General features: G+C 40.8%; 1 protein-coding gene and 1 long non-coding RNA gene across 10 annotated transcripts; one reads left to right on the forward strand and one right to left on the reverse strand.

The window, feature by feature from the left end:
- Positions 1-796: 796 nt before the first annotated feature.
- NYAP2 (neuronal tyrosine-phosphorylated phosphoinositide-3-kinase adaptor 2) lies at positions 797-138,301 on the reverse strand. 6 transcript variants are annotated; one of them, XM_067002175.1, is made up of 9 exons: positions 137,709-138,045; positions 136,974-137,470; positions 129,812-130,054; positions 77,801-78,099; positions 56,869-57,966; positions 37,432-37,644; positions 28,725-28,828; positions 4,578-4,851; positions 797-2,554 (listed from the first exon to the last, which is right to left on the reverse strand). In XM_067002175.1, exons 3-8 carry the CDS (start codon positions 130,015-130,017, stop codon positions 4,624-4,626), a joined length of 2,148 nt encoding a protein of 715 aa, XP_066858276.1. In that variant the 5' UTR covers positions 130,018-130,054; positions 136,974-137,470; positions 137,709-138,045; the 3' UTR covers positions 797-2,554; positions 4,578-4,623. The 6 variants fall into 6 exon arrangements, with proteins under 6 accessions (XP_066858276.1, XP_066858275.1, XP_066858274.1 ...); XM_067002174.1 differs by lacking the exon at positions 137,709-138,045 and adding an exon at positions 138,226-138,301 and having other exon boundaries at positions 797-4,851; XM_067002173.1 differs by having other exon boundaries at positions 797-4,851.
- Positions 138,302-166,786: 28,485 nt separating this feature from the next.
- On the forward strand, positions 166,787-233,341 carry LOC106036238 (uncharacterized). 4 transcript variants are annotated; one of them, XR_001207186.3, is made up of 7 exons: positions 166,787-166,891; positions 167,091-167,252; positions 173,055-173,128; positions 174,854-175,045; positions 217,712-217,808; positions 231,928-232,152; positions 232,840-233,341. It is a non-coding gene; the product is annotated as an uncharacterized lncRNA (long non-coding RNA). The 4 variants fall into 4 exon arrangements; XR_001207187.3 differs by lacking the exon at positions 231,928-232,152; XR_001207188.3 differs by lacking the exons at positions 231,928-232,152; positions 232,840-233,341 and adding an exon at positions 218,461-218,899.
- The last annotated feature ends 7,159 nt before the right edge of the window (positions 233,342-240,500 follow it).

A 240,500-nucleotide genomic window follows, 5' to 3' on the forward strand; every position in this document is an offset into this window, starting at 1 on the left:
ATTCTGCATACAGATACATACAAACATGAATAATGTAGCACTGGTGTCAGTGCTACTGAAAGAACATTACTGCTCCTTACTGGGTTCTTTTTTAAATAGTTGCTTACTTGCTCTTGGAATCTTTATATTATAAAATCTCATCTCAAAAATTTAGGATGGGAGATTCTCAGTTACAGAATCCAGTCTACAAAACTTCAACAAAATCCACGTAATGAAAAACAGCACTAGAATATCAGTATCATTTGCAAGGTTGTACAGGTGCTCTCCTTCCTCCGCAGTTCCTGTCCTGTCCCCCACTGCCCCACGGACGTTCAGAGTGATTTACATCCCAATAGGAGTAAAGCTTCTGGCCGGATCCACATAAAATTACACTGACTTTTAGATAGGCTTTTTAGAGCTTTATGGAGGGTATGATGGGTCCTTCTCCCCTTAGTGGATATTCTTCAAATGCGGAGATCTCCAAAGAAAAGTCTTTGATGTGACCATCTTCCGTCCCAAACTCTGATAGGTACTTGAAGAAAAATCTTCTGGATGCTCTTCAGAGAAATCTTATCATGAGCATTTACTGGAGGATGGCACTCATGGCATTAGATGCAACCAGGCATGTATTGCAAATACTAACCTATTAAAGCAATTCATTGATTTCCCTCAACAAATGATGCAATTACAAATGTGCCTAGGGAATTCTATAAATACACATCTATGACTTGACTTTCCTTCCAAGCAATCTCTGCCTAATCCCTAGTGAACAACACAGCTTTAAGATGAAACCATCGAATGAAAATGAACAGCCAAATATTTTAAACTATTGCTTTTTATTATAATTACACTGGAGCACAAATAAATAAGCACTAAAATATTGTAAAATATTGTCAATGCACTAAAGAAAGCAGAATTGATCTTCAAACAACATCTTATTACTTCAGAAGTATCAAAGTACATTTAATTACATCTTACCTAAAAAAATCAAGTACAAAAATGAAAAGAAAATTAATATGTATTTATACTGTGTATATAGAAACGGCTAGTAATATATGATTACAGTTAGCCTCTAGCTACTCCTTACTCCTACACAATCTCAGGCACATACCTGACAATTTCTAATGAAATATGAAAAAAAGCAACATGACATTCAATTTTAAGATATTGGTAAATGTATTACATTGGAATGAACACAGAATGATTTCATTTTATTTAAAAACCCTGTCATTTAAAAACATAGTGCTGTTGTCCACTTAAAAAGAAACAACCCAAACAAACAAAAAAACATACCATTTTATACCATTTGCTTTAATTTGTCATAAGGAGCAATAAAGTAGACATACATTGGCTAATATACGTAAACACATTTTTAGTGCAAGAATAACAAGACCTGTGACTTTACTGTGCTTTCTTGAAATCACAGTGCACTTTACACAAATTGCTACACAATAATGTTTAACTTCAGGAGTTTAAAGCAAAATAAGTGCATACCAAACAATTTCATATATACAGTCTTCATAAGTGTGTGTATATATGTGATCTGTATGTATATACAGATTGCATATTTATACAGACTACAGCTTCAATGAGTGCATGTAACTAAGCACTGTCATTCACCCTGTGACACAGAAACTGCTGAGACAATAGGTGATGTGGGAAATGTGTGAACAGTGTTTTGACAGCACGCTCTGGGCAGTACGACGCACCTTTTACTCGAGCGATGGGGCGAGCCAGCAATCACCGGACAGAAGGAAATGCTTGTCTAGCCCAGGCTCTGTCTGTGACCTTCGGAAATCACTCAGCCTGAGCCTCACTCCCCTCCTCTGTAAAATGATTCTCGCAAGCATGAGGTTCAGTCCACATTTCTAAAGTGCTTGGAAGGTAAGTGCTAAGTTATATTTTACTTTTTCATGTGGTGTTGCACTTTAAAACAAAAAGCCATTGTTTCCATGGGATACAATGGAGGTCTGGAAGCACATGGGCAGTTATTTAAGGACAACATAAATAGCATTGAGTAATAGAAGCAAAACATTGAGTGGCTTTTATGGCAGGCTGAATGTACAAGCAAGTGTGTTTACGACAAGAATGCTTCAATTCCCTGATCATTATTCCTATTACGCATTGATATGAAAAGGACACAACATGAACAAACACTTTTAAACACGGTAACTGTTCACATTAATGTTTGCCATCCTCCAAAGGGCTTGACACCGCAGTGCCCGAGCATACCCACGGGTCTGGACTGCAAAGCCAGTGCTTCGGCAGGGCTTTGAAGTGACTGCTCCAGGAGGAGAGCAGCGCAGAGAAGAAGTACCGGGACTGCCTGAATGCTGGCTTTGCTTTTGTTGCCAGAGATTTAGTGCAGCGGAGGGAAAGGGTTGAGCTGAGTATTTCACACATGGTTATGAGAAGTTCTTCTCTTGCCACATAACAAGGAAGACAAAGCATAAACGCTTTCTGAACAATGAACCTGTTATCTCAACAGATTCTTCACGACCTACAAGTCGTCTTCTTTCCAGGAGATTCTGGAACTTTGCGAGATCTCTTGAGTTTTTCTTCTGCCATTTTCTTTCTTTAAAAAAAGAGAATAAGCAGAATGTAGAGTTGGTGTTGTGGATGTAACATGTATTCAAAGATTCCTTCACAGCCTCTGGAGTTTTTCATTTCTTCTGTCATTTGGGCTGTGAGGGGCTCTTTAAATCTGCATTTTAATTGCGTACCCATTCCAGCCACTGTATATTCATAACACACACAAATATTTAATGCACACATTTATGAGTATAAATAGATACATGCATATATACATATATATGTGTGTATACATATGCATATATACATACACAATAATGCTAATATACATAAGCACATATAAACACACACTTTATCTTTTACAGAAATCTCAGTTTGGACATCAAAATATACATTAGTTAGTTATAAAATATTTAAAAACTTTATTTCAGAGGCTGAAAAGAAACTACTACTGATAAAGCATTACTCAAACTCAAAACTTTAGCAATATAGATTACAAAAACCTTCTAAAATTTGATATTTTTGGTTTTTTTTTTGATCAGCAATTACAGCTGTGGCAATGCTGTCAATAGAATTTCAAAGAAAAGCCAATATAACAAGAAGTTTCAAACAACACACCTTTTCTTCTCAGAGAATATAATACTAAAATGATTGTTTTAAAGAGGAACTTTTGTGCTACCAAATTTCAGACACATAGAAATTTAAATATACAAAATATATGCCATAGATTTTTTTTTCCATTCCACAATTCCACAGCAGTACAAGTTTCCCTTGTTCTCAACAGCTTCTTTTGGAAGATTTTTCACCTCATAGATTTCACCCTCATAATCAGCATAAGCCATCTTTTTCTCCCGTTAAAACCAGGAGGTCATAATTCTTTGGTCATGACATAATATTCTGCTAAAGTGGGCGTGATATAATACACGATTGTAAGCCAATTGCAGAGGCAGCCAGGGAGACGACGTGGCGTACCTGGGAGGATGGTTATATGGCCTCTGCTCCAAAACCACATGAAATCAAGGGAGATCTCCCTACCAGCTTTTGGGGGTCTGAATGCCAGTCTTCATAGGTAACACAAGGTAACCTGACACAGGACGTGTTGCTGGATTTAAAACTAATAAACATGTAAACAGGTTTTGTCACCTTTATTTTCTGGACCAAAGACAAATGCGGACAGGAGCCGTGGCTGCAGGGCCACGGCCTTGACCTGCTAACGACTGGGGCTCCTCGCCACGGGCTGTACAACACTCAGTCACAGTGAACCATGGTCTCCGCTAGCCAGCTGAAGGTCATGAAGGAGGAGGTTCTGTCGCAGGCTTTTCTGCAGAAAATTTAGTTTCCCTTCTTGGCCAAATAATTGTAGCTGGAGATTTTAATAACTGATTAGGATAAAACCAAGGGCAATTTATGTGATTAAGAGAAAACTGATGCAGAACAATTTGTGTTGTAAATGCAACTTGGGCATCCACATCGAGCACTTGTATTTGCATTGCTTGCAGTTTTGTTGTTTCCCACCAAAACTCTCTCCCTTGTCCAGCCCTCCCCCAAAATAGCTAAGGATGTCTAATGAGCACAACTCTAGGTAACTTCTACAGCCCTAGCACCGAGTTGTTTTGTACATTGTCATGTTAAACAAAAGGTACAACCACATGCTTTTGTACAGAGTCCAAATCTAGGCAGGTAAGAGAAATAAAATGGTGGGGGGGAAGGGGGTCAGAGGGGAGCATTAGAATACCACATAGAAAATAGTTAATAAAACAGTATAACAGTAACATTATATAGTAAAATTCTTCATAAATTTTTTTGAATTTATAGATATATATATATATTTAAGCAGTGTCATTAGTTTGGGTGTTTTCAATATATCGGCAAAATATTTACATTCTGATATCTTCTGGATCCAAAAAAATCCTGGATAAATATGTATGTCTTAATCCAGTCAGAAACTTAAATCTCTCTCTTGATTGACAGGTGAGCACTGTATGGGTGTGTTTTTTCCTAGGAAGTTCACCACCTGCAGGTAAGTCTTATGCTAGAGCCTTTGCCTTATTAAGAAAGCTGGCTACCTGTGCATGGTGCAACATGGTGGAGAGGGCATCCTCCACACGCCTGTCAAATTGCAGTGTCCCAGAAAACAGTCTGTTGTTTGGAGTAAGGAGGAGGGCTGTATTTCTTGGTCCCGGTATTCTTTTTCCAACTCGGCAAAATAGGCATGCTGTCCTGTTTGCAGAGTCCTTTTTCTGATTTCTGTCGAGCTTTTATTTCTTTGCAGAGGCAACGTTTTTTCTCGATCATATCCAGCATTGTATGGTCCCCTTGCAACCACTGCATACACGTCACCTGTTAGGGGGAAAAAAGGATAGAAAGAAAGGAAAAAGAAAAAGCATACAAATAACTATTTGGCCATGAATTGATGACATTGTTTCTTTCCAAGTTAGCATTACTCTTGAAATACTCTCATTTGTCTCATGAACAAAAAATCTCTATGCCAACAACAGAAACAAAGTCAGTCTTCACTTCTAACTACTACCCTATGGGGAAAAAAAATGGTAATAAAAGGTCCCCTTTCTAACTTCTCCAGAGCACTGAAAGCTAATAAAGATAAATGTTTTCAGCAAACTAGCACTACTTGGATTTTAAATGATGGAATAGATCTTAAAAAGGCACATGGATCTTAACAATGTCCTTAAGTTGTGGAAATAAAAAATTCTATACACTCAAAACCATGTTTTATATTGCTTTCCAAATCCAATCTGTCACATTAAAAGCATGGTGTTAACACTTGTGAGTGTCAAGCTAAATATAACTCTGTGTTTAATTTTTTTTTAAATGATTTAATGAACTCCATGTGAATTATATGGATTAACCTATCCTCCTCTATGATGATATTTCATTAACTGGAAAGCATCAACTGTTTAGAAACTCCATGTCTTCACACATGTAGAATATTTCCAAACATGATCCTGATCCAGAAAAAGAGGTTAGCATATGTTTAGTTGTAAGTATATGTCACAGCCCCGCCAAAGCCTGAGAAAGTGGCTTCATTAGAGTTCAGTGGGGTGCTCACATGATTGAAAATGTGTGTGCCTTCAAATGCTTTAGACTGGAACTGAAATGCCAAATACTAAACTATCTTGAAAGGGCTTATCGTATTTGGATCACACACTATACCTGCAGAACAGAGAACTTCCTCTGAGCACTTACTTGCAAATCCGAAGTGATTTCTTAAGTCTCCCAAAATCTACTTTCCACATTAGTCATAAATTAGGGATTTGTAAGTAAATGCATGCCATACATTTGCAGGGGCTGTCCAAGTACATCTCTGATCTTGTCATGCAAATGCACATGTACAGTAATACTTTGGCAGCATTTTATGATTCATGAAGGAAACGTGTGTTTATTATTAGGAATATGTGAGTATATTCAACAATGCATATACATTTCGACTACAAATCTGAAAATGCTAAGTGTGGGCATGCACCAAGTTCCTAGCACTGGGGATTGGTCTTCTTAGAAGCCAACAAAGAAACGGTCATTGACTGCTACAGCTTTTGTGGTCAGCTTGAAATGCATTTAGCTTTTATGGATAAATAGATAATGTTCAGATTATAGCAAGAAATAGCAAAAGGAATAAACGTGAACAAGAAAAGGTAAAAACAAACAATGCAGCCAAACAGAAAAATAAAGAGAATACAGAAATGTAGTGTTTTTCAAAAAATACATGTAACAGAATGTTTTTAATGGCTGACACAAAATAAAAGAATTTCAGATAAAATTACCTCTCTTTATGAAGCAAAAACAAGTTTACCTTGCCTTATACGTTAAATAGTATTTTGGGTACCTTGCTTTATACATTACATAGTATTTCAGGTAGACCACAATAGGAGCTTTGCTCTCAAATGTTCTTAAGAATTTAGAGTTACAGGGGCAAAGTATCTGTGGGGTATCCTCCTGCACGGATGAACTGAAAGACTTCTGGAAGCCCACCACGCCTGCTCTTTCTAATCCCATCCTTGGGTTTCACCTCAGTGGTGATCTAACATGGTGCAGGTGTGAGGCATGCCATCTGCCACGACCTTCAGACTTTCTCTCTTTGGGTGCCCAGGCCTGGTCCAAAACTCACCGAAATGGAGATACTTGTTCCTCCCCGCCCCCTGGGCGACTCCACGCATCTTTGGACGAGGCCCAATGTGGGGCAGATTTCCTGCCACGCTATTCATCGGTGACGTGTTACTACTTACGCAGCAGTGTCTTCGCTTTGGCTGGGTCCTCCTATGTGAGGCAGCACAGGGACAACACAAGTCTGCACACAATTCGTTAAACACAACATGGACAACACACGGTGGCACACCGCCTTCTGGGCTGAACCTGAAGACAACAGCGCTTGGGTGCCAACTGCCCCTTGCAGACATCAGGAGCACCTTCTCCTCCACAACCATCCCGTCAGCAAACAGCACGCTAACACCAGCCCCTCAGCTGCCTGCCGCTCGCTTCAGTTCCCCTGCATCACGAGCACAGCCCCGGCATGTCCGACAGTGCAAGGTGCTACCACGACGCCACCCACGCTCCCGCCATCACACTACGCGCAGAGTTGCCAGCACAGCGTCTTCTGGTAGCTAATCCATGGGATGCAAGGGCTCTGAAGTGGGATTTTAACATGCTAAGCTCTAAAATACCAGTTGCAGCCTCCCAAAGATAGAAATGGTGTTGCAGAATGTATCAGTTACACCGACACTCTGCCACCCCCTTAAACAACAGCCCCTAAAATAAACCTAAGTGTAGACAGCTCCCAAATCCTTTTTTATACTGGCCACCATATTGCGTAGCAGTTAGAGAATCACTTACTATGACAAGTTTGAGTATTCCCACATTCCAGGACAGAGGTTTTTAAGGCTAGAGGTTTTTTCAATGTTATTTTTGCTTGAGGGCTAAGCCTTCCATACCATACACAGGTATGACAATAATCACAGAATCATAGAAACATAAGGTTGGAAAGGACCTACAAGATCATGTAGTCCAACCATCCTCCTATCACCAATACTACCCACTAAGCTACTACAGCATATCTTGTAGCACATTGTCCACGTGTTTCTTGACCACCACAAGGGACGGTGACTCCACCACCCCCCTGGGCAGGCCGTTCCAGCACCTGACCACTCTTTGAGAGAAAAAGTGTTTCCTGATATCTAATGTAAATCTCCCCAGGTGAAACTTGTGGCCATTTCCTCAAGTCCTATCTTTAGTTATCTGGGAGAAGAGGCCAACCCTCTCCTCATCACAACCTCCCTTCAGGAAGTTGTAGAGAGCAATGAGGTCTCCCCTCAGCCTCCTCTTCTCCAGACTAAACAACCCCAGCTCCCTCAGCCGCTCCTCATAAGACTTGCGCTCGAGACCCCTCACCAGTTTTGTTGCCCTTCTCTAGACACACTCCAGGGCCTCGATGTCCTTCTTGTAGTGAAGGGCCCATATTGCTAATACGAAATCCCAAAGAGTGTTATCTAAACTTTCAGTGTCTGTCAGACAAACCATGGGTACCAAGGCTCCCAAGCCAGCACAGCACTCAGCACAGCTGTGAAATCACAGCAATAACCTTTGATGACTTCAGTAGGGCTACTACTGAGGTGTTTAAAGCTCAAGTGTTTAGCACTGTGGACTTAGGCCTAATCCTTTCTGTGACTGCTGAACCGACGGGGCTCACGCTTCGCTCCAGTACTAATTCTTTTCATATCCTCCCTCCTTTCTGGCTTCAGCTGGCTCCTGTGGTCATGCACCAGGTTGTTAATATCACTGCTCTATCATAACAAAGGATTTATTTAATGTGAGAGACACAAAAAAAAAATAATGATGTTACAAGTTAATTTACAGAAAAAAGTAGAGCATTCATTCTATGTACAGCTATATGACTCTCCTGTTCCTGGAGGATCCCAGAGCACATGGGTCCTGTATGCATCCGGCAGCATGTCAGAGCTTGGCTGCAGATGTGGATGTAGGCACGCAGGCGCAAAAGCCATCACACTGGTGCTAGCAGCCAACGAGACACAGCACAGGAGAAGCAAAGTCGATTTTGACTGAAGAGTCTTGGCCCAAAGCCTGTTCTTACTGAAAAGGGAAGAAAGAGGCAGCATCTACCATGAGGCCTGTAAGAACAGGAGGGCTCTCCTGACCACTCCATATCAGGTGGATCAGGCTGCCACACAATCACTCATGAACTGGGAAATTTGCTGATTCTTCTTCTTGTTAAATTATCTGGGGCCTAAGAAACAATTTATCTTCAAAATCAGAGAGAGCAAGAATTTTCCTCAAAAATCTTATTTAAAGCAAATGTTTGTTCCAAACTTGAACATCAACAACAACAACAACAAAAAGCAAGAAACCTCTTCCACTACGCAAAAGTGAATTCTTCCACACAGTTTTAAATAATAAGTTTCCGGAAGGCCTTAGGAGATACCAATGCGTTGTCACCTTACTTTTAGTATCTGCCCTTATTCCTCTGATATTTTTATTCCCAAAACATTAGAAGTAACCTTTATGATGATCTGTTAAACACTCTCAGATTTTATGTTGGCAGTGCCACAGAACAAGAAATAACATTATAAACCATCTTTCAATTAAGAAAAAGCGGTAACACCAACAACTTTACACATCCTCAAAACATAATGCAAAATATTTCATCTAAGAAAATCTTTCTGAGTAAAAGATAGAGCCCAAAAGATCACTCCTGGTGAGTGTTTCAATGCTTTATGAAGATCTGAGAGACAAACGAGACAAACCCTATCCCTCGTCACAGGAAGCATGACTGGTGTATTTTTTGTGTGTAGGTGCCCCCATTAGCAGCGGGCCTGTATTTTTTTCTTCTTACCTCAATGGACTGATATTTTGCATCATTCTAGAAATACAAGAAACAGTCCCAAGGGTTTACAAATTTGTAGTTAAATTAGATTGCCCTGACCAAGATCACAGAACTGTCTTGGGGCAGTGGTTTGATGGGCAGAACATGTACAGCCCAACAGCTCTTAGAGGACAGGTCCTCCAACCAGAGGGCAGTACGCTCCATAGCTCTCCGCCACATCAGAATTTATTGAGAAAAAGTCATAATCCTGGAGAAAACCCAGAAGAGGCTTTGGGGAACAGGCAGTGACTCACGCTGCCAGGCCCTGCCTGGTGTCACAGCAGACTATTTCTATTTTCTCCTGCCCTGGCATGGGCTCTGCCCTGGCCCCGGGCACCCCTACGGCTCTGGCAGAGCGATGCCAGCCCCAGCAGCCTGCACCTGCATTGCTCTGCCCATCAGGCAGGCAGTGGGTTCACAAAGTGCTCAAATGTGGATGTCTAAACAAGAAACTTAAATGAAAACTAGCATAGTTCTTCCCCATTTCTTAACTAAGCACAATAGTTTTGTTCAGCAAAGAGAGTAACAGTTATGGATGGAAAAAAGGTAGAAGGAAATATTCTCCAGTAACATGATTAAGCAGCTACTGATGGATGTGATTTTCCACACCTGCTAGCTGGAGTTAAAAAGTACAGCAAACATCTTGCATCTCTTTGTTGGTGACAACTGAGAACATGGGATAGGACTTTCTGGCCCTTCAGGAATTGGACTTTCACCCAGAGGACACAACGTGCCACACGAAATGCACGAACGCAGTGCACAAGCAGTTCTTTGTGAGTTGCTAAACACATGCACACTACTGAAGAAAGATGCAACGACACCTTTGAGCTTTATACAAACCAAATGATCCCATATAGCACAGCCTTTCCACATGAAAAATACAAGGGCTGTGAAAAGAAAAATGTAGAAGCCAGACTGAAAATATAGAGTGAAATACCCTCAGCACCAGGCCTGGAACTCTGTTTCTTAAGTGTGATTAAATTTTACTTGCTTGTGTGTGACAGATAAATAGATTCATAAATACGCAGATAATCTCTCTCTTGGCAAAAAGACTTATGTGCAACCTAAGTCCCACTCCTATCCTCTTGTCTCGAACCGAGCCCCGTGAAAGATTAATTGTGAGCCCCATGCTTGGGGCAGGCAGGTGCCCTGCGCTCCTGCTGCACCGGGACAAGAGGAACAAGCGCAGGGTGCGACTCTGCTTGTCCGGACCCAAAGAGCATCGTCCTCGCTGCGGGGTCAGCAGCAGCGCAGGGGCCTCTGCTCCCGACTTGGGGACTTCTCTGGAGCCAGGCCAAGCGGGTGAAGCACAGGTTGTAGGAATTCATGCTGCTTCCCAGTCATGCTGAGAGGCATTTCAGGAAATGTTTCATTGAAAGGTGCAATACAGTTTCACAAGAGTGCCCATGAAAATACGTGCTGCTATAAATTCCATGGGGGAGAAGACTATTACTAGTCACAAAATTCAAAGATGTTGCCCATTTTCATTAGTTTTTGAGCAAACTTTTCTAATATTTGAATTGACCACTCAATATTTCATGTTCTGAACACTTCCATGAGTGTTTTCTTTTGTAGTGTATGAACCTTTAATGACCTAAAAGAAGTATTTTTCATTATATGAGGGCTTAGACAATACAAAATCTTATTCTAATGCTTTTCCTTGTGACATCTTGGCTGACAAGTTCCTGGTTTGCCTATTTTTATGCTGCTGGTTTTTTGGAAGGTAAATCAGAAGCAATAAATGAGTCCCCTGATACAGTGGTCTTTCCATAATTTGTTCCTAGTACTGTAGGTTCCCAATTACATTGCTGAAATTGTATGGATTATGGGGCTGAAAAAGATACTGCTGTCTTCTGGTCCTTTTGAGTGTCCTCCCTCTCCTACAGGACAGTTTGACTTCACTTACAGGAACGATGGGAAAAACCACATCACACACGTGTGATTGTGGATGCCGTACAAATGCTCTTTTCTTCATGACAACTGCATACCATAGATAAAATGAAAGCCAAAGAGCTGACATGAGGCTGTAACAAAGCGATCTTAAATAAATGCAAATTATACTGAAATAAAAACATTATCGACATTTGGAGGAGGTTATTAGAAATGTCTCCAGTATCAGTACACAAAGTGAGCTATGAGCAGTGCAATCTGTGAGCAGTGCTACACATCACTCAGCAGAGCCAAGCATGCTGGTTTGCCTTGGCAGGCTACAACAAGTGAAGAAGAAAGGCTTTCTGAAAGCCACTTACCATCCTCTGGGAGGAAGAGGTACTCCCTCCCTCTCGCCTTTTCTCATACGGGAATTTCCAAACTCTCTTTCCCACTGAAACTCTCGATGGTACTTGCTCTGATGCAGATGGGTCCCAGCCACCCGGCCGGGCAAGGTATTTCCACGCAGGAGAGTGACTCCTAGGAGGTAGCCGTGTGCCATGGGTGCAAGTGGCGGAGGGCCATGGTGAGTAGCAAGAGTTACTTCACGGTGTGTTATCTGATAGTCTTAGCTTGACGTGGAGATCCTCTTAGCACACGTGCAAAAGGGGAGTTGCCCAGCACAGGAGTTCAGCATGAATCAGGTTTCAAAAGCTCTGAGCGCTGAGGACCTTGCTAGAAGCCAACAGGAATGTGCCCACTGACTTCACGGGTCTAAGAATTCAACTACAGTTTGTTCAGACAAATAGTAAAAAACACTCCAATGTTTGAAAAAGCCTTCTGAAAAGCGGTTGGAAAATGATGCTGGACAAGGTTTCTGTTGCTAACTGTGAGCTATAAACATTGCACTGCACTTAAACGTTGCTAATTCCAGTGGCTGTAAAAGCTGGTAAGTGAGGGTAAAGCTACAGGCTACATCTGCAGCCATATCTCTCTGTGACAGAGGTACTCTGGAAAAATATTGACACAGAAGACCGAGTAATTTGGCCCAGGACAGTTAGCCAGTTATATAGCTCTGTGCTGCTACTCAGTTCTTCCATTACTGCTAAATTCAAAACAACAATTGATTATTAACACAGAGGTGACTGAAAGCAGTAGCATGTTCAGGAACACGCAGCATGTGCACCGTGAGCTGTGAAAGCAGACGCTCTCCATGCAGCCAGCAGTGCATGGTAACGCTACCAGGGACACTTGTTAACGCGACTGCAAATTCTCTGGAAGTGCCTGAGGTGTTTTCTAGCAGGTGTCCTACGATACCAGCAACCGCATGAAGATGACCCCTGTGCAATTCCATACTCCCATCACAAGCACAGGTACACACTATGTGCTAAGCGCCTCACAAACTGCCTGCTCGGTTCTTTCACAACTTCTTCTTTTCAAGAGACGCAAGTAAACACTCCATTCTCCCTTGAATAGGGCGCGATATTAACTGAAAAAAGCGTAAACAACTGTATCAATGGCCTGCACTAAGCATATGTTTTCATAAACCTTGATAGCAGTACATTTCTGATTGACACACAGAATACACTGGAAGTGGGAGAAAACACAAGTGTGTTCTGCTTTCTCAAGATTTTTTCCCTCTGCATTTCTAATGCAATACAAGCCACTAAAAGCAAATTTTCTATTTTTGTTTTTATAACATCTTTAATGTTACTGGCAGAGATCTGGAAATCAACATTTGCCAGTTAGCCTGTTATGTCTGTTGTGGCAGAAATAACGTAGGTGTTAGGAACACAGAGTCTTACTTGGTACTAGAATCCAGGTGATAATACATCTAAGCACCGGGAAAGGATTCTCCTAGCACACCCAGTTTTAATTTTAACAAAATATTTGTGCAGGAAGGAACACCTTGTAATCTTACACTATATATTTAACATTAAAGGAATTCACTGACACCTGCTATTTCAACTTATAAAACCGCACGTGCATCATATTTTAGGGCTATTATAATATTGTAACATAGGAATTGCTGTGTTTAGTGTTTTGATTTCCATTACTCTGAATTTCTAAACTTCTGGGAATACGTTTTCTTCCAAATGATACCACTACAGGAAAAAAAAAAATAGAGTCCGTGTAAAAATTGTTCTACCACTTAATGAAGATCCTGTAACTATACGATGCAATATCGTAAGAGACCTTTTTTAAATATGGGACTCACTTAAAGACTTACTACATCATCTGTGTTCTACGGCCCAACTGATCCACTACTTAAAATCAGTTTAAAAGAATCTTTGGAACTCCAAGAATTCTCAAAGATTCGAGATTATAAACAATTAACACTTATCCTAAAATTAAATTAGCAAATGGCTAGTAAACCATCAGCACCTCTGACTCCAGACCTCCAGTTTCATGATTCATTGCTTCCAATTACTAAATGTCACAGCTACTTTATACAGAATCAGCACTACACACACTCCTATGTCTCAAGTTTTCCAGCTACACTCAGTTTATTGCTGAGGCTATCAATAAAGCAAACTCTAAATGATAAATTCACCATCCTGCATTTCATTTTCACTCTGACAGTCTGGCTATAGATCTTCCTGACTTTGCATTATTAACATATTTGTAAACATGTATCTGTCTCATCTAAGCTAATTTTTTTAAGCCAAACAACTGTCTGAAATGTACTGCTTGATCTGCTATTAGTTAACACATCCTGTAAATGCTATTATGTTTAAAGTAAAAGTCTGTAGAGCAACTTGTATTAGGCATATCGTGTAAAGTTGTCTCATGCATCTCATTTATGCAGTGGTTCATCACAAAGTGCATTCCTATTGAGATTACTTATGAAAAATCAAAACTTAATCTATGCCTTTGCTAAGCAGTGAATGCAGAACTCAAGCAACCCACCATGATACATCCTTTCGCTCACTGTAAAATAGAAAGGAAAATTCAATGTTGTATTAGGTCAGTCACAGGAGGAACAAAGGACAGAATATCCAGACTTTGGTAGAGTTCAGTGATACAGAGACCTCATGCTAACTGCATTTTGCAGTACAGCACCTGCAGGGTAACACTTTAACATCCCAGATTACATTAAGATGTTACTAACTCTGTTTCCTCACCTTTTCCTTGTGCTAGAGGTTGCTACTTCATCACATGTGTGCCTTAACTGTTCATCAGCCAGTCTTAAACAGCAAGATGGTTTGAGGCAGCGACCTCAATGATCACTACAGCTGGCCCTGACTATGATTGAGTAACCATGTCCACAGTACAAAACACCTGTAAGTAGTGTTTCTTACTCTAAATTGTGGTAGGTTTGAAAAACTGCCAGATTCTAAATCTCATACTGTAAGGAAGAGTCTGTCCTCCTTTACGCTCAGATGCGGCATGGAGCAGTGAGAGCTGCTGGTGGGCAAGATCCTTATCTCTGCAAGACCCAACCCTTGCAGGCCGCAAAAGCTCTCATGTAGAAGGGTAGCAGAGTGCACACTCCAGGTCATTGTTTCCGCTCATTCAGCAGCAGCCAAGAAAGACAGAGAAATTAAATACTGAAGAATGAAAACGAGTGCAAACAAGACCAAGACTTTGGAAGAACTAAGAGAAAGTCAACAGTGAGGCCAAGTCTAAAGTTAAAAAAAAAAAAATGTGACATGGAGAAACCACAAAATCAATGAGTTTCTCTACTTTGGGGAACCTAAATTGGACCTCATTTTATCCAAGCCAGAAACACATACATGAGCTTCAGCACTCTTCCTACTCATGCTAGTATTAGAACTGAATATTTAACTAACCTTCATTGCTATGACAGCTGAAGAACCTCAGCACTCCAGTTTTTCAGCAAAGCCACTAAAGCTTTGCATTTATCTAGCATTTTCAAGAAAATGGTCACAACAATATTTTAAAAATAGTAATAAAAAAAATTAAAATGATCAAAGTAATATAGGAAGGGAGAATGCTTCAGCTCTGAAAGGGCTGGTTGGTGCCTTCAAATCCTCATTTATTATTTAGTGATCTAAACACACTAATACCTCAATTAAAGACTATGAAGTTGCTTTACAGATGAGAAATTTCAATATGTGCTCTTCCATTTCTCCTTTTCTAATGGTGAAATTGAGTCAATGACCATTTTCTTACATTACATGTCATTTTTCAAGTATTGTATTGATTGCACAGGAGAAAAACTTTTTAGGAAAGTATGACTGAAAACAACACAATGTACACAGACGATCTTGTTCTTTTATGTGGTCACATCTTCCTTTTTAAAGACGCATAAAACGAGATTAATAGACAGGGATAACCATTCATGATTCACCACTAACCCCAATTTGAAATGTAGTTAATTAACAGATACTAGACTTATAAACTGTACTGAAAATTTCTAAAGAATTCGAATGTGAGAGATATCCTTAGTATGAGATAAGCCTTTACTCTAGACTCAGAACAACATCGTGTAATCTCATTGATATCAAGAATTGCTAAATAATACAGTACCCAAATCTCATATAGACATGATTTACTGACACACAGAAGAGTTGAAATACAGGCAAGAAAAAAAGGCTGGAGACCCAAGAGTCCACTAATTACCACTCTGACTTTTAAGATCAGGCTGCTGGCCCATGCACACACAGCTCGACTAATGGAATGTGTCCTTTCCCCATCCTATTTTCTGTTGAGAAAAAGCATTCCTTGGACATTCCAGTTGTAGCTTATGCGTTAAATGGGAACTTGCTAATGACGTGAGTGAGGTCAGAATTTAACCTTGCATCTTTAAAGAAAAAAATGAAAAGGATTTTTTATCTTCCACTTTTAGTTGGGGTGGAGGCTCTTCGTAACAGTGGCTGTGTCATGCTAAAAATTCTTTTGTATTTCCTGTATAAGGATCTATCTTCTAAGATTTTTTTTTCCTGAGTAGCTACTGCCACTGTGCTGCAGTAACTATACTATGCACTGAGACTGGCCTGGCTGACAAGATAATACGACGATAAGATTAACTGCAAAGGAAGTAAATTTATCACTCATAGGCCTCAGACAGAAACACATATGATTATCATTGTAGCTCCTATTCAATGAAGAACAAATACACACTCAACTGGAAAACACGTAATTGTCCCCTTGATTTACAGAGATGTTATCTATTTAAGATAACCAGTGCTTCGCTGGCTCAAGGCCGGTTAGCTGTGCCTACATGCAATTGCATGGTGATTAAGAATAACTTTACAAAGGGCTAATAAATGACTGTTAGCTGTTTCAATAACTGCTTAATCAATTGGCAATTATATGTTACTGTGGACTGCAAACTAAGAGGCAGTTTGAAATCATAGCTGACAACCAGTGTCTGCAATGTTCCTGTTCAACTGACTCATAAGGGATGGTACAGCCACCTGTTTCTACTGTGTACCTGCACTGCAGAAACTTTTCTTTCCAGGCTGAGTAAGGCCCTTCTCTATCCAGTATTGGTATGTGCAAGATGTTACAGACATAGGTTGTCCCCTAGATTTACTGCAAGTGCACCAGTGAATGGAGTTGGGACTTTCTGCATGAGAGTCCAGCTGGGTAAGGGCATCTCCAAACCTAGGAACCCCTGAGCAGCACAAGATACAGCGAGCCAAAGCTACAGAGTGTGGACTGTTATCAAATATTTTTCAACTACAGAAAGCTGTCATAAGAAATACAAGTATCTTTGCATTTTTTTTTCTTTTTTTGCCTGAAGAACTGGAAACCTTAAATTAGTAAAAAATAATAATCTTTTAAAGTTCTCATTTAAAATACATGACATTTTTATTTTCATTGTTTAACAAGACAAAATGAGGATAAAAGTAGATTATCAAAAGTGGGTGCCGGCATTCATACCTCTTCATAATAGGCATATAGAATGTATATGAATAGCCACACATTGCTAGTGAAAGACTATGAACAAACACACATACATATACATAGATATATAAACATACTATACATACATACATGAGTGAATATACATATTTATGTGCATACAGTATACAGACAAGATACTATACAGGTACAGTAAGTGCAATATACTGTATAAGGCTATACAAACATCGAAAGATTCTGGTGAAATGACAACAACCATGAGAACAAAGCTTGGGTGGTTCGTGACTTAACGCAAATGGTGGGGAAAACCTTGCTGTTCTGTGTCGTGTTTTATGCATCAGGCACACACAGTTCGAACAGAAAAGGTGGTGCAATACATTCAGTTCATATACGGAAAAGGTAAGACAAGTGGGAGTGCATGGAGGTAATAGAAATGTGTATGAGCAGACAGATAAGTTTTTTTTCTACCTAGAATACAGAAAGTTTGCTTCATTTACAGAAAATGCCTATATATAAACCCATGCTTTCATGAATTCATGCCATTTTTATTTCTACTTTTTTTTTCCTTTAAGAATATTATAAAATTCTTGCCCTGAGTTAAACATAAATACACACAGAAAAGGGAGAAAAAGGAAATTGCATGCTTCTGTTTTGTTTTGTTTTTTATTCTTTTTTTTCTTTTTTAACCAAGGCACAATGTCTTCAATAGTGGTTGCAACACCATTTGAAATAAACTTTTCAATTGTTATTGTTCTGGTACTGCATCCTTCTTAATGTGACTAAGCTAATTGTTTGCACATAAAAGTCTCAGAACAAGTTTTGAAGTGAATTTACAAGTTTTAGAAGAGAATAAGCAAATTTATGAGAAATGCCTTGAAGAGAGATTCCGTAAAGAGGAAGGAATGCTACGAAATGAAATCCTTTATAGGCAACTTATGGATGCTTAGGCTGAAATTATTTCACATAATTACATTATATATTTTTTATTACTGTAAATTGTTACTTATTTGTAGTAGAATCACAAACATTGCTGTAAGAGCTGTTAAAAATGAGATGAAGAACCTCCAATTAATTTTTAGTTTCTTGTTATAGACAGGATATGACAGTGATCTCACTAATTCAGTGTTTCATAAGCTGCAAGAGGTATTGCTTAGTAACATTTTTCCAATTAAGCAGTAAGACTTTCAAGGCATACATCTCCCCATATGTCTCATGGACCTGCCTAAGTCTTTTATTGGGAATATTAGCTCTTGTTTCTGTTTCTGAATACATCACACTAAATTCTACACCCCATGCAGAACTCTGACTCTCAAAAAAAAAAAAAAAAAAAAAAAAAAAGCCTGTGCTTTGGCTGCTGTGCCTACGTCTGAGCCCTGTTTGTGGGGTACTGGAGGCATGCAGCTATACAAAAGTCCTACAAAGAGAAGGTGCAAGAGTAAGCCCAAGTTGCTGCCCTGTCAGTCAGGACACGCAGCACCAGGAGCAGGGCACCCTGCCCTTCACTGCCTCCTTCCATCTCAGCTCCTGACTACTTACTTTCTTTTTTCTTGATAAAAGCATTGTGTGCCCACACTAGGAGGTGCTGATCCGCTTTTGCTTTAAGCATGCTGAGAACCTACTTCCTTTCACTTACAATACAGGACGTACAATGGCCTAGAACTGCCTGTCTTCTTGTCCTCCAACTGATGTAGTCTGTTTTGAACTCCTCACCAGCTTCCAGGGGCTATGGAGTGTAAGTCACTTTCCAGGGAACAGCCACATACATGTGCTGCATCAGCTGCAGTGTCTTTCTCCACACATTTATTTCTCTGTTGAGCTAAGGCTATTTTTCAAAGTACTGAAAGACTGTCCCAACTCTATCAAAAACAGACACAACCTTCCCACCTCCTCCCTCTCCCCCCCCCCCCCAAAAAAAATGTAGATAATATCTTGATAATATCTTCTTATGCCTGTCCTCTCGATTTTTTAAAAAGTAATCTCCTAGATCTGTGAAACGACTAGGTAAAGAGAAAAAAAAAATGAGAGGGAAGTGAAAACCATCATAAACACTGTATTCCATTCTTTGCCAGAGTATTATTGTATTTGAAAAGTTTCAGCTACTTATGTGAGGGAACAAACCTCTTTCTGTACTCTACTGGCAAGCTTACAAGGCCCATCCAAGAACAACAAGAGATCAGAGCAAGCGAATGCAATATTCTTCCTCCCACTCTCTTCCACTGTATCTTAAATAATGGCAGCCAAGCTGGCACTCGAGGAGTGAGGAAAGGTAGGAAGACAAAATATAGGCCTGGTGCTCAGAGATTGCAAGGTCTGATCACTCTGCTCCCATGTCCAACACCCTCTTTCTGCAGAAGTACATTTCTTAAAGCCGGTCTGCTTCCCCCAACAAAACATGTGCCTCAAATTGTGTGTCCTAAAAGGCTGTGACCATTGACACAGTTGAAAAACGAGCAACAGAGTTGTAGGAGCTCTGCCGCTGTGTGGTCACAGCCCAGAGTGCTCCTGTTCAATACTTTTTGTGCCCAGGAGGCCAAGCAGAAGCCCCGCGCTGTCAGCGACATGGAGAAGTGAGCCACCACCGCCATGCTTGGGCCTAGGGGCCTACTGCGGCCACAGCATGTGCTCGGGCCTCACAGCGTGCGCTTTCTCAGGCTCTTCAAAATACAGGGTCCTGGCAAAGCAGGACCCAGCAGCATAGTGACCTGCTTTTGCTGCATGACCAGACCAGCTGAATACTGAAGAAAAAATTCTGGGACAGCAGCAGCAGGACTGTCTGCCAACAGAAGGTGGCTCTGACACATTTGCTTCCTGTGCCAATCAGCCAGGCGTGCCTTGGAGGTGAGGGATGACGGATGTGGCAATTCCATCCACTTCAAGGTCTGCATTTTCTTTTCTTTCTTTCTTTTTAATAAGAGTTCTCAGTTTGCAGTTTGTATATTTAGAAACAATTTGCACAGCTTTGGACCCGTGCACTGATTATGTAAGACCAGATTCAAGCTGAAACTCAACATAATGCACTGTGGAGCTTTCCCTACAGCATTAAAATTCTTGTTGTTTCTCTCATCCAAAATGTTGACAGTGTTTTTAGCTGGACTGATGACAGCAGAATTTTGCCTTCATGTATGCAGAGTATTTGTCCTTGCAGGAAAAAAGATGGTGTACAGTAATCCAATTGCTCCCTCTCGTGGGCGTGGGGCCCTGCTGCACTTTGTAAAGGCATGAAAACAATACCAAGAAATTCAGTCTCCAAGATCTTTACTAGTGCAAACTCCCCAGAAGGATGTGTGGCATGGCACTTCAGGACACAGGTCGTACCCTAGCACTTCTTTCTAGGTGGTGGCAATCGGTACGATGCCTCATCCCTGTTCTGTGAATGTTTGGCCTGAACAAGGCCCGTGGCTCTGAATGACTCGGATTTTCACATACACTCAGGCCAAACTCTGATCAAATCCAGACATCATCTCCAGGTAAAAGTTGGCCCACATCCTATCAGTGAATTGCCTGTGCCAGGGGGTTCTCTCAGTACTCCACCTTGGGTTCTTCCATGCCTGTCCATCCTCCCAGGTGGGACCCAGAGGAGCTTCTCCTTCCCAGCCATTTGCAAAACCAGCATTACAAAATTCAGTCTGTGCCTACCTTTGTTTGTTTTCTCCTACGCGGACACTAAAGACATATCCATGGAAGGAGCACTCCACTTCCATAAGTGGAACATTTGAGAAAGAGACATCATCTGTAAACTTCTAATTACATTTACCTTGTTATCTGGTGTTAGACATCCAAACGCATTTCATTATGTTAGTGGCATATAAAACTAATTAAAACCACTGTCAAAGATATATGGATTTTACACCATATAGTTTTGCACTTTCTAATTTCAGTGTAAACCAAAGCTTAAGCAGTCACATATGTACCAATCAATTCCCTTCTACAACTGCTTTCTTTCTCATCTCTTATGCTGGACTTATAAAACCTCGGGTAAGGACAGGATTTGTTCTACTCACATTGTCTACCCACACGGATATCTTATTTATGATATTTAGACAACCTTATTTATGGACCTTATTTATGATTCTTCAACGCCACAGATGGTATCGTGGTAGATCCTACTGGCCAGCATTAGGAACGCTTTGGAGCTAGTGACTATCCCAAGCCTTATTAAAAGTGATGGTTAAACAGAAGGAGTAATTAAGTCCCTTTAAGGAAACAGCATCACGGGCTACCACCCAAAGCAATAAATGGTGTATAGAAAGTGTAGACCAAAAACCCATGAGACTTCTGATTACAGAGCAAGAGGCTAAGGGACTGTTCCTGCACTGTGGACATACATTTTGAATGAAGAAAAAGATAAGAAGATCAATTAGCAAAAAGGAACAACCACAATGTTGGCTCCAGGAGCACAGAGACAGAGATCTCAGAGCCACTGCACTGGCTGAAGGGGAACACAGACTTTACACATACGAAGAAGAAAACTATCATCACCATCCCATTAATTGTTCTATATGTTTCTACATATCCTACATTCAAAATACAGAGTATACTTTCAAAAATTTTGAAAACGAGGGGAAAAAAAAGAGAGACAGAGAGCCATACCAGAGCAGTAATTAGCACTGTAGCTAGGTATGCCTTTTGAATAGGAATTTGGGACTGCGCTTCACCTAAGATCTTTAACCAGCAACCCAGGGGGATCTTTACTTTCCCTCCAGCCCAGAGAGCAGGTATGACAGAAGTTGGTGCTTTCATTGCAACCCCCTGCACTATTAGGACCATAAAAGCAGAATCATTAGGGTTTGATGTTGCTTTCAGATTGTGATTCTTCAAGGACTGCATCCAGCAAGGATTTACAGTACTGAGCAATGACGCTCATTTACGCCATTAGCAGACACTAATTCACTTACTAGCACACTTTTTTTTTTTCCTGTTACAATTTCACTAGTCTTCAGACAGGATGAAAGAGTACTCCAGTCTACAGAGTTCTCCATCTACCTGCAATTACTGTATTTCTTTCATACAATGGAAGTTAAAAAAGACTGCTGTGATCAGATATGGAACAGCATGGATCTTCATTTATAGATGTTCGTTTTTCAGCAGCGGAAGTCATTAAATGTGGCAGCCAGGAACCCAGCCCTGCTAAAAGGCCTAACAAGTGCAGGGTGTTTATCGCCTGCGCTGAACTCCTGTACACTATTGCTGGGGAAAACGACAACTTTAAACTGAGAATAATAGAAGAGCACAGATGCATTGTTTGTGCTCAGAGTAATATACAGACCATATGCTTTCAGATGCACATTTGCCAACTAAAGCATGATAATGCCAATTCATTGGGGATGTTTTTTGTCTAGGTGCTTTCAGAAATAATTATAGCCATAATAGTAACAATTTAACCTTCTTGCATTCATTAATTACAGGGTGAACACAGTGCTTACAAGGCATACAAAGACTATAATATGCTTTGTATACACAACGAAGGCCAGAGACATTAAGAACTGGGTTTGCGATACTTAGTTGACCCAGAACAGAATTACTCATGCACTTAGCCATGAGGCAAACACTTGGCTGTGTTGCTGAGGCATGCTCAGTACCTGTCAGGATTCAACTCTGCATTATTTCTCTCAAGTTTTGTGAATTTCTTTCGGTGAGCCTATACTGCACTTAAACTACAGGGCATTGTTCTAAGAATGCATGTGGAGAGCAGCTAAATAGATATCTAAGCTTTTTTTGTGTCATTGTACTTCCCTCCCACCATTCTTTTACTTTACAGTGGAACAATTCAAACTATGTGCTTGGGATTTTTCAGCTAGAGTATAAAATTAAATAGCAGTTGCCCTGAGGATAAGGTCTCACATCAATTTTAATGCGAGAAAATTTTTTTTTCATGATAAAACGTGGGTGTTTTAATTGCATTTTCGTTAGCACCTAAACATTCAGGCTTAAACAAAACGCTATCTATGCTGCTGTGCGGAGGAGTTTGGGATTTAACTGGTGAGAACGGTGCAGGCCCTAAAGCCAGCGCTGCGCTGCAGGGCGCGGGGACTGCACCAGCCAGGGAGCAGCCACGGACAGGGACAGTTTGCAACCACTGCTGCACAAGGCTCAGTCTTTAATGTATCTCCCAGAGACCTGGGGAGGGGTCCTCAGCACACGCCGGGCTTTTCCCCAGGCCCTGCCCGGGGCCTGCCCCGTGCCGCAGGTGGGCTCGGCGAGGGCCGTGGCGCTGCCGGGGCCGCCAGGCGGCGCCGTCGCCTCACGGAGCGCCGCGACCGGACTCATAGGGCCTGACCGGGCCTCGCTGGGATGGGCCGGGCCGGGCCGGGCCGGGCCGGGCCGAGCCGGGCCAAGTCGGGCCGAGCAGGGCCGGGCTGGGCCTTGCTGGGCCGCTGCAGGCGACAGCCGGCGCCTGGTCGCCCGGCGCAAGCTCCGCCCAAGCGGTGACACGACAGAAACCGCAGAGGGTGTGGAAATAGGCCGGTGGCGCTTGGTACTGATGGGAAACCTTCAAAAACGTCCTCCAGCAGCCGACTGGAAGTAGAAATTCTGCTTTCTGCAGGCTTTAATACGTACATAGTAGAAAACTACACGAGACAAATCCTGGTTTCTTGCTTTCAGGACTGTGCAAAGCTCGGTTTTCCATTTCCTAAAAACAGCTTTGGTAGTGAGTTCAAACACCAAAAATAAGTACCTAAAATTCTTGCCCATCAAAGACACCCACTCAAATAAAGTGTTGGCAGAGTCCCTTCCTTCGGTGCTAGGCCACAGGGACATGGTCGGGTGTGGGGGCCCCCTCTTGTAATCCCGTACCCGACTGAGGGCACGGGCTGAAAGCTCTGCCCAGCTGCTGGAGGCCCCTTGCCTGCGCTGGGATGAGGGAAGACAAACACTGCCTCAGTCTGCTGCAGGCTGGGGCAGATACCACAGGTTTTGAACTGCATTTTGGGAGGAAAAAAAAAAAAAAGGCCACACAAAAAAAACGTTCAGTGTTGATTCTCTTTTCTAGTCTTTTCTCTCTGTTCTTGCAATGGAAGTTGAAGCTCCTTCATAGCTGCCTGCCTATCTTTATTCCCTCCTCTAAATTATTCCTTCTAATCTCAGCATGGCTTCTGGATTTTACTTTGATCACCACTGTTAAGTTTAAACCTTCTTTCCTTGCTTAAATTGGAGATAGATATCAGCACCCTGTCCCCCCCACAAGAAGACACCAGGCCTTGCAAGGCATACTTGCCTTCCAGAGATTAGGACAGCATACCTCAAGGAGACAAAAGTAAAGGGACTGGAGTGCTGTCTTCCCACTGAAAAGCAAGTAACTAACTGGCAGCATGAGGAGAGGCTGCATATCTGCAGATAAGGTACATAGTTTTGTGGAAATGTCTGAAAGCAGGCTCTGCTTCACAGAAAAGCTGAAATACTGAATTGTAGCTATCAGGGGCTTTGTTATCAAAGGGTGTATTTTCCCTGAGGTTGTGGATCATATAAACGTGTGGATCTTTCCTTCAGGATACGTCTATAAACATGTGCCATTGTGCTGATATACAGCTTAATACACATGGCTGTCTACATCTTAATGAAATTTCATTTTGCAAAATTCGTTTGCCAATAAATAAATAAATGAAACAGGAGATAGTTCTATTGGCTACTTTTCTTTAAAATAGAATTTAGCAGAATTGTGTGTGTGTGTGTTTCAGAGAAGCCTGGCAGTGACCTAGAGATGGCTTTACGTACATTAAAAATATGGATGCAAGATGCTCAGCTATCCAGCAGGGGGACTTCCACAGTACAGGTTGCTTGAAACATTTTACTCTTTACAAATAAGCATGCTCAGTGCACATATATCCTGTATGTGACATGGATTTTTGATTCCTATGTAATCCTTTGTTACCCTGAGAAGACAGAGAGAATGACAGGAGGCAGGGAACCATTGAATCATTGCAGTGGTATCCATGACTCCAAATCCTTCTTACTTTACGCAAGTGAACAATTCAGTTCACTACAGGTGTGCCCTGCCATGCTTGAGGATTTGCCATTGCAGGGGCAAGAACACCTGAGCATGTCTGCTACAGAAGCTGCAGCAATATGGGAGATCATTTATTTACTGGGGCATCCTGGGACCATACTTGATTTCTACTTTATGAACCTCATGTTCTGGTTAACTTCTGTTTTGTCTGCTTGGGTGGCTACAAAAGATTGGTACTTGTTTGCATTTCAATATAATGGTCAAATTCAGATGGACTTCCACTGTTCCTAGTTTTATCCACACATTACTTGATATCTAAGGTGCAACTTTCTTTACTGTCTAGAACACTTTTCCATTCCCTGTAAGCTCTCTGTTAACACTGGAGAACCTCTATAGGGGAACACCTTCTGTGATATGTAGAACACCTCTCCACTACTTACATTCCTCTCTTTAGGCTATACATTTGTATTAGGGTATTTATTTAGTGTATATAGCTATTTGCCACTTCTGTAACTCAAAAATATTCCATACTTCTGCCATATTATAGTTTCATGTCCACAGTTGAATTTTGACTTTTTTTCTACTTCCTTAATTTCTTCAACTTTTTTCTTACACAATAACTTCAGTTACGTGATTTTTTTTGTTTATCCTTCACTCTAAATTTAGTTAATTCATGACTTAATCCAAGGTTGCTTCCTGCAACCATCTTTCAAAATGCCCTCACCATTTACCAGAAGTACAGAACAGCATGCTCTCTGCCTCTGTGTGTCTGTAACTGCTGGTCACCACTTCTAAGTGTTACTTTTAAGTGTTCTCCATCAGAGACCAGCCACATAATTCATTGTAAGCCCTTTCTTTTTATTTATAAGTGATCACTGTAATGCTTACCATCCATACGCCATAAATATGTTCCATAAATATTATCTGGTTAATCCTCACAACTCCTACACCATTACAGAAGCAAGAAAATAAGGCATACAGGAGTTAAATGCCAATAGTTATAAAATTAGCCAGTATTTGTTTGAAATTCAAATTTAGGTTTCCTTAGTTCAGACCTTCTTTGAGTTACTAAGCATTCTTACCACTTGCATGAGTCATTCTGTATTAAAACTGATGAGCCTTGGAGAGCTCGGTTGTACATCTAAATTTTTCTCAAGTTAAATGCTTGAAAAATATTAGTTGGGGATCCATGAAGATTTGAAAAAAACAATCAAAACAGTATTCTGCCCTTTCCCAGATGTACCCCTCTACCTTGAATCCCTGTGTGAATGTCAGCTGTCCCCATATCATCAACACAGAGGTGGATGACAAGAAGCATCCTCTTAATCTTTTGGAAAGCGTAACTGCTGATTATGATGTAGTTAAGGAAACCAGTATCAATATAATCAATAGCCACAGCACACAAAAACAAATACACTGTATGCCACAATCTGTCAGACTCAGAATGGGCTAACAACCCAGCCATTTCCAAACACATTTCACCCATCATAGATTATTTGCACATTAAGATAGAGTAGGTGTATAAAGAACACAATCGAAGCAATGTTTGTATCAGCCAAGGAGATAATGAGACTTATGTCTTTCAGCTGGAATCAGGGTCAAATCCACACCTTTACAAATTTATGCATTCATAATAAATGACAATTTAATAGATTGATAGTAAGAAATTGACAACTGGAGGGGAAGATGAGCAGAGATAAAGCTTTTACCAGTTTTTGTTTTTTCTCACAAAGCCATGCCCATACATTATTCAATTAACAAGAATACCCTCTACAGTCACTTGAAAATTCCTCTTATCATCTTTGCTCCTTTCTTCTGTATAAAGTGAGGTGGATTTTTCCTCCACAGTTTCAGTGAACCCTGACTGCAGCTTCTAAGAGGCTCATTATCTCTTCTATCACATCAGCTTCTGCTTTCAAGGCTTATTGTTTAGTTCTTAATATAAATTGAGAGACTAAAATGCCTTCAAAACACCCAAGGTGCCTTTGCCACTGAGTATCCAGCAAATCATCATGTCTGACGTGAGACCTGTTTTATCAAAAAAGGTGTACTACATGAACCCCAGGGCACTCAAATCCTTTGGAAGTACTATTACCTTAATTTCTTCCTTCAAGAAAAAAAATAAATAAATAAATACTTGATGCACTATTTAAATAGGCTGTCATTTTGAATCTCCATTATGGATTTGATTTTATGTAAAATATGTTTTAGAAACATGCAAGGCATTGTGTCCAGCAGGACTCTAAAGTAATACAGTAGCTTCAGTTCTGCAGTTAAATAATTTTAACCAGTATGGACTAGGCTACACAACTATAACCTTCCTAACAAGTACGTAATGCTCTGGATTGAGTAAATTGACCTTATTCTTCTGGTCTCTGCTTTGGCCAAGAGCTTCTTGAAGCAGCTCACCAAGCTACAATAAACTTAAATAGGGAATTACATGTGAAATAGTCCTAAGGGAGTTTACCACTCAGATCTCATTGAAGTTCAATAGGATTATGGGAACTAATTCCCTGAAAGCCAATTGAAAATTCACCATCTAAATAAGGGTGCTTGTGTGTGTGTGCATACCTGTATGTATGTGCACATATATACATACGTGTTTATGCCTGTGTATACGTACACCCGCACACACACACAGCCATGTGCAGGCCCATACATGTACACACAAGTGGTACAATATTGGAGCGCTCTGAGCTTGACAGAAGGTATTCACGTTATGTTTAAGTGAAACCCTTCCTCTCAATTACTACTCTCAGCAGTTCGTTCTGTCAAACTAATAATACAGGTCTGCGCAGCGAAATGATACAATATCAAGTATTAGCATATAAAATAAAGGTAAGTATAGGTTTCCCATGTCTTTATTTCTTTTCCATTTTCTCTCTGTTGGAGAAATTTGCCAAACCCAAACACTTCCATTTCTTTCTTAAGGGTCTGTGTGGCATTATTGTTTCTGATGGGGGAAAAAAAGTATCTCAATTTAAGATATGAGGAGAATTTTACCCCTTTAGTTTGTTTTTTGGTTCCTAACAATATACAATAGATATAACTACAGCAGACTATTTCATAGTCCTGTAAGCATTACATGGCCTAAAGCTGAAGAGAGCTGCCTTAACTAAACAAAACAACTTGCTGTAAGAGCAGTTTTCAGGACAGTGATAAATCACAGTGTAATACAATCATGCACTGAGCTCAAAACAAATGTAAGACTGGCACAAATATTATAGTACGACTGGGCAGAAGTCAAAGGTATGTACAAGTCATTGACAAACATTGGTGCAAGTGCTTTAGATGACATTTAAAAGAAATTTACACTTAAACACAGATTAAATTTATCAAAGTGTGATAAATTTTAAAGACAGTAAAAAAGTACAGAAAACGTGAAAAAATAAAAAATCCAGCAAATTCATACAGTACAGTTTTACTACATTTATATTACAGAATGAAGACAGAAAAGGATACAAAGAATTAAGAGCAAAGAAAATTCTACTGGCTGCATCCAGTGGAATTTCATTGCCAATGAGAGATGCGCACACACAAATGCACGCAGACGCACAGAAAATAAAGACAAGAAAACAAAAACTCATCTACTGTAACAAATGACAGACACAGAGGTGAGAAACGTTTGGCATGTTGCAGCACATGGAGTCATTCACGATTGGCTAACGATGGTACCTGGCTCGGCTGAAGGTCACTGGCTTGCCTGAGCGGAGTAACGGATGGAGGAGGCACACCTGATGTGGACGCAGACCGACCTAATCTGCAACTTGCTTTAGGCTCTGGGAAAGAAGAGAAAAGAAAAGAAACCAGTGAATTGGAGGCTGGTTACCGCTGCATTAACTGAAACATGGTGGACCCAGGATTCACTTGAAATGGAGTCTCCAGGCTTGGGTTCCAGTTCGTCTTGGACATTTGGCCCAAAAGTTGGGTTAGAAGAAGGGGGGTTAGGACAGAACCCATCCAACATCCCGGCTTCTCTCCTTGCTCTCTATCATCTCAGAAGCCAAAGTAGAGAGTATAAAGCAGCAAACAGACAGGCAGCATATCAAAAACTTTCTCTTGCTTTCCTCCTAAGGAAGGACTGTACAAAAGCAGTGAAGATACTGTGGTACTTTGGATTTGGAATGACACCAAAAGCTCTAGGAAATGTGTTAAGAGCAGTAACTTGAGAGACAAGAAAGCAGGAAGAAAGGAGAGAAATTGGAACTTCAACAGTGGTAAATTCCAAACTCAGTTCTCCAGCACTGAGGTGATTACAGAAGCCTTGAATAGAAGAGAACGTTCAATTTCAGAGAGGAACTGAACAGAAACGACATAGGTATTGCATTTCCCCTCTGTTGTCCATGTAGGCATTTCTCAGAAGGCTCCCCGCTGATTTCCAGTGCAGCCTACTACTGTTAACGTCCTGGCATGAAGGTGACCGTGCAGCTCAAGAGTTCTGGAGGGTTTTTGTGTCTGAGCTATGCTGACACCAGTGTGCTACCCCACAGTGTTCAACACCCCCTGTCTGGTCTAGAAGAAACTGTTGTTTCCTGAAAAAAGGGTCTGCCTGTTTGTGCTTGAGAAAAATAGCTGTCCCTACAATTCGTGTTTATGGCTGAGGAAGTATCTCCTTGCAACCCGTGACTTCTGGCTTAGATGAATGTGTTTGTTCTCTTCATGTTTTATAAGCCTTCCTCCTAACCCTGTAGGTGTCTTTTTTATATAGCGGGTAAACACTGACAACAAGGACACTCTCATTCAGCAGATACACTTTGTACAATAGTAAACTTCCAATTTTATCTGAAATGATAGTGGTTTAATATGAATAACAATTACAATAGTACCATGCCTCCTTACAACGAGTTGAAAGAATTTCTATTTGGTTCTATATTTCCATGAAGAGAAGAAGGACTTATGCCTTCTGTAGTCCAGTTTTAGGAAGTATGCCTTTGAAGCACATATTCTCATATATCTTTTGCTTCCATCTCTCTGAAATATATTTTCTCATTTCTCATTTGCACTGCTGCTTTGTCTGTGTGTGGTTTACATTAATCTCTCTCTCCTACCTGGATCTCTAATATCATCATTAGCCACTGGTCAGGCCATTGTTTGAAAGGAATAAAATTGTCCATCACTAGCACATCCTTAAGGTCACTTGGCATATCTTGGAAACTTGAGGACAGCTGGCACAGTACGCCACCTACAAGCAGTGTGCTGAAATATGTCCTTCCGATCTCACTGATGCTTTTTCATTGTCACCTTAAATGCTTACTTTCATTGGAATTCAGAATTCAATAGAGTATGGAGAAGAGCTATCCACTTAAGCTGGAGCACGTAGACCAGTGAAAGCATCTGTATGGGTGAATATTCATCAACTAAATATTAATAGGTTGGTTAACTTCCAGCTGGCTGAGCAGCAAAAATATTTATGCTGTTTGACGAATGCATTATTCAATTCACTCATTCCTAGTCAGTCTGTAAACATACCACGAGTCAACACAGCAATAAGCAGGCAGAAAGGAGCGGACTGATCTCCCCCATAACCTTGTGTTTTGTACATAATCTGTTGTTTTGCTTTTTTTGGACTCGGGTAGTTATTTCAAAGGTTTGATTAGATTTTTGTTCAGATTTCACAGTCTGCGTGCCAGATTTCTGACTGGTTCTTTCAGTAGTATAGATGTAATAACAGATCTCGTGTCTGTTCCCTCCTAGAATTTTGCTGGGGTTTCAGAGAGGGCAAGAAGTGGGGTTTGTGGTTGTTTTTCACCTACTGCTAAGTAAAGGCTTTTTTTTTTTTTCTTTTTGCTGTGACAAGCAAAATCAGACATGCAGCATGTCAAAAACTCTGAGGCATTGTCTGCCATTGCTTCTGAGTTGTTTTCTTTACTTTGGAAAAGCAGAGAGAAGTGTCACAATCTCTAATTTGGATATATATATATTACCATTTCCTTGCCAAAGAGAATCCTTTCATCTAGAATCAAAGAAAGAAAATCTATCACGCACAGATGAAGTATTAGTTCCTTTATCTCCCTGTAATATATTTTACAGTATTAAGGAAACTATTGCAATTTCCATGGTGATCCTCACCAAAGGTGGTTTCAAAGACTGTTCTATCCAGCTTTTTTTTTTTTTTTTTTAAAAAAAAGTTCAGGAAGTTAGGTTATGCAGTGAAATGGATATTTTTTTTTTTTAACAGCTATTCCATTGCTCTCAGAGGGAGTATTTTTAGACCAAATAAATACTCTATTCTACTGTAATTAGTGCTCTGAGTAACATCTTCACACTGCACGTTACTGTGGAAAAAATCCATAAATGCTCTGTTGCATAAGTGATGTCCAACTCACTGTTCTGCATTCTTCGGCATGTTATTTTTCGGCTGGACAGCTTATTCACTGTACTGAGGGTAACTAGATTTTGAGTACAATGGTCATTTCAAATACTAATTTGTACTTTAGGCTGTCTAAAAAGTAGTGAGAGGTTTTCTTGAATGATTTTGTCCACTGTCCAGCAACTTTCAGTATCTTGAACTCTTGGTTTCCATGTTCATATGGTCAGTTCAGCTTGTCTGCAAGGTCTGCATATTGATACCGATCCTGGTTCTAGAATGAAAATGGTTTTAATATTTCCTGATGAGAACCTTGAAGGCAGAACAACTTCTGGCAGCAAATCTCAGGGATAGTTTCAAGTGTGAATGATATTGAGATAGCTCACTATTAACATATTGAAATGAGTAGTCATGAGACTTCTTGAGAAGTTCCCTCTGTGACTGTAATACATGGTGTGGAGCAGAGGACATATTTATCAGGCAGCCTAAGCACATAGGGAAGACTCTGTAGACATCTGTCCTCTGAGGAGGACCCATTTGGTCATGCTCCATCATACTGCTAGCTAAAATATGTCTGGTGGGAGGTGGTGGTGTCACTGTCCCTGGGGGTGTTTAAGGAAAGGTTGGACGTGATGCTTAGGGACATGGTTTAGTGGGTGACATTGGTAGTAGGGTGATGGTTGGCCCAGATGATCTTGGAGGTCTTTTCCAACCTTAATGATTCTACGATTCTATACTGATAAAGCTGTCATGGCACCTCAGCTCTGTGCTGCACTTCACTATGTGGATGTATCCTCTGGTTCGAAAGCAAAACTGCTTGAAAGAGTTCCAGAGTCACCACTCTGAACACAAAACCCTCCCTGCATCCACCACTAGGAGCCTTTTGCCATTGCTGCAAGCTGGTCGACTGCTGACGAGGACTAGCAGCCTACTGCCAAGCAAGGGAACTCATAGGCGTATGTCTAAGTGCTTTACTGGGCGGGGGCCAAAGGATGCCGTGCACTTGAGTAGCCGTTAGAAATGCCCCTTGCAATCAATGGAGTTTGAATTCTGGAGCATGAGGTTGGAATTCAGTAGATTATTCAGGGTAGCTACCGAGCTGCTCTGTAGATTTTATTTAGTTATGTTATGCACAAAAACGTTCATAAGATTCAGTTGCTATATTTAACCTATGAAACTTTTGTGGTGTCATTTTGCACAGCTTCAAATGACACATCCCTCTTACCGTGCCGTGTTACGAAAACCGCGCTGCTCACCAAGTGCCTGAACCACCTCCAGCAGCCAGGTGCTGATGCAGCACAATGCTAGGAGGGGCTGGCTGGTCAGCTGTGTATCAGTCCCATCAGGTCACCCGTTCTGTCACCCACAGCAGCCACAAGATTCCCAGCAGTCCCCGTGGTAGGGAGCACCTCCACCTCCATGTGAAGTATGCCCACAGACATAGTCAGCTGCGCTGGGACTGGCATTACTCAACTCTCAGGTTTAAAGCTGAGTCCTGACAATGCCAGAAGGGTTACATGTGGATATAAGTGAGCAGACAGCCCCAGTAGGACAGCATTGTGGGTGAGAATTTTAGGAGAGAATACCCAACACAGAAATACAGGTTTTCCAATCACAAATAAGATTGCCTTAAAATTGTGTACTTAATTATGTATTTAAGCACTTGCATAAATGACCTCTTTTCTGGAAGTATAACAAAGTGCTGTCATCTTAGCTAAAAGATGTAGAAGCTTGGTTGGTTGCATTTAGGGCAGAGGGAGTTGCTGGATTTTTCTCAGTAAAGCAGAATGCTGAGATGAGACAAGATTTTATGGAAATATTTTCTATCAGTTTTATACCAATGTGTTATGGCTTTCTATATTCTCCAGAAATACAACAGCTCTGCACAGTTTTTATTTTTGGATCTTAATGGGAAGAGTTCTTTTATTCATCCAAGGAAGACTTCATTCTGCCTATCCTAATCTTAATTCAAAAAAATACTCTGGCTGTCACTTACATTGGAGAAGCTTCTTATCCTGTCACAGTCTCTTCTTTGCACATGAAAAGAGAAATATTGCTTATTTGCTACAGCTGCCAAGAAGCACGTTTTGAATTAAACAAGGCGATGTGACAGGCTGAGAGTAATCACATGCAAAAAAAAAAAAAAGAAAGCATGCATACTGGAAAAATGAATCACACCTATTATCATCATACTGGCCTGGCCATGTTGGTCTCCTAAAAAGGAGTAAGCTGAAACACAACTGGAAATTATGCAACCTTCAGGTGGAATGAAATATATATTATTCTTCCACATACAGAAAGTATTCAGGACTTCACCTTCAGGAGTCACTTAGTGCTGAAAGCACAGGAGCATGTCAAACTGAACTGTTTTCACAAAGGAAGCATCGAACCCATGCAACTCCGTGTTACTAGAAATCAAGAGGCCAAAAGCTTAGCTGTACTCAAAAACAATTCAGATGACAAAAACCATGTCTGCATTAGATGAGGTATGTTTTAAATTAAAATTTGTTCTGAACTGTCATGCTTCAGATCGATGTCAACAACATAAACAATGAGGTAAGGAATAAACTCTGGCAGCGTTTTTTTCTTTAACACTTCTTTCTGTTTTTCTCTGAAGCTTCTGGCATGGATATCCATCAATCTCAGGACTCTGGACCAAAAGGACAATTTGGGAATTGCTTTGTTTCAAACGGCTGTAATGCCACCGCTGCAGAGAGCAGTGCATACATCTGCAGTCAGACTCTGGCATGGTGTGACCCAGCACACTGGAGATCGCACGCCTGGCTCCTGGCACACTGGGTTGATCCCCATAGTGTAGAGTGCCCAGTACTGCTCATTTGGTTTTAGGTGGCAGGTGCTGCTAAGGGAGAGACTGCCAGCTGAGAACACAGGTGACCAGTGTAGGCAAGCTCCAGCAGCATCGGGTCCTGGCCTGGACCTGGCTGCCCAGTAATGTATACCTCCAGCGTTAAGTTGCCTTTGCTTCAAGAATCCTTGAGGATTTAGTAGCGCAGTGATACCCTGATATTGCTTGAGGAGAAAAAATAGGGTTTGGTGGGAATGCTGTGTCTTTGAGTGAAGCAGCCCTACCTAGCATTAATTGGTACTTTGCCACTATTCCCTTCTTGTGCTAATGAATGTGTCTTGCACCTCAGGCTCCACAAGCATCTCTTCATTCCCAAAGATCTGGAAGTTAACTATTCATTGCTTCTGCAAATCCACCACAATATGAACCAGTAGTTCCAGTGAAAGGCAGATATTTACTCCCTTCCTGATTATTTGCAACGTTTGCGGCTTGAATACTAAATGGATTGTCTGAGAGACAAGACCATGGAGATTCAAAACCAGTACACAAGAGAATTTGATAAAGGCAGTGTAGTGCCTGTCTCTAGCAGCAGGTGGCAATGCAAAATACTGCTTCACGGTTGCAGTTAGAAAAAACGAAGCAACATTCCAGAAAATACTCTTCAAAGCTCCTGGAGTGAAGTTATCACAGCTTTCTGTTTCACAGATCTCATTTGGCTGTTCAGTACAATCGCAATGACTTTCTTAAAGGCCAGTGTGTCTCCAAGCCACTTGCATTGCTTACTGTTAAGAAACAATAGGATGACAAGAAACAGAAAGCGGTCTTGACAAATTATGTGGCAGATGAGAGAACAATCAGTCATTAGTGACAGTGCATCTGACAGGCCGTGCTCATTTGAACAAAATGACCAAAAGATTCAAGATCCCGTTTGGAGCAGGTTAATTCCCCTTCTGATCTTACTAGCAGGTGCAGAGATCCCACAAAAAAATCAGGTACTCACTCCAGTTCCTAGTTAATCTGTCTCAGCAGAGCTCCCTATTGAACAGACACGAAAAGTCCTTTCAGATTGTTTCTGTTTTACTGCAGAGCAATTCAACCCCATTTTCTTTAAATTATTCCAACAGTGCCCTAACAAATGGTTGGACCAGTGCAAACGAGGAGGTAGGCAGCAAACTGCAGTCTTTCAAGGACATGACCACACAAAAACTAGACTTTTTTTTTTTTTTTCCTCATATCTGTGGTGTTGGAAAGAGAATGAGAACTATACTGGGGATTGCCCTGATTTTATTTGGTCCTGTGGTAAATCTAAGTTCCAAATTCGTAGCACAGAATCACTACCTCCTGGATCCCAGAAAGCATTTATACCCATACAGATGTATTAAATCTCTTTTCTTGCATTCAGTTATGGTTTTAATTTAATTGTAAGAAATGAACTGTTACAGTTCACGTACAAGTTCATTGATGAGAACTGTATACAGCATTTTAAATGCAATGCCCAACCGATTAAAGGTAAACCATGTTGCTCAGGCAACAGCTAGAGACACTGGGGAAAAATACTCCTGGCAGATGAGAGGCAATATTCATCAAATAAAATATCACAAAATCTGTGGGGAAGGAAAAATCATAATCAGCTCACAAATTTTCATGATTTTTAAAAAAGGAGTCAAAATTGAGCCAATAAATATTTCTGTAATTTTGCTTTCCGTATGAGTCTTTGGAAGTCTTACTTATGCAGGACAAAGTCACAGTTAACTAAATCAAGGCATGATTCAACGACTATTGCAGTTTGCTGACACCAAACTGAGGCCAAAATGTTTTGTCTCCTTTTGGAGATCAACCAACTGTTTAAAGTAAAACTTATGCAGAAAGTTTGGAGAGAAGTGCCATATTTTGCTAAGAACTTACTCTTTAATTTTCATTTCCCTTCCGTTCTGCTCCATACTGTCATCCAGCAGAACTGAAAATATTCGTACAGACCTTTGGTGTAATTATGAAATGTCCTGATATGATTTGATGCATACCTGCATTAGCACTGATGTCGTGTAATATACCGGGAACAGAATTCTTAGCAAAGCTGTGAGCTAACCTGGAAAATTTCTAGGTACCAGAATGCTTTGTAAGAACAGAAAAGTTAACAAAATGAACTAAAACCTACATTACCCGTGCTGGAGTCATGAAATTTGCAGAAAAGTCCCTTTTGCTGTTACAGGCAGGACTGTTTCATGGGCATGCTGTAGCAAGAAAAGCTGGACTACACAACTGCTGTAAATGATACTTCACATCAGTAAAGGCTGTTCAAGTTATCTACTGAGTTTCTGGTGTAATTTCCAGCAAGGCAGGGAAAATGCAAGTCCCATTATCATACAGGGAAGCAATGCCCTGCATGAGTGCCGAGTAACTCTTCTATCTCAGCACTGTAAAGACTAATCTCTGCCACTGACTGCCCAGCAGACCACTCCTGCAGGAATAGTTTCTTGTTTGAGTAGCTCCCTCATAGCCTTATTTTTATTGAAGACTGGCCATGAGGCTCCAATTCTATATATGCCAGCCGTTTTTAAAGTGTGTATTTTTCACAACCCAACTAATAAGCAATACTCTAAGTGAAATGTCAAATCTCAAAAGTGACAATGCAGTGCTTATCCAATAGCTATGCATATCTGTTTAGATGGACATTCATTTATCAGGTGTGTTTGTCTTATTCAATTTATTAAACAGACTATGTTACTTTTCATGGTTTATGGCAATCCATTATTATATATATATGAAATACGATGGATAAAATGCATAGATATGAATTTGAGACTTCTGAAATCTATAGTCACTTTTATAGAAATTTATGTATAGGCATAAAAAAAAGCGACTGCGTCCACTAACCTAGCATATCAATAAGAGCCTTGTTTCTGCACAGTGTGTTTTTGTTACCATATGTGACATCTGAATTTATGAACTTTTCTCTAAGTTGTTGTTTGCAAAGAGGAGAGGGCTCTCTGCCTTAGTGTTCCTCTTCAATGTCAAATGGATTTTTTTTAACTTCTTTTAAAATAGCTGAATGGCAAGTTTACAGGTTTTCGTTTTCTATCACCATCCCAATCCTGTTCCAGTAGAGAGCACAAGCAGACAGTGCAACGCTTATTACAGCAGCAGCTAATGGGCAGATTCTAGAAGATATCTGGAAGCCTGAAGAATCCAGATGCTTCCCTACATCTTCAGGGATCTTTTAGCTCACAAGGAGATTCATGAGGTCTTCCCCCCTCTGCTATTTGACATACCTGAGCTGTTGCTTCCAGCCAACATGGTTGGACTGACAGAGGATCTCCCCATTCTGCTGGAGACCATGGGTGGGCCCGGCGTTCCATCCCATTCCTGAGCTTTCCCTGGCTCCCTGGAGGAAGCTGTCCCATGGTGGCCTCCCCTCTCTTTGTGTTCCAGCTTTGGTAGTGGTTCAGTGCTGTGACTTCTGATCTTCAGCTCATCTAGCGGTTCTACAAAATACACAGATGCATATTTCATAATAGAGTGCCTGCTAATTACCTATATCATATAACAATCTTATGCTCAATATTCCGTATATACCGATCATAAATCTTCTAAGCGCAATTTATATCGATATTTTACTGTCTAGGCCCCAAACTTATAGCTTATGTTGGTTTCAACACACTTTTTAATTAAAACAATACACAATGCAGGAGATGGGTAAATGTGACTTTTCTGCTAAAACTTTTATACACCAGGAAAATATTTCTGAAAATGTTATCCTATCAAATTATGCTTTTATTAACAGTTTAGGGAAATACTTCAATTCTTTTGAGCTGTCATTTATCTGAGAATAAGTTCTTCTCTAGGCACTTTCTAAGGAAGCTGTCTCCTAAGGCAATATTGTGCAAGCAACATATCTCCACTCCTCCATGAGCACTAACAGAAAGCACACAATCCACAAATCTGTCCAGCATTAATATTTTGGGTGTACCCAACACCATAACCTAGGGAATAAAATTTCACTTCACTGAAAAATACTTGGAGTCGTACAATGACTTTCTGCTTGCAACAACATGAGTCAATATAAGGGAAGGAACTCAAAAAACAATTGAATGATTTTTTTTTTTTTTTCAAGCAGTGATATCAGCTTTCTACATGGCTGGTGATTTTCTGTTTCTTTCTTGAGACCCTCATTTCTTTTCTTGCAGGTTGAGCAATGCAATGGAGAAACAATTCAACCTTTTCCATCCGTAGCTGTGAAAAATTCACATGAAAAACTATACACAGAAGAAATATTAGATTACTAAGTCATAACAGCTAATCACTGCGGTACTCAGTTATTCAAAGCCTGCTTAACTGTTTAATTCCTTTTAATAGAAAACATTTGTATGAGTCTGGATTTTTATGCATCATATTTAAGCTCAAAAACATCCTTATGTGATGCTCTCAGTTCTAGCCATCCAGGTTTAGAAATCAACCCCCTGATGTACCTTAATTTCAGCGTGTACCAACAGTCTTGGAATTTACACTTAATACAGATGGACAATCTTTCCTTGAGACTTGCCTGGAAATCTTTTTGTGGCTACAAAAGACATTCCAAGATGGAGGAAAGCCAAGGGGAGGGAAAATGCCAGGAGCCATTCACAAGCAGGAGGTGACAGCAGCCCCCAGGGGATCCACGTATCTCAGGCAGCGCTCTGGGTGCGCAGGACTGCCAGAGATGCAGTGCCAAAATTTGCCTGAGTAACCCCTTCCTCTCCTGATCCCCCCAGGGCCTGGAACTGAGACTATCCAGCGGGAACTGCCACTCAGGTGGTACAGTCCCATGGAAATGAACTCTTGATTTGTGGCTCAGCCCTTCTCCCACCACTTACCCTTGCGACAGTAAAAGTGGTAGAGGCAATAGTTGACATCTACATGGGATGACAGGGACAACACCTAGGCACAACGGCAACAAAATCTCGTATTTTGGCTTTGAGTTCTTTGAGATTCCAGTCTGCAGATGAACTTGTTGAAGAGCACCAACACAGTCATTCTGAAGTTTCCTCAAGGAAACATCACATTGGAAAAAAAAAATCTAACTGGATATGCAGTGTAATATATAACCATTACTGTATTTCATGAATTATTATTTATTAATAGTGAAAATTCATGTTAAGGATATCATACCACAACCTCCAAGATTTTATTTATTTTTTTTATTACTCACAGTAGTAACATTCCATCAGAAAAGTACAAAATGATCCCAGTTTAGCAAGTCCCATAAACAACACTCAGTGACATTTGTGTGACAAAGGCTTTCAAAAATCAAACCACTTCCTTGAACTTCTAGGTCACTTACCTACTTTAATATATGCAAAAAAGAACACTGTAATGAAAATCCAAACTGTTTGTTTTTCCTGTTTGGTACCCCCACAGGGTATAAAGTTGATTAGCAGTCTGTACCAGTATAACATGACATCTGCCTTTCAGGGACCTGTGCTACAAAATGTCTGTAACACAGCTCTGTGACTGTGTAAAGAGACTTGCTAATACAAAGAGCTGTGCAAAGAAATGCTGAGCCCAAATTACTAGATTTGAACTGTTTCACTTACTAATAAAAAGGCTTTTTTTCTGAATATCAATCTATCAAAAATAATTACGCATTTTTTCATATAAGATATGTACACACATCTGATTTTCTTTTTGCCAATAACATGCACTTGGCACAACCAAAATTTCAAAATATTTTGGAAATGCACACAACTCTTTTTCCCACCAATACAGGACTCTAGCTTGCAGTGCTTACACTCCAGCAAAATGAAGAGAAAGCCAAAAGAATAGCAAGCACGTTCAAAAATACTGAAGCTGGCCTTACAAGCACCCCCCAACTCAACGCGTCATGCAGTAGAGTTAATTTACTATGCCATTCTACTGGAAATGCTGTGATTGCCTTGGTGAAAACCTTCCCTGTGTGCATCCCATTGACACTACTTGAACACCAGCCCTTGAAATCTCACATGCTCGTGCAGTCAGCCCTTAGTTACAGTGGAAACACTCCATCTGAGTGTGGAGCTAAGGATTTGTCCACTTCAGTTTACTCAACAGAGGAGCATTTGTACTTGGTGCTTGATAAAAATGATTTGTGCATTCCTAGTTTTATTATCAGCTGGATCAAAGTACAGCAGTTCTCTGCAAACAGCTGGAAACTATGGAAGTATTCAGGCTAAATAAAGAGTTGGCTTATAGTCTGTTTCTTTGTAAGGTGTAGAAAATCAGTTTTCAGCTGGCTGTCTAGACTTTGTAAATTTATATTCCACTTTTCTTTCAGGGGGGATTTTCAGTTCTCAGTTTATCTGAAAAGTAATATATCCTAAAAATGAAAAGCAGATTGAATCAGATTATAATGTCAAGCAACCCATCCCAGAGCCCAAATCATTATTATTTTGTGATCATTATCAGTAACACTGATACACAATCAGAAAAACAACCTGTCAGTGTTTTATATAGTTTTCTATAATATTACTTTCCTGTTTACTTCAGAATACATTTAGAAAATAATAAAAAATTGTACTGCTTCACTTTCACTCAAATAATTTGTGCGGAATTTTACAAGAATTTCAGCTTCCTTAATAACTGTCAGTGGGAATCATACTCAAAGTCAGTAAGAAAAAATCACTGTGCTAGTTCTTGCTTGATTAAAAGAGTATCTCACTTTTAACGTGCCTGGGACAGCTCCAGGAGTGCCAAACACTCCTCTCCCAGGTCCTGGAGCAACACTGGGACCTTTTGGTGACTCCCACCTGCACTTGGAGGTTTACATATTGTCAGCTACTCTCTGCTGAAAATGCTGCCACATGGAGCAAACTGAGTGGTGGAAATTATTGTCCCTCGTAAAAACATGGTGGTCATGGCTTCGGATTTTCGCTCATGCCGTCAGGCAGGAGGCACTGGCAGACAGCAGAACACACACGTAGCTCCTGGCTGCTGGTACCTATGGGGTGGTGGCCTTATCATCAACTGAAATTCAAACCAGTGTATTTTAAACAAGACAACACTTCAAAAAGACTACAGCAAGATTTAAGTGGCCACTTTATCCACATTGATGCCATACTAAAGACACAAACTCTAACTGGTCACATATACTCTGCTGGAACATAACAGTAGCTGACACACATTTTTTTATTATTATTATTATTACTTTTTGTTTGAGAAGTGCAGCAACACAGATGGGATCTAAGTTACCTCATGCTGCTAAAAACCTTAATTTGAAGTTAGGAGATACTGAAGCTCAGTATTATGCTGGGAATTCACCGAATCATATGATGGCCACAGGCAAATCTTTTCACAGTCAAGTGCTGTATTTTGAAAGCTGAAATTATTATGGAAAGCATCTTTATTGTTCAATAATTCGTAAGCCAAAATAGAACATAAAAATGTAAATTTCAAGAAATAATTCACTGCTTTAAATATTTATGGATACAGTTGGTTGAACTGCCATAAAGGCATTCAAATGCTTCAAGCACTTCCAGGTGTCACTATTTTAATATTCAAAGACATGCATTTTCCTTATTTATATCACGTAAATCTCAGGCTTTTCAATGTCAAGAATAAGATGGTGGCTAGAATCTTGTACAGAGAACATATTTTATTTATAATTGATGTGTACAGTTTCCCCTTTATGAAGGATCCCCTAACAGCTACGCACTCGGAAAGGCTGGCATGTGAGCTGGGGGACTGGAAGACTTGTAAATGCTGAAGAAAGTGAGAAACTAACTGGATTAATCAGCTGTAGCTCAGACTAAAGCAGACTGAAAAACACAGCTAAGGAAAATATCTTACCTGAAAAGCTGCCATTCAAATGAATGTATACCCTGTGGTCAGTCTGCCGCTAAGCTCTTAAAGACACAAATTAATCTCAGGTTCTGGTGGCCTCTTAGCACAAAGCTAGGTGATAAACAGCAGAACCTTTGTAACCGTTTGAGCCGTTTCTGGGGGAGGGAAGAAGAGTCATTGTCTTAAGGAACTTTAAACGAGGCTTTCTCTCTGCCGTCTTTGTCAGTTGTGAGCTGCAACGTATAAGCTAATCAACCATGCATTATTCATATAGTCTTCTTCTGTGTGTTTGTTATAAACCTAAATAAATAATACATCACTCCAGGCAGAACTCGGATACTTTGGGAAGTAAATGGCACTGCTCACAGGGCCTATATTTAAGCACGAGCAGGCACATGTAAAGCTAGGACAGCCACCTGGGATGGGGCGATGGGGTGTAGATGCAGTGAATGACAAGCCCCAACCACCCCAGCCCCGGCACTACAGGCCTCACCCCACACCTACGGCTGCACGGTGGGCATGCAGGAGCAGTGATGTCCCCAAGGGCACACCTGGCCACCAGCAGCAGTGAGGGACGTCCCCAAAGGGACACCTGGCCACCAGGAGGGATAGAGACGTGGGATCAGAATGCAGCCAGCACATGTGTGAAGATCGGAGCTACCACAGACATGTCTCAGGCTTCAGCCCCTTCCTCATCCTTTCCCGCTAGCTCCTGGTGAGGACAAAAAGCCACCCACAGCTCCACCCGTGTCCCACGTCACGTCACCAGCACAACAGCTGCATGTGCCCATCCACTGTGGACATCGCATGCGGAGCCCCTGAGGAAATCCCAGGCCGGTGTTACTTCTCTCTGCACACCAGGAATTTGTATTTATCTGTACTACACATTTCAAAAATAGGATCAGCCTTTTAATGGCTTTCTTGATGTGTGGTTGTCTGATCTGTACAGTCATAAATGTATCACAAGCCTGCCCAAAGAAAACAAATAGGCTATTAATACTGCACATGAGAAATGTGGGTAATGCTTGGTGCTTAAGCCATTTTTCCCCCAAAATGGGAGTATATTACACTGCCAGTGAAAGCCATTTCCTCATCTTTATTAACTACGGTGGTTTGTCTATGCTGACTTCATCTGCTTGCTAATTAGGCAGAAGTTTGCTTTGCATATCAATTTTTAATACCCCTTTTTACAGTTAAGTGAGAGTTGCAGCAGCCAGCTTGTTCAATTAAAAGCAGCTCTGACCTAGTTCCATGCAAAATCAATAGAAAGCCTGAAAGAGTCTCACAAACCATCTAACATTTAAGGAGACATGGCTGAAATGCTCCTCGGTGTTCACTGAGCACATGCTCCTGTGAGCAGCGTGGGGTTTGTTTTTACACAGAGAAATACGGATGAGTTCACATCTGCCTGGTACAGACCTGCCAAGATCAGCCCTGCCTGCTACAGACAGCCAGGGGAGGGGAAAGAGGGACCACTGAAGAATCTGTTTGGTCGATTTTCTGTGGCTATCCCAAAGCTGTTAAGTGGGCAATCCTGGCAAGAACAACGACGAGATAGGAAGAGAAAAAGCCCACACTGCAATTAATTGGAGACCGACAAAAAAAAAAGGGGGGGGAGCATAGATTTATAACAAAAGATCATCCAAAGCTTTAGAATAAAAAAACATAAAAGAATACGGTTTAAACACAAAACAGAAATTTGGAAAAGGAGAAAAACATTGTAAAGGGAGACAGAGATATTCTCATATGTTAACTATATTGAGTAAACTTTTTATTATTCCATATGAAGCTCCAGAAATTTCTGAAGAACCGTTAGGAAAGTAAGCAATATTCAATGAAAAATTAAGATTATTAAGATCTAGGTGAAAAAAAGAATTCTTCAAATTTCAATAAATTTCAACTAGCATTATCAGTCACTTAAAAGATAAAGTTTTAGAAGTTCTACATTTTAAGACATACATTTAACACTGTTTGATGGCATACAGTAAGAGGAGAAATCCTCTTGTGATTTAGTCAGTCATCTTCTTGATTGACTGAAATATAGGAAAACCTGTTTTTAATCTTACATAAGGAGAGCCATTTAAGACAGTTATATTTTGCCACATATTATAGAAATGGTGACAACATAATACCTCCCGTTTCCAATGGGGCCATCATTATCTCATAATGATTTCTTTCACTCCCACCCTTGATCTTTCACATGTGCCTATTCTGATCCAGTTCACGTCACAGCGTGATCTTTTGACTAAGAATATACCTGAAGTATATGCACTGTTTTACAGCTGTATTACCAAGGCAATTAAAAATCAATGTCCTGGGATTCTCACCGTTAAATCAAGTGGTATTCTTGGAAAGGATGCGTTGTGGTACTCTATTAATAGGTTTACTACTTGCCTCAGAGCAGTCACAATTACGTAATTAAGCAGAACACTCTATTCTCTTATATTCACTCCATATTTGTCTTTTTTCCTCTTTTTTTTTTTTGTTTTAATTCCAGCATTCAAAGCTGGATATATTGGGAATAACCAGAACCTCAACACAAGCCTCTCTGTTCCCCACTGCTTTCTTGGGCAAAAACCTAAGTACAGCAAGTCAAAGGCAATTTTGTTGTTGACCTCAACAAAGCAAGGTCTTTCTTTCCTGCAGTTGTTATTTTGGGCTAGCCAGCTAGGCTGATTCATATGAGTATATAGCATAGTTTCTATGGATGAGCTGCAAACATTTCTCTTACGTACTCTGTGCACCCAGATCTCCCACTGATAATCCAGGCTGCCCTTTCAGTCAAACTAAATGTGTGCACCTAGAATTCATACTTGTAGATGGGTACATACGTGGTCTATGTCTATTTGCAGCAAACAAGATTTAAGTGCAAGAAGAAGAAAGATGATTATTTTGAAATGCTGGGATGGTTTTGTGGCAGTCTTGAGAACATTACCTCTCCTCCTGCCTTCCCCACTGGTATCACTGACACTGCCCTTGGACTACTCAGCGACATGCGCGTGCAACACAAGCGCATCCTGCCATCCCCACCCTAAACTCAGCACTGATCAAAGAAAACACTGTTAGACAAAATAGGCAATTAAACTGTGGAAATCAGTGACACTTGCTATGAAAGGCTGCCCAACTGTTACTGGCTTTCAATTTGAAAGGAAGATGGAGCCTACTCTTACTTAACTGCTTTCCTTCCCAACCTTGTTCATCTCACTACATGCTCATTCCATTATTCAGGTTCTTAGATGCACAGCCTTCATGTTTTGATGTGGAACTGATGGTTCGATGGTTACTGCATATGTCCTAGCACAGTATGACAAGAAATCAGAAGGCAAGGGAGAGCCAAAAAAGCTGAAATATACAGACATTTTAATAAAAATGTTTTGGAAGAAAGTTCATGACCTTAAGTTTCAAAGCTTCACTTCAAAATACCAATCGTTAATAGAACTGCTGACTATATCAAACTTGGCAATATTTTTTGGTCAAGTTTTCTGCTGAAAAGCAGCCTTTGAACTACAACAGCAGTTCAAATGCACTGTTTTACCATTGTTTGATCACTTTCATATCTTCGAAAGCATACAGCATCATCCACATACAGTAGGAAACAAAAATCTGTCATTGGTCAAAAAAATACGGAGTACGGATGTGTGCACTGGTTGTGAAAACTGGAGACCAAAATACTCACCCTCGAATTTTCATGTAAAAAATCAGACAGAAAGTGGGAAAGAAAATAAATTATTTCTTCTTTTTCTTTTTGAACTACCTTTATAAAGTTATTGATGGTTTTCTCTTTATAGACCCCTTTAGCAAATGAGAAAATTTACCTTTCAATATTGGAACAAATATCTCATCTGTACAGCTTTCCTTCTATCACAGTATGTTACCAGTGAAAGGAAAGACTGAAGTTGTTGTAATGTTGGCTCTACCCGAATTTTGCTCTCAGCCTTACAAAGCCAGGCACAAGCACGTGGACTTTTCAATGCAGACGCTGTGCCAAGCCATAGCTGGGTACTGTTCTGCAAGTTCTACCGATTAGAGAATGAAACATCCATACCATTCTGTCTTTCTCTGTCTCTTAACAAAGTTAATGATTTTAGTCCCTCCCTCCTTTCTAATTACTGGTTTCATTTTGTGAAACTGTTTTTTACTCTTGCTAGCTAAGCAACTGTTAAGCCATGGCAGCACAGACTTCAGATCCTGAGGAAATAAGTAAAACCGCAGATGGCCTTACACAGCTCCGGCTGATGCCCGTGCTTGCAAGACATTACTATTATTGCTTTCGCAAGTGCACAGCAAGTGTGTCTGTATGTGTTACAACACATATAAATTAAAAATAAATTACACAAACGTTGCCCAAGCAGTAAAATGGTTGTAGATTTCCTGGAGAAAGGTACTTTTTGAGTTATGAATTCACACATTAAAATAAAGACATTCCCATCTCCAACAAAATTATACATACAGCTTCTCTTTTTCAGATGAATAGTTACAAGAACAATAGTTCTCCTTACTCATTCTTAAATGCCAGATAAAGTGCTAATTGCATGTTACTGTTTTAACAAAAAATAATTATTAGGGATGGATTATTCCATTCAGAGAAGTGAAAGTAACCTGAACCTTCACAGAAAATTGAATGCAAATGAACCTATTTTTTTTATATGCATTATCATCTTGACAATTATTTCTTCAGTGTTCCCGTACTTCTCACCTTATCTATACCTAGGATGTTTATACACTCCTACAGTTTAAGGGTTCAATATTTGAATCAAAGTTATGTGTATAACCCAAATAAAGCTATTTCCAACTCGGTGATTTCTCTTGTTATTGATAAGACTCCTGGCAAGCCCAGAGAAAACTTAAGGAGACCATATCTACCTTTTCTCAATTCAGAGCTTTTTTTTAATTTATTTTATCACAGTATTATGGGTAGATTAGATAATACACTGACAAAAAACATGTAGAATACCATGCAGTCCACATGCTATTTTTTCTTAGTCTTTGTATTATTCACTGTTACATTCCAGAGGTATAAATGCCTTGATTTGCAGAGTGGTTTTGCAAGGAACAACAACCTAATAAAAGGAGAGGAACCCTCTTGCCGTAATTTATAATGGGATCCCCTGAAGTATGTCTTATCTCATACTTCAAGGACCTTTGGATTGGACCTTTAATGATGGGGTTTAAAAATTGAGCTCACTCTGCCAGGAATCAAATCAGACATGCCAGAAAATCTGTGTTTTTAAAAATTGATATATAAGCCACTTAGCCCAAGAAATTGTCAGTCTTCGTTACACAGATCAGCACGGTAAAGACGTTTTAAGAAACATCAAGAGCAGTCAGAAGTACTGGAGGATTTTAGAACTGAGGGAGGAAACCTTGTTCTTTCCTTTATTCTTCCCAAAATTCCCACCATCTTCTCTTAAAACCACATAGCTTTTAGAGCAAGAGTTTTTTCACTGTAAGTGCAGATAAGGCATTTAATTAAACTCCACCTCTTGTAAAGATGCAATGACAGCAGCTCAAAAGATCATGAAACCAGGTTTGAAGTCATAAGCTAGCATTCAAAAGACTTGCATTTAAGAATGATCTTGAGCAGCTCCTTTGGCTATGATGTAGATATTCCAATTTCAGGGGCGAGGCGGGGGGGGGGGGGGGCTGTGTTGCAGATTTTTGCTAGTGAAACTTTTTTTTGCGTTCATGGTAAATTTGGGTGAAGTTGTTAAGCTCTGCTCTCTTTGAAACTTGCACACTGTTTCACCTTGCTAAAGCTCTCAGTCCTCAGGTTGGTGGTGGTAGGTTGGTCTAGGTGAATTTGGTTATTTTTCCTAAACAAAATTGTGATCTCATTCCTTGTGATTTAATTTGAGCAAACAGGCTGAAATGCTATCTCCATATGCCTACCTATGGAATACGTCATATCTGCTTAAAAGCACTTTATGAACATTGTTCTTAAAAATAAACACAGACAAAATGTAGGCCTTCCTATTCAAGGTCTCTAGTTTTACTTTTTTTAAACAAAGAAAAATGCATTTGAATCCTAACTAAAAGAAAAACTGGTTCAATTCCAGGTATCAGCACCTGGTTATGAAGTCCAATTCTAAAAGATGCAGCAACTGCCTTGAAAAAGGAGCCCTGTATTGCCAGCCAGATGGCAACCCCAAAATTCATGGCTTCACCCTGACAGCCTGGCTGACTGACCAAAAGATGCACTACCTCACCATCCACTGGTTTGATTCACACTTCTGTGAACTCACTTTATCCCCTTTGGAAAGCTAACATGCACAGATACCCTTTTCGTATGCCCAAACTGCAATTCCACTAAAACTGCTAACTCTCCAATTGCTGCAACACGTGATACGAGTTTAGAAAGGCACTCCATGGAAGTGCTATAAACCAAAGCTGAGTGCCTGATGCCAGACATCTCCTCTAGTGTGAGATTCCATATTATCTTCAAGTAAATTATCTCTAATTCACACCAGTTTAAAAATAATCAGACAGTCCTGTAACACCTCTCTGGGGTACAAAGTTTCAACATGTCCATGCTCGATGCAGCCATTCACTGTTCTAGCAGACAGGAATGAAACGTGGCCATGTATCAAATCCAGGAAATGGATGGCAGCATGGGGTAAGGACAGCCACCCACCGTAGGTGTCACAGCTGCCACCCTTTGAGCTCTGGGCACATCCCCTCCAGCATCTGGCACTGCCAACCTGTGGAGCCACAACACTGCCAGCCTGGCCTCTGCCGTTCGATACAGCCACGCAAACATCCTGAGTAGAGGCTATGCAAATAAAACTACATCATTCCTTTAAACCAAAGTAGTTAGATACCTACCTTTTTTTTTTTCCTTAGTTCCATTGGAGAAGGGAGTACCCAGATACCCTAAATGGATACCACCCTCCCTAAAAAATGCAGTGAGAAATTTTAACAAATTGTATTTATCTCTTTCATTGAAGGTAATATATGTTTACGGAAACCTTCACCAGATTAAATGTCTTTAACTACTTCTACTGAGCACCCACAAATTGGTCCATAATTATGTAGTCCCATTTAAAACAAAAAGACAATAAATTCTCCAATCCACGGTTCTGCTGTATGACTACCCCATTTTGAATATAAGCTGTTCTAGCCACAAAGGACAAATTTATTTTCTTGAAGCCAAAAACACAGATGGTGTAAACTGGAGTACCTCTTCTGACTTCAAATAAGAAGTGGTGATTTATAAGTGCTGAGGATTTGGCCTAAAGGTCAAGATATTTCTCTGGCTTAAAAAGCTTTGTTCAGGGAAAAAGAAAAAAAAAATCAATGGCACTCAAAACTCAGACTCTTATCATTATTCACATCCTTAAGTGCAGCATGTGTTGCTTTGCTTATTGGTGACACAGTAAAATAGGTGCCAGTAACTGAATTAAAGGGGCTTTTTCCTTTATTTTTAACAACTTTCAGACAACTCAACATTATCCTGTTATATTAGAAACCCAAAGAAACCATCTTTTTTAGTCTTTTACCTGAAACCATCTTTTACTTGAAATCTAACAAACAGAAAGTAGCTTTATCTCTATTTTTTTCCTTTTTACCATTTATAAGTTGATTTCTTCTTCATAAAAAGACATGTTGATTAAATTGCTACCCAGAAAGTGTATCAAGCAGTCAAATAATACAAACAGAAGGAATAAATAAATCCATATACATCAATCAGGAACAGCAGCTGTTTCCAGAAAAACCTGAGCAATTATTTATGAAATTATGTCTTCTTCAATGATTCTGTATACGGTCGTGATCCCAGGAGGACCTGATTTTCTGATGAGCCTAAATTGCTGAATTAGAAGAGGAGACAATGTCATGGTACCAATTAGCAAAACCGTTGCATATCATCTCAAAACGCGTGTTTTTTGTTTTAATAACTGTGAGTAACGAAGACATTCATTCATCTCAAAAGTGGAGGGGACATCCCACCTTTTAGTGACTTGACTAATTAAAGGCCCTTTAAATAGACATACTCACTTTTGTGTGAAAGCAGCAAGACGAAAAATGGTGTAGTGTGCATTTCAATCAAGGAATGGGTACCTACTGATTTATCCTTTCGAAACACAAGTTCTCAAACCTGGCATTACCCCTGGTGCTGAGAGAGGACTGCATTACTGGCACGCAATGCACGAGGCAGCGACGGCACAGCGAAGGCACCCAGAGACACGCAATCTGCCACGGAGCTGCCATGCATCTTTTCACACGTTTCACTTCTTCTTTGTATCTTTGTTCCGCAGCTCAATCTTTCCCACTTAGCGTAAACCTTGGAAACGTTGGTTAGCTTAGTGCTTAGCTGAATAACCTGACTGCCATGTTACGATCTTGCTTTCTGCTTATTTCCTGTGATTGCAAAGTGGGGGAACATATTTCAGCTTTAACAAGTAAGAGGCTCCAGCTGGCCAGACTAGCTGATGCGTATCAAAGTATTTAGCCCATTGCCCACCATCTCACAGTGGGGAATTTAGGGATTACTAGTAAAGGACAACAACAGGTATGGCTGAAGCAGTACTCAACACCACTCAACTGCAAAAGCTATTTATTTATTTATTGCTTCAAAAGCTTGGTTCCTGAAAGATGCTGACCACATCCCATCATTCCTGTGTTTACACTTCCACCATTTTCAGTTCTGTCTCCCAACAGCTATTGCTGGCACCCAGTCATCACAACAGGCACATTCCTTAGCGCAGGGCACTGTTTCAAAGACCTGCTGCCAGCAGACCAGGCAGCTCGTGGCTTGTGTGTGCACAGACATACGCAGCTCTTCTCCTGAACGTGCACTTACAAGTGGGCACCTGAAGAAAGCACTTTTAATGCTGCAACGCTTAAGCTTGTTTATATCTCAGTGAATACCAGCTCAGGGGCAAGAACAGAGACTTCTTCAGGCTTTAACTAAATGCAACAACCTGTGGTAAGCCCACATCCTGCCTGTGGTGAGTGAGTGTCATCCTCATCAAAGCTGGTGTTCTCCTTCACTCTAATCCACTTCCCGCGGCATTTCCCACTGCTCCCTCACCTAAGTCTCTTCTTTCAGATCAACTTTCAGGACTGTCAAACAAGATGTGATTGCTGTGACCACCCGGTCTAACCCCCTGTATATCACGGGTCACTAGACTAGAAAATACAACCTCTAGTGGAACAGCTGCTTCGCCTGTGATGGAGAAGCCAATATACCTCTGGCTCAAAAGTACAGCATCATTCACGAATAATTTCAGGTATGCAGTGTTATTTCTGTTAAACTGTAGCTATCTCAGACTGAACAGAACATTCAGACTGCCTGCAATCAATGGCTATAAAGGGCTGAAGGATTAGGATGACAACCCTCTATATAAAACCACAGAAAATATATTAACCTAGAGGTTAGACATTATTTCAGCTTCTGAATTTCAGTATCTGATTCTGACTGTCAGCTATGCGGTAGCTGAGGAATAGCGGTATGCAATGGAATAGCTCTAACACTTTCTACGGCCAGCCCAGTCTTGTAGGCAAGCCCCACCCGTTCAGAATACCAGAGGCTGAGAATGTACCCAAAGTTTTATAAAGTTCAATGGCATGTCAAGTCCACCTTCCTTAAGTCAGCATTTTCCATTCTAACTTCATTAGAAATACATAGACTGAAATCCTGCCCTACGTCCCTCATCCTGCGTTCAATGCAGAGGCGGAGGTTAAGCAAACAAACGAACCCCGTCAGGAGGATCTGCACTTGACTCATTTCCCAAACTCTTTTTCCAACATACTGTTCTACCTAACGGGGACCCCAAAGCTACTTTCAAGCTCTCTGGAAAATAATAGCATAAAAGTAAATAAATAAATTAAAAAGTGCATTTAAAATGTCTCCACTAATACTCCACAAATTCTTCATGGCAGGGCCTCAGCTGTCTGAAATTGGAATGAGCTCCTTTTTAACAAGTTGAACCATTTTTCCTCTCAGCCCTCCATTTACACACTATTTGTGAAATTATAATAAAATATTTTAGATTCCTAACACAGTGGGCACCAGCCAAGAACAGGAAATCTTAATAATCATCCCAATTTACAATCATTTTAACTGAATTTTTGAAGTAGCACGTTCATAAATTTCCTCCCTGTTTGTGACTAAAAGCTGAAGAGGGAAACTCTCCATAGGCAAAACCCAGAAGGTACAAAGCCCCACAGAGCAGCTAAGGAAAACTGCAGCAAACTGCCCTGCATCGTGTGTGCCGATCTCATGCATCGTGCACAGGCTCAGAGCATGCTACACAGGTGACTATTAGGTGCAGTTCGTTAGGAGGAACATTCGCAAATTTGCTCAAATCGGGCAGGAGGTTCCCAGGAAGTCAGAAGGAAAGTGGAGCCTTAACAAATGGAAGCAACCAGTACACAAACAAAAAGGTTTGGTCAGCCGTGGCAAGGGTTTACAGGACCATTTTGCCCAGAAAAAAACACTATGAGTGCAGCTCAGATACACAGCAACAGCTTCTGTGCTTTGCTTTCCAGTAGGTAGGTGTGCCTGTATGTGAATGAGTTCAGGTCGGTATTTTCACGGAGCGCTATGCGTTTCTGTGCTGCAGAAAAGACAGACACAGCAAACAGCTCCAGAAAATCGGAACACTATTCCCACCTTCCCTGCCTCCCTCGCTCCCTAATTCCAGCTTTCTGAAGGGCATGTGTAACACAGAAACTTGGTGAATATGCTACAAGGAAAGGCAACGTGGTGTTCAGCGCAGCTGGATACAGCAGCCATACACACACCTTCCAAAGGCATTAGGAAAGTCCACCGTGTATCCCAACGACAGCAGTTGGCACTCCTTAAGCAGTTTCCTCTAACCTCCGAGACTGACATTATGCTTTATGGGGCTCTGCCAACTTCAGGGCATGCTACCATGTTACCTCACACAGTCACTGACAATTAATAACATCCATCTTTTCTATTCTTTCACATTTTTCGTGCTTGACATCTTTCTTCAGTTTTCTGTAGGGTTCTCTCCATCCTTCTGCCTTTCTTTGCGATCTTCCCTATTTTCATTTCTGATTTCCCCTTACAATTTATTTTCCTTTGTTCTTCTCTCCCCACCTTCCTAATTGCGTCTTAATGCATATTTAAGAAGCTAACAGCACACAAGAGAACTTTTACAGGAACAGAGCACAGTAAGTGAGCTGCCTGTAAAATCTAGATACGCACATCACAACAGCAGCCTGAGGATGCCGAGCGCGTTTGGTAACTCGGCTGGGGCTTCACCAGAAACTCGTATCTTCAGAAAATGTGGCCCTGAGGTGACAATCCCCTTCATATCACTGATTTACCCCAATTTCCCACTGTTGTAATTCCAGTGAACTCGGCAATAATAAAATGGAAGAGGGGGGTGGAGGGAGGAATGCCAGAAGAACAAAGAAAATAATACAGAAGGGGAGACAAGGGCAGCTTTACATGACTGGAAATAGGGTTTGTGCAGTTTCCCTCCCCAAAAAGAAACACACTCAAAAATGCCACGAAATAAAAGCCAGGGAATAAATTCTGAGTCTGGACTCAGGTGTAAAATTTCCGCAAAGTCAGTTGCAGCAATAACAATAAAGATGAGAGAGAATTTTCTCTGTAACTGCTGCAATATTTTCCAAATACACTCATCTGAATATAAAATCTAGTATTGTGCTATTTTTTTGGACTAGCATATGGCAGTGAGAGCTTCAGACAAGTCACAGAGGGCTGAGTCTTGGAGGATTCAATGAGAAAGTGACTTGAGATGTGCTCAGAATAATTTCATATTTTAGAAGCACATATTCTTAGTTTCTTAGCAGAATTTCATAAAGCCACATAACTCTGCTCTTCTGTGTTTTTCTCTTTTTTTTTAAATTATCCTCTGGATTCTGGAAATCTTTCTTTATGTGGAGACCAAATTACACTAAAGTGACAGATATAAAAATGTGGCAGTCCCAGTTAGTCCCATGCTATGCTTTTGCTCTCTCGTAGTTTAAAAAACTAATCCAGAACTGAATGAGTGCCTTAAGCTTCCAGTGTGATTTACAGGAGCAAGATTTCTTTAACACATCTTACGATTAGTCCAGTCTACCCATGGTATCACTACATATCATCACGGTAAGGAAATGTTGTAGTCTGAGCACGTTCTACTTTAAAATCCCACAATTTAGATTTATTTTTTTTATGGTGGATCATTTCAATGCAAAACTGCAGGACATGAAATGCTAGCCCTGTATGTGTTTTTTATGCATCCTAAAAGGACTTCTATAATATCTGAGTATAAACCTGGTTCTTCCTCAGTGCAGTAATCCCATAGGATTAAGGCATACTGTAAATACCAGACAAATTACAATCGGATTAGGTGGGCAGTCAGTTCATTTACTCAACACAGCTGCAGTCCAGAGTCTTTTCACCACTGGCATCCATTTATAAAATGAATGTTTTGTCCTTAAAGTAAAGGAACAAGGTTTCCATTTCATGACTCTTGTATTACCATTCATGACCAATGACGAGCACATTTCTACTTCCTAAAGAGGAAGCACAATGCTTCTTGAGAGGCCAGTAAGAAAAGCTGCTCTTGGTACAGATCTGCAGGGCAAGATTTATTTTAAATTTATCACTGAGATGTCCTTCGATAGTCTGTATTCAATTTCAGTCGAGTGGAATATAGAGATCTTTTTGGAGTTAGGTATGGGACAGAAGCACACGCATTGCCTAAAATTTCCCTGGACTTGCCACACTCACTGCAGGTATTTTCACAGGTTCCAAACCTAGTACTTCTGCCAACATCAGTAAGCATAAAACCATCAAATTTGTGAGGCTCAACACTAGCTCTGGCGTAGCATGGTGTTTATAGAGGACTTCTGGTCACTGCTCAGTAACTAGCATGTTTAATAATGTTCAGTCTTGTCTGCATTTTGCCAAACTCTCTCTACCACTTCACTACAATTATTTATAAATGTCACAGCACATCCCTCATAATTGTTCCCAATTGCAAAAATCACCTTACCTTTTAGGCACAGTTTTGCTTCTACCCAACATACAAATCTGGTGTTTTTGTATTTTTATTACTGTAATCACTTCATAAAACCCTACTGAACCATGGAGCTATGGCTCATATAACAATATTTATGATTGCAGGCTACAACAGTATTACAGCCAGATAAGGAGAGTTGCTGCCCTGACTCATATTCTCAGTATCCTGCTCACTCTCAGTATCCATTCTCACCTCCACCTTCTGATTTCAGTCATTATTCCTGATTTGCAGAGACGCAAGAATAAAACTGCAGGGGCTGAGGCAGAGAAGCCCATAAATGATGAGGAAGGCTTTGTACGCCAACCCAAACCGTTGACACCGAGCTCCTCCATACTTACCTGTTTGCACGTACTTGTTCAGCAGCTGAGGACGGCACTGATGGGCAGCCCAGTTGAGCTGGTGGTGATCGCAGACATTCAGGAACCAAGTGAGATGCTTACCAAGGAGAGGTGTTGGAGGGACACCAGTGCAGTACCTGGTACCGCAGGCACCTCATGATCAACCACTGCTCACCTGAGCTTTGCCACAACCAGCACTATGAAGAGCAAGGTGACCTGGCAACACCAGCCTAGCTTTCTGTGACTGAAGCAGATGTGAAAGGCACATGCAACCTGCCCATGAAAACCTGGATGGGGAGTTCTTGTGAGCTCCCTGAGTGTGCCCCAAAGCAGCATGAGCTAAGGAGTTCAGCCGTGACCACTCTGCTATCAGTAGGGTAACAGAGCAGCGTAAACACAACTGGAAAGGCATTGGAAAATTCACCTTTTCTGCAGCAATATACTAGCCTGGAAACAAGGATACCCTCTTTTAACAGCCACCCCAGTTTGTCACATGGCACTTTATACATTACAGCTACCAAATAGGTATAACACTTGCACAAACATAAAATTGGCCGTTCTCCAAAAAGAGCTTTTCTTTTAGGCAGGCAGTAAGACTTCATAAACTGATTTTATGGAAGTCAGAGGAGAAAGTGTACTGAGCACACTTTGCTCTCTGACAAAAGGTGTTACGGCTAACGTTCACGGCAAGACATTGCCTTTGGCACCACTGAGCAGGAACATTTCTTTGCACCAGAAACACTGGTGCCAGGTTTTGCTTTCCCTCACACCTCTGACTCCTGCTGATTTCATTAAGAGTTTCCATATTTCACTAACTCAGAAGGCGTGCTTTGTGTAAACCTGAATGCACACGGGACAATGGTTTTACGATACAGTATATTCAAAGTCAATATTGGCTTAAGGTTTTCCTGCACAACTTCCTCCTGTACTTCTCTCTGTGTGCGGTTAATGTGTTTTAGGTCATGTTGGTTTTGAGATTGATTCACGCAGTACGGCGTCGCAAGCAGTTACACTACCACAGCTGAAAGAGATACTCCGTGGCACAGCACAGAAGCCGTCAGCAGGAAGGAGGGGAATGGCTTAAGCTGGTACTTCTGGTTTCCACCATACACATAGTGATCATTGGAAAAGTTAAGGGCGATAAATCTGTCTCTGCCAAAAAACAACTACAGTCTGGTTATTTCACTGCAGACCTCTTGGACAATCACTGCGTCTTGGCATCCGTTGCGAAATTAAGAATGTGAGATACTGAGAGGACCCTAACTCACATGAGACCACTATGACTGTGGAAAAGTTAACGAAACTGACTCCTTTCTCAAGACTGAGCCATGAATTGTACTCCTGCCTGATAGGCTTCTGTAGTTAGATATACATGCTTAAAAATCTTTAAATTATAACCATATGAAAACTAATTTTAACAATAATTACTTTTCTTCTCGAAAAATATATATATATATATACAGAATTCAGACTTTTGAGGGATTTGCTTTTTGCAAATGTTTGATTTAGTAAACTACAGTGGAAGCTGTTACTCTGTGAGGAAGAATGAGGAAAAAATATATCAAGAACTTACTTTCTGCAGGTTCCTTAGATCTTCTGCCACTGGAGGACTTCCTCAGGAGACTTCGTCCTGAGGTAAAGAGGCTGGTTAGTTCCTCCAGAGGACTGGTAGGTGTCCGAGAACGGGAACCACTCTGAGATGATGACCCATACGTACTGACCGAGACATTTACCATCTTTCCTCCTTCTTGCAATGTATTTCTGGCTGTAGAATGAGGCACTGATGGGGAGCTTCTTGAGAGACTTCCTGAATGTACAGAGTCATAAGGTGGAGGTCTTTTGAGGCTTAAAGGGGTAAGAGATCTACCCATACTGACAGGAGAGGGTGAGGCAGAGTGACTTTTAGGATAACCATGTGGAGACTGTGTTCTGTATAAGGTAGAAGGATGAGGAGGTGAGGAGGTGTGCCCAGGAGTGCTAGTTCCATGAGATACTGTCTGCTCCTTCTCCAGTTTTTGATGGCCTGGTGTATGAGGTGGCAATGAAGATGGAGAAGCTCCAGCTTGTTGTTTGATGTAAGACACATTTTCTAAAACGGGAAGCTTTGTGACCTCTAGCGGAGTTAGAGGAGACTCATCAGAATTTGGGGAACACTGCACTGGTGCTGGTGGGAACACCAGCAGTGGAGGTCTGTGAGAAAGCAGATTTGGAAATGGTGGGGGTATATCACAAAGCAAGCCCTTGGGAGTAGATGGCACTGAAGACTTGGTGAAATCTAGGTCAGGCACTGTGGGAGTAGCACACTGAGAAGAACAAGTGTGATGGTCATATTCACATTGACATTTTGAATCTTGGCCTACATCATCAAATATAGGGTATTTCATCTCCTCATAGACTGCTTCACTTTGGTCATCCTCATCTTTTTTGAAGTCTCTGAGTATATTCCCAACCATTTCGATATATACAGGCTCTTCTTCCTCTGTGTCTGGGGCAGGACTGCTGACCTGTGACAAGGAGGCATCCCTAGTGAGTGGTGTCTTCATAGGGCCATGCTTTTTGATATAAGTTTCATCAAAAGATGTGCTTAGCTGAGTGTTTGGATTTCGTTTCGGTTTAGGAGGTGGAATCTTCTTTGTATATTCATCACTGTGAGGTCTTGGTTTGGCTGACACTGAAAACAGAACAAAATACAAATTCATCAGAAATATTTAACAACCTTTGTCAAACGTAGGATGTATGTTACAGTGTCATAATTCTGGAATGGATTTACTGGGACAAGCTTGTTGCTGGTTCTCTCTAGTATTACATCAGTAGAACACTAGTAGAACACTAGAAAAAAAACATCCTATTAAAAAACAGTCCTAATCTTTCCCAAGGAGGTTGTGACTCTCCAATATTCAGTAGCTAGCGAGCACTTCCATTCCTCTAAGACAACTGTTCTCTCCTAACTCTTTGGACAGGGAACTTTCCATTTTTAAATATTATGCTTTTGAAATACCACTGTAGGATTTAAAAAAAAAAAAAAAAAGAAGTTGCCAAAGACATAAAACTAAGTATCCAAATGAACTCCTTATGGCTGCAAGAGAACAGTTAAGATCCTGGACTCACGCTGGAATGACAATGATGCAACTCTGCAGTAACACAGTGGTGAATCAAGACTTTTTTATTTGTAGTAACTTTTTGCATAAAGTACAACAATTGTCTGAGCACTGATTGAGAAAGGAAACTCTAACATACAAATACTGTAAAATGTACTGTTGGGATAATCCTAATCATTTATCTGGATTCCATCCTCTGGCTTCACAAGACTTCAGTGAAGTCAAGAGGAACAAAATACCTCACAGATTTAGATTGTTCCCAAACAGGTTGTATCTAGAAATGAGATCATTTTATCTGTGAAATTACAAATCAAAATACAGTACCAAAATTAATTTGAAATGACAGGTTAAGGGTTTCTTAAAAAAACATCCTGATGAATTAAAGACAAAAGAAACTCATTTTGTTCTCTCTCAATGAATTTTTAATAAAATATCTCATTAAATGTTGGGGTTAATAAAATATCTCATTAAAGGCTTGGCTGAAGTGAGTTTTTCTCCTTTGTGGACTCAACAAACTAATTCAGAAATTAAATTTACCACGTATACTAAAACTAATTAGCATTCCAGAGGGTAAACAGTTCTTGCAATGAAAGCCTTGATACCTCTTTTGTAAGTTTCTCAGTTTTCAAAAATCCTAAACGATAGGCCAGCTTAGAATGGCAGCTTTCTGGTTTTACCAGACAGTATTGCTCCTTGCAATTCACTGCTACGGATGTGTTGCTGCAAACTCAGCATTCAGAGAATTTCCAGATACTATTTGCTGACCCATCAGACAACAGCTAGTGAATATCTGTTGTTAAATCAACCAGGCAGCGCTCATGGAGTTAAAAATCCTCTTTTAGAAACAGCCTCAAATGTGCTCCTACAGCCAGCAGCTCTGCTAGCTGCAAGGCAGCATTTTGAGGTCTGCTAAGACACCGGCTGTGGGTGGAAGGAGCCTGCACAACAGCATTTTACTGATGTGCTTTGGTCAGTGTCAAAGGAGGTTTCTAATACCATGTTACTGCTTTGTCACTCTTCTGCTTTGATCTGCTAAATAACTCCTCTGCACTTCTTAAAACGCATAGCAACAGAGGCAGGCGTTAAACAAGATTCTAGCTTTGTTTAGGAATAAGAGACTTGAATGTCGGTGTGTACACAACAAGAGCACTCTTATTCAATGCATTTGTTTAAGTTGAACATATAACTAAGAAACGAAAAAGAAATGTAGCCAAAATTAAAAAAAAAAAAAAAGGAAAAAAAAAACACAAAGAATGATACTATGCTTTCATGACAGTTCCAATTAATGTGTTCCACTTTGCAGCAGGCTAGGGACATGCAAAAGCTACTACAGATAAGTGCACTTGGTAGCTTGATAGTTTTTCACTTTGTGGATATATCCTAATGCACTTTAAATTTGTCTTTTTAATTAACCCAAATTAATTTTCTTGAATGTCTTAGAACAGACTTTGGGGAATGAGATGTAGGCTACAGGAATCATTTGGGCTTTGCAGCAAGTATTACTCCTCATGTATTTGACAATACTATCAGATTTTTCTTGCTCTGCTCCAGCTAAATCACCATTCCCTTTCTATTTATTATGTTATTTGTATATTACATTCATACAAGTTCTACTGACACAAACTTGATCTCAATCCTCTCCGCACACCTCTGTTAAACTCATTTGCATCCCTGGCAAGCACAATGTTCTTCAGATTGGCGTGATTAAAATGAAGAGGCCGTCAATGAGACTGGCACAAACTGCCTGAGCATTTCTGAACATTTTGCACAGGACCTGAACTCTGCTTTATACCAGCTCAAGGATAACAGACTTCGCTGCATTTGGAAATTGTGTATTTTGTACAGAGGGGCTCCCTGCAGGCTTCAGTTCCCGATGCACCATAATTGTTTCCTGTTCCTCTGCCCTCCGTAGACCCCTGTTCCCTATTCCGTCTTCTACGTCTCTTATGCCGCTGGTGTCACACAGAGAGTGCCATCATAGACATATCCCCGCTCTTCCATCTTTTATCTGGAGAGATGATGATGGACAAAGTAAACAAAAAGACACTCTTGTGCTGGAGGTGATTCAATGCCAGACATTATGCTAGCATTAGTTGACACTAATACCAGTGTCAACTGGTATTTTCACTTAAAAATGGATAAAAGTGGTTAAGAGCACTGTGTTTTCCAACAAATTGCTAGAAATAGCATATTTTGCCTCTTTTTGTCTTCTATTTTCACAATTTTTATCCAAGCTGATGAGGTTCTGCCATGTGGTCTAGACCTTTCCCGAAGTGTTGGGGTTTGCATATACAACAGTCAGACATTACTACATTACAGACAAGGAAATGAGAAATGTCATGGAAAAATGAGTGACATTCTGCCATCTAGTCTTGTAAAGTATTTTTGCATGGGTTGAAATTAACTGCCGCACTGACACACACAGCATTCTCATCTGCCATCGCGTGGTATGTAGCATTAGCCTAAAATATCTTGGTGACATTATCAACAAAAAGGTCAAACGACCCGGTCCTGCTGAATGAACCACAGGATAAAACATGACAAGGTGAAAGATTTGCTTTCCTCTTTCTATTCAAAGCATTTTTCCTCTGCCATAGTTTATTTTATTAAAGCATCTATTGCCAGTATGTTATGGAGATCTTTTTCTCTCCTTAATAAAGAGGACTATTAAAACTAAAAATTAAAACTATGTTCTTTAAATACTTTATAAACCTTGTAAAAGTACAGAGTTACCTCCTATATTCTACTTAGAGTGGGAACATTGGGTCCTGAAAGACTTCCTAGAGAAAATACCAGAGCAAAGAAATCTTTTTATCGTGATTGGGAACAAAGGAGCTGCTCAACACCTACTCAGAACTCCCTTCAGCTGCAATGCCGCATTCAGGAGATAAACTGAGTTAGCTTCAAGAAGGCTACGATGCAAGACACTTACTATGTTTAATGAACTAAGGTTCTACTCCAAAATACAGCTCCATAGCAAGGGCTGCTCTATGGCACATGTGGTTATGGAATACCTGCTCACAAACTCCTGCTCTGTCCCTGAATGACAGAGGAAAAATAGGAATCCCGTAACTGAACAGAGTGGTGCAAAGCTAGCGAAAGGAGCAGGGAGTATTTGCACAGATCCTGTGTTACCAACATTTGGCAGGGATACACGTGCATGAATGCAGAAGGCCTGGCAAGAGCCCATAGCCAATGAGAGGAGATTATTTGGCAGTCTCCTGAGAGGAGCAGGCAAGATTGCTTTAAGTACTTGACATTTATCAGGCAGAAAAAGCATTCAGTGCCTGCTGGGAACATAAACTCCTATGAAAAGCAAACTATGCTGACATATTGGTGATACACACACTGCAGTGGCGTCTGCTCTAAACATGGAGTAATGAAGCGCCTTTCAATATGGATTTCCATGTCCCCAGTGCATTTGTCCCCAGAAACCTACCCTGAGGCTCAGCCACCAGCACCTCAGAGCACACGGGGCCCGATCCAAAGCTAAAAGGAAGAAATGAAAGTTCCTGTGGACTTTGGTGGGCTTTGATCCGGGCCGTGCTTCCTCAAGGCGCTGCTCTGACAGCCACCACTGCCACTGAAGTCCAAGGAAACGGCTGAGACTGCAACTCCTCCGCTCCAGGGACTGTCCATCTGTCTTCTGCAGCGTGCTGTGCATTGCTACGATCTGGGGGATGCTGAGGCATGGAAAAATATTACAGCTGGTCTGTAACCGGAGTTTTCCTTTCTGGAGGATAGTGAGAATCTGTCACAGCTTTTTCAATCAGAAATAAACTTGTTCTTTGTTAATTCTCCACAGATGAGAAGTCCCAATTAATCATGACACTGAGTTTCAAAACAATGTTCACTTTTTTTTTTTTTAATACTATAATCCCACAGAGGAAGTGTATGAAGATAACTCAAGGCAATGACACATTTGTAACAAATAGTTGTGAAAATAGAAAAAAAAAGTAAAGCATTTTGCTTCCTTCCCCAAAAGCTCAGAAAGCAGGACATTACAATACAGTCACCTCACTCCCCACAATCCTGTCTTTTTTGCCCTCCCTCTTTGATTTTGGTGGAAATGCACTGTTTGATAGCACTTTTTTGGAAATGCACTGTTTGATGTTTGACTCACTGTATAAATTCCACTTTAAAAGTGTACACATACCAAGATAGACAAGTCTGGTTAGTTTCTGACCCTTGTAATACCATTTTTAACTACCAAGCTGTGAACTGCGGAGACTGGCTTGACGCAGCTCTTGGGTTCAGACCGCTGAGCAGGCTCAGGAGGGGAGAAGCCCCCCACCGCTGCCACTCCGCATCTCCATGCCTAGGGCAGGACAGCACTCCAGAGGGAGAGCTGCTTCATGCAGAACAAACACTGTTACTCCAAATATCAAATCTCGTCCAAAACCAAGCAATTTTCCAAAAGGTAAAAAAGTATGCCTGGAAATTTTTTCCTGATTTCTTGATCTACTTGTAAACAGAGAATGAAGCTGAACAGTCGCTAAGAGAGCGCGCTTGGAGTCAGCACAACCTGCAGAAAGCAAGATGCGGCTCACAGCCATGGGTTCCCCAAGTCTTCTGTGGTCCCCACACACTGCTGCAGCTGGGATGGGGAAGCAGAGGGCACGGAGCTGGCGTGCTCAGCTGCAGGCTGGCAGAGCCACATATTTTCACATGTTCAGTTTCTCCTGAATTGGGCATTTTTCCAGATCTCTCCTCCCAAAACAAAAGTTTGTGGATTTTCCTTTTCATCTCCAAACAGGGCAGTTCCCTTCCCTCCCCCCTTTCCTCTCCACAAATCCCACATCTCCTCTATAAACCAGCCTCAGGGATCCCCTCAGAGAGATTCTCTGGTTTCAGTCAGCTCTATTTTTCTCTCCACCAGGGTAAGTCATAGAGTAAGATGAAGGCAGGGACACTTTCTCCCCCTGCCAGGTGCCAGCTCTGTAAACTAGCCATGCAAAACTGCCTGACAAAGCCCCTGTGGGCACTTTTATCACAGAGCACAAAACAGATACGCTGCCAGGGCTGCGAGGAAGCAGCGCAGACCCGGGGTGCGAGGAGGAGGACGGCTCGGCAGCTCTGCCACTACCCTGGCTGCAGGAGCTTGGGTGCTGTGCTGAGGGTCCTATTTTTTGGCAATCTGAATTGCCAAAACTACCATAGCTGAAAAACTGAAGGCACCACAGGCCTTGCAAATAAAACCGACCTTCACCGAGTTTACACTTCCTGGGCAGCCACTGCCTGTATTTAATAGCTTTCTACTACCTAGCAATTATCCACCTCTAAGAAACTGCAAAGAAAACCAAACATACAGGCAGGAATAACTTCAGTTCTGATCTGGAAGCAAGCAGCACAGTGCTTAAAATAGCCTTACGGAAGCCCTACTGAATAAGCAGAATATGACATTTTTGAAATGAGATATTTGTAGCACAAAGGTTATGCATAGCTTTCAGACATGCCCAGATGATCTGTCTTTCACAGTTAATTTTGGAAATACAGAATGCTGCTTGTCATCCTATCCTCTTGAAGTATTTTTTTTTCTTTTTAAGGAGAGAGAGAAATATGAAAATGTTAGTATGTTTTTTTATTATTTGCACACTCTATAAGGAATGAGTGAAAACATCTAAAAACTAAAATGGATTTTATCATTTTCTGTAGTCCTTTAGGTGTTTACCAGCTCCTGTAGTTCAGAGACCGGGATGATTTATTGCATTGTTCACTCTAACAAACAGAACAAAAATATGTGTAACAGGAAAATTCCTTCCTTTCAATTTCTGCAAGAGGCCATAGCATTCAATTTATTTCTAAATGAAGGAATGATTTGAAGCCTAGCAGATTTTGAAATTCTTAAAAATGTTACTTTAAATGCAGACGGAATTAATCAGGCTGCATTTTGAGGGGTACCTCTATCAAAAAGAGCCTCCAGGAGTGAAAGGAAATGGAATTTCTTTAATTAAACACTGAACTTGCTGGGTACCCAACCAAAGACACATAGATTATGATTTACGACACGCAATTTAACAGAGAAGATCCAGCTCAAATGTAACACAGAACCTCTGTGTGTGTGTCAGTTCAAGCCTATAAGTAATCCCACTGGCTTTAATGAAATGAACTGCTTGTTCAAAGTTGCACCTGATTTTAAGTGCATTTGTGCATCGGTGCTTACATTGGGTCTGATTTCATTATCTCTGTAGATGAATTTTGAATATTCTTAGGGAGATTGAATTTAAAAAGGCACAGTCCTCTGAATTGTGCAAAAAATGGGCACTCAGGAGACCTGAGCTTAATTTCTATCTCTGTCATCAGGCCACGGGGTCTCGGGTGTCATTTCAGCCCTTAAAGCCAGTTTTTCACATCTATTTTTTGCTAGTTTAACCTCTGAAGTATTTTAGGAAATGGGCTTTTTTGTTGTTTATATCAATCCTTGCACAGTGGCTCCCATCCTTGGGAAGCCATGGTAGAAACAAAAACAAATGTAAATGCATCTAGTGGAGACCTGGTGTTTTGAGCAAACATCTTTTCTTCTCCAAAGAATTTTCAATGGCAAATGTTCTTACACCATGAACAGCCAGAAAATGTACACACATGGAGACATCTTAGCAAATGACTACAGAAACGTCATCGCTGGGCTGCAGTAACGTCAGAGAGCATCTCTCTGTCACGAAGAAAAACTGGCTTTCAAAATAGCACTGTTCTCATGGACACCAGTCATTTCCCTGCGGGTTACCTCTTGCTAGTGGGAAGAAAGCAAAGAGGGAAAGAACACGGAAGGAATAAAAGAACCATCTGATTCATTCAAACACCTCCGCAAGCAATAAGTGGTTTCAGCACAATGATTTCATGCAGAACATATTTCTTCCACCTCCTGGATCTATTACCTCTTACTGGAAATTATTTGGGCATTTAAAGAAGATAAAACTGTACTCAAAATGAAAGGACTAGAAGTCAGTGTCATAAAATAATACTGACACTAAAATAGCAATACATACTAATGCTAAAATAATCCTCAGATGTCTCAAGGCTATGATTAAGGAGACTTCTTCAAAAGTACTCAGGTCCCGTTATTTTGGCTACAACTTCTTCCAGCTTTTAAAACGATGGATATCTGCTCTAATTCAAAGTGGTGGAAACCTAGAGGCTTCCATGGTGATATTCCAGAACTGAACACCTGTATAACAGCAGAACAGGGCCCTGCAATTAAATTCCATTCTGCACTAATCCAACAACACAACTGATGCAACCAATAGGCACCATGGCTGGAAGACACGCTGCTGCCAGACTTGGTTTAGCCCTTGTATCTGAGCCAAAGAACAAACTTGCAGCATCAATGCCACGGCTCTTTACGGGCCATATACGCCAAGTGAGCCACATCTGCCTGGGATTCACGAAGCCAACCTGCTGCCAGAGCCTGGAGCTGGAATGGCGGAGGCTGGAGGTCCTCTGCTCCACATTATCAAGGTAAGGGGAGATCCACAGATGCCAGGAAATTTCAAAAACTTTGCACTCCGGCTTATCAGCATGTTGGAAGGAGCCTGTCCCCACACTGCCAAGCTCCAAGCAGAGCGACTTCCAGGCTTTCTCCTTCACAGCCCTCCACTGCTCTGTGCATTCACCTGATAAACCGAGCTTTGCTCAGCAACCTTTCCGACAGTAAAAGGTCTCCAAAAAGCTTTTAGAAAATTACAACGCGACTAAGCCTCCTTCCAACTGCCCAGCCCCATGCCTTCATATACTTTGAACTTCATATCCTAGTTCTTTCAAAGAACACGTAACTGATGTCCTCAGTTATTCTAGATAACATTGAATAGGCAAAGGAAAAAAAATTTAAAAAAGTGTTGTGAGAAATAATTACAAAATATTTGTGATCAAGCCTTTCCGCAATATTCACTGAAGATAGAAGCTATTGGTCAGTCATCACAGCTCTTGAAAGCCATCACAAGCAAGATTTGGGGTAAGTAAAACAAAAAGCAAAGCCAATTTGTATCATCCTCCTTTTAAAGGAAAACTGACAAAATGAGTGTAAATGGAGGTAAACAGAACCTCGCCCTAACTTCTTTGAGGTTGCAATGATTCCTGAGTATCCATTTAGAAAGAGATCCTTGAACGAATACACCTAGACACAAGGGGCCAGGATCTATTTCATTACATGGGTGTTAAGTTGCAGCAACTCCTGTGGAAGCAGGCTCTGAGAGAAGAGGTGGGAGGATAACCGGGGAAATGGGAATCTGAGTAAAGGATCCTTACACTACCCACTCAGCACCCGATGTTGCTGCTAAAGTGTCTGTTTGTTCCGTTTCAGATAGCCTGCAGTCCACATGTGAAACAGATTTTGCAGCCTGTGCAACGGTAGCACTTAAAAAAAACAAACAAGGACTGTATATAATTGCAAGGATTTCTAGATATAGAAAGTCAATTGGCATGGCAACTCACCAATAGCAAGCGTAATTAGATGAATTACATGAAGAGTATGTGAATAAAACTACTGAACCATACTTGCTGAGAAATTAATTTACTAAGCATATTCGCTTGTTTGTTCGGTGCTCTGGTGCTCTTCTGCAAAAATCTGTGCAGAGGTGGAGCACTGAAGAGTTAAATATGGTCACAATGGAGTATGGAAAAGCATCCAGAAAACAACATGAGTGAAGCCCTTCAGTTTTAAAACAACATTTATGGTATCTTCACTGTCACCTTGGAGATGGAACCTGAACAGCTTTCACCATTTTATTGTAAATTAATTGTTATCACTCTATTCTTACAGCTACCCACAAACTGACTGCACCTCACACTGAGCACTCGGGCTGAAATCAGCCCCCGCCACCCTCCACCCAGCATCTTCATTACGGAACTGCCATTAGAGCCCAGTTCCAGTGCAGCTGTCATCCTGAGTTATCTGCCCCCTCCCCTCTCCGCAGCTATCCATCTCCCATTCTCAAAGCACCTTGCAAAAGATGGTGAGGCTCTGCATTTTGTCTTACAGGTTGTGCTGTGTGATGAGCCGAGCCGTGCATTAGACACCGATGTCACATCAGTTCGGTATGTATAGGACACCGCTCCGATACTACTTGGCCTTGGAGGGCTTAGGGGCTCTTCCATGCGAGATCTGCTGCCTGGAAGGCACCAATGGCCCCTGCAGTGTCACTCTGCAAGGCTCACATGAACAAAGGTATATTCCAGTCTGAATGCAACCCTGGGCTTCATGTGAAGAACACTTGTATCAATTACTAGTCATCGTAGCTGAGGGAGATGATGTGTGAAAGCATCACTTGCTGGACTCCAAGGACTTCTTGGAGAAGGAACAGTGCAGAGGCTTTCTGGTCCCAGGCTCACAGAAACACTGAGTGGAACTGATCTCTGCAAGAGTTCCCGGCTCAGTTATTTCTAATACAATAGCTACACCCAAATACTGGAGTTTGAAATGATTTACAGAGTAAAAGGTAAAGAATGAAATCAAGCTGGAGAAGGAGCAAACACTTAAAGAAACAATGAGCTTAGCTCACTTACTTCATTTATTTAGAACAGTATCTTGTATCTGCTGACTTCACTGTTGCTTTGGCCCATAAAAATCCTGCCCACAATATTAGCAGTGACTGTATGCAAATACTTGAATAATTTATCCAGAGGTATGTGACTCTTCATCTTGTAGATCCCCGGTAACGCCTATCTCCTACTTAGATACAGTAAGTAGGTCAAACCCATTACTTGCTTACATAAGTAGCGATCTATTTGCCGAGCTTCTAAAATAATTGCAGCCCATTAAATCAAGCTGGCAGACCCACCGAGGTGATATTGTGCATAACACTGACCCCTTGGGGACTCCAGCAGGAGCCACGGGCCCCACTACTCCACAGGCCTGGCAGCGCTCGCTCGAGCTGCTGTGCTTCCCCAGTGCCTCCCACCGGTGCCATGGACCCAGCAGCCTTCCCAAGCCGCTCTCCCCTCAAGTCTTGTGGACTGTGTACGATTCTTTTCCTTGAGGCTGCGGTACGAAAAGCCTCTCGCTGCTGCTGACTGACATATCCGGCAGGCCTGTCCGCGATGATGTTCGCATTTCAAAACGAAGTGCGATGTTGATTGCAGGGGTCAAACGAGTCACCGCAGCAGGAGCATCAGGGAAGCAAATAACCCGCACTGAGCAAGAAGAGTTCATGCAGAGGGGTGCTCCAGCCTTCCCCAAAAGGACACAAGGTGACCCTGCAGAAGCAGTTTCTGCAGATTGTCACTAGGTATCTTTTGGGGGGTGAACATAATGATAGCTGAAAGGGACAGAACATTGTCAGAGCAGCTCTCAACCATGCAGCATTGCCTGGAGACATAACACCTCCGTGGTCAGAGGCTGAGCATTGCTGGAACGCTCTGTGCAATCGGCTTTAGGAAAAGAGCCTCGCAGCTATTCATTTTACGTCCTTCTCTGCAGGGGTGACTCCTCTCTCCTCCTCAACTCTAAATAAAGTGTTGACAAAATCACAGACAAGCCACACATCATCAGCTGCCTACCCCTCTGAGCTTCTCGGTGCGCCTGGCATCCATCATTTCACATTGCTTGTTTTTGCAGAGTGGTCAGCTGAAACTAGCAGAGCCAAGTGCTGATCTATAAGGGTCACGCTGCCTGGCCTAACCACCATAAATTCACCTAGTATAGGTGCTCTGTACAGTACCATTTTGGCAGTGTTGCATGCGGCTCCAGACAAGCTTTGAGGGAATTTTCTACTGTTTCAAAGGCCAGACTTAACCTCATTGTGCCACCTGTGAAGTCAGATGGAGGATGAAAGACAAAGATGGAGCACGAAGAGGAACGGAAGAATTGCTGCCAGAAGCTGTTCCAACCTCACCCATGACTGCCAAACCCATTTAGCTCAGGCAGCACTTAAATCAAAGGGTTACTTCCCATCTTATTCACCAAAATCCAAGTATGAAGAGACTTCCATTCTCATTAGCAGAAACCTAATCTCATTAAAATCTTCCCAGTTGAGGAGACAAATCACCTGTACACTTGTGGCATTACCACACTGATCCTAAGTCAAGATTTACAGGGAAGCCACTCTTTTGTATTCTACCAAGAACATCAATGTTCACGGGGAGGCAGCTGCCTTTGCAGTCAAGCATGAACGAGAAGATGCCAGGAATCTTCTTCATCCCAGAAAGCCCTGTTAGGACCAACACCCCACAGGTTATACTGCTCCCTACAAAGAGCTGAGTTTTTCCAGGCATGTTTACGCTCAGAGTCCTGTACTTGCACTGCTGTTTTGGTTTTACTACTAGGCATAGAAGGACCTAGAATTACTCAAGTGTTACACAAAAACTGGTTGAGAATTATTCATGACTACCTCAGAGAAGTGGTGGAAGCCATTGCATATATTACACCACTGCACTGAGAAAGGACGTTAAGAGATGTTTCTTGATGATGATCTCTCGATCATCCCCCAGCTTTTTACTTCCTGCATTCCGAGCACCCCCCAAACCCAAACCAGCAACCAGCTGTAAATTGCACCACATTGGACTTCAAGGGATGTGCTTCTTGTCTGAGATGCCAGCAGTTCAAAGTTGTGGCCACTAAAATTAGCACAAAAAACGTGTTTGCGCTTGTTTTCATTTTTCTTTTATTTGTTGTTTGTTTGTTTTTCCATGCATCTTTGAAAAGTCCAGGCTTGTACACATTGACCTGCAGGCAAGTTGATGGCATTGCAAAAAAGAAGCTGTGCTCTGTTGAGCTGTCACTGCTGCACACATTATCCCTACACAGCACTGTTTGTACACATACAAACTGAAAAGCATAAAGTGCCAAACGCAGTTCCAGCATGTCAGGCATATGTTGCTTGATGTCACCCAGTATTAAGCCAAGTGGAAGAGATGAAAGCAGCAATTCAGTGCACCAAGCAAGACTATTATACTCAAACAGTCATTAGAAAGAAATTACCAATGAAACAGGATAGCCATGACTGGATCTCACCTGGAGACAGACTTCAGTCTCTTAGGATGTGATTCTGCTAAGCACCGTGCCTTCCCAGCAAAGCCAACATGAGAGTAGGGTGCTTGGCCCTGGTATCAGCCTCTTGGGAGGAAATGCTTTGAGTGTTTGGTCTTCACTCCATAAGGACTTGTCTCATTTGTTTGTTTAAGTGGGAGTGGAGTTAGGACGCCAGTGAAAAATAAGGTAAGATGAAGAGGTGGACATCCAATGCATTTGCTGTGGAATAAGCACTGCAGCTGTTTTCTGTTCTTTAATCCCAAATGACTTTCACCAGCCACCTCTACTGCCACAGACCAGCTCTAAGAGTAAACAGGGACTTTAGGATTTCAGCCTGATTCCTCAAGCCCTTACTCATTTGTCCATAGTGCCTTTAACAGACAATGCCAAAGACGGTATGGAAAATAAAAATGCAGTATGAGCATTCCAAAATTATTTTTGTAGTTTCACAGGCATTTCATTTTACTTAACGTATTCCGAAGGGCTGTCAAAATGAGGCAAGAGAATTACCTGGATCTCTCCTCCCCTCCTCTCCTGGCCCTGATTTCAGGGCTGTTCAGTGATGCAAAATAATGCAAGAATCTAGTGTTTCGTAGGATTTCAGCTCACAGGTGTAAATGCTGAGAAGGCCCATTATTATGGTTCCCTGAGGTATAAATAAAATAAAAAATGAAATACAGTCACAAATATTATGACTTAGAGGTTTTTTTCTAGCAATATTCCAGACTTGACATACAGTGACTTGACAATAATGAATGGATTTATTGACTCTATAACCTTCTAGTTACATAGGGGCTGTGTATCGAGGCTGCAAATTAACCATGCAGTGGCCAAAAGCACCCACATGACACCTTTCTGCACAGACTTTCTCTTTATTGAGGTCCTTCTGGTAAAGATTATTGATTCACACCTCAAGAGCAGAGCTGAAGTGCTTTCAGAGCTGGGTTGGCTCTAAAAGCAGCCTAGTGACCTTCATACAATGTGAAATCTGTGCTAATGCTCTCTCCCAGACCCAAGCCAGCTGCACGAGCAAGTCACTCGTGTTTTCTTGCGCTGCTGACATGTCCAGGAACTGTGGTGACCCTATATAATCAGTGAGCCTAAGGATGCCAGCAGCCTGGAGTCTCCCTCTCAGTAGCTTTGTATTATACTCAACAGTGCTTTGAGGCCCTAGATGGTTTGCTAATTCTGGGGTAAAATGGTGTGAATTCTCAAGCACAGTTTGGACCCCGGGCTGCAACCATGCTTATTAACTCCCCTGAGCCTTGCAGAATACACTGCAGAAAAACCTACGTGCTCTACAGGAATCACTGAGTTTGGCAGGGCTTACTAGCCTTAGCTCAGGGATGCAGCCTCTTCCTGGACTGGCTGCACTTGCAGCCAACCTGGTAAATCAGCACAACACTCCCTGTACTCACATTATGAAGGCTTTTCCATGATCAAGAACATCACAGCTTCCATCACCCTAGAGAGCAGAGAGAGATCTGTACTGCAGGGTGGCTGCACATTTAATTTTGTGCTTTTTTCAAAGGTGCAGTATCTCTCTGAGCAAATGAGTAACATCCTAATGTGAAAAGAGACATGAGAAATACGTGAAGCAACCTTGTTAAATTAAAAAAGAAAAAAAGACACTAAGTACACAGGATAGACTAGCACAGCACTGCTAAAGTGCCAACTGCCAAGTCCTGGGCACAAGGCAATTCCCAAGTCAGTAACTAGATCTTCATGTCTTTTACCACTGCGTGGTCTATTTTCTGTTCAATGCTTGCAACTTCCATTAACGTTAATGAGTATGCATATGTGCCTTGAGGGTAAGAACATACTCCCTCTGTGGCTTCAAAACTTGTTTATAAATCCCTCCAAAAATCACATTGTGTTCATTGTTCTGCGCAGAAAGCTATTATAACAGCTATTAGAACCGCTGCTTCCATTCCTTCCTTCCCCCTTGCCCTCCCTTATCTGAGGGACCAGAAAACAGGCCCAAAAGATGAAATGCTGCAGGAAATTGTGCACACAGACAAGCAACCCAGCTCTGGGAACTGGCATATGAAAACCAGCCTGCTGCAAGGAGGGACAAACTGAAATCTTGTTAAAAAAAAAAAAAAAAGCACCAAAAAGCTACCACTCCCCACCCCCAAAAGCAAAGCCTTTGAAAATCTCAAAGCTATCAAGTGGTAGCGATTAGACCGAAATCTTTGCTGTGTGCCTCCTACTAGGGAGCAACTCAGCGGGAATAAGCTGGCATAGAGCCTGGAGGCACTGCATCCATCCCTGCACCACTCGGGCACCCAAGGCAGACCTCTGGAGTCACGTATGGCAGCTATTGTCAAGAATCAGATGAAAGTAGGGGCAGGAAAACCAGTCCTGCTTTACGCATGGCTGCACACTGGCTGGCATCACACCTCCGTAGCTAATAGCCCCACGGTGCTGCACACCCCCCTGCTCCACCACAAGGCACGGTGATGCTACGAGGTGGCTACAAGGGAGCCTAAAATATTCCATTCTGCTGCCTCAGCATGGGGCTGCCAGGTCTGGCAGGAGGCGAGCTGACAGCCCAGAAGCAGTAACTAGTGCCCGTGGCTACACCCACCAGAACTCGCCTGTCAGCCCCTTTAGACTTGCTAGGTCTGAATAGGGCTCATTAGTGGTGTTTCTTCCTTTTGTAGGCACAGATGAAAAGATGCAGGAGTAAGATCTGGCTATAAGGAAGGATATGACATGGTCCTGCAGAGGACACTATTTCAAAGTTCACGTTGAATACAATGTTAGCTAAGGTAGGAAATAAAAGGAAACCAGCACCTTGTAAAAACAGTGAAAGCTCTAACTCCCTTTAACCCAAGTTCTGTTTAATGACAGTAGCAAAAGTTCAAGTTTACAACACAGAGTCACCAGTGTAGCTGACAGAAAACTAGATTTATGAGAGAGACCAGCTGGACTGCAACCCCACTTACAGTTATTGTAATTGCTTTTCTCCAGAGGAAAATTTTCCCTACAAGTCACCCACTTTTAGAAATTACTGAGCAACGGAGAGAGGCTGCCACTGCGTGGGCTTAGAAAGCAGCACGAAGGTTATCTTCTTCCACACCAGGCACTCAGGAGGAAAGCCCTGAACGAACTGAGTGGGTTCCAGAGGTGGGGTCCCTGCAGCATTTTCACTTATCAGACCTAAACATCCCATGGGCTCTGGCAGGAGCAGAATTACAGTGAACCGTATTTTCTGAGTTTTAATGGGCATTTGCGTGCATGTTTATGTGTACACACAAGCACAAGCAACTGGCATTTACATTATATACAAATATGTATATTATATATACATAAATTACACTATTATATATATTTTAAGTGTATGTATTTTTATTTTTATATAATGTAGATGCCATCCGCATTACCCAACAAGTTCAGAAATTTTTAACAAAAATTATCTTTCAAAACACAATTCACTCATCACTCTTCATTCATGTTGGTGCTGCAGTAGGTTTGGAACTCTTTCTTGTGGAGAAGCAATGATCACATCAAAAACCACCACTTGAGGCTGGTTACGTTCACCAATTATACTGTTGTATTACTTCCTTTTTCTGTAAGCTGGGGTACTGAGAGCACATCATGTAGTTAAACTCTTGCATTTTCTCATTAAAAAGCCTCTCAGGATCCAGATTAAATATGCCTTCCGTGCTGAAATATGTTATTTAAAATTACCCAGTTCAGTTCACTTCTCACTTCCAACGTGTGATGTAAGGGGCACAGCACATTTGTTTGCTGTTCCTACCAGGGTTTGAAAGCTCTGCAGAAAGGCAGCCTACGTTTCTAAAAACAACTTTCTAGAAATCTGTCTCAGAGGAGAAACGTATTTTGTGAAAGGCTTTCAGTGAGTGCATACGGGAGGTAGCCGGAAGAGCAAAAAAGGAACAGTGAAGCATAGGAGGGGATACAAAAGCATGTGTGGCAACACACCAACAAAATTAAAGTTAAGAGGAATCAGGCCTTCGCTTTGGAGACCGCTCTTTCAGGCAGAGCCAAGGTAGACCACGATGAAACACACAAACAGAAGCGTTATCACACTGCTGCATAATGAGACAGGGTTAACGTGTATCATTACAACTTAAAAATAAGTTTTTCACACTCCCACAAATTTGGAAGCAAGAGCACTTATAGAAAAGTTTACAGAGCTTCTGAGGCTGTTACGGATGCTATTTGTGTTTCAGTAGGAAAAGGTCTTTCAAGCTCATGACCAAATTTTTCCTGCCACTTCTGCAGTAAAGTCAGGCTCATATTCAAAACATAATCTACTGTTATGGTAGTTGTTATGATGTGATGGATTCAATATTTTGACTTTACCACGATCAGGAAAAGAATAAAAGTTACCATCAGCAACTGCTTTTGTTGGTACAAACTGGATCATTATCAAAAAACAGAAAGTAAACATGTTCAATAAAAACGAGTGGTAAGGCTGTCCCTGGTTGCCTAGGAAATGCAGCAAATTCCCTTTGAAAGTAGCCACTGGGTCACACAATAGATATTATAGTTTGAATTATTCTGCATTGCCATAAAAAAATGAGCTTGGAACAATTTTTTGACAATGCTTTTGTACAGATTCCGCAATAGTTGATGGAGAAACAATAGGGTTTTTCATCATTGTTTTCCATAGTTCCTGGAGAGAGCTGTAGATATTCAGCCTGCAAATGCCACAAGTACATGCAAATGTGTGAAAGACATACGCATACACAAATATTTGTGTACAATATGGGCAGCAGTAACTGAAATTTAAATCTGGATGTTCTTGCACCTCCATAGGAGAACACGGAAAGCATTTTAGAAACCCAGCCTGTTCATCCAAATACCATACTCTAACACACCTGACTATATCTCAGACTTTAAAATCTGACTGCTTATTTCAAAAAACATCCTACAATGGGACCCCTAAAAATCTGGCATGTATTAAACCAGACACATACAAATAGGACAGATGTTCTGAACACAAGAAGATAATGGCATGATTAAAGGGTTCCATCAGTTCAAAATCTCCAGGGAAATCTATCGTGACTATAGTCTAAATCTATTGTGAGATAGTCTAAAGGCGTCCACTGCTGCACAATATATAAACTAGAAGAACAAACAGAATACAGGTCATATATTAAGCATCACAGAGGTTCTCAATACCCCCTGAAGGAATTTAGTCACACTAAAAGGTAACATTATCTTTCATGAGAGTATTATCTTTCATGAGAGTAATGGAGAGTTACTCATCCACCAGTTCTTTCCAGAGCTCTTGCTATGAATATTCAGCTCTTGATTATAATAATGAAGCTGAGGTGGTCTGCAATACTTGTTGGAGCGTGTGGTAGTACTACGGTCATACTGATTAGTCAGTGAAGACTGCTACAATGCTTCACGTGTCACTGAAAACCATCATGTGATGGGACAGATCGCACTCAACCTGCGCAGAGTGGGAGCAGCAAAGTGGTACTTGGCCTTGGAAACAGAAAATTTTCAAACCTTTAGATCTATCAGAAGGGATGTGACCACATATTATGTTCTTGGTATCAAACTTCAGATGGCAGGAAGAGATGAGGGAAAGGAAGCAAAACCTTCAGAACCTTGCAAAATGATAATGCTGAAGATCATTTCATGAGGATGTGGACTGCTTAAGGAGTCTGCCGTAACGTCTGTGAGATAGGTAAAAGACATGGATGTATTTCAATTGCTATTACCATTATTCCTACTACTGTAAAGGCCATCATAGTCTCTTGCTTCTCAGTAAATAAGGAAAAGTGCTGGGAGGTAGGTGTAAAACAGACCCCGTTCCTAATCAGTCCAGAGAGAAAACCAAGGTTAGCTACAGCAAAGAACCCAGTGATACAGTGTGACTCAGTCAATACACACTTGCAGGAATATTCATTTAACAGGCTAGAAAATGTGAGAACCGATCTTATAGTGCCTTCACTGCAAAATGAGCTTCCTTTAGCCTCTGGGATTCTGGTTGCACAGACTCAGGGCGAAAAAGTGCTAATAAATACTAAAGAGTTATTAAAATATTTTAAAACACAACATTTTTTAAAATAGCTTTTGAGTACCTTCAGAGCTCCTGCCTTTGCTCCTCACAGCCTATCAGACCAAGAAGTTTGTGCCATGCATTCTGTTTCGTAATAAACGACAGACTTCAAAGACTTTCTGATACGAGATTTTAAATCTGTCCGTGGCACAAATCTGAATGGTTTCTATGTAGGCTTCGGGTCCAATAAAATTGTGGTAAGCTGTTTTTATTAAGGGCAGCTACTCAATGCTTAGACTTTTCATGTTAGTTGATCAGGGGAGCTTGCGTAGTGGTACTGCAACGAACAAGATATGGAAAGTAATGATAAATGTCATAGGCAAAGTAACTACCCACAGCAGCATAAATAAGCCTTCACAACAGCATAAGTAAACCTATGGTTTTGTTCAGCATGTGTTCATCCTTGTAAGCGCAGACATACATACTACTAGCTGAAATATACATTCCTTTGCACCTTTGTTAACACTGATGACCTTATAAATCAGATTTACCTAAAAGGGGTTGTAGCGTGAGTGTAACTAACCAGTATTTATGGCCACAACCGCAAGCAAAAGGGATATGCACTAAGAGCACAGCATATTGCGCGGGATGTCAAATCTGATATGTAACATAGCAGTGGGAGAGACCAGCACTGATCAAAACCATTTGTCCCTCAGGGTTCCTCCTACAGTTCACACTGTGAAGCAGAGTCATCCTGATCTCTCCTAGCAGGGAGTAGAGCTGGTCCTACTGCCAGACAAAATGTATTTCCAGCATGGAAGAAAGGAAGATCCCTATACGGTTAGCTCATCTGTAGTAGTTCAGAGTAAGGAAGGAGTATCCTCATTCAGTGCATTTTTTCAGCAGATTCAGCATTCAGGAGAAAATAAAATTTAATTGGGAGGAATGGGAAGAGAAATGTAGACTAATGAGCAAAGACAAGTTTGGGGCAATATGTTACACCACCTCAGGTACAACTTTTACCATCAGATGATACTTTCCTGTTGTTGAGTTTCAGGGCCAGACAGTATTCTTTTAAATAATTTCTGCCCTTTACTTCTTTGTTGACCCTCTCCAAAGCAGTGGTTTGCACAGTGCTAGTGACCACAGTGATAAGTCACTGGCTGGTGTGCAGGCAACAGTATCTTATATGCCATCTGACAGCAGTCTCTTCCCTCCATTTTGAATGAATTCAACTCATTCCCCCATTATATAACAATATAGTAAGTGGTGTAGTTCTGAGAAATGTCACAGTTTGGCAATTAACTGCTAGTCCAGAATCTGGGGAACAGTGATCTAGGATACTTGTGCTGGCACTGTGGAAGCATAAAAGTAATACCCACATGCATGATTATCAACCGGCTAATCTTAACGCTGGGTCTACAAAACCCTTCTTCCAGAGAATTATAGTGTTTACCTTCAGTCCTATCCGGTAGTTTCCCACTCTTACTTGTTGTCCCAGTGTTGACTGTTTCAGATGAGGTGCTCAATTTGGTGTTGGGATCTCGCTTAGGTTTAGGTGGTGGCTGCTTGCGAGAGCTGCTACTTTCATCATCAGTTCCTCCAACAGAATGAAGAGACTGGGATCTCACGGCAAAGCCACTGGAACAAGGATGTGGCAGTCTGTCCTGAGGAGCAGGCATTGTCATAAATCCCATGCGGAAATGCTTCCCCACGTAGCTTCCTTCATTTCCTCTCACTACTTCTCCACCTATGCTGTAAGAGAAAATACACACACAAGTAAGTGATCCACCTTGCCTCGGATGTACCTGAAACCATGGTCTCAGTTCTGCCTGCGACAAGCAGACTGCACTTTCTGCATTGTAAATACACAATGCTCTTTCCTTAAAACAAGATGACTACTAGAATGGAGTAACCAGTTTTTCAACACAAGTGGCCAATAACTGAAATGTCAATATACTGCTATGCACTCATTCCAAATTTTACAAGAAGAAATTGAGAAAAGCTTTTTGTTCAGGTTTCATAGCGCTGTGACTTGAAATTGCCTACAGAGCAAATTTCAAACATCAGAAGTCAGAACTGAGTTTTTTTAGGATGACAAGAGATTGCCAGTAGGACCAAGAACACTGCTTTAGAAATGCAACATAGTGTATTGATCTGCCCTCATCTTTAACTACAGACATACGTGTATCTTGGGAAATAAGGCTCTTGGGGCCCAGTCAATCATTCCCCTTCAGACTATAGAATGGTTAGAGAAAGTAATGTTCTAAAAATCGTTGGATATAGGAGTCTGCAAATTAACACCTTATCAAATCTATATGAAGCTGCAACATGAGAAGCATCAGACTGGTAAGACAAGTGTAGGTAGGAGATGAAAACACCATGAGCTGTGGAACACTGGGAAGAAAATAACCTCTGGCCATTCAGAAACAGGTACAAGAAGGAAAGCTCAGTTGAAACAAGTGAAACAAGTGCTGTCACATCGAATCCATTATTCTGGGAATGGCAGGACTCAGAACCTGGTGCTATTTCTGCTATACTCGTGCATGGCTATGAATTTTGAAACACAGCTCTTACTCATGCTTATACTGCTAACCCACAGCACATTTCAATTAAGGCCATTCAGCGACAGCGTAAAGAAACCCAGCAACACACACAGGTCAAAATGGACCTGTTTGCTAGGAGTACCTGTTTGCTTTGAAGTAGTACCACTGCAGGCATGTAGAGATGTCAGCATGAGAACTGCCAAGTCTCCAAAAGCCCTATTTACCTCCTTTTTCCCCTTCACACGGAATGAAGCTCTAAGCAGGGTCAGTCTGCTCCTCTCTAAGTTTTTTACTCAATGTTGCCTTGGACTGGTGTAATTTATTTGGTGCTGAAAACATCTCCCTCTCTAAAAGACAAGCACATTTCTCAATGGTTCATTTGAAGAGTGAGTAAGGTCACTTCATTCCCTGATACTGCCCCCAGCAGATGGTAAATCTTCATCTTCTTTGTAGGTTACACAAAAGCTGTACCTGGTTGCTCTAAAAACATCAGATTGGCACTGTGCAATGCACAACTTTGAGCATGGTAAAACAGAATCTTTATTAGCTTACTGAGGTCCCTGCATTTTTATTTTAATTTCTGCTAGTGGAGAGGTCCACTTTCTAAATTGGTAACAACCAAACAGGTCTAAATAAAGATGTGACACCCTCCAGGGGCAATGACACATACCCACACATGCACACATACACACACGAACCCCCTGCTCACACGCATGCCATGCATACACACACACCAGTCCACATTCAAAACCAAGTTATTACCGAAACCTAATTGGCATCAGTTCCAGAGGGATTTGCAGCAAGAAAGATCAAAAGGTAGAACTCATTAATTTCAAGATTAATAAAAAACCTGTAGCCAATTTAAATGATTAACTATGCCTCTACTAATCTTTCATAAATTGTCCTGAAAATAATATAATCCTCTGATGCTAGACTACAGAAAGTGCCTGCCACTATATTTAAAGAAGATTACTATCCAAATATGCTGAAGAATGCAGGTGGGGAATCTGCTTTTTCCTACCTTTATTGTAGAAATCACATTTAGCAAACAAAATTTCAGTTCACCATATGTCCAACACTATAATTCTTACCAGGTTGCTCTATTTACTCGATGCATTTACTTCGCTTCTGTGCGGAGGTGCTCAGACTACCCATTATAGAGCAGATCCTGTTCTGGATGCACTTACATAAATTCCACTCAGCTAAAAGGTTTAAGTCTTCTCCTAAGAATACACAGAACTGCGCTTATATGAAGCTTTTTTTTTTCTCCAAACTTTCTTCTTATATTTCAGAAATAAAAACACAATCTCAAAAAAAAAAAAAAAGTCTTCTCTAGTTCCTTCTCTCTCCATCACTTCTTTTTTTTTCTTTTTTTACTGAATTTCTTTCAACATCACAGGTGAAAACCTGCCTCTCCTGCTTCCTACACTTGAGAATAAACAGCCTATAGCCAGAGACAGGTGGTGGGCACAGCTGGAGACATCTTGTTCTTCTGCTTCATGGCTGAAGTAGATCTGGCCTTGCTCTTCTACATCATCTGCTCAGTGACTAGGTAAAGACAGGAGAACACAATCTCCCCCTTTTCAGCCACGTTTAAGCAACAGTCCATTTCTTTTTGGGCATAGGAGCCAACCTGCTGATGGTTGGGTACTGTCAACTCCAAGAACACAAGCCCCTAATTCTTGGTCCTGGACCCTGCTCATTGACCAGGATCCCAAAGGCTTAGCTTACTTAAGCTGGAGATGATGCCTGAATGTCAAGCAGTGGGTGTTTCCTAGAATAGCTTGACTAATAAGCACAAGCATAATATCAGGTGGAGCACCAAGTTCACTTGTCAGTTATACAGGCAGAAATACACCATGGTGTGCAAAGAAAGGAGTCTCTCCAGACTCATACCCAGAGTACAAAAGCAGAATGGCACAAATCAGATGTGGCATCCCCAACCCTCTGGCAGCAGCATGGTGCAGTTCAACTTGGATGTGTGCAACACAGCTTTGCAATGCACAGAGCTGCTGGTGGTACATGATAAAACCAGACAGTGTTAAAGGATTTACTTGTACACTCCTCCTGCTTGCCTCCACACGAGTTGGTTGAAGCTGGCTACTTCCCACTGTACCACAACAGGCTGAAATAGATTTATATGCACCTTGCTGCATAAATGACTACAGAGACAGCTAGGGAAAATAATTGTGGAGATGATCTCACTCCATTATTTCTGACAGGAAGGAGCCTGTGCTCCTCATTGTACTGATAATGGGTTCTATCTCATTTCAAAACTGTATTATGTGAGTTGCTGCAAGTATTAAACAGTTTATTAATATATATGGAAATACAGATTTGGATTATTCCTCTGGGAAGTTTCAATTTGAACTTGGCCAGGTTCAACTGCTTCTCTGACAAAGAATTATGTACAGCGTTCAAATAACCGTTAAAAATGCAACAGACATCTGTCTACAAAAAAAAAGACATGACATATAATAACGAAATTACTCATGTGATCACTCATGTTACACACATAAAGCAAAGCTGACTTTGTGCTGAAATGCGCTTTGGCATATGCCTAAGTTGAGAGACTGAAGCTGCAGTGGATGAAAAAGGGCCGTGCGGTGAGGGTATCTCCAGCCAGCCTTAAGAAGAGGGTTCCGAAGCAGATTTCCATCAAAGAACACGTTCCAAGCCTTTCCCAAAGCCTCCCTAACAAGACCCTTGTAGACCATCGAGTGCTGCCAGATTACACATTTCCTCCTGGGTGCACTGGGAGGCAGGCGAGCTTTCCATCCCTCTCCCTCTTCCACACAGGACTGGAACTGAATTATTACGGCAAATACCAAAACAGTTGAACTTGTCTTAAATCAGTAATAGTGGATTTTAGCTTCCATTTCTAAAATAAGAGCAAGAGCTCCAGTTGATGGATCTGATGAGTCTTGTTGCATCTCCAATGTAGGTTTTATCTGTCAGCTGAGACTTCTGAGGTCAGAAGTGGGCTAGCATAAAACCACACTGAAGCTGCTGTTCCTACCTGCGGTATCATCCTGCCTGTATGTAAGCTGCAATCGATGCAGTCCCGGACACAATATAGCCCAGCCTATTGTGCTCTGCTTGCTCTGTTGGATCAAGCAGGTACTGGAGCATTGACCAAACTGGAACATGGAATAACCGAAACATTCAAGTGTTTGAACAACTACAGAGGAAAAGTCTTTTCCATTATTCATTTTATGACACAACACAAGGGGGCACGTTATAGTGGATAGCTAAATGTAAACAAACACAGAAGTACTCTAAATGGGTAAAGCACTAAGAAGGTCATCATCACCTTGCTTTGCTATGAGTCATAATGTTCCTATTGACTTGGAAAGTATTTTCAAGTTGTTAAGTTAGAAAGGCAAGAAGAACTTGTCATCACATTGCTGGAAAAAAACATAGCAAATAAGAAGTATCCAGAGACTGTCTGCCTTAGTCAGTGTGGTCTTTTCAATTTGCATTGTTCCTACTTAGCATTGCAAATAATGGTTTTATTTTCTTGCAAAGTTTCATTACTTGATCCAGGCAGAAATTGAATTAATTCCTGGAAAACCAATGAATAGTTTTATGCAAATTTCTTTTCCTTGATTTTGCTTCTTTAACTGTTAACAGTATGGAATATTAAATCCCTCAGTCCAGTTGTAAGGAGCAGGAGAATTCTTGGAAATAAGTCCCATAAAATCAGAATACCCTAGAGCTACATTTTCTTCCCAGCCATCTACCTTCCACTGTTCTTGCTATTCATCCAGAAACTCTCTTTTCAGTTCAGACTTACAGTGGATTAGTTTCATGCCTCAGGCACCAAGAACCACTCGGTAGTTTTCATTATCTTTGTTTGGTTTCCATTTTTCTTCCTGTGCTCTTAATATGAGACTTTCAAACTTTTTATCCACAAGCTCAAAAATGGAACTACACCTGAGTATGAGACTTGACTTCCTAAACAGGAGGAAGGGAAAAGCACCCTGCTGATGGCATGGCATCTTTGAAGACACTTTTGCTCTTTCTATGTTCTGATCCACCCCAGCTGAGGACCACAGTTGGTACCTTTCCTTCTCTGAGTGCTGAAATTCCAGAGAACCAAATAAAACTGTTGCAATGGCAGCTGTCTGCTCACTCCTCTTCTGAGCAAGGAGGAAGCCTCGGTCACAGATACTGTGTTTTTTAGCCAGGAGCCTCTGCAAGCTCCTCTGCAGAAATGGGGAGAACTGTGAACTACAGGGCAAACAGCCCAAGGGGGTGGCCAAGACTCTCCCTGGCAATGAGCTGCCTGCCCGTGCAGTGCCACCCTCACGTGGCAGGCATCTAATCCATCAGGGAAGCCATCTGACCAGCGAGAGAAGAAAAGAGAAATCACAAAAAGAAGAACTACAATGAATGATTTCGGAAGATTTTTCTCAGTCCATCATGAAAATGACTAACAAACAGCAAAAATACACAAGGAATAAAAATAGTTAACTCAAGAACTGTATATGAGCTGACTTGACTGATCAAACAGCAGTCCATCCCTCACTGCCTCTAGCCTTTTTTGGGTTAAGAGAATATCTACAGTTATTTTAGGCTATTTTTTAACCGCTTACTAACTCTTATAGCAGTGAACATGCAGCTCCTCTGCTCATATCAAATGTTCTGAGTATAAAGGGCTGAAATGGCTTTGAAATGTCTATTCCCCATCAGAATAAATTATACACACATATACCAAGGATGACACATTTTACTTTGTATCTGAGGAGCACTTTCAAGATTAGCATAAATTATATTTGTAAATTAGAGGTTGGATGCCAAAAAACAGAAGATATACTATTTTTATCCCCCTAAACATGATTTCAGCAGACCATGAAATATAATACTGAGGGAAGAAGGGCAGGATCACAATCATGAATTCAGGAACTGCGCTGCAAGTACAGTTTTACACAAAGCTGCACCACTTTTGATTATAGAAATTAAACATACAAACAAATTACATTTCTTCTCTCCTTTTTTTTTTTTTTTTTTTCAAGAATCATATTTCAGAGGCTTCATTCCTTGGAAACAAGGAATGATTTTTTCTGCACAAAAAACATAGATGATTTTGTCTGCATTGCTTTGCTGAAAGACTCCAAATGAGTCCCGGTGATCTAACGTCAAGATCATAGGATAAAGCTACCCTCACTTTTAGATACGGGCTAAAGTGTAAATGAATCATGGCAAAGGTCAAATTTGAGTCCTTTTATGCACCTGGAGGAATATCTACAGTGAGCAACTGATGTGTCCATGCACATCAAACATTCCTCTGCCATATGCCTCTGCTTCTGAGGCAAGAGATCAGGTGCTGCTTAAGCAGGCAGGCCTCTCAGGACACAGAATGCATTAATGCTATAAAGTAAACTTGATTCTGTTATCATACCTGCCAAACCCACAGGTTTGATCCTGCAAACATGCCATGAGCCTATACTCCCTCTGTGCACCTGCATTATTGCACTGGGATATCTAGGAAGCCCTGCAGAAATTGCTTGTAGCCTCTGAATCTGCTCCAAGCAATACCACTTGCAGAGGTGTGCCCACATGGGCTTTCCAACACCAGGTTATTTCCAGAAAATCCTTTCTTCAGGCCAACCTGTATGTGTAACAGAACCCCAACAGGATCCTGCACTGCTGCTGTGAGCCTGGCTCCTGTCATCCAAGGCAGCCCTGAGCTGTGTGGAAGCCTGCACAAACTGGAGGGTTAACTGGGTCCCTGAGGAGCCACCAAAGAGCAGCTCGGGTCCTACACACTGCATGAGGGAGGAGGAACATGACCAACCGACTGTGGCCCATAAACAGTCAAACAACCTCAGAAGCCAACCAAGTGCACTCCCAACGGAGAGCTGCGATCCTGCAAGTCAATTCATACAATCCTTGTAACACAAAAGGTTCAAAATGGTACCAGCGTCTGGGATTTTGAAAAGTTCTGTAGGTAAAACATTGATAAATAAAACCTATACATACAATTCGCACAACAGATCTGACAATCCAGTCAGCTTGGACAGAAGTAACTGAGGAGCAGGGATGCTTCAGAGCCACGGAGCGCTGAACAGAACTGTATTTCATGAGTGAACAGAAGTGCAGGCACCGCTTATTGCCCCCAGCGACACTCCTGTCCTCACAGGCTGCCCCAAACAGGGGCCTAACGAAGAGGGTGTCAGGCTGGACGCCCGCAGCGGCCTGGTGCTGCTGCCTGGGGAGGCCCAGCGCCCGATGCGGTACCAGGAGCACGAGGCTGCCAGGGCCCCGGCCCACACAGGGCCGAGGGCTGAGGCACGGGTGTGGGACAGGCCGTACGTGGTGAAAACACAGGCCTGAGTGAAAAGCTCCCTGCTTTTACAGAACTAGAGATATCTTTAATTTTACATGGGAGATGCACAGCTAAAAGCCAGAAATGAAATCTCATATGCTCAGTCACCTAGAATTAGACACCAACCATATGCAATGTTTAAACTGAGTGTAAATGGGTGCTCGTGTTAATGGATGGGGGGTTGCATCCTGTCAAAAACGGGTGGAGCTAGAACAAGGTTGTGTTTTTGTCACATTTAGTGGAAAACCACATGGCACAGACTCCATAATGCCTGAGCAACTGGGGAAGAAGGAATTATTTCGATGACATATGAGAATAAATTAACATAGATTTATTTTTTTTTTCTTCTTGCAATAAAATGCTTCTTTGGGTTTGAGTAAGAGTTGTAAATGAAGGAAAAATAAGCAAAAGGTAAAAGAGCCTTTTTGTGGATCAGAGGTGGGGAAAAGATAAAGCCTAGACAAATGAATGAAAGGTGCTGATGTTCTAAGAATGGTTATTTGTAAACTAAGTGCACATAAGCCGTGCTGCGCTGCCAAGATATTACACTGTGCCTAACCTTTCCCGATTCAGGCTCATTTCAAACAGTGGCTGTACAGATATTCTTCTGAGTCCCTCGAGCAAACATCACTTGACTTTCCTTTTGAAATCCAAGCTCAAATACAAGGAAATTAAGGTTTTAAATTAAGGTTTTAAGTGCTTCCTAAGGCTTCCAGCCCCAAAGAGAAAGGAGTCATGTCCTGACCTGGCAGGGAACAGGAAAAAAATCTTGTTTTGGAGCAAAACCCCTCACAAACTTCACTTCAGAGTGACCCACAGCAAAACAGAGAAATAGATTTTTTGGTTCAACCAGTGACCTGGGAATCCAGTTATTCTCATAATTCTCTGGTAATTTTGTTATTCACAAGCCACAGTTCTAGATTCACTCCCTGGGCTGACTTGTCTCTCAGCTGCTTTTATTAATGCCAGATGAGTAGTTAAGGAAGAGAGGCATGCACTGCTTGCAGAGCCGTGGAGCAGTTCTCATTTGCAGTCATAGTAGGGATGTTGCAGGGACACAAGCTCCAAGGGAGGGACACTTTTATGCAGATGTTTGTCTTCTGGCAGCTCACCACTCCAGAGCTGTTATATTCACATAAGGCAATTTTGCTTCCAGACATTTCAGCGCATGGCAAAACTTGGGGATTTGCATTCTCTAGAACAGGCATATATCCAAACACTTCAGGTACAACGTTAGGTAATACTTTCATAGATACTTGGGGTCTGTTTGCAGTTACCACAAAAGCATCTGCATATTAGCAATTTAAATTGGACTGAAATCGTTTTAATGTACAAATTGTATTCTGAAATTCTTTATTTAAGAGGAATGCATAGTTTAAGTTCTGACAAATCAAAACAAAGCTTACTTGGATATTTCCTCCACTTACAGTGTTTGTGTGCTGTACTGGTCTTCAAGCACAGGGAACAAAATAGGAAGTTTAACCTACCGTAGCTTACCCTACCTAGCTACATAAACTTTCTGCTGTGCACATCACCTTACTGTCACAGATGCTGGAACCTATAGAAATCATCCCCAGAAAACCCTTTTTTTGTCCTGGAACAGCCTTGTTGGAGTCCTTTGCCTTGACTTTACAGCTAGCACTACCTTGGGGTACCAGGTACACAACCTACCAAATCTCTGCTCCTCCTCAGTTTTGGAGGGAAGGTTTCAGAACATTTGTTGATCACCTTTGTTATTGTCAATAAATAAATGGACAATAGCTCATCGTTAATATCTGTCTGCATCTTGCAAAATGAAACAGACCCTAAAAAACTAAGCACATTTTTCACAGGTGTGTTAAACCCAGAAAATGGGAAAAAGATTCCTTTCCCACAGACTTGTACAACAAGTCATGCCCTCTGTTCTTCTTTCAAAGGTAGCCTCAATAAAACATCCTGAAATCTTTTATGACCTGTACTGACAGCTCTCAGCATAAAAGCCTGAAGAAGATTCTTCACTAAGAAGCAAAGTCCCACTGAAAATATCTCTGCGTGTCACTTTTTTTTTACCCATAGCAAAATGACCATTATTGTCACATCAGAATATTAATGTGCTTCACACCTATATTTAGAAATAATAATAAGAAAAAAATATCTTTCGTTGTCTTGATGGATGTCAGTGACTTAGCCAGGGTTGTCAGATGCTGGTTATTTGTTCAGAGAAATAAATAAAAAAGGACAATATATCTTCAGAAACACAGTTGATTTAATATTGCATGTCAGAGTGTGTGAGAAGCAAGCGTAATGTGCATATGAGATGGTGAAAACCCCATGAATTCAGTCATCTCCCTGGAAGAGGCTAGCCAGCAAAAGCACTGCTTGCCCCATGCACACACACGCACACACAGCCAGCCCCTGAAGCACATCCAGACTTGGGTCTTCCAAAACAGTCACTGAAGGTCCATGCATTTCCCTTTGAAATCAGAGGGAATTGGCCAAATGTAAAGTACAGAAATATTTCCTCCTCTGTCTACAGACAGAGCTAATGGGACAGATCCAGGGATTCTAGCAGCCATATACAGGAATTTAACATCAGAGACAACCAGCCATGATAAAAGCTACAAGTAATCTGCCAAAGCTGCCAAAAAATCAGCACATGCTGATTTTCATCACTCACAAAATTACTTTGCAAATGGGGATGTTCAGCTAATTACTGGGTTTTGGTCACTGCTGTTTGTGTGGTGTGTGTTTTGTTGTTTTTTTTTTTTCTTCCCCTTACAGGGGAAGCTTTTTGCCAAATAGTAGAGCAAGAACTGACACGGAAGGAAGCTGATATCTAAATGCTCCTTTAGTGGCATACTTACATTGCCCAAAGGACCATCAGTACAGCTTATGAAGCTGCAGCCAAATGAAATTTTGCTTTCAACAGTAAGAATACTTTCCAAGCTGTAAAAATCTGTGTGAAGATTTTTAAGGAGTTAAACGTTAGAACAAAAGAAATAGTAAATATTCATGTAGCCTGCAGAGAAGGAGTATTCAATGGTAATGATGCCAAATAAGCAGGGAATCTATCAGCTTAGTTCACTGCATGAGGGGTGATCAGCTCAATGCTGTTAACAGCACAGGTCTATAAACTCCCTTTATTTCTCATCTAACTCTTTGAGCTGTCATTCATTTAGAGGCATGCTCGAAATATTTGAGTTTGCAAGAAGCAGCACTGAGTGTTGAGGTGGTGAGCTGTGGCAGCTGGGGTTACATGAAGTCAGGACCTCATTTTACAGAAAGATGGCAAACCAGAATAACGTGTTGCTACTTTTCTTTGCACTATGAATTATCATTAAAATCTCCAAATCAGTTGGTAGAAAATTTTAGTGGATGTACATTTCTAGGTCACTTAAGCCCCTTTGAAAAATCTTCTTTCTAGATAGTATAATCCTGACTAATATGAACTTTCATCTCCCATTGCTACACTGCAGGCAGGAGTCTACTTTAAAAAAACTTAAGCCAGTAAGGGGCTCAGAGATACCAAGTACTGCAGCCCAAATCAGTCAGCAGACTAGATAACATTGAGGGATATCTGTGTGTCTAGTAGCAGCAATTCAGCTTTTTTAAAAACAACAACAATAACAAAAAGCACCTTTAAATACTTTAAATCCTGCTGTAGGATTCTAAGAGGGAAAACTAAGGCCAATCTAAGGATTGTGAGATACTACAGAAAAAACTCAGGAAATCAAAACTATGGAGTTCAGCAGATGTTTGCGAGTGATTCAAGCTGAACTTTTCAATCTACCCTCAGATATTGAAAGGCAGTTTATTCTTCTTCACAGGTGTATCCAGTAAAATCTTCAGGACAGCTTTGATTCAAGACCCAGATTAACTTCAGTAGGGCTCACGAAATAGTTGCATCAAGGAAAGAAAGCATCTCCCAGGGAGAGAACGTTCCCTGCTGTGCAGGTGACAAAACTGGGTTGTCTAATAGAGTTTCTCAAAAGCTAGCATCTATAATTCTTGAACTGCAGATAAAAATGTAAATTATAACATTTCATAATACAAATGAGTTATTTAGGCATATGCTTATTAATCTGTGTTTATTGCCCTTCAAGCTGAATAGAGAAACAATTACATCCCATTTTAGCAGTAGTATTACGGGGCATGCAGATATCTAACTTCGATTTACGGAGTATGACAGGCAATCAATGTGCGTCAGAGAAAGCCTGCATCAGCAAAGAGACATGTTAAAGCTGCGTTTAAATTTTCTTTTTTAGGACTGAACAGATGACGGTTTCCTTCACATTCTGAGCACAATGGGATTGGGAAATAACCTGAATTTTGGGCTCAGAGAAAACATATTGCTTTAAATTATAGGAAAATGAACAGCATTAATTTTATTCCTCACTTTCAATAGAATCGAGTATACCAGAAAAGGGAAAAGCAGGCGTATCCCAAAGTCTGTCATTAGACCTTTCCACTTGCACATACCACAAACAGTATACAGGAATGACAGCTAGAAGACAACTGCTTTCCTACATTTTTCACTCACATGACATATACATTAATTTCAGCTGATGAACTGAAAAGGAGAAAGAAATTCAATGAATTTTAATTATTTTTTTTTTTTTAATGACTAAATAAAACAGGAGTACAGCCAGGAAATGAAAGACCAAATTCCTGTATTGAGTGCAATGAGAGTAGTTAAATATCTTATTTAAAAGACATTGAAACGTTCCATAAAAAGTTTACACCAGCTGTCAGAATATGAACCAACCTCCTATTTCAGCTAGGAAGTGTCTGATTGCAAAGTTACGAAGCTACCAATGAGGCAGGGTTCTAGGAAGCAAACGTCTAAACTGACCAAATCGGTAGCATCTTGCTTTGGAAACCAGAGGGTTGAATTCAACATGATGCCTCAAGCTTGAAAAAAACATTACAAAACCAGGAACCTGAGCAGGGCTCCATTCCCCAGTCCCCACTGTCCCATTATCACAGACATCACATCCTTTGTCAAGGCCAGGCTTGGGACCCTTCCCACCAAAATTTTGCTATCCCTCTGTCCTGCCTTTAAGGCAATCCTGAGACGAAACAGGGACTAAAACACCCTCATAACAAAGCTCTTGCGATTCAAGCTCCTCCTAAATTTCCTTTAGGTTCAGAATTATACATACACATATTAAACCCCCCAGCACACACACACGATTTAGACACCTCATGCAAACCAAACCTCAGCACCAAAGCTGCAGTCTCAGCAGGTGTCATTTTCCAATGAAAATGCTCCAATACATAATTTGGTAATTCCACTGGTATTCTTTGGGAATTATGACCGTTGTTGATCCTCCTAGTTTTGCTGCATTTTCTATTTTTTGGGCCAGCTTTTGTTCCTAGTGTTTTGTTATTATTATGGTCATTGCCAAGCCTGCCCGTTATCTGCTCATTAGAACTTCTGTGACAGAAAACATTCCTGCAAGAAACTAATTCTAGTACCTTTCAGTCTATTTTCAGGCTGAGTGAGTCTATAAACTCAGATTATTATTAAGCTGAGTTTGCAGGTGTGTTCGATAAACTCTGAATCTTGCTGTATTAAAGCAAAGGGAAATTCATCCATATAGTTTTAACTTTATACTTCGAAATCTGAACAAAAAATACATGACTCCAAACCCTCAGAAAAGCTTGCCTTCACTGGGATTCTTTGTCCGTACATAAAAGAGGAATCTATGGGCACGAGCAACACAGGGTTGTTCTGATGACTGTTACACAATGGAAACCCCTCTGGAATTCTCCACAGCAACTTCAAAATTCCCAAGAGCAGGCAAGCTGAAAACATACGTGCTTTTAGTTAATATTTCTAATAAAACCATTGAGTAGCTCAGTGAGTTTAACCTACAGTAAGCTCCAGCAAAGCAGAGTTTTTATATGCAATTTGAAAGCTGAGTTCCCTACTGAATAATTTTAGAGTTCTTATTCCACCACAGTTATGACTACAAAATATTAGCAACCTTAAGTAAATTACGAGAGCTTACATGAGAAAGGCCTTCCATCAGTTAACAGCCATGCCTCCAAGCTAACCAAAACAGACCTCATTAATAAAAAAAACAGGGACAAGTAAAGTTATTTACTAACATTTAAACTAAAAAAGAAGCTTAAGTAATCATGGTTAAATGATTTACAGCATGCACATTTTTCTCAATTTATTATTACTAACAGCACTGAATATTGACTGTGATTTTACAGGACTGGAAAAAAATAAGCAAATTATCTACAACTTCCAACTAAATTTTAAGCACTCTAGGGCTTTGAATATAAATGACAATTTTATCATTGGCATTGGAGATACAGAGACATAGTCTTTGTGCAGAGAGAGCCTGGCTCTACCCCAATCATGCCTTAATGAGAAGCTCATCTTTTCTTATTATGAAAGACACCAAAAAAATTTGGTTATTTAGGTCTCACATTGCTGCAAGAGGGGAAATTGCTACTATTAGTTTATCGCTAGGTATCGCTGGAGTCCGTGTCTCAGTTCCTCAGAGCTCTGGTCTCAAACCCAGAACCACCCTTCCCCTGACAGGCGTGTCTTATTCACTATGTGGTTAGAATTTCACCTGCAAAATACACATCAATACTGGTCTGAGTGCACTGCAGCATGCCAGAGCACAGCTCCAGAGCCCTGTGAGAGGGGAGCATCCCCAGCCGTCACAAATCGCTTGAATTTGGGAAGAAGCTGTTGACTCCACACAGAACCCCTCCAGTCTTTTGAGACAAGTGACAGGGGCAATTTCTCCAGGTAATGCCAAGCCCTTGGCCTGAGAGCACAGAATTGTTTTGCAGTGAGGCCTCAGCAGTGGAAAGCAAGGCTGCAACATGCTTTTGGCTTATCTGCCGACACCATTTCATTCTTTTCCACTTTGTTTTGCAAAGTTCTGCATCATATTGGTAGGGGAAGCAAGTCTGATGATATAAAACACAAGACACATACAAAAAAGATAAATTAAAATACCTTGTGGTGTCAATATGATACAGCCCTCAGCCATTGGCCTGTGAGCACGTTTGAGCACCTGGGCATTCTGCTGTTAGCAAAAGGCATGACAGACAGAAATGCAGTGTGTGAGAGCATGCCCGGCAAGCACTGAGAAGCACCAAGGCTGAGGGGCCCAATAAGGACTGCAGAAACACACAGGCAAGGTATTTCGCCTTTCAGGAGGCAGGTGCACAAGAGGAAGAGGAAGAAAGGGGAAGTCCTGCCCTCAGCACACTAAGATGCTTCATGGATGGATGTGTATTTGCTGCACTGCAGATACACTTACACATAATAAACCTGAATTCATTAATACTAAATATTTACGCTCAGCTTGTAACTGGTCCAACAAAGCAATTATGATACATCATGCTGACAGAGTATAAAAACATTAAAACTTGCATCAGCTGCACAATACAGTGTATCAATGCACTGTTAACAATAATGTTCCTAGTACAGTACATTTGCATGGGGACAGTTCAGTGCTTTCTATTAAAGCAATGCAAAACCTAAAAGTTTTGCTGTTACATGTAACCTGACGTAAGACCCCGTTAATTGACAATAAGCTACATTCAAGGCCAGAAATGTAATTTCAAGTGCCCATTAAATCTAGCATTATTTGTCTGGAAACTCAGAGGGAGTTCCTGGACTTTACTTCGGTTGTAACACTTTCCTAGCCGCCTAACATGTTACGGATGTCATTCGTGGGGGACTTGGATATTACAGATGAGCTGGTAGCAACAGAACCTTCAGCCTCATGATGGAAGGTGAGGAGTGCCTCTCAGCCTATTGCCAGTCCACTGGAAACTCTTTGAAAAAGGAAGAAACAGTAGCAATAATTCCTCAGTTGGAATTGAAGAGCATAGCTGTCAAAAGTTGGACTTCAAACTGTAACGGTAACATTCAGCAACTTTCTCTCTTTCACAAACAACAGTCTTAAGAGGCTGACTGTGGCATTTTAAAAAGCAACACACTCGCTGCGTATTCAACATTGAAGACATTGTCCATTGCGGTGGACTGCGTATGATTTCCAGCTCTGACAACACACTGGACTCGGAATCAAACTCTTATAAGTAGACATAGTAAAAGGTTCTGAAGTTACCAATAGCTACTTCAAAAGCCACATGGTTTAAGATGCAGTCCAAGTACACTGCAGGGAAACAAATGCAAGCTGATGACAGACAGAGGCTTTAAGGGAAGCAGCTCTGCAGCTTGGCACTGTGAATACATTGCTACAACATGACTTAGACAAGTCATGGGTGTCCCCTCATTCCATTTACTCTTCCCTTTGGATAACCCTGTATATAAATACATGGTGCCACTGGTAAAATGTTTGCTGCCAAGATAAATGGTAAAAGACATGGTATTAAATCAGCCATTTCCATGGACCAGATCCAAAGACACTAATCCTTTCATCAGGATTCAAACTGGCAATACTCCACAGAGGAGGACATTTGTTCTCTCTCTGGACTGGATATAAAACCCATCTGTTGAAGAGAGCAAACTCTTTTCTATTTTCAGTTCCATTATTGAATAAAGGGCTAAAACCACAACTGCCTTCTGTGCATCTCCAGAGTAACCAAGGTGGTGACGAATGCTACAGTGACACTACCTGGTTACAGGTTATAATGCTCGGGTCAGCTCAGATATAAGATTTCGTATTGAATTTTGTAAATCCCATCAGTGGAACAGGAGTATATGACATGTTTGATCTACATCAGAATCAAACACCCTTACCTGCTGTCTTTTGATACAGGCCCACCTTTGCACATGATTTGATAAAGGTCCTGAATTCACAAACAAATCCAAAGCTTGGGTTTAGATCTGCTGACATGGCTCTCATTGCTGGCATGGCAAAAGGTATACTTCAAAAATTCTCTTTGTCTGCAGTGAGAAAATTAGGCCAGTGTTTTAGATACTGCATCATGCAACTGCTGACTTTTTTTGGTGACCCTCATTTCCTCGCAATACTCTCATCTACAGCAAGCAGCCTTCCACAACAGAAATTGCCATTCTGATATAGAAAGACAATCTGGTGATTCAATGACATAAAATGAGAGTCAGGATTACTTCAGAAGAGTCAATCAGTGATCGTTTCCCTGAATTCCAGCTTTGCCATTTCATTTATTCTTGAGGCTAAGCCTGAGAACTTACATCCATGCTCAGATCAAATTGTATGTTGCTACTTTGGGCAACCACACACTGTAAATGTCATTGTACATATAAATCAATAAAGATGTCCTATGTATTTCTCTGCTCGATTCCTCTGCACCATGATGTTTACAAGATGGCCAAAGTCAAATCAATATTTTCTCTGGAAGGAATGAAATCTGATCATTAACTTGGAAATTCTACTTCACCCTAAAACCATAGCATAAGGATATGATACTACCACTTCAAATAAAGGAGATGTAGGACTATTCCAATGATTCAAACAGAAATCCTAGTGACAGTTTACTTAGATTTAGAAGGAAGTCTTAGATGATATGTTAAATTAGCCTCTACAACGTATTCCAGGTAATTTAATTGCTATGAAGAAATTTTTCCAATTCTAATGTTGGCCATCTTATATCAATGTAATAAATGAAGAACCTCATACTGCAGATTCCTATATGTATAAGCAGAGTATTTTCACTGCAGAGTCTTTTCTATTAGCTTGTGCTTATGAATCATATAATGTCAAATCTGGTTCAGGTAGTTCAGTCCGAAAAATAATTCATTTTTTCTGTACATACTTGCTACATTGAGAAGGAAAACATTTGGATAACAACCGTGTTTTAAAAGTAGTTTTCTCTAGCTCAAAAATAAAGCAAGGCTCAATAAGCTGTGTTTTAGCAACTGCCCAAGGAGAAACCTGCTTTCTAGAAAAATAATTAATAATACTGCTTAGCAGAAAGCAAACAACTATCTCCCTCCCAAAAAAAAATGGTGCTTTTTTGTACAAAATATACAAAGAAATACTTACCACTGACATCATGCATTGGTAGAACTCATAGTCATAAGATATAGTGTACAAAGCATGAAAACCCAAAACCCTTCAAACTGCCTATTCATAAGTTTTAGCTCAGAGAAGAGTCATAGAAATAGGGTAAAAGAACATTCTTTACTCCTTTTTTCAAGTCAAATAATCCCCATCTCTTCAGTTGTTCCTTACGCTGCTGTCTAGATAGACTTACCTTGTCAACAAAATTTCATAATATTTCTTCAAAGTACTTAAAAATACTTTCTAAATGCATTCTTTTAGGACAGATTAAAGCACAGTAAGCCATGCCAGTGTCTTGGACAAATTATAACTAGCTTAAACCTGCCTAAATATTGATTCAACTGCTAGAATAAAATAGCTCTTTTGGGTAACCCTAATAAAGGATTTAAAATACTTCCTAAACATGTTTGATCTATTGGGCAAACACAACTGTGAAGGATCCATTCCAGTCTCCTAAGTAACACTTAGCATATTTTATAACTTTCTAGGGAAAACTTTCAGAAGTTCAGTAGTTTATTACATATTTATTATTGAAGTATACCCAGGGACCTAATTTAAACTTCCATCATGTGAGAAGAAATTAAGATTACTGTTCTTTCCCAAGCCTGTACTGTATTTGCCCTGGATCTGAGCAGCATGGATCCAAGTGTTTTGCACCAACAACATTGTAAAGAATGCTGCTTCCAAGTTCAATAGCACCAGGATTTTACTCTCTGAATTAAAGCTGATTTTTGGCTTCCACTATGGGCTTCCCTCACTGCTGTAGCTTATTATAGAAAGTTACCAGTGAAATATTGCCTCAGCAGCGGAAAGAAACTGAGGAATAATGCTGCTCCTGGTACTGTTGGCTATACAGGCAAAAGCAGGGTGTGCCTTCACAGCAGCAATGCCAGCACTAGCAGATCAACCAGTAAGCTACAAACCAGATCCCGGCTGCTGGATTTTAAAGGCTTTCTAGTGCTCCTGTCTGGGGTCTCCATGTCAGGGTCAATCTGAAAAGCAATCTGAAAAGGCCCAGGGGTAGGCCAAAGCTGGTGATCCTGGCTTGAAGCATCCATGTTACTGCTGGCCAAGAAAAAGATCGCATTAGTAGAGCACAACCCTGGCACAAAACTATTTATTCTGCTTCTGTGCTACCCCACAGAGCAGGCTTCACAGCACAGGTTTAAGAACAGCACATGAGGAGAAACAAACCACCTTTAATAACTACTAATCACCTCAGAGTTCCCATGATGGGTGCTATCATCATGGGGCCTTCCCACCGAAGGACTGTTAGCAATCAGTGCAAGGCTGAGCTCTTACCATTCTCCATCTAGATTGAATGCTGTTCCTCATCGCGGTTCCTCAAAATAAAGGGGTTCTGCCTTGGGATGAAAACCAAATTCAGCTGGTACTGTAAAGAGGCCATCTCCTCATGTCTGCTCCCACAGCAGAGAGAGCAAGCTGTAGTGCTTGTATCTGCCTTGTAAAGCCCGGCATACAAACATGAGGTTAGACAGTGTACTGCAGTGAATAGGGAGGGGATACATCTCTTATTTAGCCCACTCCAGCAGGGATGCAAGGAGGCTAGCTGGGAGAGATGACTCATTCAGCCTGCAAGTACAACCCACAGCCCTCACCTTGCCTTTGGACAAGTGAGGCCACCGCCTTCCAGTCCACGCAGCACAAGGCCCAGGAAAACCAGGCAGTGAGCAGCGTCCATGAGACAAGCCAAAAGACAGACTGGGCCTCTGAGGAATGACACAACTGCTTGCTCTCTTCAAGCGACTACATTTTTGCAAGTGAAAATGTTCTGCAGAAGGCGGGAGCTGATCAGGGAGCACAGTTCAGTGCAGCTTGGAAAAGGCAGGGAAAGGAACGGAGCAGAAGGGGCTGCAGAGGTGCACGAGTGTCTGGGAGAGGGGAGGGATGGATGGCATCCGTGTACTCTGTACTCCCTAGACTAGAAAGTTAATTTTGCTTTAGAACAAGAGGAAATACCTTTGGATCTATAACAGTCACTGAGTTTCTTTGTTGTGGCAATACAAGCTTTGAGACCAGCCTTCTGCCTCACCTGAAGTCCTCATGTAGCCTAGCCACTTTGTGGGAGAGTTTTGGGGTGATGAGATGAGCCACTTTAGGAGATGGTTCTAATTCAAAATGGGACTTTTGTGTCAGGAAATCAGGACTTTCCTAGCTCCTTCTCCTCAAACCGGTCTCCAGGGGAATGATATGCAATTACCAATTACCAACTTTCCAAACAGTAGAACAATTCCACTGTCCTTCCCAAAGCATCTGCCACTGCCCTGCGTATAACCTCAGGTAGTTAGGTAGATTCCCAGATTGGCAATTATCCAAGATTAGTCTTAAACCTCAAGGGAAAGAACAGTGATGGAGCTTTTAAAAGATTTTCAGGTAATTCACAAAGACTTTATACCCCTCATTACAGTCATCTTAAATGTAGTAGAATTGACTGAGTTGGAGTTTCTGGAATGAAAGGAGATACAGCCTAAAGCATCCTGAACAGCCCTCTCCTGGTCATCTGCCCCATTTGCTACTCACAGTCCTTGGGTGATAAATGTAATCTCTCCATTTATTGGATCATCATATTTTATCAAACACAAATGTATGTGTCACTGTACATCTGTGCACCCTCTAGATGGCCTCTCCAGGTTGTGCTAATGAGGCTGCAACACAACAGAACAAGGCTCAAGTCCCCATAAAGCAAAACTAATGATAAGGAAGGCTGACACTGGGAATCAGATTTCTCTGGGTACTTATTCAGGAAATGTATGGAAAAGAAATGGTTCATTTCTTCAGAAGAGCTCTCTAGTTTAATTCTCAGCTATACAGCAGTGCGGTTTCTATTCTTACTTGACTAAGGAGATCCTGGGGTGAGCACCCCCCAAGAACATGGCTGAGGTAGCAGTGGCTGGTGGCCAGGACTCCTGGGATGGTGGGAGGACACCTCTGCTGTGCACCCATTCACCCTGGCCTGCCACTGGCTCGGATCTGGCTCAGCTTAGGGCTAAACATTGCCAAATCTTCCCAGACAGCAAGATTCAAAGCGAAGCATTCATGCCAGACACCTAACACACTGCTCTGTTACAGCAGCCCTGTTAAAGTCCCTGCTATTGCTTTTCAACTGCAGGCACCCTCAGCGGGCCCGTGGGGGACCCAACTCGTCCTACAGACCATCAAGAAGTGAGAACCCAGAGCTAGCCACAATCCCAGGAAACCAGCTCCTGATAGCGGCTGAATTCTGAATTCAAAACCCTCAAAAAGAATTGTTTATGAACTATTTAGTAACTCAAGAATTAGCTATGGAATTATCCAAACAGTTATAAGAAATTTATAAATATAAGGATAAAATCATAAGCCCCCTTAAGAAATTTATAAAGGAGAAAAAAAAGTCAATTATTCGCTGTAAATAATGTTTTCTATTTTCGTTTCTACTTATGTAACTGCAAAAATAAACTATGTACAACCCTGTTGTTTTAGCATAACTGCATTTGAATTTAACTCTTAAAATCAGCTGGTTTTTTTATTATTTTTTTTTTAATCTTTGTGCTTATTAAATATGCGTGGACCCTAGCAAGAGTAGCCTACAGCAAAGGAAGTGTGGACTGGAGGAATTGCAGAAGTGCCTCTGGAGATCCTGGAGAGATCACCAAGAGTCACTGAGAAATTAGTCAGGATTCAGAAATTCCCATTTACCAAAGACAAGAGCCTGCAAGCTCACTCAACGTGCCCTATTTCAAATCTAAACGAGGTTCAGATACAAAGCTAAACTTTATCTCTGTTGTAAAGACAGTGAGAGGAGTGCTAGATCCAAACCCATCTGATGTCTTGTAAAATCTAGTTCTGGGGTCCAACTGTAAGGAGGTTATTCTAGAAAACTCCCGGGACAGAAATACAAAGCTGAGGCAGCATTACAGGATGGAATGTTTTGATGAACAGAGAGACTGAGAAAATGGATGGAGAACAGCTGAGGCATTACATCAAGAAGTAGCTGAGCTGCATTTAATAAACATACAGAGAATTGATTTCAAAGGGAGAGAGAATAGTAAAATGATCTTCATGGGGAAACCCAAAAGGATCTGGATACCTTTGAATGCGTGTGACTCAGTATCACTCATTGTTCCCATCAACTGTAATACTTTGGCCCTATGAATTCCAGCTAATATAAAAATTGGTCAGTTAATTATCCATATTCACATGTAAATAGATAATAGCATACAGTTATTTTCAGAGTACAGTGAAACCTGTTTCTCGAATTGTATAGCTTCTAAAACTGATATGCTTTTGATATGCAGCAGGAAATATGTGAACTTATTATGTCAGCTTTTACTTAAAACAATTTAAAGTTTGAAATTTTTTCTTACTTGTTAAGCTAATAGCATACAATAACCATAAGAACAAGTCATAAAGTTATCATCTTATTTGAATGGATATCATACTAGAGTCAATGAAATTATTCCAGATTTACACAGTCACTGTGAGGAAGATCAAGCCCACAGTGTATAAACATTAAAAAGAAATCTAATTAGGATCAAGTATTTTTGACAATTTTATTTCCAGATAATTAGCACTGATGTTTTAGTGCTAGGACCTGACTGTGCTGTGTTCCGCAATAAAGAATGATTCATACCTATATTCAAATAAATAATTCAGCAAAGAAAGATGCATAGAAGTGCTTTTGTTTATAGCGCTGTCAAAACGAAACGCTTGGAAAAAAATGTTAATCGCCACGCACTTTTAACAGGTTGAGACTAGACTAAGTGCTATTTACAGAGAATCAGAGAGCCACCCTGCAGACTCAGGATAATGAGTCACCAGAGCAGGTTTCTTGCAATCTGGCAAGTAAGGGCCAATTTCTGGGGTGTGTACAGCCTCCCACATCTGTAACAGGAGCAGCGCTTCTCCAGGTACAACTGGGAGGCTGCAGCTGCAGCAGGATGGTTAAGTGACACCCTAGGTGGTTGCCTTTCTCCAGGCCTTAAAGAGACTGAAGGGGGCTGCTGGTAATGAGGGGAAGAATCCTGCCCCAGATCCTGCAGAGGAGTATGGTTTTGTGCTTGCACAACCTGGTGCCCAAAGGCAGAGCTCAGCTCCAGGACCATGCTCCACCCTGGGGCTTCTGCGCAGGGCAGAGAGCTGTCCAGGTATCACATACCTGCCGTATGAACGCAAGGGTGCACCAAAGCTGCAGTTACAAGCCTGAGGAAATGGGACCACAGCACTTGGAAATCTGCATTGCCGTGTGTAAAGTCTTCTGTACACATGCAGAACAGTAAAGGCTGCATGTACAAGCCTCAGTATTTAATGTAGAATCTGTAGATGAAGCTACCCAGAAATACACTAACCGCTAAGAAAGGCTTCATGTCTAAAACCCAGAAATATATTGGCAGTTGTAAGCACAGAAACCCAAAGCATTCTCGTGTGCAAAACAATTACTTTATCCAAGGTGATTTTAACAAAGAAATTATCTCTAGGCAATAGTGCTATCAGAAACAGCACACAGTGAAAACAGAACATCAGAACAGTGTCCGTGAGATTGCTGCAAAGGAGAGGACATTCCTAAACTTACATGATGTTCAGGATTTGGAAGATCTCCATACCTCTCTCTGCTTCACCACATACTGCCTGAGCCGCCATTTACATCATCCTTCATAGAAATAAGCCTCAGCTGTGATTCATCCTTTGGAGGCCCCTGTCCTTCCTCAGCAGGTGCCCAGGAAATCCAAACATGTAGCTCTAGTGATTCAAACCATGGGCCTGAATTGGGATGAATCCAAGTTTTTGCCCCATTTCAGAGCTAGGGAACATAGAGATCCGTACACTGTGGATCAGAAGATGCAGAGGTGCTACAATAGGCAACATGTAGCTATTTAAGATAAACCAAGAAGAGGTGCCGTCATCTGTTCGGTACATTAACAAAATCAATTCAACATGTAAGTAGCAGCAACTGAAAAAACAGACCTGTATTTTTTCTTCAAATTTCAATCAATGTGTATAAAACATCCAAATGAGGATAAGCAATTTTAGTATCTTATTTTGTTCCTCTGGCAGTGGCAAAGCACTGACTTCAGCCGGAGTAACATTCCTATACACGAGCACCTTGTAAAGGATGTTTCTCTTCCTGTGTCTCAGCCCTCCTTTGGGCCAGACCCGCCACTGTTGCAGGCCAGCAAAACTTCACAGCACGCAAGGAACGATGCTGACTTACAGCAACCAAGGATCTCTGCTTTGTCAAGTATGAGGAGGAGGGAAAAGGGGAATTTATTAGTGTAGTTATTTTAAAAGGCCAATTACAATTTTATTAGAGGAAAAGCTTCAGCAATTTCAGTTATTTACAGTTTAACAACCATGCTACAAATTAAATTTATATGGATCATTTTTTTCAAAAAATAATTAACACTAAAACCAATAAAAATGAATTTAGTGTTGATCAAGACAGTTTGGAGTAGACTGGTGGTATTTTTCATTTGGTGAATTCTTTATTATTACCACTTTAATGCCCTGAGCTTAGACATTCTGCTTCCTTTCACCATATGTCACTTGTATTCTGCTCATCTGGATACACGCGTGGGAAGGAGGGGGACTGATGTATATTGGAAAAGTTAACTCAGTCAATTAATTAAAGCCTGTATTTTTACGTAACTAGCATTCATGAAGTGGGAAATAAAAAATTAATTCTAAAGCAGTAATAAAGAATCAACAGCATTAATTAGTCCTTTAATAATGAGTGACAGTAATAACCCAGGAAGAAAAAAAAATCCATTTCAACTCTAGCAAATAAAAGCTGATGCAATGGCTCGCGGTTCAGGTTAACTCACAGTAGCAGTACTGAGGACAACAACATCTCTGCTGAGGTCCCAGCCCAAGTACTGGATCTGCACAGTGACTTTTCTGTTGGAGGGCAGTACTCAGCTTGATCTTACCCCCAGGTGGCTGACACAACTAGCCTGACTCCAGCATCACACCAGTTTAACACAGCAACATTTCAGTAGTATAATTCACTCTATGAAACCGCCTTGATTCACACTGATAGCTGGGCAGGTGAAAAACCAGGCCACAAGAACAATTCCAGAAGTGAGGTCGCTTTCTCTGGAGACAGAAACACGCACACCTCCCACATACCCATTCTCCACGGTCATTTCAATCCGTTCATCCAGAACAAGCAAACGCCAGCAGAAGAAACGCAGCATTTTCCTTTGTGCTTGGAACCACAGCATGACGAGCTATGACCCATCCTGGCTGCCACGGGCACATTAGCGCTGCTCCTTCTGCCTTGGGGGCCCAAAGATTTGAGGGACGAGACAACTCCATCACTGCCTGCCACCCCAGCAGGACACCGCCAGCATGCCACTGGAGCCTGGGAATGAACAGGTCCTCCCTCCTTGCCCAGCCAGCTGCCAGCACTTCTCCTTCCTCCATCCCCATCTCTGGGGCTGCTCTCCCAGCCTCCTGCTTCCAACAGGCACGCTGCAGACAGGAGCGAAGCGCCCTGTGGCCGCAGCTCCCCCTCGAGCACAGCCCTTCCCACGCAGCACCCCTTCCCTGGCAGCGCTGCCAGGAAGCGCTCTCACCCCTGAAGGGAAGAAGAGTTTTGGAAAGAAGGCACATTTACTTGAAGCAGGCTCCACATGCAGCAGGAGCTGCATCCTTTTTCCACAAGAGCCAGTCATTAAAACCACCTGGGCCTGAATGCCAGACTCTGCTCGCTTGCATTTTATGAAGTAGTCGTGGCAGCTCCTCATTTGCTGATCTGTGCAAACGCTAGCAATTACAGCTCACACGGACAAGAAATGTAGGTAACCTGGGCCTAATTAGAGCTGAAAAGATTTAAAGACAAATATTTTCCTTAGAGAAAACCCATCTGAAACAATACTTCAGACACTTGCTTGGACAGGTCCTTTGTGCTAAAGCGAGTTATCCACATTACACTGCGCTGGAAACCCTTAAGGAGAGGGAAGGAATCAAGAGCTCAGAGCAAGCTTTAATTCCAAGTACACCACTGATGTCTATATTCCTGTGATCCCTTGACACATTTCTATAACCAGCCAGCTGGGACTGCAGCCAGGCCAGTAACACTATTTTACTTTCAGACTACAGGAAAAGCTATTTGCGCGTTCAGCCCTCTACCATAGATCAGCAACACTAATAATTATCATTGCGTTATATGTAACACTGAATTAGAGCTCAGACAAACTAGCTTTTCAAAGAAGATGCTTTCATTAAACCATAATGCAGCGAGTTTGAAACCAAGTAAAATGCTGTCACCTGTCTCATTTGGGTCGACTTTTACTGTTCTGTATAGTCAGTCCATTGTCTTTTACAGTAATAGGTGGTGATATTTTAATCATCTTTGATCACTTTTTTTTTTTTGTGAGAACAGACAAAAATAAGGAGTGCATGGTGCCATGTCATCCTGTCCCCTCTCATACCACTCACACTGATTCCAGAGCTGTGAATTCCTTGGCTGATGGCAGAAATCTTGTAACTCCATCAGAATCAGCGGCATAATGTGAGTTAGCGTGCTTCAACATTTGGCTCGGTAAAGATTTATCTACCGTACAAAAATGTGGTCCCGGATAGCAATTTGCTTCCTCCAGCTAAATTAAAAATCCAAAGTTAAATTTGTTTAAAACACTAAAACAGAAAATCTATTTTCTTCTTGAACAGACCCCATGTGGAAACTTTAGAAGTCTGAATCTTCATAAGCAGATTAACTTTGGCATCTCCCACCATGAAGCTAGAATATTTAAATCTAAAAATAGCATGCTAAAGCTGTTTTAAGTTGGATAATTCAGCTGGAGGTGGCTCTCATTTCATCTAGCTCTACCTAATTTGCTACAGCTAAAACCTATTTGATACATGCTGAGCAAAAGGGACAAGCAGTGTCCCCTTGTCTGTAGCTTAAAGCCGCACATTAAATCTTGCAAGTCATTGCACATATCCTATCCTATATTTAAAAAGTCACATTTGACCAAGCTGTCACTAATCACACATCCGCACAACTCAATCAATTGGTAGAGTGATTATATTAGCAGCTTTCTATAGCAGCATGCAAATCTTTTTGCCCTAGTTCAGCTTCTTTCCAACAAAGCCAAGGCAGTTTAGAGCAGAAAGGTGACGAGCTGATGCTCATCTGTCAGATGAGACAAACATGGGAGATGCCTCTTCTTTTTGTTTTCGTACTCGAAGATCAAGGAGAATGTACATCGGTATGGGGAGGTTGTTTAATTATACAATAGCTGTGGAGAGAGAATCTCTTTGAAGTGCTTTAACTTCTGTGCCACTTTCTCAAGTGAAAAAGGAAAAAAGATCCTCATCACTTTGACTGCTACCAGCTTAGATCTGGGGGAGGAGACATGGGGGTAGAATGTCACATCGAGGAAGATATATATTCAAATTGATTAATAAATGTAAACACATCATTAGATTAACTAGTAGGTTAGTTTCCTGACAGCCTGGCTGTCAGTTTAAAAAAAAAAAATCACAGAAAAACAAACAAACAGCCCCTAAAATGCTAGGATTATGTGGAGCTTGATGTTTTCATTCGAGTGGGTGAGAATCCTTCCATCAACTTAAGGCAGCAGGAGCTAGCCCTGGGCTGTTTTCCACAATCCCTTCTATTAGTAGAAATTAACTGTTTCCTACTTTATTCAGCTTATGCATAAATAGAAACTAACTTTTAGCCACAGAGCAATTCCTGCTTCCCTCTCCAGGGCTGGGACCTGAAGTTCTTTTGTGAGGGATTTCTTGTTTTCAGGGAGGCTATTCTGGACTGGGGCAGGTAGCTATGCTGTCCTGCTAGCCACAAAGATTTTCTTTTCAGCTATGGAAATACTTAGGAGTAGTTGGGAAGAAGGAAAATCCCACAAGTGTCTTGAACTGATCATCAGTGACAAAAAAAAAAAATACGTTTTAGATAGGTCAATTTCTTGAATGTGGGAAGACAGATCACACTAACCATTTTCGCCTTTTGCTGAAATCCTTTAGTAATGTGCATTCTCAGTGGGAAAACTATACACTTTAAAACAAATCTTTAGAAAAGACGGAAAATCTAGGGCAAGAACATGAACAAGGAATAGAATGAGCTCCACTCTTTCTGTTATTTACTGCGGGATTGAAGATCTCCAGTTGTGAATTTCTCCATTCAAAAACTCGTATTTTTCAGATGTAAGGATGGCTGAACTTACTGAAAAATATGGACTGATAACATAAGCAGTGAAACCATTGCCAATTCAATTACACAGCTGATTAGTACCCAGTAAAGCAGAGGGAAAAAGGAAAGATTATAATTTAAGCACAACATGTGAGAGGACATAAGAACTGATACCTTTTCTTGAGGTCTCCAGATCTAATAAAATAATCTTCAGCTATTGCCTACAGAATTTTGTCCTTTCCATGACAAATACTTATTTGATATTATATACAAGATAAATACTTTTAAATGAAATGCTGCTTTTAAATTAAATGTTGCTTAAAGACAGAAAGCATTTTATTAAATAGTATATCATTTATATGTGCCATAAGACACACATGGTTTGATTATCATAGCAATAACTTACATTTATCCGTGTACTTGCAAATACTCCCCAGGGACCAATAAAAGGGCATATGGCATAATGGCATCTCTTTAACTGTCATCATTGCTAGTGGTACATATTAAACTTTTCAAGGTGAACAGAGGGCTTGTAAAAGAGAGATGAGCCCTTTAATACAGATGTTTGGGTTATTTTGTTTCACTGCACTACAATAGGTGGCACATCATTCATTGTTTTACACTCAGGGTGCAGCTGTAGGAAGCACTAGTTTTGGCATCCTATCCTAACTTTCACCATAGCAGGTCAGAGGCATCCAGGCCTTCTGAGCAAGTTATCCAAACTCTCCTCTCAGCATCGCAAATGCTGTATAGAAACAGAGACACTGGCTGAGGAACGCAACCGCAACAACGTCACACATCTCACGGGAATTCTGCACTGTGATTTCTCTGTTTTCATTCTGACACCCAAATAAAATCTCAAATAGTCACTGCCTCAGATCTTCTCGCGAGCTATACTTAGTGACCAGGCTTTCAGAAATGCCACTCTACTGTGACGCATGAGGCTGCTTTTAATCTTCCTTACAGCTTCTGGATGGTGCAGTTGTACAAATATCAGACAATCTTAATATTTATGGCATTCCAAACAGAGATAATTAGGATGCATGTGATTGTTTTTCTCAGCAAGAAGATGCATATTAGTAACTTCAAGGCTCTGCCATGTGTACGTGTGTCTATACACAAGAGATGGGGTCTGCTCATCACTCCAGATGTATGCTGTGCAAGAGGTCTGATGCCCACAATAAAGAGAGCTGACATTAAATGTATAGCCATTACTAGCAATTTTCTACCACATTCTGCTTCTCCTCACAATAAAGCAATTCAGTATCACTGTTAACAAACACAGGAGGTTTCAAATAACTGAAAATGGTCTGTTGTCTCAAAATCTATACCTCAACACCTGTTTAAAAAGTACCTTATCCATCCCTTTTGATAACTCATCTATTTCCTGTAATGAAGAGAAAACTGAAAACTTGTTTCTAGTTGTTTTCCTACAGGTCAAAAGAATTAAGTGGTGCCTGAACTGCAGTATCTCTCAGAATCCCCAGTAAGGAATGATACATCTATTTCGGAAATATTCAGTTATTAAAAACAAGCACTGCAAGACAAAAGTGACCCTTGGGTAACATTTTGCCCACTGGAGTGCCACTTACGACAGGTGAGATCAAGCAGGAGTCTCTCCAACCTTCTTCCTATGGCCAACAGGAGACTCCTCACACTTTAACTTCATGTCTTACTTAAAACGAACTGAGGTTTACTTTACATCAGCTCATTTTCATTAAGATTTTTTGAAACATAATTTCCAAAATTTATACACACACACACTTGTACACTGCTTTCCCCTATTACCTTCTCCCTGCTCCTCACCTCTTCTGCCCCAATACCCTAACTCCCCCAGCTCCCCAGCATGGTAATCAAGTGTATCGTAGTTTTCATGGAGATAGAAGCATTAAAGAATCACATGCAAAAATAATTCTGTTGAAGGAAAAAAAGGAGAAGAAAAAAAGAAGGCCAATTTGTCATGAAAAAATTTCCTGGGAAAAAAAGAACTGCACAGAACTGAAAGACACTAGGAGTTTGGATGTACGATTCTTAAGAAGACGTAACTGAACAGTGTCTTTGTGGGCTTCTGCTTGAAGATGTAAGCAGCTACAGACTCAACAGTGCTGCTGTGTTTATGTCAGCAATCACAAAGCGCGACATAAATACTCTTTGTCTCATACAGGAAAGGTATTCCATTTGCTTTGGGAACTGTTCAATGTTATCTGCTACTCTCCTACTTAAAAGTTGCATACGATAAGAAAACAGAACCCAATGCCATGATCACATACTAAGAATAACAAACACAAAACTCATGGGTACTCTATAGGCTGAAATTTGTTTGCACAAATTATTCAGTGAGCACTTATGAATAATGAATACATTGTGGAAATCAGGATCAGTTTATGAATGATTTATGAACTGAAATATGGGCTGAATTTGTCAGATAACCTTATTTTCCACAAGTCACTCAACCATCTCTTACATTAAATGGTACCAACTGGTTTCCAAATAGCCCTACCTGCAAAATACCATCTTTGCTTTCTGTGGCATGAGAAGAGCTTTTTAAACCAAACTTCTGGATAACTTCCACATTATTGTCTGTGAAAGTTTTTCCTCAAAAAACAATTATCCAGAACCAATACTAATGCCTCCTCCCCCCAGGTTAATTAGCAAAGACTATATAACATGACAGTTTGGCACCTACCCTATCAAACGCACGTCTCCAAAGAGCACATGGGTGGCAGCTATCTATCACAGAATACTTTATAGACTAGGAGTAGTCCTGCCAATCACAGTGCCTTTAAAGCAATTCATTATTTTTGAGTGAGCTGGCTGTGAGTCTGGAAGAGAAAGAATAACTAAAACAATCACAACTAGGGAATTAATATGACCAGAAATGTAAAATATTTAATTTTGAAATATTTTTAAATGCTTCGGAAATTAACTCAAACTTGACAGCTTGTAACATAGGCTCATTTCTTGAAGGTTTTGCTCTACAGTCAGTTTAGCCAAAGAATCTGAAAGAAACTTATCAGTATATACAAAAGGTTCCTTCCACATGGTATGTAATGCTGGTACACAGGAACTGTTCTACTGGATCAGACCCAAAGCCTAGCTAGCCTACTCTCTTTGATGGCACCCAGTGTTTACAGAAAGCTGTAAAAAATCTGCAGTAAGAAGGAAGGTCCCTGTCATGCTCATAAACATCAGAAGCACAAGCTGCTCCTCTTGGCCCAGTTTCTCCTTGGTGCCAGAGGCATATGGAAGGTGTTATCACTGCATCCCTCTGGACCCAGGCACTGCTTATCTCTGGGCCTCCCACAGCAGCCACGAGGCAGAGCGAGCCTCCTCTTAGTGCCCCCCTTTCCTCAGCATCCCCACAGAGCAAGGAAAAACTTGGCTGAGGGTGAGTCAGGGAACATCCTTTCAAAAAGCATCGCGATTTTACAAGTAATGCCTCTAATGTACAGACAGCAGCGGGTTTAACACACCATTACTGTCAAATGGCGTGTGGGGTCTACTGCCTTCATTTTATGCTCATGATTTGCTGAGTGCACACCAGGATGCAGAGAGCCTGAGCCTGCTAGCCATCGCACGCGATGTCAGCAGCCGCCGGGATTGTTCCTTCACAGCCTGTCACACCTTCAAAGAAAGGGGACATGAAACAGCTGGCGGATGCAGCAGCTTAAGAAGGAGCAACTTCTCAGGTGGGATTTCATCTCCCTTGGGGTGGAACAACTCCACACGGTGGAAAGCCACTAATGATCACGCAGTGCAGAGATGAGAAAGGCAACCTGATAGTACTGTATTTGTTGCTTGCTTATGCAATTGTAAGGAAGGATTGCTGCAGAATTGCAAAAAGACCTGGAGTGCTCGTGACCTTTTGTTTTGCTTACTGCAATCCCTGACAGCTTCAGCAGCATGATGGTTCGCAGCAAACAGCACAAACTGAACTTCTTATTTGAAGTACTAATGAATAATGAATAGGAGCTGAATCAGAACCCCCACATCAGCATTCTTACTTTAATAGTGCCAAAATGCAACAGGCTACTCACAAATAAACTGTACCAGATGAGGAAAAAATAGCGCTTCCCCAATGATTTATTGCAAACAAAATTCAGGAACAAGTTCGTATTGTTTACACTGATTAGTCTTTGTATGCATACAGATTGCTTGATGCTGGAGTTTTCAGTGCATAAGCCTATGCAGCTGGCATCAAGTTTCCTGGAGAGGAAATCCTTGTGAAAATCATACTTCCCACTGAAAACAGTCTATACTGGCACTTAAGATCACATTAACTAAATTATTTAGGAAACCATTTTTTCTCAGATCTCCTTTTGACACTGATCTACTGTTCGTTGGGTGCTTTTTGTCCCATTGCTATCAACAGTCCCTTTGGGAGGCACAGCCCAGGGGCCAACACCACTCTGTCCTACACGGTCTGCAGGACCAGAGCAGGAGGCAGCTCTGGAAGAGGTAGCAAAGCCCAGGCTGAACAGGCAATGAGACAAAACTCAAGCAGACTACGAGGTTATTTCCAGCTAAATCTGGTGCTCTTGGGCCTCCTACAAACACCTTCAGGAGGCTGGAGACACACAACTTCTTCTTTACAAGACCCCAAATGAGAAAACAGAGCGTGTTAGCCAGCTCGCAGAACAACCTTTGGCAACGACCTGTTAGTGCAGGGAAGTTTAGCTGTGTGCTTGCATCCATGGGATCTACAGCAAAAAGCAGGTTATAGTTGGGTAAGACTAATAGCAAGAGTGCTGAAAGTCACTTGGAGGTGGCTCCAGCATGGGGTTAACAGAGAACAAAACACCAGAGAATCCAGATTTGTACTGTGGCTGACAGCCCACGCTGCCATATTGCCATTCCCTACACTGGCTAGCTGCAAGCTAATGCAGCTGCACCAACTTCTCACATTTTTTCCTCTGTAGCTTTGCACACCAAACCTTACAGCTTTCACAACTCCTTTTCATCAAATATGTTAAGTAAATATTAGAGTTAATCCATAACAAATGTTGCAGGCTGTTGTCAGGAACCACATTCAAATACCCCTCATATTTAAATTCCCACTTCAAATGGGCATTACAGATACATACTTCTCAGCACCCATGGTTTTATTTACCTTTTTTTTTTTTAAAGAGAAAGGCTACTTTTAAGATTAAGCTCAATTCATTTCTTAATGCTTGATCAGCTAATAAGACACATTTGTTTGAAAAAGAATACATGACTGGATCTCATGTTTTCATCTATACTCAAGTGAGACCCACAGGCTCCAAGTGGGATCAGAGCATGCCATAAATGCCTGAGCCTCCACAGGATCAAAAATGCTCACATTAGGGTACGTTTCATTATTTCACATGCACACACTCAGAGAAAGATGATAGGGACTGTGAAGAGTGATTTGCCTCACTTTCAGCAGAAGGTATTGCAGAGACCAATGAAGAGGGAGCAGTGAAAACAAAATAACTGCAAAGCTTGAGGTGAGGCAATCGGAGAAGATGAATCATCTGAAGAATCTTGCCACTGCTTGTTAAACAAATTATTCATCGAATTAGTTCTGCTGATGTTTGACTAGTTCTAATAAATATCCCAAGCTAAAACAAAACAAAACAAGAACAACGACAAAACCCATGCAATTATAAGCCAGTTAGAGTAGACATTTTTATACCCCACGGACTACACAACCACAACTAACAACCAAAATGAAGGCATGTCTGAGGACACAAACAATCACTTTTGATCAAACAACCAGAAATTTTTCTTAGTTCGAAGTAAAAACGATTAATGCTTTGATTTCACGGAGAAGGAGAGAAGGTGAGCAGGCATTATCCTTCTTTCTCATCTTTCTCTACCATTTCATACACTTCCACGCTCAAGTGCCACCCACATTAGCTTTCTTAAGCCTAAATGTAGCCTTTTAAATAAAAGCTCTGGTAAGCCTGCACCATACTGGGACTTGAGTCCCCTTGCAAGTTCCAACACCGAATTACTTACAGCCATACAGCAAACTTTCAGGCAATCCTGCTCATCCAGGTACCTTCTGCTACAACATTAATACCTGAGTCATATGGGTGGAGGCATTTACAATGGGATATGGTGCAAAAACTAAACCTGAAAATGTCTGAATCTGAGCACCATCTGCTCTTGAATGCAGCTGTGCTGTTTGACAAGCCAAGAGATGCCCCACTTGAAAACAACAAAAAGTAAATCTTTTATACCATAAAAGCTTGCAGTCACCAGAATTGCAACTCTCAACATATACAAAGCTATCAAAATAATCATCAATTCACAGGGACATTGCAGCAAAGAGCAGGCAGCAGAAATTTGCCCTGTTTTGACCTTTACAGGTGGAGTCTAAAATTTGCAGTCCAAGCTGGAGGTCTGGGAAGTACTGACGCTGCCCAAGAGCAGCCTGGCCAGGAAATAGCTGTCAGTAGCAAGCAAGCACCTCAGTTTTCTTCACGTGGATATCTGCTCTCCTGCTTTGATCTACGTGACCAACAAATAGAAAAAAATAAAGTCAACTATGCAAATAACAGCAATATTAATAATCTTGGACTTAAGCAAGGGGAAAGGGGCAAAGCATATAGAATAAAATGTTTTAAGTGGAAAAAAGAGTTCAGTTTGCTCTTCTGATGAAATTAAGAAGCCCTTCTTCAATGTACAGTGTAGTGCTATAATTTGCTGAAGAAAGATTACATCTTAATAAGCCTAAATTATTCTTTATATATTACTTTTCTGTGGTCATTTTGTGCAGATGTTACCTTCTCTTTCTTTGCTGAAAGCTAATGGAAGATTTTCCATATTCTTGAGATGAAAAAGGGAGAGTGGGCTTCCAGTTCCCAAACCAAGAAATGGAAAGGGTGAGTTGCGAGTCCAAGAACTAACAGTAGCTAATTAAACCACTCTGTCCCTTATGCCCTAGCTGAAAATAATTGAGAAATTCAGTTCCTCTGATGGCTTTCTTTGTTCTCCTATCTCTGCTTCAATTACTTTGGTGGTGGAAGGTTTCTTTCCGCAAGGCTGATAACAAGTAGGACAAAAACAGTAGCACTCTGAATCACTGATGGTTCATAAAGCTTATTGAAATAATCATGGCTCAACTAGTGTAGGCCTTCATGCAATCTTAGCCCATTAGGTGTGTGCTAATTCAGGCCTTCTCCACAGCCTCTAGACTTCTGTTTCGGATTAATCTAAATACTGCTGCTCTGTCCTCCCTCATGCACTTCAGTGAAACAATCACATTTCCTTATCACCAGCGTGGAAAACAGCAAATCCCCACACAGGACAGAACAAGCATCAAAGGCATCTTGCAGATTAACAGCTGTGCCACCTTCCAGGGAGAGGGGATACAGGTGATGGTTTCAAACAAGCAGAATTAATGTTTTCAATATTCCCATTGTACCTCCTAAGTATTGCTCAGACATCTGTGCCAGAGGCTTACCTGGAACCTTCTGACAGCAGACGCACCGCCGTGTAACGCTGGCTTAGCCTCCTGCTGTCCCCTTGCCTCTCTCCTTTCTGGCTCAGGCAGCAGGAGATACCACAACACTGGCTGTATACAGAGCAGCTGCTGCATAAGCATGCTTTCTACCTGAAATCCAGTGCTGAGAGGCCGGTGGTGGCTCTGCCCAGTAAAACTTGATGTACTCAAAGGAGTGACAGGAGGCACAGTGAGAAAAAAGGTTCAGGCTCAGGCAAGCATCTCTCTGGACCACGTGTAATCAGACCACAAGCCATAGAAACACTCAACACGAGTTTGTGCAACCTTGTGAAACCAAACAAAAACAAGTACCAAAAAAGGACCAAAAAGCATCTAGAACATTGAAGGCACTCAAGTACATTGACAGCTATTTCCATCAAATGCTTCTTACTCTGTCCTAATACAAAATACAACTGAATATATGAAGGAAGTTAAATGATATAGAAAAGTAAAGGGGAAATATTATTCAGAAAATGAACTACATGCCATTTGGACATGGCATTGACCACACAGTAGGAGGTTTAGCATGACAACATGTACAGCACTAGGGGACGCTGGAAGAAAACGTTATTTAAATTATGCATTATCTCACAAACTAAACTACAGTAGTGAACACAATACTGCTAATCATGCACGGAATGATGATTTGCATTTCTTTAATTAATACAGACATAAGCCACCATACACTCCATCAAATTGTTTAGGGTCACTTTTGCAAATGAATATGAATTAAAATGGCTGGTCTTTATAATAAAATTATAAAAGGCAGGATTATCACTAACATCTCAAAGACAGAAAACATGAAGGGAAAGACCCTTTGAAACAGCCACTCCAGGAATTTCAGTATCAAAGACATTTAGCTCCCTTTTCAGATTTTACTTGTATCATTTCCATATTGTAAGATTAAGGCAAAGAGTAGGTGATTATAGAGAGCAAACTGAAAATTGCGTAGGAAAAGCTGTGTGCTAAAGAAACAGCAAAGGTACACATACCATCATCGTATTCAGTGTCAACAACATCACTGGAGTGTTTATCCCAGTCTTTTACAAAGCACTGTATAATATGAGGTCTACAATAAATATACAGTTCTGATGACCTTGTCATTAAAGAAAGACACACAAAAAAGCTTTTCCTGCCCCTCATTTGCATGAAAGGGGCAAAAAAAAAAAAAAGGTTGAAAATAACCAACCTCACTTTATGCTTTTTGTCATTGCATTTTATTTGTTCTCAGCGAACACCCTGAAGTAATTCTGCATATGAAAAAAGTAAAAAGCTAGGAAAATCAGAACCAAATCTGAAACTTTTTCCGTTTGAACAGAAGTCTTTTCCATTTTGACAGTTGTCCATCTAAAATTTGAAACAGGTAAAGGAATACTATTGAAAGGACATCTTTTTTTCCTGACTACATGTTTATGATAGAGTATATGTTTTTCCTGACTACATGTTTATGATAGAGTATAAAAATTCATCTTAGAATAATAGTAAAATAATAATAATAATAAAATAATAATAAATAATAATAAATATAATAAAAATAATAATAAAAATTAAAAAATAATAATAATAAAATAATAATAATAAATAAAGAAAAAGTAGCAGTAAATCCCTTCGTGGAATTGCATTTCCTTTCCTTTAAGGTTTTCTGCACCTGACCACAGTACCTGGGCGGTGTTGCAGGGACAACCCCACTACTTTTCTTAACCCCACTCCTTTTCTTAAGACAGCATGCCTTGTCTACGCATCAGCTGTACGTTGGAGCAAACAGCAGGTCACTGGGTCCCCAAAGAAGCAACTACCAGGAAGTCCCTCCCGAGCTCCTGTGGCCTAGCAGAGCCTTCCAGAGCAGCCAGCAGGTGTCCTTTTTAATAGGACAACTGGGACTTAATCCTTTGGCTATCCATACGGAGTCCCACTGCTGTTGCTGCCAGCAGAAGGGTGACTGTATGTGAAAGAAGCCAATGTGCCTGCAGCTCTCTTGTTTCTGATGCAGTCTTCAAAAGATGCCTTTAGTCAGAACTTAACCAAGACTCCTTTTGCAGCCACAAGGATCAGAGAATGTGTGAGATGGACGCTCATGGGCTCATACAAATGCTTTTCATTACATCTCTAAAAACTCTGGTGTGCTTCCCTGAAGGAGTGTGTACAAGGCAAGAGGTTACCTCTATCTACAAAAAAAAATGTTGTTTTGGGATAACTTTCTGGTGATCTGTATTTTGTCCATGCCAGAGCTTCATGAAAACATTTTTCTTCTATTCTGATGAACTTCAGCGAGTGGATGGACTCAAAGCCTCTGCTGGACAAGTTGATAAGGCCAGAGATGACTGAAGTCTTGAACAATGCCCTGCTCCAGCCTTCCCAGAGCAATGCCCCCAAAACCATGATGTGTATGGACGTATTTCATCTACTGACCGAATGCCAACTCAGGTTTCAGCTTACTACGAGGCTGGTCAGAAGCACTTCAGTACTGCAGTGAGTTCTTCAGTTTTACAACTATTGTTTCATACTAATGAGAATAAAAATTCATTTTTTAACTAAATAAAAAACAGTGGAAGGTGTTACCATTCTGAAAACAGAGGAAGAAACCTCTGCTGCTCTTTGCACTGTCTGTACCTCATTTATTAGATGCATGCCCTTAAAACCAAGCAAATGAATAGCTTAGGATGGCATAAATCTTACACTGCCTACATAATAGCCACAGTGACACAGAGAAATGTAAGCTTCACTGTGGCACCAACTTACTTTGCACGCAAAATAAATCGCACTACTTATCTCAAAGTGCGAGCGCAACACAAAGCATTTTAGAAAAAAGTGAGTCAATGACTCATGCTGGTCAACCTTAAATTAACATCAGCATACATCAGTAACCTTATCATAACACAGGAATGCTGAACATTGCTACTATTAAAGTAAGACTACCATTTTCAAGAAAGCGTAGCTGGAAGTCCTTTACTAGAAAAATTGTACGGTTTATACATTTCACGTGTTTGCATTTTCTGTATCACCAGTTAAAATATATGCAACAAGAATATGCAGATTTGGGGATGGAGAGGGAAATGAAAATAACTGATATACATTTAGAAAAAAACTCACAGGTCACAGTTAAAGCTCTTGTGTCATTTTCAAATGCCCTTTTAAAAAAAGCATTTGATAAGAAAATGCATTTTGGCTTATTTTGTGTATGGCTTAGAATTCAGGCAGTCCACAGCTCTCGCCCTGCTAAGTGTTTGGGAATGGTAAACAAGTTGGCAGATAATTGCATGCTGTCTCTTAGCAACCAGAACTGTCTTGCAATGAAGTTACTGGGCCTTTTTTTCTGATATATTCTGGTAATGACACGATTTCCACAAATTTTAGACCCAGTCAGGCAAACCCCTTTCATATATTATCTCCTGGATGAGCCCATCATTAAGCGACAGTAGAGACCTGCTAGGGAAAGCTACCGCTTCGTTTGCAATCTCTTGGGAAGACAATTCACAATAAACATACACCGAGGACAAACAAATGAGTAAGTAGGAAGAGGCTAGTCAAAATATTTTGTCATGAGCCTAAATAGCCTTTTCCATGGCTGTAGCTGCAACGAAATACAATATAGAAACCTGTGGTGGTGTACATAATCCTTGAGATAGCAAAACTTCCAATTGCTTAACTGCAAAAATGAAACTCATATTCTGGAATAGAGGAGAGGCTTAGGCCAGTTTTCCAGAAAAGCTCCGATTTTGGCGACTTCTTTTGCAAATGCAGTCCTGCTTTCAGGCACAAAGGAATTTTGAAAAGCCTGCTCTTTGCACACAGAAGGGGAAACGCTGCTGTCACTACTTCACCCTGCAGATCTAGGACTACATAGTGCTCGTAGACAGCTGAGAGTGGCTGCCAAAATCTTTACTACGTTTCATTGGAGCGGGCAGGGCCTTTGTTTAGTGCCTTCCTGGGAAATCCATGATCTTTAGGTTCTATTTCCCTCTACAGTACCAGAGCAGGTATTAATAAAGTAGCACAAGAATGTTTAGAGAGATCAATAGTGCCATAAAATACAATTAAAACTGCAACTTAAAATAGCTTACCCTGCCAAAAGACTTACTGCATCACATTTTAAAACGTCTCCCTACTCAATGCTGATTTTGCATTACAGCCCGTGTGTGCTGGCTGGCAGAGATGCGTGGATGCACACTTCAGAAGAGAGCACCCTTCTCATCCGTGTCCCTCAACGAACATAATGCTGCTTCTCTGCTCAATGGTCAATTTGCGCACAAGTACCTCTCTAAATTAATTCTCAGAGCAGGTTACTGTTCCCTTATTATGGACCATCTCCAAAATGGTAACCAAACTCACTTGAAGCAGAATGCAAGGAACCATTACTCTCTCACTGCCTGGTGTTAGTTACACATGTTTGCACCCTGACTGGCTACTTCGGAAATGAAGATGAAAATCTGACTGACTGAAACTGGAAATTGAAAATAGATTTTTCTTAAGTTCAAAAGCAACACCATAAATCACTAAAATTATTAATTTCAGCACACAGACTTGAGAGTCTGTCTCTGTAACTCTTGTTAAATTGCAGCTGCACAGCAGACACGGGAGCTAGCAGTCTTTTCACCATGTTTTTCTGTGCAGAGTGTGGTTCTCCATTTTAGTCAGGCACTTGGAGCTGCACCTGGCCTCAGATGAAGTGCTTGCTACAAAATCTCAGGTTCCAACTGAAGAGAAAGAGAAACCATGCCACTTCGGTCAGGGATCTGACAGAGGAAAGGAAAACGGAAGGAGAAAAGGATTCCCTGCAATAGTACACTGAATAGTACACTGTTCCAGTAAGTAGCTCCAGCGGTGCTCTGAGTGCACCAGCGTGCTCCCGTCGGCACCAAGGGCAGCAGAAGAGCTGGTGACACCAGTCCAGCATGCACAGCACCTGCCCTGGAGCAACAGAATCAGGGCAAGATTGCACTTCTGCTGTCCTCCTCTCCTTCAGGACGTTAAGGTGCAGGCAGACATAAGTTGTCAACTCCCGCTGGCTTTAATCCATCCCCACCTCCACTTCTCTTTGCCCACCACAAAAACTAGTCCCTCTGCTGATGCTGCTGCCCCTCAGGTTTGCTCATCACGTGCCTTGGGTGACTTCTCCTAGTCGAGCCAAGTCCTGTCAGCCTGCACCTTGCTGGTGGGGAGCTCGAGATCACTGCCATCTCCATCAGCGCGCCTCTGAGCGGATGCGTGTTAAGTGGCAAGGAAAAGCTCTTCTGGTAAGTGCTTTGGCAACACACCATCAATACTGAGATGGATTAGTCTCCCCATCCCCCCCCCCCCCCCCCTTCTTCTTCACACTCACAATTGTATAGGAGTCCACAGGAGGTAACAGCAGACGACGTGTCCAGAAAAGCAGCATACTGCTTGTCCCACTGCAGAGACCCTTCAATTTTAATTACACTAATCAAAACCTACTATTTTATTTTCTCAAACAGATTTTTCCAAATGAAAGAAAGTGAAATACCTATAGCAGAGTCTTGCCAACTTTCTTGCTTTTTTTTCTTTTTTTTTTTTTTTTTTAAACTCAACACAGAATCAAAGAGGAACTCCAGCAAGATGATGCTAACGAAGAAATTGCTGTGATGCTCAAATACAGTTTCCCTTTAAGAATCTGCCAGGGCTAGAGCAGTCACGTGGCAGACTGGTGTGTGTATGGGTCTGTGCGTGCCTGTTTAATAAGCCATGAAGCTCTTTGGCTGAACTAGCATCTCTGTCATGTGGTATAGGGGTTGCCATGGCAAGTACATATGCAGTTTTTGATCTACTTCAGAGACTTAGATGAATTCAGATTAACATGCAGGAATATGATTTCATAGGAAAAGCTGTCCTTTGCTTAGCCTAACCGTTCAGATGTGAAACTGAAACAATTTAAAATATCTGCTGAAAAGTTTTAATCAGCATGTCACAAATACCATTTAGCTCAAAACAATAGCCCTTCAACGTGAATCCCATCAGTTGTCTTTGAAAGCAGCTGTGTACTTGTCACATGTTGCAGTGCATGAATTTCTGTACACTTTTCCATTTAAATTCACAGAAAATTGTATTTCTGCTCCAGCCAACAAAACAAGGACAATTATTCCAGTGAAAAAACAAAAGAAATCCTGTGAAAGGTGTCCCTGATACTGAAGTAGAAAAGGTCTTCAGGTTTTAATACCTGGTACCAAAGTTAAGAAGCTTGCTCATACAACAGGCTGATGCACACCTGCATCACACGGACTTCCACGCAGCAAGAGAATACGGCTGAAGCCACTTGCAACTCAAAGCCAGACTTGGAGAGAGAACTGTTTCTGCAGGAGCAGTCAGAGGACTGTTCTGACTGACTGAGGCCAGCTCCAACCAAACACACCGCTCCTGTACTGCTGGAAACCTCGCCATGGTGCCAACAGACCTTCGGCACGCCTTGACCTGAGCTCATCAGTGTTTAGTACATGTTCAGGTGATTTTCATGTGTGCTACTGCTCCAGAGAAAAGATTTCCAAGTCCTGAAATAATTTTTGATGCTACTGAACAAGCTTCAAGCAAAAACATTACAAGGAGTCTAACCATACAGACTGAGTGCCCGAGCCTCTAAGCAATTGAGTAAAGGCAGACAGACCTCAATACAACACAATTTTTTAATAAAAGTTAGCCCTTTGTTTCCTTGCTTTTCATAAAAAGTCCTTGAAAAAGAATAACCTATATTGAAAAGACAATTGATTCTCGGTGTTTCCTTCCAGCAATGAAACCAAATAAAAACTAAATTTGAGTTAAAGCCAAGTGGATTCCTCTCCCCCTCCCACACTGGCTTCCAAACTCTTCCAACAGCCCCATTCATGCCTGTAATTACCACCAACGCATGTCATCAGGAGGTGCAGAGCCTTCCCACCAAGCAGGGAACAAGATGTTGCTTTTGTTCTTTCCCTTTCTTAGAAGATACTGTGTTTGGGTTTTGCAGGTTAATTTTGAATCCTTCTCCTTTTTAACCTTATGCTTCTTACTCCACTTAGATTCTCCGTGTCCCCATATACATCTCACTTCCACTGTGTATCATATCCTTTTCTCCAATAGCAAAAAAAGGAAAAATCTCCATTGCAAATCTCTTGCTGATTTAAACAAACCTGAATACTAAAACATGAAGTGATGCTCTAGGATTTCCTCTCCTCTATTAAAATGGGTTGCATTTATTGTTGATTGATAATCTGATATCCACAAAATTGGACACCTGCATTACTACATTTACAATCAAGAGGTTTCTCCCATAGCAAAGTTGCTGAACAGAGTATATGGATTTTTACTGAAACTGTTTTGAATCTGTTTACAGAAGATGAATATCAAAATCTAGCCACTGAAATACTGGATGCAGTTTCAAGATGCAAATAACAAATTTTGCTGTACAACTGTTTTTTGTTTATTACAAAATTGCTGACATCTCTCAGGTTCATCTCATTACCAGAAATTAGAAAAATGAGATCACTAGTCAGAGCTCCTACTAATGTGATTTTGGTGTTAGCAGTCTAATTTTTTAATTAGCCTCTCTTTGTTTCCTGATTCAGACCTGCACATTGTGGAAGGCTGCAGGATTTTCTGTCAGAGTTACAAAGCTGGGCACAAAACAACTTGTCATGCTCCCCAATACCTCTGTTTCAGCCCTGAGCCTTCTGCAGACAGCAGGAATTTGCTTCTCCATAGCTGCATGCAGAGAAGCAAAACAAACTTTATGTTTAATTATAGAAGATTATTCTCTAGATGGGCTACATTTTTAAACAATCTTTTTTGCAATACTAAAGGACTCAGCAGTTTCCTTTTGTCTTTAAAGATTCAATTAAAAGTATGTTTCAGAAATTAAATTACAGCATGAAATTAGCTAAGGGTATGAAATACTGCATTTGCCCTAGCATTCAGGGAAAGGCTGTACAAAGCAATTCACTTAATGGCTCCTAACATGTGATCTCGACTTAATAACTAAAGTGCCCTCAGCTAGCAGAGGATCTACTGGTGAGATATGCCCTATATAACCCACCAAAAGGAAGAATGGATTAAATGCAGGTATATTTTGTTAATTTATGGTAAGCCCCCTGCAGTCATTCTCATTTTTGATCTTTTAAAACATTACAATTTTGTCACATAACATGCTTGTCAGCAGGAGTATTTCTCTGTGTTTTGGCTGGCTGTGGCCCTCTGTCTTCAAGCGTTCCAGAAGCATCTGCCCGGGTCTATTGGAAGCATTTCTTTCTCTCCATCTTTTGGAGAGTACTGCTGGATGTAATTCATCACAGCCACCAGGGATACACTTCAGTTTATTCTGTGGTGTACTAATACAGGGAAGGAAATGAGCAGTCCCCTAACTCTTCAGCTGTCCCTTTAGTCACTGGTTGGGTACAATTTCGACTCGTGCTGTGTGCTGCCCTTGCGCACGCACAGTGTTAGTGCTACGGAGGAGTCTAACCCATTTGGGATCCTTGGGTACTGTGCAATAACAAAACAAAAACCAATTCCACTTACGACTGCTGTTCTGGGACCAGAACAGCTCACTTGGTTCATTCGTAGGCTCCCCAGCAGCACCCGAGCCCAGCGGGGCTCCCCCCAGGACTGAGCGGATCCTGCCCTGCGCTGCTGGCACCGCGGTATTGCTAAAGGCCCTGTGCCAACAACACTTTTCACTTTTTTTTTTTAAATATATATTTCTAAACTGATTTCACTTAGGATTACAACACAAATTAGAATAGAAAGCCAGAAAAAATAAAGTGAGTCTCAAATTAACTATAAAACCTACAGCTAGTAATGTCTCTGCAATCTATTTCTTCTCTAATCTCTCCTTTCTCCCATTTCATAAAAATCTAATCAGTACAAATGCACATTCCTATTTCATACGCATTTTAGCCACTGATCTAGGTCAATCTGGCAACAAGGTGCCCATCACCTGATGCTTCTGTCACAGAGGTGGTCTGCTGAAATTCTGCATTTTCAAGAGTATACCTAAGAGCCAACTCTCTTCTTTAGGCTAAGAAAATAAAGATTCTGATCAAATTGTCAAGGACCATACCATGTTTATGTTTTCCTGTGAAGGAAAAGGAGTAAATAAGAAGCATATGTAGCCTGTCAGAAGGGTGCTGAGAAAGAGAAGAGGCAAAGTGAACAAATGCCTACCAGCTGGGTGGGGCATGAAATAATCTGTATTATCATTAACAGGAAAATACATACAGGTGTGATTTATGGCCCCAGAAAGAGCAAGGGACTGAGCTGGTTTGCTGAAATAACATGTTTGTCTTCAACTTTATGAACAGCTATTGTTAAACAATAGATTTTCCTGAAGGTACAGAAGGATTCAGTCGTTATACTAGTGCTAGCACAGATCTTTGGTTCTGCTGTATTGTCTGACTGGTGCTCATTACAGACAGTTTTGGCAGAGCTTCCTACATGCATGTGCATGAACATGCTTTGCGCAGGCTGAGGAGTGTGGCTAGCTGCAATTTTACTGCTTATGGGTCACAAGACTACTTTCTGTATGTCTTCATATCAGTGCTTCAGGCTGTAACATGAATTCTTAATCCGGGTCACAGCCAACGACAGCATTTGTCAGGTGTCACTGAACTTCAGCGTGGAGTACATTGTGGTTACTGGAAGCCTTGAACGAACGAGAACAGATCGATGCTTGCATTCTGCCAGCAGTCCTGGCTAGGCTTGCTAGTGTTACATGACATCAATTGTGCTGTTGTACTGAATGCATTTCTTCATTAATGAACTCCAACCTAGATTAGTTATAAAGACTTTATCTGGGAATGCTTCAAAGTAGTCTTGCCCTTTTTTTTTTTTTAATCCAGTCTTCACAATAGCAGTTTTTATTTTTTTCTGCCATTGGTAAACACTATGCAATTTCACAGTGTATTTGAAGACATTTTTCAAAGCACATGCAAGCCTCTGACTAGAAATAGCAGCACCACCAGAACCCTACAGGCTTATGCAAAACATCTACTTAACAGCTCTACGTGCATTTGTCTTGCTAAGGAGGACTTCTTGGTAAGAGGCAATGCTGGATAATTTTAACTTGAAAGTTAAAACTACAATCACATTCTCTCATTATAGTGTAATAAAGAGATAGTGAGAAAACTAGAAACAAAGTTAGCATAGGAACAAATGGCTGAACTGTACATTATGATCCATCCTCCCCCCAGCACTAGACAACCTTTACAGTCCCTTCCAACCCAAACCATTCCACGATTCTGTGATTCTGTCATCTCCCAGGGGTACACCAGACCTTCTCCGCAATGACTCAGGCTGCTGAAAGCACATGAGACTGTAGGTTGTGTGTGAACATCCGTCCAAATGGAGTTGGACCACGGCCAGCTCACTCATTTACACAGGTGGTCAGACAGCCTGCAATAGCAATAGTGTGGAGCCACTTAGACTGGATCTTCACTAGAAGAGGGCTCTGTAACCCACTTATAAGTCCTTTGGGCTCTCTCTGACCCCATGCTTCTAATTATGCTTTTAAATATAGCAAATGAATCTTGAGCCAAAATGCACCTGCTTATGTAGTGGACCAGTACACGCCTGGGCAATTTGTGAAGTGATGAAGGGGAAGAGATCTCGTACTTCCCCCTGAAAAAGAGTAAAAGGAGTAGGCAGAAGCCCTAAAAACATGGAAGATTTATAGAAAACAACATCAATGTTTAAATACCAAACTGGAGATGATTTTATTTTTATTTATTTTTAAAAACTTTGGATTACCCAGTTGCTATCAGCAACTATGGTAAGTTTTAAATAGCATCTGTTGCGTGACTGTCCTAAAATAAAACTTCTCAGAAGAGCAGCAATAGCAATATAATATAGTTTGCATTGTGTCTGTTGTTTATTTTCTATGGCAATAATACAGGCAACCATATGGATACAAGCATTTGGAAAGGAGGATTTGCTGGCTAGACCACCACATCTGTTTACTTATAAAATACAACCAAAATACATTTGGAGGTCACTGACTGCACAACCATTTTACTTACTCTTGATGAAAAAACTGTCAATGCTACTCTTTCTAAATCAACTCAACTTCAAAAGAGGCTATCATTCTTATAAGAAAAAGGTTATGAAATCATACTAAAATTAGTCTCTATCGTACCTCATCAGACACTTCAACCATAAAGGCGGTATAACAATATTAATTTAATCCAGGATGAAATCAGCATGCAACACATCCAGGAGAAAGAAAACTGAACCAATGCCACACGCATAACTTTCTTGTAACCCATGCCCTTTGATTAAGGGAGCATATACTACCAACTCCATATCCAAAGCCCACATTCATTGAGGGAACTTACATTTGAATTAAAAACAGAACACCAGAAGCAGCCGCACACATACACAAATCCTCCACACCAAGACAAACCATTAACAACAGGTTCGTAGGCTAGTAACTTACAACATCTCAATGACGTGCTTGAAGGTATTTTAATTGAGCCCCTCACCATGATCAGAAAAAATTATTTTACTTCCTTGACATTTTTCTTGAGGTCTGGCTGTAAGCATATTGTAACCTAGCAAGCATACATTCCAAATTTAGAAATGTCTAGTTCACTATGCAAAATTTCAACTACAGGCAAATGTTCAGAAAAAAAACAAGCAGTATTTTAAACATTATTTTGCCTAAAGTGTTTCTCTGATTTCAATACATTATTGAAATTAAGTTTATTATAAACAGTAAGATCATAATGAAATTATTTTCCTTTGGTTATTTTTATTCTGGTAGAAACTTTTGATGGAAACACATCAACATGACCTCATACTCTAAGTTAACACACATTTTCTCAGCTAAACAGAGCTTTTGGCTGTGAATAGTCCCATACATAGAAGAATTTTTATATTTGCTTGCTGTCACCCACACTTGATAACACTTAACTTTTAGCCAAAGGACACAACTTATGTCTTGTTTATGAAGAAACCTAAGGACATAATCTACAGAAAACTACAGACAGGCAATACCTGAACTCAATTGCCTACACAATCTTAAAAAAAAAAAAAAAAAAGAAAAAGGGAGAGAGAGAGCAAGAGAAAAATATTATCTTACTTTTGCCGATGGGTTAGTCTTCTTCAATATTTGAGTTGTCATAGAAAGGAGAGGTTAGGATGACAGCTGTTCATTACAATTCCTTCTTTATTACAAGAGCTTAACTCTGCCACTGGCTGGCTGGCCCATTTCTGCTAGCTTTAGCACAAACAGTGCTCCTAAAAGCTCCTCCTCTTGACAGCATCTGTCTGGATACTTCCCTCAACAAGCAGAAACAAGGCTTTGCACAGAGCCACTTAGGTGCTGGGAATGAGCTAGGAGTCAGGGAAACCATCAGAAGCAGAAATATTTTGGTGGCGACATCCAAGATTTGGCAGGCAGAAATGCATACCTACTGACACCACCAGCTTCACACTAGAGCAGTCACATTTTTGTAGTATTACAAATCAAAATGTCAACTCCCCCAACAAAAACAGTATCTTAAATGATACCTAAAAACCAGAAGCCAAAACTTTGAAAGCATGCATCTCCTATGAAAGTGTGCAACCCCTGCCACTCCCTATGATTAATGCAACATGCCTCAGCCTTAAAAGAAAGAGGAGGAAGGGTTCATTATTTCTTACTAATGCTTTGTACTTACACAATTTTAGAAAAAGTCACCAATGAAGTATCACACAAGACTAAATATAATAGATGCAAAGTATTTAAATATATGTATTTCAATTAAGGATGAGTAAGGAAGCAACTGCTTATTATAAGAGGTGCCTTAAGTAAACTCAGAATTCTCACCTTTTCCCTGGCACCCAGAACAGCAGAGCCCAATCTACCTTCTGTTCCCAGAAACACTGCCTATGGCAGATACTGTATCATCGCAAATGTACATCTCACAGTACTGCAACTTACTCCCAGTGAAACTAATGCTGCTTCGTAACTTTATTTGTAATTTATAAGCTCTGTGGGCAACATGCCAGTGTATTCTCTTGGTCTGAACATAGCCTCCTGAACAGACAACGATCAAGTAAGTGAGTCCAGACAAATAAAAGAAGGAAGAGGGTCTAAAAATTAGGCTTAAAATGTATGCGCACTAATATTTACTGTGGCTTACTCCCAGCTAACTGATCAGCATGTTAACCTTATTTTCTCTGCATGATCGCTAAGTACTCTACTAAAATTAGGTCAGAAATTCAGATCAGATCAGCTGACTCAGCCCAGCAAGATCAGACAAAGGCTAGTTGTTTTTTTTTTCCAATGCGATGCATGGTTTATCCCCTTCAATTTACAATAGATCCATACATTTTTCCCCACAATTAACCTATCAGAACCACAGAGAATGAAATAGCAATCATGCTAACGGTACATCAGTGCTATTGAAGAAACACAACACAAATGTATCCTTTTGTAAGGCAAAAATATAATTGCACTTTTTTTTTTTAGGGTCATTTTTCAGATCTTGTTTCCAAACTGCCAATACTAATGCATTTCAATGAAGTTTTAAGTCATTCAGCATGGTTATCAGATGACTCAGGTAAATAACAGATTCTTTGCAATAATGTTTGTGTGAATACCAACACTGTATTAATATTAAATAAAGCACTCATTAATTTGTTAATATACATGAACAGCCTACTTCTCAAAGAGACCATCTGAACACCAACACTGAATAGCTCCTCAAAAATTAAATCATCAGACTTATGCAATTTTCAGTAGGTGCCAAAGACTTGCAACTGCTTTATTTTGATTCCTGCCACCAAAAGGAGCGTGTTTGCTGGAACCCCCTCTCCTGCTCAAAATCTACCTGCTGGGAGTCGCAGGGGAAGGCTCCCTTGTTGCTACGGAGATTGTTTTCGGCTGTTGATAGTCTCCAGACTGTTAGCACTGCTATCACTGCACATGTGCACCATTTGCTATCTAGGCCACACTATCAGGAAATAGGGTAATATAAATACCCATGAAGATAAGGTAAAGACATAAGGAAACTAGTACAGAACAAAGAAGAAATCAATAATCCTACTTTACCTTTTCTGACTGCCGTGTTTCAGTAGACATGGGCTTGGGTGAACCTCTGGAGGTTACTACAGGGAGCAGACTTGATTGCAATCAGCCTAAGTGACTTTAGACATCATTGTTCCTGTAGTCAAATCAGTTGTTTTCCCTTAGTCTGTCATTGCTCTTAGTTGTACTGATCAAGGGTTGATCATGAATATCTATTTTCCGTTCCCAAGTTTACACAGGGAAAAGATAGAAAAAGTCTAGGTAAAGAAAACATTTTCTAAGATTTCCTGGGGTGTTTTTCCTACTCCATTTCCTTAGAAGGATATTGCATGCACACACACACACCAATGCTACTGCAATAAGCCAAATGGGTGGGGAGTAGAGGGGCCTACCGTGAACACAGTTTCGCACAGAATAGTGCTATATCCAAGAAATGTTGGTGCCTATAAATCACATACACACACATTTATGCATGCACAACACACACATACTGTTCCTCAGATAAACCCACAGCATTGCTGGGAATCTTCCTTGCATTTTCTGACACTACCTGGGGAGCAGAGCTCTGTTTCAGCCATCTCTGTGTAACGTAAGCAGAGAAATTCATGATTTGGCTCAGCCCTAAATCATCAACACTTATCCAGACCTCTTCATCAAATCACTTTGCCAGAATCAATAAACAAAACCACACAAAACAACCACAAGGTTGGAAATACTATTACCACCATTCAAGTTAGGTATGGAGAAGCTTAAGAACCAGGTAGGTCCAAAACCTACTCCCATGCCTCAAGAAACTTATTTACAACAAAGCCTGTTCTGGCATTTAGTGACCTTTATGATCACTCATAAAAGTGCTCGTGAAAGGCTTAGCCAGAACACAGCCTAATTAGCTGTCAACCCTAAAGACCATATTCTAAATAAATATGTATACATTGACAGTTTAACAGCTTATCAAATGAAGTTGCCACCACAAGGACCGAGGAATTTATTTTTGCAGCAGTTGTAAATTAATGAAAAAGTGAAATTTCAATAAATTCAAAAAAGTTCAAACTAGATTTGTAAATAATTTTCTTCAGTGGGAAAAGCCAATAATTTAAGATCATAGAATAATTAAGGCTGGAAAAGACCTCTGAGATCATCTAGTCCAACCGTCCACTTACGACCAATATTGCCCACAGATAAGAAGGTACTTTTCATCTCACTACTTTAGAACAGTGGTTTACTGACTAGCACTTTTGCTTAGCAGGTGAGACATTCAAATTTTTCCTCTTCTTCATATAACTATAATTTAACTCCCCCTTACCATCAGACCCTACTCATCCCTCTTGGAAGTTCTGCAGTGTATGTAACTACTGTAGTCAAAAGAAAGAGAAGACTAAAACTGCAGGGTTTCTTGTGGTTGTTATTGTTTTGTTTTTTACTGCTAAAGGCACTCATCTTCAACACAAATTTTCCAGTACCTGCTCCCAGGAACACTAAATGAAACTCGCAAGAATTAAACAAAATGCATAAATCCTGCATAGATCACAACAAAACAAAAACTGCATTTATTTGATGCAAGAAAAAACGTTTTTCTTTGTCAAGTCACGCATAGCATAGCTCCTGCTACAAGCTACCTATGCCTTTGACTCCTCAACAGTTTGAATCCCTCTAAACATCACCCAGAAGGAACTGACAAGGTAACTAGTCCAGAAGACACAAAAACAAACATTGCATTGGCTCTTATTATTCACTTTAATTACACATTCTTATATCCTCTACAGAAACCAAATTAGTGGAAATCCAGATAATTCTAATTCCTGGAATGTAAAGCAGCCATTATTTTGCTTTATGTTGCTTCTTCTCCTTCCCCCAAACTATATGGGCTGCTCTTTTCCTTTTAATATTCCATCAAAATTACCAGACTACTGAGGCGTCACTGGAATGTTCACAGCACAGCATGTCTGTTATACCTGGATGTACAGTACCCAAGACATGGCATAAAATTTAATCACTTAAGCTGAAATATGGAAAATTCATGCTGGGGGGAAAAAAATTCAAAGGACCCCTACCAGTTTGTGCTCAAGCCATCCATTTTCATATAAAAGTTTAGCATTTAGATGGATGGTTTAATTGTATTACACAATTTGCCCATTTTGAGAAAATACACATTTTGGACATGCAAATGTGTGTGTGAGTATACGTGTATATAGATAAATAACTCTCTAGATAGATAGATAGATAAATAACTATCCCACGCACCCTTCTTTTCCTGTCAAAAAGACTGCAGAGATTTCATTGCTATCCTCTGGCACAAGAGGCCACATCGTGTAAGCGCTCCTCTCATTAACTGTCAATTAAAATTGATGGAATTGTTCAAGAGACATTATGGGGTTATGCCCATCAGGTGTGTGATCCACTTCAAATATTCAAACAAATACAATTTATTTTTTTGTTACTGACTTCAGTGAGCGCAGAATGGTGAAGAAGTCAAATAACACAAGACAAAATTTTTGTAGATACCAATTAGGGAGCTTTGACAGCTTATCAGAATCTGAAACCAACTCAAGAAGAATCTGTTTTCATCTGTGAGGCTGTCCCTATTTGCAAGGGTTTGCACAATACATCTTTGCACAAAGTAGACACTGTTGAACTAAAAGCACCAGGTGGCTGAGGACCTATTTTCCATTAGATATAGGTCTCCAATTGCAAACACCTAGAATTTTTGTTACAAATCACACCTGCTGAAGACGCCACACATACTTAAATTTAACACATTTTGATGGGAATACTCTCTTCCATTGAGGAGAGGAGAACCATTCAGTACTGTGTCTATACAATATAATACACATGCAATTAGCAGCCTGACACAGGCCTGTAATGCCTTTTTTTGTGTTTTTTTTTTTTTTTTTTTAAACCAACAAGCAGCTGGAAGTCAACTGATCTAAGCAGATTTACCACTGCTGAGACTCTGAGCCCCTCACTGTTCATTCACTCTGCCAGACCACTCATCTTTTTATCAAAATATTTACCGTTTTATTGCTTCTTCTTGTTTTCGGCGTTTTTCGCTCTTTTCTTTCAAGTAAGCCAGGTTTGTTTCATTCCTCATGCGATCATTCTCTCGAGCAATGTCTGATGCATTCTGTATAACCAAGCCATCATAGGCCTTCATCCCCATATCTTCAATGTACTGGAGAAAAGCGCCCAAAGTGACCTCCTCCTGATTAGAACTCATCATCTTGCAGGAGATAATGAACAAAGGAAAGCAACGTTTCCTGCAGGTTGAAAAACACATAATACCTTGATCAGTAGGAAAATAACTTATGGTTTATGACAGCGAGACTGTGTCAATTATAATTAACATCTCTATAAGAACTTTTATACTTTCTCCTGTCTAAAGGACAATAAACAAAGCAATTCAGAACACAGAACTGTATTATTATAGAGACAAGAAGACAAAACCCTACAACCTCTTCTTTCAAGTGATGCTGATCCATCCAATTATATATTGTTCAAATCCCCAAAATTATGTGGATTATAAGGTTTTCTCCCACCCCTTGCTTTTCCTAACAGCTTTCAGTTGCAAGGACATTGTTTTCCCCGAATCTTGGTTTGAAGTGGACTGAAAAAGTTTCCAAGGACAACAGATCCTTTTTACAGTTTAGACACAGCTACACCAAAGCAAATCACCAGAAAAAAATTCCTGTTCTGCAGAATATTTCCACCTCAAAAAATTGAGGTGGAAAATACCGTTCCATTTTTTAGAACAAAAATGTTCAATTTTCTCTTCAGGTTCAAAATCTAGAAAGAAGTATTGTAAAATAGCTTCCCGTACTTCTCAGTAACACAGAAATGAATCCATGAGCCCCTAGTCATCTGCTGCCCGGCAGCATATTAGCTTGAAGCCCCAAGAACAGACAAGAAAACTCAGCTCAGCTGGGACCTTCAGAACTGTGAAGTGCTTGAGTTTTCCAAGCTTCTGTATTTCTTCCACAGGTATGACAGACACTTGCATTTACAGCACCTCCAGCTACACAGCGTGGAGCTGGCACGCACTGGGATCCCCAGCCCACTTATGGCTCCGTGGCAGGAAGCCTAAAGGCTCTCAGAAAGGCCTGAAGGCTTCCCACTCAGAAGCAGACAGCCTTGGAGTCACAACAACCCCGGTGTGCAGGCATCAATAAATACTACAGGTGACTAAAGACAAGGTGTAACTTGAAAAAACATATTGGCCAGCTAAATTCTGTACAACCAGATTAACAAGCTGTTATGTGAGTAATACAGAATGTTAAAGAGCAGGCGTGCACCACCTTATTTTACATGCTGATTGCAGCCTTCCTGCTCTAAGGTACAGAGATGCTACGATCTTGACTGGCGCTGTCCCGCACCCCGCTGTGAGGGGGCCGCCATCTCACAACCGAGGCCTGACGCGGGGTGATGGAGCGAGGCACCGGCAGGCCTGGTGGCTGCACGCCGCTCCAAGGCCCGCTTGCCTCGTCGCTGCGAGAGCAGCCCTCCCTTCCTGCAGAAGGATGCTGTGACTTCTCGGAATGTGCCTGAGAACGGTGCCAGCACTGCTACTAGAAGTGATCTTACTGAATAGGCAATGAGTAGCCTGTCTGCACACAGATTTTTAGGGGCAGAGCCCCTGCGTAATCATCATCAAAATTTTTCATCTGTCTCCTAGCATACTGCCATATTTCTAATCTTTATTACTCTGCTGGACAGGCAACATTCTGATCAGGGTAGGCCCTGATTTATAAAAATAAAATAAAAAAACTAATAGATTCTAGCAATCACTGTGGACATTCGGGCACAGCCCTGAGCACAAGAACAAAATGTTTCCACATCCGTGGAGTAAGCAATCTGCAGGGCACGTGAAGGGTAGAGAAATATTTTCCACCCTTTCCCTCCCCCTTCTTGATCATGTGAAGTGGCAATGGCAACAAGCTGATTTTAGACAGTTAATGATTAATGCGATGCACACCAATGACTTTTCCCTTGTTATCTGTTTTTCTATATCAAAATTACTTCTGTTCAGTGGTAAGCTGTGTTAAAAACATGAAGATTCAGAGGTTGGGAAGGGCCTGCTCCCATCACCTCCGCCTCCCAAGAGGACCTTTGCTATCATCTGAGCCTGAACACAAGGATGTTCAGGATCACTGGATTGATCTTACCGTATTTTCAGCAGGGATACAGGTATCTTCTCCTAATCCCTGCAGGCTACAACCAGTAAAGAGGTCTTAGCACAGCCCAAATGTGAACACGTGCCAATTTCACATAGCTGTCGCACTGGAGGTGGCTAGCACTCCACTGGGCCGGAACATGCACTGAGCAATCAGATATATTTACTGTAAGTGGCACAGTGTCCACAAAGGAGTGAATGCTCCAGTAGACATCATTTTAGACCAATTCTTAACCCTTCTGATTAAGAAAAATAAGTTCAGGCACTAGATCCCCTACATGGGGGGCTCTCTTTACAGCAGTGAGGCCTGCCTGATTAAAAGCAATATTACTGGCATGGACTGCTCCAACTCCAGAACCTCAAAGCCTCCCAAATGGTTCCTGCTTCCTGATGGTTAAGATCTAGGCCATTGCCACAGCAGATGTTTATTTCACTTTATTTTTTATTTTGGAATTCTAGTAAAGTCTAGTTTCTGCATTGGTGTTGCATTTAATTTAATTCAGATAAACCTGTAAAACAGAGAAACCCCACTGTAGTGACCTTAATGGTAGCTTTGCCATTGATTTCTCCAAGGACCAGATTTTACTCATGAAATATAATATGAAATTTTATCCTGAAGATAACCTCAGCAGGCCCTCAATAAATGCAGTTCAGATCCATTTTTCCAAGAGACAGAACTTGATCTGCTTTGCACCCTCTTTTATGACAATACTGCATTTTTTTCCATGCCTAACCTTTTTGTTTTTTGGAGGTCTAAAATGAGTGACTCTTAAGGGTATGCTGAATCTCCTTTTATAGTTAAATTTATTTATATACAGAAGGATTAATACCAAGGTTGTTCCAATTAGAAAAAGACTAAAATAAGCAAGTCTCTGGTCACCGCACACAGCTGAACAAATACTTTATATACTGTTTTATCACTACTACAAAGCTCATTCAGAATGCCAAAAATTTGCATGGTATTTAATTAAATAGATCAAGAAGTTCTTTGCCCCAACAGGGGTCCAATCCTGCAACAGTAATGAGAATAGCTGTTGTTATTGAACTCCTCACTGACAGTCAATGCCTGCATGCTACTGACACCAAATTCAGCTTGGGGTATTCCTGGAGGAACTGTTGGGGGGCTCACGGAGACTTCAAAGCCTTTAACCAGCTCTTATGGCACTAATTTTGAAAAGCATCTATACCTACAGCAAGCATTTTCTGGATTAAAACCTGCATATCTCCTGCCTGCATGGTATTTTACAGCCTCATTGCATTTACTAATATCTGATGGCCGTACGTGCTCTGCTTAAACAGGGAATAAAAATGCAAACAGCTGGGGCAAAAAGCTTAACTAATTACTGTAAACATTTTTATAGTATTAGTATTCCTTGCATAGCACATTTAGACCAATTTTACTGAAAGGTAGCAATACCACTTCTGAGATACTACGTTAACGTAGTAAATGCGCTTTCCAACTGCAGTCCACGTGGCCCACCAAGTCATACACATCATTTGCTTGCCACTCTTATCAGGAAATGCTGATTGTGGGCAGCACCGATCAACCTGTGGTCAAAGGTTCTGCTTGCTGGTGAACTCAGGCAGCAAGCAATTCCTACCCATCTGTCACGACAGATACAAGTACAAGCAAGTGTTCTGGGTACATTTATATTTGATTAAAAAATGCAAATGCAAGTTGTTAAATATGTAGTGTAAGCTGTAGGTGAGGCACCACCATTTTGGTAACCCTAATATACACGTTGCGAGCAGATATTTTATTAGCTAGTAACAGGGACCATGCAGGGCCACCTTCTATTTGCAACCAAATTGCATTCAGTACATTTTGGTTTTGAAACCAATACACTCTGGAAAATAGTAACTGACAGTTGCTCTGTTTGGGATATTCTCCTAATACTCCTTTCTCTTCCCCCCTTCATTGTGTGGGGACAGAAGGAAACATGATGAAAAGCCCTGGATTTTGCCCCTACTTTTTTTGCCCCTATTGGAGCCAACATACTGAGAAAATTGAAATTAATGGAAGGAACTTTGCTGTAAGCATTCAACAAACACTGAACAGTTTTGGAAATTCTCCTGAGTGGAAGGGCACATGTAAGGAGTTGTTCAACGTGTTCACTTTGCCTCTTAGAGGGTTGCACTAACACTATGTGAAACCTCACTGAGAAATATAGTTGTGTTCGTTGTCACCCGAGCCTCCAAATAGCCACAAACGGAGTTTCACACATCTCCACCTGTAGCTTAATCTTTGCTTTCTAAGCTATAAATAGAGCTTTTACATTTATGAGAACTCTGTACATGTTCTTACAAGTAGCAACATAGGCCAGGTGACCAGACAGTGATTAATCCTACATGTATTACATAATTGTGCATTGGTCCTTTCAATGCTACTATGTTTGTTAATATACACTGATGAATTAAAACATCAAGTGTTTTAGATTTAAGTTCTGTAACAAGTGTTACCATCCTGGGGAAAGATTTTAAGACCATCCAGAAAAGGAGTCTCTGACAATATAATCTTTTTTAAAATTCAGGAAGATAAAATTTCCTCAAAATCTAGAAGTGCTTTCTTCCAAATCAGAGAGACATTTGCAAAGCAGCAGAGAGCAGCTCGCACTGTCATGGCCTGTGTCATCAGCTGTCAGCATGGAAGGCGTAAAGCAAGCAAGACTTTGGTGGGTGGGTGTCCCCTGTCCCCACCAGCCAGTACATCTGGCTTGCTGCTGGCAAGGGCAAGCAATCCCCTTACCGGTTTTGCCTACAAATATTTACATAACTGAAGTCACGATCTTTGTAATGATTCAGAAATAATTTATATGTGAGAATAATGCATTGTGCTTCACAAGACTGTTGCACACCTTACTTTTTACTCAACTATTTGCTCCCATGCCAAACATACAGCTTCTTGATCAAAACCAAACACCTCTTTTTCATGTGATCAGCATGCAAAGATACTGAATTCATAAAATAAAATGCAATTGTCCTACTATCACAATATTGCAGCGCTGCTAGGTGCTACCATTCAGATATGTGGTTCTCCCTCTTATTCACATGAGGATCCCCAAAATATCAGTTGCTTTTCAGCATGCTTGACAGCCATAAGTTGCAGCTGTGCTGCATTGAAAATTGGCAATGCTGACATTAAACTGAAGGAGCTTTTTGAAGCAGTGACAAAGGCACTGATTGCCATCTTCCTAAACCAGAGGGATTTTTTGGTTGTTATTTTAACATAGGAGAACCAAGCACAGTAACACAACAGTGCAGTTGCCCAAAGTCCTGAGCCCAACCTTCCATTTATAAGAGGTCTACACCTCCCCAGTCCTGCCTGTCTTCCTTCCAGATACTGCCTCCTCTTTGAAAACACATCCACTTTTGCATTGCCTGTCAATTCCCTCAACAAAATATTTCAGGAGGATTCTGCACAAATCAAGGATACTGATCAGCCATTCAGCCCTTAAGTTTGTGCTGTTGTGTTCTAGTCACTTGAAAGGCAGTAAGAGATGAGCAGACAAGCTATATCCAATTTTCACAAACTGCTGACCACAGCAGTGCCAATAAGGACCTAATGGTATTGGGTGTACAAAGAATACTTCCTCTGCAAGCAAGAAAAATTCAGTGATGGAAAAAAAATACTAGAGACTACTTTCCAGAACTCTCCTCTTATCCTAACTGTGCCTTATGCCAACTGACCTTTGAAATACCCAAACAGTTGAATATGATGTGAAAAATTTCTAAGACATGCTTTTTGAAGTTGCATTCCCTCCTCATTCTTAATGATCTGGCATCACTATTTTCACACAGTAATGCATTAAATTCTCATGTCAAACAGAAAGTAAAGACTGTCTCAAATAGGCTACAAGTTTCCTGCTATATATCATTTGACAAATTTTTATGCAGACATTTAAAGAAAAATACTACATTCATTTGGAAATACAAAATGTACCCCCATATTTTGACTGGGATTACACATTATATGCCTTGTCCTCATTATATTGTACAGCATGAGCTCTAGCACCTGGGTGAAATCATTGAAGCTAAGTAGTGCTAAGTCCTTCACTTAAAGAGGTTAAAAGTGTCTCCTTCAGGAGAATGAGAATGCTATTGCATGGGTTTAAAGTAATAGCCCATTTCTATAGACATCCCACCCTTCATATGGGGAAGTCATCCCCCCTGTAGTTTAAAAAAAAAAAAAAAAAAACAAGCCTTGAATTTTGCATCCCTTGGTAGTGCTTTCTGAAAAGGGAAAGGTCTTTGCTAACAATGACTCCTCAACGACTCTAGAATGTAAAGAGCTGTTGTTTACTTTGCAATAAGGCAACACTTCTATCACTTTTATCCCCTGAGGAAAATAACGCTTCCTCCTAACCACACGGATGTTGGACAATTACAAAACTAGATTCAGAACAGCTAGTACTTAAGTATAATTATGACATTTTATCATCCCATTATTATGTGGATGATTTATGAACAAAAAGAAGAAATAAAACCACACAGGGACATACACACACATATTCTGTATGCAAACAGGAGTGTATTAGAACTCAGAAGAATGAGCTTGCTTGCTGACGGATGTGGGTTTTTTTCTCTCCTTAAAATGAAATGGAGATTTCACTACCACCAGCATCATGTTAAGATGCTGTAAAATATTAATGGTGTAGCGTGTCTAATAAGTAACTAACATAGACGTTAAGAATTATTTCAATTAATTCATCAGAAAATAGCAAAGAATGTTTTTAATTATTTAACAGTGCCTTTTACCAACAAGAAATCCAGCTGCAAAATGTCTCTATTACAAGCACAATCAACACGTGAAGTACACAAAAACAGTCAAATAGACTTCAGCTTTTACTTTAGCAATGGTTTGATTAATACCTCCCTAAAAGACATGCAAGTTCACCATTATGCATTCCAACTACTCATTATTTCATTCTGTAAGTATGATTATTTCTTCATTCTAATTAGCACCATATTTTATCAGCATGCTCAAAGAATTTTCAAAAATATGTACGTACCAAAATTCAAGTCCACGGGGACTGCTAAGTGCAATAATCAAAGGTGACTTTTGCCTGTAAAAGCCCTTTCCTGTGGTTATCTCAGTGCAGTCGGAAGGGATATTTCAGCACCATAAGAAACAGATTTGCAGTTAGGCTCAGTTTTTTCTTCAGTTAAAGTGCATTAAATCTTGTTGGCAAAATTGCCCAGATTGTAGAATTCGGCATCACTGTAAGTCAGCGTTACATTACGGATCTTCTTAACGTATGATTAAAACGGCATGGAAAGTTTGGCTTTTAAAAAAAAGCAGTGGCAAGAGAAGACAGGTGCTTGCTTCTTTAAATCCACATTCAGAGAAGAGAGGGTACAGATAATGGGAGGGTATAAACAACACCCTGCTTTGAGGTCCAGCAGAGAAGAAACTGGATGGTTTTTACCCACTTTACAACATAAAAGATTACAGCACCATCATATGCACTAACACAGAGATTGCTAAGGTGCCTCATTTGAATATGTTCTGTGGAGACAAAAAGAAAGGAATGTAAGGAGTAGAAAGCATCCTATCCAAATGGCTTCTTGCGGCAGGAAAGACACTCGCTCCCTCATCGCCACTAGACACAGAAGGTCTGAAGCAGCCTAGCTTGTGGCATCGCCTCTCTCTCCCCCCCGTGACTACAGGCAGGCTTGCTCCCTCCAGCTGCCTTAGTCTGTTGCTGCCGATTAATCAGGGCTTCTCAAACAAAGAGCAAGCCTACCTTCGGGTGCCAGCAGGACGGCGGGGCTCGGCGGCTGCTGCAATCCGGCTGCCGGCGCGGCCGCATCCCAGCACCGCGGACAGCTCCTGCCGCCTCCCCGGGCCGAGGAGAGGGGGACGGGGGCAGCCACGGCCCCAACCCCAACCCCAAACCCAACCCTAACTCCAACCCCAAGCCCGGCCCGGGGGCTCGGCGCCCCCCCGGCCAGCGCCGGGCTCGTCTCCGCCGCGCTGGGGCCAGCTAGCAAGTCATCCAGCGGGAAGAGACCTGCGGCAAGAGCACTGGCGCGTTTAGCCTATAGGTAGGAAAGAATATGCAACACCACCCTTCCCCCCTCCCCCTCTTCTTTCCTCCTCCCCCCTCCCCCCCCCCCCAAAAAAAAAAAATTTGTTCTTCTACGGAGAATGTGTAAGTTAACCTTTAGCCCGTGTTATGGCTCAAGGAAATGAGCAGCCACTTAAAAGGAACATCTACGCCTCGGTTTGATACCTCATATTGATGTATCTTTTGCACTCACCCTCACTGAAAGCAGTGCAAGGCACACAATTACTGCTGACGCAGATTAGGCTGCTGCTTGGGGAAGGAGGGGAGGAGCTTTTTAACCTCATCAAAACAACCTCCCACCACCTGCTCCCATTGCACGGGAACAAAACTATGCTCCTCGGACAGAACGAGCGTGACATTTACGCTGTTTTACTTATAGTGCTATAAGATGCACGCTCTGGAATGAGGCATTCTGTTTGAGAAGCATCCAGGATGAAACCACGCAGGTTTAGGCTCATCCAGAATTTGTAAGCATGGTGCTTTGGAGGGAAACATTTCCTTTTTTTCTGGAGTGGAAACCTGTGTTATAGCTCCTCCTTTCAGAACATGTGCAGTTTTGCTTTCTCCCCCAACCTGCAGCCTGGACACAAAGCAGAAGCGTTCACTCCCTGCATTAAAGCCAGTAAAAGGGGAGATGTCCAAATATGCACAGAGTGTGTTCCCCGTTAATAAATGTCATTTCAATCTGCCTCCTTTCTCAACTTACAGACATATTTCTCTCACATGAATCTTGGCTCAGATTGATTTATTTCTAAAACTAACAACTGCTATTCTCATACCAGAAATCAAGTACAAAGAATAAACTCCTTTCAAAATAATGCATGTTCACATGAAAAGCAGTGCGAAAACACAAGCCCTCACGTACAGAGCACAGAAGGTACTTCCTGCAGATTTACTAACCCCAGACTGGGATGCCAAAATATCACATCCCCTTCAGGAGCACTCAAGACAGCCACCTAAACAACTACAGCGCAAGACTGGTCACCGCCTTCAGGCAGCATTGGCCAACACTAACATCAGAAGCATGGCCTGAGAAAAGTTTGCTCCTAGACCCCTGCCTGTTGCAGGGAGGACTCTTACAGCTTCCCGTTACAGTGCGCAGCCCAGCGCTCCTCTTACAGCCCTGTAAGGCAGGGAACAGGGCACCGAGGCTTCCACGTAACACCTCCAAAAGAACATTTCAAAAGGATGCTTTAAGAAGGGTTAAAAAGACAGCAAGGCCTGAAGACATGGATGGTTTCTCTTTTAGTCAGGGAAGAAGAAAGGAAAGGAAGTACCTGCAGCGCAGAAGAACTGGAGGCAGCCCTAAAAGAAGAGCTCTTCTGCTAGCCCAGAGGCTAGCCTACAGCTCCACTGCTGATTTTTTTCTTCTTGAAGGATACTTTAAAAGGAAGAGCTGTAGTTGTGCTATAATTGAGGAATTCCTTCTTCCTTTTTTTTTTTTTTTGTCAAGTGGAGATTCCTGTCATGTAATAGCCTTTTATTTCCCATATTTTTCCAAAATTTCAGACCTTCCTTATCTCTGCCCCAAGTCAATGTACCACAAAGCGAAATTGCCTACTGAGATTTCTTCCATGTTACTTTAAAAATTATATCCCTGTAAATTCATTATAATTTCATTAACAATTCGAAGAACTATGAATTTTAATCCATAAACTTGAAACACCCAAGTAATGGGCATCTCCATGAATAACTTTGTGGGTAGCTCTAACTCAGCCTCCAGAGGAACAGAAATTGAAAGAAAAGATTCTGATACTGGCTCAGAAATAGAGCTAGTATCTTCTTTTCCAGAGTAACTTTGCTCTTGGCTATGTCTTCACTGCATGATTCATCCCAGTAATTGAACTAACCCAGATACAATCCCCTTGCAGACTACATATGTTACTGCAACTTTTGGCAATTTCCAAGTCTTATCGCTCTTGTAACAATGATCCCAGGGACCATGTTTCCATCAGCTCTGGGAGGAAATGTTCATTTTGCTTTTCAGTATCACTGTGGGAAGGGCACTGGAGAACTATTGTGACCTCTGTAAGGCTGGTGGCTCCATTCCCAGTTAAACCACAGAAAAGCTTCTTGTCTCAGCCAGATAGCATCAGCCCAGGAAAAAGCATCTACATTATCAATTGCAGGATTTTCTGTATGGATGGCAGAAGGATTGGATCAAAATTCAGGTAACCTGATTTCCACCCCCCACCCCCCCGGAAAAAGAGAAAGCTCATTACAGCACAATCCAAGGATCATCTTTAAATATGTATAAATATGTATAAAGACAACGTTAACGAAGCCATGACTAACTTTGACTCCTTAGTTATAAAGGGGGCCTAACCAGAACAAATATATGCATTTCCAAAGAGTACTACCTATGTTCTCATATTGCAGAGCTCTACACCAGACTTTGTGGTTTCAAGACAGCCAGCAATGGAGAACCATTGAACCATTCCTCAGAGAAGCCATCAAGCCCCTCTCCTCATCTCCTTTGCACTACATCCTTCCTGGAAGTTACAACCATGCAAGATTCTGGCAGACAGATTATTTGCACTCACTTTGAATATCTTAAAAACAAGCAAAAAACCAACCCACAAACACACAAGGCTTCATTACATAATAGATACATTTATTTTATTTATGTGCATGTACACACATGCATACATATATATATGTATAAATATACACGAAGTCAGGGGGGACACTTGACCTGTGGTTGCATTTTCACACTGAGAAAAGAGAGGAAGATGAACAATCTGCTGTAGAAATGCACACTGGTGTCTGCTCAGTCTTTTAATAGATGTAGGACACAACAGGGCCAGGCAGAGAGCTGCAGTAAGTAGCCTGGAAGGACAAACCACACAATAGGAGGAGACAGACCTCTGCAGGAGACTTCTTTGCCAAGGGGACAACAAGCTCTTTCAAGCTCAGAGCAAAGTGGATTTGCAAGGCCTGAAGTCTGCAGGCAGAGAGACAAAGGGCTTTCAAGAGGAAGAGAACATTTAATTTAAGATGCTAACTGACCACTTAGTGACTGAGAAAGGCTGTCCGCCTGTCCCTGAAGTAAGGGAAACTTCTAGAAAAATGGATTACAGAGTTTGGGTTTATTGACTCAGTCTCCGCTTGGCTGGAAAATGGAGGAAGGCTCCCCAAGAAAAAGGAAAACCCATGATTTCCAGGTCTGAGCCTGGCCACACATGACTTAGTGCAGAGACCCTTATGTAATTATTTAGATTAATTATATTTATGTAACTATTAACAGGTTTAATCACCTTGAATGACCTCCCCCCCCCCAAAAAAAAAAAAATTCCTTCGTTAAACTAAGCTAAACTTGGCTTGCTTCTTTCTCCTTTACACCCTCCCCTTACCTTCAATTATTTTTTTTTGTCCTGGTTCTTAGTTTCTATTGCTGCCAGTCTTCAATTGCTGCAGCCACACTGTGCTGCTTGTAATATAGATTCCTTGCCTTCCTGACCTCTGAGCACATCTCTTAACCTAAGCCTTTTCTTGCTACTCTGCTTGACTTTTCCAGGCTTGCATTCAACTCCAGGACCTAGTACCTGGTTCTAATTAGTTTTAGCTGATAGGACCAAGTTAACAGTATTAATTTCATTATAATACAATAGTTTCATCACAGAGACTATCATAAATCTCATGTATGAGAGGCAAGTGAAATTTTCAATGGCAATGTTACCTATGCCGCATCCTAAGTCTTGGCTTAGCAATCACGATGACATGCCTTTAGCACTGAACATGCGTGTATGCTCACCAGTACACAACAGCCATAGCTCACGTGTCTGCACTAGGGACTGCTCAAATTATAGTTCAATTTGCTTAGCAGGACGCTTTTTAAATACAAAATGATTTTTTTTTGCTTCTGCATAGACTGAGCAAAAAGGAAATTATTAGTATAGAAAAGAAACTGCTTAGATTTTTATCTGGATTTTAACATGAGTTAATATTTTTAAATGGCAGCAGCCTAGAGGAAATATATAGAAAAGTCTCTTGTTTATTACATCACCTTTCTGTTTATTATCATAGGAAGCCTAAGGTAGCTTTTACATGACTGAATGCAAGTATCGTGTCACATAAGGAAGTGGAGCTTTTACTTAGAGAGCAATAAGCAAGCCATGTCTACACTTCGCAAGCTGCACAATTATTACCAGAGCCAGAATGCATACTGCCACCGCCACAACCACCTGTAGAACTACATAAACTAACACAGTGCTCACTGTAACCCCAACTTCAAGTGACTTTCTGAGGTTTGGTTTGTTCATGCTGTTAGTATCAGGCTATGATCACTCTAAGCAAAGTGAAAACCTAACCATCTCCCTATTTGCAAGTAACTTGCGACATATGCTGAAAGATTACATAGAGACTTCTAGACAACTGTTTCCAAATTATTTCATCCCATGTGTCAGGACAGCTTTAATATTCATGTCTCTTTGCCTCATTCTTAAATGCCTGGAACTTCTGCAGTTGCTCCTTCTCCCAGCCACGTTTGGTTCCTTTTGCCCTGCTCTCCCTCCTCACACATCCAGTGCTACCACAACAAGCCTAACAGAGAACACAGACTAAAGGAAGCTCTCATTGCTCTATTGTGGCATTTGTTTCAGCTATTTCACATCCCTCGACAGTGCCCTTTCACTTCCCTGGAGCACACTGGCTCTGCCCCTCCCAGGGATTGACTATCCACAACCACTGCAGGCATTTCTCTTATTTTGGCAAGGCATTTCCAGTATACTGAGGAGTCTTCTAAAGGTACAACGGTAGAGGGGTCCCTACTCATGTAAAAAGCCAATTAAAGTTAAATGCTTAACTGCCATCTGTGCCTTTAAGAAAAATCTCTTAATTTTCCCCAGTGATCAATTTTTTTCACATGGGACCAATTTTGCTGTTATTGCTTAGGCAAAATTCCCATTGAAGTCCTCAGGGAACTTTGCCTGAATACAAAATGTGGAGCGAAACCCTGTGCTTATTTGCATAGAGCACAAATCATAAAGATCATATCCTGATGCAAGTGATTTATCCTATATGACAGTTGGTGCAACTGGGCTATTTTTAACCATGATTTGCTGTAAAATATTTCATGATATTTACCATTCCAAAAAAAAAAGTCAATTGATTCTTTTTCCTTAAACTGGATCAGATTGAAAGATTCTGGCTGCTTTCCAAACCCATTAATTACTAAATGGTACATTTTCAACAGAAATGTTAAGCTATAAGTAGTTCTTCTAGAGCCAGTTTGCTCCTAGCTAAAATCAATTAAAGCTGGTAAAGATACATTTCTCTGGTCAGGTCCCAGATACAGGCATCTATATTTATAGTGTAGTGGATCCTGGCAAAATTGTCCAGCCTAGATGCAGTTGTACAAGCAAAACTGTTTTTACTGTGTAGCTCATGAAAGGGATAAGTAGGTGGCTTTCTGGGATAAATCCAGCTGTGTCAGTAGGGCTGCGCTCACACTGTGCTCTGTTTCTGCTTAGAGTAGCCTCAATCTCCCAGCCCACAAACAAGCAAACACTGCCGTATGGAGTATAAAGGCAAGGCAGTTTGAGCTTGCTTGTCACCACCACACCCCGCTACTCATTCCGATTTGTGTGGCCTTGCAGGGAACTGGGTCATGGAAATGATCCAAAGCAGAAATCATTTGGGGTGGGAACGAGGGGAAACCCAGAAACACAAAAAGAGGGTGTTCTTTTCAAGCAGATCACTTCCTTGCACCACACAATGCAGAGGGCACTTCACAGCGTGAGAAGGAGTACCCCTGCCAAAGCGGTCTGTGACTTTTAAAGTGAAAAGTCCTTATGCTACAGACACCGGTGTGCTTCAGCTTCTATCTGCATGACTCCACTGCACAAACAGCACACATGCCAGAGCTTTTGCACAGAGGCTTGTCCTCCTGAAGCTTACAGGAGCAGAAAATCCCGCAGTTTGTGGGGGTGCTGACAGACACTGCTCACTGCCCTAGAAACCCCAGGACATCTGACAACACAAGCAACCCTCTCAATTAGTTCCAAGCTGGCAGAGAAGGGCATGTGCACAGTGTACAAAATGTGACCATGTATGTAAGCTGTAAAGTGTTTTATCAGAGCACTTGACAATCTCCAGACATCTCAGGGTTTCGTGTAGCTGCAGTGCTGGCTCACGCGCAGAACCAAGAACGCCGGTGTGCTTCCCTCCCAGCCCCTGCTACTGCTCTGGCCTCACGCTGGCAAAGTACTGCTTGGCTGTGTGGTGAAGCAGATTGGCAAAGCGATCAAGCTGAGAACTAGCCTGGGATTTTGGCACTACATGGATGTTATTACTTGAGAGGACCACCCTGCCTATGCGATCAGTGGTCAGCAGAGAGCCAGAGCAGCCCAGCTGATAGAAGGCAGGCCAGCTGAGTCTCATTCAGGAGCAGCCAACTTCTTGTTTATATCCAAGCTACTCAGAGAGCAAGGAGCTCCAGTGAGTCCCACAGCTTTTTGGAACTCCACAAATAAAGTGCCTGGAAGGGCACAGAGAACAAAACCTGTAAAAGCAACCCACAATGAAGTGTACTACAAGAGATCTGGGAATGGGAGGTGAGAGGCAACTTCTTTTCTTGAATTAGGAGGTCTCCTATCTGTATTCTTTAACATCACGTGAAATCCCCACCCCAACACTGCAGGTAAGTCCTGTTTAGTTAGGAAATAGGCACAGATGGGGAAAGTCGGAGTTTCTCACTTTCACAAAACAGAATTTGGACCATTAGATAAAGAAATACTAGAACCTGGAAGACTGGAAAGACTCATAGAAGAAATTGCATTTTGCATTTAAGGACTGACAAATTGACAGATTCCTCTATTAAATAATTAAGTTTTGCTACGTATACTGAGATGACATTTAAGAGTAAGTTGTTGCTATTGGCTAAATTCATTAAGGAATTAATTTTATAAAGAAATTAAAAGACTATGTATTCATTCAGTAAAATATACTTAAGCTTTATAAACCACAAAACTAAATCATTTGTCGACTGTGTTTTCTTTCAGTATTTAAAAAAATCCACACAGAATATTTGTTGCTACATGCTTCAGGACTGGGCAGGAGGGCAAGGACAGTTTGGAAGAAAAAGCTGATAGACCCATAGGGAGAGCATGTACAACTCAATGGCTGGGCAGGGGGAAAAGTGCAACAGGCAAAAAAATAACAAGGATGTCGAGATGGTGAAGCTAAAGAAGTGGCAATAGCAGAAAAAAAAACTGAGGACAAAGCTACGTGAAGTCTTTTGCTTGTGTTTCTTAATTAGACAAAGATAGTCTCATTAACTCGAAGAAAGCAAGCTTTGTGGAAGAGGAAGGCCTTGCACAGGGGATTTCCAGTGGAGAGGGAGGCCAGTTCCCTGCTGCTCTTGGTGCACTGAGGAGAGGCCATGACTACGGAGGTGCTGGGTAGGCCCTGGGCTTCCTCCTGCTCCTGTGGCAGCCAGCGGCAGGAGATCACCACCCCCTGGAGCCAGCTCCTAGCACAGAGAGCCGTGGGCGGACAGTGGAGAGAGGCCTGTCACAGCCAGAAGCCACCGCCAGCAGCTGGCCTCCTCGGCACGGGGCTGGGCTCCATCACAGGCTGCTCCAGGCCCCAACGCGCTGCCGGGATCTAAAGTTACAAAACACGTGTGGAAAGTTGTCAACAGAAGGGGCTGGTGGCAAGGCAAGAGGTAGCCTGGCAGCCCCAGGGCACCAATTCCTCTGGTCACAGCCTAACCAAGCACCAAGGAGGGCAGCAGAGGCCGATTTTATTCTGTTAGTACAGGGAGATGGGCCTCTTTTTAGGGCTCTGTATAAGTACTCTCCTCAGCACCTGGGACAGAAGAAAAGAGCAGTAGCTTCTCTCATACATTTCCAAAAATGTTCATTTCCATACAGTAGCAGGCTGAAGTTCACCATGACTTACGTGTTGTTGCAAACATTTTAGTGGAAGTGAGCTATTTTTCCCCAAGCAATTAAAAAGATCAAATTCTTCTAATTACTATGGAAACAATTTCCTGCAGGCACTCCCTACATACACCGTTAGGAAAACTGCTTTTCTCCACAGTTATAGCTGGCTAATCATCATGTGTCAGTTAACTCATTTCTGTTCCACACATACATACTTATTTTCTTGGAGAAAATATTGTGATCCTTTATATTCTCTCAGTATAATAGCCATTCCTATCAATGGATGAGCTACAATTGCTACCACTCAGGAAGAAAGGAATGCAAATGAGGAATACCAATTAACCTCTTTACAATTAAAAATATCTCTATCTATTATAGCACCCATTAGTGATACTCTAGTTAATGGTCTGTCAACATTTCCATTAGACCTTTTCCCCCTGCTCCCACACAGAACTAAATCCTAGCTAATCACCTTGAATATACCTCTATGGATTTACACAATAGAGATACACAGCTCAAATGAGGCAAAATACAAATTCTGTTATCTTGAGCCATTACATTCTCTTAAGTACCTGTTTTCTAATGTATCAGTCTAAATACTCTGTACTGCAAATACACTAAATTTTACAAGATGATTCCCTGCCCCCCGTTCCCCCAATGTTACAGCTACTTCATGTACCAACCCCCCCCAACTGCAAAGACTTGAGATTTGTCCTAAATATACACTGTGGAAATTGTAGGGTGAAAGTGTGTTCACAGCAGATTCTTTTTGTCCAATATAATTCACATCATATATTTCTTTATTAAACACTAGATGTGAGACAGTGGGCTCCGTTTGGTGCCATGCACTGTAATACCTAGAAATGACAGGGTGAATTAAGGACAAAGCATCAGCCTTAATAGGTTAAGATCCCCTGGCATCCTTATGGTCAAACCACACTCTCCACACTACCGTAATGTAGTTTTTGTATGTCTAATTCATTACAAATGTATCACATTCATATATATTGCATTTGTTAGTCCTTCCCACTCTCAAAACACACTTAAGTATTTTATAGTGTGCTCATCAACTGTCCTCAGCAAGAGGGCTGGCATACTAGGAAGGGTAAGCACTGTGTAACCAGTACCCAGATGGAAAAAGAGAAGTCCCCAGTATGAATCCTAAGCTATAGTTAAACCTTTATTTTCACCACAGGATTTCTCAGTAAATTTACAATAGTACTGTTGGTTATCTATATGTACCTTGGCAACATTTTGAGCACTGAGCTTGCACACAGCAATTCAGATATGCCAGGTTATCCTGTCTTGTTTTTAGTCTTAAAATAGAGGATCAATGCTCTGACAGAGGCTAATTAAATGCATGTACACAGACTACCCCTCAGAAATAAACCCTGCACTCTGTGCACCAGAGTAAATGTTTAATACAGAGCGAGTGGCTTTTGTTTGGGATTACAATTTGCAAACTCTAATTAGATCAACCGAAAGTGATTTGCATTTTATATATTACAACTGATAAAATACTAGTTGGAAAAACTATGTTTTTTCATTGTCAGCAGGCATACAAACCAATGCCACCACATACATAAATGCTAGAAATACTGCTTTGTGGCAGCCCTGCAGGGATGTCCTTAGTTTTAGAGACTGGTTGAAGTCACTATTCCTTGAATTCACGTGGCTACTCTAGCTCATTAAGTCAGAAAAGTACAGATCTGTTTGCAAATTCAGAGAATGAACGACAGTCCAATTGAAGCTACAGTTCACATTCTCCAATGTGTAACTAAAACTGAAGACCTTAATTTCCTGGAAAATGTGTCTGGCACTACTACAGGCCAGCCCAGAATGACATCTTTCTGTAAAAGCCTTCAGTTGGTAGAACAGCCCTCACACACCAGCTTTTTACCCATATATCTTATTTAATCTTGTATTTAGGAAAATATGATACCATTGCACAATAACAACAATTGCATCTGACATTGTTTATGAATCAGAAATCTATACTTAATAATGAGCTTTTTTTTTTTTTTTGTAAGAAAACAGGGTAAATAGGAGAAAAAGTGGAGCTTCCTTATCTGTCTTGAGTTTACATGTTAAAGGCCAGCTGCTGTTTTATTTTCTGGAAATATTTCAAATCAAAAACCACTTCAAGCTGAAAAATCATTTAATTAAAATCCCAATCAGTTCCATTAAGAGGCACCAACTTAAGTGAGGCCCAGAAAGCGTGGACGATCTCCTGAGGTGTCTGAGGGACATCTTTCACTTAAATATGGTGGCTGTGGAGCAGTGGGCAGAAGTTAAAGGCATATCTGAGCTTTCATTTTCAAATGCCATTAATCATTTTGGACCACTAAGAGATCAACAACAATGACTAAATAGGCAGCACAGCCTAGAAATTTAAGTGTGATTTTAGCCCTTTTATTATCTAGATTAAGCATTCAAAAATCTTCAAAACTGACTGAATTGTATGCCTCTACCTACAGATCTACATAGACCAATTCTGATTCAACACTCACAGTATGCTTTTCTTAAATGAAATTTCCTCCAAACTTACACATTTGGAAGGAATGTTAATGACAATACTTTTTTTCTTCCATTATCAGGAGAATTTTACATTATGGCTATTTAAATGCTTTCCAGTGACCAAAGAGAAATTTAAACAAATAAATGTTTTGCCAGAATTTTCTTCTGGAAGTAAAATAATAATAATAATAATAATAAATTGCTTCTATTTTAACACAAGAACAGCACAAATGGCATACTTTTCAAAAAGGTTCCATTATATACTTCTCCTGTTACTCAACTTTAACATGAAACCAAAATAAAAAAGCCTGCCTGGGCATGGAAAATTCAGAAGCCTTTGCCATATTGTAAGCTTAGCTAATAAGGTGGCAGTGGGAACATAATCTGTTATTTTCATTTGGCTTTATTTATAGAGGTGAAAAATGCATACTGCAGAATTCCTGTCTTTCAGTCTCCTTGAACATCATTCAGCATACCTATTCTCAAATCATTCACCATTTGCCTCTCCCTTTAGGGAATATGCTCTCCTTTAGAGTTATTAGGAAATTGTGTGGCTTGGACAGTACAAAAACAGAACTCAGTCGAGGATGTACTGAATTCAAGGTATTGTCACCGAGACAGCCACGCTGAGAGCTGGAGTACAGCCTCAGCCATGTATGCGAGGAGCAGAGCTGCAGTTTTCCATTACCCCTTCACAGTATACTACTACAGGCAGATAGTGTTGTGGGTCTGTGCAATATGATCTGTCAGCTGAAGACACCGCCTATGTTATCCATCCAAATGTGTAGATCTCTCCAGGAAATCACTACATGCTCTTCTAGGGTGATGTCACTATAAACCCATTTCCCAAGGTGCTACTAAAAGGAATTAAGGCTACTTCCAAAGGTTTTGCTGCAGTCCTTCTGGAGTGGGTTTTTAGACGTATGAAGTGTTTTTTTTTTTCCTACTTGAATAGAGCAATTACATTGTGGGTCTCCAACACATCACAGATGGAGCCTGCTTTCCCTAGTGCAGCATCGAGAATGAATGTGAAGAGCTGGTATTGTTTAAAGGCTCCATGGCATATGAGTCGGTTGATTCCATGCACACACACAAAGGATATGCACGATCAAAAGCAACTCAAGGTTCATTTTATTATTTAAGTTTCACATTGGCTTTGAATACCTTAGTTAACGTTCATTGCAATTCCTTTGGCAGGCTGCTATTGTGAATACCACTGAAGATTTGCTCAGAGATGTTCTGACAAAGCTTTCTCATATTGGAAAATACCAGCTCGTTAAGCTGAAAAGCTTTTGTGGCAATATGAAACTGTAGCAGAAACCTGCCAGGTTAGTGGCAAGCATTAGGGGAACTCAGATCCTTGAAACACCAGCTTTAGGGTTCATGACAAATTATCAGGCACGCTCCCATCCAACATAAGCGACTCCTTCAGGGCTCCCATCTTCTATTACACCGATCACCAGAAACCCTCTGGGCTGCTATATAGCCAGAGTAAACATGGCACTTTGACCGAACTATTTTCTGATTATCTCCTCAATCTCCTGGCACGATGTAGAGAATAAAGAAACAATGCTAATCCCATGGCTTGCTTAAACTGGCAGCAAGAGAACAAGACAATGTTTTTGCAGCATTCTGCACAACTGATCAGTGTTGTGTTACATCCTCCAGACACCTCGGGGAACTCTTCAAATGATTACATTCCCCTCTGCATAGGAGCACACTGCTGGGTTTGGTCCTTTGCATCTGATCTTTGGCTTGTTTTTGCCACAGGAACTTTTGCTGAATCTCTCTGCATTATATCACTTGCCTGTAGTGCTGAGAATTCAGACCTAATGCCTCCACATTCTTCTCACTGCCAGTCAGTCCACGCTGACCTACCCAAACTTCTCACTTCAGCACACTACACAGAAGTATTTAATGGGATTTTTACTTCCCACTTTCCAGATTGCTAAAAACAAGGCCAAATATAGAGCAAGATACAAATAACATCACATAAATTTTGTGAACCTAAATTGCCAAACATAACAGGACTCAAACTTCTTCCAGAAGTGAGAATTAGCAGCAAACTCCACTGAAAGCAATAAAGAAACATCCCTGTAAAACTAGTGTAAACACGGAAAGAAGCAGGTCCACTGAGTTTTATAGCTCTAACATGTTTTTCTCACATAGAAAAATAATACAAGAGCTAAAAAAGCTGCACAGGGAGTCTCCAGACCCCTGTGATCTCCTGCTCATAAAAGCAAAGCTCAGTGAATGATATTTATCACAAGTGTCTATTATCCATGAACACAGGATTGTCTCAGGCCAACATCTGGGAAGAAATAAAAAGGAAGCGATGTACGGTGTCTCAGCTGCACTCACATGCTACTCAAAATGGGCACATCTTAGAAAAATACAGGAGTCTTCCCCCTCTTTCCTTTATCCTCATGTGTCTAAGTTAAACTGCACTAGAAATCTCACAGATACTTCTTAATCTGCAGCAAAAGAGGCCTTGAAGTTTCTCATTTCCATAATTAAAGCAGAAATCTAAAGACTGTTCTTTGCTGGGATATTTTTTTTCTTAATCATTCCTGTGAGTCATAAATAGGATATGAAGTAGAAAAAGGTGACGCGAACTCTCTGCCAGAATAGGCACTCCAGAATGAAAGTGGCATTACTGCTTATCTTTTGCTTCTCATTATTCATCTGTTTCATGTCTCTTCATTGCCAAGATAGTTTAACATTTCTGATGCTTCGTATTTTACTGAGGTTTAATTGCAGAGAGCTTCAAGGAAGGAGGAAAAAAGGCAATAAAGACAGACATGTGCTAAAAGATTTTTGCTTAAACAGTAAATGCTGTTGCTATACAATTTAAAACAAATTAGCTCAGAGGGTGACGCACAGGATTGGAAACAGACTAGACTGCTTCCCGATCGCTAGCGGATGAAGGTCAGGGTGACAGAGGTTACCATAACCAGTGCAGATTGTGTGGCCAACTCCCAATTGTTATGGTTACAAAGATCTCATTCCAAATAATAAGGCACATGTGCATTGAAATAGACTGACTTTCACACTTAAATAAGACAGTCACTGAACATGTTCCCATCTGCTAAAGTGGAAGGGTTTTACAAACAAATGCAAATATAAGAGAAGGATTCCTCAAAAAAAAAAAAAAAAAACGGTCTCAAGAAATGAAGACAACACAAATGTCTCTGTCTAGATTAAAGCTGAGGTTTGGGCATTTACCAAAAGTTACTTGATAGATTCCTACAGAAATACTAACAGCCAACCCCAGAAAGCCCCTTTCATTCTGCTATTGGTCAGCACGATATACTAGAGTACTAGCCATTTACAAAGCAATACATGGGATGACATACTCATGTTGGTGTTTTATGCGGAGCTACCACCACACTGTGCCTCAGAAGTAGAGAAAGCAGTCTGTTGTGGCTGGCCCAAATCAAAGCGACATGGATCACGACAGCATTGACTCAACTGAAGAGCACAAAAATCCTTTCCCTGCTATGGATTTCCCACCAAGTTTGCTGCTCTCTGAACAATAACGGTTGACTTGGACATCCATTATAACATCTTAGCCCTCTTTTAGGCATACTGGCACATCAGAGTCATCTCGCCAGCATCCTAATAGGGACGCACACTGGAGTGCAGGGAGGTGCAACACAACAAAGCGTTTCCTGCAACGCGCAAAATCCCAGTGGCCCCATCTTGAGCAGTTCTTTTCTGAGAAGCCTGACCACCTTGCCCAGCGCTCAAGGAGTCCTGTCCAAACACCACAGTGATGAATTCCCCGTTTCCGGGGTGGGAGAGGGGTACACACCACATGCTGACAGCCGAGAGAACCGCTGCACTGACATTTCTCATGTACAGCTGGGGAAGCACAACGCTGACCTTGCAAACAACCCCCTCAAAAACAAACAAGCTTATTCAGGAGGGCCAACTTACTCCACAGCAAATCCACGGTTAAGGGTAGTGAGATCACTACTGACTTTGGGACTACAGTGATTCCTACAGAAATTAACTTACTCTGAATTTGTCTCAGATCAGGCAGCTGCTTTCACTAGATTCAAGAAAGGCCCTTCAGAACTGTAACTTGCCAGCCCAGAAACAAAATCGGAGCTGTGGGACCAAATTATCCCAAACCACTGCATTCACCCACGGGGCTTCAGATCCACTGGATGATGAGTTAACTATTACTGGGAGTAGGGTTGCTCAGAGGACAGCTAATCTTACTGTCTATGGAACTTTATGTATGCGCAGTACAGTTCTGCTAACCTGTGTCAGCATTACTAACAACAGCTTTTAAGTTATCTTCTATTGCCCAGCAGTGGATTTCCAGTCTGTCATTTTATTTGTATGTACAGTAATCACACATTGCTTCTGCAGTTGGGAGTTTTTCAGTAACCAGAACAGATCAAAAAGTCTAGTGATGGAATTAAGCCAGTGTTATTACACAGTACCGATATTTGAGCACTCTTAAAATATTTTCCACATATTCATCTACAATTCTGTTACTTCATAAAATTTCAAACTTGAATGAGGTTCTCTGTAGGTCAGAGTGTCTGACCTTGTGCTTGGTGTTTCCCTCAGTCAGGCCTCAGATACAAGCTAACTCTGAACCTTCCATTCCTGTACAGGACAAGTGGCATTTGTCACTACACAACACTGCTGGAAAGCTCCATCGGCTGCTGCTGCTGGGTGAGCCAAATGGCAGCAGGTAAAAACGAAGAGCTAGGGAAAACTGTTTGTGCTGATTTAAAAGCGGTTTCCAATTTTAATAACCTTTTATTAGAAAAAAAACCTAGAACTGTTAGACGGGCCTCTTTCTTTCCTAATGTTTTCTAAAAGTTTTGGATCACCTCTGCACTGAAGAGCAAGGAGACCTTGCAAGTCTTCACACACATTTAGCAGTTTTACCAGAAACCTTAATCCATTTTTCACTCTCCCATTCTTCCTTTAGAAAAGACCCAAAACAGCATCTGACATCGCTGTAATATATAACTGCTCTAAAAATATAGTGCTGTAGGCAGCAGCTATGACAGTGAAGACCTGATGGAAAGCCACCAGTCCAGCCCCCGCCACATCTCATTTCTGATCACGCCTTCTCTGCTCCCTCCCTCGACGGGAGCAAGGTACACCAAGCTGCACCCACTCGCAGCCTTCCTTAAATAGACTCAGTGACTTGCCAAAATGGTATTTACACTGTCTCACATGCCACGAAAGTTCATAGCACTCTTGAGTGGATGGGCCAAAAGATGAGGGTGGTAAGGAAGCCTGAAAGAGACTGTGCAAAGGGCCACGTAACTGCAATTCATGCAGCTTTAATTTACACCACGTAATTTTCTGCCCACATTTTGAATCACAAGTGCCAAGAGTTTAGTCCTTTAAACTCACTTATTAGTCTCAAGAGTGGAAGGAAAAAAGAGTTTGACAGTAGCTAAGTAACTCTGCTAGCAGGTCCAGGCTAGGGCTATACAAAGGAAAAGAAAAGAGAGCTCACAACTTTAAAGATCAGGGAAAAAAGCAACCAGGTTTGACTGGAACAAACCGTCATCTCTTCAGCTTACTCACCCAACTCACAGAAACATAGACCATGCAACTGTTTTTCCCTTCCATTTCCATCAAGGGTCTTTTGACCCTTCGACAGTGTGAAGGAAATGGCAGGTTCTGTTTGGGCACCCTTCACAAAACAGGATCTCTGATGGACACATTTTCCAAAACTGCGTTTTTGGTGCCAGCGACTGATGCTACCTGGTCTTCAATCGCTGCCTTCAAATACCCTGACTATTAAAGCAAGAAACCACAGGAAAGATTAAAAGGATTTTTTTCCACCAAACCTAGAGCTTCACAGTGCAGAAACAGTACAATAGCTGCCTTTTATATGTCGTATGAAAAATGCTGGATACCTGCAGGGAATTACGTAGACTGCTCCAGGAGTTGTCGGGGCTTCTATGTAAGATATAGAATGGGGTTTTCAGAAGTCCTCACTGCGCTTTTCAGTTGTTGGTGGTGTTGCCTATTTACACACACGTGTTCCTGAGCTGTTACTCACTTTGCACAACGAAGTAGCAGGCAACTAGCACTCCATAGCTGCAGGTGAAGTCAAAAGAGTTTCAGTAGGAGCAGAACTACAGGCAACAGCAGGGTTGTTATCATCAGGAAATGCTGCAACGCATTCAAAGCGTTGATAACAATACCCCTGTCCACATGCAAAGCTTGAAATAAAACTGCCAGACTGAAATACCAGTACAGAAAAACTAATTTCTCCACCTGCCCAAAATAACCTTTAACTTCAAAACGTGACACCTGCCCAAAGCCTGACCTTGCATCTTTGATTTGGGACAAGAACCACAAGGCACAAACATGGACTTAAGCACATTTTCACTCAACTTTGATCTACTAAAACATATGCAAAACAAGTTCAAAGTTACCAATGCAAAAGCAATAGAGAAAATCCTGGCTCATAAACAAAGGACTACAGCTAAGTGTACTTAAGGCACATATGTATGGCTGAATATTTTATTTTCATTTCAGATGCCGATATTCAGCCATCTGGCTTTCCTTGAGGCATTTCTTTCTCTCCCTCTTTTCTTTTCTTTTTTTTTTTTTTTTTTTAATAGAAACACTTCAATAGCAAGGCATTAACAAGAAAACAAAAAACTAAGTTCTTTAGTGTGAACCACTGCAGGCTACCAACCACCACACCATTGTTAAGCCTACATGAAACATAACATTAAGAAAGTTTCTATTTTCTAAAACAGTTCTTTATTGTCTGAAATATTCATTTTCTCTTTATCCCACTAAACATTAGTCCTAATGGCCATATGGTTGGACATTTATAATTAACAGCTTTTATCTAAATAAATTCAGTGCTTTGAATTTTTAATAGGTTTGTCCATTAGCAGCCCTCAATGCAAGGTGGAAAAAGGCTCTTTTTAAAATAATAACAGAGCAACATGAACTTCAGGAGGTGCCTGCAGGCAGGAAGCAGTAGGTTAGGTAAGGTACTGGCCAAACACTCTCAACAAGCACTGCACACCTGCATGGAAACTTCAGTGTAAAGCTGATAAAATGCCAGATGAATGAGGAGTCTCAGGTGATGGATAAACCACAGCCCTACTGCTTGTACAGCACGGGGATCTGCATGGATCAGCCTTGGAGACATCTGCCCCCAGACATTCGTTTGCCCACAAACAACACAGCACCAAGAGAGCTCAGCTTTTGTATGGCTTTACAGTCTAACCCTGCTGATTACACGTGCTTTCTGTTTTTCATGGGATGTGAAAGGCAGAGAACTGCAGCCTTTCCCACAGCCTCCCCACACCGGCGCAGTGCTCTGAGTGCTTCCAGCGAGGCACTGCACATCAGCACTGTCTCCTCATGGCAGGGGCTCGCAGCTTTCTCTATCCATACTGCCACGTTTGGTGCTGTACTAACAACCAAGCTCTTGTTAGATTTCCACATCCACTCATTATTTCCTTTCCTTGTTTATATAAATTACCGTGGCTTGTTATTTGTCAGGATTCATATCTGTGAATTTAATGGAACCGCACTTCTCAAAATCACCCACACTGTCAACAGCTCTAATTTGTTTATGTCAAATCAGTCTTTTTTTTCCCCATTTACCCTTCTGTTTCATACCATTTATATTAGCTTGTCAGCTGGGATTTTATTTATTTATTTGCTTTGGAAGGTTTGCTTCTGTGAAACCCTGATGGCAGAACTGCACAGCTCAAGGGACAAGTAATGAGATATAAATGCTTTCAACATCAAGCTGTTACTTCCAATTCGGTCCTGGTCAAAAGCAACAGAAGTTCTGGCCAGTTTTTGCATTTACTACAGAAACTGATATGGGGTGCTTTTTTATTTTTTTCCTCCTCTCTGCAGACTGCTCTTTCTTACTATTTTACTAGCCACCACCCTACAAAATGCTCAAGAAACACTTAGCTCGTTAGCGGGAATTTCAGCACCCAGTCCTTACAAGCACCCAGTTTTACAAACTCTCCCAAACATCGGCACACTAATAACTGAGAAGGTTTGCTCTGCACGCCACCTCCCCTGGCCACGCGGGCACTAGGGCTGCATCTCTTCTCTCAAAAAGCTCTCAGGCAAGAAGACAAAGAAAACAGAAATATTCTGGTAGTAAGCATTTCCACACACAAGTTTGCCAAGAGGAACTAGTGCGAAGATACTGAAGCATGTATGAATATGTATTCAGCCGAAATGAAAACCACAGTTCATCTGCATGTATAGAATTTGCTTTTCAGTGTCATGCAAGGTCTGATGTTGCTTGCAGTGCCTCCACTGCACTTGGTGCCACAGAAACCCAGAGCAAAGAGACAGTCACAGCTTACACTGATCATTAAGGAAGGACTGAAGCGAACTGCAGCACAGCAAAACTCACCCATGACAAGCTAGATGAATACTTAAAGGATGTGATTTTGTCCAGACTCAACAAGGGAATCAGCGAATTTTTAATTTAATAGTTTAGAAAGGACTGGGAGGGAAGGGAAATACTTCAGGGAAAAACTGGGACCCTCAACCTTAAAGACCAAATTATTGACTCAGAAGGCAGTCCTGGTGATTGTGCACTGTGCAGTAATTCCAAAGAAAAAGAAACCCAACTCAGGCTATGCATTTGAAGGCAGCCCAGCACCTGACCTCTCCTCCTGCTCCCCATGGCCGAGCTGCAGCTTTCATGGCCTCAGAGGCACCCACGTAGCGGCACCCTGACAGCCCCTGCACGAAGAGGCGAGCGCCTGAGCTCCACAAGCACACGCAGGGCAGCTCTTTCTGTTCTCCACCCATTTTTGTGCTATACCAATTTCATTGAGCAGCAAGCTCCTTTTGTCAGGGCTCTCAGGCTGCAGCCTGGCACACCAGCTCATTTGCTGGCCAACTTGCTTTTTAGACTTTTGACAATAGCTCAGTATTGTGAATGCTTTACACATCATATATTCTATTGTGGTGCTTCTGATTTCCAATTCATTTTGGGTACTGATTTTTCCCAGCCGTGGCAAGATTTACATGCTGGCAAGCCTTAACAAAATGATTAATGGGAAGTATTTCTGGATATCATAGCAGAGCTCCGTTTAGAAAGAGAACAAAAGTCCTATATTTCAGTTGTCATGCTGAAATTGACGAATTCTTATTACCATTAAAATACTTACTATAATTTTTGTGTATTTTTTACTTTTTTTTTTTTAGGAGACAATTTACAATTTTAAACTTCACAGCAGCAATATTAGTGCAATTATTGTGTCATCACAAACGAGTACCAAAACAAGCTGCTATTTTAGGAGTACATAGACCTTCCTAGCTGTAAAAAAATAAAAAAGCGCCTTAAGCTAAATTTAGCTCACATGGTTTTCCCATTTATGTGGGAAAGGAAGGCATTTTGAAATCGTGGTGTATCTTAAGACAGTGTGCACACTTTCCAGATTTCAACAGGCCAGGATTTATTCCATTCATATTTGCTGAGTTGAGGCAAAATAAATAAATAAATAAATAAATAAATATGTAGGATCAGATCTTCTTGCTCATTTATACAATGTGTTTTCAGCTGCACATAAGCATAACCTGCCCTAATTTTACAAACAATTTGAAACTGTAATTTAAGCCCGGAATGAGAAATATCCCGAGTACCTCACCAGAGAGTTGCAATCATCATTATTCTCCTTGCAGCACACTGAGATGGGACTGATCCCATCTGCTCAGTCAGTGAAGCCAGAAATCAAACTTGAGATAATGTGAAATCTGGACTGATTTCCTGCTCGTGTCAAAAAGATCTATTCTTTGGGACAAAAACCAGGGTGATTCTTAATCTTGAAATCTACCTTAATATGATTATAGGTAAGATTTGAAAGCCTGCACAAACAATTCTGCTGGACATGAAGATCATCAGTTTAAGAGACTCCACATGCTACGCAATACACAGAAAATAGGCCTAGAAAAGCTGTCATCCATTGCCTTGACCCAAGCCGAGAGGGATAACAATCCAACCCACAGAGGTGCTTTCAACCTACTGTTAAAGGCTTCCAGTGATGGAGAACAGGCCACCTATTTGTCTAAACTACTCCAGATTGAAAATTCAGCTAGCAACTCCTTGGTCTGCTGTCGGGGAAGACAGAGCAGCAGGTCACCTGTGTTTACAAACTTCCACATACCGTAGGTTAACTGCCTCAGCTTCTCATAGCTTGTGTGGTCTAAAAGAGAGCAACAATAAAACATCTAGAATTTTCGTCTACATCTTTCTCAAAACCTGGTTCCCAAAAGAGGACTTCCAGAACTGTAGTAAATGTCTTGCATAGGACCACTCTATTCACTCACCCAAGAGCAATCAAGGAACAGCACAGTACCCAAGCTTTACGAGCAGTTTGTAGTCTGCTGACAAGGTCCAGAACATTTTTCAAAGTACTGCTACCTATCCAGTTTTTCTTCATGTTATATTTGATCATTAAATCAGCTACTTTTCATTCTTACATGCAGCATCACCTGAGGCTGAATGAACCTCGCAGATGTGTCATCATGCTCACAGGTTCCCTTTTTAACATTGTGTAGGAAAATTACCATTCTTGTAAATAGATCTTTTATACAAATAGGCCACTTTACATCAGAAGCCAATGGACCAGACAATCAAGTAAACAAAAATAGCTGTGGCCACAATAGCTTTACTACTCATTCACGTCAGCTTTAGCAATGCATTTTCTTTCATTATTACTGTTCAATTGATATTAAGCACTAATTAGCCTCAGTTCTTCACCAACAGAACCCTGAACAGACTGTGAGGACATGTGAAGCAATCAGGTCAGGACTGGCTGTTCTATGAGTAATAAACTATATTCTGGGATAATCACAAAAAGGAAATATTGCTTTTTTTTTTTTTTAATGAATTCTCTTCTTCACATGAGAGTTACACTGTTTGAACTGAGACATGATCCCTTTGGAGTCTATTAACTCCTCCGGTTACCTACACAAGTACAACAAAGCCAACGAACTGCTTCTATGCACAAACACCAAACAAAGGCTCTGATTTTTCCAGTGGGCAAGAGCCAGCAGCATTATAAAAGATTTGTGAGAATAAACTTGGCTCATTCATTCTGCCTAACACTCGAAGACCATGAGCTGCACAGGGGTGAAAGTATCAGAGCAGAGATGCAAGCTTAAACCTCGCGCTGTAGACCTTTCCCTTTCAACCTGGTTACAAGAGGTCTTTCAAGACAGGAAACCCGAAGTGACTGGATATTGTGTTAGCAACATCACCTCTGTGGCTTCTGCATGCTACAGACCTTGCCCTGCTTTAACCAAGAAAAGGCACAGGAGCCCACCTAGCTAGGGCACAACACCAGCCTCTTTTGACCAAAGCTATAATGCAGTGTAATTTTTTCTCCTCCTCCCTACCCCCCCCCGCCCCCCAAAATACAAAAAAATAAAATAAAATAAAATAAAATAAAAAACCACCACCATTCTGGAGTTGTATTTACATCTCAAGTAAGTCAGTGCTGATTGCTGACAGGTGTTGAAATTTGGAAGTTTGCTGAACTCCTTTACAAAACGCACAAATGCACTTGAACTCCGCTACTAGAGGAAATGGTGAGGGAGGGATTTCAGACGTATTCAAAACAGGAAACATGATTTAGACCTAGATGAACAGAACAGGAGGATGAATTTACATTTATTTCACTGTAGCTGCTGAGTTATACATCCCTGCAGCACCATTACAGATTTTGAGAAGACCCAGTCTATTACATTTCCAGTGATACTGTTAGCATACACGGAGTCAAATAGGATCATAAAACAGGATGATCTGGCTCCCAATTGCAGCTGTGACGCAGCAGAGGTCCAAATATTTGCTTTGCTGCCTGCAATATGGCAGCTCAATGAACAGTTGAAGGTACGTAGCACAGTTGGCAGTAAACATTTGTGTCCAACAGCCCATGCTGTTACATATCCATGTATCTGTAGTAAAGGCTGCTTCTGAACTTGAGGGCGAGTCATTGTAAAACAAGAACACTTTCACCCACAACACCTCTGTTCATTTATGTTCTCACAAACGCCACAAGAATAATAGCCTGGTTACCTTGCTGCTTTGTGAACTTTTCTATCTAGACCTATGCTCATGCTTTGGATTCAAACATCCACCACAATTATCTCAGGACCTTTGCCAGCTTGTGGGGCCAGAAGAACTGAGATAGGAGCATTTCAGATCATCTACTACTACCAGAAAAAAAAAAAAAAAAAAAAAAAAAAACAGGGCAGAGCAGTACTCGATATTCATTCCTTTTCAAAGAAAAAGAAGTTTCAAACAATAACTGGTTGTATACTTCATAATGATGTTTCTTAGGCGTTTTCTAAAGGACAAAGAAACAAAGAACTTACCTGAAACATCCAAGACTTGTATTTAAGTAAGTGAAAGCAATAATCCCAGCTGGGACCAAAACGTATGCAGTGCATTCCATTAGGGGATTACTTGTCAGTGTACGGTCTGGGCTAATACAAGATCCCTCAGAAACATTATGTTTGATAACAATCATAAGGATTGATTAAATTGCCTCAGATAAGGCTATCAGCTTCCATCAGGTTAGCTAGTTATGCTAACACTATGTGGCAGCAGTTACAAAGCAGATGAATGTGAAAATTTCTACAGAAGTTTTGAGGATATAATGGCAATCTCATTTTGGCTGTTGAGATTAACATGCTTTTCCCCCTCCCCCCCCAGTACCTCAAAAACAGATGTATAAATACATTAAAGACAACAATTTTGAGCTCCTCTTTTTATTTAAAACTTGCTTAATTAAGGCATTTATACTTCTGCAAATTACTGCAAAATTCTTGACCCAGAGGTTGCTCTGAACCTTACAGATGGAAGAATTTACATGAACTTCTCAGTAGCTTTTTTCCAAATTCATTTGGCTTAAAATCCTTTCAAAGGGCTTCTTCTGATCATTATCCATAAATGAAACTTAGTTAGTTAGGCAGAACAGGAAAATATTTGATTATCTCACCATGAATTTGTTCCTTAAAGCTGATTAACTCCTATTTCATAGCAGCTCTAGGCATTCTGTTATCAGCAGTGACTCCCAAATAATCACATTGGACACTTACAATGAAGCAAAATTTATTTTAAAGAAAACAATCACAAATGCAGCATGCTTCAGATTTTATAATGCCATTTTAAGTATTATTGCCTATTAGGAACCACAACAGCACAGCTGAGGCAGCTAATAGAAATGAACAAGTCAGAGTTTTAATTGTAGCCTTAGAGCCATGTTCATTAGAGATGAGCACATCCCCTTCGCACTGCAAGTAGCATGCCAGCGTACCTGATTTCAAAAGGGACACAGATCTGCACAGACTATTACCCCTGCCTTCCCACACCTATCTGTTGAGGGCAATAATGCTTCTTTCCTAGACTTACCAGTTGTGTAATGTAAAACAGTGCATACCTTAGCCAAGAAAATAAATTATGCTGGTATTTCTTTAATCAAGGCTTTAAAATAAGATGCAATTTAAAGTGAGCTACACAGATACATGGAAATGACTTGCTATTCTTGCTACAACTATCCCACCATAAGAAACTGTTTATTTCCAGTCCTGAGAAAGCTATACCTGCCAAGCAAAAAAAATCCTCAAAATCTCAATCCTATCTCTTGGAAACACAAAAAGATGTTACATTATGTTATTTCCTGTGTTGGTAGAGGTCAGCTATTGCATAGGGGGTCATTTACATCTCTGGAGGCAAACAGCGCTTGTAGAGCTCTTAACACCACCCTGTTTATGTCAGTTCATGGAGCCTTCAAGAGTACAACATCTTGTACACTTCCTCAGAAGTCCCAAAGCAGGGTTCTGTAACAACAGCTGGTCACAAAGGCACAGAAAAAAAACAGGGAAGACTGTATGGGCTTGAAAAGAGGCCAGTAAAGTATCAGTGTAAATGAAATTGGAAACATGGTCTGACATATTTATTTGTAACAGCTAAATACACTACATCTGTCTAAAAAAGGAAAATGATAAAAGCACAGATCTGGGATGCGGCATTGCTGTGATCTGCTAGGTGTCCATAAGCAATTTCCAACCTTCCAGTCACTAGCCTTTAGGGAAGGCAACTCCCAGCGGATGCAGGAACAGTAACAGACTGGAAAGCTTGTCAAATGAAAAGAGATCAAGCTATTAGTTGGCCTACTCACAAGTGGAGTGAAAACTTGAGACCAGCACAGGGCAGAGTCTATCCCTCCAATGGACTCCAGAGTTTCACATCACTATTTATGTGACATGTGGAAAAGCAGAAGCATGTCACTCTACAAAGGTCAAGTATTTCACATATTCAGAGAGCTACAGGAGTCCAAGAGAAAACATTTACATTCCATGTGTCAATAATGTTATAGTCCTGTATTCCTGACTCTTGCTTAAAAAAGCATTATATAAACAAAGAAAAAGTAATCAAGGCTTTTTTCTATATAAATATACATGTAGATACAATATATACTGCACTTGAACTCTGAAAAAGGGTTCCTTTTGCATGATTTATTTTTCATTTTCTACTGATAGACATTGCAAGATAGCTTGTAAGGGTCAGTGTACTCCAATGAATCCATATATTATCAATTACAAAACACTGCATTAGCATGTCATCCACAGAAAGTACACACTAAGGTTAATACAGTAGGATTAGTCATTTATTAATTAGAAGATAATGTTGAATAATTGTATTCCTTCAGAATGAACACTAGCTTTCTCATTTGAAAGTCAGTACAAACATGAAAGGAAAATAGAGACTACAGAAGAAGGAACATGCAACTATGCTAAAAATAAATTTGGCTGCATTTAAATGACTTGCAATTTACTGGCAACAACAACCGTCAATTTCACCTAGTGAAAGAAATTCTTTTACTGTTATTAACTAGTTCAGTAGACAGTTGCATTGGCTTCACCATTCCTGCTTAAGTCAACACTGTGGCCTCAACCTCAACAACCTTTAAAGGGTAGTCTCTGAGGAAATTAAGGTCTTTTCAATTCTTAACTCTAGCTCTTCATCTTCATTTATCCATAATGCATCTTGATGCAAGCTGCTAAACAGGAAAATTGTGTGAACAGTAACAGCACCACACTAAAATGGTATTAATAGACTGCAGCCCAATAACCAAAGGTCCAATTAGAAAGGCAAAGGGCTAAGGAGCTTTGTGTTGCAACTTCTCAAGGAGCTATTGAAATAATATAATTGGATTCTGACTACCAAGAGCCTCCTTGAAGCCCTGACTTGAATTTCCTAGCCTATTCAAACTTCATCTTCATCTTTAATTCTCCACTTGGGGTGCACACGCTGTTTATGATTTATGCAATTCACACATTACACTTGAGTGTCCCTGTCCTTCCCCAGTTCCTGTCCCCATTCCTCTTGAACCAGAAAAAAAACCACCTTCAACTACTATGGATCATTTTCCTCCAGCTGCATAAAATGTACCTAGAGAGCAGTATTCCATACATCTTATTTAATGAAATTTAATATTCAGGAAAGCCACGCAACAATACTGCTTTTCTCCTCATATTCTTCCAATAGTGAAAACTGTCCAGTCTATCCATATATATAAATATTTATTTTTTTATTTTTTCCTCCAAGGCACAAGTAAGATCAACTGAAGAGCAACAAGACTTGAGAGGGTCCTGCTGTTTGGTTCCAGGAAGGACATCACAGAGAGCAAGCTTAAGCAGCAAAAGATTGCTATCTGCCTTATTTAGGAAGTCAGATCGCTTTTTCACAACAAAATTTCAGTCCTGCTCACTCCCACCCTAAACTGTCCACCTCCTACTACAGATCTAAAGAAACAGCACAGACAGGTTCACAGACACAAACAAGACACAGCCGAAAGCACTTCTGATGGTTCCACCCTCTCTCACCTCCTTTTCACACCTGTTTCTGATGGTAGCCTCCCCAAGACTGAGCATTTGGCCTTGACACGAAGTGTCAAACACCAAGTCTACGAGAGAGCAGTAACAGAAATTTCAAACAAACAAACAAACAAACAAACAAAAATCACCCAATAATGACCTGCTCTCCAAGATGCTCCCTCATCAGCTCTCAGAAGGAGCTCTACATGCGAGAGGTGTGAGCACTGGTCCCCCACTGCACTCTGAAGAGCACATTTAGGTGTTTCCCTTCTGCTGCCACTGAAAAGTCACACACAAATGCGTGCTCATTAGCACATCACCCTCCAGGTGGTACACTTCTGTTTTATCTTTTTGTACTGGAAAGACAATTTCCTCATTAAACCTGTGTGACCTCCAGCTAACTGATTCAGTGTCTTACTCCAGCCTGGATTTCTGGCCCCTTTTCATCATTATGTACCTGGAATTTCAGCCAGCAATCACTAATGCTGTCTTTTGTAAAATACAGTCACATGTAGCAGCAAAGCCCTTGAGAAAGGCTGTGAAGAAGAGGGGCAGGGCACCAAAGGGAGAAAAAACAGACAGAAAACTGATGTTTACAGTGCGTAGTCCACAGACCAGAGGCAAGAGACGCACAGCATGGAATTCAGAATTACTGAAGAATTGCAGTGCAGAAAACCAGCAGTGAGTCACCAAGCATCTCTATGAAGGCCTCAGGTCAGTGTGATAAATACTCATCTGAAACAGTTTGTTTAAGCACTTAGCTGAATTAGAGCATAGGAATAGCTGTCTTGGATCTTTCCCGCAAGTCACCACCAGGGATGTAGACAGAGTTCAAAAAGCTTGGACTTGTAATAGGCTCGGGAGACATGTTCTTTTACAGAGACCTTTACATAAGGAAATCACTTCAAACACAGGAAACACAGTTGCTGTGGTCTTTATGTTTTCTCAAAGAAGGTAAAACCCTTTACTCCAATCCGAGCTCACCTAAAAGGTTGATTTCCCAGTTTCACCCCAAAGGAGAAAGCAAACTCCCTTTCCAGTCAATAGATAGTCATGTTCTTGCTATCAGAATCAGAGGTAATGAAGGACAGGAGGAAAAACAAAAACAGGATATAACCCACTTCCTTTACAAGATGCATTATTTATTTATTGGTTATTAGGTATCAAATCCTTCCTGGATAATGCAGAGATAAGCACAAAGATAAAGTTAAGAACAAGGCGAGGGGTCTATAACACCACAGACTGCCTGCTGCTTCTTGACACACTGGGGAGAAAGACATCAACAGCGAGGGAGTCCTCCAGTACTCTGTAGTCTTACAACAAAAACGATCAAATTATTAAAAAAAAAAAAAAAACAAAACACTGTTAAAGCCATTACAGATGCTCATTAACAAAAGCTGCTAGCAGGTTCTGGTGCCCCTGGCTATAAGGTGCTGGCGGCAGAGGAGAAAAGTCTGTTCCTGAGGCCAGCGAGTCAGGTCCAGGGGCTTCACCCCACTGCCCACACTCGTACATGGCTGTTTGCTAGTACATACCACAACACAGAGGTGATAACAACATGCTGCTGGGGAAAAACAAACAAACAAACAAAAACAACTATAAAGGTAAGCAAAAAACCAGGATAACATCCTGTGTAAAGGCAGTACACTCATGCCCAAGCACTGGTCAAGTGTGAAGTGATGTCTCGTAAAGGAAGGGGGAGTACCTTCCAAATAGGAAGGGATTGCTAACATCTAGACTGAGAGCTTTGATCTTAAAAGAAGGTTAGGGCTTAGACCAGCAAGAGTTCTTCTTGTAAGGTGATAACTGCTTGCCTTTCCACACAAGAAAACACTAGTTTATCTATGGAGACCACACACCAGCACTATGCTGCTGCTCTGGATGTATGGTTGCAGGCAATTGCAGGCCTCTCACAAATCCCTCCCCAAACATACTGATTTTCAAAATATAAAACACATCCAACATGACAGACTATGTTAGGAGGCGCATACTAAGATACCCACACAGCACACTGATTCCCAAAAACCCTTGTCTGAAGACAGGAGCCCCCCAGCTGACAGCCCCAGCCCTGACTGACAGCCCCACAGAGGGGCACCCACCACCTCCATTGCCCAAGCTTCACCGCAGCACTTCAGGAGGCAGTCAAAGCCCCATGGCACAGGGCAGTGGGATGCTTGAGATTTTCTTTCAAAGTTCTTTCAAACTTCCTTCATCTTTAAGAAGCCTCCAGCAGCCCCAAACACCACAGTCTATCCCTCTCTCTATGCCTCAATATGTCCTGAGCAGTATGAGCCCCTCCAGCTACTCCCCTACCTTACCAGCACCCCAGCCTACCTGAGTGCTGCAAGCAGCCAGACACTGTCCTTCATCTCTACTACCGTGATGGTTTAATGGCCCAAGGCAGCTGAGTGACTGGAAGGGCAGCACCACCCCAGCCCTAGTGAGGTGATGTGAGGCAATAAGTGCCACCTTGCCCGCAATGGGCTAGCATGCGGCAGCAGCCATCTGCTACTGCTGCCATCCCCCCAGCAGTGCCTCAGCACCTGCCTCAGTGGAGCCTGTCCTGAGAAACACCAGGTAAGGGGCTTCTGTGGGGAATGGTGGTTGCCTGCAAGCCAAGGCCTGCCTTGGCCTGGGCAGGCTCTTTTCCATGGGGGGTCGGAGAGATTTTGGCTGGGTAGGCGTGGCAGGGAAGGTGTGTTTCATTAAATTAAGTGGTCTGGAGTTTTAGGAGTTTTTAGAGGACTTTTTAACTGCAGTAATTGTTTTTCCTCAGGCAGTGTGCTGGATATACATGAGCAACTTGGTTTAGTAGAAGGTGTCCCCGTCCATGGCAGGGATGTTGGAATTAAATCATCTTTAAGGACCCTTCCAACCCATCCCATTCTATGATGCACATCTTGTGTGAGGAATGGAGACAGGAGGCCTGGAAGTAGAGGTGAGGTGTTTACCAATACAGAGCAGGCCTAGAAAAACATGGGAAGCAACCCACAAAAGCAAGGGTTTGGGTTTGCGTATCCCTCTGGAAAACACCACGAGGTCGCTCAGTGCGGCCTGTCTGTAGGGACTCAGAGTGTGGCCTAGCGGTGCCTGCCCATGGTGGCCCCAGGCCTTCCTCTAACCCAGGGAAGGAGGAGAGGAGCAGGTGGCGGGTGTCCTGAGAGTGAGGACAGAGAACAGCTCGCTTGTGACAACCCATGCGCACTGCTGGAAATGGAGTTGCTTAATAAGTCTTGTTTTTCTGTAAGGTTTTTTTTCTGCAAGTTTTTTTTTCTGCTTCATTTCCTGGGACCATTTGAGGATATTAATTGACAAATGAATACACACTAGGGCTGCACGGTTGTTTTTGTTGTTCCCTCCTCACATCTTACAGTAGACGTTATTTTATGTATCTTTATACTGTTGTTTTTGTTTGTTTGTTTGGTTGGTTGGTTGGTTGATTTTTTTTTTGGTGGCATAATAGCTGATTCCAACCTCCTTTTGTAGAGACCATACTTGCCTCTGGCTTCTCCTCAGAGGTTAAGGTGGAGAAGATTAGCCTTGTTTTCTGCTTCAGATGTAATCTTTCCTGCAAGCAGCTGTGGGCTGGACTGCGGAGTCACTATTTCAGCGTGTTTAAAAATACAAGAGCCGCAATAAATGCAATTGAAAGGTTTGGTAATCATGAATGAAGGGGATCAAGCTTGTTACTTTGTCCTATTTCCTCAGGGAAATCCAAATGTAGAGCAGTAGTTTAAATAAAAACATAGGGGCTTTTGAATCTGTTTGAAGCACATGTTTTTAAGAATCTGCAATGGAAATCTTTTAGGCATAAATGAAAAAAATATTTCAGGCAACAGGAATTACTGCTGATCCAAAGGGGTTTGGATAGCCTGAGATGCAATGGTCAGGACTTGTATTCTGGGGTCAAACTGGGCAAGTCTACTTCCTTTCAGTTGGTAAAGCGGTGGTCTCTTTAGAGTTATGAAGAGTATAAACTTACAGTTCTTGGGATGATGGGAATTATGTTTGTCAAAGCATTTGACATGTAGGTTACCTAAAGATTCTAGATGTTCATATGGTCAGTAACTTTCTACATGTATATAAACCCAAAACACATAGGAGGAATGTTTCCAGTTGTTATTTTCACAACAGTGTAAATTTACTGAGGGAAAACATGACCAAAGAGAATCCCTTCATGTTTTATACAGATTAAATACATTATAAGTTATTGTATTAGACTTAGAATTCATTGTGTTGACTGGAACGTTACCTTTGAAAAAGGAAAAAAAAATCATGGATATTGCAACGTGCAGAATACCTTTGTCAGACTCCTATCCAGTGCTCTGGCTGTGAGTCAGTTTCTCAGAAAAACTTTTTTTTTTTTTTTTTGAAGGATCTTGGGGATGAGGAATCTCTCTGAGATGCAGGACTCTTGTAGAACACTTTAATTGGATGCTTTGGCTCATGCCTTTCTGTGCTGCTTAAAAATTGAACCGATCATTTTTTATGACATGGGACATATTGCTGCCTGTCTTGTGACAATATTCTTTATAACTTTTTAAAAACTGTATTTAAATTTTATGAAAGATGAGAGATTTATAGCTGTAAACAGAGTGGGATTTTCCAGGCCACTTGAAGGGAAATCAAGCACCCAAAAACTCATCAAACAGGTCTAAAAAATGTTAGTCTTATAGAGGATTGAAGTTAACAATCCTGTTTCCCTTAAAGTACTTTTGCTTTTTCAATATCTCTTTGAAATGAAAACAAAACTTACTAAAAATTATTTTGAATGGTATAGTTTAAAAAAAAAAAATGTTTAGCCAAGACTTTTTTGACTTGGGGACACCTGGAAGATTCGATTGTGTGATTCAAAGTAAATCAGGCCACAAAGGGACTTGAAGCCCAATATCTAGTCTGAAAAAAGCTGTTGTGTTAAAATTCTGTCACAACAGCCTTCTGAATGGCATGGCTTGAAACGAACAGCATATTTTGTGCCTAGCAGTAGGAGCACTGCTTGTGCATAGCATGTCTTTATTTTACTGCAAGCCTGGTCAAATACTTTTAGGAAGGAACTTTGTGTCTCTTAATTCTTTCCCTAGCTCTGCAAATGGGATAAAATGATAAAATGCTATTGCTTTGGTTTAAAAAAAAAAAGAGAGAAAAACAAAAAGGAAAGAAAGAAGAGATATGTGCAATCTACAGTATTATTAAATACCTTTTGATCTGTGAAAAATCATCATTGTAATACCGACTTTCTTTGCATGTTGCAGGTCACATCTTCCTTGTATTGGTGAACTTAATCTTGCAAGTTTTGACAATATATATGCTTTTCTGCAATATATTACCAATATATGCTTATGTATAGTATTTATAAACATATATAGTTTTATTTTTGTAAAAGAAATTTAAATACTTTATGCTTTGTGATAAAGAGAAATATATTAGTAGCTTCAGCTGTTTGCTGTATTGACATGACATTGTACTGGGAAAGAGTGCAAACAAATCATTTTTATAACTGGGTGAATGAAAAATGATTGTTTTTAGCTTCACTCATCTCTTTTTATTAACTTCAGGCACAAATGCAAATCATCAGCAACCAGATGTGTAGTCTTTGTATTACCTTATTTATGATACATGATTATGAAACAACAATGCTAAAAAAAAATGCATTTATTTTTAGATCACCCAAACTTACATGCCAAGAATTCAAGTCTGATTTGTAAGTAATTCTTGTTTTTGGCTGTATCTCATGTATGTGCTCTGGGTTTTGAGGTTGGAGTTTTCTATAATTTTTTTCCATGATTGGGAAGAGTTGCAGAATGAAGCATTGTTAGACGTAGGAAAGACCTCCTGGAATATCCAGTAAGAGAATTACTTTATCAGTATGTGTTTGCAAGAGCTTTTCAGTCTGCTTCAATAAGACCAAAGTGATCAATCATGTTTCAGCTGCTTTCTCAGGAACAATATTGTTGTTCTCAAATTTTTACCCTGTATTTCACATATGTATTTGTTTCCATACTACTTACGCTAAATAATTTCTTCTTCATAGCAGTATTTTGTAGCAGTTTAGTGCATTTATTTTCTTGGTAAGTGTTAATTCCTGATGTGCGCATCTTTTCACATTCCACTCAAACAGAAATTAACCCTTCAATTATTTCTGTTGTTAATTTGGGGAAACTGTGCTCTGTCTCTGCTGTGCTGGGGAAGAGGTGGCTATGCTGTGATATTGCTAGTCTTGTCAGATCTGGGTCAGGTGGAAGAGGATTAATCTGCCTGTTTAGTGGTAGTGGTTTTGCATATGCCACTCAGTCATGGCCATCTTTCCTCGTGTGAATATTGTTGTATGCTTTTGATGGGCTCCTTGTCTGTGTTTGCCTTCAGGCCTTGTTCAGGTTTAGTACTGATCTATATCCTAAATCCTTGTCCCCCTATTCCTTTTGAAGAGGCAGTTTCTCAAGTGGAATAGTAGGCTTTTGTCCCACTAAGTCCAAAAGTAGTATTTTTCTGCCTGCTTGATGTTTACCTTTGTGCCCCCTAAAATAGAATCTTTCCCTTTACTCCACAGAGGTTTTCAGCTCTTCTGCATCCTTTAAGTGTGCCTTCCAGTTATTTTTCCCAAAGTGTCTCAGTGGCTGATCAAAGAAAACTAATTACCTAAAGATGTTGGTTCTCTGAACAGTGGGTTCAAGATAAAGCCATCAGTGTTGCAATGCACAGCCTGGGATAGGCGATTTGGGCAGGCGTTGCTGTGTATGGCAGAAATGGGAGAGGGTAAAATGCCTCACGAGTCACGTCTTCCTGTAACGTCTTCCTATAATGTGCCTGTTTGCTTGACGAGTTTTCAGCAAAGATTGAATCTCTTCTATTGTAAATAGAAGGTAATTAAAATAGTTGCTATATTTATATAGGCTTCTGGATTTGGTGTCTGTCTTGTTTCTGTGCAACAAGCTCTTTCCTTAAGAGAGACATTATGAATTTACCAGTCAGACAAGTAGTAAGCTTGGAAAATACTTATGCATAACAGCTCCACAGCAGACAATTAAGACAGTGCTCTCCGAGCATCATCTGTTCATAGGATTTCAGAAGCTTTTGAAGCCAGTGATTTTGGAAAAGTTGCCCAGGTTGCAGAGCTTAAGGAGCTGTATATTTCATAGAATATTTTAGTTCAGTTATTTCCACTGCTCTGGTCTTTCCAGTAACTGGAGCATAAAGAATCGTGCTTTACTTTAATGCGTCTGAGGGAATACTTCTAATTTACCTTTCGTTTGTGAAAAGGCAGCAATGAAAAATTGAAAGCCATGACTTTTTCTAGGGAATAAATCATCAAAAAATACTGTGAACAATTTATTTGGGTTTTAACTGGTCAAAGTATTCTTGAATACATACAGACCCAGAAATTTATTCCTGGTTAAGAAATGTGTACTCCCTTTTCCTCATGTATTTTTTAGATTCTTAACCAGCTTGTACTCAGAAGTTCTCATGATCACAAAGTCTGTTTCCATACAGCTATGAATGAAATGTCACAGCTCCTCATGTTGTAGTAACAACGAAATGGAATCAAATTATTTTTTTTCCTGTGGCTAGTGATGAATAACACGTGAGTAATTTTCAGTTGCACTTTCTTCCCTTCAGACAGCAAATAAAGCTAAAGAGCAATGATCATTGAATCACTAAATAATTGTTAGAAATAGTTAAAATTTCAGGGCAGAGATGCATTCTAATTAAAAAAATAATCTTGGGACTTTCAAATCATTTGATCTTTGTCTTGTGGTTGTAGTATATGTGTATTAGTCATAATTACTGCTGTCAAAGCACAGTTTCCTAGAAGCCATGGCAAAAAGACAGTAAGAAATCCTTCCTCACTGACAGTACCATCACAGCAATGCCCAGCATGGAAAATACTCACATTGTGAGGATTTGGGATGTACTCTTCCTAGGATTGCATTGTAGCCTGCTGAATTTAGGCTTTAAAACATTTTTCAGATATGTTCCTGGTGAATAGAGGCTCCTGTCCAACTGGAATTAGCCCTCTGAAAGGCTTCAAATTTTGCAGAACTAGCTAGAACGCAAAGCTGCCTTTAGAGCCTGGTTTTGCATAGTTCTGTGTGTTCAAACATTCCTGGAATTACGGGATTCCCCACCAACCCCGCGTGCTGGAAAGTGTGTGAAGGCCATTCCAAGGAGGTAGTTGTTCTTGGGACATACATGTGTGTGCGTGTGTGTGTATAAAGCATGGCTGCATGTGCTTGTCAAGCCTACGTGATTCTTCCTGACGAAGAGGGAGTTTGGGGACAGTGATTAATGATCTGCTGGGATGAAATTACAAGGAAAGATTAAATGTTTATAAATCCATTAAGTAGTGACAAAGGAAGGGGTCTGTCGTCTAAGAGTATTTGAAAGCCGAATAGGGCATGAAGGGAAATTAATTGTTTAACATAACAAGAAAATTCATTGTGCTGGGAAAAGGACCATGGAAAGGGAATCAGACTTCTATGTACACTTACACAGAGACAAAGGTATTTTTGCTCTTAGTGTGCAACATGGTCAGCAGAAATGCTGTAGTCATTTATGGAAACCTTTTTCTTCCCTATGATCTTCTTCATCTAAAACAATCCATTCTGCAGTTTGTGCATGCAAATTGTACCACTTTCACCTTTGCCTTTCAGCCTCCTGAGGCTGAAACAGACAGATTAGAATTAGCAGCCATGTACTACGAGGATAATCTTTATCATACTAACCTTTTGTTTTCCTTCCATAGGTGAGAAGAAGGATAATATTTCATGGGCTTTGGTATATCACAAGAAACAAAATCGGTGCAGAGAATGCAAGCAGGTCAGCTCTGATTTAATGAAGTTCTAAGGTCTGTTTTTGACTTGAAGTATTATGGTGATTTTATTGAAATACCAGTTTCCCAGTCTTGAATTTATGAGAATAGCAGAACAAAATTGTTTAATGAAAAACAATCTTTTTTTAAAATTTAAAGGTAGTTTTATTGGAAACATATGTCTCATTCAAGATAAAAGATCCGTGATTGACAAAAATGGAAAACTGAGTTTTTTTTGTGGTTATCATTCATCTGAAAGTTCTTTAATTCTTTATATTACAGTACAGTGTGCACTGTATCTGCACTGTTGCTGTCCCAGTGGGAGGCTATATGCCTTTTGGGCCTCTCTGTAGATTTGTGTTAGAGCAGTTAAAATTCATGTGGCATTAACTGGTAAAATCTGATTCCTTTGCTCCCATTTTTTAGCTGTTTACAATTCATAAAGAAGCTAGAGAGGTTCACGCAGCACTGCAGTAACTGTGGAGCTTGTGCCCTTATTGCTCACAACATCCCCCCTAGGATGACACGGAGCAACAGAGCAGGGCTAGAGCTCACTCGGTTTGCCCTGGGAGGTGGAACCAGTTAATTTGGTGAAAGTCAGAGAAGTAAAAAGAATGAACTTTGTCTGCTAGACCAAGAGAGAGTGGTATCAGCAGAGGAAAGGTGGCTTCTTTCTTTCATTTCTCAGTGTGAAGGTGTCCAGATAAAAACATACGTTTCCTGACTTCCCCACCATCTGTTCTAACCTTCATGTGTACTTCTTGTGTCTGTAGGGAATAAAAGTGCTAACTTCCAATCTAGGTACCTAGCAGCTTTGCATATGGTGTCAAACTGACACCTTTTAACTTGAAACCTGGTTATAGGAAATGAGGAGCCTTGGTGAGAAATGTTTCAGTGTATTGTAAGGGAAATGCTTTTGTTTTCACTGCTGGGAAAATTTCCAGGCCTTCACCACGAGGTTTTGGCGGGGTTGACCATTAGTAATTACTTACTGATTTCCTCCAGTAAACTGCTGAGACAAATAATACGGTTTTGAGGATGTGAAGGTGTACTGCACTGCAGTGTAACAGTTGGGGATCAGGCTGTGTTGTGTAACAGTGACTTGATCCTGAAAGACTTGAGGCCAGGGACTAAACTTGCTGGATTAGCAGAACTGGCACAAGTGTGCCAGTTATTTGGGGCCAGAGAGAGCATTTTATACCATCTTCAAGCTGCTTCTAGATTGACTGTCTGCTGATAAACTCCCGATAACTGATGTCTTTGAAGCTGAAGGATAGGAGGGGACAATGGAAGAGTTACTAGAAGTAACTCGGGGTCAGGGTGAAGTGTTTGGGTAACTAAAGTGGTCTGAAATCTAATCCAGTTCTGTTATCTCACAGGTAGTTTTCCAGCTGACTTAGTTCATTGAGACCTGCAGTAGGATTTGAAGTTTTGTTTGTTGGTAGAAGACGGGGAAATTCCTTTTTTAATCACAAGGATTGATTGGTTTGAATGGGATATCAGGCATGATGGATAGCAAGTCCAACCTGACATAATGGTATTTAACTGCACACCCTTTGATAATCTGATTGTTTGATCCCTTTCAAATATGAGACAGCCTAGACACAGTTTATCAATAGTTCTTCAGTGAGATTCTTTTTCTTGTTACTCAGAAATTATGTTCTTTATTTCCATAGCTGCATCATTGGAATACTAAATCTGTATGGTCAAAATCACTTTTCTACATTTTATAGAAATAAATAATTTGTAAAGAAAACCACGACTGTATCTCTCCTGTGACAACTGAGTCATCTGCAGCTGTGCAAAATGAGAATCGATGCTAAAAGCTTGGGATGATTTAAGGGAAATGACAACTTCGCTCTCTTGCAATGGTAAAGAACTGTGCTTTAAGAAAGGAAGGGAGGAACCTGGACAGGCACACAGCGGTATGTCTCTAATTTCTCTAATTTATCATGAGGAACTAAAGGTATCTGTATAAACTCAATAGGCATGACAGAACACTACCTGAGAGTCGTTTTTTGTATCTTGAATGTGAACATTCATTTTTGCACTCCATGGATATTTTGTATTCATACAAACCACAAATATTTATATAATCAATACAAAACTTTGTGAATGCACAAGAGCAGACCAAGTAAGTCCAACAAGAATGGAACTCAAGCCTAAGAGCACTGGTCCTGCAGCAGTAGCCCACATTGGTGGGAAGAACTCAGTGCGTGAGGGCTCAGGCTGGCTGGTCTCTTCAAGCTCTCCATTGGTGGATTCTTCTCAAGGTGTCTGGGTCCAAGAAAACACCTTCTTAGTAATGCTGGCACATGAGCAGTAGGACATAACCGTTCAATAAACAAGCAATGAATTGAGATTTATTAACTTTGATTTTTTTTTTTTTTCAGATATTTACTTATTGGAGCTTGCCATTTGCTTATTAGGTGAATTCAGGAATTCCTTTGGGTTTCTCACACTTTGATCTTGTGTCATCTTATCAGACTGGCTACATTTCCTCAGAAAGAGACTCAAGCTTCAAGTGGGAGTCTAGCTTCTCTGCTAGCTTTTCTTCTTCCTTTTCTTTCATATAGCTATTACCTTTGCAATTCTTGTGTATTAAAAGAAGCACAGTCAGTGTTCCTTATCAAGTTGCTTGGAGACAGTACACCTGAAAACCTCATCTCTGCTTGTTGGGACTTGGTGGTGTTAAAGGATCCAATTCTTTATTGTACAAGTCTAAGTCTGGGGTAACTGCCCTGAGGACAGGGTGTTACCTGCAAAGAATATCAAGACCAAGGTGCCCTGCTGCATTAGCAGCTCCCTTCTCTCCTTTTGCAGCCCCACCATCCACTGTCCAGCCAGAGACCTCCTACTGCCTGTGATCTTAGGGCCTGACTCTGTCTCAGAGCAAGCTACCTTGTTGTGAACTCGGTCCAGATTTTTGCTTTCTTCCCAAGCTGACACTCATTTGTACACTGCTTATTGGCTAAGATCTGACCTTGAGAAACTAAATGAAGAGGGACAGCAAGAGGAAATCAGTTTGAAAAGAAGGAGCCAGAGGAAGCCTGCCAACATAATCACTACAGTAAGACTTGGGAATAGGGTACCAAAGAGTACTAAGGAAAAGTCTGGTTCTCACAAGGATTCCTGCAGCCTTCTTGCTTGAGGCTTTCTGGACCCTTCCTTATTGCTTGACCCCAAGAGCTCTTGGGTTAACTTCATCACTAAAGAGCAGTTCTTGCAGATTTTCCCAGGCTTGGGCCAATATGCATGTACATTTCTGGAGTTTAACTTTTCCTTTTTCTTCCTTTATTTTTGATATGGGTCACAACAGTTTGACAAATTAACCGTATTATTGAAATTGCTATTTGTTATGTAAAGATTATACCCATATGTGGCATTTGTTTGAGTTTTCATTTTATTTCTGGTTATAATGCCCATGCCAGCCTAATTAAATGCTGTTTTCCTGCTGGAATGTAACATCATCGCAGCCAAATAATTAGATTGGCTGATGATCTGTGACATACAATTTCTTTGTCTCTGCGCTTGTAGCTTTCTTTTGGGGAGCATAACTTTGTTCCAAGTCTGTCAGCAGAGCGAGACTCGAGCACGGTGTGTAAGAGATGCTGTGTGTCTATGGGAGATGGGCATGGCACTTGCAAGGGTCTGGAGCTCCCAGTGAGACGTGGCTTTGAAAAATGTGCAGCTTCTGTTGTGTGTTTGACTTTACCTTTGTGGCAGCTGTGAAAACAGCTGGTGTTTCTTTCTTCCCATATTTCTTTTCTTTCCCCTTCAAAATGCGAATCAAGCCTTAAATGTTTTATTAAATGAAATCTAATTACTCTGGCTGAATGCGTATCCTTTGTTTTACTGAAAACAAAAAAACTATGAAAAGAAAGTAATTATGTGAGAAGGTATGCTCTCATGAGTGACACTGCTTCTTTCAAAGCCTGGGTCCTCTTTCTACTATATTTCTTTGCCCTAATTCTTTCTCTCTGAGCTGGACTTGACAGGACTGAAGGTGATGGGAGAAGCTTGTGCAGGTTCTGGGGCCTGGTTTCAAGGTGTAGAATAACCAGCACAACTCAAAGCTTCCTAAAAACCAGAGGAGAAAGGCTGAAGAGCCCAAATTCACTGAACTTAAGCCATGCTGTAGATATGCTGCAAGGCAGCTGCTCTGGCCCATCTGCCACACTTTTCTAGTGGCATAACGCGCTTGGCACTGTCTGCCTTGCACTGCACGGAAGAGCTTCTCCTGTCCAGCCGGGGAGCACAGCTGTGGCAGTGGGCAAGGGGGGGATTGGTCATGGTGCCACGGGGTGCTGAGCATGCGTGTCGTGCAGGGCAGCGCCAACACAAGGGAAAGCAGGTGACAGCCCCACGCTCCCAGGAGATGTGCTGTGGGCTGAACACTGATGCTTCTTTCTACCTTCTGCTTTCTTCATTAGCTGGCACCCACATCTTGATATGCCCTGGCGAGGCACAGGTTTCTACATGCTGGGCAGGGTTTGTGCATGGTGGGACTTCTATAATTCCTTTCTTTTTCTGTTTGTAAAAGGACAGACTGAAGGAATGCAGGCTTTTCCTAACTAAATGTGTGCATGTGTACTTTATGAGAAGTGATTGCTGATGAACAATTTTGGCAATGCGTTTTATTTTTATACCATCTTAACGTACAGTATTATCAATCCATGTTTTTACTGCTTGAATTCCTTTTCAAACTGGAAAAAGTAGTAATTTTGCAGAAGAAAGACAGATTAGTGGGGTACCCTGTTCTATAGGAACTGTATTCTGAGAGCAATTTGGGTTTCAGTATGCAAGATTTTTATTATGTACTTTTATTTTTAAATGAAACTGTCTGTCATAAAAATGAATCTCTCTCATAGAGGTTCTCCCTTGCTGTTTTCAGTACCATTTCGTATTAAAATGATGGAACTGGATAATCTAGCTTATGTAGAAAATATTATTCAGCAAGGGAATTATTATCATTCATGTTTGGTGCTGGCACTGAGGTCTCAGTGCATGTACTGCTGACAGCACTTTACCTGTCTTATATTCTCACCCCAGCAGAGATACCTGATGCTGCTCTGGAAGGTTCCAGTCTTACAATCATTAAAATTGATGAGTCTTTCACTGATTTTTAAAGGGATAGAGATTAGATCCTAACTTCATTGGCTGCAGATGCAATACCTTAACACGAGGGAAGGAGAAATCACTTTCCAGTCCATCAATTTATGCCTTAGAACTGAGAATAGATCAGAGGAAATATCTGGACATACAGTGCATGATGAACAGTCCTATACAGCTACATAATTTCAGCCCCTTGTATAATGTTATATAACTAGGTAAGTAAATAATATATAGGAAAAAAATTTCTTCATTATAGTTTCATTTATGGTTTTGCTTTCCTATCTTCCTTCTTTACTAGTAAACAATATGCAGATAAATTATTTTTAAGGTCTTCCCTTTTAGAGAACTTAGCAGTGCTGATTTGAATTTTCATTCTACTGAGCATTTTTAGACCCTAAATAAGTTTTATCAAAACTTTCCCTTGGGTAGGTAAGTGGTCACTTCAGATAAAGCAAAGAATTGGGTTAGAAAAAGTAAAAAGAAATGGATTACTTCAGGATTTTTTTTTCTTAAATCTTTTTTTTTTTTCTAAATGGTACTTTACAAACCCAAAAGCTTTCTGAGAATCATTAAATATTTAAAGTTAGTTCATCAGGAATAAAAAAATATATTTAAGCTTTTAAATCCTTTCATCTGCTCTGATGTGAACTCGAGGGTTTAATCATAGAAACCCTTGGATGCTTGCTGATGATGCACCTGTCAGCTTTCCTTACCAGTATAGAAAGCATGGTAAGTAGGGCTAATCTTTCAAACTGACTTTCAAACTGTCACTTTTGAAATCACTTTTGGGGGTATTGAAATTAATGTGTAAAATGTAAATAATGTTATTTTTAAGGAATATGAAAAAATTAAGCTGGTTTGCATTAAGAGAGCAATTTGATTAGGAAGCTTTAGAATCATATAATCTGACATTCTTGCCATGTTCTAGTAAAAATAAAAAAAAAAATAGAAAGGCAGAATAGAGGAAGGGCGGGGACAGTCAGCTCCATAAGGATCATTAGGTCTTCTAAAAAAGCAGGCTTGAAATTCACAAGAAAAGAAATAACTTAATGGTGTTTATTGTGCACAGGTTAGGCAAGTAGGAGTCAAACACCAAGTATTTCAATATTATGCTCCTAAAGGGCACAAAGCTGTGTTGTAGTAAAGCTAAAAACTTTTTAAGGGCCTGCTAATCTGTAATCTGTACCCATATACGTCTCCTGATGACTTCCGTTCAGGTACCTGGCAGACCCAAGCTGCACAGCTGCAGTGCCCTAGAAATCCTCTTGCAGTGGCTGGAAGTGCCTTTCGTTTGCTTTGGGTTCACAACTTGCAGCTCGGGGCCTGCTGTATTCTTTGTATTGACAATGAATAAATATATTAGTAACATCCTCATGATGGTTGAACTTAGTGCATCTTCTTAACTGTGTCTTTTCTTAGTGTCTCCTTTATGTAAATTCATATTCCTGTGCCTGTTAATGATAACTGAAGATTTCATATCAGGCTTCTATCACCCTTGTTTGGATTAAGTTGTTGAAGGTGTTAAAAACGGGCACCTCTGTTCCTGGAGAGCTCTAAATTTGCCCTAAGCAAGCTGTGGTGGGCTGTAAATTTCACTGGTGCTGTTTAACTTCAGCTACACCCTGAAAAACTGGGAGATCACCCAGTTCTTTTGGTTTTAATGTGGAGATTACATTCAGTGGATCTGGTCATATCCAATGGAAATTCTTTTCATGCGCGCGCTAGCTTTCTGAGTTTTTACCGTAAGTAGCATAATCAGGTATCACCCTTCTGAAGGGTGAAGAACTTCTGAAGAGTAAACTGTAAGTTTGTTTCCCCACATGTCATCCCTGCCAGAAATTCTTATTACACACAGGAAACAGTTCTGGAGCCACGTGGCTCTGATGGTATACTATCTCAACCAATACTTTTTAGATTTTTTTAATATTTTTTTTTAACTCTGGAATAACTTAAAATAATTTTAAAATAGTGGCTAGATAACCTCCCACAGCGCTTGTGAGAAGGATCAGTCTGCTTTGCTGTGGAAAAGGAATTAAATTCAGCAAATGTGGTCTCCTCAGAAATATTCCTTTTCTATTTTTGGATAAGGTTGTATATGTGTGTGTGTGTGTGTGTGTATATATATATACACAATCAGTATGAGGTGTACAAAAGTCAAATTATAGTGACAGGTAAGAAAAACAGGTTCTTAAAGATATTTTTGCCACGTACTGAGCCTCAAGTAGGATAATGTCAAAGTGAATGAACCTTGAAGCAAAAGCTGACACAGGAGGGGAGGCAAGCACAGGAACCATGGTAAGAAAGCTAGATATTTTGATCCAGAAAATTTTAATTGAAAAACTTTTCAAATAGCAGAAAAGATTGATGTCCAAGTTCCCGAAGCAGAGCTGCAGGCCAGTAGCCATAAAGATCTATATTATCTATGGAGAAGTCTATTTAATAATTCTGCCAGTTAGGAAGGCTGATTTCTATAGAAACTTGCAGGAATCTTCTGAGTACAATCTACCTTTCATTTTTAGTGGGTAACACTCTTCAAGGTGGAGCAGGTGCTGCAGGCCGAGGCCTGCCAGGCTGAGGGCCAGTGGGCGGGCACATGGCGGCCTCCCCCTGGGGTACCTCGCTGTGGTACAGGGCAGGGGCAGGGCAATCAACACCAGCAGGTGATGGAGAAAACAGGCCTAAAAGTGCCTTCAGCTACAGACACTGCGGGAGGAAGGCTGCCATGTGGAAATATTTCCCCATTACTGCTTGCTGGAGTAAATAAGAGCAGTGGTGACAAACTATAGTTGTGTTTTCCTCATTAGCTGCCCCTATTTCTGACTAGAACATCCCCAAACTGCATTGTAGGCAAAACCCCTGTTGTGTGCCAGGAACTTGGAGCTGCTAATGAATGCTGATAGAGGAGAAGGGCTTCAGTAGTTTTTTCATGTAAATGGGATCGACAGTAGGTCAGTGACAAACATGTAAAGGAAGGCAGACATTTAAAGAAAATGATTTAGTGAGATAACTTGTGTGATTTTTTTTTTCTCATCATACACTGAAAGAAAAGGTTCTGAACATGTAAATGAAAGGAAGCTGCAACTGTCTGGGAAGCTACAGGACTCTGCATGGGAAGGTGACATTTGAATTTGAATTTAGATAACCATTGCATGAGCTAGCAAGCCTTTCAGCTGAGTTTCAGTGGGCAAGAGCACTGCTTTTCTTCCCCATTCCTTCCTCTATGTCCCAATCTAATATATGAAAGAAGAAAAATAAGGTTTGGGGCAAGTCATTCTCTCTCATGCCTGCCATGGTAAATTGATATGAATTCCATCATATGAGCCTTGTCTAAGTAACTAGTCAGAACCTCAGCTGGTACAGATTGCTTAACCCCACGGAGATCACTGTAGCAGGACATTTACACAAATGGTCAGCTTTGTCTTGTGTTATATCCCCTGAGGGGTAGAACACTTCTTTTTTCTTTTTTTTTAACCTCTGGTTTGTCATTCATTAGGTATTTGGTAGACGGATAGTTTAGGAGATCACCTTCTGCACTGTAGCTATGTTTCACAGTGTTCAGCAGCTGCAGGTACTCGATCTAAAGCAACCCAAAGACAGACCACAGTACCAAAGGAATGATGTAGTCAGGAAAATCAGTTTCATAATTAAAGGTATTTATGAAAGGCCGCTTGAAAAGGGATATGTCTAAAGCCAAATTCAACTTACTTTCATCTGTATTACAATTGATACTGAAAATGGGTGGCTATTTTTGTCAAATTTCCTTCTCTATAAAGCTATGGAATCAATGCTACTGTAATCCTCATTTATTGTTTTCCAGGATTTCCTGTTTGCATCTAAGCAAACTATTTTTCCAAACAAAGCCTCTGTGCTTTAAGCATTACACAAAGCTGAAGGTTAGTATTTAGCGCTTCAAAATATGTCTCCTTGAAAACAGAAAGGTTAGCACTTCTGTGATTATACACAACTCTCTTGTATCTGCTGTGTAATACAAAATTCAAAGTTACTCTGATTAGATTTTTTAATGATCAGAATAATTGCCTTTGGCTGCCTAATACTTAATGTTTGTGTTCTGCATCAATATTCAGGTGAACTAAGTATATGACTCCTTCACACTATGAAATGATTGCACCACTTAATGTGTAAGGGCTTGCTCCAGAGATACTGAGTGCCCTTGTTTTTGTTGACTGCTGTGTGTTCAAAGAGCTGAGATCTTCTTAAGAGCTATCTCTGAGTCTCTCTGGATCAGGACCTGAAAGTATTCAGAATAAGCCACAGAGTAAAGCAGTCTTAGGACATGATCTGTGTGAGCCCGTCAAGGATCAGTTCATTATGGATTCTATTAAATGAAATGCCCTCTACAGTTGGCAGAAAGTTGAAAGCAAATTAGTCTATGAACATGTAATTTTAAATTCTGGCAACCTCAAGGAAGTTGGCATTTCCCTTATGAGAAGCCTTTTTCATCCCTTCACAGGTTTCCTGTCCCATTGGAACAGTTCCTTTGTCTTCTAACCTGCCTCAGTTTCTAGGGAAAAGGCCTGAAGGGACAGATCAGTCCCTTGGGACCACAGAGACTCTGCTCCAAACTCTTGTTTTTCCAGGCTCACACTGACAGGTTGAACCTGGGTGGCAGGAGTCAAAGACAAGGGCTGTGATCAGTGGCTTTCAGCTGTTCTGTGGCTATCTTGCAGCATTTCCCAGTGGACACAACTGAGCATTCAATGAGTATGGAGCTGAACCTCATGGTCCCATCTCAAGCACCGCACCTGGTGCTGTTCCATTGCTTCGTCTTGATCCATACTTGCTTGTATAAAGTAGAAGAGTTCTAACAAAGCAGAAAAAACAAATGCAAGAGTAGTTAATAAGCTGAGTGGGTAGTTACTGGCAAGACAGGTCCAGTTTTCCAGTCAGACTCAGCCATGGCAATACGGGTTTATTAGAAACCAAGTAAAGCTCCAGCAGTTGGAGGTATTATTGGTTGACCTGGACAGAATGTCCCTTCAGGGCTAATGGCTGTTTTCCCTTTATATATATATATATATATAAAAAAATTGAAACAAAACAACTTTATGATATTAATTTACTAGATTTTTCTCATGGGAAAACGCTTTGTTAGAATATTCACCATTAGATCTGCTCATCAAGCTGAAGTTGTAAGTCTTGTTTGGGCCAGGAGCTTGTTGAAGATGATGGCTAGATTGCTTAGGTCTTTATAAGGCCAGCTGGTATCTTCCTCGTAGTGATGGTTCTGATGTTGAAACCACTGGGGCCCTGCAGTAAAGGAGAGAATGTTTCCCCTTATCCAAATGAAAAACTTGAGCCTTTTTAAAGATTCTATTGTGACCATCTATACTCAAATTCACAATGGAGTGTGAATCCTGTTCTTATCTTTATCGGTAAAAAGCCTTCATTATGCTGCTACAAATGTGTGCGGGCTGAATAGCTGCATTGACCACAAAGACTGTGGGCTACGTCTGAACTCAGTCTGCTGAGTGTCAGCCTAATTGGGAGAACACTCCTGGGAACTATCGCCCCCCTTCCTCCCCCATCTGTATATATATATATATATATATGTGTGTGTGTGTGTGTATATAGATATGTATATAGATATGTATGTATTTGTTGTTCATATAACATTCCCCTGTGGTCTCTCCCAAAGACCTGGATGAGCCATTATGGGTAGTCTTAAGTTCTTAGACTCTGAAGGTGACCACGTAGGTCAGTTCTTGGGAGCAAAGTCAGGAAAGCCTACTGTGATATGGATGTATGAGACGCTGATAAACTCAAATCATGTTTATAGCAGCCTAGCTGTTGTGGACTCCCCTAGAGTCCCTATATAGCATAGGCAGAATTATTGTAACCACATTTTTTTAGTTCATTGGCACATACATTTTAGAAAACCTAGAATCAACCATCATCATTACACTATGTCATATCTTTTGAGCATCTTTAAAGACCCTGTTGAGCCAAAATGTCAGTTGTTATGAAAGTACATGTCTTTGGTGATATTAAGAGATCTCTGGTGATTTATGTGGAGTAGGGATTTGGTGTTACCTTAAAGGAAGAAAGATACTGTGAAATAATGTGATACATGCCAGGTAGCAGCTTATTCTTTTTATCTAATGATTTGCAATGTGTGAGAATAAGATGAATTGGCAACACTTACATACTGTTGAAATGGCACTTAGAACTGATCCAAGTATCAGTGAGAACAGAAGGTTAATACTACCCAACCTTTTCTTCATCTTGGAGTATAGATGGGGAGCTAAAGCAGAAGAAAAACAAAACTGAAACCCCGAACATCTTTATATATATGTTCAGTTATCCAAAATAACTTTTTCAAATGCTATAAAAGTTCTTGAAAACAAATCTAAAATTACTTTATTTGAAATTGTTTGTTAAGAAGCTATTTTTTTATTTTTTTAAGGAAAAAAAAAAGCTGGAGATGTATGTACATGAGTGAATAAGAAACTTATGATAAATAACAGTTCTATCTGTTATAATGAATGAAAGCTGAAACTAGACCGTATCGGTGTTATGCAGATGGGCTGGCTTAGCCATTTTTATTAAAAGTCAAAACGTGTGAATAACAAATATATGCAGAGACAATCTTGCAAAGGATATTAAAAATCCTTGTGAATGTTTCTGGTATAAAAAAACTTGGGAAGAAAATGCTTTCACCCTGGGCAATAATGACAGTTTGAAGTAATGGATATCTGAGTGAAATATCTAGTATTGCTTTCGGAGAAAGCAAGTAGGAGAATGAAGTGAATAGAAGGTGATTATTTACTATTTCTCACAGTATTAAGGACAAAGAAATGAACAATGATATGATTGGGTATCAGATTTAACTACTAAAAGGAGGTGCTTTCTATGCACACAAGGTAATTAAATCTTGCAGCTCATTGCCACCGTAGAGACAAGATATAATGGGTTCCAAATTTCTTTTCTTAAAATAGCACTCGGTAGCCTTCGGTCATGGTCCAGTGCAGGAATCTTTTTACGTGTGGATGGCAAAACCTCTGAGGGTCTAGCGAGAGAAGGATGACTTTCAGTTACCCTGGCTCTTAGACTGTTTTTGCAAGCCTCCACTGCTGGCAGCTCTTGGAGGTGGGATGCTGGATTAGAAGGACCTTTCGTCTTACAGTCCATAAGCATTTGTCTATGGTATCCTGGGGATGTGAATATGAGAACAGATTTTTCAGTCTGTTTGAGAGCGGTGCTGTATTTCCCTGTGCCATCTGCAGGGGTACAGCATTCCCGGGAGTAGATGCAGAGTCTGTAGAAAGAGAAAACGATATTTCAGTGTTTGCACCACATCCTGTCACTGAGGGCACTGTGACTGTCTCTGCTTTGTGATGGGAGCAAAGCAAGTGGTGTTCTGTTCTTGTGTGCCTGGGTTTCCTTCTGCTGGACACCTGGGTACCTGGGCAGAGAAGCTGTGCTGGTTCCCTGATTGTTTCCGAACAGGAAGCACGTCCTTACTGATGCAAAGCAAGCCAACACTAATAGAACTGGGTATGGAAATGAGCACTAGCCTTCTCCAGACCAGAGCTGCGTATGGTGCTTTTTGATGTTGTGTCTGTACACAGATCTGTTAGGATGGGCCATTAAGGAAAGAGCGAGAGCACAGTTATTACTACCAGATCATAACTGAGAACCATGAGGAGGATTAAAGCCTTGCCTGCTTGAATTTTTTGATCCCAGTTTCTTCAAATACAGGAAACTTTTTTTGAAAGCTGAATCCCTAATAACTTCACTAATGAAATGTGACTAAACAGGAGATTTTATATTTTCAAAATGTGCAGTTGATAAAGAATCTCCTCTGACGAGCTATTGTGCATTCAGCTAGTGTATGCGTGGCTGTGAATCTCTAACGAACTGTTATCCTACTCCAAGCTGCCTTACTCAGACTAGGAAATCACTTTGGTGACGTGTAGTATTATATACCCTAATGCTATGTCGTATTTGCTGTGATTATGCATAGCTGCTGCCTGCTGTCATTGCCAGTACGGTAAACTTGATCCACAGCAATGGTTGTGTATACAAGTCTGAATGTGTATACACACGTACATCCAGCTAGCGTGTTTGTGTATGCGTGTGTTTGTATATGGATGCAGGTGTATATGCACACAGATAGGAACTGTGGGGTTTGTCAGTGTGGTTTGTCAGTGAAGCATTTTTGCAAACAAAAGCACAAGGAAATTATTTTTATAATCATAAATGCACAGTAAACAGCATCTGTACATTACTGTTTATTGCTATAAATCTACATCTACTATGTGCTTACTATAAATCTTGTGAATCTTTTCAAGTGTTTACATTGTGTATTTTAAGAGATAATGCAATCTTCACACCATATTAAACTTCCCCTGGGTATTTCTTCAGAAGAAGCTCTTATCTAAGGACTTTCAAGTTTTTAATTCATTTTCTGCTTCAAAAAAATCTGACACTTCAAAATAGCAATCAGGAACTTCAAACTACAACTTGTGAGTCATGTTCAAATCCTATTAGTTCCCCTAATATGACTCTGGTTTACAGATTGAAAATCACACTGTTTCTTGCATTCTCTGTTTAATTGAGAATGATATGAGATGCCAGAACTTTTTTTGTGTGAAGAAGTCAACAACTTGATGGAAAATAGTCTCCCCTCCTGCAAAATCCCATAGATCGGAGTTAATCCCAGCCATGGCAAATGAAACGTAGGGAGTCTGCTTAGATCGTTTGTGAATATTAACAATTAATGTATTTTTAATATTTTTTTTGAGTGGTAAGATTTTGGCTGATGTCAGTCTGGTAATAGTGAACTGATTAATGGATATAATATTCTAGAATGTCTCGTCTGGACAGTTTAGTTTTTCTTTGTGGGTTATCATGGTGTCCTTCTACTCTTGTGTCACCATAGTGGAACATCTCTGCTCTCAGGTATCCTTTGCAGCGATAATACTCTAAGACTACAACAGAAGCTCCTGTCCTGTGCCCCAGTTTTCTGCCGTTTTGCCTACCTGGTAGTGTCACGGCTTTAAGTTGGGTCACAGGATCTAAAAGGGGAATGCCTTCAAAAATACTTGCTTAGCTTATTTGTGGCAGTTTGTGAGTGGGGATGAGCAGGCAGATGCAGGGAACTTGCCAAGGTAGCTTTTTGGCAGAATAAAGACAGCTTGGGACTGTACCCAGGTGGCATTCTAATGGCCACACAACCCCGGCCGTGGAGTTGAGGCTGTGTTGTATGCATAGCCTTAACTTTCATGGTGACCTTCAAAACGATGGGAAATGGGTCTTGTTTTGCTTGAGAGTCTGGTTTAAAGAATTTAGGGGTCCAGTCCTCTGTCCTGGTATCCATTTTTGTGCTTCAGGACAAAGTGCAGTTTTGCACTGGAAAGCCTTACCGATGTCAGTGAATTTCATCTTAGTTGTTTTCATTACTGGATGGTAAGGAAAAAAAAATATCCTGCTATATGAAGGGACCGTAGCATTATATGAACTAAGTATTTACAGTGTCATAAATTTCTGGTGACAATTTAAGGATGCAAAACCCAAGGAGCAGTGCATGCACTGTGCAAGTGCACCACGTGGAAAATGAAAGTGCTGTTATTGTCAGTCGTAATTGCTGTAGATCATTGGGAGCACCACCTCTGTTCTTGGGCTTGGATATATTTGGACAGGGAGCAGTACATATTTCATGATGCTGGATTTTGCACAATATTCCATTAGTATTTTTGCAACGCTCCATTATTTTAATGAAATATGAACATGCATATATTTAACTTCACTCTGTACTTTGCTGGTAAAGAATGTCAAGTTGATTCATGGTGCTTTTTAGGAAGAAAAAGGGAGCATTGTGGATATTATGACTACCTTCTTTAAAGTGCTGCATAATGTACTCTGCCCCACGATCTACTTCGTTGCTTTTGTAAGTATAGCATTCCATTTAGAAATACTTTAGATTTCAATTGTTGGGAAATCTAGTGCATCCCTTGATAAAGGTATCCAAAACGTTAGGCTATCTCACTGTCATTCTTTGAAATGGCTTTTTGTGTGTTTTTTGTTTGTTTACTTTAAATATGTTAGGTCAGATGACAAGCATGACAGGTTTTTTCAATTTTAAAACACTTCCATTGAAAACAAATTCTGATTTCAACGATTTACAAATGTAAAGCAAGAAAAAACTAAATGCCAAACAGCCTTCAAGTGTTTTTTTAATTCTGGGAATTGTTTCAGATTATAGCGAAATGGAGAATTATTCTCAATGTCAAAATTTCCCATACTTTGTTTTCATTTCCTTATTCACTTAATGATGCTATTCATGGTAGCTTTTATATCAAGAGACTCAATAAGAATGAGATTTTTGTGTTTCTCTGGTGACAATGGCTTTGTGCTTGGGACCATAAAATATCTCATATGAAATCGTGGATAGATCAGCCACATGACACTGGTAAAAATCACAGCCAAGGTTCCAAGAGTCTGAAGGAAATGGCTTTTTCTGTGAAACATGGGGAGAAAAACTGAACAGCTGGTTGAGGAACCATACGAAATGAGGAAATAGGCAAATCTCCGTATTTTTGTGTTCCTTTTTTGCAGCAGAGCTTCTGCCTAGGGTTTTTCCTGACCTGACTTAGCTTGCTTCCTACTGCTGCTGTATTGGAAAGTGCATTGTGTCTAAGGCCCATATATTTAATGAAATTCTCATGTCTAGATCCAAAGTTATTAGAATTGGTAGTGCCAAGTACATGCATGGTAAGAGTCAGGGGACGCAAGTCATTCATTTTATTTTACCAGAAGCAAACAATCTTTCAGTTCAGGCCCTCGCATAATCTTCATGCATGCCTCGCCTTGCTGCTCGAAGTCAGCAGTGGTACACCCACAACTCTGATGGCTGAATAGAGCAGGGGTAAAATTCTGTGATGGTGAAAGTGATCACCTCTAAGAGCTAGGGTCACTTCTGAAAATCTGTCATCAAACAAGCATTTGGGGAAGGAAAAATAGAAAACCATACACACACACAGGGCTTCTTGACTTGAAAAGTCTCAAAATAGAAAATGTCAAAACAGCATGGTTGAAGTGCACTTTAATGAATGTGAACAATACAGACCCCACTTCTGTAGACAGGCTTTTCAGCTGAATAGTCTCTTCAGTCTACTGCATTTCATTTTGTTAGCTTATCACTGACATTTTAACCAATCCTTCCTGGGGTCCATCTGGTGGTCCATCTGTCTTCAGCATCTAGAGTTCACTGTGACAAATGAGGTAGAGACTATTAAAGAATAACAATTAGTTCCAACATTAACCATAAAGGTTACATAAATTACATACTTCTGTTAACAAAGTGTCACACAAAGGCAGGAAGAATTTGGCAAGTCAGACAGTAAAAGTGTATTTTATTATCACTGAGCAAAATGTATTTAGGTCAAATGATTTTACTGTCTGATTTTTTTTTTTTCCCAACCCCTCAGGTCTTTTGAATAACAGATGTTGGCTGTACAGTATTTTGGTTATGTAGAATCTTCTCTAGTATAGTAGTCTTTATTATAAAGGTCAGATTTGCATGCGAAGGAAAATACCCAAATGATTCATCAACCAAATATTTATCACTTCCTATGCATTACTTTAGGACAATCATCTTGAGGCAGGGAAATCTGTAGGATCCTTCTCGTTTCAAACAGCATAAGAAAATTCCTGTACAGTCACAGTGAGGGTGTACCACTTGTTCCATCTCTTCTGGTTCAAAATAATCTCTCCTCTGATACAGGCGAGTTGTGCAGGATCTAAGTCAGATTGCTTGAGATCAAAAGAGGAAAGAACACAACTGAACTTTGGGGTGATTCCTGAGTGTGTCTGCAAACTATGAGTCGGTATCTACGCACAGGGAGAAGAAAATGTGGAGGAAGGCCACAGCACTCCATGTACCAGACATGGTGGAGAAATCATATAGGGTAGGGTATCAGCAAAAGGTACTACAAGAGGAGTGGTGGCATAAGGTTGAAAAAGATGAAAAACAGGAGAAGTGACAGAAGGACATTTTTGCAAGGCGCTGTCTTAGCATGAGCAGGGTTTAGTAGCTCAGCAAGTCTCTTTCAGTTACTTCATGCCAAAAAGTGGCATTCATCCAAATTCCTCGTGTCCTATTGATACATTCTGGTAGGTGCAGCTTGCCCACCTGTTGGCCCCCTGTACAAGAGTATTGAATACTTAATGACTACTTCTCACCCGGTGACATGTCTGACCTTTGCAAATACAGCTCCTCGATTTTGGGAGGCAGATGGAGAGGAAAAATCACTTCCATGCATGCGCATTTTTTCTCCAAATTAAGACCCTTTCTTATGCAGGTTCTCTATATTTTGGCTTTTTATCCTTCAGGATCCTAAAATTCTTTGAAAAAGAAATGTTGTCGTGATAGGCAAGTCTGTTCTCTTCCATCTCTGTCATTCTGGCCCCCTTCTCCTTTTGGAGAGGCCTAGATTGAGCTCCTGCCCCTTCATTCTCCTGCTTTCCCCTCTTCTGTAGCTAACCTCATCACCACCTTGAAGCTCCTGTTCTCTCTGAATAACTGGGTGGCATGTGTGGGCAATGTATGGAGCTGCTTACCGTTAAGTACTCTGTTCTTAAAAATATTCTTTCCTGATGGGGGGGAAAAAAGAATGGATAATATCTGGAGCCCTAGTCAGAAAAGAGTTTTTAAATTGATGGAACTATTATTGCTGTTGCTTAAGTTCTTATTAAGAAGAAACACATTTTAAAAAAAATCTGTACTTGCCTCTGTCTTATCCTATGGGCAGTAACAGGGGTTTCTTCTGCTCCGAATGAAATGAAAGTAGTTGAGCAAAGTAACTTCTGTTTGTTAGAAGTCATTGGACTGTAAATTATTGGTGACATGCAGCTTTTGACCCTTCCTGTGTTTGGCAAACCACCCTAGAATACGTAGTTATTGTCTAACCCTGATTGTTGTGGTGAATTAATATGCCCTAAGGGAAGCACAGAGATGACTAAAGAGATACGGGGCGTGCACAAGGCCATAAGGATGTCTTGAAGCGTAAAGGAGTAGTGACCTGATGCGACCAGGTCACTTATAGATCAGTACTAGGAAAAAGGCTGAGAGGGACAGAAATGAGGAAGAATAAGGATGTAGGAATGGGGAGGAGGAGGCCAAGCTAACCACAGAGCTGTTGTGCTCCTTCTTTAGGTGTCAGGCAAAAGAAAGGTGCTGGGGAGAAGCCTTGTACCTTTTCTTTCCTAGAAGGTAAGAGGGACAAGATGGCAGGTGGAGGCCCGGGAGAGAACGAGTGTCGCTTCCTTGCCACTGTTCTATTTCATAAGACTTCTGAGGGTTTCAGCCCTAATGATGCAAAAATCATACCTGAGCATAAGCTAGTAACTGTCTGTGGAAGCAGCCTTCAAAACAAATGCTCAGGCTGTGTCTGTGTGGTACCAACCCTGGCCATGTTGGAGGAATTCAGCTTGGCCGCTCACTTGTGGACCACAGCTCTGCCTGGGAGCTGGGCCGTGGGAGGGGAGGAGGAGGTGGTCTTCTGGTGAGAAATAGCTGGTCAGCTCTCTGCAGGAGCAGGATCTAGCTGCAGGGGTGAGCTGTAATTCCGTGCATGGAACAATGCTTAATGTCTTTATTGGTAATCAGGTAGAGAGGATAAGTGGGAGGATGACAAAATTTCCTAATGATGCAAAATTAATAAAGTTAATGCAGGGTAGGCATTGAGGAGAACTTAAGAAATGTTAATGGCACTGGTAGGATGATGGCAATTGAATATCAGTATAGACATGAAACTGTCGTACTATGTCATGTCAGACATGAAACTATGTAAAATTATTGGCGAAATGGCTTCTCTTTTTCATGGTAGGAGACTACCAAAACACCTTTCTATGCTACAAAATGTTTAACAGGGATACCTATCATCTGTGGGGCACAAGTGGCAAGGAATCTCTGCTCCTCAGTAAATGTTGATAAGATTTGTGCCTACTGACAAACATCCCAGTGGTGAACTTCGCTATGTTAGAATTTCCCCTTTCCCTTTTCCATCCTAAAGTGTTGGAGAAAAGTAAAATTGACATTCTTCATTGCAAGCATGGCTTTATTCTATGGGTGTGTGAAATGATCCCTGTCTTAATCTGCTTTGTGCGTTCATAAAATATGTAAGCCCATTTGAATCCTTCAGGATGAAGGGCATTCTTGAAGTGCATTATTACAGTCTACCAGATTGTTGCAAAAATAATAATGTCTAATAATTTTCAATAGTAATAAAATTGCTATTGCTCTATTTTCAAATAGCCAAACTGAAATGCAAAAAGGGGCAGGTGCAATTTTTAAAAATGTGGCCTTTGTAAATGCTATCTAAATGTGTGAAGCTAATTGCAGGTTCCTACAAAAACTATTAAAAGCCTTCATACTTCTAAGCACATAGCGAATCCCATGGCTGTATAAGTACTAGTTAAGTGTTTTACTCATTTATTCAGTTTCTGCAGTCAATAGCTGACATAACATTTGTTTTGCTTTTGTTGACTTTCTTAACAACCTAACGCAGAGTGCCTAAATGTTGCACTTAATTTATTTTTCTGCTTGAATGATGAATGCCAATTTGTCTTGAGGCAACAATTTCAGTGTACTATCAGCTAGTATTCCTCTCTCAGCAATAAATGCAGCATATTCTTGAAAGAAAATATGCAGTAGCATTAAGAAAAATTACCACTTGTATGAGAAGTTTAAGAATAAATCTTCAAAGTGTCAAAATTGCTATGATAGTTTTTATCTCTATTTGAAAAAATCATGATCAGAGCTTATAATTTATGAATGACACTTTTTTTAGAAGATACTACTACTCATGAGGTAATCTTGAGAATAGAGAATGAGCGTGTATCCTCCGGCATGGTTATCAGTCTTCTATAGTAAAGCAAAACAAATTTTTTTGTGTACACTGCAACGGTTCCTGTGCAGCCATACGTGGTGTAGGTACCGGTGGTGTTAAAGACCTGATCCCAGGAGGGGTTTCAGCAGGGAGCTGCTGCGGAGCAGCATTCCGTATAACCCTCCTGCCCCTCTTAGATCTGCACCTTGTACCCAGACACCAGATGATCTTGTGTACTCTGCTCTGTGCTGCTTTGGTAACGAAGCTCACTGCTGCTTGCATGTCTACACCCCCTGCAGTCATCCTGCTCAGCTGCAGCGTAGACATCGGTTAGCCTTGTTTGTGTATAATGAACTTCTGTGTAGCCCAGCAAGTGCAAGAAGCAAGCGTCATCCCGCCTGGATGTCGACTGTCTTCTGCCAAACGAAATCCACATCAAGCCTGCCTGTGTCTGTGCAACAAATTGCAGTGTGGTGTGGTTGTGGAGACCGATCTGCGTGGTCTATGCACAGACCTAGAGCAGATGTGACCCCTTCCTAGCCCTGCTGCTTTCAGGTACATGAGCTGTAAAAGCAGATGTTCATTATCTGCATCAAGCTCTCCATAAGTCGAGGTCTAAATCATCTTTGCCTGGTCCAAAACTAGCCATAGAAGAGCTGCTAGGCTTTTGTCCCACCTCATCACTGCCCTTCATGGAACGGTCAGGCTGCATTGCTTTTTTCATTGCCTCTGAAGGTGCCCAACTGGTAATCTTAGAGAATAAAATCCTCTTTTCCAGCACAAAGCAGATAACTGCCTGTGAAATGGCGGTGCAGGTCTCAGCCTTGACCTGCAAGGAGATGAAGGACTACCCAAGACTGCAATGTTTTCAGGCCATAATCACTCAGACGAGGCTGCCTCCCAAGATGTTAAGTGCATCTGGCAGTGATGCCGTATTACAGACAGCCTGTCCTCCCCGAGATGGAGTGAGATTTCTGCATGTGTTTTTTCAGCTGACAGAATATCCCTGGGATATCCTGGAAATTTTACATTTGCATTTGTTTTCGATGGAAATAAAAGGCTTGTTTTTCTGTGGAAAGGCTAGTAATACTCCTTTCCTTAAAATACGATTTGGGAACAAACAAATATTTTTATGCTAACTTGAAATGTGAAAGGTTGAATACTCTAAGTCAATAATGTTAGATATGAAGCAGCAGAACTTCTAACCAAACTGTTTCTGTGAGGGAAACTAGAAGCACTCTTGGTTTGGGGTGGGCGGGGGTTGCCAGCTCTGTTTTTGTAGAAAACCCTTCAGCAGTGTTCAGCAGGATTGGGGTTGTGATGCTGAGCAGGGAGGGGAGTCAGGCTTGGTACTAAAGCAGCAACTGTCCCTGGCCATCGCCGGTCTGAGGTAGATTTGAACTGACAAAATAAAGATGAAGTGCCGTGGGCTCTCATACCACTTGGTAACGTCCGCTGAGTGGCAGGCTGGTAGGGGCGTACCGGCTTTCCTTCTGATTCCTAGCTGCTCCCCTTCCAGTGCTCTGCACCCGCCTGGTCACGCTGCTTCCCCCTCACTTAATTCATTGATTTCCTTTAAATGGCTTAAAACAGAATTCTGTACCAGCTATCAACACTGGTCCAGTATTTCCCTGTATTACACATCACCTTGTATATTTTAAGTAAATTCAGATGTTAGCTGCAGACTCGGCAGCCCCTTCTCGCAGAGCTTATTGTCACAGAACCTCTTCTTCCTGGCAACTTTCATACACAGGAATCAGGCAGAAATACTGACCATCTCCGTGGCTGCCACAAAGGCGTCGGGAAGCCCGCAGCAGTGGGATGACAGCTCAAGTTATGTTCCTGTTTAAACAAACACCCTCTCCCAGTGAAGGGCTCTGTGTTTGTACCAGCCTAGACAGGTGTGTTTGTACCAGTCTAGACACAAGTATTAGTGTAAAATGGTCCCAAAGACAGAGTTCACTTATTTCATTCCTAGATGCTTCCCATTGTTTGAAAGCATTTTCCTTGATGGCAGTTGATCTTGCCACTTAGCCAATTTCAGGAATGCTTGAGACAGTTTTTCCTGGATCAGCTTTGACAGCATGTCCAAGCAATTTCTAGAAGCAGCAATACTGAATAAATGGCATGGGGTTTGGTCATTCTTTGAGGCTCGGCTCTATCCACATCTCCTTTCCAATCACATCAAAAGGCCTTGTCGGTGTCTTGTTTGATAATGTTTGAAAGACAAAGCTTCAAATGCAGCATGTGAGTAGGAACTTCACGAGAGGGATGTACGTGCCATTGCGTGCGGGAGAGCTGATCGAGTGCAGTGCACAGCCATTCGTGAACAAAGCCGCCAGGTCGCATTACTTGCTTCCTGGAAGTATTCGGCATTATCCTGATGCTCGTGGAAATGCTCAAAACTCTTTTACACTTCATAAGCTGGAAAAACATCATTGTCTTTTTCCTGTTACCTTTGTCTTCAATGTCAACGTGTTGTCTTGCTGAATTTTCTCAGTAAAAATGGCTACAGGATCTGACTTTGAGTTCCCAGGATTTTGTGTTGTCAACAGGGAGCAAATACAAGAGGAAAAACGTGTGTGTCTCTGTCAGTTTGCTCCAAGGCCGGCAGCGAGGCCCCATTGTTAAAAGGACCTGTCTTTTTATTGTGTGTACGTACGCTGGGTAACAGTGGGGTCCCCATCAAGGGCTGGAGCTTCTTGATGTTGATGTAACAGATAACGTGAGAAATAATTGCTGTGCTAGCAGGGGAGCAAACTGGAGCTTGGCAGGGATGCTTTCCTCATCCCAGGTCCCTTTTTAAAGGTGCTGGAAAGCTAGCTGTGCGAGTTAGCTTGTCCAGCTTCTGGTACAGAGGGAATGAAGTGGATTTATCCAGGTTTTGCCCGCTGGTGTTAATGACTGTGGTGGCTGGTTTCCTGTGGCCGTCAGAAACACTGAGTAAGGAAGGCTGCTGTCTGTGTGGCACCATTGCATTTGGAAGTGAATTCAGAATAAACTTACATTGCAAGGGCTTCACAGATCTGCCCTGATGTTGTCAAGAGCGTTGCTGTATTGAGAATGCCCTCCTAGGTGAATTTTGTTGTGTGCTGTTTTTTTTTTGTTGTTGTTTATTTTTGTTTTTTAATGTAAAAAAGTGTGATGTAAGAGGGGGAAAGAAGATGCTGCAAACCTGGGACAAAAGCATAAATGGAAAAATGTGTTAGAAGACTGTGTCATTCATGGCCTCTGTTTAAAGGTTGAGCAAATAGATCCTGCATGCCTCACCAGTGCTTTGAGGCTTTCTGTCCTGGCAGAAAGGAAGGGTGTTTGAAGAGCCCAGACTCTGCTTATGTGTGTATGTAGACTTCTCAGTCAAATGGTCTGCTATCGCCTGCTTTCTTGCTGAGCAGGTAACTAGAAGATAGTCTTTTCATGCCCTTACGTGCTTATTTATATGGTGAGAGATCTTAAAGCAGCGAGACATGCCCAAAGAGAAACAAAACAAAATCTTTCTGCCTTGGAATGAAGCTTACCACTGCTCAATTTCCTGGAAACAAAAGTCCTCATCTGAAGGGACCAGAAGTGTTTAAAAACAATTGACTGGCTCCCCTTTGCATCATGGAGCATTGGCTGTTTGCCTGGTGCTCTAACAAGAAGCTCAGAGCTCAAAAGATGTTGGAGAGACCGATTCAGGCACAGTTTCTAAGGCCCTGGCACTTCTCAGCGTGTGAGAAACTGAACTGGCAAGAAATCAAGGTTTGAAGAGTCAACAAAAGTGACTGCCCCTCCAAACTTTTCAGTTTTGACAAATCATTTTTCAAAAAAATGTTCCTGCAGGAAATGTACGAGTACCCTTGAGAGAAGGGGAGGGAAGGAGAGAGAAAAGATTTACTTTTTATTCTTTCTGCCTTTAATTGAACAGGCCAGGGAGATGCTCTCATGGTGCAAGCAGGGACTGAGTCATGGGGAACTGGATTAAGAAAATTATTAAAAAGAGCAGTGAATGTTGCCAGCGTCTTGTACTCTACAGATGTGATTTGTCTGTTACATTTTGGCTGCTTATTTCTGGGTTAAAGTGGAAACCTCTGCAGTAGATGTGTTTTGTTCTGTGAATGCAGAGCCCCAAACAGGGAGCCTGGTGCTCGGTACCCATGGCCAGCCCTTGCCAAGTCCTGGCTGAACCCCTGCCGAAAGCCAAAGAGAAGCCACCCGACTCGTGAGCCTGGTGGAAGTTCAGGCTTAGCATGCAACACAAGTTACAGTCCTGGCAGCAGCTGTACCTCATTTGTGGGTTTGTGCATTATGTTTAGGGCCGAAGATATTTGAAAACCATTTAATTACATGAAAACATTTTCTTTCATGAAGTGGCTGGTTAAGAGACCCAGTGATTTAATCGTTACAATTATAACCCACACAAGGTAACACACAGGGCTCTAACTAAATCTGGTAAATGACTGCTGCTGTTGACAAAGCCCTAAAAACAGGAGGGTTCTCTGATGGTCACCGGGTCCAACCTGTTGGTCAAAGCAGGACAACTCAAATTGAAAAGAACCAGCAATTTGAAGCAACTTCCTAAAATATATATATATTTAAAAATAAATAAATAAATAAGTACCTGTGTATATTTTTCATCATTGAGGCTGAAAATGTGAAACTGTGCCAGACTTCAGTTTGTGGCCATCAAGTGAACGTCTGCAATATCCACATTTGATTTTCTACAATATTAACCACAGAGGCTATATAACGATGAATACAAAATTGCCAATGCAGTTGAAGCCAGCAGTAATTAATTAGCATGATGGTCAGGATAATGCTGCTGCTACACCATACTTGAAGTACTGGAGGTGTTTTGTGACGTGACAAATGCTAAGTCTCTCGCCTAATTAAAATATTTGCCAATCTCCCAGTTCTATTTCTTTTCTTTGTTTTAACTAAAATTTCCAGAAACTTCAGGTTATTACAGCTGCACTGTAAAAAGTCAGATTTTAAACTAAAGCACAGAATTAATCTGCAAAAGCATATGGTTAATATGGGGTTCAGGAGTAGTGGGTGTGAAAGAGGAGTGAATTTCAGCCAGCATGTGTTTATCAAGCTTTTCCATTGCCAGCTACTTGAAATTCATTTTTTGCCATTTGGAAATGTTAACATTATAATTCTTATGTTTTTCCAGACACAAAGAGCAAACAGATATTTTCTATGTGAATTAGGTTTATTTAATTAAGAGAACAACAAACCAACCAACAAAAAGTCCCCTTGGAAGACTGCTGCAGTGTGTTTCTGAGAATCACAGTGAGGTTTTCTGAGCTCCACAAATAAAGCTTGTCAAGAAATGAGGAGGTGCAGCATGCAGAAAAGGGGCTCCCTTCTGCGGCTGGCCCCGTCGTGCCCTGGGGACCAAGAACAAGGAATGGGAGAAGGTTGGTGGCAGGCCTTCCCGTTAGCTCAGAGGATTGAACCCAGGGCGTGCTGCCTGCAGGCTGTCCTGCATAGGACATGTGGAAATGCCAGCCCTGAGAAGGGAGGAGGAGGGTGGTGAGGCTGATGGAAGGGGCTTGTACGCCCAGGTGGGCTCCGGCCACCGCAGAGCTGATGGGAGCCGTCCCCAGCACAGCAAAAGCTCTGGGGGTATGTGCAAAAACAAATGGGTTTTGTAGCACACTGAGTTCATAACACAGGTCAGGGGTTCTTTGACAGTCAACACAGCTCTTAGTATTGTCTTCATATCTTCTTTTTAAGTTTATTTATTGCAAAAAAGTGTAGTCTGGAAGAAGTGGAGGTCTGCGTGTTTGCATAACAAAAGGCTTAGTTTTCATATTTCTACTGGAGTAATACATCTAATTTCCCACATCAGATTCACACTTTATTTCTCTAAATATTGTTTATACAGAAGCTTTCTCTGCAAAGAACATCATACAACAGTAATTATTATGCATAATTATTGATAAAAAAATCGCTGAGCTTTGTGCTTTGTTTTTTAAACCACTGTTCCTTAAAGATACGGCCATGGGCATTTTTTATTTCCTCAGGATGAGTGATGTGCTGTGTTTTCCAGGGCTGGCACTATTCTCAGGGGCATGGGTCAAGCCAAACGCTGAGCTAAATGAGAGAGGAGAGGGTGGGCGCCCAGGAGATGCTGGGCTTGGGGGCTGGAGCTGCTGCTGTGGGGATGTGAGCCCCACGCAGGGCAGCTGGGGGAGGCAGGCACGCCGCTGGGCTCCTTGTGAGGGCATGCTGCAAGGAGCTGCCCCTCAACTGAGCCCGGTACACAGGTATCGAGCATCTATCTTGGAACTTAAGACTTACCTTCTTGTTGGGAAAGAAGGTGGAGTCGCTCAGCGTTTGGCAATTTAGTCAAAAGCACAAACGCAACGTGAAAGGGGGTGTCTGACCTTAGCATATCGTTAGTGGGATTTGGTGTATTCCTCCTCCTGTTTATCAAATGTCCATTCACTTACAAGTTGTTTTGTTTTGTTTTAAAGTCTCAAAGCTCAAAATAGAAAAGGCACTGAAAGCAGAGAGGTCTGTGGAAAAAGCTCACTGACTTGCATCTGTTTGGGTTTATTTTTAGATCTTTAAACTACTTCTTGCCTTTCTGCCTTGCGTCAATGTCAGTGAACACGGATGAGATGCCCCAGCTCCAGTTCCCGTTAGTTATTAGCGCTAAGATAGGAGCGTTTGGAAGAGTTTGGGTTGTGATGCTGTGTTATGTGATGCTGTCATTTGAGAAGGGTGAGGGAGTGCAGATATCTCCTCTTGCAGTCCTACAAAGCTACTTTCATATGCTAGGCAGATTAATGCTAATACTTGTGCTACGAGAAATCCAAATCTGAGACCACACATGCGGCCTTCTAATGTGTCTGCAGGTCCTTCGTGTGTCCCAGCAAAGTTACCACACGGAGCACCCCCGGAGCAGTCTTGGTTTGCACTAAACCACGCTATGTTACTCATTGCAAGCGTGGACTGTATGTACAGACATTTTCTAAGCTGGAATAGCAGTTACTGTGAACAGATAGAAAAATACAGTAATTTCTCAGTTCTGACAGAAGTGTTCGCTGTGGGCCAGCAACATCTGCAAGTCCTGTGTGCCACAGTGACAGGTTCTTTAGAAAGCCAGAGACAGGGTGAGATCAAAGAGCATGCTTTGATGTAGCCTGAGTTCAAAACCCAAGATGACACACCAGGACACGTCCTACAGCGGCCAAGTCTGCTCTGTTTATCAGCCTCCACTTGACAAACAAGTGCCCTGAGCACCAGATCGAAGTCATGCTGTAGGCACCGGGGAAGACAGAAGGCAGAACCTCTTCCCCATGCTGGCAGAAGTGTGGGACGCTGCCAACGCAGCATGCAGGATGTCGTGAGAGCACTTAAATAATGAGTTGGTTTGCGTACCAGGGGCTTCACCAGGTCTCTGCTTTTAAGCTCTTAATACTTCAGTGTGGAGCATCCTGGAGGTGACCAGGTGACACCGTAAGAACGCAGCAAGCTCTTAAAATGGGAGTTTGGGCCCACTGTGCCAGCAGGGAGACTGTTCTTCATACAACATCATTCCTCTGGCTGAAAATCTTCTGTTGACATCCAGTTTTAAGCTAATCCAGGAAAAGCTCACATGCCTTTATTCTTCTGCCAGTGTCTTCTATTTTCACTTAGAGATCTTCCCCCTTCCTGGCATTTATCCCTGTCATGTATTTATAGACACTAATGGGTTTCTGTCCATTCTCAGCTCTCATTTGTTAGCAGAAGCAAGTCAAGCTTCACCAGTCCCCTTCATATGAGCAAAAATTATAGGCAGGATTGTAGTCAAAGCTGTTCAGTGTCCTGTACACTCCCCCCAGGCATTACCTGCATGCTTTTGACGAAGTAGTTCCTTGGTTACTTTCATGGGTGTCACTGTGGCAGCCTGTTGTCATCTTACATTCAGACAGCATGCCCATAGTCTTCTGCAGTCACTTCTACCCCAATGAGCTCCCATGCTGTAGCACAAGTTTTTTATTAGGCTGTTGTGACCTAACACTGTATGCTGCTGAATTTCATTCTGTTCCTATTACTCTGATTCTGTCTAACCTTCTAATCTTCTTTATTGCTGATCCAGCCTAAATTTGTGTCACTGGCAAATTTCATTAGTATGCTTTTTATGGTAAGGTCATTGTTGAAAATATTAAATAAAATTGGTCAGCATAGCTCATTGTCATCTCCTATTTATCCATTTCCCTTGCTCTCTTACAATTCATTTATAAGCCTTCACCTTCTTCATCTCAGCTAATGAACTCCCATGTGGCTTTCTGCTGAACTCCAGACAGACAAGATCTTTCTTGGGGTTAGAACATCAGTTATCTTATCAAAGAAACCTAGATGAAGCCAAGCTAATCTGATACGGCCTGTCATTTCCTGTCCAATTCCAGAATTTGGAGCTGGAAATAACTTAATTCTGTTTAGTGTCCTCAATGCATTATGTTCATTTGAGCTTTATTTCCCTATAGCTCCTGGTCACCCTAATTCCTCAGCCAATTTGCTTTGGCTCTTATATTCTTTTCAGTTTGGGCCATGCTCTATTTTCTTTTTTTTTTCCCTGCTGAGTAATAAAGTGTCTTTCGAATGAGCTAAATACTAAACTCTTCCTGTGGCAAGTGAGCCTAGTATGATAGCATATAGTTGACAATATTGACTTATATAGTATGAGATAAAAGTCCTCGTGCTATGTGGTTGTGGATAACAGGCAAAGCAGTGCTAACTCTGCGTCCCAACCATGCAAGAGCAGAAGCAGCTAGCAGGGCCACTGCAAAAGCAAATATACACCATCAACGAGTATAGAGTTCTTAATTTCCTCAGGAAGGTCAGAGACAAAGGTTTAGCCATAGTTAAATACTCTGTCGGAGGGCTAAAGATGAGATGCCCAACTTGCTGTTACTTGTGGCACTCAAGGTGGCAGGCCCAGCAGCATCCAGAGTCCTCTACACCCTCGCTGACGATGGTCCTGTTATCGACTGTGGCTTTGGGCCCTATGGGAAGAGGTTTCAGTTGCTGTACCCCTCAGCATAAGCAGCGGACAGTCTCAATACACAGGGCAAGATTTGGAAGTGGAATAAATCAAAAGAAGAGTGGATTTTTTTTCCCTCTTCTGAAAAAATAGTGACTGTAATAATAAAAAGGGAAGATGGGGGAATAATGGAAATGGATGTAGAGTTAGCTACTAGCAGCAAGACTTTGGGGAGTTGCAAAGGAATCTGGCATTCAGCATGTTGAAGATAATAAAATGGTAAGCACCTGCTTGCTTTCTGAAAGAGCCCACTAAGAGATGAACATTGTCTCTGGTACTGACTGAGCTCAGGAATGAGCCCTCTACATCAGGGAATACCCAGTCCTGGTGCCCCTGCAAGTTTCAGGTGTTTGCTACACCTTCCACAACTGTCCTCAAGTGTGACAATAGCTTTTTAGAGTCAACCCCACCTTTGTATTTTACCTGTTAGAAGGAAGGACTCCGCACTGCAGTTGTGATGTGCCTTGAGAACCTCCTTAGAAGCAGCATAAAACTGTAAATGTTAACGGGATTGATATCACAGCCTTGAAATCCTCAACATCACATCCACGGCATTGCTAAAGGAAGGGTCTCAATGAGTTTTTCACAAACAAAAAAAAAATAAAAATGTGGGGAATAATTTCCCCAGTACTGATTTTGGAGGAGTCTCTTGTTTGATCTGGAATGATTTTGATGCAAAGACTTCGAATCTTTAAAGTGTTAAATACAATTTTCTTCTATCTGTTAAATCTTATAATGTTGATTATAGACTGCTTTTGATACATTGCTATTGGCTCAAAAATAAATAGTTCAATAGCTGTTACAGAACAGCCATTTATATTCTTACCCTAACAGCCATCACAGTTTCAATTCAAATTCCTGTTTTCATGGATTTATCATTTGGCTATAAAATGTTCCACACTGAAGCTTGGCATAGAGACTCAGCTAGGGATTGCATGTATTCAATTAATCTGGGGATTCTTTGTATTTCAGAACTGCCACATAATACAAAAAAAAAAACAATATTTTTAAGAAGCCTTTTTGTTCAGGATATGAATTAATGCCACTGGGTACCTAAAAGTGAATGCCAAATGCATTTTCTTTACTAACAGTTTTACTGCACAGTGCATTACTTTCAAACCATATTACATGCATTTCTGTCACAAAGCCTGGGACCGAAATATTCTAGCCTCACTTCTGTGTAGTGTTAAGGTGGCTTTGTGATGAAGAGCTGCTGTGAAGTTGACAGTCAGGAGCAGATCATTCTAACTGCTCGAGAGTCTTCAGGTGGCAGGGACGTGAAGGAAGCTTGCATGCTAACTTCAAAGCTTTAATGCTGCCGCTGGGGTCAGGTTTTGTGTTGCTGACCTTGCATTTCCATAGAAGCTTCTTGAAGACACAGGCTGGTGTCAGCCACTCACTGTCACCACGCTACTGCTGAGAAGTGACTTAAAAACTGTCAGTGTGCAGAAGTTGTCCTTCACTTAGCTTTTTTCTTCTTTTTTCAATCTTTTCCAAGTTTTATTTCATAATTACTAACTGGAGCAAAAGATTGGAAACAATACCTGGAGTGCAGAAATTGTTTGCAAAGCCAAAGAACAGGGCCACAGAATTGTAAGTTTTAGAACAAACAAACAAACAACTTTTTCCTGACAAAATGTTGTTTCTTTCCTGGCACATGCTATAGTCTAAGTATAATAACAACAAAGGATGCTTGTCATGGAGGGCAACAGCCAGGACCCCCAGCTCAGGGATCTGTCCAGACAACAGTCCATGCACTTGGGGTTCTTGGGGCGTGGGATAGGCAGAGCCTGAGCCATGTAAGAACCAGACACAGCACAGGGACTGCAGCCCGTCTCCTTCTATTCTTTGTCCTTGGGTTAGTATGGTATTACAGCAAAGGAGATATTTTATTTTGTGTATATATGTAGAGATAATTAGAAATCTAAACTATATATGTTAATGCTTCCCTCTCCAAACCCTAAACTCGACCCTAACCCCACACAAAGCCCACCTAAGTCTCCCGTGAACTACTACTCACAACAGAAAACTTTCGGGAGACCTGAACCTCCTTTGGCAGTCTTTACACAATCCCACTGACAACAGGACTCTGCACTTTCTCTCTCTCCAAACACTATCCCTAACCCCAGTTATGACCCCATGCTTAATTAGTTGTTTATGAGTATGGATTAGCTCAGCCACTAACAATATTAACAGTATTAACAATAACAAATCTTGTGTTTTTCAGCATCATTTATCAACAGATATTCCAAAATTCATTGCAGTTATAACCTTATGATTTATACAAACTCTTTGATGTGCACAGAAGTCACTCTCTAATTGCAGGCCAAAGAAAACAGCAAATTAAGTGTAACTATTAATGTATTCAAGCATAGTAACAAGGTCATCTGAAAGTAATAGACTTTAGGGAGAGGAGTTGCCAGTATTAGAATTCAGCATCTCTGGTCTACCATCCTTTTGTAGCAAGTCAGCAGTAATAATGCTTTGAGGTCTTAAAGGATACAAACAGTCCCATGATGTCAGTTTGCAGCCTACTGGAAACATTGCCTTCCAAGTACAGTAACTTGGACCAGTAACTGTTCCAGGATGAGAGAGAAAATGGTTACCACTCATGACTTAGTGAGGAAAAAAATGACCAAGTCACATGGTCTGCAATTTAAAAATATAAAATATTTTTTGTTCACCATCATTGTAGGCCTTCAAAACAGTTTTATTAAATATAGTAATCATGCTTCTGTGAGAATTGTTACAATTACTCTGCATTTTAGCTGAACTTCTCAATCAGAAATATCGAAAGTGTCTCCTTAGATTGATTCATACATCCCAGAACAGGAGACACATAGAAGTCAGGAGATGGACTCTATTTGCTGTAATGAACTTTATCCTTAATTCTTTTAATACCTAACAAGTACAAATACACAATTAAATTGAAAATGTAAAATATATCAGGCCAAGGAGACAAGAAAAGACCTATGAAGCATAGGAGCAACAATAGCAAAGAAGCCAGACCAATTGAATGCAGCTGAAGGATGCATGCCAGGGTCGTATATGACTCATCTCTGGTCAGAGACACCGTCCTGGCTGTGCTTGTGTTGATCTCAAAAACAGAAACAGGAGGAAATGTGGGGCAGAGAGATGTAGAGGGAATGGCTACAAGTCAGGTTGCCTTTGCGTATCATTCATCATATTGCATGGACCTAGAAAGCCATGCCAAGAGATTCTGGACCCAAATAAATGTATCCGTTTGGCACTGGACTGCATAGACGTACTGGCTCTGGTCTCAGAACATAGCTCTGGATTTTCTAAACTACATTCTATTTTTTTTTAGTGCAGGCATGGCTTAAAATAACTTCTTGGCCAGCTCTTCCATCAGCTGTGAACAGTGAGGAACTGGGGACGGAAAGGAAACTTAGCCATGTTGTATCATATTGAGCATATAGCAGTTACTGTGGTGTTACGTGAAACATGCAGCTTTGGGAGCATGGTGGTTACAGCTAGCTAAGACAAAGTATGTAGTTTTTTCTTATGTAAAGAAAAAAACCTCAAGATTTCTCAAAGCATATTGGTATTTCAAGGTTCAGGTGGGAAACGTGAGCACTGCACAGTAAGAATAATGTGATCTGTAGAGTTGGGACTAGGAGACTCTATACAATGGTACATTACAAGTCTGTGTAAGAACAAATGAGGCCATAAATTAGAGGTGACTGGTAGAATTCAGTTAATTAGAATTTATGATTGTATAGGGGATGCTTTGTGCTACTAAGAGACATTAGGCTACATCGTGTTAAATACAGTCTGTATATATAATTGTGGTCTGGGATTTTGACCCAGTAGTTTTTCCTTACTGTGGGGTTACAAGTTTGCTGTGCTGTTACAAATTTCTTTATATTCCTATAACTTCATCTGATGTTGTTTTCTTGCTGTGACATGCTATAAGAAGAAAAACATTGGCAGCAGTAAGACAAAGCCTTCAGTTCCTCCGAGGTCTGCTCTCTATGCTGATGGTTCAGTAATGCCATCACAGAGCGAGGTGGGCATGCAAGCGTTTGCTCTCCATTTCTGAGCACAGCCTTTATGAACAAACAGAGACAGTCTGCTTCAATTTCTGGTAAATGTTTGTGTGGAACTGCCTAAAAGAGAAGATTTATTTCCTAAGAGATATTCAAGGCCTCCTGCCCTCTCCTTTTGTTGTTAGGACATACTGAAGGTGAAACTCATTCCTCATGAGAAATTCTTTGAAAACTCCTAGTGTATAGGACATGGAAGCTTGTGCCAAATTCTGAATGGTTCCAAACATCTGGGTGCTCCTGCATCGAAATCTGTTCCCTGGTGCTAGCTTTGTGCTTTAGTGCTGTAATGAGCAATCATTACCTTTTTTTTTTTTTTTTTTTTAAAGTTCCTCACATACAGCTCATTTATGTTTCTGTGCTATTGGTTTTACAGGGAGATGCAGCTTGGGACTTAGTCCCATTGGCAATGGGGCTAATGACTTTTTTTCAGAACTTTTTAATACAGTCACAACTATTTCTACCTCGCCATTGTTCTGAAGATAACATAACCAGTGATGAAAAAAAAAAATACTGGGAAAACATGAGGAATGTTTGAGAGGAAAATCAAGGCCTTTTGCCTAACATGAGAAATTTAGGAACTGTCTTACAATTATGATCATTAAAGATCTGAAGATGATTTTTTTTATTTAAGTAGAGCCAAGGTGATATATCTGAATAAGTAATCAGTTGCAATAATGTGTGTGTGTCCTTTCCAGAAAAAAAAAAATCTATGTTAGATGCAGCCAAGGAATGTAAGGTACCTTTGTGGAAAATAATCTTCCAAAGGCCTGTTTGTTTTTTTTTTTACCTCTTATGTCCTTGCAGCTCTCCATGAATGTTTAAATTTGTCTGCTTGTACTGCCCACCCAACAGATTATTTTTGTCATGTTGTCCGTTTGCTTTATAGTGTGATATCCTTCATGGATTTTGAAAGAATGCCATTTTTGGAAGTATTTTAATGCTTATGGATTACTGCAGCCAATATGGGATTAGATCTATTGGAATTTTATTCCTTTTCTTCTGTACTTCTTAGCCAAGCTGAATACATATCTGGCAAGTCCTGTCTGCTAGCTGATCCTCTTTGATTTGCTGAAGTCAGCCTGCAGACTGCTTCTTTGACAAAGTCATTGTAAACTGGCATCTTTCTGCAATGTCCATTCAGATCCCACTTGGTTACTGCTTAATTGAAATTCTAGATAGAGCACTTGCTCTTGCAAGTGATCTTTTTCTTTGTGTGTGCCCAAAGGCAAAACAAGATCATATCAGTGGTAGGCAAAATCTTTGAATTATAAAGGGAAGGTTACTTGTGATTTGCAACTCAGTAATGCCTTCAAGATCCCATGGTCCTGATGCAGTAGTGTGAGGCATATTAGTGTGAATACTGCCTGGTCTTACATAAGGGCTCTTCCTATCCAGCTAGAACATGCATCCACCACTACTCCCCCTCTTGGTTAGTGACTGGATTTTAAGCCAGAACTGGCAGAAGCACTAGCTTTCACTCAATTTTGTCAAATCTTGCTGAGTCTCATCCAGATCCACTCTTCATATCTTTGGTTTCAGTAACTGATCCAATCTTGTTAAATGAATTTCCCTAGACTGATCGTCCTTGTCCTGGTTCCAGTTAGGACAGAGTTAATGTTCCCTCATAGTAGCTGGTAGGGTGCTATGTTTTGGATTAGGATGAGAAGAGCGCTGATAACATGCTGATGTTTTAATTGTTGCAGAGCAGTGTTTACACCAGGCCAAGGACTTTTCAGCTTCTCGCTCTGTCCTGCCAGCGAGCAGGCTGGGGGTGCAGCAGGAGCTGGGAGGGGACAGACCCAGGACAGCTGACCCAAACTGGCCAAAGGGGTATTCCATACCATCTGACGTCATGCTAAACAATATATAGGGGTGGCTGGCCGGGGTGGGGGGGCCGGCTGCTCGGGAATAGGCTGGGCATCGGTCAGCGGGTGGTGAGCAATTGCGTTGTGCATCACTTGTTTTCTTACACATTATTATTGTTAATACTATTACCATTATCACTATTATTATTATTATTGTTATTATTATTTTCCTGTCTTAATAAACTGTCTTTATCTCAACTCACAGGCTTCACTTTCCCGTTTCTCTCCCCCCATCCCAGAGAGGGAGGGGGGAGGGTGAGCAAACGGCTGTGTGGTGTTTAGCTGCCAGCCGGGTTAAACCACAACAGTCCTGTAAATGAAACTTGTAATTTTTGGTAAGGGAAGTGTTTCACCTGAGACTGCTCTAATTAGCACAAACAAAGCATTGTCTGTCTGTCAGAGGTTACCGTAAAACCTCAGGCTGTTACAGGCTGAGGCTTTAGACTATTTCTGAAAAAAATCTAGTGTGAAGCTTGCTGGATTCATGTGCTGGACTGGCACAAACTTTCATCCAGAAATCAACACTTCAGATCACCCTCTTATCCAACACGGTTAGCATGAGTAGAGGAAATTCAAAATTATCTTTCCAAAACTATACACACTGACTTTTAAAGGTTTTGGTACCAAAACTCTGCTGAGTGGAAGTTGGTTGAATCAGTCCCTTTAAACAACTGAAGAAAAGATAGTTGCTTTTTAAATTATTTGAAGTCCTAATTATATTTTCTCTCCTTTGAGAGAGAGACCCTATTTTACCACACTGATATACACTGATACCTGAAGAGAAGAGGAAAGATAAGGAAAGGAAATTTGAAATGAGTGAATTGGTGTCTGATCATGTAAAAGCCTATCATAAATATCAAAACTTGTGATGTGTATCTTCCCTCAAAGTTATTTTTCAGGATGAAATTAGAGAATTTAGTATTAGCATAAATGTCTAATGAAATAAAGCTGTGCAGTCTCTTGCTTTGGTGGTAGAAACTGATCCTGTTGTAGTCAGTGAATCTAAAGAAATGGAAGTTGTGAAATGTGGTTTTCGAATGAACTGGATGCTGTCCAGGTTTCGTTACTATAGCTGAAGTGAAGTCTGTAGGACACCACTGGGTCTCTCAACAACAAATTCTAATGGAGCTTGAGATTGTGAGCTTTCTGTTCAGGCAGAACAGAGCAACTTTCAAAGGTTGTCAGGGATGAAACTCAAATGGGTGCTGCAAGAGACCAGGAAATAATAATTCAAACTGCCTGATGTTTAACTCATTGATATATAAAAGCATTAAAGGCCAGATGTCATGCATATAATCACAGAGCATTGGGAGAACTTGTAGGAAGTCTGGGCTAATAAGAATATCTAGGCATCATAGCACTTTGTGCCTTAATGGCGCTAGAGAACTTGGATGTGAATGACACTGCAGTAGGAGCCAGAAAAGTGAAACCAGAAACAACTCCTATCCGTAAACTTTACAAGACAACTAAAACCCATGCGAGGTGTATGAAAACCTACCACAAGTATTCAGAAAGTTGATGTTTCCAACATGCCAGTCAGCATCAGATAAGTTAATAATGGTACTGCAAGAGGATGTAATGGCCAGAAAAACAGAACACTGCTACCAGTTTTGCAAAAGCAAACAGGGTTTATCTCGTCATTATTGGCAAGACTTTTTTACCAGGAAGAAGGAACTGAATGAAAAAAGCAAGAATACAAACCAATTTCCCAACTTCTAATGGGACTTTTCTCATCTGTGAAAAATGCAACAACCAAATTATTTTTCCTCACTGCTGCAGCTGGTTTCCTCCTATACGTCATCAAATCCTTTTATAGATATCATTAGCCCACCTTCTCCTTCTTTAATAATATCAGACTTCTTTTCTGTGCTAAATAAATGCAAATGAATATTAATACATGCCTCTTTTGTTTGACTCTTCTAACTTAGAGCTGTAGCAGATGCAAATTTGGGTCACTGTACTTGTACTCAATTAGAACACAAAAGACAGCAGATTTTTCATAGACTTCAATAAAAAATTTAGAAACACAGGGTAGGTAAGATAAGTTTCTTGATATATATGTTGAGCAGCTATGTGAACATAAGATCATCCTAAATAAAAATTTGAGGGGGGCGGGGAGTGCAAGGGGATGGAATCCATCAAAATCCATCATAAATGTTGATCACTTTGAGTAAGAAGAGCATCTTGTTTTTCTTACATCTGGATTCTGTATTGCCCAGTATGTTTTATTTGCTTTATTTACAAAAGGAAAACAAGGAGGTCGTTTCAATGTAGCATTTTGTTATCATGCGGTTTCAAATATATTATTTGTTTTCTTGGTGTTTTTTGTTTTGTTTTTGTTTTTGAAAAGCAGGAGTGGAATAAAGTTTCTGGACAAAGGTGGTATTTTAACCAGCCTTCCCAATTAATCTGAAGAACAAGAATTAGTAGCTTATGTAGGAAAGTACCAAGGAGAAGCAAAGGACATGGGAAAGGAATATGATGTAACTCAGTCAAGTTATGGAAAACAAGATTTGCTAAACTCTGGTTCCTTTTTTTTTCATATTTTGATCAAAGGAGGACAGTATTGCTGAACTGAACTCATTCCACTCTCACCCCCCTCCATCCCGGAGGATATGTTTGCATGTTTTGCTTTAATCTGTTCTGTGCCAAGCTAGTTTGGAGTCCCCTGCTTCTGCTCTGTCCTTTCCAGTTCTGCCAGACAATTATTTTTTTTCTGTCTAGTATAACAAGATATTTCATTCCTGTGTTTCAAACTTAATATGGCTGTTCACAATGTGATTTATTCTTTAAGCATCCGTCTTTTACTAGATGTCCACCTAAAAGTAATGTATGTGTAGAAAATTAACTTGATGGTGCCCACAGATGTAGAAAGCTTTTGTTAAGATCAGTTCTCAATTACTAAAGTGATGTAAGTGTAGTATGTTTATACTGAAGACCTTTCCATTTAGGGCAGTTTGAAGTATCAGGTGGCATTTGTTTGACTTGAGATGGTCATCAATTTATGCCACAAGTCGGGAGTACACTTCACGTGGTTTGAATGAATTTCCCTTTGGTTAGGCTTAAATTAATTAGGGACAGTATTAAGTTGTAGAAGCATATCAGTAAACAGCTCCAGTATTTCAATATATTATTTCTTCATATGTACTACTGAACGTTCAGTCCACAGCTCTACCAGTGGAACAGAACATGTGAGCATGAAGTGCAGAGGCATAGTTTAGGAAGTGCTTGGGTATTCTACAGGTTTTCTGTTTCATTATAGATGTACTGAAGTTGGACCGAATGAAAAGGGACGATTTATTCTGTCTTCACTGAGAAAACTGGAGATAGCTGAAAGAATTTGATTCCATTACTTTATTTGCTTTTGAATCCAGCCTGAAGTTCACACTACTGGGTCAAATGCAAAGGGTTGTTTGGTTTGTGTTTGTGTTTTTTTTGTTGTTGTTGTTTTTAACACATTCATGAGCTCCACAGAGTGCCCATTGAGTGGCATATTTGGCAGCTATAAGATCATTCTTGTCCAGGAAAGCTCTATTTTATCCTAGTTTATTTTAAAAGCATCCTGCCAAGGGAGTGTGTAGCAAGAAGATCATTCACTTATCCTGATATTAAAAACGTATTTGCAGATGCCATTTGAAACTTGTATACAAAGCTATTTCTTCTGCTGCCATTTCTGTAGTTAGCATTTTCTCCTCCTCTGTGTATGTCTGTGTCCTCAGAAAGCTGAAGATCGACCAGAACATGTTTTCCCAGTAGGGCTGGAGTCAAGAGCAGAAACCTTGCTTCAGGTCAGTGCCCTGCTGTGATGTGGGGAGGTCAGATCAGCAGCCGGGGGGCTCTGATGGTGCCCCAGTGAACTTCACCACCCTGGCTCCTGGGCCTGAGCTGGGGCTGTTGCTGCTGCCCCATCTCTTCTTCCCGGCTGTCTGCAGCTGGAGCATCTGGGCGTACTCGTGTTGGCTGTGACAGCTAGCTTTTAGCTGACTTCACTCCAACTTTCATTGAGGTCAGAGCTGATTTCAAGACTGATCAACTTTCCTTGAATTCAGGATATAGCAAAGTCCTCTCATATATATAAGCTCTTCTGTTCCCTTTAGAGGGAGTTAAACGTGGCCTTGAATATTGACCATGTTTAAATTTTATTTCGCATTTATTTTGGATAATTGATGATTCCAGTACTCTAGTCTATCATATGCTGCACTCCCTTTCTTGTTTCTGCCAGCTCACTTAAAAGTGTCAAGTTATACCAGGAAAGGGTTAACAAAGATGCATCACTGTATTCTAGGGATGGATGAACTTTTCTCTCACTTCATTTAGGATGCAGTAAATAATTCATTTTGCTGAGAGAATTAGTATGTGCTTCGTCTAGATTTGGTTAAAGACCCAGCTGAGGGCAGAAATTTTAAGAACCCCAACGTAAACAATAATTAAGCATTTTGGTTATTCACATATCAGGGTCTTTCCAGGACTCCAGCTTGCAGCAGACAGGAATCCAGGTGTTAGAATTTGCATTCTAAAAATTTAAGAATGGCCAATGCCTCTCAAGCTTACCTAACTTCTGGAAGTGTACAGCACTTTTAAATTGTGATCCTTAAATTATCAACAATAAATTTCAGTGAGATATATGTTGCTAATATTGGGAGTCTATCTGTTCAGATAATGTGAGTGTTCAAACACAGAATGCATAGTCAATTTAGTCATCGGGTTTTGAAAATGTAAGTTGTACTGCACATAAATAATTTGTAATACTACTGTTTTTAATGCTTTGTACTTTTACCTCTAGGGGTTGTTAATCATACCATTGGGTCCAAAAAAAAAAAAATAGGTTGGCATAAAGGAGTCATCTTTTCTGTCTGAAATGTATTTCAGTTTACCACTATACTGCATTTTTAACTCTAAATTGAATTCGTTAAAAAGGGGAGAGTGCACTGGATAGACACCTTTCCTTAAATGTCCAATTATATTCATAGCTGGAGCTGTAGTGATTACTCCCTGACCTTTAATAGAGAAGTTGCTCTCCCAATAATTATAATTGCTTATTAAACTAACCTAATAGTGCAGTACCAGCCCATAAAGAGCTGTTTAAACTAGAGATTCAGGTAGCTCTTTCTAATTCTAGGCACCTTTTTTTGGTAAGGCTAATTGAATCATAGCCATTATTCCACTGTCCTCTGAAAAGCAGCATTCTTGCTTTGCCATTCACACTAAATCTTGCTAAACAATTGTGCAGCAGCATGTATAGCTAGGCTGCATTTTTACTAATTTGCGACAAATGCCACTAAACCTAAGTGCTGAAATCAATTCACAAATAGCAGAAAACACTTTAAAATGTTATATTTAAATTTAGGAGTAATACATACTCTGTCATCCAGTTGCCTGAATGTGGAATCCTGCTTATTCAGGGGGAAGGGAGTTCAGATCATGTGGAAGAACTAAGCAGTTCAGTGGCTAGATACTGCTACACTGGAATAAAATAAAATAAATAAAAATAAAAATAAAAATAAAATAAAATAAAATAAAATAAAATAAAATAAAATAAAATAAAATAAATAAGGAAAGTGTGATGCTAGAGAGAAATGCAAACTAATTTTAAACTTTGAAACTTTAGAGCAAAGTACTTCCTACTTTTTAGTTAAACAACAGTCATAACGACTGTGTAGAGCTGTCCTAAGTGATGAGTTTCCTGTTTGCTGATTAAACTAGGAACAAAAAGTTGATTAAATAACTTTAAAGAAAAATTGGGAAGGGTGAAGTTTGAATGAATTTGGTAGTGTCCATGTTTTTTATGTATAAAGTTTTCTTCTGAAATTAACACTTTCCCAGTTTTATTTCCAAAATATTCTTAGGCCTTCCTCCCCTTACTTAAAAAAAAAAAAAAATCAACAAAATCAAATTTCCAGACATTTTGGCTGACCTCAATCTGCATATTTCAGCAAATTAAATGTTTTCTTAAAGAATTTCCAACAACTCAAAGTGCAAGGTGGAGCACTGATTCTCCTCTTGTAAGCTGAATGGAAGCTTACAGCCATGCTTGTACTAAACTGAAAATTAAGAGTAAGTTCATATAAAGCTGAGAGCCTGCTCTGTGTTAAATGATGGGTAAACTTGTAAACTTGGGTAAGTTATTTACCAGTTCCAAGTTTTTCAGCTGGCATGCTCTACAAAGCCCTTGCTTCTGTGTATGACCACTTCACATACCTGAAAAATAAGGGGAAAACATATGATTAGAATCTGGTGTTGCCCCCAGGGAATGGTGAAATGAGCATCCTGTTTGAGGGAGGATGTGGTTTGAAGGTGGCAAAGAGGAACTGGAAATTTGCCAGTGTGAATACCAGTATGGCATTCAAGCTAACTCCATCAACTTCCCAGCCAACTGAAAGTAACACATGCTGCATGCTAATAAACATCATATGGCTCTTCAGTCTCTGGTGGGGAGGGCCAAAGCTGCAATTTTCTAGACAGACCGAGTACTGCTCTGGAATGCAAGATGATTTAATTCACAAGATTAATTGTAAAGGCAGTATATGAATCAACTAAATTATTTTTCAGAATCACTTCAAGTAGTCATCAGCAATTTCAGAAAGTAAAAGCTTTTTTTTTTTTTGGTGTTGGTGAGGGGGAACGTGTGGCTAATAAGGTGGCGTCAAGAGAAAATTCAGGCTAATGGGAAACTCAACAGAAACTCAAATGTGAAATGTCTAGGTACGTCTTCCATGGTATCTTCAGGCGCTGAAACAATGTAGTACTGAAATGAAGGAAGACATTTAAAAAAACTTGTCAGTAAGACACTCTATGAAGGTTTATTTGGTAGGTTTATTTTGTCATTTGTTATTTCAATGCTCAGCGGCTACCAGCCAACATAAAGTTCCTTAAATAAGGTTATATTTATGTAGTTTTACTGCGCTATCGTGTTTGTCAGCTTCACTTGGTGATGTCAGAGAGGAGGCAGAGAAGGAGACCCACAGCTGGAGGCTGCAGCTTTTGGTGCTCTGTTTATCAATAAATCTTTTGATCATAATGGTCTCATTAGAATGTGTTGTCTAGTATAAATATTAGCTAGGGAGTTAGAAAGGAGTTAGAAAGCTCTTAAATGTTTGCCAGAAGCGTTAACAAAAATGGTAGGACCTAATTACAGTTGAAAAGGTACAAAACAAGTATTCAGTATGTAGTCACAAATCTTCATTACCAATCTCTTTCATGACCACTTGGGTTTTTGTTTGTTTGTTTTTTAGCTTTCATAACTCCAGTTCTGTATAGTCTGTAACAATCAGTCAATGTATAGGAAGTTAAAGAAGGATCTTATTGTTGGAGGGAATATGTCAACATGGATTACAAATGACAGATACAAAAAATGAGGAGAGAACAATAGGGAATGTTATCAGTCCTTCTGTAAGACTACATCTGATAGCTCTGAATCAGAGAAGAAAAACCTGGACTGGATTCTTAGGCACCCTAAATTGAATTTTCTAGATTAGCATAAACAAAAGAGATTTATAGTAGCTGAGATCTTGTCCCACAGGATTGAAATTTCACAGTATATTTTACAGCATGTCAGAAAACCCCCATTCTTTATTCTGAGAGAAAGTTCTGCTGGTTATTCCTGCAGAGAACTAAAGCAGTCCTGATCTTAGAGAAGCTTTACTACTTTCTAAAAAGAAGAGTGTACAGTTGACTGTCTGTTATGGGCACACATTTAGGATGCACTGTGGTTATCTAGCATCCAACAATGGTCCACAGGTATGGAAGTAATTGGCTTTAGCAGAATTTAGGTAAAAGGAATATATATGCTTTAGTTTCATGAGGAAAATGGGAATTCCACATGAAAATCCATAACATGTACAGCACAGGATGAACACTCAAAATTCAGGAAAGTAGGAAATGAGACAGCATAATAGAAACTGTAGGGTGATATGATCGTAAAGCAAGCTAAGCTCAATACACAGACAGATCATGGCTGCATTAGTCCAGATTCAAGTTTATTTGGGCAAGATACTCAAGAATAAGCCAGTATATATTCTTGAATAAAATAGAAATTCTTTCACATAATAGCTGTTCTTGTACTCAACTTTCTAGACCTTTGGCTTCAAAAATTATCCTGGAAGAGGGAGATTGTATGGAAGCTAAAACTTTATTCTCTTCCAATTTGGAAGGGTTTAGCATTAAAATCTTACAAAACCTTATTTTCCACTGACTCTACTAATGGCAGTAAAACGATTCTAGCAGCCCCTGCAGAGTCGAACTGTTCCAGCACATATGCCGTATGTTTTTCTAGTAACTTTAATGCACCGAGGCATGTCAGTGCAGATAGAAAACTCAGCTCTTTGAAATAAGCCCATTTAGGTCAATGTGTCAGAGAAATTAAATGATTTTAGGTTGTAATTTTTTTTTTTTTTGGTGAAGAACTGGTAGATACGAGAAAACTTCCAGTCGTCAGAGTTGAGTAGTGTGTTTATTTGAATCTAAGGCTCTACTGTCATGGAAATAAACTTTTTTTTTTTTTTGGTTTATTTAAAAACAAAACAAAAATATGAATGCTGAAAACTATTTTAATTCCACCGTTTGGTTGAGAATATAAACACAGCTGTGAAGAAATTCAGAGTGATGGTTCCCACAGCAACTGTAGTTCCACCACGGAACACACAACAATGTTCTTATATTCTCTTTTGAAAATGAAAGTCTACCACTGTCTGTAAAAATCCGAGCAATTACGCACGCCCAGGGAAAGTTATATATTTTTGAAGAAAAAACATTGAATTTCGAGCTTTAAGAATTTTTCATTTCTCATCTATAATTTTCCATTAAGATAGGGTTTTGTACCACTATTTCTACAGAAGATGACAACACTTTCTTCTACAGGCACTTATTTTTGTAGTATTTCAAATGTGAAGATCAAAGTGATTAATGGATTCCATTTCATTTCAGAAGTACTAAAGAGAACACTTCCTTAGTATGACTTCTGTAATCAGGTTTAATTAAAACAATTTTTTGTACTGCATAAAATGAGATTCAGATATTTATTTGAATGTAACTATAGTCATTTAATTAAATCATTAGCAATCACTGAGATGACATTATTAGTTCTAGCTCACTTAACATGTATTTTAGCTTGAGGCAAAGCCATGGGCTAAATCCAAGACAGGCAACTGATTTTTTTTTCCTTTCTCATTAACATAAAATCTTGCAAATGTGGTGTATTACTATTGTAATCTGAAGTACAGCAAGCTCTAGCCAGTTATACCTAAGACTGGAATCCAGTGTGCTGCATAACAGTTTCTTGGAAAAGAGAACTTTTGCCATACAGTTTGTAGTTTAAGTAGACAATGCCAATGAAGAGCATGAAGGAAAAGAGGCAGATGCTGCTCCCAAACCTGCTACGGCCACAGCGTATCTTCAGATGACCAGCTTTGAGGCAGTAGCCAATATACTCTCCACCAACTCCACAGCAGTTGTGAACCGCCCCTCTTGACTGCACATTATCACCATTTCTTGTTTCTCTGCTTATATTTTGCTTAACTCAAAGGTTTGTCATCACTATTGATGTGAAAAGTTGGAGTGAGCATCTGTCAGTGTAGATGTGTTGCTTTGTCAGCTTCCTTTTATTCTACCTTTGTGCAATGCCAGTTTTCTCCAGATGCTACTGACATTTCCCTTGTTATTTTTGCTGCAATAGGACTTAAAAATCTGGAGGTGAATTGGGCGCAAGTAGTACTTTTGATGAGGAGAAGAGAAAAGAAGAGAAGACTCTCTTGGCCAGTGATGCTCCAGAGGTAGGGCTTATCCTGGGCTCCTGCAGAGCTCTCCGGGGGCACGTGGCATGCCGGGTGCTGTTCCGAGTGCTCCTGCTGTGGCTCAAAGCCCCCACCTTGAAACCAGAACCAAACAAAGGGTTGTTTGGCTATAGAAGAGTTCCAACAGATGCAATTTCTGTATTGCCACAGTTCAACCCTAATTAGTGTTTTAAAACACGCTCTCTTTGAGGTGGGAGAGCAGGCAAAGATGTTTGAGATGGGGGTGGGAGCCAGAAGCCAAATTGCAAAGTATTAGTGTGTTAGTGTGGGAATGATAATAAGAGGGTTCTCCTAAAAGCTGGAAGGACCCGTAGGGAGAACTGGGATACTTGGCTGTGGAGATCTTAGGCAGGAGTGTAATATGCTGGCGGTTTATTCCAATTCTCTCATTTGCAATTTATGAATAGATGAAAAGAGCAACTAAAAACAAAATACAAGTGCAATTGCCTTTTTCAGTCTTCATTAGCATTCTCCTGTTGAACAGATGGGGCTTCACTGGGTATTCTTATGTTAGGTTTTGTTTTGTTCTGGGCAATATTATGTTATTTTAATTATTTAATAGACTTAAATTTATCAACAGAACATCTGAATTGTCACGAACGGAAAGGAAGTTTTTTATTTTTCTCTTTAGAGCAAGGAGAAATACATCTTTCGCCTCAACTCACCAGGATTTTACCTAGCTTTGATTTTTCTTATCAACCTGAAGTCAAGGCCACGTGCAGAAAAAGATTCACTGTGGATTACAGACCACATCTAATTTGAGACTATCTTCCCTGTTAAGTTTCATTACCAGTTTAAAATTTATCTCATATTTTCTAAAATGGTTGCTGAGATTTACAGATATAAAACATGTCTGCAAACTGCACCAGCTTTACTGTGTTCAGGTGTGTGTGCAGCTGTTCTTTTATTTTGCTGTTTTATTGGTCTGTTGGCAGCATAAAACCTCAAAGATTGAGATAGATCAGCAGTAAATTAACTCTTTTTTTTCTTGTTGTCTTTTTTTCTGTTCAGTCTGCTTGCAGTTATTTGCCTTCACATGGTGTGCTGTGGCTGGGTGGAAAGTTGTTGTTGTCATAACAGCTGCAGAACTAAGTAACTTTTAAATAAATATTAATTATTGGAAAAAAAAATCTGGAAAACCAAGACTGTATTTGTCAAATTTAGCTAATGTTTTCTTTAAGAAAAGGACGTGGGAATTCTGAGCTTTTAGACACCCTTCTCCTGACATTTCATTCCGAAGCTGACAAAACATTTGATTTTAACATTTGAGATGTAATTTGAAATGTGATTTAAGTAATATCAGCAGGTTAATGAGGCTTTAAATTTAAAAGGAAAACATAATTTTGAGTCAAATTAACTGTTTTAACTCTTCATTTTATTGTGAACGTCTAAAATGCTTAATGTTGAATCAGGCTTTTTTCAGACTTTTTTTTTTCAGCTATCAAACCAAAAAGTCATTCTCTCATAGAGCAGGTATATGCGATATCCATAGAAGACAGGAGACAGACTGGGGGAGGACAGACTGAGAAAGAGGCAGAAAGAAAAATGTGTTTTCCTTCCTCATTTTTCGTGTTAGGCTTGACCTTTGCACTTGCTGCAGCCTTGTTCTGTGAAACAAATGTTCATCATCATGAGATCTGCTCTGTCAGTCACGCCCAACATTAGCTGTCTTCAAAGAAAAATCCTGGTGTGACAGGCATCGATAATTCAAAATGTGTGGTTAAAAGAAAACAGGCTATTACGAGGTGAGAGGTTTACAAAGCTGCCTGACTGAAACTACCCAAAGCTGGTGAAGATGGTACCTGAGAGGGAGGATTTGGGACAAGGTAATCCTTAGTCAGTGATTTACAAAGAGACGTTTTCTGGTAAACACAAATCTTAGAATTTGGTTAGTCCCTAGAGGGGAGAGAAGTTGGGAAGTGGCTTGGAAAGAAGAAAAAACACTCAAACACTCTTGAGTCCTGCTGGGCTTAGTCAAGGAGTGCAGGCAAAGCTGCCCACTGCTGGGAGGGCGAGACGAAGGAGAGGAGAGGTGGCTGCTGAGATGCAGCCCGTACCTGGCTGGAGGAGGAAGCTGGAGAAACGGCTCCATCTCGGCTCCTTCTCACTGAAGAGCTTTCACATTTTGTTTTTATTTCTTTCCAGTCTAACTGAACATAGCACGAGTTTGGCTGTTTCTGTGATCTCCATCTCCTCTTTTCTTTCCTTCTGCTTCAGGCTTAACTTTGCCGTGTTCTGCCTTCAGCATCCTTTTGCCATATGACTCATTTTTGTTGTCTTCCTCTGTTGCTCACCTTTTTGAAACTAACCCAGCATGGTCCCTTACTGTGCTGCTCTCAGAAGGGAAGTATTTGCTTTTTTAAAATTTATGAGGCTGGAGATGGAGGGAAGTTGAATAACCAGAAAAAAATAAGATACCAAGCTGGTAGTTGAAAACAAAAGGGTGAAAGTAACAGACAGATCTTTAAATCAAGGAAAGACTTGGCTGAAATGAATTATGTCATCTTACCAATATTTATTAAAATGAGACTAAGAATAGATACATGGGACCAAAACAAAATTCCACCCAGGCCAGACGGCAGCTCAGGAGCTTCATGAGGCCAAAATGTTTTTTTGTCTTCTGTAACCATGTGAGTTTTTATGCTACGATCTTTCCCACCTCTCCTTAGATCCATGCTGTCATTTAGCATCCATAGCATCCATTTCCCTTTGAACCAAATCGGGATCCTCATGCTTCTCTTTTGCCCCTCTTCTGTGCTCCACTCTTGATCTCTACACCATTTAAGAGCCTGTTTCCCTGCCAGGTGGTGGGGTGCTGACTTCAGTGGGAATTTGAGAAGCAGTTGGAAAGCTCCGTAATTCAAAAGAAATTGTAATGAAAGCATAAATTGAGAGGTTTGTAATTTCTTCTCTGCCATTGTGCTCTGTTCTAAGATGTTTACAAAAAGAAAAAAAGAAAAAAAAAACCTGCTCTTTCAAAAGCTTTCTGTAAAGAATCTTTGAGAAAAGTGGTATCGTCTCTGTGCAATTGACTGAAACAGTCAGTGTCCCAGGCACTTGACAGGGTACTGTCTCTGGGAGATGGTTGTTTATAACTCTCAGTGTAAAATGAATAGTATCGTAGTATCAACAAGCTATCAAAAGAGGTTACCATAAGCAAAACAAATGTCGGGTCTTGTACAGCAATTAGCAAGAGGAAACATGATGCTTTCTCCTTTACACTGTACCAACAGGTGTAGTAATTCTGCTGTTTCTAGAGAAATGTATTTCTCCATACATTTATTTTTATAGAGCTTTTTGACTGAGTATACAGCACTGTCTGACCTGTTAATTGTTACTTATTTTGCTTCTCTGTAGAGGTTGTCATTGCAGTGCAGACCCCGCTGCGAGAAGCTTTGTACCAGTACACCGGGAAAAGCTGTCTGTGCCTGAAAAGACTGCAGTGTCTTCCTTCAGTTTGTTTTGCTTAGAGGCATCTCTGATTTATTTCAGTGTTCCAACACCTAAAATGTGTAATGCAATATTTAAATCCTTGTTCTGCTTCTCTTCAACCTCGGTTTTAAGCGTGTATGTGTACAGGGGCCATAGGCTCACAAGTGGAAAAAACAACAGAGGATCCAAGATACCCTTTGGCCATCTGAGGGCAGGTCTGTGGGATCTGTGAGCTGCCTGGTACTTAAGGGAGAGCCCCGTGCTCCCAGGGGAGCTAAGCACGCAGTGCTGGTCACACTGATGCTGCCTGGGGTTAGGTGCTGGGTAAAGCAGCAGCCGTCTGCCTTTTGGAAGCTGGCAATAGTCTCCTGTAGTACCTTCTGGTTCTGTGTGCTGTGGTGGTGCACAAAGGTGGCTATAAATGTGGGGAGTAAAGCTTAACGTGTTGCCAACATTTTTCTTCTTTCTGTACAAGCAGAGCAAATCCATTCACAGAGTGTGGAGGCAAAGGGATGAGATACTGAGGTTTTGCTGGGAAACTTGAAGTCCTGCTTTAGGAACCTGCTTGGTACATAAGGCAAAGCATTTCTGTGTCCGAGGCTGTACTTTTGCAGTTTTGAAAGTAACTACAGTGATACTGACGTGCACAGTGAAGCCCTTGGCGCATTGCAACAGTCAAGGTCCTAAGCTAGGGGTTGCTATTGTTGGGAGCAAGACCCTAGAGTAAATACTAGAGAACTGCTATCACCCCAAGTGATTTCTGAAGCCAGAACCAGTGACCTGCATTTTACCCTTACTGTTTATCCACTATTTTCACTTGCATTTTCCTGTCTGGTATTTTAATGGCAAATGTCTTGTTTCACATATCTGGAGCCTCCCTTGTGACCTGCGCTGTTCTTGATCTGACTCCCCAGTTCCATTTCCTTGCCTGCCAGCATGTGGTGTTTCTTCTTGACCTACAGCTGGGTCTCTCTCCCAAGAGAAGAAACCCCAGGCCAGCACAGGTCCCCAGACTTCAGAGGCCACATTCCTTGTTACTTTACTGTAATGTATTTATTAACCGTGAGTGAGCTCATGTTTCTCAGAGGTCTTTGTGGGTACCAGGGAGACTGAAGAATTACCCCCTGCCTCTGTTGGCCACAAATATGTTTCCAGTATGAAGCTATGGGAGAGTTGTTTTAATTCTGGATGGAAGGTCTTTTCTGCTGAAAATCTGGCATTGGCTGCCAACAAGTAAGAGAAAAATTAGGAATTCCCAGACTGTTCCTACCATATTACAAATCTGGCTTCTCCAACTATAGTCTTGGCATTCTTCCTCACCATAAAAAGTGTGTGAACATCTTGTCATACTCACTAAACTAAGACTTTGAGAAACGTACTGGAATATTTGTCGAGGGAAACCATGTAACTTGAAAATATGCACATCTTGAATAAATCATTTATTTTTGAAAGAGATGGAACAAAACTCATCTCTTGGAGTCATTTTATTAATATTGCTATTTTTTGTGCTTCATAATTAAAGGGAGGGAGTGCTTTTTAGCTGTACATTGTATTTAATTTACCCTATTGATTGGAGACAATTTTATTTCTAGTTTAAAATGTGGTCTAGGGAACATTAAAAATGAAACTGTTAATAAGTGTAACATTATTAAGGATCTATTAAAAAGAAAAAAGGGAAGGGGTCAAGCTGATCTTTGTCTTCTTTAAAGCTAGAGAAATAACACAGATACCGCTATGGTAACAAGAAGTGAGTGCTTTACCCCAGTAAGTTTATACTGATCCTTTTCTTCCTTTACTTTGTTTGTGGTTGTTGAAGTTCAAGAATGCAAAGATTACAGATGAGGGCCTTACAGGCAGACTAATAAGAAAATTAAGTTCTCTTTGGTTTAAAATAAAGAAAAAGCAAATTGAGTTTTTAAAGTGTTGTCATAATTTTGCATGGGAGTGAAACAGACTACTCCAACATGTTTTTTGAAAAGAACTTCCCCACATTGGCTTTCCTGTTTCTCGCACTTCCTTTGGCTCAGCAAATATTTAATTATCTACCTGAAATGAAACAGTTCCAGCAGGAGAGACAGACTCTATGAAGTCTACTTAATATTATAGCTTCCTTTTACAAAAACACATTGCAGTTACTATTCTGGTATCAAAACGAGCTTGGCCATGACTCACAAGGATCTGGCATTTCCCCCTACAGTGCCTGTTATCCAGACCCTGTACCTGCTGCCTTTTGCCAGCTACAATCCCCTTGCAGAAGAGAGCAGCTTTTACTCCTGTTTCTGTACAGAAATGGGCCATTTAATCTGCCCTTGAACTTAATCATGTTGTGCTGCTAAGTGCCATGTCACAGATACAAGAGCCTTTACCTGGTGAGGGAAATTGTGTGAGTTCATGTTCAGGACATGGTCAAAACAGAGAGGGGTCTGAATCTTCCTTTCCCCTGTGGATGCTCTCTCCACCAGGCTACTATTTAGAAGGAAGAGCTGGCATTTTAAAAACAAAAAAGTTCCATCAGAAATTCCGTATTAGTTCTCATAGCAGTTAGCATAGAAGGCCTAATGAAAATATTTTCTGGGTTTAAAAGAGAATAACTAGACGTTTCCCTGAATATTCATTTGCTTGGTATGTTATTTGCATGGGTGCTTTCAAATTTTTATTTGTGCTTTCAAATCAACCACTGATCTAAGCCTCTTTGGACCTTTTTGCTATAGAAACTCTTGATCTTCCCAGGGACACATTTAGTTGTTGTTTTACATTCTCTGCTCTGTCTGAGGCCCTTTCCAGCTCCCATTATGCACAACTGAAATAACCCCAAATACCATTTCTACAATCTAAGCGTTGCTGCCTTATTTAGTGGCTTTATTTGTCATGTTCCCCATGTTGCCTCAGTCTTTAATAGCTCCAGGGTGTCTTAGTAGGCTCTTGGCCAGCATTGTCCTCTGCAAGAAGCATTACTGATGTAGGAAACAGGTTTTAACTTAGGACTCTTAACTTCTCCACTCAAGAATCAAGCTTGAGTGGTTTATGTTAGGCTGGGCAAATATTCCACAAATCTTTCCCTCTTATTGCTCCATAAGACAGTCTATGTTCAGCCCCAGGACATCCAGGAAGAAAATGCACCAGCCCTGGCTGTTTTGATGGCTTTCCACAAAACTCACTTCATTTTATCTATGTATTTCATTTACTGTGACAATAGCCTAAACGAGCCAGCTGCAGATAATGAGTCTAGCTAACTGGTACGTCTGCCTTCTATGCTACAATATAAACATGCCCTAATATTGTCACATAGTCATTAGCAATAGACGCCCCGTATCTGACAGCTGCTCCCTCGACTTGTCGGAAGAAGGGACATCAACCATCACCTGTGCCTCGGTTCCTATAGCACATTGTGGTCCCACGCTTTGTCAGAAATAGGCAATACTGGTAGTGGACAGGTATAAATCACCCGCCTTGTGTTTTCCATGTTTGTCTTACTTTCAGGCAGGTGTCTGTGCTGTAATGCTGCTGTACAAACTCTTGTACAGCGCAGCTGCTCCAGAGAGCATTTGTTTGTTGTGGCAGGGGATGTGCCAAGGTCACTGTAAGAAGACGCTGGCCAGAAGCTCCATATTTTGAGAGCAGAGAAGAATGAGCCACTCAGTCTTGAGCTTCTTCTTTGCACCTAGAATTTCATCTGCCCATTGGATTTATTGCTAGCATGGCAGCACAGAAATGGTGACTTCAGAGGAGAACTTGATGCAGGAAATTGTGAAAAAGGAAGATGGTGTTATCAGCACCAGAATGCTTGTGTTTATTTTTTAGGTAGCCTGTTGCTTGGCTTAATCTGGAAAGACCGGTAAAACTGTTATCACCTGAAATTCCTCTGTATGGAGAAGTGTCTGCCTTGGACCAGTTGCATAGGATCCTTTCTTGCAATGGTATTGCTTTCACTTTGCAAGAAATCTGTGCTGCCCAATGAAGCATTATACTTTGGGAAAGGAGTAACCTAAGGTGCCTTTAGGTGAAGGGTAACATTCTTCTCGGCACTGAGTATTCGTGTTCTAGAATACAAATGAAGGTTTACAGCTGGTCATTCAGCAAAGCTTATTAGAGTGAGCTTCATTAGCTCTTTTGTATGATTTTGCTAAAGGCTAAGCAGCATTCTTTATGTCTTTGTTACTTCTTGCACATGCTTGTATGCAGTCTAAATATAGGAACCTATAGAGATGCAATTGGTTACAGAAGACACAGCTGTGGAGTTATTATTTACAATCACATTAGAGAAGAAGAACAATTGAAGGGAACAGAGACCCCACTAATAACTGCTGGGAGCTTTGATTGAAAAACTGTTTCTTTTTTCTTATATCCAAATGTATCATCACGAGAAAAACAATTCCATATGTTGGCTGTGTTACTGGAGTACGAGATTGTTGTTTTTTCGTTGCCAAAATTTACTTTTATCCACGTTGTTCACCATTTTATAAGATTACTGTCTCAGATTAGTCTATTGCTTTCATTTTTTCTTGTTTTCTTTCCCTTGTGAATTGCTACATTCCACTGTGGCACCCAAAGAAGAAAAGAAAGGAACCCAACATCCCCCTCCCTTAATCCAAACCAAACCGCAGAGCTGGTACCAGAGAAATGAAAGCAAACATCACCTTTCCAAACCAGTGATGTCATTCCAACAAGTTGGTGGCTGGGGAAGAGGCTCAAAGACTAACTCTGGTGTCCTTTATCTCTTCCCTAGAAACAACAAGCTCTGGGTGCGTGTTTATTCTGAGCCCACATTCTCATTGTTCTAGTCTGTTCGGCAGAATTCTTCCAGATGCCTGTGCATCGCCATGTTGACTTCATGCACATTTTGTCACAGCATTATCCTGAGGTGTTCGTGTCCTTTAACACCCGCGTTTCTGGTTGTATTTAACACTCTGCTGCAACCTACTGATGCTCAGAGGAACTACATCCTAGGCAATCTCCTATCCAGCTTCTTCCCTCCCCAGCCCCACCCAAGCATAAGGTTTAAAAGACTCTGAACAGTCCTTTTTCAGCAGTCATTGCTTGGAGGGGAACGCTCTTCTATTTTGATGTTTCTGTATTTGAAAGCTCCCTGTAATGCTCCCTGTAAAACTCAGAGTGAGTTGCAGGCTCTGAAAATGGCTGTCATGTTTGATGAGCGCAGCAAGATGAACAGATTGTAAAGTCATTAACATCATTTTTTTTCCTTCACTGTTATTTTCTTTTAAGATCTTCAGTAAGTCCTCTGAATTATGCAGAACGATTAATAAAATCTGCTTTGATAACAGTTAGTAAGCGGTCAATGTTCAGGCGCAACTTGCTCTGTTAAGCTTCTACTAAGCTACTAAGATAGATAACGTGTAGAAGGCAACATTTCTCTAATAGGAGGCCTCAATACCAAGGTGCTGGGAATGGTACTTGTTCTGTCATGCAATTCCTATGTGCACCTCTTAACAGTCTTTTCAAAAAGACATGGAAATGTAAAACCAGAATTCTCAAAGGCATGTAGCTCCTAAGTCTTATTAATTTTGCTTGAGATTAGGGACCCAATGCTGAGCTGGTCTGAGAGACAGAAAGACAAAAACTGTTATGTCTGTACAGCTGAAATGATCGGTGCTTAAGAGTGTGATCGGTAAATGTTAGGATAAGGTAAGCTGTCTGTGGTCCATAAAAAGACTATCAAAGGTCTATACAAGATACCTGTGCAAAGGTGATAGGTAGATGGGGAAATAGCCAAATACAACTTTTAAAATTACACTGATCTGAGCTGTGGGTCTTTGTCCCATGTCTAACTCTTACATGTTAAATCTGCCATAGCACCATTGAGTAATGCCTTCCTTTGTGTGAAGACCTTTGGAATAACAGAGCCATATCGGGAACTGATTTATATTCCTGCACCTTCTGAATTAGAGAATGAGAACATGTTTCTGTATTTCTTATAACAGACATCAGAATAGAAACAGTGAAAAAGCACTTTAAGGTTTAGCCCGAAAGGAGGATTCAGCAGTCTGCTTCCATACCAAAGAAGACACAGAGGTACTTTGAACACTGACCCCGCTCAAGATATAGCATATAACCTTATTCCTTCCCTGAAGACGGCCTTCAAGTAATTGAAGCCAGCAGCCTGCACCTGTCTGACAAGTTGTATTAAGAAGCTGTATCTCTCTGGTAGTGCGTTCAGTGTGGAAAGCAGTAAGTTGCAAGATGACATGAAGGAGGTGGTTCATGTGCCATGTGCTCCAAGGGGAGACCTCATGTGGCTGTAGCTGCAGAATCGCTGTGGGTCTGGAGGGCAGCCAAAGGGTGGCAGGATGTGCTTGAAATGTCCTGCTGCCCTGGCATGCCTTGTCCCCTGCTTCCACGCTTGATCCTGAGATGCTCTCTGTTAGTTGTGGTACCAATAATCAAACCAGAATAAGCCGGTTATTTTCCTATTAGGACCTCTAAGTGTCCATTCTACACAGAATAGTCTAGAGGAAAAGCTCCTGAGGAGTGATTATCTGGGAGCAGAAGTTCATTAGGCTGTGGATGGCTTGGGTAAGGACAGCAGGGAGACAGAGGTGTGAAATACTGTATTAGTTCTGGAGCATGGGAACCCCTCCATGATATTCTCTAAAGGGAGGATAATGCTTTTGTTTAACGCTGGCAGTGGAAGATGAATTATCTGGATACTTGGAGGAAATTGTGTGAGGAGATGAGTTAAGAGCTATTAATCAACAAGGACTGCTAAATTGAAACGAATGCAATCCAATGTGCTTCAGACTGTCCTGGGCACCAGAACACTTACACAGATTGGGATCACAAGAAAATAATTTATGCTGGAAAAGTTTCAATCCAGGAGGAAATTATAAGCATGTGTTTTGGGGCAGCTGTAACCTAGAGCATTCTGGAATATGATTCTTACTAATTAATATTGCAAAAGCAAGGACACCAGCAACTGCAGTGCTACCTTTAGTATATTAGCAAATTACTCTTAGTAATAGGAGTCCTCCTAGATAACAGGGGACTTGGAGTCTGATGTTAACAAATTAATTATTGGATCAGAGAGTCCTGCTGTTTAGACAAAATGGCTGAGTAGAAATGGGATAGACAATGTATTATATAGATGGAAAATATACTAGAGGAATGTAAACCATATGGAAAGCATTTTTAAGACTGTGAAGGAGGAAAATCGCTGGATCAAACTTGTGGAATCTGAAGTAAGAAATATGCTCTGTGCAGCATTCAAGTTTTAAAGCTAAAGAGAGCTTAAAACTCATGTTTTATTCTGTTGTTTATTCTTTTCTTCCCTTCTGCACTTCCTTATAAAATAATGGTGCTCCTGGGAATGCCCCGGTCACAACCCAGCACAGAGTAGGGCCTGCCCATGGTTGCAGTGGGCTCTCCCTGCTTCTGAAGGCAGTAGGACTTCTCCTTCCTCCACGGTGGCAGCCCTGTCCCAGATCAGCTTGCCCAACCAGTGTGGTGTGCATATTTTGCTGGCAAAATGATATATTATTTTATCCTCTGAAGAGCTGAGATAGTTTAAGTTTGGGAATCGGTAGGAATATCAGTCTGTGAAAGAAAAGAATACCTGCAAATGGTACTTAGGAGGCAAAGATGCTCTGTAAATGCCAGGCTCCTGGGCAGACTATTTGGTAACAGCTTACACCTTCCTTAAGAATGTGCCACAAATCTGGCACAGGAGATGGATGCATTTTCCTAGACCACTGGCTCTAGATAAATGTTTTAGTGCTTGCAATTCTGAAAAAGCAGTTGTCATACTTCAGACCATTGCTTCTTTCCTCTCATTTCTCTTGCAAAACAGTGTGCAGTGGCTTAAAGTCTCTAGCTGCTTGGGGGGCACCAAGGGGTAACAGGAGATGACACCACTGTGCTCAGTGAAACCCAAGCCTGCGGGCTCGTTCCTAGGTGTGTTTGAACACAGCAGGAGTTTAAAGCTAGTTCCCAAAAAGGGATTTGCTACCGAGCATGCAGCCAGGTGGACGTGAGGTGACTGCAGTTGAAAGCTGTGACCCTGAAAACCCTGACGAGCTGCTGTCTAGTGATGTAACACCACGGACACCCCCGTTTGAGTTGATCGTGCCCCATATGTATAATTGTTCTGTTTCTCAGACAACGCACACTGCATGCTGAAAGGAGCAGGCTCAGTTGTGGTTAAGCTTTTGTTTCAACACACACTTCTTAAGCAAAAGGTGTGCAGGAATTCCTTGCCCTAAAATGTCCTCCTCAAACCACTCTGCCTTTCGGTACTTTGCATTTGGGCTGCTCGTGCAGCAAACAGTAGGTCAGAACAGGTTCCCTGAGAGATTTCAACCCCACAGTTTGTATTCCTTTGGCTACACTGTAAGCAGGAGGAACCCTTCTGTCTCTTGTTGCAGCCATAACAGTGTACAAACATAATTCAGATCTTTGTGGGAATATAGAAAGGGAACACACAAAGGGAACACAACAGAAGAGTGAGCGTATCCTTGTATTTTGGCAGTCTGCAAGAATGCTGAAGTATTTTGTGTTAAGTGGTACAGCTGTGGATTTAACTACGTTTTTGATCTGGTCTGAAGTGATTCACTGGAAGCTGCAATAAAAATCCTTGCCAAGGCTGGAAGCCCAGACCAAATTTCCTGCCTTCACGTCTTCCCTTCATACCTGAAACTATTGTGTTCTGACACTGACCATTCGGAAAATAATTTCCTGCCCATTTTTCATATCAATCCATGTTAAGAAGAGATGCCCCATTGAAGAACAAGCTTTTGACCTTACTGGTGTTAATTTCTGACTAACTTACTGATGTTTGTTACATGTGTATGCACGCAGCTTTTGTGTTTCTTTAGCTTCAAAACTTTCTTAAAGTTTAAAAATAATATGTCAGATGAAAAGCTGAGAAAGCAGGTTATTGGATCCATAGGAAGGGCAACCAGTTTAAGTACTATTTTAACCAATATGGAGGGTTAAATATTGACTAAAACTAGTCAGTTGTAGTTGTAAGTAAGCATAGATGGCGAGGAAGTGGGCCGCTGTGACTAATACATGGTGTCCAATATCCAACTAGATATGGAAGAGGTCACGTTGGCATCAGCCAGATGATATCAACAGGGCTGATGTACCCGAGGATGTGCTGAGTTTAATGTGACATAAAGAATCACAGAACGTTCAAAATTGTAATCAGCCTGACTTTTTCTCTCATTGAATGAAAACAGTGATGTAAATTTTTTAATTCTACAATATATCTATTTGCAAAGCTTTCAGTGGGAGGAGCTCTTAAGCTTCTGTGTATATCCTGTGTATTGTACATTACTTTGTTCTCCAATCCTCGCACATTGATGCACAACTCTTGAATGTTACTGTCCCGTGTGTACATAAAGGCAATGTCTGTAGAAGGGTATACATTTTAGGCTCTGACTTAAAGTCTTTGATCTTCCCAAACTGATATATGGAAATAGCTAAATGCTGCATACTGTAACATGTGTATTAGCACTGGTATCTGCTGTGCCTCTGCAAACTGGATGTAGTTCTCCTCTGGGAGGACAACTGCACAGGTGTGTAAATCAGATGGGGGAAAAACTTTGTCAAACAGACCACATTCTCATGGTGGTACAGAATGGGATTTCACCCATGTATTCAAGCATGCAAGAGTTTTGTGTTTTATATCTTTCCATCATAATTCATAATTCTCCATTGTTAATAGAAGTTGGCTCACTCCCAGCTTTTTGTTATCCTATTGCTGTCATCTCTCAACAGAACTCATTTTTTATTAGAGGAATCTTCAACCAGCATATTAAATTCCTCTGGTTTCCAGACATAGAAATCCAGTGTCTCTGCCCTCCGGAGCCCCTGATAACTAGAAGCGTTGATATGATCTGTGCTTTGGCTCTCACACAGCTGGGCTGTACTAGACTCCTTTCAGCCTTTCAGTGCCATTCCCACTGTTGGGCAAGCAGCTAGCTACATTGCTAGCTACAAGCTGCCTGGAAGAAAGGGTGTGCAGTGGTCTCAGTAGGAGACATGCTCAGTTTTCACTGTAAAATAGATAAACTTTGACCTTAACAAGAACATAACAAACTTGTATGGTATGCTCCTTGATGCTATTCCTTAAAACAGTTCTACAAGAATTGTTTTGTCTGGTGCTGTATCTCTTTCATTAGCCACTTTGGATAGGTACATCACTGATTAGATGTTTCTGACCAATTTTACTTCTTTGAACCTGTGCCTAACTCTTTCCCCTCCAGGCCTCTGCTTCCACTCTGAACCTTTACCCTGCACTGTGGTGGGAAGGATGTGGATCTGGTCGGGTTTGACTGTTACTTGAAATTCTTCACCATTTCCTAATGGTGATTTATTGAAGTGTTTACCAAAAGCTACTGTGAGCCCCCACCAAATGAGACATACAAGGCAGAGCGCAAAAATCTCACTTACTATAGGCTTTAATACCATTTAGTCTTGGAGTACCTAGTAGGTATGTTTCAGATTTTCGGTCTACTGGCCTCATGCTGTTGTCCATACAACAGTGCCCCTATACTGACAGTGAACCAGAGGAGGAGAGGCATATATGTTGTGGTGTTTTTTAGCATCTTGTTTCTTCTCCTGATGTACTGCATAGCCTAGATTGTATAAGTGAGTATAGATATGTCAAATAGTATTTGCATTCAGACAATGAAATTTGCTTCTTTGACAGGCTTACCGGCCTCCCTGAGTAGGGTCGTGCTATGTCTGATGAGAGTCATACTCATAACACGTTCCCACATGACATTCTCATAAACAAAGGCAGCACCGTCTCGATGAGATCATCTTTAGCTGAGCCCACAACTGGTTAGAAACTGTCCGAAGACTGGTTTACAAGAAGAGAAGGAAATCTGAAGAGGGCTGTCTTCAGTCTAATTGTAATTAATATTTTCACTAGGTACACAATCTGTTTCACTCCTATGTATTAACATTTGTGGATGACACTGTGCTGTGAATAAGTGCTTTCATACAGAAGATAATATTCAGAAATTTAAGAAATGATCTGAAATTCACCTCTTGAAGGAGAGAAATGGAATAAATAATGCCAAGTGAATTGTATTTTTAGTAGTAATGGATTATTAATATTCTTTCTGTTTTAATCATCTAATTGTAACTTAGCGCTATAGGTGGGAGGCCATTTCTGGGAGCAGAGCTCATCTCCTACCTGTGACTAATCAGCTGGCAAAAAATCAAGTGCCACCACCCCAAGTGAAGTCTGGGTAGGGGTAGAGCTTTGAAGAGGGACGTTATTGTGCGGGCATACAGAGAAGGCAGAGACTGATAATAGCCATGCTTTTGTTTATGGCATGCATTGTGCCTGATTTGCGTGCATCATTCCACTTTTGTGTAAGTGTAACATGATGAGAAACTGGGCTTAGAAGTTTTAAGCTGTTGGGGTCCACGTAAAAATAACATTAGGAATACAGCCAAGGACTCCCTGCATGTTAGACTGGGAATTCAGAGAACTATAATTATTACTGGGCCATTAGTGATAAGTAATTATGTTCTATTCATAAGAGTATTCTTGATATTAGCCTCCAATGCCTTTGCTATTATATCTCAAAGGAGCTATTATGTTTTACAGATCTGCACTGTCTTACAGCTGAGTAAGGAGAAAATGTCTTATATTCCGAAGAAAAGGTGAAGAAGTGGCCTTAAGGAAGGCAAAGCAGCTCAGAAACAGTGCAGCAGTCTGGTTGTGATGGGCCCAGAGGCACAGCCCAAGCCACCTGGGTAGCTTGCCATGGAGGCAGGTGTTGATGCTGGAGAGGGTTGGGGGGCTGGGAGTTTTATACCTGGCTGCCCAGCCCACTGGTCTAGGGGAAATATATACACAGCACATGCCTGTGAGTATGAGCAGTATCAAACCCCAGATAATACACTGGTACAGCCTGTAATACTTATGTTTTCTGATACCTTTAGTGCCCTTTTACTGTTGCATGTTTAACACTGCATCATTTTTCAGCTTTCTGAATGTAGTCGTCTTTTAAGAACTGTTTATGAAAATGGCACCTTCTCAGCATCCAGGTCTGCTTTTTACACTTATGTGAACTCCACCTGCAGATTGCATTTCCAAAGCATTTTCAGTTTCCTAGTCCCATTAACTCTCCAGATGTGAGTAGAAGGGAAGCATCTGATTTCTATTTCCTTGTCTGCAATCTGCCCACAAGTCGTTCCCAGTTGATTGGTGCCATGTCAACTGCTGAGAGAAAAAGGGGGCTGTAGTGGAACCTCCTTTGGACCTGGATGCTGCAGGGATTTTACCTGCTGGGAATATCTGTCACAATTGCTCATAAACATAGTAAGTAAATGTAAAAAAAAAAAACAAGACAGCTTGTTTTCATGGGTGCTGAGTGTAAAAGCTGGACCAAAAGGAGTGAAGGCTGCCTTTTAAACTTACTTTGTTTTCAGCACTTGTGGAAACAAAATAGGGGCTTTACTTTCCACTGCACAGATGGTAAATTAAAAGGTAGTGTATAGACTAAAGGAGTTGGTAATTAATGTAAAACGCTTCTCTAGACTAAAGGAGTTGGTAATTATTGTAAAACACTTCTCTTAAATGGTATGACCGTATCTTTCCCACACCACGTTAATTTAACTTCTATAGAAGTTGAATGAGAATACACGTGTATGTCTCTGGAGAGAGTTTGTCCCTCAAATTAGAAATGTCTTCAACAGTAATTGGAATCATTCTGCTTATGCAGGAGAGAACACCAAAGCCCAATGAAATTAGTGGATTTTGTCCCATTAACTTTAATGAGATTTGATCAGCCTTAATAATGTGATGTGTCATTAGTATCAACTAAAATGAGCAGTTCCCTAAGAGAAGAATCTGATGACAGCTTCAGAGTACTGTTGCAAGATAATTTTTTAACACTCTTCTCTAGTTACGTTAAACATATAGAGTTACCTAAGTGGAGCATTTCTTATTTTATCTTCTTGAATGTCTTTATTTATGAGTACAGAAAAAGGAGTGAGATGTTGGCATCTGCTGCTGTCACGGTCTGTAAGACAGAACTATTTTACACTGACTGACGTTAGCAAAAGTTCATTTTCAGGCTTTTGCTTGGCCTCCTTGCATTGCTTTTTCTGCTAGAAGGTATGCAGCTATCATCTCCGTCTATGCTTCCTTTTTATAAGAAGTTGTTTCTTAGCATTATCAGTATTTTTCATGCTCTGTTACTATATTTGTACTTCTATACATAGATGTTATTGTGGACCCCCAATGATTCAAGAAATCCATCAAAAAGGAGACATTTCGTTCTCCCACTTATATGAGTTAGTGGTCTGAGCTTGACCTCTGACTCTTTTGCTGGATAGATGAAAAGGATTTTTGTTTAAAATACCATCATTCCACCTAATTTATTACGTGTCTAAATTTAAATTAAAAATCAGCATCTGCCTGTAAATAGCAAGTGCTCAAAGACAAATAACTTAAAATATTTATATGATGCAAGCAAATCTGACACAGAGGCAGGATCTAAACTGACAGAAATTAGATTAGACTCCAGATTTTTTACGTACTTTTACGTAAATCAGTTACAATCAACTGCTAGGCAAAGTTTCTGCTTCCACTGCGCACACTCCCTGTGAGCAGTCTGTGTTGGCTGCAGTTGTTTCCATGCAGCAGGTTTTCAGGGGAGAGGTCTGTGCTTGCGGTAATGAAGGCATGCCAGTATTTCAGTGGGGACCTTTTCCCCTCTTTCTCCTGCAAATGTGTCTGTGAGAGCTGTTGAGTTATTTCGTTTTAATCTTTTTGACCTGTTTGTGACTGGGTGTGAGAGAGACAGGGAAGACAATTTGATTTTTTTTCCCATTTTACTCCACAGACTCCCCTGCAAGGGAAGAACAATGCAACAAGCTTTGGTAAAAATAATGAATAAATAAAAAGCTTCTATTAAGTGAATTTCACAAGGCCTGTTTACATTTTTCTTTCTGACAAGTGTTTATGTTGTAGCACTTTGTTCAGTTTGCCTCAGAAGTGGGGGTGGGCCCACCAGTCTTCTAGCTTGGAACACGCAGGGCTCTGGACATTTGTAGAGTGCCAGATTACAGCAATTTGCTCTTCAAAACCCTTCGGAGTGTTTGCCACAAACGAGTCCTCTCAGGCAGGGGTGTTCTTGCAGCATCCCAGTCTGGTGGCAGAGGGGCCGTGGGAGGCACCTGAAGTCCCTCTGCATTGCGGGGCAGATCAAGGGGTGGCTGGGTCTCACCCACAGTGGGTGGTGTTTGTGCACATAGTGAAACCAAAAGCAATTTCAGGTACTTTGTGTGAGAGGCAGAAAGAGAGAACAAAATTTACCCCCAAACCTCATGTTGTGGCCACGTTTCCACTCGGAGGAGTCAGCCTTGGTAGCCAGCAGGCTTGTTGTTGAGGTGGGGACCAGAGAGCAGCACATGAAATGCCGGGGTGCGCGCTGGGGCTCAGCCCGACAGCAGGGCTCGGGCTGGTGCTGTGGCTTCCAGGCGTGTTTCTGCCAACTGTGATGGAGCTGTAGTCTCAGGGGGAGCGGAGGAAAGGCCTTTTCTTCTACAAAGCCTGAGGACGGTTCCTCCAGCTGTATGGGCAGTATTTTCTAATGGCAGGGGGTGGGAGGATGGCAGAGGTGGGGGGAGAGGCTCCTTGTTGCAGTTCTGGGCTGTCTTTAGGGATACACAAGCCGGTGGGGTGAGGTCCTCACTCATCCTTCTCCACAAGCGGACTGCACTCACTGCAAACTGCAGCAGGTAGATTTGTATCCACTCTTCCATTTATTCATTTATTTATTTTGTTCGAAGGAGGGGGGAAAAAAAAGGCAAAATCAGACAAAACCCAGCCAAACAAAAAGCCAGTTGCTTCCTCCCTGAAGGTACTGAATCATGTCCTATAGACTTGTCCTTCTCACTCACGTTCTGTCACACAGGATTTGCAGTCTCCGTGGTGACTGTTTCCCACTGCTGCTCGTGGCCTGGCAAGCAGCACGTCGCTGTGGCAGCTTTCTGCAGCCCAGCCAGCCCCCGCATGGAGTGGGTGACGGTAACTGCACCTACTGAAACCTGCTTTCAGCTTTTTTTAAATGACTGCGGTATATACTGGCCTTTGTGCCTTCTTGCATTGTCAGTTTCTTTGATGATGGTTATTGTTTCCCTTTTCAAAGGAGCTGAATGCCTTCGTGTATCTACAATGTAGATTGTAGAACGTATCTGCAGTGGCCAGGAGGTTTGGGGAGAGGTAGAGAGAGGCTGGCTGGTTTTGCTATTTATTTTTATGCCATAGAACTTGTAGTCTGTGCTATGCCTTCTCATAAAGGAGAAGGGATTTGTGCAATATCTGCTTGTAAAAAGGAAAGCGTGGCAAAGCATCCAGCTTTCACCCAGGAGGATTACCCATTCAATTATGGTTGCATTCATCACTGGCCCCAGTTCACTTCCATTGTAGCTTCTGATTCTTAAGATTTCGTACCTGTGAGGTAGCAGGCTAAATACACTTCAAAATAAAATTTAGAGGTCATGAGGCCCATCCTACAAATCATTTCAGGCAGTAGAAAAATCACACGGACTGTGTTTAGAAAAGAAAAAGAAGAAGCCTGCTGGAATGCAGGCCTCAATGCCAAGTACACTTTGTATAGAGTACCATGGAAAAACAGCATTTAAAAATGGAAAGGTCAGGATCTTGACCTGGTTGACTTCCACAAATGGTAAAATATGCTTACTGTGGAAGAAGAATGTATGCCATGGAGGTATGGGATGTGAAAGTGAGAGTTAATAGCTGTGAAGACAATTAATCTTGCTTTTATTATTATATGTAAGTACAGTGAAAAATGTGCAGGTGGAACTCTTCCTATGATTCTTCAGGTGCTCTGAATATCCTAAATGAAGACTGTGATCACATGGAATTACCTTGGGCTTCTGTTATTCTATGTTTAACTTTTCTGCCTGTTTTTAAGACTGCACAGATAGTTATGATAATCTGCCCTTGTCAGGTGCTATGTCGAAGAGGTAGAATTCCTGCTTTAAGAGGTAAAGACTGCTTCATCTATGAATCGCTGAGTAACGCTTCTTGGAGTAATGCTACTCATCTTAAAGGCTTGTAAATATGTTTGTGAATCTTCCCCAAAGAGGCTGCTAATACAGCCATTGCAAACTCAAGGGTTTTACTTCTACACAGCTGAAGTGGAAAGGTAGATATTTAGAGTGCTGTATTAAATGGAGTGTCTGAATGTCTCATAAGCAATACTGATCTTGGACTCGTAATACCATATTGAGCTGTCAAGTATTGAAACCTTTTCAGTGGGGAGAATGGTTACATGGGAATTAAACAGTCAACCAGAAAATAGGATGCAGTATGTAAGATGAACCTTTTTAGTGAAACACCAGATCTGAATGCGATTGATAGCAATTTAAAATAATAAACAGTAACTTAGTACTCAATTCCTTTTGCTCCTAAAAACATTTAGTTATTGCTATATCTAGCCATGTTACTCACTTAGATCGTGCGAACTAAGCATTTGCACACCTTTAAACTACATCCATGGTGAGGTAGCAAAGGGCTGCTTTTCCCATCTTTCAGAGGAAAGTCTAAGAGAATAAGATGAATTCTGCAGGAGGATAGAAATCAGTCTAGGTGTCCAGACTATTGCCCTAACCACTAGGTAGTCTCTCCTTCACATTTAACATTATATAAATTTAAGACCGTTCAAATGCTGCTGCGTAAAGACTGTCAGTAAATATTACATTCTCAACAGATGCAGCTCTAACATCACAGCTTCAACAGGGAGAGGCTGGGAGGCATACAGTTTGCCTCTCTTCTATAGATTGGCAAAATTGTCATTAACTGGAAGGCAACCTCACATTTTACATCTCTTACACCAGGTGTAATTGTGGATTATTTTTTTTTAATTTTTTGCTTTCCTTGTTTGTTCTCCTATAGTAGTAAGTTTTATCTTTTAAAATAGCAGTTCCACCTGTTTCTTAAGGCACTTATAGACAGACTTAGGTCAGTTGTCGTGTTAAACCTGTGGCTTCAAGCAGCAAGTGATTTTGCTTGCTGTATTATGGCAAGAATATGAGATCCTCAACGGAATAATTCCTTTTCACTTCCAGGGGAATTCCTGGCCTTCATCCAATGGAGAGAAAAGAAGGGTTTTTTTCCTGAATTTAGTGCACAATTTATGCCTCATTCCATTCACAATGCAAAGCCAACTTAGCCCAGAGCAACTGGTTTGGATGCATTAATATTTCTTCTTGTATAAAATTAGGGGGGTTTATATCTCTAGAGTTCAGAAGTATGGATGAAGTCAGATCCGCATGACGTACTCATTTTTCAGGCCACCGATCTGATTGCATGTCCTTATCAGAGACATCATTAAACATGTAGGCGTCTTTGTTCTCATCGAAATTGTGTCCTTAACTACTATGGTGTCCTTTCGATATAGCAGATTTTTTTTTCCTGCAATATTCTTTTCTCCTCAACCTCTTATATTTAACGCTTCAAAAGTACAGTAGTTTTGACACAGCAGTAACTAAATATTAGGACAGATCTAGTATTCCATAATCAAAAGGAAATGTTCTGACCTTTGTGAGCCTCTAAAACCAGTGCACAATGTGTATTCTACAGGCAGTGTTATTTCTAGTAATAAGTCTTTACAAAAAGGATGTATGTTTGCCTGGTGTTTGGGTTTTGCTGCAGTGCTGTCATTTGTAAGAAGTTAGATGGCATGTTTATAACTGGGGGGGAAGTGAACAGTGAGGTCTTAAAAGTTTCTGAATTGCTGGGCCAATTTAAAAGGCACTTGAGTTGAAAATTGCATTAAATGTATTAACTTTCTTGTACTATCAGTAGTGATGGAGATTGCTAACTTCCATGTCTTGCAAACAGCTGCATCAGCAGTTAGGGACTTCTTAGAATTAATGTATTAATGGCTACAGGATGCCATCCGAACAGGAGAATTTACTTCATTGCACACCGGAAGATATTGTAAGCCCAGGAGAAATTCAAAGCAGATTATATAGTATGATTACTTTTTTGCAGCTCAGATAATAAAAAACCACAGCAGTCAGTTTCACTTTGCAGTTAGTGTGTGCTGATAATGATGCAGAAGTAAGGTTGTAAAGAGTGACAGAAGAGGCAGGGGCTGAAGAAAGGTGTTATGGCAGCAACAACAACAAAAAAACTGGGTTGGCATCTGTGAAATAGATGAATATTGGCATCTGGATGATGCATTGACATCTGTGAAATACAAGAAAGCTAACAACTTTTTGGCTAATCCAATTATTGGCCATTTCAGGGACAAAGGAAACTTAGTTAAAAATGTTTTAACATGGACACTCCCATGTAACCTTTTGGCATGATCTGAAATCCCCAGATAATGAAGCTAGATCTCTGCATTAGAAAACTACGACAATATACTGGGGAAACTTGCAAGTACAGACATATAAAAGGACAAATTCCTGTAACGTGCTTCAAAAAACAGTACTAGAATTGTTAGATTACCAAACCTGAGAAAGATGCAGTCCTACAGTAAGTTTTACTTGCTGTAAGTTTTACAGTAAATTTTACTTTTGTGTATTTTGTTTTGCTATGTGCCCGTGGGACATGAATAGTGGGGGAGGTGATTTTGTTCTGTTTGTGAGAGGGTGAAGCTATTGTTCCATCTTAGCTAACACGCAGCTGTAAATGAAAATTGTTTTCGTGGTTTTGCTAAACAGAGACAAAACCTACACAGTCTTGATACTTAATGCAACTGCTCATTGAAGATTTTGTTTGGTATTAGTAATGGGTTTGAAACAAAATTGTTCCAAATGTTCCTGATCTTTGAGAAAGTGTTCAAGATCCAAAGCTGGTTTTGAGTGTGGAACTCAGTCCAAAAACTTATGGCTGGCCATTATGTGTAATGCTAAAATTGTTCTCCATCAATGGTACAATTATGATCATTCAACTCTTAGGATCACTCATAAGTGGTTGTAGAAACAGACTTCAAACTCATATTTTAAGAATGTCTTATTTCTATAACTCCACATCTCCAGCACAGGACTTGCTGAATATCCAAAGCTACAACTCTGCCAATGCTGCTACTTAACTAATGCTAAGTACATGCTTACTGAGCTGACAGGTTTTTGAGGGTGGAGAATTAACAGGATGTGCTATATATACTGTTGTGGTTTTTTTTAAGTAGATTAAGTTTATATGTTTTTGGTAGTTGCCTCGTTTTCACGACACTATGCACGTTCATTTTTAAGCAACTAGAACCACAGCCTGCTCTTCTG

The sequence above is a fragment of the Anser cygnoides genome, chromosome 9, assembly GCF_040182565.1.
Source record: "Anser cygnoides isolate HZ-2024a breed goose chromosome 9, Taihu_goose_T2T_genome, whole genome shotgun sequence".
Taxonomy (NCBI): Eukaryota; Metazoa; Chordata; class Aves; order Anseriformes; family Anatidae; genus Anser; species Anser cygnoides.

Coding starts and splice junctions, on each gene's coding strand:
- NYAP2 (XM_067002174.1), bottom strand. CDS start 130,017: ATGATGAGTTCTAATCAGGAGGAGGTCACTTTGGGCGCTTTTCTCCAG. Junction 37,645..56,868: donor ATCTAAGGAACCTGCAGAAA/GTAAGTTCTTGA, acceptor TGTATTTTGTAG/AACCGCTAGATGAGCTGAAG. Junction 28,829..37,431: donor GGCTGGAAGCAACAGCTCAG/GTATGTCAAATA, acceptor CTTCTTTCCCAG/AGCCTAAAGCAAGTTGCAGA.